This window comes from Hyla sarda, chromosome 7 (assembly GCF_029499605.1).
Source record: "Hyla sarda isolate aHylSar1 chromosome 7, aHylSar1.hap1, whole genome shotgun sequence".
Classification (NCBI taxonomy): Eukaryota; Metazoa; Chordata; class Amphibia; order Anura; family Hylidae; genus Hyla; species Hyla sarda.
In genome coordinates this window covers 213,892,753-214,181,110 of record NC_079195.1, presented here as the reverse complement: position 1 = coordinate 214,181,110, position 288,358 = coordinate 213,892,753, and the positions used below count along the sequence as shown (strand labels likewise).

At 41.9% G+C, this 288,358-nt stretch overlaps 4 long non-coding RNA genes across 4 annotated transcripts; 2 read left to right on the top strand and 2 right to left on the bottom strand.

Annotated features, from left to right (window-relative positions):
- Positions 1–45,762: 45,762 nt before the first annotated feature.
- On the bottom strand, positions 45,763–46,714 carry LOC130283307 (uncharacterized). Its single transcript, XR_008846645.1, has 3 exons — positions 46,670–46,714; positions 46,078–46,126; positions 45,763–45,917 (listed from the first exon to the last, which is right to left on the bottom strand). It is a non-coding gene; the product is annotated as an uncharacterized LOC130283307 (long non-coding RNA).
- A 34,855-nt stretch (positions 46,715–81,569) lies between these two features.
- LOC130283304 (uncharacterized) lies at positions 81,570–98,904 on the top strand. The gene is made up of 4 exons (XR_008846642.1): positions 81,570–81,879; positions 82,414–82,461; positions 82,565–82,642; positions 98,742–98,904. It is a non-coding gene; the product is annotated as an uncharacterized LOC130283304 (long non-coding RNA).
- Positions 98,905–99,046: 142 nt separating this feature from the next.
- Positions 99,047–120,573, bottom strand: LOC130283305 (uncharacterized). Its single transcript, XR_008846643.1, has 3 exons — positions 120,453–120,573; positions 99,643–99,717; positions 99,047–99,440 (listed from the first exon to the last, which is right to left on the bottom strand). It is a non-coding gene; the product is annotated as an uncharacterized LOC130283305 (long non-coding RNA).
- A 1,176-nt stretch (positions 120,574–121,749) lies between these two features.
- Positions 121,750–204,476, top strand: LOC130283306 (uncharacterized). The gene is made up of 3 exons (XR_008846644.1): positions 121,750–121,873; positions 134,988–135,100; positions 204,045–204,476. It is a non-coding gene; the product is annotated as an uncharacterized LOC130283306 (long non-coding RNA).
- The last annotated feature ends 83,882 nt before the right edge of the window (positions 204,477–288,358 follow it).

The following is a 288,358-nucleotide window of genomic DNA, read 5'->3' as shown; positions in this document are numbered from 1 at the left end:
ACAATGGTCTAAGTGTTAGACAGTTCTAGTACCTCTACCCCAGTATGTAGCCATTGGCAGTCCGGGCATGCTAGGAGTTATAGTTTTGCAACAGCTGGAGGCACCCTGGTTGGGAAACACTGGCCTATAAGGTGACAAAAGTTGTTCAGGCCATGGCTGTGTCTCACCTGACACCTTCTAAGGCTAAAAAACAGCCACAAGTGAGACACGAAACGGCCATCGCCGCTCTTGTCTTGCCTTTGGCTATCTGGGCATGCTAGGAGTTGAAGTTTTGCAGCAGCTGGAGGCACTCTGATTGGGAAACACTGGTCTAGTTCTAGTAACTCTACCCCAGTATGTAGCCTTTGGTTGTCCGGGCATGCTGGGAGTTGTAGTTTTGCAACAGCTAGAAGCACCCTGGTTGGGAAACACTGTTCTAGAGACAAGAGAAAAATCAGATTTTAAGTGATAACTCACATGATTTTTTTTCCATAATTTCCCTTTAAATTTGACTTTTAATTCAACAAAAATAAAAATAAAAAAAATTGCATAATCAGCTTTAAGTTTAGAAACAGCCAAACGCCTAATGACTCCTTCATTTGTGATATTCAAGCGTTTCCAAGACTGCTGAATGAGGAATGTGAAAGGGAAACTCTCTGATTAGCTTCATTGATTTCTACTTGTAAAGTCTTTACTTAACTTCAGTCACTTGTGAGTTGAGTCTGAGGATCCTCTGAGCAACATAAATCTATGTAGAAAACATCCGCTAAGTTATTTGTCTAATTACAAGATCAGTGTGATATCCGGTTGGAAGACAATGCGGCTATTGCACCGACACAAATTAGTGGCACACGTAATGGTGAGATAGAAAAAGGCGTCAGGTTTAGCACTTTCTAATTTGCTATGAATATATATATTTGTAAACGCCTATTGGTCCTTGTATAACACCTTAAAGGTCTGTTCACACGTACAGTATTTTGCGCAGATTTGATGAGAGCAGATTTGATGCGCAGGATTTTCTGCTGCAGATTTCAATGTAAACTGAATGACTGAATACAGCTGGAAATCCTGCGCATCAAATCTGGGCAGGATACTGTTCGTGTGAATAGACCCTAAAGGGCTATTCTGGTATTTTTGGTTCTTTAAATGTAAGACAGGGGCAGCAAAGTTAGTCTAGTTACTATTATACTTCACTTAACCTGTGTTTGGTGGCTGGTATCCAATTTCTTTGTCTTTTTCTTTTCCCTGAAAGTTCATTTTCTGCAGCCTACAAAAGGAGTGTTGTCTCGGACCTTTTCCAGCTTGCTGTGCGGCCCAAGACAGTATATCACAAGTCAGTTGCTGAAAGGGAGACTTGGCTGCATTGTCTGTTGTGTGTGAAGCCAGTCCCTGATGGCATTACCGACACACATGTGCGTGGATTCATCATCACACAGATCCACAGGTTGTGTGTCAGGTTGTGCTGTGCTGCAATGGGTGGGACCACCGATGTGTGGGAGGGAAATAAGACACCTCCCACCTTGAATCAAAGGATCCTGGGGATTGCAGACTGTGGGAGGCCATGGAAACAGGAAGTAGCCAGTTCCCAAAAACAAGCCAGCAGCGTGACAGGGGACACAGGACACGGCCATTTACCACTAACACTAGCACATATCCTTGGTGAGCATGTCCATTACTGTGTGACACTTCATTACTAAAGTCACCTTATGTTGGTTAACACCTTTAAGGACACAACCCAATTTGGCCTTTAAGACACACATACAATTTCTTCAAACCTGACATGTTTTCTTTATTCTGTGGGTCAATACACTTTTCAATTATTGTACTGCTTTAAAAAAAAAATCACTTTTTATTTAATGTGACCAAAAATATTTTTTTTTCAGCCACTTACCATATGGGATCATTAAAATTATATTATTATAGTTTTAGTTTTAGTACATTGACACACACACACACGCCAATACCAAATATGTTTATTTATTTACTGGAATTTTTTTTGTAAAAGGAGAAAAAAAATACTACTTATTTATGGGGATGAGCGAATCAAATCTGAAAAATCTGAATTTGTTACGAATTTCAGGAAAAGTTCGATTCACAACAAATGCGAAAATCGCTGCAATTCAATTGCGCAAATCACTTCATTAAACTCCATTTAGTCAAGGCTCCAGGACATCTAAAATGGTGGATCCACATGTGAGGACATGGGGCAAGGAATCCTGGGAAGGCGGGAACAAGGGTAGGTGGGATGACCCTGAATCACATGCGGCATGCAGCCCATAAGCAGCCAGTCACCCCTGTGATGTCACAACCACATATAATCTGCAGCCATTTTGCGGCCAGTCACTTCAGCCTTTCATTGCAGAGAGATGAATAGGGACAGACAGCAGAGTGTGTTGGCCAGAAAAGCATTATTCCAGCAGTGATTCAACTCCCAGTCCCTACAGCGTTCTATTACAGAGAGTGGGACACAGTGATTCAGCTCTAGCCCAAATCCTGCCTAGAAGAACCGATAGAGAAGGGAGTGAGATTGAGAGAGAAAGGGCAATTTTGGGTGTAGTACACAGCGACTGTGTGCTGCAGCACTAGTGTGTACTGCTTTTGTTGTAGACAAATACTCTTTTAGGGTGCGTTCCCACCTGATGTATATGCAGCGTATTTCACGCTGCGCAAAATTTACGGCAGCATCACTCACTATACTGCATATTCCTTGCTCACTATACACACAGGGGTTTCCGGCGGCAGCCCTTTGCGTGTAGTGAGTTTTGGAGGCGGGGCCGTCGTGACTGTGACCCCGTGGCTCCGCCTCCAAAACTCACTGCACACAAATACTGTTTAAAGCGTACTGGAGTGCAATAAACTCCCCTCATAAGTGCATACCCCACACGTACATCTAAGTGTTGTACCATTTTGTTCCTGTTAAAGGGGTATTCCAGGATTTTTTTTTTATTTGACTATGCTACAGAGGCTGTAAAGTTAGTGTAGTTCATAACATAGTGTCTGTACCTGTGTGTGACAATTTTCTCACAATTCTTATGTCATTTTCACCCCCAATATTTATTTTTACCAGCATTCAAAATGACTGTTGTCTTAGATTTTTCCCAGGTTGCAATGCGGCCGAGACCTGACTCACTAGTCAGCTGATGACAGGGAGCCTGTCTGCTTCAATAGGTGGAGCGATCGCTTGGTGGGAAAGAGATCAATCTGCAGCTAATGCAACAGCTGTAGGCACCCTGATTGAAAACCACAGGTCTTTTGAATGGATGCAGATCATTTATGTTTCCATTGGTGGGGTGGCTGATGTGTGGGAGGGAGGAAAATGGAATTGTGGGATTTGTAGTAAAAAAAACGAAAAGTCAAACAGGAAATATCAGTTCACAAAAAGCCAGCCACAGTATCATGGTAATCTCACAACATAGCCATTTAGCCCCAAGACAAGCGCGGATCCTTCCTAAGCATGCCCATTACTACCTGCCAGGTACGTACTAAAATCACCTTATGGTGGATAACCCCTTTAAAGTCTCAAGGGCCTAGATACTGTGAAAGGCAAGGCAAAAGTACACACGGCTGGTGTTGTACACAAATACTTTTTTAAGCGTACTGAAGCGCATTGTCCTTTTCTCATAAGTGCATACCCCATACGTACATCTAAGTGTTGTACCATTTTGTTCCTGTTAAATTCTAAAGGGCCTACATACTGTAAAAGGCCAGCCAAAAGTACACACCTGCTGGTGTTGTGGAAAAATACTTTTTAAAGCGTATGGGAGTGCATTGAACTCCCCTCATAAGTGCATACCACATACGTACATGTAAGTGGTGTACCATTTTGTTCCTGTTAAAGTCTTAAGGGCCTTGTTACTGTGAAAGGCATGCTGCTGCTGCTGCTCCTCCTGCTCCTGTTGCTCCGGCTGCTGTTCTAGACAAATACTGTTTTGAGGGTAGTGAAGATTAGTGTACTCCCCTCATATAAGCACTAAGTATGTCAGGCAGGGAAGTGCCAGGACGTGCACAGAGGAGTGGCAGAGGCCTAAACTCATCAGGTGCAGGCAAAGGTCGCAGCAGACTAGGGGCGAGTGGCAGCAGGAGTTGCAGCGAGAGGCCTGAGCACCTGGTATGAGCTAGTGGTTGTGTCTCGACCAGCAACCCATCTGCTGTCAGTGACTGGCTAACTCGGTCATCCACTTCATCACAAATTACATCTGAATCCCTGAGTCAACAGCCGGTGGGTTACTCAGACACAATCATTAGCTGGCATGGCTCGGGAGCAGTCCCTGTTCTCCAATTGCTTTTGTCCTATGCTGTTCCCACCCCTATAGAAGTATCCTATGCTGTGGGTTCAGCTCAACTTTTTAGTTAGGACAATATACTAGAGGACAGTCAGCAGCCCAGCCAATAAGTGGAGGAGACATCCCCCACTTCCTTCACTAGGCGGGCAAGTAGTGATGAGGAGAGTGGCGTAGTAGGTGGTGTTGGGAGTGTTCAGGTTCCTGAAGCACACACTGTTGAGGAACCTGAAGAGGACATCAGTGACGTGCTGACACAACTCGATGATGATGAAGCCCATCGCACTTGGGAGCCAGGTGCAGAAGGGGCTTCATCATCAGGAAAAGAGGGGGCAGGTTGCCCGTGAGGCAGCAATTGAACCAGCAAGGTGATAGCATGGTTGGGAGTCAGCATAGTTGCAGCAGTGGGAAGTCTGGAACCAAACGTGCCTGGGTTAGACCACCTGCTTCGCGGCAGCCTACCTGCTAGTGAGGTAGTGGAACAGGGGTCCCTGGAGTCGGCGGCAGTAGCAGTCAATCAGTGCAGACTGTTGGGGGGGAAATCAGCTGCTCTGCGGTGTGACAGTTTTTCATCAAGTATCTGGAGGCTGTTAACATGGCCACATGCAATTTAAAATAATATCTTTAATCTTTTAAAATGTGAGGCCCTTTGGTCTGGTCAGGCTTGGTCATTCTGCCACATTTTGGTCTCCGCATGCTGCTGGGACATTACCTAAAAATGTTTATGGTAACACTAGTTTAAAATCTTCAGTTTAATTAAAAAAAATGTATCTTTTAATTTTAGGAATTGTGAGGCCCTATGGTCTCATCATGCTGCATGGACATTACCTAATAATTTTTATGGTAGCACTAGCTACCATATATCTTCAACTAAAATTTGAAAATGTATCTTTTAATCTTAGGAATTGTGAGGCCCTATGGTCTCATCATTCTGCTGGGACATTACCTAAAAAAAAATTATGGTAGCATTATAAATCTTCAATTTGAATGTGAAAATGTATCTTTTAATCTTTGGAATTGTGATGCCCTATGGTCTCATCATGCTGCTGCCACCTCCATGCTTGGTCATCCTGCCACTATGTGGTCTCCTTATGCTCCTGTCACCTCCAGGCTGTGTAATTGTGCTGCCATGTGGTCTGCTCATGCTGCTGGCACATTACGTAAACATTAAAAAACTAATAATAATTTGAAATAATTTTAATAAATTAATTTTAATTAGAATAGATTTTAATTAATAATTTTAATAAAAATGCTCCTCCAGCATACCATGTGTGCTGGGCACGGCAGTGTCACGCTGTTCTTCACATGGTTTGTCTTGGCGAACGGAGTCACACAGGGGAGGAACTGCTAAAAGTCATTCATCAAGAAATCGAATAATGGCTTACTCCATGAAAACAGGAAATGGAAACCATGGTGACCATTCACAGTCATGGGGGCGCTGAGAGGCCGAGGCTGGAACAGGTGGTATCTCGCCTGGCGTAGGACCGCCAGCTCAATTTTAAGATACAAGTACAAGCTTTTTCACTGAAGCCACTTCTAGCTTTATGCGCCCACTTATCCAACTGCACAGAAGCTGAATGTGCTTCTGCCCAGTTTGCTGGTACTGCTGGTGCAGTCCCTCCCTTTTCAAGTGGACACTCAGAGTATGGGGGTGCACTGAGAGGCAGGGGCTGAGACAGGCAATAGCTGGACCAACAGCTCGATGCTCACCAGAATGGGCACTCAAAAAAGTGTTCTACACCCCTATTGAGGCTCTCTGTAGCCCGCAAATAGCTGTTTTTAATAGTGATTCACCGCTAATAATTTCGGATCGAACCAAATTTTTTTAGCAAAATTCAGCGAATCGTCCGAATCGATTTTTATAAAAAATTTGTTAATCTCTACTTATTTACATAGGGGACTATTTTTCCAATCTGTTTATTACCAATACTGTTTAGTACTATGCATAGGAATAGCACTGGTCAGTATAATCTGTGGCAGGAAGCAGGTGAGGGGACCTCCGGCCTCCATCTTGGCTCATCGGAATCCTGCAGTTGTGCCTTATTAAGCCCCCGTTATGCTTCAGAGGCCATGATCAGTATCAAGGCATTAACTTGACCACTGATGTGACCACTGCTTATAGCAGCCAGGACCTGCTGTGGATGAGGCTGCCGGACCTCCTGCGATTACTTCATGTACAGGATGTAAATGTACGTCCTGGTGCGTTAATCTCTTAAGGGTAGCCTTGACCCGTGGCTAATACTGGACATCACCGATCACGTTGATGTCTGGTATTAACCCCTTAGACGCGGCGATCAAATTTGATCGCCACATCTAATATGTAAAAAAATACACTGCGCTACTTTACCTACCTTCCTCGTCCGATCTTTGATTGATTGCTCCAAGCCTGATATCCAGGCTTGAGCAATCGACCGCCAAAAACACTGATCAATGCAAAGCTATGGCACAGTATTGATCAGTGTCTGCAATCAATCTTTTGCATGTTATAGTCCCCCATGGGGACTATAACATTGCAAAAAAAGTGAGAAAAAAAAGATAATAAAGATGATTTAACCCCTTCTCTAATAAAAGTTTGAATCACCCCCCTTTTCCCATGAAAAAATGTTTTAAATTTTTTTTATAAATGTATGTGGCATCGCCGCGTGTGTAGATGTCAGAACTATAAATTATATCGTTAATTAAACTGCACACTCAATGGCGTACACATAAAAAAAAAATCTAAAGTCCAAAATAGCGTATTTTTGGTCAAAACAAAAATGGTACCAATAAAAACTTCAGATCACGGTGCAAAAAATTAACCCTCATACATCCCTGTCAGAAGAGGACATTTTTAAACGTTTTAATTTTCATGCATGCAGTTATGATTTTTTCCAGAAATACAAAAAAAGCTATATAAGTAGGGTATCATTTTAATCGTATGGACCTAAAGATTAAAGAGAAGGTGTCATTTTTCAAAAAAAATTCACTGCGTACAAACGGAAGCCCCAAAATGTACAAAATGGCTTTTTTTTTCAATTTTGTCGCACAATGACTTTCTTTTTGTTTTACCGTAGATTTTTGAGTAAAATGACTGAGGTCATTACAAAGTAGAATTGGTGGCACAAAAAGAAAGCCATTATATGAGTCTGTAGATGCAAAATTGAAAAGGTTATGATCTTTAAAAGGTGAGGAGGTAAAAACAAAAGTGCAAAAACGGAAAAGTCCTTAATGGGGTTAAGTACCTGGGTATCAGGACCTACATTTACGTCCATTGTCCCTAAGGGGGAAAATACTATTTTGTTGTTGTTATTTAAACCAGTTCCCCCCCTTGTTCTTATTTAATTCTCCGATCTCTTTCTTTTAAAAATAATTATGTCCAATAAATGAAAGATAATTCCATTTGCTGAAAGGTTTGGCTCTCAGACGAACGAGAGGCATTGTGAGCCGCATCATCATCGCGATACATCACTTCTCATTTTAATAATGTTTTGGATTCCATGAAGTATTTATCTCAGCGACAGATAAAACTTTTAAATTAGCAATCTGTCTGGAGAAGAATTAAGCGTGTGTCAGGTGAAATGGCTGTTGTATTTCTACTCTCATGTTATTTGTCAAATTACATTTCATTATCATTGTTTCAGCTCTTAATTTTCTATATTTTTTTTAAAGTAAATTGGAGCGTTCAAGAACACAACATTTAGAATGGGTGAATGGATTACCGGTGACTGATGTGACGGGGAAGTCGCTTCATCTTACCCAGGCTGAGCTGAATAAAGAAGGGGATGTATATTTTTGCAATAGATTATTATAGCTTAAAGAATCTAAAATAAAAATAAATCTACAGTATTTTTATAAACTCCTGTGCATTCTTATGCATGCAAATTTAGCAACTACTGGCCAGTCATTAAGGAGGACCCCTTGGCTCTTCTGACATGCATTTTTTTAAATAAATACTGAGAAATAAAAAGGATAAGCAAAACTGCTCTAACACATTTTTTTTTTTCAAAGTTGATGTTTCACTCCAACTAGGAGTCTTAGAAACTGACTGGGAATGTATGTCAAGCAAGAAATATCTCTAGAAAGAAAAGGGACCCATCTGAATAGAGCTGTTCCAGGGTTAGTGCTCCTTATTACAGAGCAGGGTGTTGGCTGGCTAGTGAGAAGCAGCTCTCATGCCTCTTTTTTTCCTGTATGCTATCAGTGAGGTTATTAATAGTGTGCTAGATGTAGCTGATTGGAGAAGCTGTCGGCCATGGTATCATGCTAAGGCCTTGTAGACTGCTCACAGTAACAAGATCAACATGCAGACTGATGTTACTGCACTGAAAAACAACTCCTGGGACACTTCAGGGGAAATGGCCAAACCACTGGTTCCACAACCCAATCAATGTAACTCCGAGCTGTTAGGCTGTGTTCACATGGGTGAATGTTCGCATGTAAAGTAAGTACATTTTCTACACAGCAGAGGGCCGGCAGAACGTGCTGGCACTACGACCACTAGTAAATGTGCCATCTCATAGAAGGCAATGCATGTCTATTATTTTTGGGAATCCGGAATCAGGATGTGCTTAGCGCAGCAGAATCCCATTGATATGCTGCGGAATCTCATGAAGAGGCCTTTGCTAGGGAATATAGTACTGGTCCAATCCCAGGATCAAATGATTCCTCCTAAAAGTCCCCTAAGGGGACTAAAAGTATATATATATATATATATATATATATATATATATATATATATATATAAAAAAAAAGTTTAAAAACACACACATTGACTTTTCCCAAATTCTATATAAAAATATATATAAACATAATAAAAATAAATACATGTGTGCGTAAATGTCCAAACTATAAAAATATATTGTTAATTAAACCACACGGTCAATGACGTACGCACAAAATAGCATATTTTTGGTCAATTTTTATACCATGAAAAATGAATAAAAAGCGATCAAAAAGTCAGATCAAAACAAAAATGATACTGATAAAAATTCAGATCGCTAAATATGAGCCCTCGTACAGCCCCATACATGAAAAAATAAAAAAAGTTATAGGGGTCAGAAGATGACAATTTTAAATGTATACATTTTCGCGCATGTAGTTATGATTTTTTTTCCAGAAGTACGATAAAATCAAACCTATATAGTAGGGTATAATTTTAATCATATGCACCAACAGAATAAAGGTAAGGTGTCATTTTTGCCAAAAAATGTGCTGCATAGGAAAGGAAGCCCCCAAAAGTTACAAAATGGCGTACAATGATTTTTTTTGACGTTTTGCTGTAGATTTTTGGGTAAAATGACTGATGTAATTACAAAGTAGAATTGGTGGTGCAAAAAAAAAGCCCTTGTATGTTTTTTTAGGTGCAAAATGTAAAGGTTTATTATTTTTCAAAGGTATGGAGGAAAAAACAAATGTGCAAAAACAGAAAAACACTTGGTCTTAGTCTGCATTTGCGAGATCAGAGAGGCAGAAAAGGAGGTACGGTAATGGGATACAAGGGCGGGCCAGACGGGTGAAAGAGGCATATACTTGGAGATAGGGAGGGCTGGGCAGGCAGGGAGAGCTGACCAACCAAGCAGGCTTTGTATACAACAACCAGCCAATCACTGGTAAGGTACCGTACATCTCGGTAAAGGGGTAGTCTTATACGATGAGTATATCCCAAACTCTATATTTTAACTGTAAAAGTTGGGTGTCGTCTTATATGCTGGAAAATATGGGATGTATATATATATAGAATACATGTCAAGATAAACAGGTACCCGCACTCACCGAAAAGTAACAGCAGACCAACTCTCATGGCAGCTTGGATAGACCCGGCTATGTGTGTGTATGTATACACACACACATATATATATATATATATATATATATATATATATATGTTCCCACACTAGTGATGATCGGCATAGTCCATATTCGAATTTGCGATATTTCACAAATATATGGACGAATATTCATCCTATATTCGCGAAATCTACATATTCGCTATGTTCCTTTTTTTTCATGCGAAAATTTTTAATTAAATTCGCATAATGCCCATGCGCAATTATATCTTTTACCTAAAAGAAGGGAGAGATCAGTGTCCAGTCTGGAGTGCTGATATTCACATAAATATTCGCATAAAAATTTGCATAAAAAACAAACAAACAAATCTTCGTCGTTACGTATATATATATCACTACATTCTAAATATTTGTGAAATCGCGAAGTGCCGATAATCGATGTACAAATTTGCATTTCGAATATTTGCGCTCAAGACCATCACACACATGAAAATGGTGACGAGAGGTCGCAGAAACATCGCTTCTGTATATGATGCAATAAACCTTCACTGATTTTTTTGCACTAAGTCCTGTGTGCTGCTGGTCTCTGGATATGAAGTTGTGAGCCATTTACCAAGGATTACAACCAGCGTGCACCGTTTTACATTTTCACTTGGAAAGTTGCGCTGCTCTCCTGGGATTTTCATATTCACACGCAGATATACAGTACACACTGTGAAACAAATATACTGTGATACATATACTTACCATCTCTACAGGATTTACTCAAAGGTGGGGTTGGGCACAGCAGGACATGACTTATCCAGCCACCAGTGATGTGTAGGCAGTGGAGCCGCCCCCTCCCTCTTTCTCTAAGATTCAGCAGCTAGGTGTATGTAATACTGTCTGCCAAATGCTGAAAGGTGAATATGTCCCACGTTATGCTCATCCTCCAGCAGCAAATAGCAGATGGCATTACATACAGATTAGCAATCATACAAAAAGCGGAGTAGAAGAGCAATGAAAATGAAGTAGGAATGAGAGCACAAGGGTAATGTTTTAACCCCATAATTCCTACCTTATCTAAACCTTTGCCAGCATGTAATACTACATTTCACCTATAGAAAAACAGCTGTTTGTTATGGATTTTCAGAAGCCTGACCCCTGAAGAACATCTTATGGTCAAAATAGCTTCAATTTTGTCTTTCTGAAATTGTCTTAATGAGACAAGTCCTTTAAAGGGGTACTCCAGTGGAAACCTTTTTTTTTTTTTTTTTTTAAATAAACTGGTGCCAGAAAGTTAAACAGATTTGTAAAATACTTCTATTAAAAAAATCTTAATCCTTTCAGTACTTTTTAGCAGCTGTATGCTACAGAGGAAAATCTTTATTTTTTGAATTTCTTTTTTGTGTTGTCCACAGTGCTCTCTGCTGACACCTGATGCCAGTATTATGAACTGTCCAGAGCAGGAGAAAATCCCCATAGCAAACCTATGCTGCTCTGAACATTTCCTGACACAGACAGAGGTGTCAGCAGAGAGCACTCTGGACAACACAAAAAAGAAATTCAAAAAATAAAGAATTTCCTCTGTAGCATACAGCTGCTAAAAAGTAATAAAAGGATTAAGATTTTTTAATAGAAGTAATTTACAAATCTGTTTAACTTTCTGGCACCAGTTCATTAAAAAAAAAGTTTGCCTCCGGAGTACCCCTTTAACTTCAGATCAAATTTACAACAAATATGTTATTAAAGATTAAAAAAATAAAAAGTTAATAATACCAAATGTAAATAAAAAATACATTTAATATTTTAGAAGTATAAAATATTACATGTCAAACTAAATAAATAAATAAATACATTGATTTCCCATAAATTTATTTCATATGCTAATAAAATAGAAAAAAATGTCATTGTCACAAATGTATTATAGAAGTGTCAAATTGACATTTAGACTTTCATTTATTTGGAGGAATTTGCTCAGGCTCCTATACACTGGACATTCTATTTCAGAAACGATGGAAATTCACATATTTATAAAATTATTTCCCCGGGCGATTGGAATTTGTGTGCTTTTACATTTGAAACCGTAACCTTTCAAATTACGTCAGCCATTAGATGTATTTAAAAACACATCAATCATTTTCTGAGCCACTTGATTGTTTTGCAGTAAAAACCTTTGCCCCTTGTTGGGCATAAAAGTTCAGAAATGTATTTGCAAAAATCGTATTAAATTAGGCAAAATAGAAACAGTGCGGGCAAGGTTGAAAATTATAATCAGCCGTACAAACGGGAACCGTTTTGCAAACAAGGTAATTTATGATAAATGTTCTTATTATTAGTTTTATTACTTGTGATTTGTGTGTCACATTAAAAGAGGAAATTAATGAGTTATGAAAAACATGGGAAAAAAAGAAAGCAGCGGGTTGTCTTATGTGGTGTGGCTTAATGTATACAATTTTATCAATTAATACGTGACAGCCATTTAATGACATTATTATGGAAATAAAAACATGGAAAATATTTGAGTTTATTTGTATTTATCTATTAATTTATTTTTGTGTTTTTTTCCATTATGTTATTGATATTAACTTGTTTTGGGTTTCTTTTACCAGTGCAGTACTATTTAAGTTTTTAATCTTTTATGTTTGTTACTTAAAGGGGTACTCTGGAGGGAAAAAAATTAAATCAACTGGTGCCAGAAAGGTATAAAGATTTGTAAATGACTCTCATTTAAAAATCTTAATCCTTCCAGTACTTATCAGCTGCTGTATGCTGCAAAGGAAGTTGTGTAGTTCTTTCCAGTCTGACCACAGTGCTCTCTGCTGGTACCTCTGTCCATGTCAAGAATTGTCCAGGGTAGGAGCAAATCCCAATAGCAAACCTATCCTGCTCTGGACAGTTCTTGACACAGACAGAGGTGGCAGCAGAGAGCACTGTGGTCTGACTAAAGGGACTAAAATCCACAAACCTACTACTTACCCTATAATGGTTACCATAGCTACGGATAGTGTTGCGCAAACTTTTGAAAAGTTCACCAGTTTCTGTAAACTTTTTCCATATTGCTGATTTGATTTGACTTAGTTCGACACAAACCGGCAAGGAAATAAGCCCTAAACACATTTATAACACTTCCCAACTTCTCTAAAGCCCTGTATAACACTGCTAGGAATTTATTCAAGCAGTTTTTAAGTGTTTTTCAGGCTCAGTTATGGGAAAATGCAGTAACCCATGGTAACTAGCAGCTTCTTTAATGAGCTTGCAGATCTTTTAGGATTTTTTTTAGCAGCATCAAGTCTCCCTGGTTGTAGGTAGATGCCTTCTGTTAAAATGCACATAGAGATATTGAATGCCACAGTGGCTTTTTCAAAGCACTCCAAAAAGTATCCCATTTTGAGAGTAGAAACATTAGCCAACGTACAGCAGGAGGTGGTTAGCTGATGTTTCTAATAGTAGGCAGCGTACAGCAGGGTTAATTGATGTTTCTAATAGTAGGCAGCGTACAGCAGGAGGTGGCGGACTGGCTTTAGTCAGTGTCTAATCAGTGTCATCTGGTACAGGAGGTTTAAATTCATGACTGATCCATGCCTTATTCATTTTGGTGAATGTCAGTTTTCCATGTTGCTGGCTGAAAATCTTGTTTGCTTTGGGGTGACGATGCTGCCTGCACTGAACACTCTCTCCGAAGCTACACTAGAAGGTGGACAAGGCAGAAAACCCAGGGCAAACTGGGACAATTCTGGTGAATGGTAGTGATGAGCAGCATTGGCCATATTGGAATTCACGATATTTCACGAATATATAGACAAATATTTGTCCTATATTCGCGAATTTCGCTTATTCGTATATATGAGAGGAAGAAAACAGTGAGGGGGTGGGCAACTTTACTATTGGTTGCTAAGGATGTTGTTGATAACCTCTGACAAGTGTATTTGCCTCATTCTAATTGGCCCACAAGTGAAAAGAAGGAATATGCGAATATTCACATTTGCGAATATTCACATATGCGAATATGCACATATGCGGAAAAAAGTGAATATTCGTAATTATTAATATATAGCAAATATATTTGCGAACTTGCGATATTCGCGATAAAAATTCGAAATGCGAATATTCACTCCCAACACTAGTGAATGGTTGAATCTGGTGACCCAGAAGTCCATGGGCTCTGGGCTCATGGGAGAGATTTGTCAAAACTTGTGTAGAAGAAGAGTGGTGCAGTTGCCTATAGAAATCAATCAGATTGCTTATTTTATTTAAAAAAAGATATGATATGGTATATAGTACTGTGCACGAAATGGAAAACTAGGACTTTCTATACTTCCATTCATTAAATAAGCTTCACGCTGAGCTTCATCTCCTGGGACCGTGATGCTAACCTTTCCAATGTTGGGAATAAAAGGATCTTTGGTACAAAATGAACAGTATGAAGTTTAGTTTTTCCTACAGGTAACAGGCTGAACATATTGGCTGGAGGGGCATAGCGCTACTCAAAACGCTCTTCAAACTTGTACCATTGAAGATTCATAAAAGAGCGAGCGTTCTACATTATAACTCTATAAACAGCAATGTATGTTTTTTCTGTTAACAAAACAATATCAACAGATATACAGCAAAAGAAATAAAAACAGATTTATGGGCATCCATGGCTTGAAAAATACTATGCTGCCAGAGTTCAAACCGACTTGGTTATCAGTGTTGCTATTGAAGACTTAAAGAGATTGCACGACTGTAGCCGTCTAGAAAGACGTCGGCTTTGCAGACTTATTTTTGTGTTATTCTCATGGTATGAGATTTTACAAGAAAGGCTTGTCATGACTATTGTTTAGACTAGTAGGCAGGGACGTAGCTATAGGGGGGGCAGATTACAGATTTATTTCAGATTTAGCATTGAGCCCTCCGGAGCTCCAAGTTACTTTTATGCCAGATTTGTAATGGTAAGATTGGAAAATGTGTAACATTTTTTGCTTGTTTAGTTTTTCTTAACAATAACATCAAATTGTCCTCCCACCAGTGGAACTTAAAGGGGTACTCCAGTGGAAAAAAAAAATTCATATCAACTAGCTCCAGAAAGTTAAACAGATTTGGAAATTACTTCTTTTAAAAATCTTAATCCTTCCAGTACTTATCAGCTACTGAATGCTCCAGAGGAAGTTGTGTAGTTCTTTTCAGTCTGACCACAATGCTTTCTGCTGACACCACTGTTCATGTCAGGAACTGTCCAGAGCAGGAGCAAATCCCCATAGCAAACTCTGGACAGTTCCTGACACAGACAGAGGTGTCAGCAGAGAGCACTGTGGTCAGACAGAAAAGAACTACACAACTTTGTTCGGCCGCTGGATAGTGGATAGCATTTCTATGGGTTGAGTACCCCTTTATGTAGTGCATGAAATGTATTTATTATTTTTTGTGTCATTTAATTTAACCCATTACTGATATATGGTTATAATATAACCATTACACATTTTTGTTATGGTTTTGGCCAGTATGGTATGTACAGTTTAGGAGGACTGTAAAGGATGTTAAAGTTTATCATAATAGGGTTTGTCTGTCTAATATATTCCCATGTTGTGGCCCAAACAATGTGAGATCTACTGTTCAACTCAGATGAATTCTTTCTGTCTGTATGTTCTTTTATCATTTGAAAACCCCTTGATAGATTTGTATTTTAATGTAATAAAATATTAGGGGTTGATTCACAAACCCTTTTCATTTTGGCTGAAATATGTCAAGTAGAGGGGGGTGACTTGCCGCTTGATACATTCTATGCAGTTTAAGGGAATACGCCAGTGAAATAAAATGTATCCCCTATCCAATCTAAGTTTTAGATTGCAAGGGGTCCGACCTCCGGGACTCCCTGCGATATCCTGCATGGAACCCAGGCAGTCCCCAGGAAGGGCAGTCCCCAGGAAGGGGACCCTCACATAAAGCATCAGCCGACACACCCGCTCCATGCATCAAATAGAGAAACACAGAGGGGGCATGTCCACCATGACTTCCTGCGGGGGTCGACACACCCGCTTTCTGGGGACTGCCAGGGACCCTCTCTAAATCTTATGGATGGGGAATTTCACTAGAGTACTCTTTTAACTACACTTTACAATACTACATTTTTTGTGCATGTGCTCCACATTTCTATTCGAGAATTGATATATTGCAAAATGGACATTGTTATTTCATCTCTTCAAGTGCGTACATTAAACAATATCTCAAACAAAAAAGCAATCCTATAAATATGTGCAGCAGGACACGCTGAAGAAGAAAGAGGCCGTAGACTTGCCAAATGAGGAAAAGAAATGCCCATAGGTTGAGATAGACTGATAGCTAACTGGGCCTCTTACTTGTAAATGGCATGAGGTCTACTGTTCACCCAACTTCTAGTGGTATTGGTAAGTAACAAGTATGTGAATTTCTTAGCAGTGCCCTCCTGCACAACTTCTTTTCCCTTGGTGATTGTAAGATTGACTACAATATATTAAATTAAAAACAAGCCCTCATACTGGTCTGTGGATGAAAATATAAAAGAGTTACGATTTTTTAGAAGGCAAGGAGGAAAAAACAAAAATGCAAAAATAAAATTGGCCTGGTCCTTAACCACTTGAGGACCCAGGGCGTACCTGTACAGCCTGAGTACGCTCCCGTTCTATAACCCTATAATAGCGGGCAGCACAGCGATCAATGCCGCGCGCTACTAGCCACGGTTCCCGGCCAACGGCCGGGCCCGACCTGCTATGACGCTGTGGCCCCGCGTTATAGATCAGGAGCGGACACATGACGTTCCAGTACGTCATGTGTCCTTAAGGGGTTAAGGGGTTAAGGTCAAAATGGGCTTGGTTCTTAAGGGGTTAACAAAATATAAAAAATTTGAAGACTGACCTCTTGGAACCGTATTTTTCTTCCCCATTAAAAAACATTGAAGCCTTAGATAAGAATCCTTCAATATCTTAAATGGCAGCATTTGAGTTCTATAATAATGATAAAAATACATAAATAAATAAAAATAGAGAAAATGCCAAGTCAGTGAATTGAGGTGAACCTGGAATCTTCCTCATCTTTTCTTATTATAGTTTAATATTATTTTACGATTGTGATATAGCCTATAAGCTTAATGTAATGTATAACTTACCTATGTACCTATTCAAGCTGTTTACCTATGCATACAGTCTGAAAGTAGCAATCTCCAATGCCATAAGGATCTGCTTATAAATTGCATATTCTAATTTGCAATATTTTGCTAAGTAAGTTTTAATGTTCCCTGCTGATTCCTTCTTTATGCAAATTTCCCCATTAAAAAGTTTAAAAAATGTTTGACAAGGTAATGTAAAGGAGCTGAAAAATCCCAAAAGGTGGAAATATTAGAACTCTGAAGCAACCTGTTATACGAAGTGAATGTCTCTCGAGAAATTGAGAAGAAAGAGATAGACGTATCACATCTGTATCTGCCATTCAGGATAATGGAGGTGGCAAGCACAGGAACTCTGTCCAAACAGACTGTGATTGCTCCCATTCAATTCTGAGGACAAGTAACAGGCATCTAAAGTAGAAGAAGAAATATCCTAAAATTGTTAATGTGAAAAAGTACGCAACAGAACTTTCAAGTTCTACAATCTTAATCTATCAGACAAGGCGCCCAAAAAGAAACTGAAGCCCCACGCTGGAGAAGAGCTTCCCGTCCGCCGGTAGTTCCAGTTAGGAGCCGAGAGTCAAACGACATCTGCGCAGTAGCGTAGGCCATCTAGGTCGGGGCCCCCAGCAAGCCCAAATATAAAAATCCACTTTTTTTCCCCTCAAATACCCCTTTACGCCACGCCACTCAGGACCAATAAAATTTCACGCTTTTTGGACACCACATCATTGGAGTGCCATCTTCCATCTTCTTTCTACTTGTTACATAGCCTTGGTCAAGCTTCAGGACTGGCACCCACGGACTTGAAAGTCCCTAACAATGTGCACTATTCCATACCTTCTTTCTATATATTGTACACTACAGTGATATTTAAAAAATAAAATAAAAAACAAATGTTGGTATTACTACAGATAAGCAAAGCAATTTGGTATGAGTGGGGTATATTGGCATGGGTGTGGCATACTTTGTGGGGGAGCTTAGGAGCCTCTTCAGTAGGTCTCCAAATTTATTGTTAACCAACTGCATCTGTGGCATTGCGATTGTTTGGATGATCGGATCGCCCGCGATCGTTGATGTCTGCCATTACCAGCAGGTCCCTGGCTGCTGATAGTCTGGGGCTCATGTATAGGACGTAGATGTACGTCCTGGTGCGTTAAGTACCAGGGCATCAGGACATCAGGACATCAGTACATTTATGTCCTATGCCGTTAAGGGGTTAAAGGGGTACTCCTGTGGAAAACATTTTTTTTTTAAATCATCTGGAGCCTGAAAGTTAAACAGATTTGTAAATTACTTCTATTTAAAAATCTTAATCCTTTCCGTACTTAGCTGCTGTATGCTCCACAGGAATTTATTTTCTTTTTGATTTTCCCTTTCTATCTGACCACAGTGCTCTCTGCTGCCACCTATTCCCATGTCAGGAACTGTCCAGAGCAGGATAGGTTTGCTATGGAGATTTGCTCCTACTCTGGACAGTTCCTGACAAGGACAGAGGTGTCAGCAGAGAGCAATGTGGTCAGACAGAAAATAAATTCAAAAATAAAGGAGCTTCCTCTGGAGAATACAGCAGCTAAGTATGGAAAGGTTTAAGATTTTTAAATAGAAATAATTTACAAATCTGTATAACTTTCTGACACCAGCTGAGAAAAAAAATTCCACCAGAGTACCCCTTTAAACAGAATGGAAATTTGTCTCTCTCTTAACTTGATTATCTGTTTATGTGTTTACACCTAGTCTATATACTTTGTTACTATATAACTACTATAATAATTGATTAATAATAATAATGCCTTTCTTTATGTATAGGGCTAAAATATTCCAGTGCACTGTACAATGCTTATCATCACTCAAACCATTCCCTGTATCCATTTAAACTCCAAATCTAAATTCCAAATTCCTTTATCACTATGTTTGGGAGTGTGGAAGGAAACCACCACAAAACATGGGGAGAACATACAAACCCCATGCAGATGTTGTCCTTGGCGGGATTTGAGTCTTGGACCCCAACGCTTCAAGGAAACAGTGCTAACTTCAGTAATGCCTATTGGAACAAGTATCACAGGCAAATAAAAAGGCTGTATGCTTTAAAAAATAGAAAATGAGATCCATAATAATACAAAAAAAATGTAATTTCAATCAACAAGATATACTGAGCAAGAATAAAATTAATAAATATAGGAGTATTATCTTTTCACAATTGACACACACACACACACACACATATATATATATATATATATATATATATATATATATATATATATATATATATATATTCATACCGGTGGTACAGTAGTTCAATAAAACAGCTGCTCCCTATATAAAAGGATGATCACCATCCTGTGGCACACTATACAATCCCTACAGTTTTCCCCCTTAAGTCATATCTGGGGTTCATCAGAGATAAAACAGTTAAGTGTAATGTAATCCATGCTATGAAATATAGCATGGATTATATTTAGATATGAGCAAATTTTTAGAAAAATTCGATTTGACGAATTTTCCCCCAAAAATTGGTTCGGTACGAATTTATTCACAGCGAATCGCTATTAAAAATGGCTATTTCTGACCTAGAGAGTGTCTCAATAGGTTTGTAGAACACTTTTCCTTGCTGTACCACGCATAGGGTCTGCGCTAGGTTAGTGAAATAATACTGTTATTCAGTATGACATGGCAGATTACAGGCATCACTATTAGAATCACTGTCGCAGAGCAGCACAATGACAGAGCCTGGAGGTGGCATCAGTATGAAGAGACCATATAGTGGCTGAATGACACAGCAAGGAGGTGGCGGCAGCATGAGGAGAACATATAGTGGCTGAATGACACAGCGTGGAGGTGGCGGAAGCATGAGAAGACCATATAGCCTCAATAGGGGCATAGAACACTTTGCCTTGTCCTAACATGCATAGGTAGTGTGCTGTGTTAGTGAAATAATACTGTTTTTCAGTATGACATGCAGATTACAGGCATCTCTATTAGAATCACTGCCGCAGAGCGTCTGGATGTGGCAGCAGTGAGACCATATGCATCAAAATTGAAGAGAATAAATAGATTTTTTATGTAATTTTTATTTTATTTACACTTTTTGAGTACCCATTCTGGTGAGCATCGAGTTGTTGGTCCTCCGCCAGGCAATAGACCACCTTTTCCAGCCCCTGCCTCTCAGCGACCCCCTAACTGTAAAAGTGTGAAGGTTTCATTTAATCAGTTATGGTTCATTGTTATCACTCCAAGCTGTTTCATTGGATTCTTGTGATTATTTCACAGGTAATATCTGACGTTGACGACCATAGGGCCTCAGTCTTGATAAGATGACATCATTTTTTTTTAAATTTAAGATTTATATTAGATTCCCAAGTTTAATGTCCCGGTCTTCACTTTGAACCAATACCGTATGACCACAAAACCCAATCTAACAAGGAGTTACATGGCTGCACAATGACAGAGCCTAGAGGTGGCAGCAGCCCGACGAGACCATAGGGCCTCACAACAGAAAATATTAACGATATTTTGTAAAATTTTAATTGAATATTTGAAATACATGAACATTTTTCAAGTTTGATCTAAGGTGCCAAAAGCCTAAGGAGACCATATGGTTGCACAATTACACAGCCTGGAGGTAGCAGCAGCATGAGGAGATCAAAGGGCCTCACAATTCCAAAGATTAAAAGATACATTTTCAAAGTTTAATTGAAGATTTTTGGAAGCTAGTGCTACCATAACATTTTTTAGGTAATTTCCCAGCAGCATGATGAGACCATAGAGTGTCTGAATGACACAGCATGAAGGTTGCAGCAGCATGAGGAGACCATATAGTGCCTGAATTACATAGCGTGGAGTTGGCAGCAGCATATAGTGGCTGAATGACACAGTGAGGGGTTGGCGATAGCATGAGGAGACCACATAGTGGACGACACAGCCTGGAGGTGGCGGCAGCATACAGTGGCTGAATGACACAGCCTGGAGTTTGCGGCAGCAAGAGGAGACCATATAGAGGCTGAATGACACAGCCTGGAGGTGGCGGCAGATTGAGTAGAACATAAAGTGTCTGAATGACACAGCCTGGAAGTGGCGGAAGCATGAGGAGACCATATAGTTGCTGAATGACACAGCGTGGAGGGGGCAGCAGCATGAGGATACCATATATTGGCTGAATGACACAGCCTGGAGTTGGCGGCAGCATATAGTTTCTAAATGATACAGCCTGGAGTTTGTGGCTGACATTTATCATTGTAGGTGTAAGTGAAGCATTTGTCTTCACCTTTTTTTGTGTGCTGGTAATGTGTAGGAGCACCAAATTTATTAAATGGTCACAGAGCATTTGATATATTTTGTCAGGTCTCATTTTCTGAAACTTCTCTCTTCACATACACCAAAAAGCTAAGCTAAGTCTGGGCTGGTGTAGTTTTAGAGACTTTTCAGTGGCTTTTTTGCGCCTTTTCATAAAAGGGTGCTGTTAATAAAACCCTTCCATATCATGTGTGTTGCCATAATCAGTTGATTACAACTCAAAATCCGCAGAAATGTGTTAACCAAAAGGCACTAAAAAGGCGCAAATAGACCCTGCTTGCACCTTTTTTGCACCTTTTGTAGACACAAAAAACAGTCTAAAGACAATGATAAATGTCAGCCACTATTCTTCACTATTCAAGTTCTCACCCTAGACTATACAAGGATTCCATCCCATATAGCCAGTTTTTGAGGTTGAAAAGGAACAATAGTGACACGGTCATCTTTATGCAACAAGCACATGAGCTTTCCTCTCGCCTTATGAAAAGAGGCTATCCTGAAGATATTATTGATATTGCCTTTGACAAGAAGACAAGGATTCCTAGAGAAAGTCTGATCCGTGGCTCCAATAAAACAACTGAAGATGAACCAAATAAACGTTTTGTGTTCACCTTCAAAAATAGTGCTATGAATTCCACTATCAAAAGTATTATCAATAAAAACTGGCATATAATAGAAAGTGATAGTGATCTATCATATTTAGCTATGAGAAAACCCATAGTAACCTACCTGAGAAACAAATCACTGGGCAAAATATAGAACAAAAATGAAAGAGTTTCTAAGCGAAGTAATACGAACTGGTTAACCGATTCTGTCCCAAAGGGGAACAAGAAATGTGGTAGAAATGTGCAGATTTCGTAAGGCTAGGACATACAGTGAATTATATTCATGGACTCATCACATGTCGAACAACTTATGTTGTATATTTTCTTATGTGCAGCTGCGGACGTTATTATACAGGCAAAACAATTAGGCAGCTAAGGATTAGGGTACGTGAGCACATTCACTCCATTAAAGCTGGAAACGGTGCTCCCCGTTTTATACAACATATGAGAGAAATACATAAGTTTGATAGGGAAGGGTTAAAATTTGGTGGCCTTGAGATAGTTAAACAAGCCAATTCCACTCTGAATCGTAACACTAGATTACTGCAAGCGGAAGCTATGTGGAGAATGCACTTAGAGGCGCAAGGACCGCTCGGATTTAAAGAAAGAGTGGACATGGCCCCATTTTTATAATATTGTCTCATCCTCTGATCTATTTTAAAGTATATACTATAGGTATTCTCAATAATGTAGTCCTTTTCAAATTTTTTTGTATATGTTTCACTTTTTGCTTTTGCATGATCACCAGGTGTGATCACATGATCAACAAAAGATGCTCACCTGCAATTAAAAAAGCCAAGCGCTATGACGTGAAGTGAGGCCAGAAGAAGCGCACACAAGTGAAATTATTATTAAATTATTATTATTATTATTATAGCCTCTGAGCACCCATGCATCTCTGCAGTTTCAGTCCGGTGGCACGTCCAGATAGGAGCATCAAGTCCCATTCCCAGTGGTGAGTGCGGATATCTTCTTCTTTTTTTTTTTTTTGTATACTGCATATATGATAAGCCTGTCTTTGCCTTATATCCCAGCACCACCGCTACACTCACTAAGAAGGGTTGAAGTTGACCCCAGCACAGCTGATCACTAGTGGTGCCATCCCTTATTGTCTCCACACACGTATATGCGTATGTAAGTATTGAGGATATGCATTACGTAAAACTTAACTTTTAATAATATGCCTAGGATAAACTATATGGCTCCAAAATTATTATTTTTTAAATCAAACCAAAGGAAAGGTGTGCAATAAACACCATGTGCCACCTACACCACCGAGTACTGATGTGATGAAAAGACTTCCTAAAGGTGGAAGGGAACAATGTATGGTCCATTGTAATCTGTGAGGGTAAACACTTCCCCTGTAAGGCCCTACTCTCGCATTATTAATTCCCTTCTTGGCAAGTGTTACTCGCTCTAAAAAGGGCGGCCCGATACAGGAACCTCTCTCTATTTCCACCTACAAACACTGCAATTTCCCAGGATTTTTAGGTGGAAATAGGGATTGGTTCCTGTGTGGAGCCGCCATTTTTAAGGCGAGTAACACTTTCCTTGAAAAGGGGGAAGGGAACAATGTATTGTCCATTGTAACCGGTGGGGGTAAACACTTCCCCTTTAAGGCCCTACTCTCATCCTATTAATTCCCTTCTTGGCAAGTATTACTTACCCTAAAAAGGGTGGCACCACACAGAAAACACTCTCTTTTTCCACCTAAAAACCCTAGGAAATTGCAGTGTTTGTAGGTGGAAATAGGGAGAGGTTCCGGTGTGGGGCAAAGAAGGGAATTAATAATGCGAGAGTAGGGCCTTACAGGGGAAGTTTTTACCCCCACTGGTTACAATGGACCATAGGTTGTTCCCACCTTTTAGAGGTCTTTGCATCACATCAATACTTGGTGATATAGATGGCACATGGTGTTTTTTGCACACCTTCCTTTTGTTTGCTTAAAATAAAAATTGGGGTACATATATTTTATCCTAAGAAAAGTTACATTTTAGCTAATGCATATCTTCAAAACTTACTTGTGGTCTGATCTGTTTGGCACTATCCATATTTGTGAAGTGTTGGTGTGGCACCATGGTCAATCTACTCTGAAGCATCAGGCATTGGTGGGTGGAAATCCTGGCTGATCCATGCCTGATTCATATTCACAAAGGTCAGTCTCTCCACATTTTTCGTGGACAGACTAGTTCTCCTTGGGGTTACTATGGCCCCCGCCACACTAAACACCCGCTCTGATGGCACACTATTGGCCTGGCAGGACAGCTTTTCCAGGGAAAACTCTGTTAGTTGTGGCAACAAATCAAGTTTGGCTGCTGCCCATAAGTCCAGCGGATCTTCAAGGTGTGTTGGCATGGTCATGTCAAGGTATGCCATCACCTGCTGGTTTGGGTCCTACTCCAGGTGTACCTGCTGCTGATGAGTTGCTTCACTATGCGGGTGAAGAAAGCTACTCATCAGTGACTGTAGATTCAGGCTGCTGCTGATGGAGCTGGTACTGCTCCTGCCACCCCACCCCTCCCCAGCAGCCATATCAATGGAAGGTAAGCACAGAGGGCCCTCCGAGTCAGACCTGCAAGAGGATGGACGATGACACAGATAGGCATCAGCCAACTGACTACATAGGATATCTCTGTAGTAGGTCAGTTTGTCCTCCCTCTCAGTGGGTGTGAAAAAGGTCCCCATTTTGTGCCAGTAGCAAGGGTCCAATAAGGTGGAGAGCCAGAAGTCATTTCGCTGCCAAATGGGGACAATTCTGCGGTCACAACGCAAGCAAGTGAGCATGCATGGTGCCATTTGTGCAAGTGACTCAGAGGGACTCCCTGCCTTTATCTCCACTGCATACTTCCATGGTGTGTCTGGGTCCTGTGTCTCGCCTTCCTCACAACCCTCTAGCACCTCTTGCTGCTTCTGCTCCTCCTCTTCTGTCAGATGACTAGAAAAACCACCCATCTCGCAAAACCTAAACTGTGCTCTACTGTGCCCTTCCCCCTCCAGTTCAGCCCCACAGGGCTCATGTGGCCGTGAGATGTAGGCACCACATCTCCAGTGACCTGACCAGCCATCGTTTCCAGCACATGGTGTACTAGATGAAGCAGTGGAATGATATTATTCATCCCGTAATCCTGGCAACTGACTAATAATGAGGCTTACTCAAAGGGCCTGAGCAAACGACAGGTGTCACGTATGAGCTGCCACTGGTTGACATTGAAGATACACAGGGGAGTCCCCCTATCTGCTTTCATCATCAAGAAATCGGTGATGGCTTTTCTCTTTTCGTATAGTCGGTCCAACATATGGAGGGTGGAATTCCAACGTGTGGAAATGTCGCAAATAAGATTATGTTAGGGGATGCCGTTTTGATGCTGTTCTGTTTCTGCAGCTCAAGGAGGGTGTGCTTTATGGTATATGAGTGGCTGAAGTGCATGCAAAGTTTCCTTCCCATTGTTAAGATATCTTGCAGATGGGGGAACACTTCATGAACCGCCTGACAACTAGATTTAACACATGCGCCAGGGTGCATGTCTCAGGCTTCCTTGTTGTAGCGGAGAAAAGATGTTCTTCCCCTCGGTCACCATGGTTCACATTTCCAGTTTTCGTGGAGTAAGCCATGATTGGATTTCTTGATGAATGACTTTTAGCAGTTCCCCCCTGTGTTACTCCGTTCGCCAAGGCAAACCATGTGAAGAACAGCGTGACAGACACTGCCGTACCCTGCACACATGGTATGCTGGAGGGGCACTGAGACTTGTCTGTGCAGTGGAGGCTGAGGACACGGTGGAGGATGAGGAGGCGGAGTCTCACACTGTCACAAGACAAACGGCCTGAAAGCGGGAGGCAGAAGCGATGTGACCTGTCCAGGTTGCTGTTGTTGTGGCTGTGCAGGAACCACATTCACCCAGTGAGCTGTAAAGGATATGTATTTTTCCTGACTTCAGTTACAGCTCCACACGTCGGCGCTGCCGTGCACTTTGGTACACAACGGCAGGCTCAAGGACTGGCCCACCTTCTGTTCCACAAAATTGTGCAGGGCTGGTACTGCCTTCTTCGCAAAGAAATTACAGCTTGGCACTCTCCACCTCGGCTCGGCACAAGCCATCCGTTCTCTGAAAGGTGCAGAGTCCATCACTTGAAAAGGGAGGGACTGCAGCACCAGCAACTTGAACAGGAGCACATTCAGCTTCTGCACCATTGGATGAGTTGGCGCATACTGTTGTCTCTTGGACATGGCTTTGCCAATGCATTGCAGTAGGAGGAGCAGGAGCATCTGGTGTGACATAAGATGGATATGACACATAGCTCCCTTCGGCTGAGGTTGTGGAGCTTTGGCTGGCTGAAACCGGGAGCGGTGTACCACTGTGAGATGCAGCAGGCTGGACCACCACATCGAAGCCACGGTTCTCCCAGGCCGCTTTATGGTGGCGCAACATATGTTGACGCAGGGCCATGGTGCCAACATTGAGACCCTGGACACACTTCCCCATCTGCCAACACATCTTGCATGTGGCCAGGTTAACCTCCTCCAGATGCTTGATGAAAAACTGCCACACTGCAGAGTAGTTGATTTTCCCATCAACAGTCCACACTGATTGACTGCTACTGCCTCCTACTCCAGGAAACCCTGTTTCACTACCTTCGGGGAAGGTAGGCTGCTGCAAAGCAGGTGGTTTGGCTCCAGACTTTCCACTTCTGCCACCATGCTGCCTGCCAAACATGCTACCATCTTGCTGGCTCAGCTGCTGCCTCACGGGCAACCTGCAACACTTTTCTCCTGAGGATGATGAAGCCCCTTTTGCAACAGGCTCCCAAGTGCGATCGGCTTCATCATCATCATCGAGTTGTGTCAGTACATCAGGTTCCTCAACAGTGTCTGCTTCAGAAGCCTGAATGCTCGCAATACCACCTCCCACGGCACTCTCCTCATCACTAATTGCCCGCCTAGCAGAGGAAGCGGCAGATGTCTCCTCCACTTCTTGGCTGGGCAGTAGCTGTCTAGTTCATCCTCACTAAATAGTGGAGCTGAACCCAGAGCATAAGATACCCATAGGACAGAGGCAATGGAAGGACAGGGACTGCTCGCGGGCCATGCCAACTGAGGCGTGTGTCTGAGGAACCCACCGACTGTTGACTGGGGTGTCAGCTGTCACTTGTGATGAAGTGGCTGACCGTGTTAACCTATCAATGATGGCAGAAGGGTTGCTGTTCGAGACACAATCGCTAGCTGAAACCAGGAGCTCAGGCCTCTTGCTGCGACTCCTGCTGCCACTCACACCTAGTCTGCTGTGACCTCTGCCTGATGAATTTAGGCCTCTGTCACTCCTCTGTGCACATCCTGGCACATCTCTGCCTGACATACAGTACTTAGTGCGTATATGAGAAGAGTACAATACGCTTCAGTACGTTTAAAAAAGTATTTGTGTACAACATCAGTTGGTGAGAACTTTTGCCTGGACTTTCACAGTACCTAGGCCCTTGAGACTTTAACAGGTACAAAATAGTACACAACTTAGATGTACGTATGTGGTATGCCCTTATGAGGGGAGAAAAATGCACTAAAGTACGCTTAAAAAAGCATTTGTGTACAACATCAGCCGGTGAGTACTTTTGCCTGGCCGTTCACAGTATCTATGCCCTTGAGACTTTAACAGGAACAAAATAGTACACCACTTAGATTTACGTATGTGGTATGCACTTATGAGGGGAGAAAAATGCGCAACAGTACACTTAAAAAGTATTTGTGCACAACACCCGGAATACACAGTCGCTGTGTACTACACCCAAAATTGCACTTGCTCTCTCAATCTCACTCCCTTCCCTGTTAGTGCTTCTAGGCAAGATTTGTGCTTGAGGTGAATCGCTGCTCTTCTGTTCAACACACTGTGCAACACACTGCTCTCTGTCCCTCTCTGTAATAGAACACTGTAGACATTGACTGGGAGGTGAATCGCTGCAGTAAGAATGCTTTTCTGTGAAACACACAGCGCTATCTGTCCCTCTCTCTGTGCCACAGAACGCTGACTTGACTAGGAGGTGAATCGCTGTTGGAAAAAAGCTTTTCTGTGCAACACACAGCGCTATCTGTCCCTATCTATCTCTCTGCAGTGAAAGGCTGAAGGGACTGGCCGCAATATGGCTGCCGATTATATCAGAAGCCATGGGTGTCTGGCTTCTGATAGGCTGCATGCTGCATGTGATTCAGAGTCAAACCACCTACCCTTGTTCCCACCTTCCCAGGATTCCTTGCCCCATGTCCTCACATGTGGATCCGCCATTTTAGTTTCCCTGGAGCCTGGGCCACATTAAATAGAGTTTAATTAAGCGATCACACAATAGAATTGCAACGATATTCGCATTTGTTGCATATCGAATGTTTCCTTAAATTCGTAACAAATTTGGATTCATCAGATTCGATTCACTCATCCTTAATTACATTACAAACAGTGCCATGCAGGGTTTGTCACAAAAGGTCAAAGATTTCTTTTTCTTTTTTTAAGCCACACACAATAGGTCCAAGATTGAATCACTCACACAGATAGCAGAATGGCTCTTGTGTTGGGCAGGGGTCAGGCTGTGTTATACAGCTATAAAGCGTACCTGTCCTATGCCACAATAAAAAATATAAAAAATGATATGTTACTCAGTACCTAATCATGACCATGGATTTGTAATTTTTTAACCTCTATCACCTATATTAATTATACAAATCCCTCTTTTCATTATTTAATTTAACCTACTTTAGATATGTATTTTACATCATACTTGTTCCTGTATTATATGTAAACAATGTTTTTGTTTTTTCTCTTTTCGAAAACATAAAAAAAATTAAATAAACTGTAATACAAAAAATCCATCTTTTCATTAGCTCACAGTGTTAAAAATCCTCTCAGTTGAAGGTGGCGTGTCACTCCCTTGTGGTGGTGGGAGGTGATTGGTGTGTCTGCTCTTGTCCATTACTCATGGACTAGCCTGATGCTGCTGCAGGACTTGTTAGTGTACCAGTAGATATGGGGACCCCTAGTGGTGGGATTTTCAGAAGCTGTTTTCTTTATTGAATTATCAAAAAAATAAATTAAGCAATCATACTACAAAAGATTTTTAATTTTCATCAATAACAACATATAAAAAGTTTTTGAATCTGATTCAAGAGAAGAAATAGTGAACCTCTTCTATAGGAAAACACTTGGTAGTTACTTTTTATCTTACAGTTTCAAACAAAACATTGGCCATTCGACAACTGATAACTTCCTCAAGTAACTGAAAAAATTGGAAAAGTCAACAAAGATAAAGAACCTTTCCACTTATGCCTGAAATCCCTACGGACCGTCTGCATTCGGCATGGACAAATAAATGGACACAATCGTTTATGAAAAGGTACAACAATACAACGCCTGACTTAGTCAATCACAAACAAAACAACCCCGAAGCTAAAAATCTCTTCATATGGCTGTAAACATAAAAGTAAAACATAAAAGGAAGTCATTTTGGGTCTGTTTTTAAAATCTGCACGTTGAAAAGTGCAACATTTCGGTATAAGTTTTCAGAAAATAGAGTAGGGTTTGCGCAAAAGCTCTTTTTCTTTATAGAAAAAATTTATAGCAATAATAAAATAAAATAAAAACCAGTAATTATATAAAACTAGAAATATAAAATAAGAAGAGGAAGAAGAGAAAGAAGAAGAAAAAGAAAGACTTTGAAATGTAAAATGCTACACAAATATTAATATTATTACTATAACTAATCCTACTACTACACCAACATATAGAAAGAAATGCAAAGCAACAAAATCATGCTTGTTAAGTAGCTTTTTCTTAACATTGTTGTTTCACTCCAACTTAGGTGTCTTAGAAACTGACTGGGAATGTCTGCCAAGCCAGAAATCTCTCCAGAAGGAAAATATACACATCTGTAGACATCTGTTTTAGGGTAATTGCTCCTCACCAGTACAGAGCAGGGTGCTGGCTTGGTTGGTAAATGGCCTTTTGGAGTGGGTCAAAGGGGAAGGGTTTCTGCTAGAGAAGAGTACCATAATGGTAGGTGGAGATTTCTAAACCATTAGCACTTTACTAGGAATTCTGGGAGGAATGGATATGCAAAGCAGCTCAATCGTGCCACCTATTCAGATAGATTCCCCTGAATGGCCCATATATATATATATATATATTTACCGTATTTATCGGCGTATAACACGCACTTTTTAGGTTAAAATTTTTAGCCTAAAGTCTGTGTGCGTGTTATACGCCGATACCCCCCCAGGAAAGGCAGGGGGAGAGAGGCCGTCGCTGCCCGCTTCTCTCCCCCTGCCTTTCCTGGGGTCTAGAGCGCTGCTGTCGGCCCTTTTCACCCCCTGGTTATCGGCGCCGCTGCCCGTTCTGTCCCCCTGACTATCGGTGCCGGCGCCGATAGCCAGGGGGAGAGAAGCAGCGCCGACAGCCAGGGGGAGAGAAGGGGCAGCGGCACCCATTGCCTGCCCCGTTGCCTCCCCCCATCCCCGGTGGCATAATTACCTGAGTCGGGTACGCGCTGCTCCGCTGCTCCAGGCCTCCGTCGTTGCTATGCGCTGAACGGAGCGGCGCATGACGTCATAGCAACGACGCTGGGGACGCACGACGGAGGCCTGGAGCAGCGCGGACCCGACTCAGGTAATTATGCCACCGGGGATGGGGGGAGGCAACGGGGCAGCGATGGGTGCCGCTGCCCCTTCTCTCCCCCTGGCTGTCGGCGCCGCTTCTCTCCCCCTGGCTATCGGCGCCGGCACCGATAGTCAGGGGGACAGAACGGGCAGCGGCGCCGATAACCAGGGGGTGAAAAGGGCCGACAGCAGCCCTATAGACCCCAGGAAAGGCACTGGGAGAGAAGCGGGCAGTGACGGCCTCTCTCCCCCTGCCTTTCCTGGGGGTATATCGGGGTATACACGCGCACACACGCACCCTCATTTTATCATGGATATTTGGGTAAAAAACTTTTTTTACCCAAATATCCTTGGTAAAATGAAGGTGCATGTTATAGGCCGGTGCGTGGTATATCCCGATAAATACGGTATATATTTATAAATATGAGACATAAAAAACAAAACTTATGAAAAGCATAATATATGAATAATAAATAGATAAAATAAACACTATATAATAAATAAAATAAAATAAAAATATTTTAAAACAAATTGCCAGTTTGTCATTCCTCTAAATTAAAAGCACCTGACCTTGCACTTCAAAGAGTCACTACTGCGAATTTTCCTCACCCAAAAAAAAATGGAAGAAAAAAAAAAACAGCCCTTAATAAAGACTGACATAGGTCACACAGTCAAGGATAAACAATCATCCTCCAATCCTTTGGTTTCAGGATAAAGTGAAACCGTATCCCCATGGTGTTTTTGTCTGACCAGGCATGTCTGTTAATGTGCAGCATTTTTATAAGGCCGGTGTCTCTTTCAACCGCACGGCTCCTCACCGCCAGGCATTTGATTTCGAGTAATTAATCAGATCATCGTACATTCCCTGTTTCTCCTTCAGGCTCAGTTTGTTAGTGATCTCGATCTGACCTCGGTAATAAAAGGAAACCATTCATGTTCTTAAAATACAGATTGAGTCTCAGAGAGACGGGATATCGGTTCAGGCTGGTGTCACTGGATGGCCCTTTTTTCTGTCTATGCCGTGTGTAATTTTACCGGGGTAGGATACTCATGGAGACAAATAGACCTGCTGAATGTCATGAAGATGGACGTTAATATGCCTTATGTTGTTCTCGGGTGTGATAAAGACGGACCGGAGATAATTCACCTAATCCCGGTAATGAACACTAAAACTGCCGCGTATGATGCCGACTTATTCCTCCAGAGTTTTTAACTTAGAAACAAAAATGTAATGATATTACCGCCAATGTGTGAACTTTATTCTGCTTGGTTCGTGGATACATTAGAGAAATCAACAGACGGAACAGCATTGTGCTGCATTTGGGTGGTTTTTGGATTTATAGATGAGATATAAAGATGATAGATAGATAGATACAGAAGATAGATAGCTATGAGATAGATATGAGATAGATAGATAGCTATGAGGTAGATAGATATAAGATAGATAGATAAATAGATAGATAGATATGAGATAGATGGATAAATAGATACATATGAGCTAGATAGATATGAGATAGATAGATAGATATGAGATAGATAGATAGATAGATAGATATGAGATAGAAAGATAGATATGAGATAGATAGATATAAGATAGATAGATAGATAGATAGATAGATATGAGATAGATAGATAGATAGATAGATAGATATGAGATAAATATGAGATAGATAGATATAAGATAGATAGATATGAGATAGACAGATAGATATGAGATAGATAGATACATATGAGATAGATAGATAGATAGATATGAGATAGATATGAGATAGATAGATACGAGATAGATAGATATGAGATAGATAGATAGATAGATATGAGATAGATAGATACATATGAGATAGATAGATAGATAGATATGAGATAGATAGATAGATATGAGATAGATAGATAGAAAAACATGAGATAGATAGATAGACAGACAGATAGATAGATAGATAGATAGATAGAAAGGAAGATACTGAAAGAATTAGTAATCCGGGGCCCTAGTACCTCAGGTAGCTTTGCCACATAAAATACTCCAATATAATAGATATGACATGGTAGGTGATGGATTCTCTCGCAGATTATGTACTGTGCTGAGGATCTTCATATTACACCTCTGGTCTACAAAGATTGATCATCAATAATACTCCATCTGGCCTATATACTGTGCTCTATAATATTGTTCCGCTCTGTTAAATATTCCTCCAGTATACAGTAGGTCCGCCTTTGGTTTATCAATAACCGCGGTTTCAGAACACTTTAAGTCGCCATGTGTGATTGGCAGAAATCATTATTCTCACCTGTAAAAAAAAAAATCTCCCAGTGACTCTCCTGTGAGAGGAGGGGGATGGGTGGTATAGATTTCCATTGCTCTGAACATGTCACTGTTATCCTTAAACTTAAATCAATCTGTGCTGTCAGGAATATAGAACACATGGTGACTTTCGTATGTTTACATGATCACTGACAAGACGCTCCTCCACTGTGATTGATTACAACATAAAGCATGTCGCTATTATCCTATGATCGAGCCCATGTTTACAATATTATTACTTTGTGTCATGCGTTCAGGCATGATCCTCTTTAGGGCATTACTTGTTCAGTTATTCGCAGAATTTTGACTTTAAAGTTTTTCTTTATTTACATGGGTTTTATACCCTAACCTTGCTTTGTACCTCTCCACAACTTTATCCCTGACCTAATTGGTAAGCTCCTTAGTCTTGTTGTTTGTTCAGTAGTGCTCTCTAACAAACTCAGAGGCCTTTACAGAACAGGTGTATTAGTACTGAGGCTACCACAGAAAGTAGCACTGTAAAACTGCATCCTGATGCAAATGAGGAGAACTCTGATCCAATCCTCCTTCAAATGTAAAGCACAAAGAAACCACAGCACCCCATGTGGTGATTTAAAAAAAAAAAGTACTTTTTCCATTCACCCATAGATAAGTCATATTACATTTCATGTAATGGAGCATTTTTCAAGTGAAAAAGACATATAACAATGGATAAATGGAAGAAAACAGATTCAATAGATAGATAGATGTGATATGATATACAGTGACCCCCCGACCTACGATGGCCCCGACATACGATCAGAGGCCATCGCATGTTGAAGGCAGCATCAACATACAATGCTTTTGTATGTCGCGGCCATCGCATAAACGGCTATCCGGCAGCGCAGACTGCTTCAGCTGCCACCGAATAGCCGTTTACGGTGCCCCGTGTGGTCCGATGACGATCACTTACCTGTCCTCGGGGCTCCAGCGCTTCCTCTTCGGGATCCCCTGCATCGTCGGCGCTCTCCATAGTCGTCGTCACTGCGCACGCCGTCCTGTCACCCAATAGGAGCGACGTGATGGCGGCGATGGAGAGCGAGTATGCCGGGGAAGCAGAGGCCTTGCCGGAGCGTCGGGGACACCTTGGGAACGCGGCGACAGCGATGGAGGGCGACATCCAGGCCAGCGGTGACGGTCCGGAGCGGCGGGGACACGTGACTACAACTTCCTATACCAGTGGTCTTCAACCTGCGGACCTCCAGATGTTGCAAAACTACAACTCCCAGCATGCCCGGACAGCCAATGGCCTGCAAACGGAGGTCCGCATGTTGTAGACCCCTGTCCTATACTTTACAGTGCACGGATCCCTCAACATACGATGGTTTCAACAAATGATGGTCCGTTTGGAACGGATTACCATTGTATGTTGAGGGACCACTGTAGATAGATAGATAGATAGATAGATATGAAAGTCAGATAATAGATAGATATGAGATAGATAGATAGATAGATAGATAGATAGATATGTATATAGATAGATGATAGATAATAGATATGAAATAGCCAGATAATAAATAGATATGTAGATAGATAGGTAGATAGATGGATATGAAATAGCCAGATAATAGATAGATATGATATATATATATATATATATATATATATATATATATATATATATATATATACCCTGTTTCCCCGAAAATGCACCCTACCCCGAAAATGAGCCCTAGCTGAATTATCAGGGTGGGCTGCAATGTAAGCCCTACCCCGAAAATAAGACCTAGGCCGGTGGTCTTCAACCTGAGGACCTCCAGATGTTGCAAAACTACAACTCCCAGCATGCCCGGACAGCCGTTGGCTGTCCGGGCATGCTGGGAGTTGTAGTTTTTCAACATCTGGAGGTCCGCAGGTTGAAGACCACTGACCTAGGCAATGCCCGGGCTGCAAATATTAAAAAACAAACTTTAACTTACCTTCGTCCTCCGTTCCCCCGTTGGGACGTCTCAGAGCCTTCAGGCTATCACCGGCCGCAGCGATGTCCCACCTCGGCCGATGATAGGCTGAGCGCATTGTCATGTGAGGAGCCGGCCGGCTTCTTACATGACAGTGGGCTCAGCCTACCATCGGCCGAGGTGGGACATCGCTGCGACCGGTGATAGGCTGAAGGCTCTGTGACGTTCCCATCCCCAGGAAGCAGCAAGAACAGCAGAGGGACCATGAGGCCGGTTCCTTAGCAACGGGGGAACGGAGGACGAAGGTAGAGTTAAAATTTGTTTTTTAATATTTGCAGCCCGGGCACAGGAATACAAAGTACAAGTAGTGATAATTATTTGGCAGGCGGGGGGGAGAGAAGCTGTGCTCGCGGGTGACATACGATTAGTCTCCCGATGTGGGGTGCAGCGCTGGGCTGATAAACCGGTGACGGGGGACGTTGGGGGGGGGGCAGAGTTGCACCCATCACATGATGATGATGGGGGGGTAAATATCGTTAAATGTTGTTCAATGTACATACCGTAAATAAATAAGCCCTACCCTGAAAATATGCCCTAGTGTGTTTTTTGTGACTAAAATTAATATAAGACCCGGTCTTATTTTCGGAGAAACACGGTAGATAGATAGATAGATAGATAGATAGATATGAGATAGATATATAGATAGATATGCAGACAAAGAATAATTCAGCCAGCACTTTAGTTGATACCAAACTATTATATGGACCTGGCCTGCAGGTGCACGCTACTAGGCTAGATCAACTAAAGTGCTGGCTGACTTATTCTTTGTCTGTATTGCACATACGGGGGAGTGGCTACCTCCATGTTTGCCTTGCACCCCACCCACCTCTATCAGGTGTGTATATTAGGTGTCTTGGATGTTCCAGATCCTGCCATGCTTACTGAACTGTTCACACAGAGGCATATTCACAGTGTAGGGTCCGTCCCAATGAGGCCACCTTATCGCGGTGGGACGGTCCAAGCTATTTGACCGCCGGCGGAGACAAATTTGCGAGCTAAGTGCCTCACTATTCCATAGTTTCACATTTGCATCTATTACACCATAGCTGTATAGCTCTCCATGTTTTATCTGCACATTCATGTTTCACCTATATCCTTGTGCTGGCAGTGTGCTGCTGCATTCTTCTGTTGCTGTATATAGATAGATAGATATGTAGATAGATGGATATGAAATAGCCAGATAATAGATAGATAGATAGATAGATAGATTCTATGCCTTTTCCCCCCTCTCCATGTGTCTCATCCCTATCATTTGCAGAATATTGGAGGCTATAGATCCATAGGACAATATCTGCCATGTCTAAAAATAATAAGGTCGATCAGATCAATGGCGCCATCCACATTCATCTTTATTGCATATTTTTCATAAAGCAGAATTCTGCCGAGATCTTTTTTTTTTTTTGTAATTCATTCTGCACCTGAGATGAAATGACCTTATTTAACTGTACATATGTCAAGTGTATCCAAAAGTGTTTTCCAATAGACAGAAAGGTTAGATGAAAAACACAATGATTCATTTTATTTCGAGGGATCCTGCTGATTTACAGCCGATGATCTGACTTCATAATGACAAAGTTGATTGCAATACTAGAGAGGTTTACGCTCACATTTTAATCTCAGGCTCGGTGCCATGGATGACGGTAATATATTGTACAATGCGACAACATGTTGTTTATTAGAGCTGATTGTTCTAGGTAACTTGTTCCTCTGTTGCATCAATCGTCCCACTTCACGGGTTAGTCTCCATTTTCACACTTTAGCTCTCTGCTATATATTTAAAGAAGAAGAGAATAATAATATGATATATGATGTGAGAGCCATTGAATTAACTACATACATTATTAGTGTTATGAAAATAATTAAAATCTTTTTCTAAAAATATTTAAGTCCATATATGTTTATGGGGTATTCCGGTCAAAGACATCTTATCAACTATCCAAAGAATAGGGGATAAGATGTCTGATCACGGGGGACCTGCCGCTGGGGACCCCCAGGATCTTGCACGCGGCACCCCGTTTGTAATCAGTCCCCGGAGCGTGTTTGCTCCGGGTCTGATTACCGGCGACCACACGGCCGGCGGCGTGTGACGTCCCGCCTCCGCCCCCGTGTGATGTCACGCTCTGCCCCTCAATGCAAGCCTATGGGAGGGGGTGTGACAGCTATCAAGCCCCCTCCCGTAGGCTTGCATTGAGGGGCGGAGCTTGACGTCACATGAGGGCGGAGGCGTGACGTCACACGCCGCCGGCCGCGTGGTCGCCGGTAATCAGATAGAGGTTTTTGTCTTCCTCTTGATCAACACAGTAGAGTTAAAAGTTTGGATTTTTTAGGGTTGTCTTTCTTTGCATCTTATTAAGTAGGTAACTCTGGAACATTAAAAGAGATCTGTAGTGCTCTGAACTTATCGTTATAGATCGAGGGGGGTCCGAGCGCTGGGGCACCCCGCGATCTCCTGTACGCGATCTCCTGACTGGCTGCCACGTCATGCGGGGACAGGACGACTCCTTTCCTGTACATTGCCGCTGCCCCGTACAGGAGATCGTAGGGGGGCCCCAATGCTCGGACAGGGGATAAGTTCAGAGCACTACAGATCTCTTTTAATTTGTTTTAAAATGGAAATTATTGAAATGGAAAGGGTTAAAAAAAAAGTGAAGCATCCTTTTACCATGGGGTAAACTAGATAGATAGGCGGACAAACAGATAGTAGATAGACTGAAGATGGATACATAGAGAGATAGATAGACATGAGATAGATAGATAGATAGATATGAGATAGATAGATAGGAGATATATAGATAGATATGAGATAGATATGAGATAGATAGATAGATAGATAGATAGATAGATAGACAGATAGATATCGTAGATAAATAGATAGAACATATATGGGGCACCAATACTTCCTGCTCTTTGTCAGTACTATTGTGGTGTAGTATTGTGGTGTAGTATTGTGGTGGTGTCAAGAAGACCCCGAAGGTGAACAAATTATAATCTCTGCTAAGGGTCTTCCCATTCTTTGTGTACATTACTGACTATTCATACTGTAGGTATATATGAATGCACAGCAATATTTTTCACAGTCAAATTCGGTCAGTATACAAGATTACATTCACACAAGATAAATATGCATATTCCTAAGAGCTAATAATGGTTTATTTAAAAATGTAACAAAGCAATATAGGCTATTTTGTACTAGAAATTATATTGCTGCAAATGTAAAAGGCGTAATGGAATGCGTAGTATTAGCCATAAAAAGCCAAGGGAGAAAAAAATCATACTCTACGTTATTTTCTTCTATGTATATTATTTTAAGGGCTGCAAATAAAACTGTAATATTCTCTGTGAATAATTTTCCCTGAAAGGGCACGAACCGGTAAATCTAACAAATTGTCCTTTATTATGTGATTGTTTTTGCGATGCAAAAACTGTGAGGAAAGAAACATGGAATTTCTAAATGAGCAAATATTAAAGAACAAGAATACATTTCAGGAAAAACGTACATCATGGTACAGAGCGCTCTTTGTACCCCGCACTCATAAATACCATTTCACTATGGTAATAAGGTCAGTAACTCATATTTTATTGATTCCCTCAGGGACGTAGCTGTAGGGGGTGCAGAGGCCATTGTGTCTGAGAGGCCCAAAGAATCTTCCGTCACATAAGGAGACACTAATATTATAACTTGAACATGGTAGGTAAGATCTATTATAGTGTTGAGTGCGAATATTCGCAATTCGACTATTTATTGCGAATTTCGCATGTTCGCGAATATGGCGAATATAGCACTATATATTCGCAATTATGAATATTCATAATTTTTTTTCCCCACAGAACACATCACAGGGATCTCATCCCTCCCTGCTTCCAGCTTGTGGTCTAAAGAAGACTCCTATATTATTTACTGTATTAGACTGGAGAGCCAATTTGCGCAAATATGAGAATATGTGAATATCCGCCAATATCCTTATATTCACGAATATCGTCACTAAAGAATATTAGGAGATAGATAGACGGATGGATAGATAGATAATATACAGTAGCCAAATACATGAATTCCGCAGCACTCCAAAATAAGATGCAAAAAATTGTGGTTTTATTAGCCTGACAGCAAGCTAATAAATCCACCATTTTTGCATCTTATTTTGAAGTGCTGCGGAATTCATTTATTTGGCTATCTACTATTGACTAGTGTTGCTCGCGAATATTCGCAATTCGAATTTTATTCGCGAATATAGCGCTATATATTCGTAATTACGAATATTCGTTTTTTTATTTATTATTATTTTTTTTTTTTTTCACAGTACACATCACAGTGATCATCCCTCTCTGCTTCCATGTGGTGTAAGAAGGCTCTAATACTACTGTGTGAGACTGGTGTGCGAATTTTCGCATATGCGAAAATGTGCATATGCTAATTTTCGCTTATGCTAATTTTGTATATGCGAATTTTCGCATATGTAAATTTTCGTACACGCGAATATTCGCATATGCGAAAATAAAACGAGAATATTACGAATATGCGAATATTCGCGAATATGACGAATATTCGTACATATATTCGCAAATATTCACGAATTCGAATATGGCCTATGCCGCTCAACACTACTATTGACCCGTGAGCTGGGACAACGGCCTGCTGGCACCCATCACTATCCTCTTTTTTTGGGTTGTCCTGCTTCAGATTTTCCTCTAGATAGATAATATAGATGGCCCCTGCCGAATATGGCCCCTGCCGCTCATCACTAGTCTATTATACATTTTTCATTGAAATTCAGGGCCTTAAAGTAATGTTTCTATTAAAGGGGTACTCCGCCCCTATACATCTTATTCCCTATCCTACCCAAAAAGAATGCTGGGTGCTGCACAGAGATGTTTACCCTTCCTCTCTCCATTCATGTATTCTGAATGGAGAGAGGAGGGGTAAAACACTACCAGACTCCTTTGATGGTGGATTATTTCTTCAAAAACAAAAGACAGTTAAAGGGGTTATCCAGGAAAAAAACTTATATATATATATATATATATATATATATATATATATATATATATATATCAACTGCTCCAGAAAGTTAAACAGATTTGTAAATTACTTCTATTAAAAAATCTTAATCCTTTCAGTACTTATGAGCTTCTGAAGTTGAGTTGTTCTTTTTTGTCAAAGTGCTCTCTGATGACACGTGTCTCGGGAAACTCCCAGTTTAGAAGAAAATGTCCATAGCAAGCCTCTTCTAAACTGGGCGGTTCCCGAGACACGTGTCATCAGAGAGAACTTAGACAGAAAAGAACAACTCAACTTCAGAAGCTCATAAATACTGAAAGGATTAAGATTTTTTAATAGAAGTAATTTACAAATCTGTTTAACTTTCTGGAGCCAGTTGAGATATAGATATATATATATATATATATATATATATATATATATATATATATATATATATATATATATATAATGTTTTTCCTGGATAGCCCCTTTAAAATCCAATATGCCCATACTTTCTCCTCTGACATCATCTATTGGGGTAGAGTTGGGAGAGACCCATACCATTGGGGTAGAGTTGGGAGACCCCCATACACAGTAGAAGGTAAACCAGTCCACCCCAAATCTGCAGGTTCGGATGACTTTTTTTCCCAATATGTAAAGGGATTTTTAGACCTGGTAGACGCTTTGAACTACCAGCCAATGTTAACTATATATGTCTGGACTAAGATTGTTATCACCGTTTCCAGTGGGCAAGGTCTGAATGTTATTGTTACTCATTTTGAGATAATTGAGAATTCTCATTAGGCTTCATTAGAGCAGGACCTCTCTGTGACACGTCACGTCAGTTCTGCTATGATGTAAATTAACCTTTAATATTCTTAAATACTTATGTTCTTGCTAAGCAAAATGAAATGGCGCATTGCTTAGAAATCTATGTAGCGCTCCTAGCATGGTTTTATCTTTATGACACTAACGATAATCCCTTGTGTAATTAAGTGTAGAGTGGTTATGCATGCAGTTTGCCGTCCATGACAAGTCTCATAGAAAATACATCAGTATTAGCCACAGGTGAATTCGTTTAGAAAGATTAATGACTGCACCTGAATTTTAATGTCTTAGAAGAGATGCAACACTGAATCCTTAATTAAAAACTTCAATGAGCGCTATGGTTTGTTAACGTCCCAAATTTCGAAGGTGGTTTTTAAAAAAAATTATTTTTTCCCATTGCTGTCAGCAGTGGGGGGCTTGTAATTTACCGGACTATTTAGACGTAGTTGGTACAGATACATGAAAACAACTAGAATTAAAAGCAACGTATCATTAGAAAATGACATTCTGTAACTTTAGCAAATTTTGCTAAACTTTTTGTTTTTAAAGTTATTTTTTTACACTTCCTAACACTGATGTTGTAACACGAAGAAGGAAAAGTTGTGGAATGAGGGAAATTACAGGATCGATAGACATGTTATTTTTATGCAAATTATGAAAAATGGAAACAAAATATTTAAAACAACTTGATTTATGGAGTTTGGAGTATGAGCGCCATGCACAGAAATACACACACCTACATGCCCTGGTATGTGATCAAGGAGGTTATTAATGGTTGTCTGAGGAATGTTCTGCCACGCTGAATTACCTTGGGCATGGAAATCATCAAGATCAACTACTGGCAGCTCCTTTTGCAATTGTGGACCAATCACATCCCAGATGTTGTGGACCAATCACATCCCACGCAGGCAGCTCACCGTAGCATAAGCACCAAACAGCCTTTAGGTGTTGTACTGAAAATGGCCATACCAATGATTCCACAACCAAATGAATGTATTATTAAAGGGGTACTCCGGCACTAAGACATCTTATCCTCTATCCAAAGGATAGGGGATAAGATGCCTGATCGCGGGGGTCCCACCGCTGGGGACCCCCGTGATCTTGCACGCAGCACCCGTTAGAATCAGTCCCCGGAGCGTGTTCGCTCCGGGTCTGATTACTGGCGATCACGGGGACGGAGCGTTGTGACTGGAGAACACATAGGCAACACCATGAAGAGGCCTTCACAAGAGAACATCCCATCAGTTCTACCAGTTCTAGTGACAGACACCCCTCTGCACTTCATTTCAGGTACGCTAACAGCTTAAAGGGGTAATGCGGCGCTAAGACATCTTATCCTCTATCCAAAGGATAGGGGATAAGATGCCTGATTGCGGGGGTCCCGCCGCTGGGGACCCCCCGTGATCTTGCACACATCACCCCTATAGAATCAGTCCCCGTGTGACGTCACGCTCCGCCCCTCAATGCAAGCCTATCGGAGGGGGCATTGTGACATCACGGCTCCCCCCCCCCCCGTGTGACGTCACGCTTCACCCCCTCAATGCAAGCCTATGGGAGGGGGCGTGACGCCCCCTCCCATAGGCTTGCATTGAGGGGGCGGAGCGTGACGTCACACGGGGACTGATTCTAACGGGGTGCTGCGTGCAAGATCACGGGGGTCCCCAGCGGAGGGACCCCCGCGATCAGGCATCTTATCCCCTATCCTTTCATAGAGGATAAGATGTCTTAGCGCCGGATTTACCTTTAAGCTGTTAGCGTACCTGAAATGAAGTGCAGAGGGGTCTGACACAAGAACTGGTAGAACTGATGGGATGTTCTCTTGTGAAGGCCTCTTCATGGTGTTGCCTATGTCTTCTCCAGTCCACTCTCCGGCTATCAACGTGTTCGAGAAGCCAGACCTGCACTTTAGCCTTCATTGCCATCTTTCTCCTCACCAAGATAGCCTTGGAAAGCAGAGGCATGAGGTCAATGGATAATGTATAACTGGAAGTCTGGGTCATAGCCCAATGACAAGCAAGTGCCTTTTGATGCTTTATTTAGACACTGTTAGGCTTTTTACCTTGGCATCCTAAAAGTCTGACTGCATGCCCAAATAGGACAAACGAAAGAGCTAAGAAGAGTGCGGGAGATTTATCAAGGGATTTAGAGCCCTTTTTTTGCTTACAAAAGTCGCACAAAAAGCTGCATTAGCACCTAAGAAAATTTTTGTGCAACTTTTGGCTGTAAGCAAAAAGCTACAAAAGAGCTTACGAAAGTAAATTTTATTTCTCACTTTGCAGTGGTCAGGGATTTATCGAGTGAGAAAGTCACACAAAATGTCATAAGCCCTCCAAAACAGCTTAAATGTAAGCCAGCCCAGAGCTAATTTTTATATAAATATGATATAACAACTGTACAAAGGAGCCCGGGCTGGTATCACTCTGCAGCCGCCTGGGCTTCGTCTGATTCTAACCCCGCTACCCTAACTTAATGGCGGAGACACTGCTTTACACCCCCCCCTTGTCTCCCACCCACCCACGCTGTTCATCTCCCATCTGTCTGCTACCTGTTGCAAGACTACAACTCCCAGCATGCCCTTACAGTGAGGGCATGCTGGGAGTTGTAGTATTGTAGCAAGTAGCGGGATATGTGTGGCGCGAGCAAGTGGGAGACAAGGGGGGGGGGGATGTAAAGCAGTGTCCCTGCTCCCGTCATTATGTTATGGTAGCAGGGTTAGAATCAGACTGAGCCCGTTGGCAGCAGAGTGATGTCAGCCCGGGCTCCATTTTACATACCTCGGCGCCACAGAGTTTCTATTTCCCCTACAGTAGGGACTAAAAACTCTGCGGCTCCGGGCTGGCCTCATTGCAGCCGCCCGGGACTCCATTACATATTATCCCTGCGGCACCATGGTAAGGAGCCCGGGCTGACATAACTCTGCAGAGTCCCACAGTCGGGCGGGGAGATGTGTAGGAGCCATCTCTGCCATCCCTCGGCACTGCGGTACACACTGAGAGATGGCAGGGACGACTCCTGCACATCTTCCGGGCAGCTGCAGTGTTATGTCAGCCCGGGCTCCTTATCACGGTGCCGCAGAGTTTAGTGTAATTTCAAATTTCCCACCAGGCCATGTGAAATTACAGTGATTTTCTGATCACTGCCGGCAAGGGAGCGGAGCGCATTACCGCTCGCTTCCCTGGCTTGCACTACAACTCCCAGCATGTCCTTTCTGTAAGGGCATGCTGGAAGTTGTGGGGGACGGGTGACAAGCTTGTCACCTGCCCACTACTGCACAACTACAACTCCCAGCATGACCTTACTGTAAGGGCATGCTGGGAGTTGCAGTCATGCAGTGGGGGGGGGGGGGGTGACATGCTTGTCACTCGCCTGCACATCTCCCGCACCACATGACTGTAACTCCCAGCATGTCCTTAATGTAAGGGCATGCTGGGAGTTGTAGTCGTGTGGCACGGAGGATGCGCAGGTGGGTGACAATAAATATATTAACATATTTTTCTTTTCTTTTTTTTCCCCCTCATTTCAGATCCGTGTATCCTGTGGACTACTTCGGATTCGGTGGACTGTGTCGATGACCACCGTTTTTTTTTAAATTTGTATCTGTTTAATGTTAATAAAATGGTTAACGAGGCTTGTGGGGGAAATCATTTTTTTAAAAGTGTTGTGTTTTTTATTTTTCTTTATTTACTTGACTTAGTAGTGGAAGCTTAGTAGTGGAAGCTGTCTAATAGACGGAATCGATTACTAAGCCTGAGCTTAGCGTTAGCCCCAAAAACAGCTAGCGCTAACCCCCGATTATTACCCTGATACCCACCGTCACGGAGGTGTCGGGCAGAGCCGGTACCAACAGGCCCAGAGCATCAAAAATGGTGCTCCTGGGCCTAGGCGGTAACAGGCTGATGTTATTTAGGCTGGGGAGGGCCAGTAACAATGGTCCTTGCCCACCCTGGTAACGTCAGACTGTTGCTGCTTGATTGGCATCTGGGTGAAAATACAAATAAGGGGAACCCATTGTGATTTTTTTTATTTTTTATAATTATTTATGCAAAAACAAAGCATAACTGTCCAGAGCGGAATCGATTTACAATGAGGATTTTATCCTGCTCTGGATAATTCCTGACCTGGACAGAGGTGTCAGCAGAGAGCACTGTGGTTTGACTGGAAAGAATTACACAACTTCCACTGGAGCATACAGCAGCTGATAAGTACTGGAAGGGTTAAGATTTTTAATAGAAGTAATTTAAGAATCTGTTTAACTTTAGTACCCTTTTAACACCTGAGTTCCTGCACAACTATGTATTCAGTGAAACCATTTTTTATTATCATTATTATAATTATTAATACCTTTTTTTTTTTACATGTTTTATTACTTACATTTCAGGATTAAACTTGGCCATTCTGTATTTGGAGTAGGGAAAATGTAGTATTACATGTCATCCATTCAATTTCACGCAATACATGGACAGGTCAAGTCTGTCGTACAGTTGCAGGAGTTGTCTTCACTTAGCAGCTCTTCGGTATCACTTATAGAGAACAGGATGGGGGAAGTGTCATTATGTTCATGTGCCTGAACATCAACTGGGGTTATGTTGAAAAGACAAATCTCAAAATTTTTGCGCCATTGCTCAAGAATAGTGCAAGACTATGGCATTCAATCTATAGATTCTTCATGTCACATACAAGTCTATAGAGCTTCCACAAAATCCATAGATTGAACGCCATAGTCTTGGGCTTGGACTTCTTGGATGGAGGGAGCATAAATGTGAATATAGAGTTGCACTTTAATAGGAACCTTGTTCCATCTGACACATCTGTAACATTTACCTAAGTTGAGATCAAATGGGGGGCAATTCGGCAAAGGAATGTAGCCATTGGCCCTAACATCCCGGGGCCGCGACGGTAGATCATATGCTTTTGCTTAAGTCATGATGAGTTATCTTTTTCATACAAAACTACTGTTTCATTTACTAAATCATGTCAATTCACAGAACTGTCGCATTGCGCTTTATGTGAACAAATTTTGAGTTCCCTTTTAAATGAGTTAGTAGCAGTGGCAGTAGCTTACACCAAATAACTATTCTACGCAGTCTATTACCCGCCTCGAGTTGACACTTTCTTTATTGGTACCAGTCCGTGGAGACGGAGGAAAAATCCGTATTTTCTTCCTTTGCCTCATTCCTATCAACCTGTTAATTAATAACACATATTAAAATAAAATGTCCCCAGAGATTCCCTTCTCTGTAACAAAAGAATCGAAGAAATCTCTGTTCAGCCATATGAGAGAACATTGGGCTCTTTATGCAAACACAAGGCGACTGCTGCTATAATAACATGTCAGTCACTCACGCTGCTGTCACGTCTTCTTGCTCGGTGTAGTCTAGGGCCCATGTGATGACTGTGAGTAAAATAAATGTACGTTTTTTTTTTTTTAAAGATTATATTTTCTCAATCAATGATAATTCTTTAAAAAATGAAATAACAGAAATTTCGAAAACTTAAAAGGATAATCCTCCCCTAGCCATCTTATCCCCTATCCATTGATGTCTGATTGTAGGGGGGTCCCTCCTCTGGGACCCCCTGTGATCTCCGTGCAGCACCTGGCATTCTGAACAGTATGTTAAGAATGCTGGGTTCCCGCGAAGGGGTCAAGACATCACACCACGCCCCCTCCATTCATGTCAATGGGAGGGGGCGTGACGGCCATCACGACCCCTGCCATGGGAACCCAGCATTCTAAACATAACGTTTAGAATGCCAGGTGCTGCACAGAGATTTCGTGGGGGTCCCAGCAGCGGGACCCCCATGATCAGACATTCTTTTCCCTATCCTAAGGATAGAGGATAAGATGTCTAGGGACAGAGTACACCTGTAAAAGGGTACTCCGAAGGAAAAAAAAAATCATATTCATGTCAGAAAGTTAAGCATAGTTGTAAATTACTTTGTTTTAAAAAATCTTTATCCTTCCAGTACTTATCAGCTGCGGTATGCTCCAGAGGAAGTTGTGTAGTCTTTCCAATCAGACACGGTGCTCTTTGCTGCTAACTCTGTCCGCATCAGGGCAATATGGCTGCCCCCAAAATAATGTACAAAAACATATATAAAACAATTTACAAACAGAAAATGAAAAATACATTTTGAAGAAAAAGAACACATATCAGTATCTGGTTCCAATCAGTAAAAAAAACATCAAAAATGTGATACATTCCCTTTAAGAAATGTTATACAAAAAGCAGAGCAAAGAACTAGAGGTGCACCGAAATGGAAATTTCAGAACCGAAACGAAACCGAAATAAAAAAAAATGTCCGTCCGAAACCGATACTGATACCGAAAATGACTTCTCCCAGTCTTCTGGTAAAATGCAGCGCTCCGCTCATTAGATTAGATTCCCCCACATTAGATTGCCAGCTCCCCCACATTAGGTCGGGAGTTCCCCCACAATAGTAGGCAGCTCCCCCACAATAGTAGGCAGCTCCCCCACAACAGTAGGCAGGTTCCCCACAATAGTAGGCAACTCCCCCCAACAATAGTAGGCAGTTCCCACCAACAATATTAGGCAGCTCCCCCCACATTAGGTCAGCAGTTCCCCCACAATAGTAGGCAGGTTCCTCACATTAGGTCAGCATTTCCCCCACAATATTAGGCAGCTCCCCCCAACAATATTAGGCAGCTCCCCCCACATTTGTAGGCAGCTCCCCCCCACAATATCAGGCAGCTCCCCCCAACAATATTAGGCAGCTCCCCCCAACAATATTAGGCAGCTCCCCCCAACAATATTAGGCAGCTCCCCCCACATTTGTAGGCAGCTCCCCCCCACAATATCAGGCAGCTCCCCCAACAATATTAGGCAGCTCCCCCCCCCACAATATCAGGCAGCTTCCCCCCCCCCCACAATATCAGGCAGCTTCCCCCCCCCACAATATCAGGCAGCTCCCCCCCCAATATCAGGCAGCTCCCCCCCCCCCACAATATTAGGCAGCTCCCCCCCCCACAATATTAGGCAGCTCCCCCCCCCCCCCCACACACACACACACATTTGTAGGCAGCTCCCCCCCACATTAGGTCAGCAGTTCCCCCACCCCACAGACATACAGCTTCCAGCCATATACAGTGTACGGCTGGAGGCTGTATGTCTGTACTGCTGCCCCCACAGTGTTCCGGTCATCGCTCCTCCGGCCCGGGGTCACATCTACTGCTATAGCCCATGGACCATAGCAGTAGGTGCCGGTGCCAGGACCGGAGGAGCGATGACCGGAACACTGAAGAAGATGACGCGGTCACTTACCAGGCCCCGGCCGGCGTGCGTTCTCCTGCGACGATCCTGCGGTCCTCCTGCGTCTCTATGGTTGTACACACGGGACGTCAGTGACGTCCCGTGCGTACGACCATAGAGGCGGAGAAGCGTAGGACCGAAGGAGGATCGCGGGAGGATCGCAGGAGGACGTCGGGGAATGGTGAGTGACCGCCGGACATCCTTATGTCCCGAAAAGATTTTTCGGGACACAGGGATGTCCGGGATAGGATTAGTAATACTTCTTTTTATGTGCCCGGGCCGGCTCCCGTGTGTGACTGCAGGCGGGGGCCGACCAGAGCATATAAAAACTAATACTGTGTACTAAAAACCAGGGGGCCTCCAGCTGTTGTGAAACTACAACTCCCAGCATGCCCGGACAGACTTTGCCGGTCCGGGCATGCTGGGAGTTGTAGTTGCGCAACAGCTGGAGGCCCCCTGGTTTTTAGTACACAGTATTAGGTTTTATATGCTCTGGTCGGCCCCCGCCTGCAGCCGCACACAGGAGCCGGCCCGGGCACATAAAAAGAAGTATTCCTAATCCTATCCCAGAGAGCGCAACCCCAACCCCCCCCCCACGAGTTGCGGCCGCCCCCCCCCTGCACCGCCCACGAGTGTTTGTAACTTTTGCTGTGGGCGGGCAGGGGAGGTGCTCATTATCGGCAGATTTTTAGTTGTTTCGGCACTTTGCCGAAATAGCTATTTTCGGCCGATATGTATCGGCCGCCGATATATCGGTGCATTCCTACAAAGAACCAGCGCTCAGAGAAGCTAGCATATATATATCTGGTACACCCAAATGGCAAAATGGAGATGACTTACTTCACAGGGGGATATGGACTGATCAGGCAATCACAATCTTCCCCCTCCAGAATTCAAAATATTAAAATTACACCAGGACTGTTCCAGAATAAAATCCATCCACGAGTAGGCAGATGATATAGGAAAACCTTTTTAGAGGTTTCAGAGGCTATATAAACTCCTCCTTCCTCAGGCATAAAATTTTGTAATAAAAACCCTTCTTAAATACCTACATACACCATTCCTGGGGTATGCGTCTTCCCCTCCGCTGCGCACCACCTGGTGACCTCCAGGTTATTTTATTTATTTTTTTGTTTTTTTATGCCAGCATTCTGGGTTTATTAAAGAGAAAAAGATTTTCAATGGATAATCCTTTTAATCTTGAAGCAGCACCACCACTGGACAAATAGAGAACTACATAGTGTCATCTAAAATGAATGAGTTGGCCATGTAAATATGATTTGAACCAGATACTGATATGTGTTCTTTTTCTTCAAAATGTATTTTTTTATTTTTTGTTTGTAAAGTGTTTTATATATGTTTTTGTATATTATTTTGGGGGCAGCAATATTGCCCTGATGCGGACTGAGGTAGCAGCAAAGAGCACTGTGTCTGATTGGAAAGACTACACAACTTCCTCTGGAGCATACCGCAGCTGATAAGTACTGGAAGGATAAAGATTTTTTTTTAAACAAAGTAATTTACAACTATGCTTAACTTTCTGACATGAATATGATTTTTTCTTTCCTTCGGAGTACCCTTTTACAGGTGTACTCTGTCCCTAGACATCTTATCCTCTATCCATAGTATAGGGAATAAGATGTCTGATCATGGGGGTCCTGCCGCTGGGACCCCCATGAAATCGCCGTGCAGCACCTGGCATTCTAAACGTTATGTTTAGAATGCTGGGTTCCCATGGCAGGGGTCGTGATGGCCGTCACGCCCCCTCCCATTGACATGAATGGAGGGGGAGTGGTGTGATGTCATAAACCCTTTGCGGGAACCCAGCATTCTTAACATACTTTTACGGTGCCCTATGTGGTCCACTGACGATCACTTACCTGTCCTCGGGGCTCCGGCGCCTCCTCTTCGGGATCCTCTGCATCGTCGGCGCTCTCCATCGTCGCCATCATGTCGCTGCGCACGCCGTCCCGTCATCCAATAGGAGCGGCGTGCGTAGCGACGTGATGGGCGCAACGGAGAGCGAGGATGCCGGGGAAGCAGAGGCCTTGCCGGAGCGTCGGGGACACCTTGGGGACGCGACGACAGCGATGGAAGGCGACATCCAGGGCAGCGGTGACGAGAGGTGACGGTCCGGAGCGGTGGGGACAGGTGAGTACATCTTCCTATAACAGTGGTCTACAACCTGCGGACCTTCAGATGTTGCAAAACTACAACACCCAGCATGCCCGGACAGCCAATGGCTGTCCGGGCATGCTGGGTGTTGTAGTTTTGCAACATCTGGAGGTCCGCAGGTTGTAGACCACTGTCCTATACTTTACATTGCACGGATCCCTCAGCATGCGATGGTTTCAACCAACGATGGTCCATTTGGAACGGATTACCATCGTATGTTGAGGGACCTCTGTATATCTCTGAAATTATGGGGACTTTGGGGGTAGAGTAAGCCCTTCCCTTTCGGACAGGAGTATTTTTTTCAGGCTTTATCTTAAGAACCACTTTAAAAAGAGACACTACAGTGAACATTTAATGACTCCAAATGCCGTAGCCCTTCCTCTTCTTTAAGTGCTCATTCTCTTGTTTTCTTCTCCGGTGCTTCATGAACTGTACACTCATTAGGGGAATTAAAATATTGCATCAAAAACAAAGCTTAAAAAAATCTTTAAATTAATGAGTTGTGTTAAGCCAAATTAGTTATGCAAATTTCCAAAAATGAAACAACACCTACAATCAATTTTAAAACACTGTTCCATATGGTAGTTAATTCAAGAAGCTTTTGTTAATCAGGGATATTGTTCAGTTCTGGAGTCACATACAACAGTGGGAGAAAGTACATTTTATAGCAATCTGGAGGATGATCAGTGTGAATTAACCCTTTCTTTGTGCCAATCCTTGACTGTAGACTTACTTAGACCTTTTCGACTACCCTATTGACCTTAGTGACCTCAGAAAGACCTTAAAGGGGTATTCCAGGAAAAAAACTTTTTATATATATATCAACTGGCTCCAGAAAGTTAAACAGATTTGTAAATTACTTCTATTAAAAAAAAATCTTAATCCTTTCAGTACTTATGAGCTTCTGAAGTTAAGGTTGTTCTTTTCTGTCTAAGTAATCTCTGATGACATGTGTCTCGGTAACCGCCCAGTTTGAAGAGGTTTGCTATGGGGATATGCTTCTAAACTGGGCGTTTCCCGAGACAGGTGTCATCAGAGAGGATTTAGACAGAAAAGAACAACCTTAACTTCAGAAGCTCATAAGTACTGAAAGGATTAAGATTTTTTTAATAGAAGTCATTTACAAATCTGTTTAACTTTCCGCAGCCAGTTGATATATAAAAAAAGTTTTTTTCCTGGAACACCCCTTTAAGCATTCAGTAAAATACTTACCAGTTACACAATAGTTTTTCACTACAATATAATCTGGGCATGGGGAGATTTCAAGAGTGGCATAGACCATATGGTTGGCTAAACCCAAAGTTACCTTTGTCTTAATACAGCTCACCCAGAAAATCCCTTTAAAATACAGTGGCAGCTGTGCCGGATACTGTACTAAGGGGGGGAAACCTAATTTCGCCAAAGGAAAAACAGATATTTAAGTTTTTGGGGAATTTAAAAAATTGTATACAGTATATAAGGCTGGGGGTGGGTTAAAAACAAGCTATACTCACCTCTCCCAGTTCCTCACCAGTTTCTGCTACATCAATACTTCTGATGTCCAATCCTCACCTCTATCATCTTCTTTCTGATAGAGGTAGAAAACAAAAAATTATAACTTTTTGTACAAAAATGTGAATGCTTAAAGGGTACTCCGGTGGAAAACCGTTTAAAACAACCGGTGCCAGAAAGTTAAACAGATTTGTAAATCACTTCTATAAAAAAAATCTTAATCCTTCCAGTACTTATTAGCTACTGAATACTACAGAGGAAATTCTTTCATTTTTGGAACACAGAGCTGTCTGCTGACATCATGACCATAGTGCTCACTGCTGACATCTCTGTCCATTTTAGGAACTGTCCAGAGCAGCATATGTTTTCTATGGGGATTTTCTCCTACTCTGTGCAGTTCTTAAAATGGACAGAGATGTCAGTAGAGAGCACTGTGTTCCAAAAAGAAAAACATTTCCTCTGTAGTATTTAGGAGCTAATAAGTACCGGAAGGATTAGGATTTTTTAACAGAAGTAATTTACAAATCTATTTAACTTTCTGGCACCAGTTGATAAAAAAAAAAAAAAAAAAAAAAAAAAACATTCCACCGGAGAACCCCTTTAAAATTGTCCTCTTCTGACATTTAGAGCACTTTTTTCCATATACAGGGCTGTATGAGTGCTCATTTTTTGCTTTGTGATCTGTAATTTTTTTTATTGATACATTGTTTTCATGGGACTATTAGATCTTATGGCAGGCTGGACCAGCCCTGAAGGGGTTAAAGGGGTACTCTGGTGCTCCAGTGTGCTGAACATTTTGTTCAGAATGCTTGGAGCCGGAGGTCGTGATCGTGACATCATGGGTATGCATACCCCTCCTTATGTGCCATCATGCCACGCCTCCTACCATTCTATGTCTATGGGAGGGGCCATGTCGGCCATCATGCCTCCTCCCATAGACATAAATGGAGGGGGTGTGGTGTTACATCTTGAGGGGTGGAACCAGAACCAGGCATTCATTTAGAATGCCAGGTGCTGCAGGAGATCGCAGTGGGCCCCAGCGGCGGGACCCCTGTGATCAGACATCTTACCCCCTATCCTTTGGATAGGAGATGAGATGTCTAGCAGCGGAGCACTACTTTAAGCCATAGAGTATCAAGACAGCTATTGGGACCATCTGCCAAAGTCAAACATTCATGGAAGTAAGAATATCTGCTTTCCTGTGTTGCAAAAAGTGATGATTATCCAGAAATAAGAAATAAGAATGGACCTCTATAACTTCCTTAAAAGATGGAATTGGAGATAACAGGGTCACTTGAAGTTTATTCGAAAATTCTGTCATGGTTGCCCACAGCATTCTTAGCTCTTATTTTGTTCACTGTTCACCTGTTACTCAAATAAGACTAAAAGTCTACTAACTGCAGCAAAGTAAGAAATAGATTACAATATGTCACACAGGGCCCCCAGGGGATTACAAGTGAGTTGCTGACAGTGGGAAATAGCAGATGCTACCTCTCTCGTAGTTCTCCATGTTTTGTAAACTTGTAAAACTAAAATACTGGGGGGCATATTCAAAACTCTTCACATCAAAGGTTTTGTTTTTCACGCCAAAATTTTGTCGCGAAAAAGTTACCATCAGATATTCAAAGTGTTTTACATGACAATGATCCAAGGTTTACACTAGTCACAGCAGTTTAGCAAAAGTGGGCGTGGTTATGTTATTTTCAAAGGGGTGAGAGTCCATTTCACATCAAAAATTTCACACCAGCTGTCTGCTGACGAAGAAATCACAGAGATGGTAGAGATGTTTATTTTATTTATTTATTTTTTATTTTTTTGGGGGGGGGGTTTATTTAATAAATTATTGAAAAATAAATAATTATTATTGGATAATGTTAAAGGGCTACTCCGGTGGAAAATTTTCTTTTATTTTATTTTTTTTAAATGAACTGGTGCCAGAAAGTTAAACAGATTTGTATATGACTTCTATTAAAAAATCTTAATCCTTTTGGTACTTTTTAGCAGCTTTATGCCACTGTGTTGTCCACAGTGCTCTCTGCTGACACCTCTGTCCGTGTCAGGAACTGTCCAGAGCAGCATAGGTTTGCTATGAGGATTTTCTCCTGCTCTGGACAGTTCCTGATACGGGCATCAGGTGTCAGCAGAGAGCACTGTGGACATCACAAAAAGAAATAAAGATTTTCCTCTGTGACAAAAAGCTGCTAAAAAGTACTGAAAGGATTAAGATTTTTTAATAGAAGTTATTTACAAATATGTTTAACTTTCTGGCATCATTTCATTAAAAAAAAAAAAAAGTTTTACCTGGACATTTCTGCCTTAATTTTCGGCAATGTTGGTACAAGAAAAGACAAAAGTGACACGAAAATGAACTCTCACATATTTTTTCATATTTTCAAAGCAGCACAAAAGGTGGGGTTTATGTAGCTGGAACAGAACAGTAGTTCTTGAATATCTCCCCCACCTTTTTTTATCTTGAATGAAGAGTTAAAGGGGTATTCCACTCTAAACATCTTATCCCCTATCCAAAGGAGAGGGGATAAGATGTCTGATCTTGGGGGTTCTGCCACTGGGGACCCCCGCAATCTCTGGACTAGCAGCAGCGGCGTCCGGAACACACCACGCCCCCTCCATTCAGGTCTATGGAAGGGGATGTGACAGCCAGTACATAGCCGTCACGCCTCCTACCATAGACGTGAATGGAGGGGGCATGGCTGCAGGCATTGCCAGTCATTGAGCACAGAGCAGAGTGCACCGAATGACAGGGGAGATTGTGGGGGTCCCCAGGGGCAGAACCCCCGTGATATAACATCTTAAAGACTATTTTATATATTTAAAAAAACACTGAAGGCTACAGGAAAGGTAAGACCATTACTGTGATCAGCATTATGTAATGCTGTCAACAACTCGGCCTGTGTCCGAGCCTCACTGTGATCGGCATTACGTAACACTGTCAGCAACTCTCTTCATGTCCAGGCCCTGGCAGATTCCCTTTAAACATGATTAAATTCTAACTTTTTCTGAAAGTCAAACTTGTGATACACCTAAATGAGCATTCAGTAACTTCTAACAGAGATAAGCATTATGTCTCTCGGGTTTCTGCCAAAGTAATGGGCAGCAAATCAACCTGAAAGAGTCTGGTGGAAGAATAGTGTAAAAATTTAGGAAAAATAAAATTACAAAGTTTTTGAATAAACATATTTGTAATTATTTAAGTTCTTTTTTTTTTAGATTACATTTGTTTTTAAGTTAGAAGTTTAAATAATTTTTCCAATTTTTGAAACTATAACTGAATGGTTTTTTTTTTATCTCTTCTTTCAGATATTGCTCGAAGATTTTTCATTTCATTGTCCAAAACCTACGACTAACCTAGGATCAGCAAATTAGCAAAATGAGCATTGAGCAGATGGAACCTACTGAGCAGTTGGTTTACATTATGATGTACTCACCAGTAGAGTTTTCTTCTCTTTACTATACCATATGGACTGCCTGCTGCTCTGCCTCTTGAGAGAACACGTCACCCTATCCCCATCACAAATATGGCTGCCAAAATGTAACATTGCTGAAACTCACCCACAATGGTGAGCTGTCTTGTTTTCATTTTCCAAATGTAATTTGCTTAAATTTAATTTAACAGAATATCATTTTTTTTTTACTTATATCATAAAGGTTAAAATTTAGAAGGTTTTCATATAATGATGTAATGGTTAGTCACTATACAATTCTGTTGAAATTACTGATATATCTAAATTCCTACTATATTACTATTAGAAGTCTGCATTAGGGTTCTAAGGATGATTTAAACATCAGGCTTATGCACATATAGGGGGAGATTTATCAAAACCTGTGCAGAGGAAAAGTTGCCCATAGCAACCAATCAGATTGCTTCTTTCATTTTGTAGAGGCCTTTCCAAAAATTAATGAAGCAATGTGATTGGTTGCTGTAGGTAACTCAGCAACTTTTCCATTGGACAGGTTTTGATAAATCTCCCCCATAATCCCTACAATGGGTGGCAATGCATATTCCTCTAGAACTAGTTATGTGTATTAAAGGGGTACTCCACTGAAAACATCTTATTCCCTATCCTTTGGATAGGGTATAAGATGTCTAATCACGGGGGTCCTGCCAGAGGCAGGACCCCCGCGATTAGACATCTTATCCCCTATCCAAAGAATAGGGGATAAGATGTTTCAGTGGAGTACCTCTTTAAGTCTGAAAGTAAGAGTGGGATCAAAGTTCCCCTTTAAATAAATAAAGTTATCTGATTTATTACAATGACAGTTTTGTTATCATAACCAGGGATGTAGCTTTTGGGTTGCAAAGGTAACAAATAGACCTGAGAACCATAGTCTAAGGGGATCTAAAGACCCCTCTGCCACATAAGAAGATACAGTGGTCCCTCAACATACGATGGTAATCCGTTCCAAATGAACCATTGTTTGTTGAAACCATCATATGTTCAGGGATCCGTGATATGTAAAGTATAGGAAGCTGTACTCACCTGTCCCCGCCGCTCCCCGCCGCTCCAGACCGTCACCGCTGCCCTCCATCGCTGTCGCCGCGTCCCCGTGGTGTCCCCGATGCTCCGGAACGTCTCTGCTTCCCCGGGATCCTCGCTCTCCGTCGCCGTCACTACGCACGCCGCTCCTATTGGATGACGGGACGGCGTGCGCGCGACGTGATGACGACGATGGAGAGAGCCGGCGATGGAGGGGATCGTGAAGATGAAGCTCCGAAGCCCAGAGGACAGGTAGGAGACCATCACCGGAGCACACAGGGCACCGTAAACGGCTATCCGGTGGCAGCTGAAGCAGTTTGCGCTGCTGGATAGCCGTTTATGCGATGGCCCCGACATACAAAAGCATCGTATGTTGATGCTGCCTTCAAAATGTGATGGCCTCCGAGAGGCCATTGCATGTTGAAATGATCGTATGTCGGGGCCATTGTAGCTCGGGGGGGGGGTCACTGTACTAGTATAATGAATGACATATGGTAGGAAGGGGGTCCTATTACAAGTTTTACCCTGGGTCCAATCAACTTCAAGATACACTTCTGCATGAATAAAAGCAGTAAATTGCAAAGCCCCCTAACAAAGAGTACTAAAAAGCTCGGTCCTAAAGTGGCTATACATTATCAATGACTGTTTGTCAAAAGTTTGTCCGACCTCACAATGCATATGTACATTTGGCACAACCAAACCTTCATGTGTCCTCTATGGGGAGAGAAGGGATTGAGGTAGTTTTGGCTGTATGTTATCTCTCTGAGAACAATAGATTTGGGCAGAAAAAAATCCAACATGTCCGAACCTTGTATAGCACATAGTTTACAAGGTTGAAAATAGACCAGAGTCCATGAAGTTCAACCCATATCCCTACTGAGTTGATCCGGAGGAAGGCAAAAAAAAAACTCATCTTAGAGGTAAAAATGTATTCCCGACTCCAAATATGGCAGTCAGAATAAATCCTTGGATAAACGTTCTGTCCCTATAAATCTAGAATCCATAACCTGTAATGTTATTACTCTCATAAAAAACATCCTGACCCTTTTGAACTCTCTTACTGAGTTAACCATGACCACCTCCTCCGTCAGAGAGTTCCACAGTCTCACTGCCCTTACAGTAAAGAACACTCGTTTGTGCTGGTGTAGAAACCTCCTTCCCTCTAGATGTAGAGAATGCCCTCTAATATATTAATACATAGTTATTAGGTTGCCACTAAGATGTCTTTTTTGTAAACTAAATAACCCTAATTCTGATAATCTTTCTGGGTTCTGTAGTCCCCGTATTCCTCTGGTTGCCCATCATTGAACCTTCTCTAGCTCCACTGTATCTTTCTTGTACACTGGTGCCCAGTACTGTACACAGTATTCTATGTGTGGTCTGACCTGTGATTTGTACAGTGGTAGAATTATTTCCTTGTTGTGGGCATCCATGTCCCTATTGATGCACCCCATGATTTTATTTGCCTTGGCAGCAGCTGCTCGACACTGGTCACTACAGCTAAATTTACTGTTAACTAAGACCCCTAAGTCCTTTTCCATGTCATTTGTCCCAAGTGTTCTCCCATTTAATACATAATCTCAGCCCAGATTTTTCCTCCACATGTGCACCTTACATTTATCAGTATTGTACCTTATCTGCCACTTCCCAACCAAAACCTCCAACCTATCCATATCCAATTGTAACAGTGCACTGTTCTTTATTGTGTTATCTACTATACACAGTGCACAGTCCTCTGTGTTAATCACTTTACAGAGTTAAGTATCATCTGCAAAGATTGAAACTTTACTATTCAACCCCTCTACAAGGTCATTAATGAATACATTAAATAGAATAGGACCCAAGACTGACCCCTGTGGTACTCTACTAGCAACAGTCACCCAATCAGAATAAGCACCATTAATAAACCCCTCTGTTTCCTTTCACAGAGTTAGGTACTTACCCACTTACACCCATTATCCCCCAGCCCAATCCTTCTAATTTTATACACCAACCTTTGTGTGGCACTGTATGAAATGCTTTGGAAAAATTAAGATATAGAACATCCTTCTCTCCACCGACATTTTTTGGTGGGGTAGAATAATTAGGCTTCCATGCATTTTCAACATATCCGAATGTGGGTAAGGCCATCTTTAGTCTAGAGTGCCTGGGCACTTTTAAAAGATGTTAGCAGAGCACTTCTTAAGCCTACAGTTATTCCTATCACCCCAGATGCACATGCATGTTTGGCTTGTGGAAAGTGAAGTGAGCGGCCACCAGACACCACTTGTGGAAACTTGGGTATTGAAATTCAACATTCCCTATATTCCTTTCCCTCATCATCATATTTAAAGGCCTCCATACACATGAAAACTGTCACGTTTGTCCAACTTTTCTAAATGTGCATGGGGACCTATATAGACCTAAAGTAGACGATAACTTTTATTTCCACCAACAAAACTATTGACATTGCATTGACCACTGAATGGAATGTTAATTGGTGTTATTAATGTCTATTGCAGCAACTCTGAAGGACAGAAAGATGTCCTTAAAGGGGAGTTCCACTTGAAATACTCTTCAGATGTGTCAGATAAAACATATCAAGAAGATAATATTGATGGAGTCCATGTACACATTCCCCACCAGTTCCCACATTAGAGAGACAATTGAGCTGTGTAATACATAATTTTCTTATCTCAGATTTTCTGACAGTGAACTTCCCTGAGAGCCCAATGGATTTAAAGGGGTACTCCACTGGAAAACATTTTTTTTTTAATCAACTGGTGCCAGAAAGTTAAACAAATTTGTAATTTACTTCTATCAAAAAATTGTAATCTTTCCAGTACTTATCAGCTGATGTTATGATCCACAGGAAGTTCTTTTCTTTTTGAATTTCCTTTCTGCCTGACCACAGTGCTCTCTGCTGACATCTCTGTCCATTTTAGGAGTAGGAGCAAAAAGAGCACACCGTGTGTCGTCCTCATCTGGTGTCCTCAGGAGTCCTCATCTTGGCACAGGTAAAGAGCAGTAAAGGACACGTAGTCACACACTGTACTGTAAAGAGGCACTACTATACGGCCAATCAGTGCATGAACTTCATTAACATGGATATTTTACAATGAAGTGACCAGTTTGGTTTGATCTTCCAGCTATGGACACATTTTGAAGGACTATCTGTAGCATTGTATGTTGAGTATGGTTTTAAGTGAAAATGGTCCGAAAAAAGATCATAGTATGTTGAAAATATTGTAACCTGGGACCTTTGGATCTTTAGGGACCACTATACTTTCATATCATGTAGCTGAAACCAAAGGAGAAACTATGGAAAAGAGAAGGGGACAGAGTCCTCAAACTTTTGTAAAACAACAATGCTCATCATGCCCGGACAGCCAAAGCTGGCCTCCGTTGTCCCACTGCAGTTCTCTTCTGGGTTCCCCATGGCCAAAACACAAAGATGTGCCGCCTTGGCCAATGACTGCTGGGTGCCACTCTGACATGTTAAGCCCCGGCCTCAATCTTCTTCCTGGTGCTGGGGCTCAATATGTTAGATTGCCGCTCAGCCAATCACTGGCCAAGGTGGGACATTACTGTGGCCAATGATTTCTGAGCCGCAGCATTACGTGTTGACCACAAGGAGCCCAATAGATGAGCGCATCGGGGGATCACAGCAAGACAATGGAGGCACCAGGAGTGTGGTGAAGGGTAAGTAGATGTTTGTTTATTTTAAACCTGACAGAATGGTAAATTAAAAAATACATATCCTGGAGTACTTCTTTAAAGGAGTTGTTCAGCTTTGAAGAATTTATCCCCTATCAAAAATATAGGGAATAAGTGTCAGATTGCAGGGGTCTCTTCTGCCTGGTGCCCCAACTCTCCTGGATGCATGCTGACCCCCGCCCGATGCAGGATGAGAGTCAGGGTGCCAGGCAGGAGATCACCTGTTGGACCTCCCCCCCCCCCCCCCCCCCCCCCCTGATCTGACACTTACCCCCTCTCCTTTGGAAATGAGGGTCTATTCACAATTCACACAGAAGAATTTCCGCTTGCGGAATCCTGCCTCAAATTAAAGCCCATAGACCTCTATGGCATTCTGCACTCCCATTCACACTTCCGAATTTCCGCTTAATTTGAGGTGGAAATTCTGCCATGTGGATAGACCCTGAGGCTCTAAAAGGACTGTCATACCGACATCGCCTACACTGTATTCCGCCTGCATTAAAAAAAAAAATATATATATATATATATATATATCAGTTTGGAATTTATTTAATAAAATAAAAATAAAAATTCTTCCGCAAATTAAAGTGTTGTGGTTTTTGGATAATAGTTGCAGGGGGAAAAGAAAAAAAAAGAAAAATTTAGTATGTGAAATGAGAAGCCATTACAAGAAGCAACAAAGAACGAGGCTGTAATTGGTAATGAGGAAATCTGACAACAGATCGTATCAGAACCTACAATTTACTACAATTCCCTTTTGCTTCTAAAAGCTCCCCGTATTGATTAGGTTACATTGTTCCGTGTTGACTTAGCTATGAATTTTTGCCTTTTTTTTTTGCCTTATTTTTTTTTTCCAAAACACAATAGACTTTTTGAATGCCTGTCTCTGACGATTCTTTATATTTCAAGATATAGTGCGTATTATATGTTTTCTTTGTTCTATGGCTCACAGAGGAAAATATTAGACATTCATTGCAGTTTGTTATATTAATATGCAGCTATGTTTCTCCCACCTGCTGTGGCTGAAATTAAACCTTGGTGTTCGGAATGACTCGAGACTACAAGTCCAAATAACATTTTATTATTTATTCATGAAGCCTGGCTAATTTGTAGGTTTCTGTTTTTGTGGAGGGGGAGAAAGTAGTTGCACTCTTGGTAGCGCTTACAGTTCGTGGAGATGAGAGAATTTTTATTTTTTTTATTATTATTTTTTTTATTATTATTTTTTTTCTTTTTCCTGCGGTGGAAACATTAAAGTCTGGTAAGACTTGTTTTTATTTTTTATATGGTTCTGTAAGTGTGTTCTGCTGGAAATATAAAGTAACAGGGGTGATACAATAAAACACAATCTGAAGCGGCGTAGGCCCGTACACATATGGTCATCCACTTAACTGAGCATTTAACGGCAATTGGACTTAAATCTGTGCGCGCTGTGTTTCCCCACAATGTTATGAATCTGGGAAAGCCGAGCTGCTACTGGAAATAGAGACTATTGTATAACGGTAATCTCTGGTTCAAGGTGATCTTGCTCAAGGGGAATTGAACCGGCGTGCAGCCTTAAAGGGCCAGTCCTCCTATTTCATAAAATTCATAGATAGACAGCAAGACTCCGTACAGTACTGTAATCTTTATTTAAATCAACTAAACAAACAGATTTGTAAATTACTTCTATTAAAAAAATCTTAATCCTTCCAATACTTATTAGCTGCTGAATACTACAGAGGAAATTTTATTATAATATTTTCTTTTTGGAACACAGTGCTCTCTGCTGACATCACGAGCACAGTGCTCTCTGCTGACATCTCTGTCCATTTTAAGAAATGTCCAGAGTAGGAGAAAATCCCCATAGCAAACATGTCAGCAGAGAGCACTGTGCTCGTGATGTCAGCAGAGAGCTCTGTGTTCCGAAAAGAAAATAATTTCCTCTGTAGTATTCAGCAGCTAATAAGTACTGGAAGGATTAAGATTTTTTAATAGAAGTAATTTCCATTAACTTACCCGTCACGACACTTAACATTTTGAAAACTACTTTTCCCTATAGATGGCAAGACTCTTCCCTCAGTTACTTAGGAATCTGCCTTACCCCTACCTACTCTTCTTTATATAAACATAATTTCCTGAGATTCTTCACTGATATGGATTCACTGTTGAGCAAATGGTCCTCTTTACCTCTGTCACTCATTGGTAGAATCACTGCTATTAAAATGTCCATTCTACCCAAATTTTTGTACTTACTAGAAACTCTGCCTATTTTGATTCCTAATAAAGCACTAAAGAGGTTTCAGACGTCCCTACTTAAATTTATCTGGCGGGGTGGCAGACACAGGGTGCCACTTTCAGTTATTACTGCAGGGAAATCACATGGTGGTCTAGCCATGCCTGATATTTTTAAATATTACCATGCTGTCCATCTTAGACGTATTCCGTCTTGGACACAATTCTTGGCTTACAATAAGTGGACAGATATTGAAAAAAAATGGATTGCCCCCACTCACCCGTGTTCCTTAATTTGGTCTTCTCCTCCTCTTGTCTTACCCAAAAACTTACTGGGCCCAATGAGATCCACCATAACTCTTTGGAGGAAACTCACTGACATCTACACTTTGAAGTCTTCTCCATCCTCTCTTACTCCTCTATTGTTTAACCCCTGTGTCCCCGACAGTACTAACCCAGAAATAATCACGCCTTGGGTGATGACACACATCTTTCATCTCGCAGACTTAATAGAACCTGTTCAAAGGAAAATTGTCCCTTTCTCTGCCCTACAAAAGCAACATAACCTACCCAATGAATCAGGCATATTTTACCACGTTACACTAAACAAGTTATTATCCTCTTCAGTGAATAGCCCTTTCTCTCGCCCTACCCCATTTGAGATTTTATGTAAAAGAGGATCCTCGACACGAGGACTGATATCAGAAATCTATTCCATCCTCAACACACCTGCTGACTCTAACACTATAAACCATGCATATATGGCAAAATGGGAGTCATATTTGGGAACCCCAATCTCTCCTGCTACCTGGAAGACAGTCTGGACACACACGGCGAAAGCCTCATCTTGTGTTGCTCATAAAGAAGCGCAATACAAGATCTTGTTCCACTGGTACCATACCCCTGTGGTCCTTAATCGATTTTATCCAGATGTGTCCTCCAGTTGTTGGAGATGCCAATCCAGTTTGGGTACCTTACCTCATATCTTCTGGGACTGCCCCTCACTTAGACACTTCTGGTTAGAGGTTCAAACTATGGTAAGATCAGTGATTAATAAAGATATCCCGTTCCATCCTTTAACATACCTCCTCAACCTCCCTCCCAAAGACATGCAAAGACCTGAGATTAGACTATTTCATCATATTTTAACTGCAGCTAAGAGCTTGATTGCCCAACGATGGCGCACTACAGATGTACCCACTATGCTACATCTGAAGAATAACATTTCGTCAATCAGAAAAATGGAATACCTTTCAGCTCTGACAGACAATCTCTTACCCAAGTTCTATAAAATCTGGATGGTCTGGGATAGGTTTATAGAAACGGAAGCAACATCATGAGACGGTTGGGTTGGGTCTCGGATCTGCGCGGGTCCGTTCTTTTCACTTTTTCTTTTCCTCTACTTTTCCTTTTTATTTATGTCCCCCTTTCAACAGTCTCCTTATCTGTTTCATGGCTCCTCCTATTTACCACATTTTTTGTCCATATATCTAGGACGTTATTGTCCAATATCCCAGATAATGGTGTAGTCTTATTGTAAGACTTGCTCTATGTTCTCAATTGTCGCTGAAGATAAGTGACTCTCATTATTATTTACCTTCTTTAATCGAAATGCTTTGTGCATACCTTATTGTGTTTGTTTTTCCATTGCCATGTTGGGTGCAAAACACTTCTGTTCCAAAATGGTGGGCCTGCATGGATATCTGGGATGTTATTTCTATTGTTATATGTCGACTGAATATGTGAAGTTGAAACATCATATGGACTGTTGACCACCGTCTTATGTCCTCTTCATATACTCCTTTCCCCTTTTTTTTTATTTTTTTTATTTTTTACTTTGATTTACCTAAAGATGTGCCTGTTCTTTATTTTTATTTATTTACTTATTTTATTTTTATTTTCTGTATATGTATTTGTTCTTCTTTGTTTTGGAATTTTTTGAAAAATAAACAGTTATTTAAAAAAAAAAAAAAAGAAGTAATTTCCAAATCTGTTTAACTTTCTGGCACCAGTTGATTTAAAAAAAAAAAAAGTTTTCCACCGGAGTACCCCTTTAAAAGGGGTACTCCGGCCCTAAGACATCTTATCCCCTATTAAGGATAGGGGTTAAGATGTCTGATCCTTCCACTGGGGACCCCCACAATCCCTCATGCAGCACCCACCTGTGTATGCTGCACAGAGCAATGATCAATACGTGTCTGAAGGGTCACGACTACGGGGCCAGAGTATAGTGATGTCACGACTCCACCCCTTTGTGATGTCAGGCCCTGCCCCCTCAATGTAAGCCTATGGGAGGGGGCGTTAATATTTAAGACAATGGATAATTATTGGGTATTGGAGTCAAAGGGGTAATCCTAAGATTAAAATGGCGCAGCAGCATGCACACACTACCACTATTCTATTCACTTGCTATGTGGGTTCTAAAGATAGCCAAACGCTGTAATCTTCGTCATTTCCATAGCAAGTAAATGGAAGAGCATTGAGTAGTCATTGTATGGTCAGTGTGGTGTTGTCTCAACAGCTCTGGCTCCCCTTTCTCTCCTGACAAGAAATTGTGTAATCCTTTTATTGTCAGTGTGGTGTTGTCTCCGCCAGTTCCCTGGCTCTTCCTCCTTTCTACGATCTACCTACAAGCAGAACTCAGAGCATAGCTAGAGGGGAGGCTAGAAGCGCACTTTCTTAATATGATGGGAGGAGGGACGTGTCATCAATGACCCAACATCAATAGTTATTAATGAAATTTTGGGTCCATATCAGCAGTGCCTTGTAGTATACAGGAACTTAAATGCTACTTTGTGTGTCGGGATCATGATAATGCACATACGTTTTCACTAAAGAGTTAATACTAGTGTCTGGTGTGATTGGAGTAGACGGCATATGCTTTTACTTATTGCAGCTTACCTCCATTCCTATGCCAAAAGTGATAAAACTGCTACAAGACTGAATCCCTGTTTACACTGTAATGGGAGATGATATAATAGTCCAGTGAATGGCGGCTCCCTGCTATATCCTCCTGTATCACATGGTTTACTACAGAATTGTGATGGAAAATCCATAAACTCATCAGAAATGGGTCCGATATTCAGACCCCTACTTCTCTAAGTACCTGTATGTCGTGGTGCCAGTATTGGTAAATGGAGCAGCCTAGGGAGCCGAATCCACTCCTTACCTGACGTTTTCATTCAGTAAATGACAGCGGCCATTCATAGCTAGCATTAAGCAATCCTCATTGCTGGCTATTTAACTGTTTAAATCCCACAGAGCTGTGTACATGCCTCCATGGCTGCCATCAGTGATCGGCTCCTACAGCCTGGGCAGGCTCTATTAGCAGATTACCAATTGAATGGTGAATTTAATCATTCCATTTTATTATTTTTCAAACAAAAAAAGTAAGTCCGGCATGAATTTCCTGGCAGCCACCGACATATTTGTGCCCTTTTTTCTGATATCAAATGCATGTTCATATCATATGCTCTTCTTTAACCCATAAGTGACACAGTGTACTTATATGCCCTGGTCACAGTGGGGGCCAGAAAATATGGCTAATACTGGGACATAATGCTAATGCCTGTCATTAAAGGAGAAGTCTTGTGGTGAAAAACTTATCGCGGGGGTCCGACCGCTAGTGGGCCACCCCGCCCCCTCCATATATCTCTATAAGTAAGCCATTCACCTATCTTCGACTCTCCCATAGAGCTGTATGGAGAGAGTGTGGTGGCCCCTGCTTCAGGTGGGGTTTATGACCAGGGCCCAGCTCTGCCTATAGGAAAAATTGGCAGCTGCCTAGAGCGCCCTCTTGAGGGGGCCCTGCTCTGCCTGCCACAACTTAGCCAGCCAGCATCCGAACAACACATTCACGGCCAGCACCACTGCCCCCGACGCCCCCAGTGTTTGTTACTGGGTGTCACCCCAATTGTAAGAAGATCACATAAAGAGGGTGTTTATTATAGTGTCTGACCCCAGTAGTAAGGTGATTATATGAGGGGGAGGTTTGTTACAGTGTGTCACCCCAATATTAGGGTTATGGGTGTTAAGCGGAGACAATGGGCGGGGTCAAGGGGGGGGGGCAAAGTTCTTGCACCAGCCCTGGTTATGAAGCAATACTCTGGGGGAGAGCCGGGGCTCCATACAAGAGATGGCAAAGGGCCCCAGAGGTCGTACCCCCCACCATCTAAAACTTATCCCCTATCCTGTGCATATTGTCCCGATCAGCCTGCATTATGGCCAAGAAGGCTAGAGAAGCAGAGGACTGATAAATGCTGTAGTATAGCTTTGAACAATGTTTGTGGTTGAAACATTACATGTAAGTCTCCTAAAGGGACTATAACATAGTAAAAAAAAAAAAAATAATAATAATAATAAATGGGAATAAGCCCCTTCCCTAATAAAAGGTTTATTCAAATAAAATAATTTAAAGGGGTATTCCAGGCCAAAACTTTTTTTATATATATCAACTGGCTCCGGAAAGTTAAACAGATTTGTAATTCACTTCTATTAAAAAATCTTAATCCTTCCAATAGTTATTAGCTTCTGAAGTTGAGTTGTTGTTTTCTGTCTAACTGCTCTCTGATGACTCACGTCCCGGGAGCTGTGCAGTTCCTATGGGGATATTCTCCCATCATGCACAGCTCCTGGGACGTGACATCATCATTGAGCAGTTAGACAGAAAACTTCAGAAGCTAACAACTATTGGAAAGATTAAGATTTTTTAATAGAAGTAATTTACAAATCTGTTTAACTTTCCGGAGCCAGTTGATATATATATAAAGGTTTTGCCTGTAATACCCCTTTAAGCAAAAAAAATAAATAAATAAAAATACCAGAAATGCAGATTTTTGGTAACGTCATATACAAAAAAAAAAAATTATAATAATAAAAAAGCAATCAAAAAATCCCATCCAAACAATAAACAATAATGGCACCTATAAAAACGATATACCGCCCCGTGTACACTGCCCCGTATACAGAAAAATAAAGGCATTCTAGGGATCAGAAGTGGAAAATATTAAGCTATATTAAATTTTATATATATATATATATATATATATATATATATTTTTTTTTTTAAGTAGTAAAATAAAACAGAACCAATATAAATTGGGTATCATTGTAATCGTATGGACCTGAGCAAAAAACATAATGAGAAGATTTATTAAACTTTAGTGTTGGTCGCGAATATTCTCAATGCGAATTTTATTCGCAAATATCGCATATTCGCAAATTCGCGAATATTCGCGAATATAGCACTATATATTCGTAATTATATTCGTTTTTTGTTTTTTTTCACAGTACACATCACAGTGATCATCCCTCTCTGCTTCCAGCTTGTGTGGTGTAAAGAAGGCTCTAATACTACTGTGTGAGACTGGCGTGCAAATTTTCTCATACGCGAATTTTCGCACACGGGAATTTTTTGCATATGCTAATTTCAGCATACGTGAATTTTCACATAAAGGAATTTTTCGCATACACTAATTTCCGCATACGGGAATTTTTAGTATATGCAAATGTCCGCATACGCGCAATTTTCGCATATAGGAATTTTTCGTATACACTAATTTTCGTATATGCGAAAATAAAACGAGAATATTATGAATATGCAAATTTAGCGAATATACGACGAATATTCGTCCATATATTCGCGAATTCGAATATGGCCTATGCTGCTCAACACTATTAAACTTGTGCAGCGGAAATGTTGCCCAGTTGCCCATGGCAACCAATCAGATCGATTCTTTCATTTTTCAAAGGCCTTTTTAAAAATGAAAGAAGCAATCTGATTCGTTGCTATGGGTAACTGGTCAATTTTTTTCTTCTATAAATGTTTTGATAAATCTCCCCCATTTCAACCATAAAGCGCACTGCATAAATTATTTTTATTTTGGAGCTTCATCATTAATTTTGTGATTAAATAAGTGATGTTATAACAAAAGGACAATTGGTAAAGCTGAAAACAAGCCTCATATGGTTCTATGGCTATTAGAGGGCCAGGAGGGGGAAAAAAAAACGTCAGTGTCCTAGATCGGTAATATCCAAACTGCAGTCCTTCAGATGTTGCAAAACTACAACTCCCAGCATGCCCGGACAGCCAACGGCTGTCCGGGCATGCTGGGAGTTGTGGTTTTGCAATTTTTGGAGACCACCACCCTAGCATCTTAAGGACGCAGGGCATACCTGTACGCCCTGCACCCGGTCCTGGTGTCTAAAACAGGGTCACCCCGTGACCCCGAATCACACGGGGTCGGTTCCGGCTGCTATTCATAGCCGGGACCCTGGGCTAATAGCATGCGGCACCGATCATTATGCCGTGCGCTATTAACCCTTCAGACGCGGCGATCAAAGTTGATCGTTGCGCTGAAAATGAAAGTAAATGCTTCCCGGCAGCTCGGTCGGGCTGATCGGGACTATCGCGATAAAATCGCGATGTCCTGATCAGCTAGGACGTGAGCGGAGGTCCCCTTACCTTGCTCCGTCGCGTCCGATCTGGGTTTGATTGCTCCAAGACTGAGCTACAGACTTGAGCAATCGAGTTAACAAAGGTCATTTAACCCCTTCCCTAATAAAAGTTTGAATCACCCCCCTTTTCCCATTAAAAAAAACCTGTGTAAATAAAAATAAACATATGTGGTATCGCCGCGTGCGTAAATGTCCGAACTATAAAAATATATAATTAATTAAACCGCACGGTCAATGGCGTAAGCGCAAAAAAATTCCAAAGTCCAAAATAGCATTTCTTTGGTCACTTTTTATGTCATAAAAAAAAGAATAAAAAGCGATCAAAAAGTCCAATCAATACAAATATGATACCGATAAAAACTTCAGATAACGGTGCAAAAAATGAGCCCTCAAACCGCCCTGTACGTGGAAAAATAAAAAAGTTATAGGGGTCAGAAAATGACAATTTTAAACGTGTACATTTTCCTGCATGTAGTTAGTAAGACAGTAAGACAATATCCAACCTATATAAGTAGGGGATCATTTTAACCATATGGACCTACAGAATAAAGAGAAGGTGTTATTTTTACCGAAAAATGCACTGCGTAGAAAAGGAAGCCCCCAAAATTACAAAATGAAATTTTTTCTTCAATTTTGTCGCACAATGAATTTTTCTTCCGTTTCGCCGTGGATTTTTTTGGTAAAATGACTAATGTCCCTGCAAAGTAGAATTGGTGGCTCAAAAAATAAGACATAATATGGAATTTTATGTGCAAAATTGAAAGCGTTATGATTTTTAGAAGGTGATGAGGAAAAAATGAAAATGCAAAAACGGAAAAACGCTGCGTCCTTAAAGGGCTAGACTATGAATGCAGGGGTAGCGTCTAAGCTTGAGCTGTTGGCTGTCCGGGCCTGCTGGGAGTTGTAGTTTTGTAACATCTGGAGTGCGGCAGTTTGGAGACCACCGCCCTAGACTATAAATGCAGTGGTAGTATCTATATTTGACCATCAGTTCTAGCAATTACTAAGGGGGGGGTTCCAATGTTGCCCACTGATCCAGTGGATTGAATTAGTCATTACCCGGCCTGACAACCTTGCCTTGAAAAGCTTACGGTGAAATACACAGTAAATTTGTGACAAAATTTATACATACATTTTTTGGGGAGCACGCACGTTTCTGCTATAAATTTTGCGTCGAAATTCGTAACTGATTTTTTTACTTAATTTTTTTTTATCCCCCCCTGTGGACGCTCCCTAATAGTAAGGATAAAAAGTAACAATAATATAACAACGCTTATAGTAGCAATAATATAATATAAACATTCAAAGTATAAATTGAAACCTTATTGATTTTTCTGTTTTCTTAAGAAAAACTAGCCTCAAACAATAAATTCCCCGAACCTGCCATCACACTAGACCTTTCATTCCGATGTTTCCCCTGAGCATATTTACTTCCCTTTTTTTTCCCGTCTCTAAATTCTTTCAAAAAGTCCAGCTCCTGTTTAACCCCGCGCCCCCGGCTCGCTGCTCCGCGGCCTGTCATTCATTCCTGGTTCTGGTCCCTTATTTGTATTCCTTGCTGCACCCCATGGAGCCCTTGTTGATGAAACCTTGGCTAGTTGCGAACTTTGGATTTTTCTTAACTTTAAAACACAGGCTGCTCTTGTCCCATCTGACCTTGACACAGCGAGACTTCACACAGAGCATTATACTATACATATTTACCCGCACACCGCTCTCTTTTTTCACCTTTTTGATATCTACTACTATGTGCTTTCTATTAAATATATAGCACCAAAAAAAAAAGAAAGGGTCACTTTATAAACAAATATTGTGTCCCATTGACACTAAGTTTATTAACCACATAGAAAAAAGACCATGCATATAATATAGAGAAATACAGCATCAAAAAGGTGATATCACCGACCCTGCACATTAACAGTTAATAACCATATATAGGCAGGTCGCATCCCAAAGCAACCAGAGGGTCACAGAGTGTAGACAGGAATTATAAATTAATTAACCCAGCGGTTAATAGTTTTCCTTTTTTTTTTTTTCTTTTTGCTTTATTTCTTTTTTTCTCATACATTTCTATTAATCTATCTATCTCATATCCATCTCATTATCTATCTCATATCTATCTATCTATCTATCTATATCATATCTATCTATCTATCTATCTCATATCTATCTATCTCATTTCTACTTATCTCATGTCTATCTATCTATCTATCTATCTATCTCATATCTATCTCATATCTATCTATCTATCTATCTATCTATCTATCTCATATCTATCTATCTATCTATCTATCTATCTATCTATCTATCTCATATCTATCTATCTCATATCTATCTATCTATCTATCTATCTATCTATCTATCCATCCATCTATCTATCTCACATCTATCTATCTCATGTCTATCTATCTATCTATATATCTATCTATCTATCTATCTATCTCGTATCTATCTATCTCATATATATCTATCTCATAGCTATCTATCTATCTCATATCTATCTATCTATATATCCCAAATCTATCTATCTATCTATTTACAGTTCCAATGTGTTCAGGTCAGGGCTCGGGCTGGGCCACTTAAAGGGATACTCTGCCCCTAGACATGTAATCCACTATTTAAGGGATAGGAGATAACATGTCTGATCGCTGGGGGGCCTGGCTGCTGGGACCCCCGTGATCTCCATGCCAGCGCTGCAGCATTGCAGTCATGGGAGACTGGGGCTTCTGTGATTGTGATGTCAGGCCACGCCCCCTCCATTTATGTCTTTGGGATTGAGCGTGACGACTAGTACACAGTTGTCATGCCTCCTCCTATAGACAAGAATGGAGGGGGCATGGCGGCTGTGATCACCAGTCATCCGGCACGGAGCAGAGTTCGCTCCGAGCACCGGATGACTTGGGTGCCGCGGCGTAGATCGGACCTCTGCGATCAGACATGTTGTCCCCTATCCTTTGGATAAGGGATAACATGTCTAGCGGCGTAGTACCCCTCTAAGGACATTCACAGAGTTGTTCCTAAGCTTCTCCTGTGTTGTCTTGGCTGTGTGCTTTGGATTATTATCTTCTTTGAAGGTGAACCTTCAGCCCAGACTGAGGTCCTGAACATCCTGGATCAGGTTTTTAATAAAAATATATCTGTACTTTACTCCATTTAGTTTTCCCTCAACACCCCAGCACGATACCTTTATTCTAAATGTCATCTCTGAAAGAAACCATGCGCTGCTCCTCACCTGTATGAATGAATATGGGGCAGGTGATGAGCAGTGCCTGGTTTTAATCTTGATCCTCACAGTCCTTTATATGCTTTTTTTTTGCTAATTTGAGTCCTGGTTGTTCCAAACTTCTTTCATTTAAGAATTATGAAGGCTAAGACGCTCTTGGGAACTTTCAGTGCAGCCAAAATAGTTTTGGACTCTTCTTCAGATCTGTGCCTTCACACAATCCTGTCTCTGAGCTCTACAGGCAGCTATTTACCCCCTCATAGCTTGGTTTTTACTCTAATATACATTGTCAGCTGTGAGACCTTATATAGACAGGGCTGTGTCTTTACAAATCCTGTCCAATCAGCCGAATTTACCCCAGGTGACTCCAATCAAAATGAAGAAACATCTCAGAGATGATCGAGAGAAATGCGAGGAGCCAGGGCAAAATTAACTTCCCACTGCAAAGGGTATGAATACATATGTCTATTCAGAATATTTATTATAATTTTTTTCTGTTCAATAAAATAGCAAACATTTATAAAATTCCTCATTGGAGCCTCAACATAACAAAATGGGAAAAAATAAAAGGGTTTAAAGACTTTTTTGAATGCATTGTAGATTTACACTGTCTAAGAATTAGAACGAATTGTCATGTCTGAGTAAGGCTACATTCACTCCACGATTCTTTTTTACGGCTGCCGGATTTAGCGAGGTGAAATTTCAAAACCAGCCGCTGCCGTATGCCCACCGGACCCATGCCACATGTCATTCATTTAAATGAAGACAGTTGGCTAATTTTTGCACTGTATCCGGTTTTGTCACTGGACTGTGAACGGTGGTATTTCACAGTTTTAATAAAGAGTACCTGTCACCAAACTAAACTTTTAATATATTGTTCCTTATGTAATTCTTAGACACTTTGCTATTTACTTGCTGTTAAAATTCTCAACCTTTATATGTTTTTAATGTGATTGAAAAAAACGGCCACTAGGTGGCTCTGTTCTGTTCCCTACACAAGTTAAACAGTTCGTTTGGTCTCCTCCCAACCTGACAGGAGACCAAATTCAAGCACAGCTCTCTCAGGCTTCAGTGACATCGCACCTTTGGGGAACGCCCACTTTCTCCGGTCGGGGGCTCACACAATGTGAGCAAGGGGAAAGATATGATACAGAGCTTTTTAAAGGTTGGAAAAAAATGTTAAGGGCAGGAGGGGTGTTAGGAGTAGTTAGGGAATATAATCTGAGTTAGTTTAGAAAATATGTTTTCATTACACGTACTCTTTAAGGCCGGCAATAAAATTAATGCGGTGCACAGACACGTTTCTGAAAGAGTCAACTTTTTGTTAGTGTGTATTCACATCACGATTCCTTTATACGGCTCCCGGATCCAGCGGCAGGGAAATTTCCTAACAGGACACTTCCATATCCCCGCTGAACCAGTGCCGCATCTCATTCATTTAAATGAGCCAACCAGAGCTGGTCCAGCCATATAAAAGAATCGTGGTGTGAATGCACCCAAAAAAAAAAAAAGTGGACTCTTTCAGAAACGTGTTTGTGCCTGTGTACTGTTAGGATTGAAAACATAAGAGCTAAGTAACCTAGACTATGGAAGGGGGAGGGAAGTCCTTCTTTGCTTTTTTGAGGTTTGTCCCCTTTGTCCAAGAGATGGCTTCATGGTCTTCCTCTAGGTGATGGATGGCTTTGGGCACCTATGATCAGCTTGACATCTGGCAATCTAAAATATTTCAGAAAACTAATCAACTTTACAAGATACTGTCTCATGTGTTGACCCTCACTGTGGGCTTCCTGTAATACGTTACCCTTGTTTGGAGTTTTTTTTTTTCTTCCAGCATTTAACTCTTCCAGTTCACGGTACTGATCACTAGTGGCCATCCAAAGAAATTAAAGTCATCTGCCTGGACACTTAGAAATGATCCATTCTGAAACTGGACCACCCCCCGCCAATAATCAACATCAAATAAAAAAAATAAAAAAAGATTTGACCAAAAATTCTCCAAGCTGGGGGCCCCACTTGGAGTTCCAGTTGACATATTTTGTGATTAAAGGAGAACGAATCTAAAATACAGGTTAGTTTATTAGAAACAGATGTTCTTGGTTCTTTTTCAATTTTTCAATTTTTTTTTTTTTATAGTTCTTTCATATTGTTATTTAGACATAAAAGTATTAGCGTGTTTTGTTTTGGTAGATCTGATATCTGCTTAGATTGGAATACCCATGAATAAAGCTATTGTAGAAGCTACAGATGATTCTACAGCAGTGGTCTCAAACTGTGGCCCTTCAGATTTTGCAAAACTTCATCTCTCAGCATGCCCAGACAGCCAACACCCGACTAGTGATGTAATGTCTCGGGCCACACTGCAACCTGGGAATACCTGAGACAACACTCATTTTGAAATCACAGAAGAATTGCAAGACCACCGTGAAACACAGGTACAGACACTATTTTATGAACTACACTAACTTTACAGCCCCTGTAGCACAGTTAAATAAAAAAAAGGAGGTTCCCTTAACCTCTTAATGACCATGGACGTAAATGTACGTCCTGGTTTGGCGGGACTTCGCACACCAGGACGTACATTTACGTCCTGTGTATTCCGCAAGCATCGGAACTGTGCTCGCGTCATACATGGCAGGTTCCGGCTGCTAGCAGCAGCCAGGGACCCGGCAGTAATGGCCGACATCCGCGATCGCACGGTTGTCCGTCATTAACCCCTCAGATGCTGTGATCAATACAGATCACGTCATCTGCGGCAGTGCAGTGCTTTGATGCCACGGCGATCCGATCATCCAGCATGGCGGCAATAGGTCCCCTCACCTGGCACCAGCCATCTCCTGGGGTCTTCTGCTCTGGTCTGAGATTGAGCAGACCAGACTATAAAAGTGTAAAAAAAAACTTAAAAAATTTAAAAATAAAAAGTAAAAAAAAGTGAAAAATCCCCTCCCCCAATAAAAATGAAAATTGTCCATTTTTCCCATTTTACCCCCAAAAAGCGTAAGTTTATTTTTTATAAACATATATTTGGTATCACTGCGCGCGTAAATGTCCGAACTATCAAAATATAAGGTTAATTATCTCGGTGAATGGCGTAAACGTAGAAAATAAAAAAAGTCAAAAAATTCCGATTTTTTTTTGGTCACATTTTATTAAAAAAATTAATAAAAAGTGATCTAAAAGTTTTATATATGCAAATGGGGTATCGATAAAAAGTACAGATGACGGCGCAAAAAATGAGCCCTCATACCGCCCTATATATGGAAAAATTTAAAAGTTATACGTGGTCATAATAGGGCGATTTTAGATTACCGATTTTGTACAATAAGTTTTTGATTTTTTTTAAGCGGTTCAAAAATATAAAAGTATCTAGCCATGGGTATCATTTTAATCGTATTGACCGACAGAATAAATAACACATGTCATTTTTACCGTAAAGTATACAGTGTGAAAACAAAACCCTCCAAAATGTGCAAAATTGTGGTTTTCATTTAAATTTTCTCCCTAAAAAAATTATTTTGGGTCGCCGTACATTTTATGGTAAAATGAGAGGTCTCATTACAAAGTAAAATTGGTCATGCAAAAAAACAAGCCCTTATATGGGTCTGTAGATGGAAATATAAAGGAGTTATGGATTTTAGAAGGCGAGAAGGGAAAAACGAAAACGCAAAAATAAAATCGGCCTTGTCCTTAAGGTTAAAATGGGCTTGGTCATTAAGGGGTTAAACACAAATGTGTGTGTGTGTGTGTGTGTGTGTATATATATAAATATATATATATATATAAAAACCAAAAACCAAAAACAGGCGCAGCACTCTCAAAAAAATGGGTGATTTAATATCTCATGTCAGCATTACAACGTTTCAACTCCTCCTGGAGCCATTTTCAAGCATAGTGATATACAAACACCACAGGGCTTTTATGCCCCAAACAATTAATTAGTGCAAAGCAATTCATAAAGTGCCAATCAAATAAATATAATATAAAAATATAAACAGTGCATTATATAATTATATAGCACGTAGTGCATCAGTGTAAATGAAGTGCTATAGTGCATACAGTGCATAAAAATATACAAAAAGTTAAAATACAGCTTGAAAATACATATCAAGATATGATTGCATATAATCATGCAATCATAAACACCTGTGTACATAATGAACATCATAAAATAGTACATACTGCATGGTACGGAGGAAACATCCACCTGCTCCTACAATGGCGCCGCGAGCGTGGGCTCCTAGCTACTGCGTCTGCGCAGACAGACTGTGAATACTTCCGCATACACACTCGCGGTCATGTGACTCACACGCTCACGTGATCCGCTACCACGGCAACGGCCACCGCTATCTGCGAGGCAGTATACAGAGGCAGCCGGAGCACGATCGCAAGCGACAATCCAGACCGCGAGATGTGCATGTATAGAAATGAAGAAAACAAGAACACAGGTATCAGCAAAGAAGAAGGCACAAACAGGACCGTGGATTCAGATGCCAAAACAAGGGGGTTACACAGCGCATAACAGAATAGAAGAAGATTAAGAGCAAAAAGCATGAAAGAACAATTAATAAAAAGAAAAAATGATAATGAAAATAAAAAATGAATAAAAAAATAAATAAAAATATATAATCCATAAAGCATTGTTTCTTTTTTGTTTCTTTTTTACAATAGTGTTTTCACTGTTTTTATAGAATCTTAGTAGGGTTACACCTTGTTGGGCCAGGGATAGATAACTGACTTAACCCCTAATAGGGCCGAGGAGTCATCCATCAAAGGGGGGACGCCTGTGTTCAGGACCGTCAAGCCCTCACCCCACTGGATTCACCCCACCTGGGCTATATTCAAGGGCGCCCGCTTATCCAGCAGCGCTGAACCCTAGGCATACTGCCTAATTTACTTCCAAATAAAAAGAACAAAAGATAAATAATAAAAAAATAATAAAAATAAAAAATATGCAAAACAATATAAAAAAAAATGAAAAAATATAAAAACAGAAATGGAAAAAATAGAAATTTTTGGAGGATACCCAGAAAGATGTACTATGCGCATATATACTCCACATGATGGAATCCACCAACCCCGGTCCAATCAGTACCACAACAGTGCTCAATCTGTGTAACTTTATTTAATTCATACAATAGTAATGATACAAAATTTATAATTTAAAGATATTGTAGAAATTTATCATAGTTCACATATGTTGGAGTAGGTGATGTCTCCTCCGGCGGTTGAAGAAATCTAAAAATAAAAATAAAAAAGCATCGTTAGAATCGTGACATTATATTTGTATATCACATTACATATGCATAGAGGAGGTAAGTATAACGATGGATAAATGGAATTCAGGGGCTATTTATAAGCCACCTCTGTTTGTAAGTTTTCTACATAATATTGAAATCCGCATTAAGGCCATAGGGACGTAATGTTTTAAGTTTATGTATCCACCATAATTCACGTTGTTTCAAAATAGCTAATCTATCACCCCCTCTCACAGGATGTGGTATATGATCAATTGCCATAAAACGTAGGTCCTTCTCCAAGTGGCCAAGCTCAGTAAAGTGCTTGGACACCGGGAGATCTAACCGACGTTTACGTATGCTAAACCTATGGTTATTAATTCTAGTTTTCAAATTCAAGGTAGTTTGCCCCACGTAGACCAAATTACATGGGCAAGTCAGAATATAAATTACCCAGGTTGAATCACACGTGAGATAAAATTTAAGAGGGTATTCCACCCTGGTCTCTGGATGTTTAAAGCTAGATCCCTTTATCATGAATTTACAATCCACACATGTTAAACATGGAAAAGAACCAAAATTTCGTATACTGAGTACAGTCTGTCTAAGGGTTTGGGGTGGGTCAATAGTAGATCTTACCAGTTTGTCCCTCAAATTTCTTGATCTTTTATAAGACATCAAGGGAAATGTGGAAAACTCCTCAATTCCCTTGAAACTTTTATTTATTAATAACACCCGCAATTTTGCCACTATGGTTATTATACACTGATGTGAAAGGAATTCTTTTTGTTTTTTGTGTCTTACTAACTTTCGTCAAAGTAGATTGTCTGTCAAGAATCTGTAATTTATTTCGCTGTCTATCAACTATATCTTTTGGATACCCTCTCTCCAAAAAATTGGAAGAGATGGTGTCCAAAGTAGAGTCCAGAATTAATTCGTCACTTACGATACGTTTTGCTCTAAGTAACTGACTGTACGGGAGTGATTCAATCATCCGTCTAGGGTGACAGCTCTTGAAATGCAATAGCGTATTTTTGTCTGTTGGTTTAGTGTACAGGGATGTAGAAATCTGTCCATTCTTTTTGCCCACCCAGACATCAAGAAAACTGATGCCCTCTAGGGAGGAAGTCATAGTAAATTCAATGTTGGGGTCAATAGAATTTAGAAATTGGTGGAATCGATTTAGTTCCTCCATAGAACCATTCCACAGGAGGAAGATGTCATCAATATATCGCCACCATGCCAGACAATGTCTGGCATGGTGGGACGGGTAGATGACATCCTCCTCCATTGTGGCGACATACAAATTGGCATACATAGGCGCGACATTCGTCCCCATAGCGGTCCCGACTAATTGTAGATAAAATTTTTCTTCAAACATAAAATAATTATTGGTAAGTATAAGTTCTAATAAATCTAACATGAACTGTCGGGCCGCTATGGGGAATTCAGATGTCGCTAATACTCTAGAAATTGCCATTAAACCTCGTTCATGACTAATCGAGGTGTATAGACTCGTGATATCAAATGACACCAAAATGGTGTCTTCTCGAGTCTGTACATCTTGGATCTTATTTAAAAAATCAGTAGTGTCTTGTATATAGGACTGAGTCCTAAAAACAAAAGGTCTAAGAACCCTGTCGAGAAAAATGGAAGCATTACTGAGGAGTGAATTGCGCCCAGAAACTATAGGGCGGCCTGGTGGATTGACCAGAGATTTGTGTATTTTGGGGAGAACATAAATGACAGGTGTAACCGGATTCTTAACTACAAGAAATTCTCTAAGACTCTCATCAATGATGCCTTCCACAAATGCTTGTTCTACAATAGACGTAAGTTTCCCCAGTATAACTTTTTTAGGATCAAACTCTAATACCCTATAGGTCCGTACATCTAATAATTGTCGATATACCTCTTTCTTGTAATCTGCTAAGTCCATAACCACGACCCCACCCCCTTTGTCAGCGGGTTTAATGGTGAGGCCGTGGTTATGGACGAGCAGATCAATGGCTTCTTTCTCCTTTAAGGAGAGATTGTGCTGCACATTACCAGTTTGTAAAATTTTTTCTTTCAATAACTCCATATCATTCCGTACTAGTGTAATAAATGTCTCCAATGGATGGGAAACAAGTGCTGGGTTAAAAAAACTTTTGTTATATAAATCAAACTTCTTAAGTTGTAGCAAACCACCAGCTACCTGTTCTCCATGCATTGTCTCCCCACTACTTCTTACATCATTAAACCAAATTTTTAATTTAATCCGTCTGAAAAAATCCTGTAAATCACACTCTAGTTCAAACCAATTAACAGGAGATATAGGACAAAACGACAACCCTTTAGCTAATAAAGCCAATTCGCCATCAGAGAGTACATGGGAAGATATATTTACCACAGTCTGAGTATCATTCAGGTCTTTCTCTTGCTGTCCTGGAATAGGGCAGGTGTTAATTTCCCTTGTTTCTGTCTTCTGGTTCTTCCTTGACCGATGTCTTTTTCGACCACCTCTTCTGGTGGGTTTCTTGTAAGGTTCACAGATGGACCCTCTCCTAAAAAATCTTTGGAAGGAGCAGGATTATTTGTAACATTCCTAGAAAAAGATTTATTAGATTTACCCCGACGGGGAGAAAAAAACTGACTGTCCGTATTATTGGACCACTGTTGATTCCATGTATAGACTCTGCCTTTAGTATAGTCCATCTGATCACGATACCATTTCCTTTTCTTTACATCCATTACTTCACTTTTAAATTTATCCATGATTTTCTTATTACCCTCCATATATGTGGAGTATTCCTCTCCCGACAACATTTTAGCCAAACTCTGTTCCAATTCAGTGACTCTTGTTTGTACACCAATTAACTCATTCTGAAGATGATCCAAATTCAAAAGAATAATATCAAAAGCATATCTATCCGAAATTTCCTCAAACCTCTTCTTAAACTCTGCACTTTCTGTGTATACTGTAGGTCGCAGCCGTGACCTCATTCCTCTAGGGATACGTTTGTTCTTATAATATTCTCCCAAAGTGGTAAGATGTAGTTCCATATTAATAAACCGCTTAGACTCATACTCAAAACTTCTTTTAACATCAATGATAGTAGGTGTAGCTAAAAAGGTGGCGTCCCCTTTAAGACCTCCCAAAATCCTGTCAACTTCCTCCTCAGCATATGAAGAGACATGAGAGTTAGTATTTCTATTCAAATTCTCCATAATATCAGTGTGCCAGCAAACAAATCTTCACATAAAGTCCCAAAATAATGCAGCACTACTTATCCAATCCAGCAAACAATGGTGGTGCCAGCGTCCAAAAAAAAGACTTGATCAAGGTCCTCCATAGACAAAAACCAAAAACAGGCGCAGCACTCTCAAAAAAATGGGTGATTTAATATCTCATGTCAGCATTACAACGTTTCAACTCCTCCTGGAGCCATTTTCAAGCATAGTGATATACAAACACCACAGGGCTTTTATGCCCCAAACAATTAATTAGTGCAAAGCAATTCATAAAGTGCCAATCAAATAAATATAATATAAAAATATAAACAGTGCATTATATAATTATATAGCACGTAGTGCATCAGTGTAAATGAAGTGCTATAGTGCATACAGTGCATAAAAATATACAAAAAGTTAAAATACAGCTTGAAAATACATATCAAGATATGATTGCATATAATCATGCAATCATAAACACCTGTGTACATAATGAACATCATAAAATAGTACATACTGCATGGTACGGAGGAAACATCCACCTGCTCCTACAATGGCGCCGCGAGCGTGGGCTCCTAGCTACTGCGTCTGCGCAGACAGACTGTGAATACTTCCGCATACACACTCGCGGTCATGTGACTCACACGCTCACGTGATCCGCTACCACGGCAACGGCCACCGCTATCTGCGAGGCAGTATACAGAGGCAGCCGGAGCACGATCGCAAGCGACAATCCAGACCGCGAGATGTGCATGTATAGAAATGAAGAAAACAAGAACACAGGTATCAGCAAAGAAGAAGGCACAAACAGGACCGTGGATTCAGATGCCAAAACAAGGGGGTTACACAGCGCATAACAGAATAGAAGAAGATTAAGAGCAAAAAGCATGAAAGAACAATTAATAAAAAGAAAAAATGATAATGAGGTTTTTGTGAAGGCCATAGCTTTGGTGACAATCAGAACCAAATTTAAGATCTGTTTATCTTGACCTGAGCAGATAGCAGATATATATATATATTTATTTTTTATTAATATATTTAGATAAACATAAATTGCGTGGATTATCATTCAGAAGAGATCAGAAGTGGGATTCTTCACATCTGGAAAACATATGACTATTAATGAGTGTTACAATTAAGTATCTGAAAAGCTACTAATTAGGTTGTGATGTGAGTGTTGTGAATGAACGAGTAATCAGATAGTATGTGGAAGATGCAGGTTAATCTAGCATATGCAGCTTCCCACATTTCTGTAATGAGACAGCAGGATTTACTGGTGAAAACAGCAGGACAGGAGTGTTGTACAAGCTGAAATCTAGTTAGTTTACAAATTGCAAATTACTTAATTCTGTCAGTAGTCAATCATCCGGCAGTCACGTCAATTACTAGCAATGAGCAAGTCAGGATGGGATAGGGGGCAACGAGCTGATTGCAGGGGGGTCCCAGGAGTCTCCCGATATGATAGAGCTGTGGGCTGCACATGCGCACAGCTGCTACATTCATTCTCTATGCTCCCATAGCAACTGCCCGCATGCACTACCCGAGGCTCCATTCTAACCAGGAGCAGGAACGTGAACACATAGACTAGAAAGGGAACTTGAGCCCCTGCCCTTTTGATGCCTCCTCCTCAGGTGCCCTTTTTTTTCCAGGACAGCACTTCTGCTGATGGCAGTAATGTCAAGGTAAATGAGCTGCCCATTTTTTCAGTTGGGTCTCTGCCCCCCAAAATGCCTATGCACGTTCCTGAAAGGGAGACTGCGGTCCCCATTATCGAGATCCCCTTTCTTGTTATAGGGTAACATTGCAAAATGGAAGAACCTCTCAATTTTTTTTCCTTTCCGTCCTTTTTCCCATAAAACCAAAAGAATGTCCTCCATACCTATGGCCAAGGAAGAGATGAGGCCCCGGTGCAAGTGGGTCCTACATCCCCAAAAATGTGCCAATTTATGATTATGTATAATTTTCTAGATGGGCCTCTAGAAAATTATACATAATCATAAATTGGCAAATTTTTTGGGGATCTGATTTATTGTCTAATGTCTATTGTCTGAAACACTCAGAACCTCGTGCAGATATTTTAAACCAAACCTAGTGTAGAATGTGACCCCGTCCCACCTTCTGAGTAAGCTGTCATTGAGTGAATTGTTTTTTTCTGAACCAATTTCAATCTGAATTTCCCCCAATAGCTCTGAATAATTTTAATCTGTATTTTTCAGTCTTAGAATCAGGCAAAAACAGCAGCCACTGCTCTAGTACACCAAGAGGTAAAGCATTTGCTTTATTCATCATGATGTATGGCCTAGTTGAATGTGTGATGCTTTGAATTAAGCATTGGTGCTAAAGAGCAGGGGATCTTGTTTTTCACAGAGAAAAGAGTCCCTGATCTTGTTCAGTAAGCCGCAATGCACCTGACCTAGAGAATGTGTCCAGACAGAGCCCAAGGAGGTAAGCAGTACATTTACACTCCATACACATTCACAATAAATGTTACCTGAGTGGCAAGACATGCCTCACTGTCCATGAGGAACTTCTGCCTTCTGACAGGTGTCCCTGCTACTGCTCAAATCTGAATCAGCATTGAATCCAAATAGAAAACAGTAGTCGATTTAAGGAACACCCCCCATTAATTCTGGGAGGTTTGCTAATTTCTATCAAGGACCCTTAAAATGTCAGCATAAAGTGATAATCTTGTTAAATATTGGCAACATGCTTTGCAACATCGACAACGTTATGCAGTTATTGGCTAATCACATGTGGGTATGGACATACCTTTTCTCATATCTCGACCTCCTATTCCGTCCTCATATGCCGTCCTCATATCTCAACCTCCTATCCCAACCTCCTATCCCGTCCTCCTTTCCCGTCCTCCTATCCCGCCCTCATATTCCGTCCTCATATCTCAACCTCATATCCCGTCCTCATATTTTAACCTCATATCTCATCCTCATATCCCGTCCTCATATCTCGTCCTCATATCCCGTCATCATATCCCGACCTTTCCCCCGATCTCCTATCTCATCCTCCTATCTCGACCTCATATCCTGTCCTCATATCTCGTCCTCATATCCTGACCTCATATCTCGACCTCCTATCCTGACCTCCTATCCCGTCCTCCTATCTTGACCTCATATCCCGTCCTCATATCCCAACCTCATATCCCATCCTCATATCTTGACCTCCTATCCTGACCTCCTATCCTGACCTCCTCTCTTTGTGAGATGGGGTGTGGCTTGCAAGCTGGATTGACACATTCACCAGGAGATGCAGAGCGGAGCTTGTGGAGTAAGGTACTGGAAGTCCCATATACTCACCTGGGACTTGAAACAAAAACCTTTTATGTAAGTGTGTAGGTAAGGGTTAATTTAACTATCATATCTTTTTATTTGACATATAAGTAATATGTGTACCAGGTATTATTGAAATATCTCCAGCCGTACGGAAGTTATGTGGGAACATACATTTCCCATTGATTTGCATGGGACTTTAAACAAAAACCCCGACCCTGACAAATGGGGGTAGTTGAGGGTTAAATTAACTATCCTATATTTTAAGTGGACATATAAGTAACATGTGACCAAGTATTATCGAAATATCTCCAGCCATTTGGAAGTTATGCAGTAACATATATTTCCCATAGATTTGTATGGGACATTAAACAAAAACCCCGACCCTGGCAAATGGGGGTGAGTAAGGGTTAAATTACCTATCCTATGTTTGTTGTTGACATATAAGTAACGTGTGTGCCAAGTTTCATGTTAATATGCGTTTGGACGTGATGCTGGAACATACACACATACATACATACATACACACATACATACACACATACACACATACATACACACATACACTCACACACACACACACACACACACACACACACATACACACACACACATACACACATACACTCATTGGGGGAGATTTATCAAAAACCTGCCCAGAGGAAAAGTTGCCCAGTTGCCCATAGCAACCAATCAGATCGCTTCTTTCATTTTTAACAAGGCCTCTGCAAAATGAAAGAAGCGATCTGATGGGTTGCTATGGGCAACTGGGCAACTTTTCCTTTGCACAAGTTTTGATAAATCTCCCCCATTGAGTTATATATATATATATATATATATATATATATATATATATATATAATATGTATGTATCCAACAATGGTGCAGCACTCCAAATCCAAAAGATAGGTGAATTTATGTACTGTATGTCACATCAAACACGTAATGTTTCTGCTTCTATGGTGCCATTTACAAGCTTGAAACATTACTTGTTTGATGTGACATACAGTACATAAATTCACCTATCTTTTGGATTTGGAGTGCTGCACCATTGTTGGATATCTAATCAGAGTTCAGGACGCTGGCACCATCTATATACAGGCTGAGTAGTGCTGCAAATATTTTTGGGATATACAGTACCGTATCTTTCGCCATATAAGACGCACTTTTTCTTCCCCCAAACTGGGGTGGGGGGAAGTTGGTGCGTCTTATACGGCGAATACACCCCTATCGCGGTGGTCCCTGCGGCCATCAACGGCCGGGACCCGTGGCTAAAACAGGATATCACCGATCACGGTGATGCCCTGTATTAACCCTTCAGACGCTGCGATCAAAGCTGACCACTGCATCTGAAGCGAAAGTCGGGCTGTTCGGGACCACCGCGGTGAAATTGTGGCGTCCTGAACAGCTTACAGGACACCGGGAGGGACCTTACCTGCCTCCTCGGTGTCTGCTCCGTGCCGGGATCCCCTGCATGCCGGCGCTCTCCTTCTACGTCATCACGTCGTCGCACACGCCGTCCCGTCATCCAATAGGAGCGGCGTGCGTAGCGACGTGATGAAGGCGACGGAGAGCGTGGATCCCGGGGAAGAAGACGTCCGGAGCGTCGGGGACACCCCGGGAACGCGGCGACAGCGATGGAGCGACATCCAGGGCAGCGGGGACGGGTCCGGAGCAGCGGGGATACGTGAGTACTACCTCCTATACCAGAGTACTACCTCCTGTTGGGTGCAGAATCTTATTTTTCTAGATTAGGCACCTTTAAAATTGGGTGCGTCTTATATGCCGGTGCGTCCTATAGGGCGGAAAATTGGATTTTGTCCGGTAACTGTTTTTAAATAGTTTTTCTAAAAAATGTACAGCCATGAGAACTACGTTAGTGTCACACCTTATACATATAGGCATCTGTTGAACAACACAGACAGAGTCATGTTGTGTCACATTATATATTTGGATAATATTATGCAGCACTTTTGTATAATTCCAAGAAATTCCATGTCTCTGGTTGATAACCATCTATAGGCTAATATGGTAACACTAAAGAGTCTGTATGTGAGCCTGGTCTTAATTATTTACCTACATACAGATAATGAGATCAGTGTGTTACCTTCACAGGTCTGTGACATTCATACATGTGACAAAGCACTGACAGGTGTTGAGAATAATCCCATAATCCTTTGTAGATCCCCATATGGTATGGTGCACAGGTCATGTTTCTGGAATATGTATTGTATTATCTTTGTGCTGTTAGAAAGAGAAGCTTTTGTGAGAACATCTCAATTTCTAAGACCCCTCTGTTGACTGGCAAATTGTTTAATATGTTCTAGTGAGGAATAATGCTATGCACTAATCTTATACTATCTTGTTACTTATTCATTGGGTACATATTTTTGTTTCCTCAAAGTGCCATACAATCCTATTGAACAAATTGGAAAACAACTTTCGTTTACCAGAAAGTTGTTTTCTAATTTGTTCAGTGGGATTGTATGGCACTTTGAGGAAACAAAAATTTGAGAACAAACACGATAGTATAAGTTTAGTGCATACCGTTATTCCTCTAGAACATATTAAACAATTTCCCAGTCAACAGAGGGGTCTTAGAAGTTGAAATGTTCTCACAAAAGCTTTTCTGTGTCCACCCCGGAGTAAGCAGAATTATCAGGAGATGCTGGGAGTTGTCCGTCCAGTAAGGTACCCATCACTGCTACTATCTGATCACTTGCTTGTCTCTCTCCCTTTACCTCTCTCCTTTTCTTTCTCTTTTTCTTCCTTTTTTCTTTCTTACCTTTCCGTGACTCACCTTTCCACATGCTTTCCCCTTCCTCCTCTCCGACCCCCCCCCTTCCCAGCCCTCCCTCCCCTTCCCCCCCCCCTCCACCCCGCCCATCCTCCCCCTCCTCCCCCCAGTCGTATACGCTCAGGTTAGCAAACGTTAACATTTATTGTTTCGTTGTATATGTTCAGAAATTCTCTACGCCCCTCCTATACGTAAGCCATTAGGGAGGTCTTAGTTGACCCACCTTCACAGCCTCATTGGTGGTAGATAGAGAATGAAGAGTCTAAGGCAGAATAGTTGTATTGTGTACTGTACACTTGTAGCCGACCTGAACTGTTGCCTTATTGTGCCTAATAGTACTCCTTTGACTGTTTTTGTCACTATACGACTCTGCTGATTTGATTTGACTTGTGTTCTTGCTGTTGTTTTTCTATGCATAAAACAATAAAAATTTTGATATTAAAAAAAAAGCTTCTCTGTAGAATAGACTAACCAAAATGGTACATAAAAGTGTGAAAGGGAGTATACATCTTTATTGTAGTAGACAGAGATACAACTTCAAACTTCAACTTCTGGTGAAGGCTCAAAGTGTTTCAATAGTAGAGAGGATAACCAAAAGTATTCGGAACCCCCAAGAATGTAGCCCTAAATAGATATAAACTCAACTTGGGGGGATACAACCCCCCAAAAAAACACAATCAAGTAAAGTAAAGTGAAGGTTCCCCAGTAACTAACAGTAAAGAGCCAGAAACAAAGATCCAACAAAACAAAAAAAGTGGATAGAAGTATATTACCAAGTGGACCAGGTGGGGATGTACACCAGTCCTCCGTCACCCAACGTTTCACCACTGAAGGCTTCTTCCGGAAGAAGAAGTTGCTCCGAATATTTTTGGTTAGCTTCTCTACTATTGAAACACTATGAGCCTACACCAGACCCCTACCGTCTACATATTTATCATATGTCTTAAATGATTTTAGATGTCTGTTTGTTGTGCATTTGTGTACTAATAAAATGGGATATTTTTGAGCTATTGGATCTACATACGCTTCTTTCTTTTTGATGTATGAGCTTGTTAACGTAGGATCACGTGTATATTCTCTGAGGGGACTTTAGTGTATTATCTTGATTGTAGAGCTACATAATTAAGAACCACCAGTTTGAACATAAAGGGGTCATGTACTATGTGCTGCATTCACTGAGTGGCACATGCCAATCCAAACAGCTCCAAGACTGCCCTTGCGCCCACCACAAAAATATACGTCAGCCATGAGTTGGTGTATTTTTATGTGACTCTAAGTGGTGCAAGTTGACCCTAAAGTTGCATGAGAGGAGGCTGAGCCCCCTTCCATGCTCCTTTATTACTTCTTCATGCCCCCAGTGCACAGGCAGCGTACATGCACAAAATGTTGCAAATTGTTGTGTAAAAATGTCAATACTTGAGCAATATAATAATTAAGATTTTTAAATAGAAGTAATTTACAAATTGTTTTAACTTTTTGGCACCCAAAAAAATTATTTTCCACCGGAGTACCCCTTTAAAGACCTCAGATTGACCATTATACTGTTGAGTACCTAAAGTGATGCCCCCAGAATTCAGGCACTCTATTTTCAAAAACTTTGTGTGAATTTTCTCTTCTATCCAATTCTTAGTCAACTGCCTGAATAAAAGGAAGAAAGTGATGGGAAATTTTTCAATGCACTACAACTAACTGGTGGATGTCAACCAGACAGCTCAAGTCCTGCAGAAATGCATGGAAATGGTGTTGCTGTACCTTTTCCACACAGTAACACTGTTCCCATTAGCAGGAGTCCTCCTGGACCAGCTTTTGAGTGGAAATCTTGGGTGAGTCCCATACTTTTTTCCTGATGCCAACAGTGACTTGGTTGAGAAGTCTAAATAGCTAAATTGCTCCTGATGACGTAAACATGAGTTCTGCAGGATAATCAGAGGAGGTATTGGAGATAAACATAACCTAAACGAAAGCAAGATCTAAACGTTTTGGAAAATATCTGCTAGCAAGGTGACCCCATGAAATCATATTAGATAGAGCCCATAGGGTATCATGTGGAAGCCAGAATCAACACCAAGAGGCATGCTTGCAAGAATTCAATTTATTTTCACATCAAAGGAGTTCCTTGTAGGCATTGCAAGGAAAAAGAGAGAATTCCACTACTTATAAAAATATCAATATCTACATAGGTCTATTGGTGGCAACATAACATCTCCACTTGCAATTAGCCTATATCACAGCTACCTTGAAGGATCACAAACTGCAGGACCATTCTATAAGGGTATTGATAAACAGCAAGAAATTACTACATACTATTACTTCTCTCAAAGAAGAGAAAAGCTGCTATATAAATGGATTATCTCAATTTCCAACATCCTTTAGGCTATGAAAAATCCCCCATAGCCTATAGAGCCAGAATGACACACACAGTGGTGTACATAAGAGAGAGGGGGTCCCATGGCAAAAGATGAAACAGACTCCGATTATGGTGATTTTGCCTATTGACTATTGGTCAATAACCAAAGCCCCCCCTCCCCCCCCACCGCTACATTAATTTGCTGACAATGCATTTCCCCAGAGAGAGAAGAAGGAATGGAAATGTACAAACACATGTATAATCAGGGTCAAACAAGCCAAGTTGGGAACCGAGAGGGTGGTGCAGTACAAAATCAGAAAGCAATAGAGTAGTCAGAAAAACAGGCCAAGAAACTACACAGATACTCAGGAATTGCAAACCAGAGCCAGACACAAGGGAAAGATCTTTTATTGCAGGCAAGAACATGGAGTCTGAGAGCAGTATAAGGCTGGACATGATTGGACAGTCGTCAAAGCCTCCTGATTGGTCTGGGCGTTGTCACTGCGACGCGTGATGCAGACACTGCAGGGGAGGGGCTGGAGCTGCTAGCAAGAGACACCTGCTCAACATTCATTGTCAATGGGGGCACCAGGGACAGCCAAGTGCTGCATCTGGCTATCTCTGGCCCTCCCTTAGACAATGTATTGAATGGTCTCAGGCATGTACAACTTGTAGAGCCCCCAGTTGGAACCAACTAATTTGCCAAATGTTAGAACAGTATTTACTAGCCGAGGGGCTGTCTGGGCATGCTAGGAGTTGTAGTTTTGCAAAAGCTACGGGCCCCCTAGTTGAGAAACACTTTGTTAGCAGCCGCATGGTTTTCAACTATGGTACCTACACCCATGGGCAACCTACACCCATGGTAACGTACGAACAGGGAACTAAAAACTAAAAGATTGTACATCGGATCAAGAAGGTGCTGAAACAGATCTTCCAGGACTCTCAGTAACTAACGTCAATGACTGTCACACTATGTTGTAACAACACACATATGTAACATGTTATCTCATTATCACTTATTAATGGCAGAAAGTGAGTGGAATGTACTAATATTGTTGAATTCTTAGTGGCTTGGTGACAATGGCCCAGGCTGTGTGATAAATAGAGTGCATTTGTAGACTGTTCGGTCTAAGACTGTCAGATTAGGTGGAAAAGTGTCAAAACACATAGGGGGAGATTTATCAAAACCTGTCCAGAGGAAAAGTTGCTGAGTTGCCCATAGCAACCAATCAGATCACTTTTTTCATTTTTGAAAAGGCTTCTTAAAAAATGAAAGAAGCTCTGTGATTGGTTGCTATGGGCAACTCAGCTACTTTTCCAGGTTTTGATAAATCTCCCCCATAAAGTTTCTAAATACATAATTAAAATGGTGCAAGTCCTTAAAAGGGGTACTCCACCTCTAGACATCTTATCTAATCTTATCTAAAGGCCGAATCCCCCACCCCCGCATTCTGAACATGTATGTTCTGAACGACGGCTTGGGGTGCCCGTGTTCGTGACATCACACCACGCCCCGTCCATTTATGTCTATGGGTTTGAGCGAGTACATGGAGTGGGTGTGGCGTGATGTCCTTTGGATAGGGGATAAGATGTCTAGGGGAGGCGTACCCCTTTAAGACAGTTTTGACAAAAATTGCATCATCACTTTGGCTCATTTTCAGTAATATATTTGCATAATTGTTATCACACAGGAACTAGTGATCCTGATAACCAATATATATATATATATATATATATATAAAACTCAATGTGTGTGTGTGTGTGTGTGTGTGTATGTGTGTGTGTGTGTATGTGTGTGTGTGTGTATGTTCCAGCATCACGTCCAAATGGCTAAAGATATTAAGATGAAACTTGGCCACATGTTACTTATATGTCGACAACAAACATAGGATAGGTGATTTAACCCTTACCCATCCCCATTTGCCAGGGGCGGGGTTTTTGTTTAAAGTCCCATACAAGTCTATGGGAAATATATGTTACTGCATAACTTCCAACAGCTGGAAATATTTCCATAATACTTGGTCACATGTTACTTATATGTCCACTTAAAATATAGGATAGCTAATCTAACCCTTAACTACCCCCATTTGTGAGGGTCGGGGTTTTTGTTTAAAGTCCCATGAAAATCAATGGGAAATGTATGTTCCCACATAACTTCCGTACGGCTGGAGATATTTCAATACCTGGTACACATATTACGGGTCGGGATATGAGGACGGGATAGGAGGTCGAGATAAGAGGATGGGATAGGAGGTTGAGATAGGAGGTCGGGATAGGAGGACGGGATAGAAGGATGGGATAGGAGGACGGGATAGGAGGTCAAGATAGGAGGTCGACATATGAGGATGGGATAGGAAGACGGGATAGGAGGACAGGATAGGAGGACGGGATAGGAGGCCGGGATAGGAGGTCGGGATAGGAGGACGGGATATGGGGTTGGGATATGATAACAATATATGAGGACGGGATATGAATTCAAAAGCTTCCTCAGTTGATTTTCCTCTACAACAAGGATTAGGAAGGAAAAACAGAGCAACGCCGGGTAATCTATATAGTACAAGCACCATAGGTTTTATGCCAACCTAATACATATTCATAACTGTTTTCTAGTGCAGATATATGACAAATTCCAGATGAATTATGCCACCGCTAAACGTTGGGTTATGATACCTTTTCTATAGATAGCTCATGCTATCCTAATACAGCAATTTTACCAATTATATACTTATTACATTTTTACACCACTGAACATGAGGGATCTTAATAGCTTCCGCAAATAATCTTTCATGTGGAAAGAAGCACTACTCTAGGGAAGGGAGTTTAGTTATGCCTTATGTGCTCAAGAGACTAACAGTATGCACAGAGGCACCCACAGACTCAAACAATCGCAATACAATCTCAAAGAGTCTTTCTGCTAGCTATTAAAAGGTCACTATAGTGTGGTGTGATGAGGGCAGATGTTGTTACTCTGGGGCAGATGGCATTAACCCCTTGTATTTGTGACACCAGGGCGTGGTTTATCTTCGATACCACCCGAAGGTATACCGCTAGATATAGAGCTAGGCACGGGGACAATAATGACTCTGATGCCAAGTTACGGATAACGGTAGCTTTACTGAGGCTAGACAGATGGTAAAGTCTATACAGTTCAGCCAGGGCCCACGGAGGTGACCAGTGACTCAGATACCTTAAGGGCTTGCTGGGATTTATAGAAGGACTGGACATTTTATTGCAGGCCACGCTGACTTGACAGTTGCTGACCGGGACTGACTTTACTGACAAAGCTATGACTGTAGATTACTTGCAATTGACTGTGGCTGCAGACGTGACTTGAGGCCTCCAATGACTCTATACACACACACTAGGACTCAACTTCTCTGCACTGGACCTCAGCAACAAGAGATCTAAGCTCCAAGAGAGGGAGCTAGCTCCACCCAGGACTTATATGGGGGAGACTAGCAGGGAGCCCATAGGTCACCCTTGGGATCACCTGGTCACTGGTACCTCCTGGGTAACAATCACATGGTACATTTCTTAAAGGAACAACACATTATATATTTTAATACATAGCAAAACATATATACAGGGGGGAAACAAGTACAAGGGGCCCAGGGGACATTGAACGGAGGCTATTGGACAGGGCAGCAGGGGTACAGGGAAACACCTCCCATACTGGGCCACCACAAACTTCCCCTCTTAAATACAGTCATACTCGACACCCAGTCCTGGAGGGCGGATGATCGAAGTGGCCACTGGTGGCCTAGTGACAGTTCCTGCGGCATTAAGCAAAATGTCCTTCACAGGTCTGGTTATGAAAAACAAAACAGGGGCGAGTCCATGTAGCACTTGTAAATGTCCATACAGGCTCCTATATTTTAGGGCAATAAACATGTGGGGGTAACAGACCTTGTAATTGCTTTAGCAACACATTTAAAACACCAATACACATAAGTTGCGGATTGAGCTGCCGGTGGCTATCTTCCCAATGCCTTGGCTGCTGAGGCCCTTCGGTTCTCAACACTTCTCCCCAGAACTCAACATACATTGTTATTCTATACAACAGTGTTACCTATACATATTGTACGCTGTCTCTATACGTGCTTTTACCTATACCTCAGGGGAACCCTCTGGCCACATTAGACATAGATGTGCATACATTGAAGACTTGTGGACTGGGAATACGAATGATGTTACAGTCCTAACTTAGATATTTACATGTACAGTATGTGGATTATTTTGATGATGTATGGACTAACTATGTGTGGTACATAACTTTACACATTATATTGGGAGCTAATCTTTGTTCCTTGCAGGAATTTTGTCATGGTGGTGAGGTAGTGGCTACGCTTTTCCTGACTGGGTCAGGATACCTCCAATATAGACTGCCATGAATAAAAGACACTGTACACGTAAACACTTCCATACAAAACATATCATACACAGTTTATTACAGCATACCACAACCATTATAGTACATCAACATAAGTATTTACTTGTGCAAAGGTAATGAGCAAAAATTATATTACTCTGACGGTATATACACATTTTCATTGTACTGCTCCACAGTCCTGGTACATTTTAGAGTTTTTAGTAAAGGATCACGGCTAGGAGCCAGACACGTACACTTACGCAAATGGTTACAAATAAACTTCTTGACAAGTTTGTCAGGCACTCCTTTTTAAATGTTGCATTACCTGTAGACAACAAAAGTCCTTCACAAAGAAAGTTAGTGACACATAGCAAAGCAGATTCTTCAACCTGGACACTTGCCATCTCAGCCTTGCCTGTCGGACTGTTTCTGAGGCTGGGACATGTAACGGTGTCCACAGGACTGTGCCTCCTCTAATGGACTCACTCGGGTGTTCCAGTTAACCCGGAACAAAGTAGACTCTGTAATGGTGGGGCTGGTGGTGACCACCATTTGTACTGAAGCGGCTTGCGCCACTGGGGGAACAGCAGTTGGTGCCTGTTGCGCCGACCAAACCTCCTCTGCGGGAGTAGGCCGAGGCACTTCCATTGGTGCCTGCTGGTTAGGCCAAACCTCCTCGACCACAGGAATAGGCCTGAGCACATTCACAGATGACTTTGGTAGGCACTTCGGTGCCATGATAGGCATGTAGTCCTTTTCCTCCTGGACGGTACCTCTGACTTTAGGTGGTAGCAACCCAAAGAGATCATGTCCCAGTCGTCCGATGGGAAGTATGCAAACGAAATCTGGGTTGGATTCTTCAGACAGGTCAGCGCAGCTGGTCTCTCTGATGGTCTCTCTGCACTGCACTGCCCAACGTTTGACCAAGATGGCCCCTCCATGACGACAGTCCATGAGAGTGCCAAACCCCCGCACTCTGTCGAATTTTATGACTGTGTCTCTGCGGCATTCCAGGGGTGGCTCTCCCTCTCGGGGATGTTCCAGCTTCCTAATGTACAGGGCCTCCAATGCTTTTGTATCCTGCTACTGCGCCTGTCGCACCACATATGGCAGCAGCTTCGGCCCATATTTTTCCATTCTCTGTGCTCTCAGCCCCTCTAGAATCTCGACCACCTGAGCTTCCCTTCAGGCCCACTCGGACTGGGCTGGTGGGACTGGGGGATGAGACTTCCCTGTCAGGGGAAGAAGGTGCTCCCTCATATACTGTATTAGTCCAGGCTCATCACCAAACAACCACTTTGGTAAAGGTTGGGACCAAGGACGTGCTTCAGACTTCTGGCCCTGGGGGATTTGCTCTGGGCTAGGGGTAGAGAAAGCTAGGTGCACTCACTTATGACTCCTCGGTGTGAATTTCGGCCCAGGACCACAAAGTCTGGTGTGAGACCGACGATGATGCACGAGAAGATGCCGGTGTTCCCTCTGCCGAGGTTGGTGGCCAGTCTCCATCCTCCTTGGGCAGTGGGACTTGGTAGCAGTCCTCTTTGGCCCCAATGGAGATCTTCTGGAGACAGTCAGCCAACTCTTGAAACAGAAGTGCCATGGCGACTTTTCGGGCCTCTGGCACCATCTTGGGACTCTCTGCATGTGTGCTTGCATGTTCCACCATGTTGCTCCACTTGCTGACTTCCGGCAAACTGAGAGGATCCGGCGGCGCTGCTCTTTTAATGTAGGGCTTCAGGAAAATGGCCGCCGGCTGGAATTGCATCAGTGCTGACTTCCGCTCCCCCGGCAACAAGGGGTGGATCTTTACAGTTCCATTTCAGCATCTATACAGCAACATGGTTTCCACGCCCAGGGGCAGGACACTGACCAACGTGGGACATTTTCACGTGCTTCTTCGGCACATCTTTAACCCTTGCACGTACAGCCAATGCTTGGCAATGTAACATAGCTTCTGATCTTACACATGGTCAACACAGTACTTAAACGTTTCACAATGGCAGATAACAGTCTTTTCTTCACTTCCGCCTCAATTTCACAAGCGCCTCTGGTTAAACAATTTCCACTGACAGAGTACCGTACACTTTCTGGCACAAATTTTATTTGCATCAGCATGCAATTTTTGCAGACAATACTGGAAACAGTTTAGACTAGGGGGGAGGCATAAGGCGCACACCCGTATCCTGTTCATAGGATGCCAAAAGTTGTTGTAACGGGGTGTTATGAGGGCAGATGTTGTTACCCTAGGGGCAGATGGCATTAACCCCTTGTATTTGTAACACCAGGGTGTGGTTTATCCTCGATACCACCCAAAGGTGTATCGCTAGATCCTGGGCTAGGGGCGGAGGCAATAATGACTCCTACACCAAGTTACGGATAACGGTAGCTTTACTGAGGGTAGACAGATGCTCAAGTCTGTACAGTTCAGCCAGGGCCCACGGAGGTGACCAGTGACTCAAAGACCTTAAGGGCTTGCTGGGACTTGTAGTAGGACTGGACAATTTAATGCAGGCCACGTTGACTTGAGAGTGGCTGACAAAGCTATGACTGTAGCTTACTTGCAATTGATTGTGGCTGCAGACTTAACTTGGGGCCTCCAATGACTCTGGACACACTAGGACTCAACTTCACTGCACTGGACCTCAGCAACAAGAGCTCCAAGAGAGTGAGCTAGCTCCACCCACTGCTTATATGGGGGAGACTAGCAGGGAGCCCATAGGTCACTGCTACCTCCTGGGTATCAGTCACATGGTACATTTCTTAAAGCAACAACACAGTATATATTATAATACAAAGCAAAACATATATACAGGGGGGGCACTGAAGAGAGGCTGCCGGACTGGGCAGCAAGGGTATGCGGTAACACCTCCTGCACTGGGTCACCACAATAGGTAACTTATGTAATATATTAAAATGGAAATTAGGGATAGATAGATAGATAGATAGTTATTAGATAGATATATAAATATGAGACAGATATATAGATAGATCAGACTCTCACCCTCTGTTCCTGCTTTTTGGGGAGTCCACCTCTTTAATAGGGTATCCCCAACCACAGTGCTGTCCCTATGCTACTGAAGTACAGGGAAAAGCAAAGTGAAAGTAACAAACAACAAAGTATTAAAGTCAGAGAAAAGGTCAGGACAGTAAAGGTTTAATAAACTACTGGACAGCAATAGGAGCACTAGCAGGAAAAGTACAAACAAATGTATAATCAGGGTTAAAGGGGTACTCGGGTGAAAACCTTTTTTCTTTTAAATCAACTGGTGGCAGAAAGTTAAACATATTAGTAAATTGCTTCTACTAAAAAATCTTAATCCTTCCTGTACTTATAAGCTGCTGAATACTACAGAGGAAATTATTTTCTTTTTGGAATGCTCTCTGATGACATCACCACCACAGTTCTCTCTGCTGACGTTATAATAATAATAATAATAATAACGCTTTATTTATTGTTGTCCTTAGTAGGAATTTGAACCCAAGTCCCCAGCACTGCAAGGCAGCAGTGCTAACCACTGAGCCACCACGCTGCCCTTAGCATACATCTGCTATGCATGGTTGCTAAAATGGACAGAGATGTCAGTAGAGAGCACTGTGGTCATGATGTCATCAGTGTTCCAAAAAGAAAGGAATTTCCTCTGTAGCATTCAGCAGCTAATAAGTATTGGAAGGATTAAGATTTTTTTTATAGAAGTAATTTACAAATATGTTTAACTTTCTGCCACCTGTTGATTTAAAAGAAAAAAAGTTTTCACCGGAGTACCCCTTTAAACATGCCAAGTTGGTAACAGAGAAAGTGGTGCAACAAACCAGAGCCAGAGACAAGGGACAGATTCTTTTTTGCAAGCAAAAACATGGAGTCTGGGAGCAGTATAAATAGACCAGCTGAGGAGGGGCTAGATGTGGTCACACATGACACCGCAGCTGCTGGGGAGGAGCTGGAGCTGCTATCAGAGCTAGCGAGTAGAGATGAGCCAACTTACAGTAAATTCGATTTGTCACAAACTTCTCGGCTCGGCAGTTGATGACTTATCCTGCATAAATTAGTTCAGCCTTCAGGTGCTCCAGTGGGCTGGAAAAGGTGGATACAGTCCTAGGAAAGAGTCTCCTAGGACTGTATCCACCTTTTCCAGCCCACCGGAGCACCTGAAAGCTGAACTCATTTATGAAGGATAAGACATCAACTGCCGAGCCGAGAAGTTCGTGACGAATCGAATTTACGGTAAGTTCGCTCATCTCTACTAGCGAGAGACACACCTGTTACACATTCATTGTCAATGGGGGCTCCAGTTATAGCCATAGCCTTTGACTCTCCGGGCATGTTGGGAGTTGTAGTTTTGCAACAGCTGGAGGCTCCCTGGTTGGGAAACACTGTGTTAGACAATGGCCAGTGCTGTCTCACAGAACATGCCACCCACAAAATACATCATCATCGGGGTCATTGTCTTCTATCATGCGGCGCTGCCCGAAAAAAACGGTGTTCATTGGCAAAGCAGCAGCGCAACCAGCTTCAAGGTGCATTCATCACTAATTTCCATAATTAAACCAATAAGCTTGTGAGTTTTCATTTCCAATCGGTAGGAGTGTGTCGGCTTTTTATTTACTTATTTTTTACTTTTGAGCATTATTATTCCAAGAAAAGAGAATTAGCGTCTGGGAAGCCATTGCATTACCCCTTTGTGAAACATATAAACAATATGAAACACTCATTATCAGCTGATTTCATAGGGTTATTGTGATAATGCAATCAGAGCCCAAATTAATAATTTGCATATTATTCGTTTATACACCTCTCTGGGGATCCAGAACATGTTGGCATTTCCAGCTACTCGCATATTTTATTTAGGGATTTGCATTGCCGGCCGCCATTGTGAATTACTATTAATAAAATTTAGCAATTAAGCGTCACACGTTTGTTTTCACCAGTCGGTCTGTTCCCTGCGTGGTTGTCTCTAAAGGTTGTTGTCAAGTATGCGCACACTTTGTTATTGTTATTATTGCTGTTATGTTATTATTATTGTTGGAATTCTTATTTCTATTGTTATCATTACTGTGATTACTATTATGTTTCTGTTATTATTTATTTTGATATTGTTATTATTATTACTATCAACGTCATTCTTACAGGCGTTGCCCATTAGAACAATCCTTTTCCATGTACCTGTAAGGGCTCATTCACATCACGTTTTGGGAATATGGCAACCAGCGGGAGATCCCGCTGGAAAATTTAAATGCTAGCCTCTACCACACCCAGCTCTTCGTGAATGACCCGGGCTGAGTCAGCTAGTGACGCCGGTCGGTTCATTTTTCAACCATTTCTGGTTTTGCTGCCGGACTGAAAAACATGGTGTGCCGCCATTTCATTCCAGCAACAAAACGGGATACGGTCCAAAAATGAGCCAACCGGAGTCGCTAGCTGACTCCATCCAGCAGTACATACGTGCATCACTGTCCCCTTCTTTTCGCATCATCTTGCAACCACTCCACCTAGAAGCCTATGACATATGCCCCGCCTCTAATCATACTATGGTACTCCGCAGTCCTATGCTTATATATATATATATATATATATATATATATATATATATATATGTGTGTGTGTGTGTGTATATAATTTTTTTCTATATGTCATTATTATGTTCTTTGTTTACTTTAGGAGATGTCTGCATTCATTATATTTTATTTTGAGTCCTATTTGAGTGTTTTAATTAAGATGTTTTATGTCCATATTTTTTTACTGGTTCCAGTTTGGTCACTCGTCCGGATACCCAGAAGCAATTCCAACTTGGTTTTTAATACTGTCTGTAACCGAGAGTGTTCATATGCCTGAAGAAGAGCCCGGTCAGGGTTGAAACGCTTGTTACTGTTGCGTTGCATGTTTTATTGGAATAAAATACTTTACATAATCTGGGAAGTCTGCGCCCGATTGATGTCCCATTTTTCCGGAGGTACTCCTTGCCTACCTTCCTGTGCTAATATTACCGGTCTTTACATCTGGATCACCGGAGGGACCATGAGGCTGTGACTGTTTGTTACATATACACTCAGATATTATGCATAACTTTGCAAGGTAAGGGACCAATTCATTGGCCCCAGTTTCTTTCTTTCTATCGCCCGGGTAATCTGCACGAGGTGTGCACCTTTTCTTCCTTCTTTTGTCCATAGCTGACTCCATCCGGCTCATTCAATTCAATGGGGAGCAGGACGGGTCCAGAGGGGATACGGTTTTCAAATTTTCCCGCCGCATCTGGATGCTGCATCCCCAAATTGTGATGTGAATTCACCCTAAGAGGGTTTTAATTGTGGTTCCTTACTCTTGTTACCTCTATGTGCTCAGCAGACCGATTCTGAACTTCCCATCTGTGAGCTGGGGTACATATCTCCAGCAGTACCTCCATCCAATGGAGCATCCAGGATAGGGGTGTACGGTCCCATTGGATACATCTCTGAATGATTAATAAGACTGACATAAAGCTAACTTGAAACTCACTTTGTACTGCATAAAGGAAAACAACCATATATAACGTAACAAACACTAAGATATAGTATAGCACAGAATTAAACAAATGCATTGTGTATATAGATCCCACCCACACACAAGAACACATGCCACCCACCCTATTATTTGTTCTAGCATCTGTTGGGTACCTTCAGTGGGTGCACATTAAATAGATAGGGTCCATAAAAAGTCTTGGTCCACAGGACTTGGAGTAGGCTGAAACTCTAAAAAAAAAAAAAAAAAAACAGATCTCAAAGTCTTTTTTTTATTGGTATGTGAATTTAGTGTGCCCTATTGTGGGGCTCACATGTGGTCTTGAAATAAGTAAACAACACGGTTTCTAATTTATGGATAGGAAATAAGATGAAAAATAATAAAATATTCTTAGGCTATGTTCACACATCATAAACTAAATAGCAAAATATGTTCCTAAAATATGACTAACATACCTCCTTATTTTTAATCTAATATTGTGCACAATAAACAGCTATAGAAAAGTAATACTCAGTGCACACACTGTTTCAAAAAATTGAAATTATGGAAGCTTTTTTAAACAGTATATGCATTTCCAGTTTTTCATAGACTTTATTGGAACACAATATTACATTAGGCTATGTTCACACTATGAACAACATTACAGACTCCCTAGAACCTGGAACATATTGATCAGTAAACAAAGATACTCAGGAAATGGCAACCAATGAAAATAGAAGAGGTAGATCACCAAATTACTGCAAAATCACAGCGTTCCGCAGGGGTGGTCAGTGCCACCTAAATATGAAATATTCCAATAACTGATACAAAACAATTTACAGAAAAGAAGAAGAGACAGGGGAGGGGGAGGAGGAGGGAGAGGGTATAGATAAGGGGGAAAAGGGGGGGGACGTGGGGTTAAGAGGGATGACAGCATGGAGGTCATGAGAAGGAGCAGCTCAATGTGTGTCTCTAGTTGGGGAGGTAGGGGGCGTAGGCAACGTAGGAAGGATATCATGTCACAGATCACTTATTTTAACAGATGCAAAAAAAAAGACTTATGTAAAAAAGGCTTCCTGTAGTTGTCCTATGCAAAAGGGACCTAAGGTATAGATTCCAAGAGTGTGTCCTCAAGCGTGGTCAAAAACCGTGAAGGCTACTACATGGACAGTGGTAAGAGAACACATCAGCGCTATTGCCATGTTGGTTCTGATCCACACAGGCCTCCCCTTCTACACAAGAACCACAAGATTTACCAAAGAAAGAAAGAAACCAGGAGCCAAATGAGGATTATCTCTCTTCTCTTACGAGAGATTCAGGACGAGTGGTTGGACCAGCACCAGGTATTGATTTTTCCTTTCCCACCACCTCTCCGCAATATATTCTTTATAGTGTGATGTATTTTTATATTCCATATGGATATTCTGTAGATGTGTGGTTGGCATCATTAGAGTTTGCAGATTCAAATGTTGCGCTCAGCCCAGGGGTCTACTTTCATGCTCCGAAATAAATTTGGATCTTCTTTAAACAAGACAGCCCCCGGTGCATGTTTGTTCTTATGATTGTGTCTACCTATCCCACCCTCCAACTACTACACATGAGTATTCCATTGTAACTTACAAATATAAACTTTTTTTTTACCATAACAGATAATAAAGTTCATCAAAGTTGAGAAGAGAAAGTCAATGCTAAAGCCAACGCTGGAGATTACTGTTCGGCAAATACAGATTAAAAATTGAAGGCGCCTCATAAAGCAGCAGCGAAATTTCCATCTACGAGTTTATTTCTCTTTTTCTTATTTAATATTTAGTAAGTGTTCTCTTATTCGATCTTGTGATCTGGAAGCGAAATACACTTAAAAATTCTTCTCCCATATGCTCTTTCCTTCAAACCCTTGTTTTTAATGTTGCAGATTTTTCGCTTTTGCTGTCAGAGTCCAGTTTACGTGGCCCGGGGTCTTTCGTTTAGTCTCCTGCAGAGTCTAATTAGTCATGCGTCCTAAGGGGAGACTGGTTTGTTTGTGCCAATTCCCCTGCTTGAGGCTGAGAATTTGGAATTTAGAGACGGGGGTACATGTGAAGATTGAACGTCTATTGGTATGCCTTCATTACCATTCTCAGCCACGCTCTCTTGAATATTTTACTCCTTTTCCAACAAATATCATTTGGTTTCTGTGTTTAAATTGTTAACATAATTGATTCTTCCAAGTGTTAAATAAAAATTATAGTTTCGGCGCGCTTCCTCCTCTGGTAAGAAGCATACTCGCCTCCTATTTCAATATCTTTTCTTCCTTATTAGAGACCTGTTAAGTGCCAAGGTGGGGGTTAAAAATAATTCTTTTAATGGTTCCCACTGATTCCTTCCACGTGAAAGCTGATCTTCCAGAGTGTCAAAAGCTGCGGTTGTTACATTTATTAAAATGAGGCTTATGAATAAGGAAAAGTTAAACACCACTGTCAGATCTTATTGCCAGAAAGTTGATGGTGAGCACTTGTGCTGTCAAATTAATACGGTTTGTATTTCCTCCAAATAGAAAGGAAACCGTGAGTGAACGCTGACGGAATTATACAATTGATTGTTGGTTTTGAAATTAAAAAAATAAAATGAATAAAGTGGCTATCAATTAGATTTTATTTATTTGTTTATTTATTTATTTATTTATTTATTTATTTTTACTCTTGTTTATAGGCTGAGCCTGGTATTACAAGCTCAGGCACATTCAATGAATTAGGCTAGGTTCACAAATTTAATTTTTGGACTTTTTTTTCAGCCACAAAGTTCCTGTAAAAACTGCCATTTTGTTGGTCAAAAATTACCAAAAAATGTTCTGTTAATTTTAATACTCGACCAAATTCAATATCAAAATGGTCGTATGCAGCTATCCTGGCTGTGAATAAGTCATCTGCCCTCCTTTTTTTTTGTAGTGATTATAGCTGTTTTCTTGGTAAGCATTTGCAGCCTTTACAATAAAAAAAAAACTACAACAAAAAATAAATAAATATATAAATAAATAAAAACAGCTGCTTATCATGCATATATTTCTAAAAACATTTTTTAAATTTAAATCCTGTGTTACCCCTAAACATTTCTAAGCAAAGTTGGCAGCAATTCCATCAAAAATGCAAACAAATTAGCACTAGAAATCTGTACCAAATTGGTTCTGATTTTAAGCGACAATGCTGGTGTTGGCCATGTTCACGCAGAATAAATCTGGCCATTTTTTAGCTGTAAAACAGCAATTTATGGTTGAAAAATTGGTTAAAAATAGGCAGATTTTCTTATAATAATGTGTTCCATTGTTGTAAATGGGAAATAGGCTGTTAGTGTACACATGAGGGAAAAATCAGACGATAATCCAATGGTCGGTAAATTAAACTGTATGTCTAATCTGGGGTAAAAAATTGCCAAAATAACAAAATTGACTGTAGAACGGTAAAAAAAAAACAAAAAAACAGCATGTTACAATGTTGGACTTTTTAACGCTAGAAAAAACACAATGGCCAGAAAACCAATCCATGAATATAACCGTAGAATTTTTTTAATTTGCTAAGAAGAAAAAAAATAATAATTTGCAATGGAGAATTTAGCTGTAACAGCAGCAAAAACAATTGTTTATGGATTTTTACACAGTTTTATACACTGCTCAAAAAATAAAGGAAAACTAAGATAACACATCCTGGATCTGAATGAATGAACTAATTGTATGAAATACTTTCGTCTTTACAAAGTTGAATGTGCTGACAACAAAATTACACAAAAATGATCAATGAAAATCAAATTTATCAACCCATGGAGGTCTGAATATGGAGTCACACTCAAAATCTAAGTGGAAAACCCCACTACAAGCTGATCCAACTTTGATGTAATGTTCTTAAAATAAGTCAAAATGAGGCTCAGTGGTGTGTGTGGCCTCCACGTGCCCGTATGACCTCCCTACAACGCCTGGACATGCTCCTGATGAGGTGGCGGATGGTCTCCTGAGGGATGTCCTCCCAGACCTGGACTAAAGCATCCGCCAACTTCTGGACAGTCTGTGGTGCATCAATGCCTTCCTCTTGCAGGAACTGCTGACATACTGCAGCCACATGAGGTCTAGCATTGTTTTGCATTAAGAGGAACCCAGGGCCAACCGCACCAGCATATGGTCTCACAAGGGGTCTGAGGATCTCATCTCGGTACCTAATGGCAGTCAAGCTACCTCTGGCAAGCACATGGAGGGCTGTGCGGCCCCCCAAAGAAATGCCACCCCACACCATTACTGACCCACTGCCAAATCGGTCATGCTGGAGGATATTGCACAGCGTCTCCAGACTCTGTCACATGTTTCACATGTGTTCAGTGTGAACCTGCTTTCATCTGTGAAGAGCACAGGGATCCAGTGGCGAATTTTCCAATCTTGGTGTTCTCTTGCAAATGCCAAACGTCCTGCATGGTGTTGGGCTGTAAGCACAACCCCACCTGTGGACATCAGGCCCTCATACCATCCTCATGGAGTCTGTTTCTGACCGTTTGAGTGGACACAAGCACATATGTGGCCTGCTGGAGGTCATTTTGCAGGGCTTTGGCAGTGCTCCTCTTGCTCCACCTCGCACAAAGGCAAAGGTAGCGATCCTGCAGCTTCCTCCACGTCTCCTGGTAGCGCCTCCATGATCTGTACACTACGCTGACAAACACAGCAAACCTTCTTGCTACAGCTCGCATTGATGTGCTATCCTGGATGAGCTGCACTACCCGAGCCACTTCGTCTCCTGCTACCATTAGAGTGAAAGCACCACCAGCATTCAAAAGTGACCAAAACATCAGCCACGAAGCATAGGAACTGAGAAGTGGTCACCACCTGTAGAACCACTCCTTTATTGGGGGTGTTTTACTAATTGCCTATAATTTCCACCTGTTGTCTGTTCCATTTGCACAACAGCATGTGAAATTGATTGTCAATCAGTGTTCTTCCTGAGTGGACAGTGGGATTTCACAGAAGTGTCATTGACTTGGAGTTACATTGTGTTGTTTAAGTGTTCCCTTTATTTTTTTTGGACAGTGTACTTTCCCTTTGAAGTCAATTGGGAACATCTATGAACAATTCGTCCTTACCAGGTCAATATCTATGTGGTAAATTCCTGTACCGGTATTTTTTTTCATGACACAGAAGAATGTGAAAAGTTTCAATCGGTCAGAGTGTCAGTGCATTAGAATGGTAGTATGTTTCACCCCATCAAGCTTCACTAGACAGCCCCAGCTGGACCGAATCTTCTACGAGCTGGGGTATGATGCACTCTACTGCTCGCTTCTCCCCACTGGTTCCAATGATCGGTGGGGTTCTCAGCACTGATACCCAGACCAATGAAAACACTTTTAACATGCCTCTAGGACATGTCAAAAGTTTTTTTTTTTATTAAAACTTGTTTGTATTAGGTATCTTAGCATTGGTCACAGCCCTAAATAGACATCTTTTAGACCCCCATACCGAAAGTCCGTAAAGTTAATAAACACAACATATTCCAACCATTGGAAGGGTTTGTATTCCCTACAGTAAGATACTAGAGATGGATAATGTAGTTGGCACAGATGGGATTGGTTAGAATTCAAACTTAGGGTGACATGGTTTTGTTTGATCAGTTTCTGTTGAGTTCCTTACTGATTGCTGGAGACCCCTGCAGGAAGTCACATTTTGATTGGCTTGTCATATGAGCAAACTTCAGACAAAATTTTCTCAACCTTAGACATTTTTCCACATTAGTAATACAGTATATGCTATTGTCGCCACATTCACTTTACTTTCTGTCACAAAAAGCAGAGCTAAGTGTAGCCCTAAACTCACCCACTTGAGTATCAGTCCTAAATAACAGATCCACAACTGGATGGCGTTCCCTGTTCTGAGTAAGTGCAGGGGCGTAACAAGGCGCAAAACAATAAAGAAAACTGTACAGATAGGAGGGAAACAGGTCAGGATACAAAGGGTTAACAGGCAAAGCACAAGGTACAAAATACTGGGAATAAACAGACAAACAGAAAAAGCTTAGTCAGACAGGCCGAATCAAAATCAAGAGAACTTGCAGTACAAGAATGAAATATGTAGGGAACCTAGCCAAGAGTCAAATGTACACAGAAAGGATAAAACAAGTAGTATAATAGACGCTAGTGCAGATAGACAGAACACAGGCAACTTGATACACAGACTGACTGGTACATATATGCACCTGAGAAGGGTGCAGATGCTGAGACCAGAAATTATAGACTCCAAACTTAAGCCCCCTGATTGGCCCAGGTGTTGCAACAGTGACCTAGAAAGCATGAGTCAAACTCAGGATAACTTCACCCTTAGGTCAGTAAAACCAAATCCATGCATTACACCATCATTTAGGAAAATGTTTTGTTAAGGTATATTATTTCTTGTAAAATGATTTTTCATGGCAAATGGTTACCGACACATCATGGATTTTTTTTTTTTTGAATAAGTCTCTTTTTTAGTGGAAGCAGGCTGAACTGCCCCATGCGTGGGCAACTGTACAGTTTGTATAGCAACACCAACATCTAGGGAAAGGTTGGGGGCCACAAAGTCCCCTAAGCATCATGTGCAGCACATGGTAGGTGGGAGTTCCTCTTAACGATTTTGCATTAGAGCTTAGAAACTTTTCTCTATGGGTAGGTGTGAGGTCTTGGTGACTAGTCAGGGATATACATTGGGAAGGGAGATTGGTTAATTGGGGTCTGTCCATATCAATTTTTTTAAATATCGAACTTGTTTGGGCTCTCCGGTATAGAGTCACAATCTTCCATAGAACCTGACACTTATCTATTTAACTAATTATGGGTTAAAAACCATTCAGACACTGAAAAGATCTTCCTGTTGGTTTTGGATATAAACCGAATGAGCAGGTGGACCAACATCCACCCAAAGGCTGTTATACACGGTTGATACATCGAAAGCTCTCATAAAGCCTGCAGCTATATGGCACGTGCAAGAGCTTGGAAGGCTTTCAGAGAGAGACCGAAGTAGCAGAGGTGGTAGACAAGAGTATTTCATTATCCATAATAGGTTGGGGCAGCAGCGCAGCCACCTGTGACTGTCAGGAATGGGATGACCCTTCAGAGTGTAGAAACAAAAAGATCTAAAATGTTTCAATATTTTTGTTTATTGACTTGGAAATTGCTGCTCTACATTATCAAAAGCCATAAATCACAGTGCAAGCTTTTTCATGATAGACATAAAGCAGATCCTACATGTTTATAACCAGGTAAAACTATAAGTGGTGCAGAGGTAGTGGTCGAACCCAGACTCTGTTGTCTAAAGGGGGCCAAAAAGCCCATCGGGCATATACAACAGCAATGTTATCATGGGCAAACAGTAGATGAAGTTCAAATTGCGTCTCTGCTAATATCTACTTTATATATACATGAAATACTGTAAGCTAATGGAAAAATAAAATTTCAAGGGGGAGAAGACATTATTACAAGTAGATATAGTCATAATATGACACTGGAAACCACCATACTACATATTTCTGGTTAAAGAGGTTGTCCCAGTTTTATAACCTATCACCTATTTAGGAGGAGTATCTGATTACGGTGCAGGGTCCCATCTCTGGTGCAGACCACTGATCATAAAAACTCGTGTCCTGTGTGGCTATACACATGTGTCAGTATTGTGTTCAGGAGCACAGTGTGTGATAGTATTATAATCAGGGGCAAAATTTGTGTTATTATTATACTCAGGGGCAAAGTGTGTGGCAGTATTATACCAGGGGCACAGTATGTGGCAGTATTTTACAATGAGCACAGTGTGTGGCAGTTGAAGAACGATTACTATTCCATCCTGTCCGGGCTGCAAAAAAAAGAGAAAACAAACTTTCACTTATCTTCCTACGTTCCCCGGAGCTCCGCAACAGCTGATTGGGGGAATGTAGGAAGGTAAGTGAAAGTTTGTTTTCTCTTTTTTGCAGTCCAGACAGGATGGAATAGGAATGGTCCGTACCGGACATCTCCTTTAAGTTCTATTTATGTTCTACAACAGGCAGCGCCTATTTCTGGCATGGCAATGCGGCCGCTAGGTGTTAACCAGGTCTTTGCGTTTAGCTCAGACCTTCACAAGATGGCAGACTTGGAAAAGCGTACTAAAAGTAACTGAGTACCCGTGGTCTATAGAGCTGCCAAAGAGAAGCCAAACGCTCGAGCAGTGTCCATGATGAACTGATGTTAGGATTGACAGCAATAGGTGAGTGCTCTACTCATCTTCTCTTCTGCACTTCTCTAGAACGTGAAGACGCAGCATGCTTGCTCAATTGATGTACACATTCTTCATTTATGTGATCAGCGGGAATTTCAGAGGAGGATCCCCTATGACCAGACACTTGTCACCTTGTGGACAATTAATGATTTTTGAAGCTGTAAAACGTTGAAGAAAACATCTACATTTCCATGTCATAAAAATAGAAGGTTGTAGCAGCAGCACTCTTGGTCAAAAAATGGAGGCTCTTACGCACTTTTTTATCAAAACGTTCCCCATCCACTACGTAGAGGGGGCCTCACTTTGGAAGGGACCCAAAACTGCCTCTCTCTAGTCACCTCTGCAAGGCATATAGCCTCTGACTGGGTGACATGCAGTATTCACTACCTAATACACGTGTGCACGCTTCTGTGGCAAATAATGGAGGCTCTTAGCACACTTTTTGATCAAAATGCGTCCCCTATCCACCATGCATATGTCGCCTCACTTCGGATGGGACCCTATCACTCTCACTCATTCACCTCTGCTGGGCATATAGCCTCTGCCTGGGTGACATGCAGGGTCCACTATCAGTTTAAAATACTCATGTGATCAAGTAGCAGAAGGCTATTCCAAACCATGAAAAACCCTCCAGCTCCAGACAAATGACATCCCTGTGCCAACAGAGGTGACATTATATAAAAGAACACGCCAGCTAAACTGTACACACTCTGTTACACCTACTACAAGACCATAGGAGGGAGGTGCATGACACAGCAATTCAAAGAATAACAAAATTACATCTCTTTCATGGCATTCTTTGGATCCCTTGGCCCTGCAGTAGGGATAACACAGGAGATAAGTTTTGATACAAGGTCATTGAGACAGTTTTCTCCATGTAATCGCCTATATGATTTCTAACATATTTGAAAATCACCCAGTTACCAAAAATGATTTTTTACCGCAGAAAAAACTGCTCTATAGTCTGTCCACTAGGTGTTTCCCTTCCTTGCAATCTGCTGTATGTTGCCTGTTGTTGGAAGAAGTCTGTCTTTAGTAACAGCTAGGTAAGAACAGGACACAGGAAGAGGGGGTGGGACTTAGCATGTGCTCTGTGCAGGAGACACTAGGAGGGAGCATGAGAAACATGGTCTGTGAATCAAAAATCGGTGAGCTAGTCTGACTGCTAGAGATGATCCAGACAGTTCCAGAAAGGTAAATCAAGGCTGTTGTATTATCTCTCACCACCCATAAAGCTCTGGTCGGCTATTTCCTTGTTGAAATACCAGTGAATCTACTGTATGTCCATAGTGCTTTAGTGTGATCGCCTCCTCCTTTTACCATTTAGCTTCTCAGCAGCAGCTAGGGTTTCAACACCTTGTTTGCTGTGCTATTGTTTATTTTTCTGCTCATATATCACCTCTCAAACCTAATGCATCAGTACCCCCCCCCCCACACACACACACACATACCATCAATAGTAGGTTTTGTATAAATCATTTCTGAGTACATTGCCAGCCTGATCATCAAACTTTCTCCAGGACTGTGTCATGGCATAGCAGAGAAGGGTATGAACTGTTTTGTTATGGGCTAGACAAATAAGGGTTGAAGGTTTACTCCAGTTGTATCCAGGCTACACAAAATTCTGTCTGGAGTCCAGACTGATACATTTTACCTGCACTATGACCATGTTAAAACTTAGTGGTATAGTTGATTTTCTCACATACCAAGTTTAACTCAGATTTCTGGAATATATTTTTCAAACTGTTTGGATTCCTTTTAATATTAATGGTATATAGGGGTAGAATTTGGGAACATTTCTGCACAGTACATCACTGAAGCGAGTACAGCTTAGCCCAGCAAGGAAGGAGTTAATTAGCGCTGCTGAACAACATTAGTTGACTCCTTGGGCGTTTGTATACATTATACAGCCATCTATATGGCTGTGTAATGTATACAGTGAAGAGAGTGATACGTACCATCTTGTCGCTGGTCTGGGTCTCTTTTTGTGTAGCCCCACCTCTACATCATGATATCAGGAGGGGCGGAGCTACACAAGAAGAGGCCTAGACCAGCAACGAGATGTTATTACTCTCTCCTCAGTTTACATTATACAGCCATGTAGATGGCTGTATAATGTATACCCCCCCCCCAAAGAGTTAACTAGCACTGTGCTAATTAACTCCATCCTTGCTGGGCTGAGCTGTACTTGCAGCTGTCAGCCGCAAGCACAGCTCAGCCCTGACATTGCCAAGTTCACACAAGCCAAACCTTGCAATGTTCAGAACTTCAGTGAACCCCCCCAAAGTTTGAATTGAATCCGGGTTCAGGGGCTTGGCTCGCTCAACACTAGTGTTGACATACCCTAAATTTGAGCAACATGGGCTCTTGGCCATATGCAGCTGGAATGCACCATCCAATTGATGCATGTGTTTGCCGGCAAACTGGTGCACCGATTTGCTGCATGCAAAGGAAAGCCCATGAATTTTCTTCTTTATAGGACATATTAGGGTCTTCCCTTTGGCACTGCTATGAACCAAAGCCACGAGTTCTTGGAAAGCAATGACTCCGAGCATGGTGATGTCCAGTTGTCCATATATTGAAGTATGGTGGAGATGTAAACTGATGACATGGTCCTGTGGGTGGGAATCTGGACCCATTCAAATGGAATTACAATGTAAAAGGGTTATCCATGAACTCAACTATATCAATATACCAACTCCACTCTGCTCCATATACACTTGATATTATTTTGAGATATTATCTAATTGAGATACTATTTTTACAAAAGTGAATAGAATGTCAATGGTAATAATCCTGCATATTAAGTGACACCGAGATGAAAACAGCAAAAACTTGTTTCTCTAATTAGGGACATTCAGAACTCGGCGCCATTTGAATGTGAAGTTGAAATAAAGATGAAAAGTAAGCACCTCTGTGAATTGCCTGCTCATTATTCAGGAATGGTAACAATGTGCATTTCTAAAAGGAAAGTCGATAAAGTATGCAGATCTTCCCTGTTTTCCCAAGACTTTAAGACAATTTAAGCAATAAAATGTCTTAATCTCCCCGGAATGCAATATTGCAGAAGTGTGACAAGGACATGAGATTGACAGAATGTGTAATATTGGATCTGATTTATGACATAGGTGTTTGATTTCAAGGGCATGATTCGAAATGACCCAGTTGCAAATTAATGTAGGCATTGCTACACAATGATTTGCATTGATGTCTCCAGACATGTTTCATTATTAGAATTCTGTTCACTGAAATGACAATGTGCAAGTGCTATGAAGATATTGTTTGGTGGAAGTCATTTGGGGTCTGGGAAAAGTGATGGAAACTTTTATATCTATAGAAAGGTAAACCACTACCTCTGAACAACATTTTTGCTTATATTTATCTGAAATTTTATGCTAATTATTTGCATAATGTACCTAAACAACAGCGCTTGAAATATATTTTTTAATCCTTTCCCGGCAATTTATGTACATCACAATGTCAGAAAGGAGGCATATACAAGTGCTGGCTGTTAACCGCACACGCTCCTCACTGAGAGAAGGGGTCCCATTACAGAGATCGCAAGGGGGTCCCAGCAGCTACTTATCCCCTAGATTGTGGACAATATAGTTTTTATTGGAAAATCCCTTTAAAGGTTACTACTGGGGATGAGCGGCATTAGCCATATTCAAATGCGTCCAATATTCGCGAATTTTGCGTATTCATTATATTCGTTGTGTATTTGCGTATTCATTGCATATCTACGTAATCTGGAATGCGCGTATTCATTGCATAATTGCGTAATCACGAATCCACGTATTTGTTATGTATGGGAGGAATCTTATATAGTGAAGGGGTGGGCAACTTTACTTATTGGTTGCTAGGGATGTTGATAACCTCTGACAAGTGTATTTATATCACTCTCATTGGCCCACAAGCTAAAAGGAGGAATATGCGAATATGCGCATATGCAAAATATTCGTGCTCCACAGTCTCACACAGTAACTAGTATTGGAGCATTATTTAGACCAAAAGCTCGAAGTAGGGAGGGATGATAATCACTGTGATGTGTTCTGTGGAAAAAAAAAATATATTCATAATTTTGAATATATTTGAAATATTCGCAAATTTGCGATATTCACAATAAAATGACAGTACACATGTATGCATTAGTGTAACAATGTACTGTACAGGATCACATGTCCATACCCTCTTCGGAGGACTAAAATGATAATAAAAAAGTAATAAAGAAAATGTTTTAAAAATAAAATAATAAAAAAAACTGTAAATATTTAAATCACCCCATTTCCCATTTTTAAATAAATGTAAACTACTATATATATATATATATATATATATATATATATATATATATATATATATATATATAACTAAATGGCATCGCTGCCTGCAGAAATTTCAAAAGTGTTAGAATAGAATACTGTAATACTTGTCTTGTTTGATCAACCCACCTGCCAGAAGATATTGATTAAAAACTGATCAAAAAGTCCTATTTACCCCAAAATTATATCAATAAGAATTACAGCTCAGCTTGTAAATAAAAAAATAAAAAAATACTTTTACATATCTCCATACAAAAAAAAAAAAAAAAAAAAAGGAATAGGGTCTAAGTATATTATAAAAACAATCTAAAGTATACAATATAGTGAAATCAGAATAAAATCTACAAAAAATGGTGCAATTCAGTTTTTTTCCCATCTTGCCCTAAAAATAAACATGAAATGGTAATATAGAGGAAGCCACTACAAAACAGTACTTGTCCCAGAGAAACAAAGAAGGTGAGGAGGAACAAAATTGAAAAGTTAGGAAGAGATTAATATATTTTATCATTTAACAGAAAATGTAATGCTGAACCCCAATTTTTTTTTTTTTTTTAAGAAAAAGGATATTTAAATAGTAAGATATAAAACAAAAAACAATATTAAATTGCATTGGTGTAATCAGACTGACTAGAAAGACTAGAAATGAGCGAGCTCTATGAAAGTACGGGCTGTACAGTGTAATTTTACTCTTCTCTCACAATAAATCAGTGAATCGCGCTATGCACTGGCCCAGCAAAGAAGGGGTTAATTAGCGCTGCTGAGAAACACTAGTATACTCCTGGGGGGGGGGGTTTACACACTATACAGTCATTTGTATTGCTGTATAATGTATACGGCGAAGAGAGTGATATTTAACATTTTGTCGCCTCTTCTTGTGTAGCTCTGCCCCCTGAGTGAAGGGACTACACTCAGCAGCGCTAATTAACTCCTTCCTTTCTGGACTGAGTTTTATCCTTGGCTGTCAGCTGCAAGCACAGCTCAGCCCCAGCATTGTCAGATTTATGTGAGCTGAACCTGCCAATTTTTCAAATTTCGGCAAGCCACGAACCTCCTGAAGTTCGGATTCAACACTTGATATAATCAAAGGGTCACCCATGGATTGTCTTAAATGATTAGCGTTAAATGATAAAATTATTTTTGCTTTTAGCCACCAATAGGGGAAGCTTTAGTATATAGTTTTATGCCATTTCTTTAAAGCTCAGTAAGTGTTCAACTTCTTCTAGTGGTGAGTGCAGACAGACAGAATTTTATCATTTACCGTCCTCTATGACTGTTTAAACTGAAGGAAGAATTTGGGGTTTTTTATTAGTAAAACTGAGCTTAGAGTAAAATAACTCAGCACAGAATTTAGATGTGTGCAAAGGTCTTAAGTAGTGTGATGTCTATTTAAGGGAACAAATGTGACACCAGTTAATTTTTTTTTTTTTTTTTTTAAGCCAACATTATTAGGTCATCAATATAAAGAATCTCCTGACCATGTTACAGCATAAACATGGCTTATATGTGGTGAGGATCGGACATGTGGCTGCCCAGGTTTTTGGATTCTGCAGCTCTGATTACAGTTTAGTAAAGGTCAAAGGTAATTATGGATAAAAGGGAAGAGACATTGAGCCGAATTCTTTGGTTTACAGAAAATAATCATGCCTTAAATGGGAAAATAAGGTAAAGGGGTCAAATGGTCAAAGTCGTGTGTGCAGGAGAGGCAGAAAGGTAAAGGAAATAACAGGATGCAATGAACATTGCTCAAAAAACAATGGATAAAGGTAATAGTGACAGGTTCCACTGACAAACTATAAAGTTCAGATCCAATCAAAACTAAAATAATAATAATGCTATTAATAATATTGATAATCTGAAGGACTAGAAAAAATATTAGAATAAGAAATGGTATAATAATAACATAATATGATAAACATAAGACTAATAATTTTATAATACAAATAATAATAATAATAACAAAAAGTCAATTATTATTATTATTATTATTTGCATATCAATAGGAATTGTTTATTAACATGTCGGTAAGTAATATTTGTATTTAACATAAATATAGTGTTTGTCTATGTCTAAACCTGACAATCATATAGAGGTGAATAGAGCAACATCCTTCTCTTGTGTTAACCACTTATCGACTAAAAGGTTGAATTCTTATCTATGAAACAGGAAATATTCAGAAGCTACAGCGTGCAGTAGATTTGTAGTGTTTTTCTGACAAAGCTGCTGCATAAACATCATCACAATACAGAAAGGGCATGAAAATAAAAGAGCACTTAAAAAACACTAAAAAAAACAATAACTGAGTGCCACATAGCAAAATGATGTTGCACAACAATAATTGTTTAAAGTTTTCTTTTGAATGTACTTACAGTATGTACTTATTAATGCCCTATCTGACCTACATCACAGGTGTAAGAGTATTCACTCGCCTAAGGAGGTTTAATGAAGGCATGGTCTGAGGTTACAACCGTTTCACGCCCACAATGGTGCTTCACCATTGTGGGCGTGAAACAGCTGTAACCTCATCCTTGTTTCTGGCATCCAAATTGTATACCTAAGTTCTGTGATGTTTTTCTGTTAAATTAAGAGAGTGTTATGTACCTCCCTTAAGTGCCTCCCAACTTTCTTTTGATAGACTTTGCTGTTTATGCGATTGTGCTATAAGGATTGAGCACCACACAGATTGATTTATCTCTCCCTCCAATTGCCCATGAAGCTCAGTGCTTCTGCAGTGACTTTGGCGTGAAATAGTGGAGTGATCATAGTTACATAGTTACATAGTTACATAGTTAGTACGGTCAAAAAAAGACATATGTCCATCAAGTTCAACCAGGGAATTAAGGGGTAGGGGTGTGATTAAGGGGTAGGGGTGTGATTAAGGGGTAGGGTGATTGTGCCAACTGCTTCTAATGATGAGAGACCATAAACTTTGATAGAACACATAATAAGAAAAATGATTCACAATAAGTATCTCCTCATCTCTGTATCAATACATTTAATGGAAGTCCCCACCAATCGACCATTACCAGTGGGTTCCACTGGTTTAAATGGGTTCTTGGAGGGGGAAAAAAAAAAGGTTAAACAGATCTGTAAATTACTTCTATATAAAATTCTTAATCCTTCCAGTACATATCAGCTGCCGTATGTTCCAGAGGAAATTGTGTAGTTATTTCCAGTCTGACCACAGTTCTCTCTGCTGACACCTCTGTCCATGTCAGGAACTGTCCAAAGCAGGAGAGATTTGCTATGGGGATTTTCTCCTTCTGTGAACAGTTCCTGACACAGACATAGGTGTCAGCAGAGAGCACTGTGGTCAGATTGGAAAGAGCTATACAACTTCCCATGGAGCATACAGCAGCTGATAAGTACTAGTGATGAGTGGCATAGGCCATATTCGAATTTGCGATATTTCGCGAATATATGGACGAATATTCGTCATATATTTGCATATTCGTTATATATATATATATATATATATATATATATATATATATTTATATATTTTTTTTTTTTTTTTTATGCGTATATGCGAAAATCACGGTGCATATGCGCATATTCGCGAATTAAGCTCTCCCTTCTTTATATGGAACTAATGGGCTAGTGCATTAAAGGGGTTATCCGGGAAAAAAAATTTTTTTATATATCAACTGGCTCCAGAAAGTTAAACAGATTTGTAAATTACTTCTATTAAAAAATCAAACATTCCTGGAGTAAGTGTCTGGGCCTACCCACATTGTCCACAGTATCAAGGTGATGAATGTGAGGAACATCTAAATCATACCATAGAAGAAGGTGCTTTAAGGCAAAGCCAGCTCACCCCTGGTCCGGATATTGAGCACGGAAAAGTGCGGACTTGCACTTAAGCACAATGAAAAAATAGGACGGAATCCAGCTCAAATACAGATCAAATATGCGCAGCTTTATTTCAACATCACGCCCAAAGCAACAGGTACAAGTCGGAAATGACGCGTTTCAGCCAGGTGCTGGCCTTAGTCATACCATATGTATGACTAAGGCCAGCACCTGTCCAAAACGCGTCATTTCCGACTTGTACCTGTTGCTTTGGGCGTGATGTTGAAATAAAGCTGCGCATATTTGATCTGTATTTGAGCTGGATTCCGTCCTATTTTTTCATAGAAGAAGGTGGCAGTTGCTTTCCAACATTTGCACCAACAAAGCCCTTAAAGGGGTACTCCGGTGCTTAGACATCTTATCCCCTATCCAAAGGATAGGGGATAAGATGCCTGATCGCGGGAGTCCCGCCGCTGGGGACCCCTGGGATCATGCACGCGGCACCCCGTTTGTAATCAGTCCCCGGAGCGTGTTCGCTCCGGGTCTGATTATGGTCGACCGCAGGGCCGCCGGCCCTGCGGTCGACCGTAATCAGACCCGGAGCATGTTCGCTCCGGGGACTGATTACAAACTGGGTACCGCTTGCATGATCCCAGGGGTCCCCAGCGGCTAGGCATCTATATATAAGATGTCTAAGCACCGGAGTACCCCTTTGATAAGGAGTCATTCATTTGGGACTCTGGATGCCACAGCCTTCTCCATATAATGTGAGTGTTCTGGATAAGAACAAGCTTCCTGCACCACCATGTACACTTTATCACTTTCCTCCTGCTGTGGATTTATTACCTACAGGACAATTTCATCCAGCTTAAGCTCTTCCTAAGTTTTAGTGAAATCTTTCATGGCCCATTGTATACTTTGTTACTAAGCCCGGCCACAAACAGGTCTTTAACAATTCGTTCTGCATTTTGCGCTGCTGTACAACCCTCGGGGGCCCCTATAGACAAATCATCCCAGAGACTTTGGAGACTGATGGCTAATGCTTCCTTATTCCATAGTAAATGTAGAATTTCTCAAGGATCTAGAAGGCTGGGGATAAAGTACAATCCCTCCGGGTGTTGAGATACAACTCCTAAAGTCTACCAACAGGATACTGTGCTCATCAAATTTTGGGACACTTACTGCAGCTTCCACTACCAGCACAATTACTGACTTAAAGGGGTACTGACTTAAAGCGGTGGAAAAATTTTTTTTCAAATCAACTGGTGCCAGAAAGTTAAACAGATTTGTAAATGACTTCTATTAAGATATCTTAATTCTTCCAGTACTTATAAGCTGCTGTATACTACAGAGGAAGTTGAGTTGTTCTTTTCTGTTTGACCACAGTGCTCTCTGCTGCCACCTCTGTCCATATCAGGAACTTAATCCTAAATCTTAATCCTTCCAGTACTTATGAATTTCTGTATAATACAGAGGAAGTTGAGTTGTTCTTTTCTGTTTGACCAGAGTGCTCTCTGCTGCCACCTCTGTCCATATCAGGAACTTAATCCTAAATCTTAATCCTTCCAGTACTTATGAATTTCTGTATAGTACAGAGGAAGTTGAGTTGTTTTTTTTTCTGTTTGACCACAGTGCTCTCTGCTGCCACCTCTGTCCATATCAGGAACTATCCGGAGCAGGAGATGTTTGCTATGGGTATTTGCTCCTCCTTTGGACACATCCTGACATGGACAGAGGTGGCAGCAGAGAGCACTGTGGTCAGACAGAAAATAACTACTCAACTTCCTCTGGAGCATACAGCAGCTGGTAAGTACTGGAAGGGTTAAGATTTTTAATAGAAGTAATTTACAAATCTGTTTAGCTTTCCGGAGCCAGTTGGTATGAAAAAAAGAATAATAATTTTCATTGGAGTTCCCCTTTAAGGGCTGTAGTGCTGATAGCCTCTGTGTTTGTGTATGAGCTACTCACTTCCTTCTGCGATCCTGCCGAGTATGTGGTACTTCAGAGTTCTATGGCCCATCAGTCTAAGGAACCCTGGACCTCAAGATACAGCCAGTGAATGATACCTCATTGCATCAAAACAGTGCAACACACATACTGGCCCTCAGTTACTAATGCAAACCCGACATGTTTTGTTGGGTCGCCCATTTCTTTTTACAAAATGCCAAACTCAGCATATTCCAAATTCACTATTTTCATATTCTGCACTGCATAGGATGTAAAGCATCAATACACACCACAGCTGTTGCAGAACATCATAATAAATATCTCCGCTGCTGCACAACATTATACACACCTCAGCTGCTGCAGAACATTATAATACAAACCACAGCTTCTGCAGAACTTTTATCTATCGATCTACTCTGTCTATCTATCATTCTTATACATTCAAATGTTTTATACTATAGTATTAATCTCATATCCATCTGTCTGATTATCTATCTATCTATCTATCTATTCCATATCTATCTCATATCTATCTCATATCTCTGTATCTCATATCTATGTTTATCATATCTATGTATCTAATATCTATCTATCTCATATCTATCTATCTATCTATCAATCTATCTATCTCAATCTATCTATCCATCTCATATCTATCTATCCATCTATCTATCTATCTCATATCTATCTCATATCTATGTATCTCATATCTATCTATCTCATATCTATGTATCTCATATCTATCTATCTCATATCTATCTATCTATCTCATATCTATATATCTCAATCTATCTATCCATCTCATATCTATCTATCTCATATCTATTTATCATCTATCTATCTATCTCAATCTATCTATCCATCTCATATCTATCCATCTCATATCTATCTATCTCATATCTATCTATCTCATATCTATCTATCTATCTATCTCATATCTATCTATCTCAATCTATCTATCTCATATCTATTTATCATCTATCTATCTATCTATTTATCTATCTCAATCTATCTATCCATCTCATATCTATCTATCTCATATCTATATATCTATCTCATATCTATTTATCATCTATCTATCTATCTATCTATCTATCCATCTATCTATCTCATATCTATCTATCATCTCATATCTATCTATCTATCTATCTATCTCATATCTAGGAAGAAGCAGGTAGGGCAACACTCAAAAAAGACGTGATGTAACGGGTGCAAGCTATGGATGGGCCCTGGTCCTCGAGTTCCAATCAGATACAGCATTCAAAGTAGACGCAGCAGCACTCCAGCGTAGTGAAAAGTAGTGACTTTATTTATCACCAAAATGAATTGCGACATTTCAACCACCTCTCGTGGCCGTCCTCAAGGCACTACTTTTCACTACGCTGGAGTGCTGCTGCGTCTACTTTGATTGCTGTATCTCATATCTATCTATCTCATATCTATCTATCTCATATCTATCTCATATCTATCTATCTCAATCTATCTATCTCATATCTATCTATCTATCTATCTATCTCATATCTATTTATTTATTATCTATCTATCTCATATCTATCTATCTCATATCTATCTATCTCATATCTATCTCATATCTATCTATCTCAATCTATCTATCTCATATCTATTTATTTATTATCTATCTATCTCATATCTATCTATCTATCTATCTATCTATTTCATATCTGTCTATCTGTTTATCATCTATCTCATATCTTTCTATCTATCTATCTATCCATCTATCTATCTATCTATCTAGACAAAGAATGGCCAGTTCCATATAATAGTTTGGTATCAACTAAAGTGCTGGCTGACTTATTCTTTGTCTGTATTGCACATACGGGGGAGTGGCTACCTCCATGTTGGCCTTGCACCCCACCCACCTCTATCAGGTGTGTATATAAGGTGTCTTAGATGTTCCAGATCCTGCCATGCTTACTGAACTGTTCACACAGAGGCATATACACAGTGTAGGGTCCGTCCCAAGGAGGCCACCTTATCGCGGTGGGACGGTCCAAGCTATTTGACCGCCGGCGGAGACAAATTTGCGAGCTAAGTGCCTCACTATCTCATAGTTTCACATTTGCATCTATTACACCATAGCTGTATAGCTCTCCGTGTTTTAACTGCATTTTCATGTTTCATCTATATCCTTGTGCTGGCAGTGTGCTGCTGTATTCTTCTGTTGCTGTATATCTATCTATCTGTCTATATCTCATATCTATCTATCTATCTATCTATCTATCTATCTATCTCACATCTATTTCATATCTATCTATCTCAATCTCATATCTATCTATCTCATATCTATTTATCTATCTCATATCTATCTATCTCATATCTATCTATCTCATATCTATCTATCTATCTATCTAATATTCATCTATCTATCTATCTATCTATCTATCTATCTATCTATCTATCTCATATCTATCTATTTCATATCTATCTATCTAATATCCATCTATCTATCTATCTCATATCTATCTATCCATTTATCTATATCATATCTATGCATTATAATGATGAATACTATAATATTATAACAGAAATTGTCATCAATAGTGACAATGGGATATCAGCAGCGCCAATATATTCAACACATTTCAAGCAGCGAACCATCAATATATAGATATAACACCAATAACATATGGGAATCTCTATATTACTGCTTAATCCTTAATAAATTCCATCATCGGTGTCTTACAATTGTTCATCGCTCATGTATGAAAGTATTGAAGGCATGGAGCCGGTAAAGAAGACTACAAACGCATACTATGGGGGATATTTATCAAAACCTGTCAAGAGGGTAAACCAATCAGATCGCTTCTTTCATTTTCCAGAGGACATTTTGAAAATGAAAGGAGCAATCTGATTGGTTGCTATGGGCAACTGGGCAACTTTTCCTTTGCACAGGTCTTGATGAATCTCCCCCATTGTTATCTTCTGTTTGTATTTAATAAATAATATATAAATAATATTAATAAATGCAATGTAAAGAATGGCATAAAAAATTATTTTACTTAACCCTGAGAATATAAAATAGATAAAAGTAAGAAAACTGCAACCTATTAAGCTAAATCAACAATTGGAATTTCTTAAAGTAATTTCTATTTATTTATCATAGGGAGGTGATATATCAAGACCTGTGCAGAGGAAAAGTGGAGCAGTTGCCCATAGCAACCAATCAGATCGCTTCTTTCATTTTTCAAAGGCCTTTTTTTTTTTTTTTAAAGCGATCTGATTGGTTGCTATGGGTAACTGCTCTATTTTTCCTCTGCACACATTTTGACAAATCTCCCCCCTAGTGTTTCGCCCCATTTTGGAATCGTCGTATTTCAGACAAATTCTTAACCACGAAAAAAAATAAAAAATAAAATAAAATAGCGGCAAATTGAATTTATTAACTAATAAACAACCCGAGGAAAAAGTCATTTATTTGTATCGATTGGCCTCTGCGATAAAAGGTTAATATTCTGTTTACGCAGAGCGTTAAAACTAAAGTCACAGTTTATGTGTAGATGTAGGGTTATTTTTTTTTTTTTTTACGGTTTTACGGCTAAAGACTTGATCCTTTCGCTAATTTGCCGCCATATCGGAAGATACATTTTATGTTTATGACTTTTCGCTTTCTACAAGTGAAGTGGTTTGTGTAAAAAATTTTTTAAAATTGCTTGCGTTCACTCATCGGCATGTAGAGGGCGCTCTAGCTCTTCAAAGTTTCGCAGTCCTTCTCCATTAAGTAGATGCCTTTCCCAGCAAACTGTCTTTGTTATTTCTTTTTTTTTATTTCTTCGTTTTCTCTCGACATCTCATTCTTGATTCCCCCCCCCCCACCTCCTCCTATATCTTTTGCTGCCGTGCCAGAAAAATTTAAATGTATCCCTTCAAGTGGAGATAATCAATGCAAATCGGAGGTAGTGGATCCCAAAGCTGGCTTCTCAAAAAAAAAAGGACTTAGCTTCGGGAGGTCAATTGTGCAAAGGCAACGCCTCCCTGTTCCATTCTCACTTATGGCGCTAGTCATGTATGTGCTCGCGGTGTCAGGATTCAATTCACTGCCATCCGTGCCTGGTTTCATTTAGAATGTTCTACCAAGGGACTTAAATTTCGCCTAAATTACCAAAGGTAGGTTGTTAGGAAGGAAAAAAAAAAAAAACATGCCCTATTTTATATGTAAATGAGTGTTCTCCAAACGGTTGACTTCCAGAGGTGGCAGAACTACAACTCCCAGCATGCCCGGACAGCCCTTGGCTGTCCGGGCATGCTGGGAGTTGTAGTTCTGCCACCTCTGGAGCTCCGCTCTTTGGAGACCACCAATGTAGACTAGAGCGATCTGCTCTTCGAATTGAGATATTTTAACGTACAGGATGTGGAGACCTTTTATAAACAGTTGGTTTATCCTAGTATTTCGGTACATATGTTAAGGGTCATCCGCAGGCAACCCGGGATCGGATCGTGAATGCTTTATTGATTATAAATGCTGTAGCGAACAATGTATTTACGCTTTGTGAAACAGGCCAGGAGAAAGGGGAGAAAAAATAAAATAAAGCAAAAAAATATATATATAAAAAGTATATATATGTAAGAAAAAAAATACAATAACAATAAAAAAATGATTATACGTACAACAATAAATAAAGAAAAAAAATTCATGTTGCAAAAGTAATAAATAAATAAATAAAAAATATGTTTACTAGAGGTTGTTGTAGAATAGGAACCAAAAACACAAGCACTCACTGTTATCCAAAAGGCCTTGTGGGAAAATATTTTTTTATTGCTTATTGTGTTAGTGTGTTGCTCAGTATATATATATATATATATATATATATATATATATATATATATATATATATATATATATATACATACTGTAAACTAAATCCTATAATATAAATAAACATACTGAAATAATATAATATAACAAATACTGAATTTAAATAATATGTATATAATTTATATTATTATATAATTTATTATTATTTATTATATAATTTATATTAGATTATTATTATTATTATTTTTTTTTTATAAGCAGATATGCAGTAGTCATATGTTCTCAGTAGGAAAATACAATGTTGCCTATGTATTTTTTTTGTAGTGTTTTTTTTTTTTTTTTTTTGTAGTGTTTTTATTTTTATTTTTTTTCACCTTCAGGGCCCATGTGACTTTTTGTCCATAATCCAGAATGCTGTAGGGGTTTTGTTTATAGGACGAGGGAAAGAAGCATTTCTATCCACCCACTCAAGTTTTAATAACATGTAAATGACCTACGAGGGTTAGGGGGAAATTTTGGAGCAGTTTTCCAGTAATCTTTTTGGTCCATTTACGTCACAGAAAAAGAAGGAGGCCTAAATCATGAAACTGAGTTATTTTGAACTGTAGTTGGGAGACACACGGTCGCGATGGATAACAGTCATCACAATAAGAAGTATGCATAGATAGAATAGATAATAAGGCTTTTAAACCCAGGTCTTTTGGAAAAATTAATTAAAAATGTTAGGAATCCAAGATACGGCTCATTAACATATTATAATACAGGAGGAAGAATGCTGATCTTATGGGGCCTTATATCCAGAAAATTCCTCTACAAATAGTTTCATCTCTCTCTTTCCCACTTTCTATTTACAGTGTCTATCTATCTATCTATCATCTATCTATCTATCTGTCTATCTATCATCTATCTATCTTAATGTCTATTATCTTTCTATCTATCTATCTATCTTTCTGTCTATGATCTTTATATCTATCTATCTTTCTTAATATCCATTATCTATCTATCTATCTATCTATCTATCTTTCTGTCTGTCTATCTATCTCATATCTATCTTTCCATTATCTATCTATCTATCTATCTCATATCTATATATCTCATATCTATCTCATATCTATCTATCTATCTATCTCATATCTATCTTTCTATTATCTATCTATCTCATATCTATCTATCTCATATCTATCTCATATCTATCTATCGCATATCTATCTTTCTATTATCTATCTATCTCATATCTATCTATCTACCTCATATCTATCTATCTATCTATCTCTCTCATATCTATCTATCTATCTCATATCTATCAATCTCATATCTATCTCATATCTATCTTTCTATTATCTATCTATCTCATATCTATGTGGATGATGGCGTGGGCCATACCAGGGAGCGGAGTCTAAGGTGCCGCTGGTTTTCACCAGAGCCTGACGCAAAGAGGGATGGACTTGCTGCGGCAGGCGGCACCCAGGTGGCTACACTGAAACGCTGCTGAGGTGTTACTTGTCACAGGTAGGAGGAGGCAAATTTTTAGTCTGGACAGGCAAGAGGTCAGGGCAGGCGGCACAGGAGCGTGTTCAGGAACGAAGCTGTGAGGTCAGAGGGCAGGCGGCACAGTAGCAAGGTCTGGTCACAAAGCAAGAGGTCTGGAACACTGTAGACAACACACAACTAGAACGCTTTCTCTAAGGCTAGTGAGCACAAAGATCCGGCAAGGATAGGAAGGAAGTGTGGGGTTAAATAGACACAGGACCAGAAAGGCTGGCCCTTTAAATCTGAGGAAGTCGACACGCGTGCACCCTAGGAGGCGGGGGCGCATGCTCTGATAGCAGGGAACAGTGGAGGGGACAGAGATGTGGAGAGGAGAGTGAGAGCTCGGCATTCACATGCGGATGCGTCCCGAGATGCGAATGGCGGCAGAGGCAGCACGAGAGGACGGGGCTGGAGCACTCCCGCAGCCAGCATGTCTGGCTGTAGCGCTACTTGTGACAATATCTATTTCATATCTATCTATCTATATCATATCTATCTATCTATCTATATCATATCTATCTGTCTATCTATATCATATCTATCTATCTCATATCTATCTATCTAGCTCATATCTATCTAGCTCATATCTATCTCATATCTATCTATCTATCTACATTTATTTAGTTATAATTTTTCAAGTAATCTAATACTTTTTTTGTGCTTATTCCATAACTATTTATTAGAAATGCCTACTTGTGTTCTGCTCTCCTAGATTTGGACACAACTGATGCCACAACTGATGACAAGTTGTTTTCAGTTGTATGGCATCTGGCGTCCATTGTTTCTGCACAGCAGACTGGTCAATGTATCAAGCTGCATTCCCCTGTCCGGTACCGTCCGGCATGTCCAACCACCCGGCATCAAAAATTGAGACGCTGGATGATTGTGAACTGTCCCATTGAAATGAATGGGATCAGTTCCAGTATCAGTTTCCCTCCAGTGCACGCTGGAGGGAAACTGTGCCGGACGCCTGATATATATATGAACCCAGCCTTACCCTCTATGTAACTATGTATCAGACCTCTTCTCAAATCTTCCCTCTCATTTAGGCCTTGATGATATTGTTCTTAAAACAGTTCAGATTAGTCTCAGATCCAGGTTCCTCTGACCTATCCCCACCGGCAGTCATCTCATCTCCTAATATACAAAACATTTCATATCAAAATTAACACTAGACTGTGATGTACAATTCATTCCTTCGCTGGTATTTATGATACATGTGCATATTATTCTCCCCCTAACTTATCATTTGGCTACACAGTAAAAATATAACCAATAGGAACATTATTCTTCATAATGATACAAACAGATTTCCTACCCCAACTCTCACGATTACAATATAAAATTTCTTGTTTTCTCTAGTCGTCAATTATTGAAGTGTATATATATATATATATATATATATATATATATATATATATATATATATACAGTGGTCCCTCAACATACGATGGTAATCCGTTCCAAACGGACCATCGTTTGTTGAAATCATCGCATGTTGAGGGATCCGTGCAATGTAAAGTATAGGACAGTGGTCTACAACCTGCGGACCTCCAGATGTTGCAAAACTACAACACCCAGCATGCTGGCATGCTGGGTGTTGTAGTTTTGCAACATCTGGAGGTCCGCAGGTTGGAGACCACTGTTAGAGGAAGTTGTACTCACCTGTCCCCGCCGCTCCGGACCATCACCGCTCGTCACCGCTGGGATGTCGCCGTCCATCGCTGTCGCCGCGTCCCGGTGTCCCCGACGCTCCGGCAAGGCCTCTGCTTCTCCGGCATCCTCGCTCTCTGTCGCCGCCATCACGTCGCTACGCACGCCGCTCCTATTGGATGACGGGACGGCGTGCGCAGCGACGTGATGACTACGATGGAGAGCGCCGACGATGCAGAGGATCCCGAAGAGGACGCACCAGAGCCCCGAGGACAGGTAAGTGATGGTCAGCGGACCACACGGGGCACCGTAACCGGCTATCCGGCGGCAGCTGAAGCAGTCAGCACTGCTGGATAGCCGTTTATGCGATGGCCCCGACATAAAAAAGCATCGTATGTTGATGCTGCCTTCAACATGCGATGGTCTCAGAGAGTGATCATATGCTGAAATGATCGTATGTCGGGGCCATCGTAGGTCGAGGGGTCACTGTATATTATATATATTTTTTTTTTTTTTTTATTATTATTTTAATTATTATTATTATTTTTTTTTTTTTCTTTTTTAATTCTTGGGGAAAAAATTGCTGCTTTAATGGCTTAAATAACCTCCTTCTATCTGCAGTTATACATCACAACCGCACTTACAAATGTCCCATAGCATTGTGGATTTCTTAATATACACCTGTCACATTCTATTGCCTGTCTAGATTGAATGGGAGAAAAAAAAAGGCCAGGAAATAGAAAATAGCATCAGCGTCTCCTATTTTTACACACAGCCATAAAGTGAATAGTAAAATAGACAGCAAGTCACAGCTGGAAACATTTTGAAGTCAGATAAAATCTGCCAAAATATATTTTGCCGCTCATATTATATTGTCATAGAACTTGAAAGAGCCCGAATTATGACATTTAGACACAAATTACGGATGGTCATGGGGTGAGGATCGGGGGGGGGGGGGGGGAGGGGTGCGTTGGGGGTTTTGGTGGTCCAATTTGGTGGTTAAAATGTACTGCAGGGCTTAGAATAACATTGTCTAATTCCCGTCAGATCATAGAGATGTGAAGTAACGGGAAGGTATGTGATGAGGTGTCTTCAGCACGGGTGTGAACAGAACCTTTAGCAATTTTATTTAGAGTTTGGTTTAAGGGGTACTTCGGTGGAAAAAAAAAAATAAATAAAAAAAAAAAAAATAATATATATATATATATATATATATATATATATATATCAACTGGCTACAGGAAGTTAAACAGATTTGCAAATGGCTTCTATTAAAAAATCTTAATCCTTCCAGTACTTATCAGCTGCTGTATACTACAGAGGAAGTTCTTTTCTTTTTTAATTTCTTTCCAGTCTGACAACAGTGCTCTCTGCTGACACCTCTGTTTATGTCAGGAACTGTCCAGAGCAGGATAGGTTTGCTATGGGGATTTGCTTCTACTCTGGTCAGTTTCTGACATGGACAGAGGTGTCAGCAGAGAGCACCGTGGTCAGACAGAAAGGAAATTCAAAAAGAAAAGAACTTCCTGTGGAGCATACTGCAGCAGATAAGTACTGGAAGGATTAAGATTTTTTAATAGAAGTAATTTACAAATCTGTTTAACTTTCTGGCACCAGTTCATTTGAAAAAAAAAAAAGTGTTTTCCACTAGAGTACTCCTTAAAAGAAAGGTTATTTAATGGGGTACTTTGGTGCTCCAGGGTTCTGAACATTTTAATCAGAACGCTTGGAGCCGGAGGCTGTGATCGTGATGTCACGGCCATGCCCCTCATGACATCACACCACACCCCCTCCATTCATGTCTATGGGAAGACATGAATGGAGGGGGCATGGTGGGATGTCACGAGGGGTGTGGCTCTGACATCACGACCACTGCCGTTTAGAATGTCAGGTGCTGCAAGAGATTGTGGGGGCCCAGCAGCGGGACCCCCATGATCAGACATCTTATCCCCTATCCTTTGGATAGGGGATAAGATGTCTAACAGACGAGTACTCCTTTAACATATTTCTATATCACCCAGACCTCAAAAAAATTGGTGTCAACATTGGAATGACCACTATGACTGACTATGTAAACATTGCTTTTAAATTTTTCGAAATAACTTTTTTATTGTAAAATACGTTTATAAGTTTTCCTATTATAGTCCATATTTTGCCAATTTTGGGGGCATTTTATTGCTTGTTGGTTTGGAACCTTTTTTGCCGATGTGGCATGCGTGGGATAGGCTTTATTTTGGTTTGCATATGCACAATACTGTGAATTCTGTAATGCAGGCTACATTTCCCGTGATTTCTCTGGCTGAGAATCAGGTGTTTGATCACTTCAGCTGGTCATTAATTGATCTGCTAGTGCTGGAGGTCACCCAGGTGACTGATTAGACTCGTAAGTGAACTGAGGTCAATTTACATTTCATGCACTAGAGATGTGTTTTCTTATTCAAAGTGTGTGTGTTTTTAGAGAAATATTGCCCTGAAGCTAAATAAATCTGACCTATAATTACACATTAGGGGGGAGATTCATCAAGATTTGTGCAGAGGGAAATTTGACCAGTTGCCCATAGCAACCAATCAGGTCACTTCTTTAATTTTCAGAGGCCTTTTCACACATGAAAGATGCAATCTGGTTTGTTGCTATGGGCAACTAGTCAACTTTCCCTCTACACATATCTTGATGAATCTCCCCCAAGGTGTTTTATGAAGATTTGGAATATTTAGGCTGTGTTCTCATGTAGAATTTTGACTGCATTTTCACACATTTTTTACTTTTTGTGGCAACTTTTACTATTTTTGCAACAACTTTCTAAAATCATGGTAAAAGTAACAGGGTACAAAGTTATCCCCTAGAGGATGCAGGGCGTAGGGGTATGCCCTGTGCGTCTGGGACTTACATGTACATGTACGCCCTGAGTCCCGCCGCGGCTATGACGTGAATGCAGGAGCTGCGCTTGCATCATCAACTGGGGGTCCCGACTACGATCACGCAGTCGGGACCAGATTACAGTATCAAAATACACAGATGCAGTTGTCCTGGAATTAAACAAATTGGGCTGTAGGAATAGTGATGGTGAGCGTGAATAACATAAAAGTACAAACAAACAATTCTGAGTGGTTATTTAATGGTACACACGAGTAAGTGGGTCCTCCCCCAAAACGCTGTTGAGCCCAAGGTGGAGAGCGTGAGGGAAGACAGCAGAATTAGCATATCTATTGTATGCCATTCACTCCACATTTTTTTATTCCAATAAAATAAAATACAAGTTGGAAAATAAAAGAATCAGAAAATGGAAACGCGACGTTGTCTGAATAGTGAATCATTACCCTGTTGGGCCTGAGCTAATCGGTATTGAATATTTTGCCTATACCTTATGCGTGATTGAGTATGATTATTTAAAGGGTCCCCCTCAGAGACCCCAGAGAATAGCTGATTTTACTGAGAAAATTTACCATCTGCTATTATTTTCTAGAGCAATCATATAATACATACTATTATTATTATCATATTATTATGTATCACAATCATATAATACATACATGGCTAGTAACTTCTGGATCTGGCTCACAGAGGGGGACTCTAATGCCAGACCCCCCCAGGATGGTGTCTATTGTTGAGCGGCATAGGCCATATTCGAATTCGCGAATATTCGCGAATATATGGACGAATATTCGTCATATATTCGCATATTCAAAATATTCTCATTTTATTTTCGCATTTGCGAGATTTCGCATATGCGAAATTTAGCATATAAAAATTAACAAGAAAAAAAAAAATTGCATATGTAAATTTTCGTATATGCGCAAATTCGCGCACCAGTCTCACAGTAGTGTTAGAGCCTTCTTTACTAGTGTTGCTCGCGAATATTCGCAATGTGAATTGCGAATATTCGCGAGCAACATTATCACCCCTCTCTGCTTCCAACTTGTGTGGTGTAAAGAAGGCTCTAATACTACTGTGTGAGACTGGCGTGCGAATTTTCGCATATACAAAAATTTGTATATGCGAATTTTCGTATATGCGAATTTTTGTTTATACGATTGTTTTGCATATGTGAATGTTCGTATATGCGAATATTAGCAAATGCGAAAATTCATATATGCGAAAATTGCGTGTATGCGGAAAATTCCTACCTGCGAAAATTCGCGTATGCGACTATTAACATATACGAAAAGTTCATATATGCGAAAATTAGCATATGCGAAAAATTCCCGTATGCGAAAATTCACACGCCAGTCTCACACAGTAGTATTAGAGCCTTCTTTACACCACACAGGCTGGAAGCAGAGAGGGATGATCACTGTGATGTTTACTGTGAAAAAAAAAAAAAGAATATTCGGAATTACGAATATATAGTGCTATATTCGCGAATATTCGCGAATAAAATTTGCATTGTGAATATTCGCGACCAACACTAATTATTAGTAGTAGAAGTAGTAGGAAGAGAAGTAGAATAAGAAGTAGGAGTAGTAGTGTTATTATTAATAGAAATGAGTGAATTTCTGAAAAACTTGATACAGCTGATTGGCCAAATTTTCCTAAAAAAATTTGTCTCGGACCCAATTTATTTGCAGCGAATCGCTATTAAAAACGGCTATTTCTGGCTTACAGAGAGGCTCAATAGGGGGTGTAGAACACTTTGCCTTGTCCTAACACGCATAGGGAGTGTGCTGTGTTAGTGAAATAATACTGTTATTCCGTATGACATGCAGATTACAGGCATCGCTATTAGAATCACTGCCGCAGAGCATCTGAATGTGGCAGATTTTTTATGTCATTTTTATTAAAATTTATTTGAAATTATTTTAATTTTTTGTTTAACTTTCTGGCCCCAGTTGATTAAAAAAATAAATAAAAGTGGAGTACCCCTTTAACTTATCCCCTATCCACAGGATAGGGGATAAGTAGCTGATTGTGGGGGTTCCAACTGCTGCACACCCCACCCCCCTGCGATCTCTAGGACAGGACCCAGGTTCTCTCTGTGAGGAGCGCATGTCATCTCACTGAGCACCGGGGTCCAATCCGGAGATCGTGGGGGGGCTTGGGGGTCCCCGATTAGCTACTTATTCCCTATCCTGTGATTAGGGGATAAGTAAATTTTTTTGCTGCAGTTCTCCTTTATCTATTTCATTTTTTTTTTATTATTATTATTATTATTTGTAAATAAATTTAAAGAATTTAAAAAAATCCCAAATAGTTTAAAAATGTAATCAAATCCACTGGGATCCGTGAAAATAAAAGAAAAGATTTTGATTTCTGCGAGTCTTTTATACGTTGTTGCGGGCGGCTTTAAATTAAAATGTCGCTTCTAAGATTGCAATTGAAATGCAACAGAACATCAAAGAGACAGATAGAAAAATGGACTAAGCACCTATAATGGGCACCCTGCGAAACGTCGAGTGTTTGTTATCTGGATTTTGTGTCAAAGTGTGTTATCTGCTATGGCAGGAATGAAAAAGAACAGGCCAATACCACCGCCGCTACCTCCACTTATTTATTGTCGCTGTTTTCTCGCAACCGCCGTTGCAAGGAGAGATTCGCCCTTCGCTTTGTATTCTCAGCAGGTGATAACCAATTACGTGCGGTAACAGGTTCTGCCGACGGGAACAGATTCGAAATCAATGCTCGTTTGCCATTTATATACAAATTGTCTAATGTAATCAAAATTGTGATCACTATTCGCGCATCCATTATGAGGATCGCCGAGTGGTTAACGCTTACTTTGCGAGAGGTGAATGGCGTCCGTGGCCAAATGAGGTCACGTTTTTAGGTTGCCGCTTGCGGATCGTTCCGCTGGAATTAACCATGGTGTTGTGGCCATTGAAATGGATAAAATAGAAGAAAAAAAAAAAAAAAACATTGTATTAACAAAAGTCCTTTAAATAATAATTGCAACCATGCGAACGTGTCAAGGGTTAATTAAAGGAATTGTCCTACGGTAATAGTGTTGTGGTCCGACAAATGTTTTTAAAAGAGGTTCAAAATTATGCAAAATTACTTTCCTCCAGAAGGAAGAAAGCTGAGTCTCTAAAACAGTGTTTCCCAACCAGGGTGCCTCCAGCTGTTGCAAAACTATAACTCCCAGCTTGCCCAGACAGCCGAAGGCTGTCTGGGCATGCTGGGAGTTGTAGTTTTGCAACAGCTGGAGGCACCCTGGTTGGGAAACACTGCTCTAGTGTCAGGTATCTCTAGTGTCAGCTGGAGGCTCTAGTGTCAGCTGGAGGCACCCTGGTTGGGAAACACTGCTCTAGTGTCAGGTATCTATTTACAGCTAATGCTATACGAACCTTGGGCATGACTCCCCTATTGTATATTAACTGTTAGTGATACTGTATATTTGCATCTAATGGTACCAGAAAACACCCATCAGCGTTTTCTGGGTCTCTCACATCACTTTGTGTGTTACTTTTAATTTATTAGATTAAAAGTTACCTTTTATTCTTCCCCCATTTCTCATTTTTCATATGAATTTTTGGGAGTACTACATCTTAGGTGGGTAGATACCTGTATATCTCTACATCTTAGTTACTCCCCACTAACTCCAGCCCAGTACCCCAGTAATCCGTATGCACAGAGCGAACTCCGCTCCGTGATGGATTACGAGCAACCACAGCCATCATGCCCCCTCCACATATCTCCCATAGACATTAATGGCGGGGGGGGGGGGGGGGTTGATGACCATGGCCGCCCGAAGCCAAAATGACCCAAGTTTTGAAAAAGATTTATAAAATAAATAATAATTGTTCAATTACCGTATATACTCGTGTATAAGCCGACCAAAATATAAGCCGAGGCCCCTAATTTCACCCCAAATACCCAGTTATTGACTCGACTATAAGCCTAGGGTGGGAAAGACATCATCCCCCCATGTCATCATCCCCCCCTGTCATCATCCAGACCCCCGTCATTAACACCTGCTCATCATCACCCCTGTCATCATCACCCTGTCATCGTCAACCTGTCATTTTCACCCCCGTCATCATCACCCCCGTCATCATCCAGACCCCCTTCATCATCACCGCCTGTCAATCCCTTCATTAGTGGTTTTCAACCTGTGGACCTCCAGATGTTGCAAAACTACAACTCCCAGCATGCCGGGCATGCTGGGAGTTGTAGTTTTGTAAAATCTGGAGGTTTGCAGGTTGAAGACCACTGCAGCCTTCGTCATCATCCAGACCCCCCTTTAGTTTTCTACTCACCTCCCCTCGGTGGGAAGGAAGGGTGAGCTGGTCCGGGCCATCTATGCTGCAGGGACCGTCCGGTGGGGAGGGTTAGTCGTTCCGGGCTGTCCATTTTCACCGGGGGGGGGGGCCCTCTTCTCCACTCCGGGCCGGCCCCGGACTAGGGATGTTGCCTTGACGATGATGCACAGGAACGTCTGTGTGCAGCAGACGTATCTGAGCATGAACGTCCCTGTGCTTCGTCGTCGAGGCTGTCCGGGCATGCTGGGAGTTGTAGTTTTGCAACATTTGAAGGTCCGCAGGTTGAAGACCACTGAGAAGGGATTGACAGACGGAGAGTTCACTCGAGTATAAGCTGAGGGGGGGCGTTTTCAGCATGAAAAATTGTGCCGAAAAACTCGGCTTATACTCGAGTATATACAGTATCTAATGGGAGATGTTTATGCTATATTTGTCTATATGTGGCTATCCAATAGTTGTGTTGTTTTCTGATGTAACATGATGTGAAGGAATTTATGCCTTTAGTTCTGAATGAAATTCTGACTGCTGGGACCACCACAATTTTAAATGGTAAATATAATTTCAAACAACTTTCCCTTATCTGATAGCTTATGTGATTCCTAAAATTTCTGTAAAATGAAGGAGGGGGAGGGGGGGGGAAGGCTTAGCATGTGTTCTGTGCTGGAGAGAAAGTGAAAATGACTGTGTACCGGCAAGTTGTTTCCATTCCTAAGAGGATCCCACAATGTCCCTAAAAGGTAAATCAAGTCTTTACGCTCATCTCATCAGCAGTGTGTGTGCTTATTGTGACCAAGTGTGATCCTTGTTGTGCTGTTGCTCTTTCCTTTAGTCCATAGGCTTGTCTTCAGCAGCAGTAACTCTTTCTTACTCCACATACCATCTATAATAGTGTAATGTGTAAATCATCAACTCAGCACAGTACCAGCCTGTTCAGTGCATTTTCACTAGTGTTGAGCGGCATAGGCCATATTCGAATATATGGATGAATATTCGGCATATTCGCGGATATTCGCATGTTCGTAATATTCTCGTTTTATTTTCGTATATGTGAATATTCGCGTGTGCGAAAATTAACATATGCGGAAATTTGCATATACAAAAATTAGCATAAGTGAAAATTAGCATAAGCGAAAATTTGCATATGCAAATTTTCGCATATGTGAAAATTTGCACACCAGTCTCACACAGTAGTATTAGAGCCTTCTTACACCACATAAGCTGGAAGCAGAGAGGGATGATCACTGTGATGTGTACTGTGAAAAAAAATTAAATAAAAAAAAGAACATTCGTATTTACGAATATATAGCGCTATATTTGCGAATATTCGCAATTCGCATTTTATTTGCGAATATCGCATATTCGCGAATTAAATTCGAATTGTGAATATTCGCGAGCAACACTAATTTTAACCAACATTATGTCCTGGCATAGCAGACAGGAGTAGGTCCTGTGCTGTGTATGTTTGGGACCTAAGGGAGGAAGTAACTGTGTGTGTACTGATGGCAAACCACACAGCTCTGTTCCCACCTCTTTAAGTAAAGAGAATGATAAATAGCAGGGCACCATGTAGGGGGGCTCTCAATGACTCCTACAGGAGTAGGTAATGTGCTGTGTATGGACAGGCACCTAAGGGAGGAAATAACTGTGTGTGTGCTTCTGGCAAACCACACAGCTCTGTTCCCACCTCTTTAAGTAAAGAGAATAATAAATAGCAGGGCACCATGTAGGAAGCTCTCCAGGGCTCTATAATAGCAGTAACAGCATAAAAATATTTTTGGGTTAATGTAACCAGGCCAGGTGTTGTTGTTGTTTTTTGTTTTTTTGGTTTTGTTTTAATCTTTTTAAAATGACAGACCACGCCAGCATTGTATACTCACAGGATCCCTACCAGCACCCTCATATTTTACAACCTCCAAGGAGTGCATTGTATAATTGAACCTGAGGAAGGGACTGTTTGTGTACCGAAACGCGTTATCCGTATTGTCAAAAATAAAATATTTATTGTCCTGTGCTGGCCTGAGTCCTTTGTTTTATGACAACCCTTTGAGCAGCACCTCCGAGACTGTACTTTCTTCCTCTTATTTACAGATACACTTTAAGAAAGTGACTTGACCACCACTACAATCATTGTCTATGAGAGCCTGAAGAATACCAAGTACAGTGGAAAGAGGGAATAAAGTAGGGGATAAGTATCTATAAAGGTAAACCCCCCTTTCAGTTAATTATTTTTTGACAGGAGAGTCACTTACATGGAATTACAACCTTTACCACCAAGCTGAAACAAAAAACGAAATGCAATAGGGCTATGGGACATTTCATACTGTGCAGGCATTGTTAATGGGAGCCTATAATTTGTATATAAGGTAGAAAAGATGGACTGTTTCTTGTCAGAAAATGACAGAACAGCTGTAGGGAATAAAATATGTTACAGCTGTTCATCATCTTGTTATATTACGGTTTATTCTTATGTCGCAATTATGCCATGATTTTTTGCTGCAATTTTTTTATTAGCTTTAAAAAAAAAAAAAAAAAAAAGGTTAAAAATGGAATGTGGCCATAATGTGTGAACAAAGCAGGCTCTCTGCTTACCTTTGGGTGGCCAAACACATTGGAGGTATTTAATCTTGAAGAGTACCTGTCACCAAACTAAACTTTGAATATATTGTTCCTTATGTAATTATAAGACACTTTGCTATTTACTTGCTGTTAAAATTCTCAAGTCAAGTCAAACAGTTAGTTTGGTCTCCTCTCAGCCTGGTAGGAGACCAAACTCAGGAAATGAATGCGGGGCATGGCGAGGCCCAGCTCTCTCAGGCTTCAGTGACGTCACACCTGCTGGGGAACACCCACTTTCCCCTGCCGGGAGCTCATACAATGTGAGCAAGGGGAAAGGTATGATACAGAGCTTTTTAAAGCTCGGAAAAAAATAAATAAGGGCAGGAGGGGTGTTAGGAGTAGTTAGGAAATATAATCTGAGTTAATTGAAAAAATACGGTTTGATGACAGGTACTCTTTAAGGGCGAGGCACACAGCTCAGTGTACAGGAGCAGGGACTCTTGTCTTCGAAACAATTCCCTGCTCCTGTACTGATCCATCGCAATGATTCACAAAAAAATTATTTGGATCCAGAATAAACAAGTTTTATTTTTGCAACATTTGGAACAAGTTTGATTCATTCCGAATCAATGCATTACAGATCAGTTTCTAACGGTTGTAAGTTCAGTCGTAATAATATACATTTGATCCAACTTCTTTCTCCCCCAACTTCTTTCTTCTTCTGAACCAAACTTAGATAATCTGATTTTATTATTATTATTTTTTTTATATATATTTTTTAACTTTTTTAAGCCGTTCTCACAAACACGTTATTGTAAATGTATGAAACAAGTCTTAGATAAATGCAGTCAGGATTGCTCTTATCCTCTGTGTGACCTGTTCGGGCTGGGGGTGGAGTCTCACAGGACAGCACGCTGGGGGGCATTCATGAGTGGTATCGAGCTTTGAAGACAGAAGAATGCATTTGTTATGTACATTACCTAAAGCAGGTAGACCTAGTGAAAGACAAGTGTGGGGGCCAAATTACATTTGTGCATTTGAACATTTTTTCTATATATTATTTTTACATTTTTAAAGTGGTACTCCGGTGGAAAACTTATTTATTTTTTTAAATCAACTGGTGCCAGAAAGTTAAACAGATTTGTAAATTACTTCTATTAAAAATCTTAATCCTTCCAGTACTTATTAGCTGTTGAATACTACAGAGGAAATTATTTTCTTCTTGGAACACAGTGCTCTCTGCTGACATCACAAGCACAGTGCTCTCTGCTGACATCTCTGTCCATTTTAGGAACTGTCCAGAGCAGCATATGTTTGCTATGGGAATTTTCTCCTACTCTGGACAGTTCTTAAAATGGACAGAGATGTCAGCAGAGAGCACTGTGCTTGTGATGTCAGCAGAGAGCACTGTGTTCCAAGAAGAAAATAATTTCCTTCCTGTAGTATTCAAAAGCTAATAAGTACTGGAAGGATTAAGGTTTTTAATAAAAGTAATTTATAAATCTGTTTAAAGGGGTACTTCGCCCCTAGCATCTTATCCCCTGTCCAAAGGATAGGGGATAAGATGTCAGATTGCGGGGGTCCCGCTGCTGGGGACCCCCAGGATCTCAGCTGCGGCACCCTGCTATCATTACTGCACAGAGCAAACTCGCTCTGTGCGTAATGATGGGCAATACAGGGGCCGGAGCATCGTTATGTCATGGCTCCACCTCCTCATCCCGCCACGGCCCGTCCCCTCAATGCAAGTCTATGGGAGGGGGCATGGCAGCCATCACACCCCCTCCCATTGACTTGCATTAAGGGGGTGGGCCGTGTATTGCCGGTCATTACGCACATAGAGAGTGTGCTCTGTGCAGTAATGACAGGTGGGTGCTGCAGCGGAGATCCAGGGAGTCCCCAGCAGCGGGACCCCAGCGATCTGACATCTTATCCCCTATCCTTTGAATAGGGGATACGATTTCTAGGGGGCGGAGTACCCCTTTAACTTTCTGGCACCAGTTGATTTAAAAAAAAAGTTTTCCACCGGAGTACCCCTTTAAAAATGTAAAAATTAAAATATAGAAAAAATGTTCAAATGCAGAAATGTAATTTGGCCCCCACACTTGTCTTTCACTAGGTCTACCTGCTTTAGGCAATGTACATAACAAATGCATTCTTCTGTCATCAAAGCTCAATACCACTCATGAATGCCCCTCAGCGTGCTGTATTATATATGTTCTTGAATTTTTTTTGTCTACATTTTAATGCTAAGGTATAAGAATCCTTTTCGTATAATCCTACTAGTAGTATACAAGGGGTAAATAATACTACCAAAGCATGACTACTTCCATTACCACCTACCACCACACAGTGACTTAATAATGTTGTCATGCTGTTACTGAAGAGAACACACTAGACCAGTGGTCTAAAACTGTTGTGCCGCCAGATTGTTGCAAAATTTCAAGTCCCAGCTGTTGGCAGTCCGGGCATGCTGGGAGTTGAAGCTTTGCAACATTTGGAGGGCCACAGTTTGTTACCACGGCACTATACAAAAAAAATAAAATACCTCGGTACAGTGACCATATAGTAGTAGATAACAGCTGTGCTCAGGTTCTACAGCCTGTAATACAGTCCTACGCATTGACTAGCGATGAGCGGCAGGGGCCATATTCAAATTTGGGATATTTTGTGAATACATTGACGATTGTTCGCTATGTTCAATCACTTTTTTTTCCATGCGAAAATTCGCATGGGAAATTTGCATAAAAATTGACATTAAAATTTGCGTGTGAAAAAACAAACAAACAAAAAAAAAGAATATTTGTCATTGCAAATATCTAGTACTATATTCTAAATATAAAGTGCCGATATTCACGATAAAAATTTGCATTACGAATATTCGTGCTCAACACTAGCAGTGACTCACAGGTGACGTCTTCTCTGATCAGAGGCGTTCTCTTCCTTTTCTTTTATATCTGGCCCTGACCGCCATAAGGACTTTTCTTGGCCAAGTCTCCACACTTTTCCAGCATCATTCTTGCCTTTTCCCCGCTCATAGTGCCCCAAATGGTAATAATGCTCCTCTTGGTAGATACATACCTCTATTGGATAGTTCCCACCCCGTACATAGGCGAAAGCTAACATTGCCGCCCCTTGACCCCGTCCATTGTTATACGCCCCACTTTCCTACTTGGGTGACACACTGTAACAACTCCCCTCCCCTCCCGCTGTCAGAATGTTGGACAACCTGGGTGATTTCGCCTGTGTGCTTCAGAGAGGAAGAGAGCAGCGCTCCTCTGATAGGCTGAAGAATGCTAATTATTATGGTGGGGGGGCGTTGGTGAGAGTGGTGCTGGCTGTGAGTGGGTGGTTCAGATTCTTTTGGCAGGCAGAGCAGCGCCCCCCCTCAAGAGGGTGCCCTAGGTGGCTGCCTATTTTGTCTATAGGCAGAGCCGGCCCTGTATGTAGAAGACAGTAGCTCCCAGTATAGATAAGAGCCCCCCCAGGAGGTAGATAGTTGCTCCGCAGATTTGATAGATGTCCCCAGTATAGATAGTTGACCACCTAGTTTAATTCGGTTCCACTTGTGTTGATAGTTATTCCCCCAGTTAACCTGTTAAGGACCAAGGGCGTACCTGTACGTCTTAGGTCCTTTCCCTTTCTATAACGCGGGGCCACGGCGTGGCTAATAGCGTGCGGCACTGATCGTGGTACTGCGCACTATTAACCCTTTAGATGCGGCGTTCAAAGTCGATCGTCGCGTCTAAAGTGAAACTAAACTACCCCAGGCTAGCTCAGGGGGCTTTTTTCGGGACCACCGCGGTGAAATCGTGGCATCCGGAACAGCTGTAGGACACGAGGATGGTCCCCTTACTTGCCTCCTTGTGTCCGATCGCCGAATGACTGCTCAGTGAGATCCAGGCATGAGCAGTCAAGCGGCAGAATCATTGATCACTGGTTTCCTATGAGAAACCACTGATCAATGTTAAAGATCATTGTGTACAGTGTTATAGTCTCCTATGGGAGCTATAACATTACAAAAAAAAAGTGGAAAAAAAAGTTAATGAAGATCATTTAACCCCTTCCCTAATAAAAGTTTGAATCACCCCCCTTTACCCATTTAAAAAAAAAAAACTGTGTACATAAAAATAAACATTTGGCCATGTGCCAAAATGTCTGAGTTATGAAATAATATATATCGTTAATTAAACTGCACGGTCAATGGTGTACGTGCAAAAAATTCCCAAAACTCCAAAATAGCTTATTTTTGGTCACTTTTTATATCATGAAAAAATGAATAGAAAGTGATCAAAAAGTCCAATCCATACAAACAGGGTACCACTACAAACTTCAGATCATGGTGCAAAAAAATTACCCCTCATACTGCCCCATACACGAAAAACAAAAAAACCTATAGGGGTCAAAAGATGACAATTTTAAACGTAGGGTATCATTTTAATCATATGGACCTACAGAATAAAGATAATGTGTCATTTTTACAGAAAAATGTACTACATAGAAATGGAAGCTCCCAAAAGTTACAAAATTGTGTTTTTTATAAAATTTTCTCGCACAATGATTTTTTTCCCCCCCGTTTCGTTGTAGATTTTTGGGTAAAATGACTGATGTCATTACAAAGTAGAATTGGTGGCGCCAAAAATTATCCATAATATGGATTTTTAGGTGCAAAAATGGAAAAAAAAACATGGTTCTTAAGGGGTTAAGATAGGTGCTCCCCAGTTTAAAATAGGTGCCACCTAGGAGGTACATAGTTGCCCTTTGACTGTAGGCACTAGCATGATGAGTGACATCATCGTGCATGCAGCTAAGCAAGGGACAGGGCAGAGAGGTCCTTCACTGCCTGCAGCCTACAGGGTCCTACACTGCCTGCAGCCTACAGGGTCCTATACTGCCTGCAGCCTACAGGGTCCTACACTGCCTGCAGAGTACAAAGAATCGGTGGCATTTTGCTCTGTTGTCAGTTTTCACCAGCAAGCACATTCCAAGTGCCCTGGAATCTCAATGAGAGAATGCTGACAATTTTGTTTGGGTAGGGGCTGTTATTCTAGGAGGGTACCTACCTTACCTCAGCCCCATGGAAGGTTCTTAAAATAAAGAATAAAATAAAAAAAAACTAAATCTGTATGGTCTAGACGGGAAGAAATAAATGGGGGGGGGGGGGGAATTATAAAAAAACTTTATAAATATATATATATATAGAGAGAGAGAGAGAGAGAGAGAGAGAGAGAGAGAGAGAGGGCATGATGGAAACCTTTATCTTTACCTTGAGGACTATATGATGATACTATATGGGTGATGTATAGTGCGTTTATTTGGGCCCCTATATAATTGTCAATTTTGAATACACTTATTTGGGTACATTTTTAATGGGCCCTACTGTGTGTAATCTGTCAGTACTGTATCTGTGCGGATGTCATTATTTTACCTTCAGCACATTTTCCTGAAGATCCTTTACCTTTCTCTGCATGCCTAATATTTTGCATGGGGCTCCCACAAAGAAACAGTGTCAAGTCAGCAAATGTCAAAATCTCGCAGAAGAAAGCATTTTCTAGTCTTCGAGGGCCGATTGATTGATTGGGAAAAGCTTTATGTCAATCAAAGAGGTTTTGTAGCAAATGGGGAGGGTATTATATCAGACATATCCCCTCGTCATGTAAATTCTCAGCTCTGACAGGACCTCGTAGATCAGAAGGTAGGGGGAGCAATTTCCTAATATTGTGAAGGATGGGGATGATGGACCAGGAGAAAATCTGCAGGAGAAGCTGGTCCTGCATTGAGAACTCCACATGTATAATATTGATGGAAGAGGAAAACTTCTAGGAATGCTAGGGATTGTTGGTGGTGGTGACAGTGGTCGTTGGGGGGGGGGGGGGGGGGGGGGGGGGGTGCCAGAAGAAGGTTGAATTAAATATTGTCGATCCAAAATCTATCAAGGAAAACATAAGAAGGCAAAGGTGTTAGGGTGCATGTACACCACGTTTTCACTCTATGTGTGCCGGATACGGGGGTGGGAGGGGAAAACCGTGCACTCCGTACCTCAGCTGGACCAACGCCCTAATCCATTGACTTTAATGAGCCGACCGGAGTCACCGTTTTACTCCGGTCGGCTCATTTTTTACCCATATCCGGTTTTCTGACCGGACTTCAAAACGTAGTATACTACGTTTTGAGGTCCGGTCAGAAAACCTGATACGGGTCAAAAATAAGCCGACCGGAATAAAACGGTGACTCCGGTTGGCTCATTAAAGTCTAAGGATTCGGGCGTCGGTCCGGCTGGGGTACAAGAGCACACAGTTTTCTCCTCCCCCCGCCGGATCCGGCACACATAGAGTGAAAACATGGTGTGCATGCACCCTTACAATGGTGCATAAAGATTCTAAGTTATATATGGTTTACAGTGGCTAAGGTGCATGTACTTTAAACCTTACAATAGTAATCACCTGTACAACCTCCTCTGATTATAGGCATTTAGATTAAAGGGGAACTCTACTGCCCCAGCATCCTTCAGGCAGCACATTTTCCCTGCACCATGAGCTTTGTGAATGTAACCAGGCAGTGAGCTGTACATCGTATGTTGAGGGATCCGTGCAATGTAAAGTATAGGACAGTGGTCTACAACCTGCGGACCTCCAGATGTTGCAAAACTACAACACCCAGCATGCCCGGACAGCCGTTGGCTGTCCGGGCATGCTGGGTGTTGTAGTTTTGCAACATCCGGAGGTTCGCAGTCTGTAGACCACTGTTAGAGGAAGATGTACTCACCTGTCCCCGCCGCTCCGGACCGTCACCGCTCGTCACCGCTGCCCGGGATGTCGCCGTCCATCGCTGTCGCTGCATCCCCGACGCTCCGGCAGGGCCTCTGCTTCCCCGGCATCCGCGCTCTCCGTCGCCGCCATCACGTCGCTACGCACGGCGCTCCTATTGGATGACGGGACGGCGTGCGCAGCGTCGTGATGACGTCGATGGAGAGCGCCGACGATGCAGGGGATCACGAAGAAAACGCGCCGGAGCCCCGAGGACAGGTAAGTGATCGTCAGCACAGGGCACTGGGCACCGTAAACGGCTATCATGTGGCAGCTGAAGCAGTCTGCGTTGCCGGATAGCCGTTTATGCGATGGCCCCGACATACAAAAGCATCGTATGCTGATGCTGCCTTCAACATGCGATGGCCTCTGAGAGGCCATCGCATGTTGAAATTGTCATATGTCGGGGCCATCGAAGGTCGAGGGGTCACTGTACATTTTAGATAAAAATCATGTTCCAACAATATCCAAGAAAGAGAAGAGGACCTCAGCACCATCATATATTCGACATTGCATCAGCCTCAAGGAGCTTTATTGTTCACCAAATGATCCAATATTTCGGCAACCCATGCTGCCTTTGTCTAGTACATGACAATACTTCCCTAAGTAGCATAGACTAGTAGACCACTCTTGCCATCTTAAAGAGGTGTCAATGTACTTTGTCCAACATCAGCAACCTCCCGTTTTTCAACATTACTTTTGGTATATACTTTGGGGGCCAGATATTTCTAAGGCAGGGGTCACACATTTGGAAGTCACACATTTGGAAGACAAGGCTATTCTTTCTGCGCATGCCAGAATCAGAGTTTCCACGGCAGAAACATCTGGCATGAAAATCCTGACATGTGAACAATGCGGCAGAATAACATTGTAATCAATAGAACCCTGCTTCAGAGGAAAGTCCGTGTGGAATATTCTGTGCAAAAATTCCACATAAGTTCCAGATGTGTGAACATAACCTGAGGATCACCGATTTGTTTCCCGTTTCAAAGTCAGGAATACACAACCTATGTTATGCTGAACCTCCTGGACCAACCGCGGTCTATTAAAGGGGGTACTCTGCCCCTAGACAGCTTATCCCCTATTCAATGGATAGGGGATAAGATGTCTGATTGTGACATCACAGCCACGCCCCCTCAATGCAAGTTTATGGGAGGGGGCATATTACGAGCAGGGCGTGAACGTGACATTAAGAGCCTCCACCCCGCATTGCCAGTCATCCAGCACAGAGTGAAGTTTGCTCCGTGCACCGGATGTCTAGGGTATTCCTTTGGATATGGGATAAGATGTCTAGGGGCAGAATACCCCTTTAACCTTGACTAACAGTATCATGGATTTCTATTGGGAGGTTAATCTTGGTCATTGGACTCATGGCCAGGCCATTATATTTGGTAGAAATCAGGGGGTGCAGAAATGCCCATACTTTAAACTCAAGTGAAAAAAGCCTTAAACAGAGTTTGATATAATAATTTATATAGAAAATATATTACACATTACGTTCAGCATTGCACACGGAAATTCTCCCAATGTCTTACTGACACTGTAAAAGAAATGAATAGAAAATAATTTTTGGCATTACGGCACTTCTAATGTATTTGATATGGTTGTCTGCCTCGCCACAAGCTGTTGTCCTCTGCTATAAGCCATTGTAGGCACAGGAAGGTTCCCTGCTGAGCCCTTCAATAGGCTTACTAACAATTTTGGTGTGCCCAGGGAAATAGACCTCCCTAATTATAAAAGTATTATCTCATATTGTCAGTGCTCCGAAAATCCTGAAATGCCTCCATGATCTCCCCCCCCCCCCCCCCCCCCCGATTTATGTTTTATGCATTTATCTACTAATAACTTATATTTAGATGGGCATTAAAGGGGTACTCCGGTGGAAAACTTTTTGTTTTTTTAAAGGGGTTATCCAGGAAAAAACTTTTTTTTTATATATATATCAACTGGCTCCAGAAAGTTAAACAGATTTGTAAATTACTTCTCTTAAAAAATCTTAATCCTTTCACTACTTATGAGCTTCTGAAGTTAAGGTTGTACTTTTCTGTCTAAGTTCTCTCTGATGACACAGGTCTCGGGAACTGCCCAGTTTAGAAGCAAATCCCCATAGCAAACCTCTTCTAAACTAGGCGGTTCCCGAGACATGTGTCATCAGAGAGCACTTAGACAGAAAAGAACAACCTTAACTTCAGAAGCTCATAAGTACTGAAAGGATTAAGATTTTTTAATATAAGTAATTTACAAATCTGTTTAACTTTCTGGAGCCAGTTGATATATATATATATATATATATATATATATATATATATATATATATATATATATATATAGATATATATATAGATATATATATATATATATATAAAAAAAAAAAGAGGAAGTTCTTTTATTTTGGGATTTCTTTTCTGTCACGACCACAGTGCTCTCTGCTGATACCTCTGTCCATTTTAGGAACGGTCCAGAGCAGCATATGTTTGCTATGGGGATTTTCTCCTGCTCTGGACAGTTCCTGACATGGACAGAGGTGTCAGCAGAGTGCACTGAGGTCATGACAGAAAAGAAATCCCAAAAGAAAATAATTTCCTCTGTAATATGTAGTATACAGCCACTAATAAGTACTGGAAGGATTAAGAGTTTTTAATAGAAGTCATTTACATATCTGTTTGACTTTCTGGCATAAAAAAAATAATAATAATATTTTACCGTAGTACCCCTTTAAGTTATTGTCCTTGTGTCAGGGAGAGAAATAAACACTTGTATGTAATGGACACATTTAATGGTTTTGCACATCCAATTTTAATGTCTTTTGAAATTATGCAAATTAATTCTGCTATATTCAAAGCGCCATCTCTTTCTCGCATGCACTCAGATTTACTTTTTATTGTTTACAATGCTTTTTTATGTATTTTTTTCCCACTCTTCTTTAATGCTCAATTTCATATTTTTTGCCTGTATTATAAATACATTTCAAGCTTTTTTTTATTTTTTTTAATCTCTTTATTTTATAAAAAAAAAAATTAAACTGGAAGATTACAGTAAATGCGCTTTCAGCCTAATGATGTCAGTAGTGGGGGAGCTCCATTCACTAAGCAGTGTAAAGCCATTCGGTAAGCACTGTCCGTCTGTCATGGTATATTCCTTTTTCTGTAACCCCACTTGTAAAAAAAAAAAAAAACTGTAAAAAAAAAACATTTTATGAAAATAAGTTTGACATATGAAGCTACAGATGTTTATACTTCTTTTAAGTTTTTTTTATCTGTCAGCAAAAAAAATGTTAACAACATTCATAGTAACAATTATGATGATGATTATGATTGTTGTGATAATAGTAAACATCATCATGAGTTATCATTATCACCATTAACATAATAAGAAATAATGCATAAAAATTATTATTATTAATAATATCATCACCATCATCATCTTCATAAACACATAAAAAAAAAGTTTTTCGTGTATGCGACAGATTTTTTTCAATATTTTTGACTTTTTTAACCATCCATAAAAAAAAAGAATAATGATAATAAAATAAACGGTAATAATAATATTATTAATAATAATAATAATAATAATGATAATAATAATAATAATAAATTAATTACATATAATAAGAATAAAAGTAATAACAATTATAATAACTAGAGATGAGCGAACTTACAGTAAATTCGATTCGTCATGAACTTCTCGGCTCGGCTGTTGCTGACTTTTCCTGCATAAATTAGTTCAGCTTTCCGGTGCTCCGGTGGAAAGAGTCTCCTAGGACTGTATCCACCTTTTCCAGCCCACGGGAGCACCTGATAGCTGAACTAATTTATGCAGGAAAAATCAGCGACCGCCGAGCCGAGAAGTTCGTGACGAAGCGATTTTACTGTAAGTTCGCTCATCTCTAATAATAACATAATATTATAATAAAAATAATTATGATAATAATAATATACTTATATTAACTTAATAACAGTACAAAATAAACAAACAATTATTTATTATTAATAAATTATTATTATTAGTAGTATTATTATTATCATCAATAATAATAATAATAATAATATTTTAGTTTTTTGTTATTATCAATAGTAATAATAATGATGATTATAATAATAATAAATAATAATAGTTATATTATAACAGCAACAACAAACAACAACAAATTTACAATTTTTCTTATTTTTTTATTTATTATTATTATTATTTTTATTATTAATAATAATAATCATCATCATCATCTTCAGAGGAAAAACTATTTCTACTGGAAAAGAGAATATGTTCCAGTAAAATGTATCAGATGTTCTGCTATATTTATTTATTTATTTATTTTTAAGTGGGCAAAAACTATGATGTGCATTTGCACATCATAGTTTTTGCCCACTTAAAAATAAACAAATAAATAAATAAATATAGCAGAACATCTGATACATTTTACTGGAACAATAATGAGTGTGGAAAAAGGGCTGTAAAAAAAAAGAGAGAGAGAGGATTATGGGATTATGATATGGCTCTATTTCTGCAAAAGAGCAGGGTCTGCTGTCAGTAATGTGTCAGTAATATACATCTATAATGTATAATGTATCTGTTGGACCAACTACGGTATATTTACACGGCTTTCCAAGCAAAATAAAAAAGTTTGGTCAAAGTCACAGTCTATGCATAAGTATTACATAGTTGTGGCCATTTGTAAATAATATTTTACAGTGGGATTGAAAGACGCCTAATAGGGTTCGTGACATTTTGGATATCTATGCGCAGGTAATAATACTAACTTAATTTACTGTTTGATCTATTTTTTCATTCCAATTTGAATCGGCTTTCATGCTTGTAATGCTAAATTTCCACTTTCTGCAAATAAACCAGCCTGTTGGTGTATTTCTTTCCTGCCCATATATTAGCCTGCAAAATTAATTTACTGCTTATGTGACTGATTTGATTTTGCTCCATACAACTGGGAATAATTATATGATTTAAAGATGTCATTTCCTGTCTTACAAGGCCCAGTCTGTTCTAAAATTGGTCCACCGAAATAATTTACTAAATAGATGCATGCTTTTTTTTTTATTTTTTTTTTTATTTTATTTCTTCTTTACTGCATTGGTCACAATAACCACATGAAACATTGATGTTTGTTAGAGGCCATAAAAAATAATTGAAGGCAAATAATTTTGATTGGAATGACACTCTGCCAATGTTGTAGGAACTATACCAGTCATTAAGGCGGTTTATGGCAATTTACTGTAACATAGAAAAGTTTTTTGTTTTTCCTGCATGATATTGATGTGTGGCGTATGTGTTCGTACAGTGGAACATTATACATTTTTAGTTTGTTATTTATTCATTCTTTCTTTTTCAAAATATTATTATTATTATTATTATTATGATTATGTATATAGTAATAATAAGAATAAGAATAATTATTGTTCTTATTCACATTATTATTCATATTCATGTTATTATTATTATCATTGTTGTTGTTCTTTTTAATATTGTTATTATTATTATTGTTGTTATTATTATTTTTATTATTATTAATAATATTCATATTATTATTATTATCATTGTTATTTTTAATATTGTTATTATTATTATTAGAGATGAGCGAACTTACAGTAAATTCGATTCGTCACGAACTTCTCGGCTCGGCAGTTGATGACTTATACTGCATAAATTAGTTCAGCTTTCAGGTGCTCCGATGGGCTGGAAAAGGTGGATACAGTCCTAGGAAAGAGTCTCCTAGGCAAAAGCCCTAAAGGGAATTGAAAATTTTGGATAGTTTTCTAGCTAGCCCATTACTTTGCAACTCTACATTAAAAGCTATTATGAAAAAAAAAAAAAAAAATATATATATATATATATATATATATATATATATATATGTATATATATTTTTTTTCTGTTTTTTTTTTTCCTTGTTATACATTTTTGTAATTATAAATCCTTATAGTTTCATAATGGCAAATGTCATGTTGAAGAAGCGAAAGAGCATGTTCGATTTAGAATCTTTAGTTCCCATGGTAGATAAGCCTCTGCCAGACACCTCACCCTGTTCCTCTCTTCCCATTGTAATAAAAATCTACTCTCGTGGATATATTGGAACGTTGGAGGAGATAGCTGTTAGCTGAATTGAGGGTTCATCCTGCAGTCATCTTATGTTTGGATACATTGGATACTTAGTTGCACTATTTTTCTTAGTAACATAGCAGCAGAGTGACTGTTACTTATCCCTAATTTCAGTACATTTTGGCTATAAGGTATTAAGGCCATGTTAAAGGGGTACTCCGGCGCTAAGACATCTTATCCCTTATCCAAAGGATAGGGGATAAGATGCCTGATCACGGGGGTCCCACCGCTGCGAGCCGTCGGCTGTTCGGGCATGCTGGAAGTTGTAGTTTTGCAACATCCGGAGGTCCATACTTTGGAGAATGCGGCTGTAGAGACACTTGGTAAGTGTTTAATTCCCCTTCAGTGCCTCCGCAGGCGAAATTAAGAATTACATGGTGATCATTGAAATTAATATTTCTATGTCTTAAACAGAGGGAAAATCAGCTACTACCTAAAGGTTCTCTAGTGTCGAACCCCCTCCCTAAGGCAAACACCCTCTTTAACTTACGTTACAACTTTGTCGAAAACAAATTACATATTGATGAAATGTCTAAAAAAGCTTGTGAATATTCCCCAGTCTAATTCTTGGTTAGCATTCCGCCTGAATATTTGTGCACTACCCATCTAGCGTTGTTCTACGGTAAAGGTCACTGTCATTTATAATAAAAACAAGGGAGATTAAAGGTCAGGCTTCAATAAAATGATATCATGTTGCAGCCTTTACCAAAAGTCACAGTATCATTTAATATACATGAATCACCAGTCAACAGATTAACCTCGGCCACCAAGGTTATAGCATGTTTCTAATAGAGCAGAACCATTGTCAGCTTTGTTTTTATTTATTTATTTTATTTAGGTAACAGTAATTAAGAAAGCCGAACCCCCCTCCCCCATTTACACCCCCCACTCCTTCAAGATTTATGCTATTAGAACCTATGTCGACTAATCTACAGAATACCATAATGCTATGTTCTGTGTTCACAAACTTTTTGTTTGCCCCTGATCCTTTTCTTTTTTTCCCCAGTTGTTTACAGCACAAAATCTTATGGTCGAGAAACTGTGTGTCAACTAAGCATTAAGGGGAACTCCCCCTAATGTATCTTCAAAAATGAGCAGGAGATATCTGTCCTGTAAGTTGAATATAACTCTGGAATGATAAGAGGATGTATAAACTTACACTTAGGATTCTTTACCATTCCCTGGACACAGCTGTGTCTCCCCCCGACATGTATGTGTGTATACTCCACAGTGATGATAGATGAGGAGGTATAATGCTCATATTTAGAGATGAACAAATTTTTGAAAAATGCAATTTGGCCGATTCACCACATTTTCTGAAAAAATTTGGTTCAGTCTGAATTTATTTGCGCTGAATTGCTATTAAAAAACAGCTATTTTTGAGCTGCAGAGAGCCTCAATAGGGCTGTATAACACATTGCCTTACCGTAACACACATAGGGAGTGTGCTGTATTAGTGAAATAATAACTGCTATTCAGTATGACATGTAGATTACAGGTGTCGCTATTAGAATCACTGTCGCAGAGCGGCACAATTACAGAGCCTGGAGGTGGCATAAGCAAGAGAAGACCATATAGTGGCTGATTGACTCAGCGTGGAGGTGGTGGCAGCATGAGGAGACCATATAGTGCCTGAATGACCCAGCCTGGAGGTGGCAACAGCCTGACGAGACCATAGGGCCTCACAATTGAAAAGAATAAAGATATTTTTTAACATTAACATGGAAGATTTCAAATAGATGAACCTAAAATATTTTATTTAAAGTTCCAGCAGAATGAGGAGACCACAGGGTGGCACAGTGACACAGCCTGGAGGTGGCAGCAGCAATAGGAGACCATATAGTGGCTGAATGACTCAGCCTGGAGTGGGCGGCAGCATGAGGAGACCATATAGTGGCTGAATAGCACAGCCTGGAGGTGGTGGCAGCATGAGGAGACCACATAGTGGCTTAATGACACAGCCTGGAGTTGGCTGCAGCATGAGGAGACCATTTAGTGGCTGAATGACAGCCTGAAGTTGGTGGCAGCAAGTGGAGACCATATAGTGTCTTAATGACACAGCCTGGAGGTGGCAGAAGCATGAGGAGACCATATAGTGGCTGAATGAAACAGCCTATAGTTGGTGGCAGCAAGAGAAGACCATATAGTAACTGAATGACACAGCCTGGAGCTGGCATCAGCATGAGGAGAACATATGGTGGCAAAATGAGATAGTCTGGAAGTGGCATCAGCATGAGTAGAACATATGGTGGCAGTATGAGACAGCCTGAAGCTGGCATCAGCATGAAGAGAACATATGGTGGCAGTATGAGACAGAGTGGAGCTGGCATCAGCATAAGGAGTCAGCATCAAAAGTGACTCGGTGACAGATTGGGGCAGTGGGTGCCAATACCAGTACCCGGTGATGAAGGTGGGTGAATATAGGAGAACTTGGCATCAGATGTGTGGCATCAGGCTGGTGGCAGGATCAGAATGGTAGCTGAGGCAGGTAGGCAGAAGAAAGCGGTCTCTTTTGTAAAAGTGTTAGTGTGCACAAGTAAGTATTGAGGATATGCATTAAGTAAAACTTAACTTTTAATAATATTCTTAGGATAAAATATATGTACCCAATTTTTTTTTTATTTAACAAAAGAAAAGGTGTGTAAAAAACACCATGTGCTACCTACACCACCAAGTATTGATGTGATGCAAAGACCTTGAAAAGGTGGAAGGGAACAACATATGGTCCATTGTAACCAGTGGTGGTAAAAACTTCCACTGTAAGGCCCTACTCTCACACTATTAATTCCCTTCTTGGCAAGTGTTACTCTCCCTAAAAAGGATGGCCCCACACAGGAACCTTTCCCTATTTCCACCTAAAAACCCTGGGAAATGGCAGTGTTTGTATGTGGAAATAAGGAGAGGTTCCTGTGTGGGGCTGCCCATTTTAGGGTGCGTAACACTTGCCAAGAAGGGAATTAATAATATGAGAGTAGGGCCTTACAGGGGAAGTTTTTACCCCCACTGGTTACAATGGACCATACGTTGTTCCCTTCCACCTTTTAGAGGTCTTTGCATCACATCAATATTGGTGGTGTAGGTGGCACATGGTGTTTTCTGCACACCTTTCCTTTTCTTAGATATAAAAGAATTTGGGGTCCGTATATTTTATCCTAAGAAAAGTTACGTTTTAGCTAAGCAGATCCTTAAAACTTACTTGTGGTCTGATGCCGAGGAATTTCTGTAACTGGGGAGCAGCACCTTAAATATGTTTTGCACTATCCATATTTGTGAAGTGTTGGTGTGGCACCATGGTTACTCTGATGCATCAGGCATTGGTGGGTGGAAATTCTGGCTGATCCATGCCGGATTCATCTTCACAAAGGTCAGTCTCTCCACATTTGTCGTGGACAGAAGAGTTCTCCTTGGGGTTACTATGGCCCCCGTCGCACTAAACACCCGCTCTGATGACACACTACTGGCAGGGCAGGCCAGCTTTTCCAGGGTAAACTCTGCTAGTCGTGGCCAAAAATCAAGTTTGGCTGCCAGAAGTCCAGCGGATTTTCAAAGTGAGTTGGCATGGTCATGTCAAGGTATGCCATCACCTGCTGGTTCAGGTCCTGCTCCAGGTCTACCTACTGCTGATGAAGAAAGCTACTCATCAGCGACTATAGAATCAGGCTGCTGCTGATGGAACTGGTACTGCTGCTGCCACCCCACCCCTCCCCAGCAGCCATGGCAGGGGAAGGTGAGCACAAAGGGCCCCTCCGAGTCAGACCTGTGAGAGGATGGACGATGGCGCACACTATGTAGGATGTCTCTATAGTAGGTCAGTTTGTCCTCTCTCTCAGTGGGTGTAAAAAAGGCCCTCATTTTGTGCGGGTAGCGAGGGTCCAATAAGGTGGAGAGTTAGAAGTCATCCTGCTGCCGAATGATGACAATTCGGCGGTCACTACGCATGCAATTGAGCATGTATCGTGCCATTCGTGCAAGTGACTTGGAGGGACTCCCTGCCTCCATCTCCACTGCATACTGCCACGGTGTGTCTGGGTCCTCTGTCTATTCTTCCTCATAACCCTCTTTCCCCTCTGGCTGCTCCTGCTCCTCATCTCCTGTCAGATGACTACAAACACCGTCCATCTTGCTAAACCTAAACTGTGCTCCACTGTCGCCCTCCTACTCTTCTTCCAGTTTATCCCCCACTGGGCTCATGTGGCCTTGAGATGTAGGCGCCACGTCTCAAGTGCCCTGACAAGCCATTGTTTCAAACACGTGTTGTAGTAAATTAAGCAGTGGAATGATGTTGTTCATCCCATAATCCTGGTGACTGACTAATAATGTGGCTTCCTAAAAGGGCCTGAGCAAATGGCAGGTGTCACGTATGAGCTGCCACTGGTTGACATTGAAGTTACACAGGGGAGTCCCCCTATTCGCTTGGATCATCAAGAAATCGGTGATGGCTTTTCTCTGTTCGTACAGTCGGCCCAACATATGGAGGGTGGAATTCCAACATGTGGAAACGTTGCAAATTACACTATGTTGGGGGATGCCATACTGATTCTGCAGCTCAAGGAGGGTGTGCTTTGCGTTGTATGAGTGGATGAAGTGCCTGCAAAGTTTCCTTCCCATTGTTAGGTTGTCTTGCAGATAGGGGGAACACTTAAGGAATAGTGTTGCTCGCGAATATTCGCAATTCGAATATTATTCGCGAATATCGCATATTCGCGAATTCACGAATTTCGCGAATATAGCGCTATATATTCGTAATTACGAATATTCGTTTTATTTTATTTTTTTTTCTTCACAGTACACATCACAGTGATCATCACTGTCACGATGCCGGCTGGCAGGTAGTGGATCCTCTGTGCCAGAGAGGGATGGCGAGGACCGCGCTAGTGGACCGGTTCTAAGCCACTACAGGTTTTCACCAGAGCCCGCCGCAAAGCGGGATGGTCTTGCTGCGGCGGTAGTGACCAGGTCGTATCCACTAGCAACGGCTCACCTCTCTGGCTGCTGAAGATACTGAAGATAGGCGAGGTACAAGGGAGTAGGCAGTAGCAAGGTCGGACGTAGCAGAAGGTCGGGGGCAGGCGGCAAGGTTCGTAGTCAGGGGAGATAGCAAAAGTACTGGTACACAGGCTATTAAACACACAATACGCTTTCACCAGGCACAAGGCAACAAGATCCGGCAAGGGAGTGCAATGGAGGAGACTAGATATAGCCAGGGAACAGGTGGGAACCAATTAAGCTAATTGGGCCAGGCACCAATCATTGGTGCACTGGCCCTTTAAGTCTCAGGGAGCTGGCGCGCGCGCGCCCTAGAGAGCGGAGCCGCGCGCGCCAGCACATGACCGCAGGAGACGGGAACGGGTAAGTGACCTGGGATGCGATTCGTGAGCGGGCGCGTCCCGCTGTGCGAATCGCATCCCCAACGGCCATGGCAGAGCAGCGCTCCCGGTCAGCGGGACTGACCGGGAAGCTGCAGGGAGAAAGACGCCGTGAGCGCTCCGGGGAGGAGCGGGGACCCGGAGCGCTAGGCGTAACAGTACCCCCCCCCCTTAGGTCTCCCCTTTTTTTTGTCCGGTGACTGCCTCCCCTGGGATGAGGACACCGGGAAGGAATGGATGGTTTCCTCAATGGCAGGCAGAACAGCAGGAGTAGGAATGGGGAGGGAGGGCAGAGGGCGAGACCTGGCACGGGGCAGTGTGACACCAGGACGAGGGCCATGAGGGGACACAGAGGTTTGCCTGATGGGACTGGCATTTCCTGAGGCAGGCAGAGTCCTTAATGACCTTAGGAGGAGCGGATACAGGAGGAACCACAGGGTCACGGCAGGGATTACTGGGAACCGGTTGAAGGCAGTCCTTGGAACAAGAGGGACCCCAACTCTTGATCTCCCCAGTGGACCAATCCAGGGTTGGGGAATGGTGTTGAAGCCAGGGTAGTCCAAGGAGAATTTCGGAAGTGCAATTAGGAAGGACAAAAAATTTAATTTCCTCGTGATGAGGTCCGATGCACATTAGGAGGGGCTCCGTGCGGTAACGCACGGTGCAATCCAACTTGGCTCCGTTGACTGCGGAAATGTGGAGTGGCTTGACAAGACGGGTCACCGGAATGCGGAATTTATTCACTAAGGACTCCCGAATAAAATTCCCAGAAGCTCCAGAGTCCAGGCAGGCCACGGCTGAGAGGGGAGAGCTGGCTGAAGTAGAAATCCGAACAGGCACCGAGAGACGTGGAGAAGCCGACTTAGCATCAAGAGACGCCACACCCACGAGAGCTGAGTGCGAGCGTGCGTTTCCCAGGCGTGGAGGACGGATTGGGCAATCCACCAAAAAATGTTCAGTACTGGCACAGTACAGACAAAGATTCTCCTCCTTACGGCGATTCCTCTCTTCCAGGGTCAGGCGAGACCGATCCACTTGCATGGCCTCCTCGGCGGGAGGCCTAGGCGCAGATTGCAGTGGAGACTGTGGGAGAGGTGTCCAGAGATCTAAGTCTTTTTCCTGGCGGAGCTCTTGATGCCTCTCAGAAAAACGCATGTCAATGCGAGTGGCTAGATGAATGAGTTCATGCAGGCTAGCAGGAGTCTCTCGTGCGGCCAGAACATCTTTAATGTTGCTGGATAGGCCTTTTTTAAAGGTCGCGCAGAGAGCCTCATTATTCCAAGATAGTTCAGAAGCAAGAGTACGGAATTGTATGGCGTACTCGCCAACGGAGGAATTACCCTGGACCAGGTTCAGCAGGGCAGTCTCAGCAGAAGAGGCTCGGGCAGGTTCCTCAAAGACACTTCGAATTTCCGAGAAGAAGGAGTGTACAGAGGCAGTGACGGGGTCATTGCGGTCCCAGAGCGGTGTGGCCCATGACAGGGCTTTTCCAGACAGAAGGCTGACTACGAAAGCCACCTTAGACCTTTCAGTAGGAAACTGGTCCGACATCATCTCCAAGTGCAGAGAACATTGCGAAAGGAAGCCACGGCAAAACTTAGAGTCCCCATTAAATTTGTCCGGCAAAGACAGGCGGAGGCTAGGAGTGGCCACTCGCTGCGGAAGGGGTGCAGGAGCTGGCGGAGGAGATGGTTGCTGATGAAGTTGCGACTGAAGTTGGTGCACAATGGTGGACACTTCCGACAGCTGGTGGGTTAGATGGGCGATCTGTCGGGCTTGCTGGGCGACCACCGTGGTGATATCAGAGGCAACTGGCAGGGGAACCTCAGCGGGATCCATGGCCGGATCTACTGTCACGATGCCGGCTGGCAGGTAGTGGATCCTCTGTGCCAGAGAGGGATGGCGAGGACCGCGCTAGTGGACCGGTTCTAAGCCACTACAGGTTTTCACCAGAGCCCGCCGCAAAGCGGGATGGTCTTGCTGCGGCGGTAGTGACCAGGTCGTATCCACTAGCAACGGCTCACCTCTCTGGCTGCTGAAGATACTGAAGATAGGCGAGGTACAAGGGAGTAGGCAGTAGCAAGGTCGGACGTAGCAGAAGGTCGGGGGCAGGCGGCAAGGTTCGTAGTCAGGGGAGATAGCAAAAGTACTGGTACACAGGCTATTAAACACACAATACGCTTTCACCAGGCACAAGGCAACAAGATCCGGCAAGGGAGTGCAATGGAGGAGACTAGATATAGCCAGGGAACAGGTGGGAACCAATTAAGCTAATTGGGCCAGGCACCAATCATTGGTGCACTGGCCCTTTAAGTCTCAGGGAGCTGGCGCGCGCGCGCCCTAGAGAGCGGAGCCGCGCGCGCCAGCACATGACCGCAGGAGACGGGAACGGGTAAGTGACCTGGGATGCGATTCGCGAGCGGGCGCGTCCCGCTGTGCGAATCGCATCCCCAACGGCCATGGCAGAGCAGCGCTCCCGGTCACCGGGAAGCTGCAGGGAGAAAGACGCCGTGAGCGCTCCGGGGAGGAGCGGGGACCCGGAGCGCTAGGCGTAACAATCCCTCTCTGCTTCCAGATTGTGTGGTGTAAAGAAGGCTGTAATACTACTGTGTGAGACTGGCGTGCGAAAATTCGCATACGCGTAAATTCGCATATGCAAATGTTCGCATATGCGAATTTTCGCATATGCTAATTTTGTATATGCAAATTTTCACATGTTAATTTTCGCATACGCGAATTGTCGCATATGCGAAAATAAAACGAGGAGATAACGAATATGCGAATATTCGTGAATATATGACGAATATTCGTCCATATATTCACGAATATTCGCGAATTCGAATATGGCCTATGCCGCTCAACACTATTATGGAACCGCTTGACAACCAGTTTGAACATATGTGCCATGCAGGGCACTTGGCTCAGAATTCCTTGTTGCAGCGCATACAAGATGTTCTTCCCATTGTCGGTCACCATGGTTCCCATTTCCAGTTTTTGTGGAGTAAGCCATGATTCGATTTCTTGATGAATGACTTTTAGTATTTCCTCTCCTGTGTGACTCCGTTCGCCAAGGCAAACCATGTCAACAGCAGTGTGACACCGCCGTGCCCTGCACACATGGTATGCTCGAGCGGCACTGAGACTTGTCCATGCAGTGGAGGCTGAGGACATGTTGGAGGATGAGGAGACGGAGTCGCACACCGTCACAGGACCAACAGCCTGAGAGCGTGGAGGTGGAAGCGGCATGACTTGTCCAAGTTGCTGTTGTGAATGTGCAGGAACCACATTTACCCAGTGGGCCATAAAGGACATGTGTTGTCCCTGACCGTAGTTACAGTTCCACACGTCGGTGCTGCCGTGCACTTTGGTACACACCTACAGGCTCAAGGATTGGCCTACCTTCTCTTCCACAAAATTGTGCAGGGCTGGTACTGCCTTTTTCGCAAAGAAATTATGGCTTGGGACTCTCCACCTCGGCTAGGCACAAGCCATCAGTTCTCTGAAAGGTGCAGAGTCCACCACTTGAAAAGGGAGGGACTGCAGCACCAGCAACTTGGACAGGAGCACATTCAGCTTCTGCGATGTTGGATGAGTAGGCACATACTGTTGTCTCTTGGACATGGCTTTGCCAAAGGATCTGTCGAAGTAGGAGGAGCTGGAGCATCTGGAGCTACAGAAGATGGGTATGACACACAGCTCCCTTAAGCTGAGGTGGTGGAGCCTTGGCTGGCTGAAACAAGGTGCGGTGTGCCACTGGTGATGCAGCAGGCTGAACCACCACATTGGAGCTACGGTTCTCCCAGGCCGCTTTATGGTGACGCTGCATATGTTGACAAAGGGTCGTGGTGCCAACATTGGGACCCAGGCCACGCTTCACCTTCTGCCGACACATCTTGCATGTGGCCAGATTAACATCCTGCGGAAGCTCAATGAAAAACTGCCACACCGCCGAGTAACTTATTTTCCCCCCAACAGTCCACACTAATTCATTGCTACTGCCGCCGAAACTCCTGTTCCTCCACCTCCCAGGAAGGTAGGCTGCCGCAAAGCATGTGGTCTACCCCGGCACATTTGGCTCCAGACTTCCCATTTCTGCCACCATGCTGACTACCAACCATGCTACCACCTTGCTGGCTCAGCTGCTGCCTCACATGCAACCTGCAATCCTCTTTTCCTGATGATGATTAAGCACCCGGCTCCCAAGTGTGATTGGCTTCATCATCAATGAGTTGTGTCTGCACATCACTGATGTCCTCCTCAGGTTCCTCAACAGTGTCTGCTTCAGGAGCCTGAACACTTGCAATACCACCTCCCACACCACTTTCCTCATCACTACTTGCCAGCCTAGCGGAGGAAGCAGCGGATGTCTCCTCCACTTCTTGGCTGGGCAGTAGCTGCTGACTGTCCTCTGGAACCCACCGACTGTTGACTGGGGATGTCAGATGTCACTTTTGATGAAGTGGATGACCGAGTAAACCAATCGATGACGGCAGATGGGTTGCTGGTCGAGACACGACTGCTAGCTGATACCGGGAGCTCAGGCCTTTCGCTGTGACTCCTGCTGCCATTCACCCCTAGTCTGCTGCGACCTCAGCCTGCACCTGATGAATTTAGGCCTCTGCCACTCCTCTGTGCATGCCCTGGCACTTATGTGCCTAACATACTTAGTGCGTATATGAGGGGAGGACAGTACGCTCCACTATGCTTAAATCAGTATTTATCTAGAACAGGAGCAGGTGTGTACTTTTGGCTGGCCTTTCACAGTAACTAGGCCCTTAGGACTAGAACAGGACCAAAATGGTACATCATGTAGATGTACCTATGTGGTATGCACTTATGAGGGGAGTACAATATGCTCCACTACACTTAAAACAGTATTTGTCTAGAACAGCAGCAGGTGTGTACTTTTGGCTGGCCTTTCACAGTAACTAGATTCAAATACCACTCCGAACTCCATGGTGGATAATAGGCGCTGCCAGTAGGTGATCCAGGGGTGATAATAAAAACATATTTTATTAAAACATGCTACAACATTACGAAACTGGACCGGTTTCTTCTTCAGGCATGACAAAAATCACTTAATGCTCAAAAAATAAATACCCGTAATTCCAATCACATGGCAGGAAATGACATCAACAATACACACATTTTACAAAAAAAAAAAATAATAATAATGATAATATATATATATATATATATATATATATATAGATATATATATGAGACATCAAAAAACATTATAAAACATTGAAAATATACTGATAGTTTTAAATCAAACAGTAGTCCGTCCTTTAACTTCATAAAAATCCAGTAATGATGAGCGGCATTGCCCATATTCAAATTCCCGATATTTTGCGAATATATAAAAGAATATTCCTCCTATATTCGCAAATTTCGCATATTCGTTATATTCGCATAATCGTGTATTCAAGGAAGAAAACAGTGAGGGGTGGGCAACTTTACTATTGGTTGCTAGGGATGTTGTTGATAACCTCTGACAAGTGTATTTGCGAATATGCGCATATGTGGGAGAAAAGCAAATATTCGCAATTTCAAATATATAGCGAATATATTCGCAATATTCGCAAATTCATGATATTCGCAATAAAAATTTGAAATGCAAATATTCGCGCCCAACACTAAAATCCAGTAAGATTCCCTATTAATTAGGGCTTGAAAATGGTTGTTAATATTAACCCCTTAAGGACCAAGGACGTATCGGTACATCCTTGGTCCTGCTCTCCTGATATAACGCGGGGTTACACAGTAACCCCGCATCATATCACGGCGGGCCCAGCGTCATAGTGAAGCCGGGACCCACCTCTAATAGCACGCAGCGCCGATTGCGGCACCACCTGCTATTAACCCTTTAGCCGCGCGCTCAGAGCTGAGCCGCGCAGCTAAAAGCGAAAGCGAAAGTTGCCGGCTAGCTCAGTGGGCTGTTTGGGATAGCCTGCGGCGAAATGGCGGCATCCCGAACAACTTACAGGACAGCGGGAGGGCCCCTACCTGCCTCCTCGCTGTCCGATCGCCGAATGACTGCTCAGTGCCTGAGATCCAGGCATGAGCAGTCATGCGGCAGAATCATCGATCACTGGTTTCCTATGAGAAACCAGTGATCAATGATGAAGATCAGTGTGTGCAGTGTTATAGGTCCCTATGGGATAACAATGATCAGTATAAGATCAGTGTGTGCAGTGTTATAGGTCCCTATGGGACCTATAACACTGCAAAAAAAAAGTGAAAAAAAAAAGTGAATAAAGATCATTTAACTCCTCCCCTATTAAAAGTTTGAATCACCCCCCTTTTCCAATAAAAAAAAAAAACACAGTGTAAATAAAAATAAAAATAAACATATATGGTATCACCGCGTGCAGAAATGTCCGAATTATAAAAGTATGTCATTAATTAAACCGCTCGGTCAATGGCGTGCGCGCAAAAAACATTCCAAAGTCCAAAATAGTGCATTTTTGGTCACTTTTTATATCATTTAAAAATGAATAAAAAGCGATCAATAAGTCCTATCAATGCAAAAATGATACCGTTAAAAACTTCAGATCACGGCGCAAAAAATGAGCCCTCATACCACCCCATACACGGAAAAATAAAAGAAGTTATAGGGGTCAGAAGATGACAATTTTAAACGTATTAATTTTCCTGCATGTAGTTATGATTTCTTCCAGAAGTCCGACAAAATCAAACCTATATAAGTAGGGTATCATTTTAATCGTATGGACCCACAGAATAAAGATAAGGTGTCATTTTTACCGAAAAATGTACTACGTAGAAACGGAAGCCCCCAAAATTTACAAAACGGCGTTTTTTTTTCAATTTTGTCGCACAATGATTTTTTTTTTACTTTTCACCGTAGATTTTTGGTCAAAATGACTGACGTCATTACAAAGTAGAATTGGTGGCGCAAAAAATAAGCCATCATATGGATTTTTAGGTGCAAAATTGAAAGAGTTATGATTTTTTAAAGGCAAGGAGCAAAAAACGAAAATGCAAAAACGGAAAAAACCCCGGTCCTTAAGGGGTTAAAGGCTATAGTTTCAATGATGGCCAATTGTAACACACTAATGTCTCCTTTAGACAAACATGGTGAGAGACGCTGCGTTTCATAAAGGAATTCAGTATATTGGAACGATGTATATTTATCCTTTGACAAACGGTCTGAATAGTTTTTCCAATATACTGAGCACATACACAAGTAAGTAGGTAAACAGCATAGCTAGAGGCACATGTAAAATATGTTGTTTTCACACTAAATATCTGACCTGTGGAATTGGAATTCAATGTCCGAGCTCCCACTGGAGCAATCCATTCGCAGCACAAACAACAGCTGGAGCCACACGGAAAGGTGCCCACCCTCCGATCACCTGACCTAGTCACATGAGCGGTATCATGTGTTGCAGCAGTATCTTGAAAATGTAAGTAGATATTCTTAGGATTAACCCTTAGTTTACTAGAGGCCAGAAGTGCTTTTAGATTCTTTGCCCTTTGAAATGTTATACCCGGCTTAGGCTGGGTTCACACTACGATTTGAACTACGGTTCCCGTATATGGCTGGGATGAGGGGTGGGTGGGGCTTAATCGCGGCGCCCGCACTCAGCCGTATTCGGGAACCGTAGTTAATGTATGTCTATGAGCCGACCGGAGTGAACCGCAGCCTCCGGTCGGCTGCTTTTTCGGCCGTATGCGGTTTCCCGACCGCAGGCAAAAACGTGGTTGTTTTCCCCCTGGAGTACCCCTTTAACAAAGATGAACCAAAAGTTTCTAATTAAATTATTAGGAATCTCTGATATACCTGTGAACCCGGCCCTACTCTTCTATGTTTGTTCTTTGAGGAATTAAAGGGGTACTCCGCTGCTCAGCGTTTGGAACATTTTGTTCAGGAGTCGACACCGGGAGCTCGTGACATCATAGCCCCTTATGATGTCACGTCCCACCCCCTCAATGCAAGTCTATGGGAGGGGGCGTGACAGCTGTCACACCCCTCCCATAGACTTGCATTGAGGGGGTGGAGTGTGATGTCATGAGGCTGCGGGGCTATGATGTCACAAGCCAGCTCCAACGTTCTAAACAGTTTGTTACAAACGCTGAGCACCGGAGTACCCCTTTAAACTTAAAGGACAACAGTAGTGGTCAAAAATTCCTGCCTAAATGTTCCCCATACAAAAGTTATAAATTTCTGTCTATTAGTTATATTTTCCTATATGCAGCCATTTCTGAGATATTTTACTTGCCAGCATAGCCCAGTAGTCCTGCATCCGTCCCCTATTCTTTTCATTGCAGCCGCCATCTTTGGGACGGAGATGTCATCCTCCCAGCAGCGTTTGCGCTTTTCTTTTCCTCCCCCTAGCCTCCGTCGGGTCCTCCCTGCTTATGCATGTGCATAAGAGGGCACTTTCTGAGGCAGCCATAGGCTCTGCCTCAAAGACGCCCCTATCTGTAAGTCCCATGCGAGCCTCCTATCTGTAAGCTCCGTGCGCGCATGCGCAAGGCGCACAGGCGTTCCCTGGCCAAACATGTGATCACCCATGTTCTCTGTTGGCCAATAGGATTTATCATCCCCCGTGCGGCCCGTGATATAATTCCTATTGGCCGACGGAAGTAAGCACAAGTAAGCACAAGGCATGATGGGTGATATAGTTTTACTTTCACTTCTCCTCATGAATTCGTGTGCTGATAACGGGAGAACGGCTGGGCCAATTTTGACAGGGGAGACATCGTTGGAAAGGTCTTTCAAAGACCTATCAAATGAGGTAAACAAAAATTTTTTTGCCCAGTACTACATATGTCCTTTAACAATCTCTGTACAGCGCAAATGAATATGTCAGCACTAAATAAGTAAAGTAAATAAATAACTAAATAAATATTTAGTAAGCTAAATATGATATTTTTTTAATTCTAAATGCATAAAACAATAAAAATTATTGTAAGAACTTATTGTTGTCAGCAAATATGAAGTAAACATTCATGCACTGTTACACATAATTGTTACTTTCCTAATCCTCCAGCCATTGCTTTCTTATTGCTTTTTGTTTGCAATTGATCCATATATGCATCTAGGGGATATTTACTTTCTACATCCATTTACTTAGTCACGCAGATAAAAGTTTCACTTCAAGGAAGAAAAAAAAATGTTTGCCACTTTAAAATAACCCCTAGCCTCGGCCCCATCCATTCTTCTGCACATATTACTATTTGTCAAACAAGAATTTGTGTTAATGGGTCCTCCCTTAAAGGACTTTTACATGTTTAAGAGCCTGAGGTTTTGCCACTATACAAATATACTCCGTATTATTGTTCTAGTCGTGCAAGTAAAAATGTCACGTAATCATGGAATTTAACAAATATTACTCATGAGAACACCTGCCGAATGGGGACTCGGCTTTTTTTTTACATGTATTGTTCTGTATCGGAAGGTAAACATCATTGTGGCGGATTAATCAATATCTGCCAAAAAGAGACAAATGTCAGTGCATAACCTCCAACATAAAAGACAAAATGGGTGCAACAGCCCTAAAATACATAGACCACGACCTCGGGACATGACCGACCCAACTATCCTTCATTAATTACTGATGCACGTGGAATGTATCTAAGACGAGGGTCTTCACACGTGACATAAAATCTAAGCCTACTGTATGAGGGCTTGTTTATTGCTAGACAAGCTGCACTTTTTAATGGCACCATTGTACAGTACATGTAATGTGTCCCCTTTATTAGGTACACCTTGCTAGTCCCGAGTTGGACCCGTTTTTGCTTTCATTATTCGTGGCATACTTTCTACATGATTTTGGAATCATTCCTCAGTTATGTTTCTCGATAGAGACATGATGACATCACAAAATTTCTCCATATGTACATGATGACTAGTGTTGCTCGCGAATATTCGCAATGCGAATTTTATTCGCGAATATCACATATTCGCGAATTTGCGAATATTCGTGAATATAGCACTATATATATTCGTAATTACGAATATTCGTGTTTTTTTTTTTTTTTTTTCACACTACACATCACAGTGATCATCCCTCTCTGCTTCCAGCTTGTGTGGTGTAAAGAAGGTTCTAATACTTCTGTGTGAGACCGGTGTGCGAATTTCCGCATATGCTAATTTTTGCTTATGTAAATTTCTGTATATGCTAATTTTCGCATATGTCAATTTTCGCATACGCAAATTTTCGCATATGTGAAAATAAATCGAGCATATTACGAATATGCGAATATTCGCGAATATATGACGAATATTCGTCCATATATTGGCGAATATTCGCGAATTCGAATATGGCCTATGCCGCTCAACACTAATGATGACATCACACAGTTCCTCCATATGGACATGATGACATCACACAGTTCCTCCATATAGACATGATGAGATCACACAGTTCCTCCATATGGACATGATGACATCACACAGTTCCTCTATATGGACATGATGACATCACACAGTTCCTCCATATGGACATGATGACATCACACAGTTCCTCCATAAAGACATGATGACATCACACAGTTCCTCCATATAGACATGATGACATCACACAGTTCCCCCATATGGACATGATGACATCACACAGTTCCCCCATATGTACATGATGACATCACACAGTTCCTCCATATGGACATGATGACATCACACAGTTCCTCTATATGGACATGATGACATCACACAGTTGCTGTACATTTGTCAGATCCATGATGAGAATCTCCGGTTTCACCACACCCCAGCGGTGATCTATTGGATGAGATCTGGTGACTGTGGAGGCCATTGGAGTCCAGTGACCTCATTGTCCTGTATGAGATGATGTCATGTGACATAGGGCACTATCCTGCTGGAAGTATCAGAAGATGGGTTCACTGTGGTCATGGACATGGTCAGTAGCAATACTCAGGTAGGCTGTGGTGTTTACATCAGGCTCAATGGGTACTAAGGGGCTCAAAGTGGGTCTGAGAAAATGTCCCCCGCACCATTACACCACCAGCCTGACCCACTGGTTCAAGGCAGGATGGATCCATGCTTTCATGGTGTTTACACCAAATTTTGATCCTGCCATCTGAATGTCACAGCTGGAATTGAGACTTATTAATAGCATTGCTCAGTGATGTGGTCTCCCGGTACAGAACCTGGTCCTGTCCCTGTCTAAAGTCCCTTCGGCCAGAGTCCCTTCATTCCCATAGGGCGCTTCAAGTAAAGTTCTTCAGTTTATTTATAAAGTCTGCTGTGGACATTCCGTTATTTTCCCTACCTTTTCTGGGACGGTTGGCAGTAGGACCATTAACACTAAGGAAACTGCAGCCTGGTGTCACGACATCTAAGGGTTAATACCACCAGACCCTGTACTTACATCACCGCAACACCCCAGACACCACAACTCTACCAGTACAGACAGTCTGAAGCAGACTGAATCAAAAGAGAGACTACTGGCAGCACAGAGGTAACTAGGAGTTCTCCCACTGCCATTTTAACTCATGAGACCCCCGCGATCACTCTGCCACGTGAACCCACTAATGCCTTAATTTTTATCCTTTAGATGCGGTAGTCGGCATGTGAACCAAATCAAATCTGATGGTCAATTCTAAGGAATCGGACCGGAAGTGAATTTTGAGAAACTCACTCATCTCTATTTACAGATATATAGAAAGAATACATATGTTGGGTACCTGAAGTGATAATAAGGGTTTTGTCTCTGGTTGCATGTAAAATAGGTGTGAAATGTATATATATCTTTTATGACTTATTTTAATATTAGATGCTGAATATTGAAGCATGTCCCTGGTTGCCATGAAGATACTTGGCATAATTACAGTTACAAAAAAATAACACGTACAGCGGGGGGGATGGGGGGGTCTCAGGTGGGATTCCATTGAATGTTATGAAATAATATCTCATGTGTTTTATTAAAAACTTTCCCAATGTAATGTTTTAAAAATGTTCACACCTTTCTCTCCCACACGTGCTGCCCTCTCTGACTTTTATAAATTACATAAACTGTTAATATGGAAATCTTAAAGAACCACTCCGATAGAAAATAAGGAATTACATTCATATCATGCAGATCCAGGTTTCCAATGTTTATTTCAGCAGTAAACTTTGATATTTTATTGCAAAATGGCACAGATTCGGTGTGGAATTTCCTTGCAGAAATTCTGTGTGGAAATTCCATAGTGCTAATAGGGCCTTAGGTAATACTCAAATATGCCAACACTTTGTAATCGGTGAGTAGACATGAGCAAACATTTTAAAACTATGGTTCTTCCGGAACGCTGAACTCTAGCGAAAAGTTTTGGTTCTGATCGAACTAGCTCTGTCCAAACCTGTACTTCACCAATGGCCCAAAAATGTCTGTATAACACTGTCTAAGAGACCTAAAAGCCCTGTATAACATTGTTAGGTCACCTAGGAGTGTATCTTTGGATTTTTACTTATTATTTATTTTTATTTTCAAAGGATAAGGGATAACATGTCTGATCGCGGGGGGCTCTTGCAGCCGTGATCCCCCCCCCCCCCGCAATCCCCGGGGGGGGGTTCGTGGGGTATGCTGCCACCACGTTCATGAACACGGAAGCCTGGGGCTGCCAAGTTTGTGATGTCATGCCACCCCCCTCCATTCATGTCTATGGGAGGGGGTGTGATGTCTGTGTACTAGCACACGAAACACATAAGCAACAGGATTGTCATCCTAGAAAGAGCACAAACTTGACCCAAAACCCTTTATGTATTTTTTTTTTCACGATTAGAGTAACTCAAGCAGACTGTCATGCCTCCAATGAAAACAGATTTTGTACTGACAGAACAGATGCAGAACATTGTCTGCTGCTTTACTACAATTATTATATATGTGTGATCCTGCTGCTACCTGTGTTGTTCACTGCTTACTGTCCCTCATAGAGATCTTCACCTCACATCTGCTATTTCTAAAATGGTTGCTAAAATTATATGCATAGGCTTTTATAGTGGCATCACCCCTATACTGCCTCAAGATTGTCTGGGAGAGCTGTTTACAAGGCATTACGGGATTCACTGATGTGTTCCGTCTCCTTTCTGCCATGTGGCTGATGTTATTTTAGCAGGTTCTGTCGAACTAAACCACCTGAAGTTCCAGTTCTAGGCAAAACAGAATTTTAGCAAAGTTCTGATCAAACTCATGTTCTACAGGTTCAATTAGCTTATGTCTATTGGTGGGGATCCATCTACTTTTGAACACAAGCTACTGACATGGGGATTTTAAAGACACACAAATACATAAAGATACATAAAGATATATATGCCGTAAATGTTGGCACCCCTGAATTTTTTCAAGAAAATTAAGTATTTCTCACATAAAAGGATTGCAGTAACACACATTTTGCTATACACATGTTTATTCCCTTTGTGTGTATTGGAACTAAACCAAGAAGGGAGGAAAAAAAGCAAATTGGACATAATGTCACCAAACTCCAAAAATGGGCTGGACAAAATTATTGGCACACTTAACTTAATATTTGGTTGCACACCCTTTGGAAAAAATAACTGAAATCAGTCACTTCCTATAACCATCAAGAAGCTTCTTACACCTCTCAGCCAGAATTTTGGACTACTATTCCTATGCAAACTGCTCCAGGTCTCTTATTGGAAGGCGCCTTTTCCCAACAGCAATTTTAAGATCTCTCCACAGGTGATCAATGGGATTTAGATCTGGACTCATTGCTGCCACTTCAGAACTCTCCAGCGCTTTGTTGCCATCCATTTCTGGTGCTTTTTGACGTATGTTTGGGATTCATTGTCCTGCTGGAAGTCCCAAGATCTTGGACGCAAACCCAGCTTTCTGACACTGGGCTGTACAGTACGACCTAAAATCTGATGGTAATCCTCAGATTTCTTGATACCTTGTGCACATTCAAGGCACCCAGTGCCAGAGGCAGCAAAACAACCCCAAAACATCATTGAACTTCCACCATATTTCACTGTAGGTACTGTTTTCTTTTCTTTGTAGGCCTCATTCCGTTTTTCGGTAAACAGTAGAATGATGTGATTACCAAAAAGCTCTACCTTGGACTCATCTGTCCACAAGATGTTTTCCCAGACGGATTTTGGCTTACTCAAGTTCATTTTGGCAAAATGTAGTCTTGCTTTTTTATGTCTCTGTGTCAGCAGTGGGGTCCTCCTGGGTCTCCTCCATAGTGTTTCATTCCATTTAAATGTCGACGGATAGTTCACGCTGACACTGATGCTCCCTGAGCCTGCAGGACAGCTTGAGTATGTTTGGAACTTGTTTGGGGCTGCTTATCCACCATCCAGAGTATCCTGTGTTGACGCCTTTCATCAATTTTTCTCTTCCATCCACGCCCAGGGAAATTTGCTACAGTGACAACTTCTTGATAATATTGCGCACTGTGAACAAAGGCAAATCTAGATCTCTGGAGATGGACTTGTAACCTTGAGATTGTTGATATTTTTCCACAATTTTGGTTCTCAAGTCTTCAGACAGTTCTCTTCTCCTCTTTCTGTTGTCCATGCTTAGTGTGGCACACACAGACACATACTGCAAAGACTAAGTGAACTTCTCTCCTTTTTATCTGCTTTCAGGTTTAATTTTTATATTGCCCACACATGTTACTTGCCCCAGGTGAGTTTAAAGGAGCATCACATGCTTGAAACAATCTTATTTTTCCACAATTTTTTTCTCCTTTTTTCTCCTTTTTTTGGTTTAGTTCCAATACACACAAAGGGAATAAACATGTGTATAACAAAACATGTGTTACTGCAATCCTTGAAGAAATACTTAAATTTTCTTGAATAATTTCAGGGGTGCCAACATTTACGGCCATGACTGTATATTCTGAATGTGAAAACATAGAACACATGGCCTCAGGCAAATGTCACTTTTACAGCAGTTTTATGTCAAATATATTTAGACAAATCTTCCAGGAACTAAAGTTACAACTTTGTCACCCGCGTCCTCCCTTCCTAATTTATCTGTTTTTCGTTCACTTATATATCCTGTAATGTTTCTCCATATTCCACTGAGTCTCAAAATATGGAAATCACATTATGTCCTCATTGTCAGACTTGAACGACTACTCTTAGGCTCTATTAATGCGGCCTCTAGCAATGTCCATCGAGCTATGTGTTGGGGATGTTCAACATTCTATACTTCTAATGTGAACCTATGATGGATGACACTGGTGACATTTGTCATACCAGACAATATACAGTATATTATGCTTTTTTTTTTTTTTTTTTTACTGTAGATGCCCTAATGAATAGCGCAGCTGTCTTTGCTATTCCATATAGCAAACCCTGAAGCAAAGCACTTAAACAGAAGCCATAGACATAGAAAATATTTTCAACTCTCAAGAACAGAATATACAGATAAAGATTGTGTCTGGAAGAACAATTTTGTGGCCTAAAGCCTCTTCCTTCTGTTGGTCAGATGGGGGTCAAAGGGCGAAACCTGCAGTGAACAATCGTGAACTTCTTTCTGCTGATCTGTGGGCATCTGGGAGGTTGAACCCTTACAATTGACTCATTTATGGCCTACCCTAAAAAATAGGCTACCATACCAAAGTTCTATAAAACTTAAAGAGAAACTCTGGAGTAAAAAAAAAAAAAAAAAGAAAAGAAACTGGTTATACAGAGTTGTAAATGACTTTTATTTAATAATAAAAAAAAAAAAAACAACCTCCCAGTACTTATTACCTGCTGTATGCTCCAGGGTAAGTTGTGTAGTTCTTTCCAGTCTGACCACGGTGCTATTTGCTGCCACCTCTGTCCGTATCAGGAACTGTAGAGGTTTGCTATGGGGGTTTGTTACTACTCTGAAAATTTGCCGACATGTACCGTATTTTTCACCGTATAAGACGCACTTTTTCTTCCCCAAAATTGGGGGGGAAAAGTTGGTGCGTCTTATACGGCGAATACCTGCGGCCACCCAACGGCCGGGACCCGCGGCTAATACAGGACATCACCAATCGCGGTGATTCCCTGTATTAACATTTCAAACGCGGCGATCAAAGCTGACCGCCATTTCTGAAGCGAAAATAACACTGACCCGGCTGCTCAGTCGGGCTGTTCGGGACCGCCGCGGTGAAATTGCGGCATCCCGAACAGCTTACAGGACACCGGGAGGGACCTTACCTGCCTCCTCGGTGTCTGCTCCGTGCTGGGATCCCCTGCATGGCCGGCGCTCTCCTTCGATGTCATCATGTCATCGCGCTCGCCGTCCCATCATCCAATAGGAGCGGAGTGCATAGCGATGTGATGACGGCGACGGAGAGCGAGGATACCAGGCAGCAGAGACGTTCCGGAGCAACGGGGACACCACGGTGACGCGGCGACAGCGATGGAACGACATCCAGGGCAGCGGTGACGGGTCCGGAGCGGCGGGGACAGGGGAGTACTACCTCCTACCCAGTGGTCTTAAACCTGCGGACCTCCAGATGTTGCAAAACTACAACTCCCAGCATGCCCGGACAGCCAACGGCTGTCCGGGCATGCTGGGAGTTGTAGTTTTGCAACATCTGGAGGTCCGCAGGTTGAAGATCACGGTTGGGTGCAGAATGTTTTTTTTCTAGATTTTGCACCTTTATAATAGGGTGCGTCTTATATGCCGATGCGTCCTATAGGGCGAAAAATACGCTAAGCAGAGAGCACAGTGTCTGAATGGAAAGGACTACACAACTCCCTTTAGGACATAAAGCAGCTGATAAGTATAGGAAGGCTTGAGATTTTTTAAAAGTATTTTCCAAATCAGTTAATTAAATTTTTTTTTTTTTTTGGGAGTAGCCCTTTAAGCCCGCTTCTGAAATCATAATAATATTGAAATGGGGGGAGGGGTGACCTATCAAAAAATAAACTGAAATGTATACATTTTTGAACATTTTTGCAACAGTTTAATAACTGAAATACATTATTTACTGGTTGTTTTCTTGTACGCCCTTGTACGCCCTGTACGCCTTTGCCGTTTGGGCCTTAATACACCAGAGTGGTTCTGTTTTTGAAAAAAAGGAGTAAGAGTCCCGGACAATCCTTTTAATTAGTACAAAACATAAAACAAAAATAGTTTGACCTGCGGTCTTTTGATGACTTATCGTATGCTCTCTGGATATACCCTTAACGACAATTTGGTTCTATAGCATGATTTATTTATATGGAGAGCGTCCGCCGGGGTATTTAAAAAGGAAACGCACATTCTAATTAACTCCAATTGATTTTTTAAATAATTAATCAATTATCACTTTTTACAGCAGTTATCCGCTTCATTTCCTATACATTCAACAACTTGATGAGAGAATACAATGAGAATCATATTAACTTAAAAGCACCCTCTCCCATCCCCCTCCTGTACCTACAAAAAAATTTAAAGTAGAAAGTGCAGTAAATTTTTGAAAAAATTGGATGACAGAAACCAAAAGACCCTCCAATAAAACACCAGCATGGCTGACTGCGTCTATGAACTCATGATACTTTGTATCCTCCAGCCTTGTCCTTACTGTTTCCCGAATGATGAACCTCCCCACAATGTCATCTACAACTGTGTCACATTCAATCGTATTCGCTTCTTCTCTGTGAAAAACATTAAACCCAGAAAATTTGTATTCCAAACATCTTATCTGTTGTGACTGTGTCGGGAATTTTAACATGAAACAGGTATTTTACTCATTTCTTTCTCACAAGGTTGTTTCTTAGGTGACAGATCTAGAAAAAAATTTCATTTTTTAAATTAATTTTCTATTTATATAATATTATAATTAACCCGTTCAGGACACAGGGCGTACAGGTACCCCCAGGGGTCCTGGGACTCAAGGACCCAGGGTGTACCTGTACGCCTGTGTAAAGTCTGGTCCCCGCCGCTTGCTGGGCGGCAACCGGACCGGGATGCCTGCTGAAATCATTCAGCAGACACCCCGTGCAAACCCCTGGAGGGGTCCTGAGACCCCCCACATGTCCATTCAGACTGGCGATTAGCGGTGATTCCGGGTCAATCGGTAGCCCGGAAAAAAGGGTGATAGGTGCAGTCCGAGATATCACGTATCACCCTTTACCAGCAGGAGTGAGGTGGCACGGGTGCCACCTCAAGATCACATGATCGGACGGTCGGAACAACTGACCAATCACTTTCCTCCTGGGCGTTGATCACCGGTGATCGGGACGGTGATCGGGCCCTACTTACCTGTCTGGAGGTCTGCGGGGGTTCCTCCAAGGCGGCGGCAGCGGCAGGAGCAGCGATGGCAATGGCAGGAGCAGCGGCAGAGGCGGCATGATACAGCAGGAGGTGAGGCCTGTTCGCCTCCTGCTGTTGCTTAGCAACAACTCCCAGCATGCGTAGCCAAAGCCAACAGCTGAAGGCACATTTTTTTCTCCCACAGCCAAAGGGCATGCTCGGAGTTGTAGTACTGTGCATCTAGCTCTTGCAATACTACCCAACTCCCAGCATGCCCTTTGGCTGTCCATGCATGCTGGGAGTTATAGTTATGCAACAGCTGGAGGCACACTGGTTGCAAAACACTGAGGTTTGTTACTTATCTCAGTGTTTCGTACCCAGTGTGCCTCTAGCTGTTTCAAAACTACAACTCCCAGTATGCACTGACAGACCGTACTTGCTGGGAGTTGTAGTTTTGCAGCAACTGGAGGCACTCTCATTGCGGAAATCGCTGTGAACCCCCACCCGTGTGAATGTACCGTAAAAACAATACACTACACTACACAAATAAAAAGTAAAACACTACATATACACCCCCCCCCCCAAATAAAATGGAAAACTTCTCCTACGACACTGTTTCCAAAACGGAGCCTCCAGCTGTCGCAAAACAACAACTCCCAGTATTGCTGGACAGCCATTGACTGTCCAGGCATGCGGGATATTTTGCAACAGCTGGAGGCAACATGTTTGGGAAACACTGTCATAGGGTAATGCTTGCATCTGGTCTGTCCCTATGCAAATCCCAAATTTAGGCCTTAAATGCGCATGGCGCTCTCTAGCTTTGGAGCCCTGTCCTGTTTCAAGGCAAGAGTTTAGTGCCACATATGGGGTATTTATACTTTTTATTCTCACAAGAGGTAAAAGGAAAAAATGACCCCCAAAATTTGTAACACAATTTCTCCTGAGTACGGAAATACCCCATATGTGGACGTAAAATGCGGGGCACAACAGGGCTCAGGAGTGAGAGCACACTATGTACATTTGAGGCCTAAATTGGTGATTTGCACAGGGGTGGCTGATTTTACAGCGGTTCTGACATAAATGCAAAAAAATAAATACCCACATTTGACCCCATTTTGGAAACGACGTCCCTCACGGAACGTAACAAGGGGTATAATGAGCCTAAACACCCCTTGTTTCCCTTTGTTTGACAAATTTTCATTAAAGTTGGATGTGAAAATAAAAAATAAAAAAATTCTCTAAATTGCTGGTGTTACCCTAAATTTTTCATTTCCACTAGGGAAAATAGCAAAAAAAAAAGCCTCCCAAAATTTGTAGCCTCAATTCCTCTGAGAAAGACCATACCCCGTATATGGATGTACAGTGCTCTACAATGCTCAGAAGAGGAGTGCCATTGGGCTTTTAGAGAGAGAATGTGTCTGGAATTGAAGGCCATGTGTGTTTACAAAGCCCCCCCGTGGTCTCAGAACAATGGATCCCCCACATGTGACACAATTTTGGAATCTACACCCCTCACGTAATGTAATAAGGGGTACAGTGAGCATTTACACCTCACATGTGTCTGACTGACTTTTGGAACAGTGGTCTGTGAAAATGAAAAATTTTATTTTTCATTTGTACAGCCCACTGTTCCAAAGATATGTCAAATGCCAGTGGGGTGTAAATACTCACTGCACCCCTTATTAAATTCTGTGAGGGGTGTAGTTTACAAAATGGGATCACATGTGGTGGGGTCCACTGTTCTGGTACCACAGGGGGCTTTGTAAACGCACATGGCCCTTGACTTCCATTCCAAACAAATTCTCTCTCCAAAAGCTCAATGGCGCTCCTCCTCTTCTGAGCATTGTAGTGCGCCAGCAGAGCACTTGATGTCCACACATGGGGTATTTCCATACTCAGAAGAAATGGTGTTACAAATTTTGGGGGGCTTTTTCTCCTATTACCCTTGTGAAAATAAAAAAAAATTGTGGTTTTAGTGAAACAAATAGATTTTTTCATTTACACATCCGAATTTAACAAAAAGTCGTCAAACACCTGTGGGGTGTTAAGGCTCAATGTACCCCTTGTTACGTTCCTTGAGGGGTGTAGTTTCCAATATAGTATGCCATGTAAGATTTTTTTTTTTGCTGTTCTGGCACCAAAGGGGCTTCCTAAATGTGACATGCCCCCCCCCCCCCCAAAAAAAAAAGTAATTGCAGCAAAATTTGCTTTCAAAAAGCCAAATGTGACTCCTTCTCATCTGAGCATTATAGTTCGCCCACAGAGGACTTTACGTCTACACATGGGGTATTTCCATACTCAGAAGAAATAGGGTTACACATTTTGGTGGGCATTTTCTCCTATTACCCCTTGTAAAAATGGTAAATTTGGGGGGGGGGGGGGGGAAACAGCATTTTAGTGAAAAAAAAAGTCGTCGTCATCAAACACCTGTGGGGTGTTAAGGCTCACAGGACCCCTTGTTACGTGCCTTGAGGGGTGAAGTGTCCAAAATGGTATGCCATGTGTTTTTATTTTTTTTATTTTTTTTGCTGTTCTGGCACCATAGGGGCTTCCTAAATGTGACATGCCCCTCAAAAATGAAATTCAGTAGAATTCACTCTCCAAAATCCCATTGTCGCTCCTTCCCTTCTGAGCCCTCTACTGCACATGAAGGGGAACGCATCATTCCTTGTGCCAAAGTAAAATTGTATCAAAAATGGTTGTGCAAAAATTAACCTTGCATTAAAAATACTTGCACAGAAATTTGGTGTCATTTTGCCTCTTATAACTCTTTCTCATAGTGGTAAAATTATAACATTTAATTTAACCCCTTAAGGACGGATCCATTTTTTACCTCAATGACCAGGCTCTTTTTTATTTTTTATTTTTTTTATTTGACATGTATCTCTTTAAATAGTTATAACTTTAGAACTCTTTTTCAGAGCAGAGCGATTCTGAGATAGTTTTTTTGTGACATATTGTACTTTATATAAGTGGTGAATATTTTGTTCACTAAATGGGTCCAACCACTTGCCACCCACCCTTTTCAACATAGGCAACCAGGACCCACGGCTAATGCCGGACATCGCCGATCGGGAGGATGTCCGGCATTAACCTTTAGACGTGGCGATCAAACTTGATCGCCGCGTCTAAAAGGAAAATAAATATTGCCGGTTAGCTCAGTGGTGCTGTTTGGGACCGCCACGGTGAAATCGTGGCATCGCAAACAGCTTTCAGGACGCCAGGAGGATCCAAACCTGCCTCATCGCTGTCTGACCGCCAAATGACTGCTCCGTGCCTGAGATCCAGGCATGAGCATTCAAGCGGCGATAACACTGATCAATGTCATGTTATTGCATGGCAGTGATCAGTGTAGGAAATCAGTGTGTGCAATGTTATAGTCCCCTATTGGAGCTATAACATTGCATAGAATAAGTGAAAAAAAAGTGTTAAATGTGATTTAACCCCTTCCCTAATAAAAGTTTGAGTCACCCCCCTTTTCCCATTTAAAAAAACCTGTGTAATTAAAAATAAACCATATGGTCAATGGCGTACGCGTAAAAAAAATAGCCAAGTCCGAAATAGCGTATTTTTGATCACTTTTTAAACCATAAAAAAATGAATAAAAAGTGATCAAAAAGTCTGAAAAAAACTAAAATGGTACCAATAAAACTTTCAGATCACTGGGCAAAATTTGAGCCCTCATACCGTGCCTTATAGGGAAAAATAAAAAAGTTATAGGGGTCAGAAGAGGACTTTTTCCAACATAATTTTGGTGCATGTAGTTATAATTTTTAATTCTTTTTGTAGTAAAATAAAGTCAAACCTATATCAATTGGATATCCTTGCGACCGTATGGACCTACAGAATAAACATAAAGTGCAATTTTTACCGAAAACTACACTGCGTGGAAACGGAAGCTGCAAAAAAAATTACAAAATGGCTTTTTTTTTCAATTTTGCCCCACAAAAAATTTTTTCCTGGTTTTACTGTAGATTTTGTAGTGAAATTATTAATAGTATTACAAAGTAAAATTTTTGGTTCAAAGAACAAGCCTTCATATGGATTTTTAGGTGGAGAATTGAAAGTGTTCTGATTTTTAGAAGGTGAGGAGGAAAAGACAAAAGTGCAAAAATGAAAAATCGCCAAAGAGGGAAGGGGTTAATTTCTCATTTCTATGCAATGTTTGGATACAGGTAAGTCTAATTTTCCTTTCCTAATGCTATACCTGAGATTGTTTATTCTCATCTTTAAGCTCCACGTCCTTTGACCTACGTATAGCATTTTACAGGGACATACAGTGGTCCCTCAATATACGATGGTAATCCGTTCCAAACGGACCATCGTTTGTTGAAACCATCGTATGTTGAGGGATCCGTGTAGAGATGAGCGAATTTACAGTAAATTCGATTCGTCACGAACTTCTCGGCTCGGCAGTTGATGACTTATCCTGCATAAATCAGTTCAACTTTCAGGTGCTCCGGTGGGCTGGAAAAGGTGGATACAGTCCTAGGAAAGAGTCTCTTAGGACTGTATCCACCTTTTCCAGCCCACGGGAGCACCTGAAAGCTGAACTCATTTATGCAGGAAAAGTCATCAACTGCCGAGCCGAGAAGCTCGTGACGAATCGAATTTACTGTAAATCCGCTCATCTCTAGATCCGTGCAATGTAAAGTATAGGACAGTGGTCTACAACCTGCGGACCTCCAGATGTTGCAAAACTACAACACCCAGCATGCCCGGACAGCCGTTGGCTGTCCGGGCATGCTGGGTGTTGTAGTTTTGCAACATCTGGAGGTCCGCAGGTTGTAGACCACTGTTAGAGAAAGTTGTACTCACCTGTCCCCGCCGCTCCGGACCATCACTGCTCATCACCGCTGCCCTGGATGTCGCCTTCCATCGCTGTCGTCGCGTCCCCAGGGTGTCCCCGACGCTCCGGTAAGGCCTCTGCTTCCCCGGCATCCTCGATCTCGTCGCCGCCATCATGTCGCTACGCACGCTGCTACTATTGGATGACAGGACGGCGTGCGCAGCGACGTGATGACGACGATGGAGAGCGCCGACGATACAGAGGATCCTGAAGAGGACGCGCCGGAGCCCCGAGGACAGGTAAGTGATCGTCAGCGGACCACACGGGGCACCGTAAACGGCTATCCGGTGGCAGCTGAAGCAGTCTGCGCTGCCGGATAGCCGTTTATGCGATGGCCCCGACATACAAAAGCATCGTATGTTGATGCTGCCTTCAACATGCGATGGTCTCTGAGAGGCCATCGCATGTTGAAATGATCGTATATCGGGGCCATCGTAGGTCGGGGGGGTCACTGTATAAGGACAAAGACGACCCAAGTTGAGTCACAAGTCAGGAAGTGTCTCAGGTTCTACACCCGATGCGAGTTGGGGTGCGCAAATTGAGACCCCTTGATCATTAGTGAACAGTTTGTACATGTAAGACACGGAAAAGAATCCAGTCTTCGTGCTGCAAGAAATGTTTGTCTGTCTTTATTACCAGTCATAGGTTGAACACGCATTAACTGGTCTTTAAGATTTCTCGCTCTCCTGTATGACATCAAAGGACCCATGGAAAATTCCTCAATAGTAGGGAAACTACCTTTAAGTATATATCAATATTTGTTTAAGATTTTTGAAAATGGCACCGCTATGATGGTTATAGACAGAGGTAAAAGGGTCCTCTTCTGTGGTCTTCTATTAGTTTACACCAAGGTGGATTCCCTATCCACTCGCTCAATCCTTGTCCTATGAGCATTGATAATGTGTTGGGGATCACCTCCATTATGAAAGTTCACAGTCCTCTTGTCTAGGGTTTTTTTTCATTATCTCATCATCATCCACTACTCTCCTCACACGCAACATTTGACTGAAGGGTAGAGCGTTCACTATTCTTCTGGGGTGATTACTGTTACAATGTAACAATGTATCTTTGTCAGTTGGTTTGACATATATACTGCCAAAAATATGTTATTTCATTGAATTGCTGCCATCTATCTATCTATCTCATATCTATCCATCTATCTATCTAAAAAAAAAAAAAAAAAATCCAAATAAAAGCAGCACATCAAGCAATAATAGATATAGGTAGATTCGGGGTGCTCGCATAATTGGAGCCTGGGTCCACCGGTTCCTTAATCCAAATACGAAAAATAGGATGCAGCACACCACAAATTGCAATCAGGAGTGTTGGTTTATTCCATAACGTGCAGAGGACAACGTTTCGCCAGCCTCACGCTGGCTTTCTCAAGAAAGCCAGCGTGAGGCTGGCGAAACGTTGTCCTCTGCACGTTATGGAATAAACCAACACTCCTGATTGCAATTTGTGGTGTGCTGCATCCTATTTTTTGTATTTGCATCTATCTATCTATCTATCTATCATCTATCTATCTATTTCAAATCTATCTACCCATCTATCTCATATCTATCTATCTCATATCTATCTATTTATCCATCTATCTCATATCTATCTATCAATCATCTATCTGTCTATCTATCAATCATCTATCTCATATCTATCTATCTGATATCTATCTATCTATCTATCTGATATCTATATATCTCATATCTATATACAGTATCTATCTCATATCTATTTATCTATCTATCTATCTATCTCATATCTATCTATCTCATATCTATCTATCTATCTATCTCATATCTATCTATCTATCTCATATCTATCTATCTCATATCTATTTATCTCATATCTATCTATCTATCTATCTATCTCATATCTATCTATTAATCTATTTATCTATCTATCTCATATCTATCTATCTCATATCTATATATCTATCTGTCCCATATCTATCTATCTCATATCTATTTATCTCATATCTACCTATCTATCTATCTATCTATCTATCTATCTATCTATCTATCCCATATCTATCTATCTATCTATCTATCTATCTATCTATCTATCTATCTATCTATCTCATATTATCTATCTATCTATCTATCTCATATCTATCTATCTATCTATCTATCTATCTATCTCATATTATCTATATCTATCTATCTATTTCATATCTATCTACCCATCTATCTCATATCTATCTATCTATCTATCTCAAATCTATCTATTTATCTATCTATCTCATATCTATCAATCATCTATCTATCTATCTATCTATCTATCTATCAATCATCTATCTCATATCTATCTATCTGATATCTATCTATCTATCTCATATCTATATATCTCATATCTATATACAGTATCTATCTCATATCTATTTATCTATCTATCTATCTCATATCTATCTATCTATCTATCTATCTATCTATCTATCTATCTATCTCATATCTATCTATCTATCTATCTCATATCTATCTATCTCATATCTATCTATCTATCTCATATCTATTTATCTCATATCTATCTATCTATCTATCTATCTATTTATCTATCTCATATCTATCTATTAATCTATTTATCTATCTATCTCATATCTATCTATCTCATATCTATATATATATCTGTCCCATATCTATCTATCTCATATCTATCTATCTCATATCTACCTATCTATCTATCTATCTATCTATCTATCTATCCCATATCTATCTATCTATCTATCTCATATTATCTATCTATCTATCTATCTATCTATCTATCTATCTATCTATCTCATATCTATCTATCTATCTATCTATCTCATATTATCTATCTATCTATCTATCTATCTATCTATCTATCTATCATCTATCTATCTATCCATGTCATATCTATCTACCCATCTATCTCATATCTATCTATCTCATATCTATCTATTTATCTATCTATCTCATATCTATCTATCAATCATCTATCTATCTATCTATCCATCATCTATCTCATATCTATCTATCTGATATCTATCTATCTATCTATCTGATATCTATATATCTCATATCTATATACAGTATCTATCTCATATCTATCTATCTATCTATCTATCTATCTATCTCATATCTATCTATCTATCTCATATCTATCTATCTATCTATCTATCTATCTCATATCTATCTATCTATCTATCTATCTATCTCATATCTATCTATCTATCTATCTATCTCATATCTATTTATCTCATATCTATCTATCTATCTATCTATCTCATATCTATCTATTAATCTATTTATCTATCTCATATCTATCTATCTCATATCTATATATCTATCTGTCCCATATCTATCTATCTATCTATCTATCTCATATCTATCTATCTATCTATCTATCCCATATCTATCTATCTATCTATCTCATATCTATCTCTCTATTTATCTATCTATCTCATATCTATCTATCTCATATCTATCTATCTCATATCTATCTCATATCTATCGATCTATCTCATATCTATCTATCTATCTCATATCTATCTATCTATCTACCTATCTATCTATTTATTTATCTATCTCATATCTATCTATCTCATATCTATCTATCTCATATCTATCTATATATCTCATATCTATCTATCTCATATCTATCTATCTCATATCTATCTCATATCTATCTATCTTATATCTATCTATCTATCTCACATCTATCTATCTCATATCTATCTCATATCTATCTATCTTATATCTATCTATCTATCTCATATCTATCTATCTCATATCTATCTCATATCTATCTATCTTATATCTATCTATCTATCTATCTATCTCATATCTATCTATCTATCTATCTCATATCTATCTATCTATCTCATATCTATCTATCTCATATCTATCTATATATCTCATATCTATCTATCTCATATCTATCTATCTCATATCTATTATCTATCTCATATCTATCTATCTATCTATCTCATATCTATCTCATATCTATCTATCTCATATCTATCTCATATCTCTTCCCTCTATCTTGTGTAATATAGCTCTTACAGTGTGTTAGCACGAGTGACATCAATTCATATTCTGCTGAAATCAAAGCCCCTTTTTCTTACATTTATAAGAGTGGCGTTAGTGAAAATGCAAATGAATCCGCCTTTGATATAGTAAAGTCTTTTGATGTGAAACACTAAAATGTATATTTGTTTTTCTCATTTTTTCATGGAGAATATAATGACATTCTTTGAAGCTTGTTGCTCGCAGTATCCATGAGTAGGAGCTGAGTATTTCAAACAACATTTCCAGGTGTAATCCAGCAGGGGGCACTGTCCATGGGACGTGTTATCCCCCAGCAGGGTTTTAGATAAGCTCTTAAGTCAAAAACAGCTAAGAGGAAGATTTATAATTCGGAGGAGCACAAAAACAGAGCATCACAATATTTAGTTAGTAATCATGCTTGTCTCTTCATTTAGAATGAGATTTGGAAGATAAGACTCACAAAAGATATGTAGTATCACTATTTAAAGGGGTACTCCGCCCCTAGACATCTGATGTCTGATCACGGGGGTCCCGCTGCTGGGAACCCCGCAATCTCTTTGTTAAGCACTCTTGGAGCGGGCGAAGGGGTCGTGATGTCACGGCCATGCCCCCTCAAGGCAAGTCTATGGGAGGGGGCGTGGCGGTCGCCACGCCCCCTCCCATAGACTTGCATTGAGGGTGCGTGGCCGTTACATCACCACCCCTCTGCCCGCTCCAAGCATTCGGAACAAAATGTTTCAAACGCTGGGGCAGCGGAGTTCCCCTTTAACTCTATGTAAGACGTAACACATCTGAGACATGGTCAATCGGGGGTGTGTTAGATGAAGACTTTTTTTAATGGAGTAGACCACTTGTCTACCGGTACCATCACTTTTTCCGATTGGTGGGGGGTCCGAACACTTTGACATCGGAGTGCTGGGGCCACTTTAAGTAGTTGATCGCTGGAGTAACAATAGTAGCCCCTTCCCCTAAAGATCTATTCCAATGATAAGCCACCAATATTGTGATCCTGGAAACACCCTTTAAGGGCTTCTCCAGAGGAAAATATATATTTTCCAAACAACTGGTCCCAGGAAAATAGACATATTTTTAAATTACTTCTATTTAAAAATCTTAATCCTTCCAGTACTTATCAGCTGCTGTATGCTCCAGAGGAAGTTGTGTAGTTCTTTCCAGTCTGACCGCAGTGCTCTCTGCTGCCACCTCTTTCTGTGACAGAAACTGTCCAGAGTAGTAGAAAATACCCATAGCAATCTCTTCTGCTCTGGACAGTTCCTGACATGGACAGAGGTGTCAGCAGAGAGAACTGTGGTCAAAAAGAAAATAACTACACAACTTCCTCTGTAGTGTACAGCAGCTGATAAGTATTGGAAGAGTTAAGATTTTTAAATTGAAGTTTTTTTTACAAATCTGTATAACTTTCTGCCACCAGTTGAATACATTTTTTTTTTCCTCTGGAGTACCGCTTTATTATCTTTGGTGGACTTATGGTCACAGCCAAATGCTCAGAGGAGCCAATGGCAGGTCTGAAGGCAGCTTCATTGCAGCAATTGCAGTCAAACCATCACGGTTTGGACTTCATTGACATATACTAGTACTTTGCCATCCAGGGCTGATTTTAAAGCTTTCCTGTAATTTCCAATGACTTTTCAGGATAAGGTGTCCTGTGTGTGTACATAAGGGACAGAACAATGTCTAGCCATTATCTAATGTGTTTATGGTATTTTTTCAGCAGATTTCTGCTCTGCAGGCTTCATCTGTAATTTGCAGTTCTCATCTGTAATTTGCGCTCCCTCCTCCCCCCTTTCCATAGACTTGTATTGCTTGTATTGCAATCTCTTCTACCCTTCCATAGACTTGTATTACTTGTCTTGAGCTCCCTCCTCACCCTCCATAGACTTATATTAATTGTCTAGAGCTCCCTCCTCCCGCCTTCCATAGACTTGTATTACTTGTCTAGAGCTTCCTCCTCCACTTCCATAGACTTGTATTGCTTGTCTTGTTCCCCCTTTCCATAGACTTGTATTGCTTGTCTTGTGCTCTCTTCTCCCCCCTCCATGTAATTGTACTGCTTGTCTTGAGCTCCCTCCTCCTCCCCCATAGACTTGTATTAATTGTCTAGAGCTCCCTTCTCTCCCCTCCATGCACTTGTATTGCTTGTCTTGAGTTCCCTCCTCCCCCTTTCCATAGACTTGCGCTCTCTTCTCTCCCTCCATAGACTTGTATTAATTGTCTAGAGCTCCCTTCTCTCCCCTCCATGCACTTGTATTGCTTGTCTTGAGTTCCCTCCTCCCCCTTTCCATAGACTTGCGCTCTCTTCTCCCCCTCCATAGACTTGTATTAATTGTCTAGAGCTCCCTTCTCTCCCCTCCATGCACTTGTATTGCTTGTCTCTAGTTCCCTCCTCCCCCCTTTCCATAGACTTGTATTACTCGTCTTGCGCTCTCTTCTTCCCCTCCATAGACTTGTATTAATTGTCTAGAGCTCCCTTCTCTCCCCTCCATGCACTTGTATTGCTTGTCTCTAGTTCCCTCCTCCCCCCTTTCCATAGACTTGTATTACTCGTCTTGCGCTCTCTTCTTCCCCTCCATAGACTTGTATTAATTGTCTAGAGCTCCCTTCTCTCCCCTCCATGCACTTGTATTGCTTGTCTCTAGTTCCCTCCTCCCCCCTTTCCATAGACTTGTATTACTCGTCTTGCGCTCTCTTCTTCCCCTCCATAGACTTGTATTAATTGTCTAGAGCTCCCTTCTCTACCCTTCATGCTCTTGTATTGCTTGTCTTGAGTTCCCTCCTCCCCACTTTCCATAGACTTGTATTACTTGTCTTGCGCTCTCTTCTTCCCCTCCATAGACTTGTATTGCTTGTCTAGAGCTCCCTTCTCTCCCCTCCATGCACTTGTATTGCTTGTCTCTAGTTCCCTCCTCCCCCCTTTCCATAGACTTGTATTACTCGTCTTGCGCTCTCTTCTTCCCCTCCATAGACTTGTATTAATTGTCTAGAGCTCCCTTCTCTCCCCACCATGCACTTGTATTGCTTGTCTCTAGTTCCCTCCTCCCCCCTTTCCATAGACTTGTATTACTCGTCTTGCGCTCTCTTCTTCCCCTCCATAGACTTGTATTAATTGTCTAGAGCTCCCTTCTCTCCCCTCCATGCACTTGTATTGCTTGTCTCTAGTTCCCTCCTCCCCCCTTTCCATAGACTTGTATTACTCGTCTTGCGCTCTCTTCTTCCCCTCCATAGACTTGTATTAATTGTCTAGAGCTCCCTTCTCTACCCTTCATGCTCTTGTATTGCTTGTCTTGAGTTCCCTCCTCCCCACTTTCCATAGACTTGTATTACTTGTCTTGCGCTCTCTTCTTCCCCTCCATAGACTTGTATTGCTTGTCTAGAGCTCCCTTCTCTCCCCTCCATGCACTTGTATTGCTTGTCTCTAGTTCCCTCCTCCTCCCTTTCCATAGACTTGTATTACTCGTCTTGCGCTCTCTTATCCCCCTCCGTAGACTTGTATTAATTGTCTAGAGCTCCCTTCTCTCCCCTCCATGCACTTGTATTGCTTGTCTTGAGTTCCCTCCTCCCCCCTTTCCATTGACTTGTACTACTTGTCTTGCGCTCCCTTGCATTGCTTGTCTTGCAGGCACAGCAGAAAACTGAGATGATTTTCATAGTGGATGAGTTTAGAAGCAGGATGGGTGAGGGGGATTCAGAAAAGTTTGGTAACAGGAGTAAGAAGCATTTTTGTCTAATAAAACATAATACAAAGTTTCTTATATGCGCTTATACTATTAATATAAGTTTGTTCAAATGACACAGTTTCTATTTAAGCAAAAACTGTGTACCTCTATATCAGTGTTTCCCAAGCAGCGTGCCTCAAGCTGTGGCAGAACTACAACTCCCAGCATGCCGTTGGGCTGTCCGGGCATGCTGGAAGTTGTAGTTTTGCAACAGCTGAAGGCTAGCTGCTTTAGAAACTCTACTCTTTATAGTTTTACAGGTACCAAATAATACAACTTTAAAGGGGACAAATATCACAGCCATTGTACTGTTACTTAAGAAAACCCAATGTACTAAAATCAACATTATGTAATAGGCAAATAATACTGCCACACCATGACAACACTATACTATGACTGTCACCTGCCACTGTTACACCAACAGGCCTGTTGGCCACTGTTTGGTCGCTAGATGCCATGGCAGCTTATTGAAAGCTTCCAACACTGGCCACACTGACCACAGCATCTAAGGGGTTAAATGATCAGAATAGGAGCTAGCAAGGTGACAGCTGATGGTGGGGGCACTTGTCATAATAGTAAGCCCCTGTGAGCTGAGTTCCTTTTCCTCAGTGCTTTAATACTATACACTGTGCAGGAAGGAGTTAAAGGGGTATGCTGGTGGAAAATATTATTATTATTATTTAATTTTGTTTTTAAATCAACTGGTGCCAGAAAGTTAAACAGATTTGTAAATTAAGTACAAAAAGACAAAACGTAGGTGCACTCACCGTTCAGCGGAGACTGTAGCGTGTAGGGGTCTGGTTCACCGGGAGTTGGATCTCAGCGACGGCGCATGGAAGTGTGGCGCTCGGAGGCTACGCCGGCAGTTTCACACATAAGTGCGTGCTTCGTCCGGCCTCCTGGAGGCCGGACGAAGCACGCACTTACGTGCGAAACTGCCGGCGTAGCCTCCGAGCGCCACACTTCCATGCGCCGTCGCTGAGATCCAACTCCCGGTGAACCAGACCCCTACACGCTACAGTCTCCGCTGAGCGGTGAGTGCACCTACGTTTTGTCTTTTTGTACTTTGTTGATACTCCATACTTGTGGTTGTGCACCCCGCAGGAGACCAGAAGATAGGTACCAAATTTTGGTTACCCTACAGTCCAGGTGATATATGCCTTTAGTGTGCTCTCCCCTTTCTTTCCTGTGTGTATATACCAGATTGGAAAATTACTTCTATTTAATAATCTTAAACCTCTCCTCCCCTGGACAGTTCCTGACATGGACAGATGTGTCAGCAGAGAGCACTGTGGTCAGACAGGAGAAATTCAAAAATAAAATAACTTCCTCTTGAGTATACAGCAACTGATAAGTACTGGAAGGATTAGGATTTTTAAATAGAAGGGATTTACAAATCTGGTTAACTTTCTGGCATCAGTTGATTTAATTAAAAAAAAAATGTTTTTCAGCGGAGTACCCCTTCAAGCCAATCAAACCCAAAACAAATTTAATCTCTAGAAATGACAACTACTCTAAACAAGGTTTCAATCAAGAACAGTAGTCAGTCTGCAATGTATTGTAACAAGACAAGGTATACATTGGATGCCTCATTGGTGAGTTTACATGAGCAGGGACTCCTGCCTTTGACAGGAGTCCCTGCTCCTGTAGTGGAATCTGATGGCTAAATTGAACCAGAAAAATGTTCCTCTCCACGCTTACTCTAAACAAGGATTTGATCAAGAACATTTATCGGTCTGGAGTCGCTTTCGCTTTAAAAATCATCCAAAACGAAATCATCCCGGCCCATCGTACATGATCACATTGTCTCAGTCCCGGACCACATATCCCCGATAACATTAAAAATTCTATTTCACAGCATTTCGTTCTTCCTAACGTGAGCCTGAATATGCAAACAACACCCAGTTGTACATCAGCGGTTCATTACACCGTGAAGAATGAAAATATAAATGAACAAGCCAAAAATATAAATAGTGGAAATATGTACAGACGAATCATTGATCTTTAAAAAAAAAAAAAAAATTAAAATAGTTTTTCCAAATAGCAGCATGAAAAAAAAAAAAAGCCTGATTAATTTCTAATCAAATAAAAGCTGTCATAATATTATAGTGCAGGGGCATTGATAGAACAAAGGCGATGTAGAACAATTCGGCTGTCAGCGCTCCAAGCATTTGTTGGACGGGGAAAGGTTCTATTCTATTCTCTTTGATGACCCTATTCTTGTTGAGCTTTTCCTATATTTGCTAGCTGATGGAAAACAATTTGGATAGTGTCCCATATTGCTCAAAACTATGTAATACTAGGATAAAAGTAGATAAATGCCGGCGCTGATAGATATATTGTCAGTTCCTTTGGAGAGGCACGGATACCCAGATATAATAGTATTTAGAAATGACCCCTTCTGTCAGCAGGAGGAAGTGATTGGGAGATGATGTGTATTGGATGTCACTGAATGGACTACATTATAGACTCTTCTGCAAAAGATTCTTGCAGTTTTTTTTTTTTTTTACCTATTTGATAGAAGACACATGTAAAACTAAGAGTTTTTTTTTTATATTTTCAAAAAGAAATTAAGCATTAGTTTCTCTATTTGACCTTAAGTACAGTTTACCTTATATTTTAGTCAGCTATTGGATTTTTAAAATTTATTACTTTACCATTATACAGTCCCACGGCAAGGAGAGACATCGTTCACGGAAGGCGGTCGTGTTGTCAAGGAAACCGTATGATGGGCAGCGGGTTTCATGCATGATCCCTGTTGCCTTAACACAGTGTTTCCCAACCAGTACAGTATAGGATGTGATGGACAAGACAGGAGATGTGAGGATGCGTAAGGCTGGTAGTAGTAGAAGTAGTAATAATAATAGTAGTAGTAGTAGTAATAGTAGTCTGATGAAGTAGGCGCATCCTATGAAACTGCTGTCATACCATTTGGAGTTGGTCCGGCATCCACGCCTCCTGCCTTAGCATATGACGTTTGCCCATTATAGGGAGATTACTGCACAGAAGTTTCGGTGAGTGCTATTTTGCATTAGTACAGTATAGAACATGGTGGACAAGGCAGGAGGTGTGTGTGTTTGTTTAGGTCTAGAAGTAGTAGTAGTAGTAATAGTAGTAGATGTAGTAGTAGAAGTAGTAGTAGCAGTACAGTATGGAACATGATGGACAAGGCAGGAGATGTGCAGCTCTGTAGGGCTTGTAGAAGTAGTAGTTGAAGTAATAGTAGTAGTAATAGTAGCAGCAGGACAGTTTAAAATATAATGGACAAGGCAGGAGATGTGTGGCTGTGTAGGCATAGTAGTAGAAGTAGTATTGTAGTATTAGTTGTAGTAGTAGACATAGTAGTAGTAGACATAGTAGTAGTAGTAGTAGTAGTAGTAGAAGTAGTAGTAACAGTAGAAGTAGTAGTAGTAGTAGAAGTAGTAGAAGTGGTAGTAGTATTAGTAGTAGACATAGTAGTAGTAGTAGTAGTAGTAGTAGTAGTAGAAGTAATAGTAACAGTAGAAGTAGTATACGGCATGAGTAATGAAGATAAGAAAAGACATGGCAACTCACCAAGGTTGACAATTGTGCAGCGGTGATTTAATCAGGAATGCATGGCAAGATCACATACACTTCACACTCGCATGCACGAGAATAAGGGAGAGTGGATAAGGTGCGGGGACGAGGCTACGTCTGTTTTACGTCAAATGACGCTTCTTCCAGCCTCAGAGGCCAGAAGAAGCGTCATTTGATGTGAAACGGACATTGCCTTGTCCCAGCACCTTATCCACTCTCCCTTATCCTCGTGTATGTGTGTGTGAAGTGTATGTGATCTTGCCATGCATTACTGATTAAATCACGGCTGCACAATTGTCAACCTTGGTGAGGCCGGAAGAAGCGTCATTTGACGTGAAACGGACGTTGCCTTGTCCCCGCACCTTATCCACTCTCCCTTTTCCTCGTGTATGCAAGTCTGAAGTATATGTGATCTTGCCATGAATTCATGATTAAATCACTGCTGCACAATTGTCTACCTTGGTGAGTTGCCGTGTCTTTTCTTATCTTCATTACTCATGCCGTATATATCTTTGCTTTAGACACTGAGCACCACGCTGACCTGTGTTACAGACCGCTAACTACACATGTGGCTAATTAAGTGCTCACCATATCGTTGCTAGCATACTCGCAGTGCCATGCAGTCATCTTCTATAATGGACACAGTAGAAGTAGTAGTAGTAATAGAAGTGGTAGTAGTAGTATTAGTAGAAGTAGTAGTAGTAGTATAGGAGTAGTAGTAATAGTAGAAGTAGAACTACTAGTAGTAGAAGTGGTAGTAGTAGTATTAGTAGCAGTAGAAGTAGTAGTAGTATATGTAGTATAGGAGTAGTAGTAATAGTAGGAGTAGAAGTAGTAGTAGTAGTAGAAGTGGTAGTAGAAGTAGTAGTAGTAGTAGCAGCTGTATGGTATGGAACATGATGGACAGCGCAGGAGATTTGAGGCTGTGTAAGGATACTAGCAGTTGCCACCATTAAGATTTGTCTGAAACTTTAAAAAGTTTTTCAAACATTTCAGATTTACATATTTGTCAAATTATGGAAACATTTTGTTAAAATGTTCAATTTGTAATAAAATGATTCAATTTCTTTAATTAGAAAATCTTGAAATGACATGGGCTCCCCCTTTATTATCCTTAGCCAAAAGCAGCAATAATAAGGATGATACATGGACCATCCAAAGAGATCAATGGGTATCCATAGAACTCAGTAGACATCAAGCTAGGTTTTTTGTACCTTATAGAAAGTCCATGCAGCTTCTATGGGACCCTAAAGACAAATAGCCAATCCTTGTTACTCCCATGCCATCGGGGTGTATGTCACTATACTCAAGCATAGTATGGATTTCTATGTGGTCTGAAGTAAGCCTGAACAGAAAGTAAGATGGCTTCCATTAGCGACATGGTCAAGTATGAGGGCAAAATAGTGGCTTCCAGTGGTCAAGTTTAAAGGAGCAGTGAAGCAAAAAATAACTTAGCCCCTATCCAAAGGGCCCTGGCAGTTTGCTGGAAGCAGCCGTTCTGACCCCCGCAGGAAGCCACGGCCTGCACCCCCCTCTCTCTCTCTCTCTCTCTCTCTCTCTCTCTCTCTCTCTCTCTCTCTCTCTCTCTCTCTCTCTCTCTCTCTCTCTCTCTCTCTCTCTCTCTATATGTATGGGGTACATACATTGGGGGGGGGGGGGGGCATGTCAGCCTTCACTAGTGCAGTACATAATCTTCACAGTAAGTCAGTAGGGTAGCACCAATAGGTGGCAATGCTGGAGAACACTATTTTGCTCTGTAATTTTGAGAAGACATAAGCACAAATCAAATTTGTTCTGAATTTCAGACAAAATGTCTCAAAATGGCGGTCACTGCAAATATCGTCTAAAATTCTTTGTGGTCCATCATGCTTAATTCTGTACTGCTGCTGGTGGGGACCCTCCTAAAAACCCAAAACCTAGAAGATTTGAAACAAGCCAAGCCATAGACACTTATCCACAAATGAGTTGTTATTCAGTTCAGACGTGAAAGATTTTAAGACAGAGAACCTATATTTAGATTACACTGTTTTATTTATTTATTTATTTATTTTGTTCCTTATTTAATTCAGTCCAAATGAATTTGGTCTGAATTGGAAGTGCTCTGTTTGTATGAAACTCATATTTTTTCAGACTGAACTAAATTTGACAGCTAAAACTAATAGATCGAAGACCAAATACATTTCTGGGAATCTCTACTTTTGAGAGGTCCTGTATTCGATAGCAAGAAACTGGGCAGGACACCCATTTCCCAAAAAGGTACGTTGTTAGTGAGCAAGGGTCATAAAGGGTGAAAAATGGGAAATAAAGCAAAAAAATTCTTATACACGAATGGTAAAACCCAGGGCCATAATGGTGTGCCAAGTCTGATCTTTACTAGGGATGAGTGAATTGAATCTGACGAATCCGAATTCATTATGAATTTCAAGAAAAATTTGATTCATAACGGATGCGAATATCGACACAATTCAATCGCAAGAATCCCTTCATTAAACTCCATTTAGTGCGGTCCAGGTTCCAAGACCGGGCATCTAAAATGGTAATTCCACATGTGAGGACATGGGGCAAGGAATCCTGGGAAGACAAGGCGGGTAGGTTGGATGACCCTGAATCACATGCAGGATGCAGCCTGTCAGGAGACAGTCTTCCCTGTGATGTCACAGCCCTATATAATTGGCAGCCATCTTGTGGCCAGTCACATCAGCATTCTATTACAGAGAAAGAGGGACAGAGAGCAGTGTGTGTTGCACAGAAAAGCTTTTTTTTACAGCAGCTATTCACCTCAAGTCCAAATCCAGCCTAGAAGCACTGATAGGGAAGCTAGTGAAATTGAGAGAGAAAGTGCAACTTTGGGTGTATTACACAGCGACTGTGTGCTCCAGCACTGGTGTGTACAACAACTGAAAAGCTGAAAAGCCAGCCAGTTAGGGTGAGCAGAACACTAAAAGCATATTGTCCTCTGTCAAGTGTAACCTGTGCATACATCTAAGTGATGTACCATTTTGTTCCTGTTAAAGTCTTTAGGGCCTAGGTACTGTGAAAATCCAGCCAAAAGTACACACCTGCTGGTGTTGTAGATAAATACTGTTTTAGGCATACTTGAGTGCATTGTCCTCCCCTCATAAGTGCTTACCACATACGTTCATCTAAGTGTTGTACCATTTTGTTCCTGTTAAAGTCTTAAGGGCCTAGATACTGTGAAAGGACAGCCAAAAGTACACACCTGCTGGTTTTGTAGACAAATACTGTTTTAAGCGTAGTTGAGTGCATTGTACTCCCCTCATGTACGCACTAAGTATGTCAGGCAGAGAAGTGTCGGGAAGTGCACAGAGTAGCAGGGGCCTTACTGGGAGGTAGTGGAACAGGGGTTCCTGGAGTCGGCGGCAGTAGCAGTTAATCAGTGTGGACTCTTGTGAGGAAAATCAGCTACCCGGTTGTGTGGCAGTTTTTCATCAAGCATCCGGAGGATGTTAACCTGGCCACATGCAAGCTGTGTCGACAGAAGGTGAAGCGTAGCCAGGGTCCCAATGTTGGCACCACAGCCCTGTGTCAGCATATGCAGCGTCACCATAAAGCGGCCTGGGAGAACCGTGGCACCGATATGGTGGTCCAGCCTGCTGCATCACCCAGTGGCACGCTTCTCCCTGTTTCAGCCAGTCATGGCTCCACCACTTCAGCTGAAGGGAGCTGTGTGTCATGTCCTCCTTCTGTTGCTCCAGATGCTCCTGCTCCTCCTACTTCGAGTCAGTCATTCCACCAGCAATCCATCGGCGAAGCCATGTCCAAGAGACAATAGTATGTGCCCACTCATCCAAAGTCGCAGAAGCTGAATGTGCTCCTGTCTAAGTTGCTGGTGCTGCAGTCCCCCCCTTTTCAAGTGGTGGACTCTGCACCTTTCAGAGAACTGATGACTTGTGCCGAGCTGAGGTGGAGAGTCCCAAGCTGTCATTTCCTTGCGAAGTAGGCAGTACCAGCCCTGCACAATTTTGTGGAACAGAAGGTAGGCCAGTCCTCGAGCCTGTCGTTGTGTACCAACATGGCAGCGGGGGAATTTTTTACCCCCACCTGCTACAATGGAAAATACGTTGTTCCCTTCAACCTTTTCGAGGAAAGTGTTATTCGTCTTAAATAGGGTGGCCCCACACAGGAACCACTCCCTATTTCCACCTAAAAACCCTGGGAAATGCCAGTATTTGTAGGTTGAAATAGGGAAAGGTTCCTGTGTGGGGCCATCCTTTTTTGGGGCGAGTAACACTTGCCAAGAAGAAAATTAATAATGCGAGAGTAGGGCCTTACAGGGGAATTTTTTACCCCCACCGGTTACAATGAACCGTATGTTGTTCCCTTCCACCTTTTAGAGGTCTTTGCATCACATCAATACTTGGTGGTGTAGGTGGCACATGGTGTTTTTTGCACAACTTTCTTTTTGCTTGATTTCAAAAGAAGTTTTATGTAATGCATATCCTCAATACTTACTTGTGCACACCATCACTTTTACAAAAGAGACCGTTTGCTTCTGCCTACCTGCCTCAGCTGCTATTCTGATCCTGTCACCTGCCTACTTCCACACATCTGATGCCAAGTTTTCCTTTTTTCACCTACCTTCATCACCTGGTGCTGGTATTGCCACCCACCGCCTCAGTATGTCACTGGGTCACTTTCAGGACTCCTGATGTTGCTGATGCCACCTCCAGGTTGTCTCATACTGCCACCATATGTTCTCCTCATGCGGATGCCAGCTCCAGGCTGTCTCATTCTGCCACCATATGTTCTCCTCATGCTGCTGCCACCTCTAGGCTGTCTCATTCTGCAACTATACAGTCTTCTCATGCTTCTGCCACCTCCAGGCTGTGTCATTCAGCTACTATATGGTCTCCTTTTGCTGCTGCCAACTCCACGCTGTCATTCAGCCACTATATGGTCTCCTCATGCTTCCGCCAACTCCACGCTGTCATTCAGTCACTATATGGTCTGCTCTTGCTGCCGCCAACACCAGGCTGTGTCATTCAGCCACAATATGGTCTCATCATGCTGCTGCCAACTACAGGCTGTGTCATTCAGCCAATATATGGTCCCCTCATGTTTCCGCCACCACCAAGCTGTGCCACTGTACCGCCATGGGGTTTTCTCATGCTGCTGGCACATTACATAAAACTTTTTAACTTCATCTAATTGAAATCTTCAATTTAAATGTTAAAAAAATATCTTTAATCTTTTCAATTATGAGGCCCTATTGTCTCATCAGGCTGTTGCCACCTCCAGGCTGGGTCGTTCAGTCATTATATGGTCTCCTCATGCTGCCGCCACCTCCACGCTGCGTCATTGAGGCACTATATGGTCTCCTTATGCTGCCGCCAATTCCAGGCTTTGTCATTCAGCCACTAAATGGTCTCCTCATGCTGCTGCCCCCTCCACGCTGTGTCATTCAGGCACTTTATGGTCTCCTCGTGCTGTGACCAACTCCAGGCTGTATTATTCAGCCACTATATGGTCTCCTCATGCTGCCGCCCACTCCAGGCTGTGTCATTCAGCAACGATATCGTCTCCTCATGCTGCTGCCAACTCCAGGCTGTCATTCAGCCACTATATGGTCTCCTCATGCTGCCGCCAACTACAGGCTGTGTCATTCAGCCACTATATGGTCTCCTCATGCTTCCGCTACCTCCAGGCTGTGTCGGTGTACCGCCATGTGTTTTCCTCATGCTGCTGGCACATTACATAAAACTTTTTAGGTTCATCTATTTGAAATCTTCAATTTAAATGTTAAAAAATATGTTTAATCTTTTCAATTGGGAGGCCCTATGGTCTCATGAGGCTGTTGACACCTCCACGCTGTGTCATTCAGGCACTATATGGTCTCCTCATGCTGCCGCCACCTCCACGCTGTGTCATTCAGCCACTATATGGTCTCCTCATACTGATGCCACCTCCAGGCTCTGTCATTGTGCCGCTCTGCGACAGTGATTCTAATAGCGACGCCTCTAATCTGCATATCATACTGAATAACAGTACTATTTCACTTACCCAGCACACACTACACTCTATGCGTGTTACAGCAAGGCAAAGTGTTCTACATCCCTATTGAGGTTCTCTATAGACCAGAAATAGCCGTTTTTAATACAGATTTTCCGCTAATAAATTCGGACGAAACTCAATTTTTTCGGAAAATTCGGCAAATCGGCTGAATCGACCTTTTCAAAAATTCTCTCATCTCTAATCTTTACTATGGGAACCCCTCTCTTCTGTGTACACTGGGTACAGATTAGCATTTACATTAAAGTTTCCCACTTTTCTTCCAACAAATTTACGGTCATCAGATGGAGAACATATTTACAACCATTTTATTCTTTGTACGTTTAAAACCCAGCTCTCCCATAAAGTGTAGTCAGATTTCATGCTGTGACTCATGGTATTAGTCAGGGTCAGCAAGGACGTGTTTAGAACTGATCTTTCAATTCCAGTCAACACAACCTCTCCTGGTCTAAACAGAGGAGGCTCCACATAAACACACCATAGCAGTGTCCTTTCTTCTGTTTAACATATTAAAAAAGTTTGTACAAGTTGATAAATTGCGAGTGTCATGGCGTCCTATGTTTAATCGTAATTCACACACTTTATTTGTCCATGTATATGACCAATGAATGTTATTTTAATTGATCGCGGGTCTGAATTTACAATCCGAGGCCGTGTTGTTTATTCCTGGCACCGCGTTCCTCCAGCCGACGTAAAACATTTACAAAGTCTTTTCCCTCTATCATTACAGACTCTTCACAGATCTTGAGAATGCCGGGATCCTCTTGTGAATATGTACTTTGGTATTGTAAACAAAACAATGAGCCTTTGACCCAGCAGGGGCCCCAGAGACCCCTCCAATTAGATGGAATAGCAGAAAACTCTACACGTCATTATCTTATATTAATAACTACAGGGCTTTCCCAGGCTGTCTTTGTGTGATATTATATTACTAGGGACTCGGATACATAATAGGAATTTCGCACATTGTCATTGACCAATAATTTCATTTATTTCACTCTAAAAATTTATTTAAAGTTGTAGCACCATAAATACTGGAGAAGTAACGTTCCCTCCAAGATACTGTACTGGACACTACACTACCTACAGTATATTCTGGAAGTGCTGAACTTTCAAGGGTGAAGGACATTATACATTTCATTTTGGAATTTACACTATTTGACATTCCAAATCAGAAAATGTTCGCCACCTAACACAGACTAGACAGAGTTTATTTTTGCCATTTTGGGACTAGAGTTGAGAAAATTAAAGTGGTTAGCTAACATAAATTGACTTTACTTATTACCTGTGCTTGTGCTGGTGGTAAATGGCCATGTCCTGTGTCCCCCATCATGCTGCTGGCTTGTTTCTGTGAACTGGCTATTCCCTGTCTCTGTACCCTCCCTCCAACTACAATCCCCAGGATTCCTTATTTCTAGGTTGGAGGTGACTTATCTCCCTCCCACAAATCAGTCACTCCATCCATTGCAGCACAGCTAGACTCCCTTTCATGTGTGATATGCCTAAAAATACTATTCCCTGCACCCTTTTTGAGAATGATCTCCTACCTATCAGTCATTTCACTCATTGAAGCACAGACACACTCCTTTTCCACACCTGACTAGTGATGTTATGTCTCGGGTCACACTGCAACCTGGGCAAGGCCTGAGACAACACCCATTTTAAATGCTGCTTACAATGAACATCAAACACAGGTACAGACACTATATTATGAACTACACTATCTTCACAGCCCCTGTAGAATAGTCAAATAAAAAAAATAAAAAAGCAATCCCAGAATACCCCTTTAATTTGGGATTAACAAGATTTGGTTCAAATTTCACAAAAAAATAAATGACTTTCTTGGGTCCCAAACCTTTTATGATCCATTTCTGCACCTGGCCAAGCCATTTAATAAACTGTACAGGAGCAGGGGCTCCTGCCTTTGACAGGAGTCTCTGTTTCTGTGATCGCTTTGTATGGGCCAACACACTTTAGGATTTCAATCGGAATCTGAATCCAAAATAAATCAAGTCAGTCACATTCGCCAAATTGCACCCGAAATGACTCTCGAGAGATTCACTTATCTCTTGGGACATCTCTTGGGACACATGTTTCACCCGAAATCTCCAACCTTGGATTCTTCAAGACTATACTCATTGTAGTCCTCAAAGTGTCAGAACTATGTTGGTGAAGCTATAGCAGGTGCAGTGTGAGTGAAGGTATAATGGGTGAAGAGATAACAATTTTTCATTGGCCTTGAAGCTTGAAGGGGACTGAAAGCTCCTCTGCTACATAAGAAGACATCAATTTTATAAATGATAGATAGGAAGTTGGGGGCCCTGTAACAGATTTGGTAGTGGGACTCAAGTAGTGGGACTCAAGGGGCTTCTGCATTGCATTGCATCTGGATTGTCTACCATTCCTACAACTAATGAAGATGCCAGCACTCACCTAGTTTTAAGACTTCTATATTTAGGGGATTGTGGGGACGGACATACGGCAGGTGCATTCTGTTGGTTTAATTGTTTCTAGATTTTTTTTACAAGACTGAACACCTTCCCTAGACAGTTTGGGGTTGGTGACCGTGTGATGCTACCTGAGCGGCCCGATAACTGATCAGCTGACAAACTGGAGTGTGTACTGACAGCTTTGTCCTTTTTTTTTATCAAATTGTGGCATAAAAATATGTTAGCTTTTAACCAAAAGCTTGATCGGTTTACAGCTCTCTTTCCATCGCCATTTGCAGACTCAATGGAGAGAAGGGTAAAAGCTGCTGTCAGACTTCTCAAAAAGACTTACTTCTCTAAGAACAAAAAGATTAGACATTAAAATCCTCCTTGCCAAAGCATAGAATGTTGTCTGGTTTTCACAAAAGGTCCTGGTGGAATTGATGGGCTTGGCTTACAGGTCTCTCATGTTCATGTCCAGCTTTACAAATTTATGGCACATTCACAAAATCTAAGACCCCATCTTTCAAAAAAATAGAAGCCCTGTGACCCCCTTGTAAGGATTCTCTTTGGATGCTTTCCATATTGAATCTAGTAAGGAGTGGGCACTCGTGCACCTGATTCTATCCATTGAGGGAATATGAATTCTTGGAAAAGAACCCGGTACTGCTGGTTTATTCATAATTTATAGTGACAGACAAATAGGGGTCATTGGACCCACACGGATACACTTATGTCTTATCCTGATATATAACATGGGATTACTTCCCCTTGGAACAAAATAGAACAATTATAAAAAGAAAAGAGGTGCGCTCCTGGTGTAATACTGCGGGATGAACAAGAAAGGTGTATGGATAAATTGCACCTTACCGTGTGGTGTTGTACTGAGAGTACAACACCTGAGATGGCATATAGACTCGGTGACAGGTGGCAGCCTCGGTATCCGATTCCCGTAACTTCTCAGTCCGGTATAGAAAGTATAAAAGAGCAAAAGGTGAGAGACTATCAGATGGCGCCTTCCTGAATAATTCGAAATTGCCGTGGGTTTAAACAAGGCAATTTTATTGGAAATAGTGCAACTATTTCCAATAAAATTGCCTTGTTTAAACCCACGGCAATTTCGAATTATTCAGAAAGGCGCCATCGGATAGTCTCTCACCTTTTGCTCTTTTATACTTGGAACAAAATAGGGCTTAGTACTCTAGAATACAAAAGCTTATTCCTTATCATAAGGATAGCGGATAAGTGTGAAATTGCGGGGGGGTGTCTGACCGCTGGGATCCCTTGTAATCTCCTGAACGGGGCCCTGGCTCTCCTCCTCAATGGCTGACACGCACCCTCAGTGCAGCTATATGGGAGAGCCGGAGCACTGCAATCTCTGGCTTTCCCATAGAGTTGCTTTGAGGAGGCGTTTCGGCCGCCACTTTGTGCAGAGGTCGACAGGCTCCATTTAGAGCTGTGGCCCAATACAGGAGATCGGGGGAGGGGGCAGCAGTCGGACCCCCAAGATCTGACACTTATCCCCTATGCTTAGGATAGGGGACAAGTTTTTGCATCCCAAAGTACCTCTTTAAAGGGGTACTTCGCCTCTAGACATCTTATCTCCTATCCAAAGGGATAGGGGTAAGATGTCTGATCATGGGGGTCCTGCCACTGGGGAACCCCATGATCTCCCTGCTGCACCCAGTGTTCGTTTAGAGCGTCGGGTACAATGCTGAAGGCTCGTGACATCTTGGCCGTGCCCCACTCATGATGTCACAGGTACACCCCCTCAATGCAAGTCTATGGGAGGGGGCGTGGTGTCACAAGCCTCCTCCCTGCATTGCCAGTAATCTAACATGGAGAGAATTTCGCTTGTGCACTGGAAATCTGGGGTGCCGCAGCCCATCGGCGGGACCCCCGCTATCAGACATCTTATTCCCTATTCTTTGGATAGGAGATAAGATATCTAGGGGCAGAGTACTCCTTTAAGGATTGATCGTGTAACTTACAGAATCCTATTCCTTGTGGTCAGGTAAGGTTTATACCCAAGTGCTCACCTCCCGTCATGGAAGGTCCCACATGGCCCAATGATGAACATTATAATCCTGACCCACTTTAGACAGGAATATGCATCTGGTAGAATGTTCTTATCTGACAGGACTTGTCAGACAACCTCAATGTCACAGTATAGTAAATAAAACCTGGAAACAGCCGAATGTGAATCCTTTCATGTACAGTATTGTGTTTAGCCAATGAGTCTGCAATATAATCCAAGCAGCGGAGCAGAAATAATAATTAAAGTAATGCATCAGTCCGCTTCATTGATTTATGAATGTGTTTAATGACTCTTGTGCAGGAAAGCAGAGGCCATTATGCACTGACTGATTTTGGGAGACAGTCTGTAGTATCACAACCTCTTCACTGCAGAACAAAAGCAGGAAAAATGTTTTCTCAGCAATGAAAATAGTCATTTTTTATGATGAGGCGGGAAATAACTGTGTTTTCAGGTTTCAGAAAAAGACTCATTCAATGATCTTTGCTCTCTCAGGGCTGATGATATTATTAAATTTCAGTTTTGCAATATTCCAGTTAATGAGACAGCAAAACTAGTTTGTATCAAATGACTCGTATTCCTGAATAATAGCAGAGATTTCAATCAGAACTGGAGGAAAACGAACAATTCCAGTGTATTCTATCTATCTCATATCTATCTATATATCTATTTATCTGTCTATCTATATCTCATATTTATCTAACTATCTATCTATCTATATCACATATCTATTTATCTATCTATTTATCTGTGTATATATATCTCATATTTATCTATCTATCTCATATCTATCTCCTATCTATCTATCTATATCTATCTATCTATTATCTATCTATGTGATTAAAGGCTGGGTGAGCCAGCCGAAACGTCACCACCATCATGCTTGTGTGACTAAAGACCCAGATTTTGCACCTTCTGGGAGTGCTGTTGCCTCTTCGTTTCCTATCTATCTATATCCTATCTATCTATCTATCTATCTATCTATATCCTATCTATCTATCTATCTATCTATATCATATCTATTTAAAATCTATCTAACTATCTCATATCTATCTCATATCTATCTATCTCATATCTATCTATTTACATCATATCTATCTACATCATATCTATCCATCTTATATCTATCTATCCATCTCATATCTATCTAGAGATAAAAAGCAGCTGCATCACTCAAATCTTGAAAAGGTGAAGTAGCTTTTATTCCATATTAACAAAGAGCAACGTTATTGCTGCCAATGCAGCTTTTCTCAAGACACCGGCAGCAAAAATGTTGCTCTGTGTTAACATGGAAGAAAAGCTACTTCATCTTTTCAAGATTTGAGTGCTGCAGCTGCCTTTTTATCTCTGGATCTGTATTGGGTTCTAGACCGGGGCCATTTTGCTGCGTGCACCACCTCCACAGTGGACTTGATGTGCTGCTCTTCCTTCTACATCCTAATCGTTTAACAACGATGGGCATTGAAATATAAATTAATCTTTAATAGATTCCCCTGGGCGTGTTTGGAGTGTGTTCCATCCAGGTCTGATTAAGGTCGACCGCAGGGCCGGCGGCATGTGACGTCACGTCCCCGCCCAGTGTGATGTCATGCTCCACCCCTCAATGCAAGCCTAAGGGAGGGGGTGTGATAGCTATCAAGCCCCCCCACGTAGGCTTGCATTGAGGGGTGGAGTGTGAGGTCACATGGGGGCATGACGTCACAAGCCGCCGGCCCTGTGGTCGACCGTAATCAGACCTGGAGCGAACACACTCCGGGGACTGATTACTAATGGGGTGCAGCTTGCATGATCATGGACGTCCCCAGCTGTGGGACTCCCGCGATCAGGCATGTGTAAGCACCGGAGAACCCCTTTCATTTATCTTATATATTTATTGATTGATATTTTGGGGGTAGTTAATTGCTTCCCTAATTTTTAGGTTAAGAGCATTATATAAAATAAAAATACAGTAGTGTAATATAACTGAAGTTATAGATTGCCAGGGGTCTGACTGCTGGGCCCCCCGTGATCTCCTATATGCAGGAAGGGGGCATGTCCGTCCCCAATATGACATGGCAGCCGACACCCCCCCCATGTATCTCATAGAGATACAGACCCCCCTGCGATCTACTACTTATCCTTCGGATAGGGGATAAGTTATACTTCACTACAGTATTCCTTTAAGGCAATAGTTTGAACTCCCTATTCCAATGAATCGAGTTCCTGCCCAAACTATTCTTTTGGTTTCGATATTTTTTTGGGGGGGGAAAAACTGCAATTGCAGCCAAATTGGTTCTCAACACATGAGTGGCGTGGGGTGCTCTGAGCTGTCCAGAGTAGGAGAAAATCCCCATAGCAAACATATGCTGCTCTGGACAGTTCCTAAAATGGACAGAGATGTCAGCAGAGAGCACTGTGGTCATGATGTCAGCAGAGAGCTCTGTGTTCCAAAAAGAAAATCATTTCCTCTGAAGTATACAGACCCTAAAAAGTACTGGAAAGATTAAGATTTTTTTATAGAAGTAATTTACAAATCTGTTTAACTTTCTGGCACCAGTTGATAAAAAAAAAAAAAAAGTTTTCCACTGGAGTACCCCTTTAACTTGTAACCTACCCATGTATAGCAATATTTGCCTTTTTGGGTGGAAATTCTTTTTTAATCAAATGATTTAAAAAACTAAAAATGTCTGAGGTTTAGCTGCAAAATCTGCACAGTAAACAATACTTACAATTTAGTCTACAAAACCACAATTACATTTCCCTTGTCCCTCCCTATGATTTGCTCCAGATAGCAGAGAGGACACAGCTGATGGATAGAAGTTTAAGTTATAAATTCTATTGTATTCCTTAGTTTTGCAGACACAGAAATTTTTACATATCCCCCTGATGACGCCCCTTCTAACATGTGTTTAAGCCATTGTTTTTTGCAGATTAGCGTATGTCAAACATTTTTATGTCATGAGTATACAAAGGCTGTAAAATACAATCTGAGTTAAAGTATAACAAAATCTTGGGAGAAATATAATTTTTTCCACAAACCTGCGCCAGGGATAAACAGAAGCCAGACCCAAGACTGGGAGCCTATTGCTCATAGGGAGGAAATACAAATCGGGTGAGTTAAACTTGACCTGATACCAGGAGAGAATTGCTCAGTTTGCCTATCTCTCGATATATATATATATATATATATATATATATATATATATATATATATGGTAAATATATATATATATATATATATATATATATATATATATATACATATATATATATATATGGTAAATATATATATATATATATATAGAGATAGATAGATAGATAGATAGATAGATAGAGCAGGAAAGCAGCACTCCAGGGTAAGAAAAGGTGCTTGGGTGCCTACTGTGTCGGGTCTAGGTTGGGGACCCCTCCAATTATATATATATATAATAGCTGAATACCCGGCGTTGCCCGGTTTTTCCTTCCTCATCCTTGTTGGGGAGGAAAATCAACAAAGGAGGAAGCTTTTGACGTCATGTGCCGTCCCCATATATTGTTGTCATATCCCAGCCCCATATTCCATCCTCATATCTCAACCTCATTTCCCAACCTCATACCCCATCCACATATCCTGTCCTCATATCCCAACCTCATATCCTGTCCTCATATCCCGTCCTCCTATCCCGTCCTCATATCTCGACCTCCTATCCCGACCTCATATCCCAACCTCATATCCTGACCTCATATGCCGTCCTCATACCCCGTCATCCTATCTCGACCTCATATCCCATCCTCATATCTCGACCTCCTATCCTGACCTCCTATCCCATCCTCCTATCCCGACCTCCTATCCCAACCTCCTATCCTGACCTCCTATCCCATCCTCATATCCCATCCTCATAGCCCAACCTCATATCCCATCCTCATATCTTGACACCCTATCCCGACCTCCTATCACAACCTCCTATCCCATCCACATATTCCAACCTCATATCTCAACCTCATATAGCGTCCTCATATCCAGACCTCCTATCTCAACCTCATTTCCCGTCCTCATATCCAGACCTCATATCCTAACTTCATATCCCATCCTTATATCCTGTCTTCAAATCCCGTCCTCACATCCCGTCTTCATATCCCGACCTCATATACCATCCTTATATCCCATCCTCATATCCCGTCCTCAAATCCCATCCTCATATCCTGACCTCATATCCTGTCCTTATGCCCCATCCTCATATCCTGAACTCAGGTGGGACTGATTTGTGATGAAGATATTGTAAGCTGAAAATAGAAGGGGACGTAGCTTTGTGGGACTGGGCGTGATTTGCAAGCCAGACCGATGCCCAAAAAGGGTAGATAAAAAAATGAGTGATGCTTAAAATGTGGGCGTGTCTTTGTGAGATGGGGTGTGGCTTTCAAGCCAGATTGACACATTCACTAGGTTGTGGAGTAAGGTACTGGAAGTCCCATATACTTGCATGGGACTTGAAACAAAAACCCATCTTTTATATAAGGGTGTAGATAAGGGTTAATTTAATCATATATTTTTTATTTGACATATAAGTGATATGTGCACCAGGCATTATTCACATATCTCCAGCCGTACGGAAGTTATGTGAGAACATACAATTCCCATTGATTTGCATGGGACTTTAAACAAAAACCCCGACCCTGGCAAATGGGGGTAGTTAAGGGTTAAATTAACTATCCTATATTTTTAGTGCACATATAAGTAACATGTGACCAAGTATTATCGAAATATCTCCAGCCATTTGGAAGTTATGCAGTAACATGTATTTCCCATAGACTTGTATGGGACTTTAAACAAAAACTTTGACCCTGGAAAATGGGGGTGAGAAAGGGTTAAATGACCTATCCTATGTTTGTTGTTGACATATAAATAACATGTGTGCAAAGTTTCATGTTAATATCTTTAGCCGTTTGGACGTGATGCTGGAACATGCTGGATCCCCAGCGGCGGGACTCCCTGCAATCAGACATCTTGAACAATCTTTTCTGGTGGAGTACCCCTTTAGGCTCCTATATGCTTTTTAAGATATAATATATATATATATATATATATATATATATATATATATATATATATATATATATATATATATATATAATTTTTTTTTTTTTTTTTTTTTAAATACATTTGTTACATTTGTCTAAAACTTTTTGGGAGAATTTTTTTTTAATGCATTTTATTTGGCATTTTCATCCCAACAGTCTGAACATTATGAAGGTATAAAAAAATAATAATAATAATAATTAAGATATTTTTGGTGAAAAAAATTATTATTTTGTTTCACGTTTCATCCCAACACTCTAACACTTTTTGGAGATTTCTTTTTTTTTTGTATTTTTTTGTTTTATATTTTCATCCCAACCGTCTGAATATTACGGATGTATCCAAAAACATTATTAGATTTTTATTTATTTTTTTGTGAAAAAATTTATTTTTATTTCCCATTTTCATTCCCACGGTTTGAAACTTTTTTAGTAATTTTTTATTTTTTTTTTAAATGCATTTTGTTTTGTATTTTCATTCCAGCAGTTTAAACCTATAAACGTGGATCGTGACAGCTTCACAGAAACACCCGAGGGCGGTAAAGGATGAACGCAAAAACGGTCTACGCCGCATCCATCCGTGCGACTATTTTTAGCGGAGGTGATTGAAGTTTCATTTGAATCTCCAGAAATAATCTCCCAAAGATTGCGCGGCTGGAAGTGAAAGGAGCGCAGGAAATCTGGAGGTGAATTAAAAAGCAGATGGTCCTATTGACGTGTCACCTCGGTGATTTGCTAAGATGTGTGCGGTCATACACCCTGGGCATTCTTTAATCATATTGTTAATTAAAAACTTGCTGATGGCTGTATACTAATGAAACAATTACCAGATCCGAGCATATGACAATGTTTTTTCATAAAGAGAACATATGACACTATTATTGCAAATATGTTCCACGCATTCTGCGCCCTCACACCTGGGATGATGAAATATTAACCAGAAAATACAGATGTTCGCTTGACCCCGGTTTCATCATTTATTTATGTATGGGTGAATGGTTTCCGTTTCTAGGAACTCGCCTGTTGTGCGACTGGTAAGTGTTCCTAAGTGGGGCTTGTGGGAAGTCTAACGTGGCTAGACCGATAGTTTATGTGGAATCAATGTCTATGCCTGCAGAGACGGGGTTTCCCAACTGGGGTGCCTCCAGCTGTTGCAAAACTGCAACTCCCAGCATGCCCGGACAGCCAAAGGCTGTCCGGGCATGCTGGGAGTTGTAGTTTTGCAACAGCTGGAGGCACCCCGGTTGGGAAACAGTGCAGTAGAGACTGGGCATGTTGCACACTGCAGGGAAAGACCTAAAGGGGTATTACAGGAAAAAACTTATATATATATATATATATATATATATATATATATATATATATATATATATATATATATATTAACTGGCTCCAGAAAGTTAAACAGATTTGTAAATTACTTCTATTAAAAATTCTTAATCCTTTCAGTACTTATGAGCTTCTGAAGTTAAAGGGGTATTCCAGGCAAAAACTTTTTTTTATATATCAACTGGCTCCGGAAAGTTAAACAGATTTGTAAATTACTTCTATTAAAAAAATCTCAATCCTTCCAATAGTTATTAGCTTCTGAAGTTGAGTTGCTGTTTTCTGTCTAACTGCTTTCTGATGACTCACGTCCCGGGAGCTGTCCAGCTCCTATGTGGATATTCTCCCATCATGCACAGCTCCCGTGAAGTGACATCATCATTGAGCAGTTAGACAGAAAACTTCAGAAGCTAATAACTATTGGAAGGATTAAGATTTTTTAATAGAAGTAATTTACAAATCTGTTTAAATTTCCGGAGCCAGTTGATATATAAAAAAAAAGTTTTTGCCTGGAATACCCCTTTAACCCCTTCCCGACCTATGACATACCTGTACGTCATGGGTGGCAAGGTGTTCCCGACCCATGACATACAGGTACGTCATGAACATTACTGCCGTTACTCGCGGCACCCCGCAGCGCCCGGTAAGATGGTGGCTATCACTGATAGCCTGCCATCTTACCGTGCGACCACAGGGGGTTTCATCCCCCACCCCCCCCCCCAGCGATCGCTGCTATCAGCTAATCAAATCTGACTAGCTGATAGCAGCGTTTCGCTATGAAAATACTTAGCAGCGCGGTGTGTGAGTCCAGATCACGGGGATCGGGACACACACCGCTCTGCTAAGTGTCCCTGACCCGTCCCCCGGCGTCACTTACACGTCCGAGCGGTGTCCCGAGCGGTCCCGGCGTCCTCCATGCGGTCCCGGAGGTGAGTTTGCAGCAGCAGTGCGGCATCTTCATTGGCAGCAGTGAGATCGCCGTAAAGCGATCTCACTGCTGCCTCTGAGAGTTTCAAAACTGCAACTCCCAGCATGCCCAGACAGCCTTTGGCTTTCTGGGCATGCTGGGAGTTGTAGTTTTGCAACATCTGGAGGCCCACAGTTTGGAGACCACTGTATAATGGTCTCCAATCTGTGCTCTTCCAGATGTTGCAAAACTACAAATCTCAGCATGCTCAGTCTGTCCAGGCATGCTGGGAGTTGTAGTTCTCTAACATCTGGAAGAGCACAGATTGGAGACCATTATACAGTGATCTCCAAACTGTGGACCTCCAGATGTTGCAAAACTACAAATCCCAGCATGCCCAGACTGCCCAGGCATGCTGGAAGTTGTAGTTCGGCAATATCTGAAGGATCAGATGTTGCCGAACTACAACTTCCAGCATGCTTGGGCAGTCTGGGCATGCTGGGAGTTGTAGTTTTGCAACATCTGGAGGTCCACAGTTTGGAGACCACTGTATAATGGTCTCCAATCTGTGCTCTTCCAGATGTTGCAAAACTACAAATCTCAGCATGCTCAGTCTGTCCAGGCATGCTGGGAGTTGTAGTACTGTAACATCTGGAAGAGCACAGATTGGAGACCATTATACAGTGGTCTCCAAACTGTGGACCTCCAGATGTTGCAAAACTACAACTCCCAGCATGCCCAGACTGCCCAAGCATGCTGGAAGTTGTAGTTCGGCAACATCTGATCCTTCAGATATTGCCGAACTACAACTTCCAGCATGCCTGGGCAGTCTGGGCATGCTGGGAGTTGTAGTTTTGCAACAACTGGAGGCACACTAGTTGGGAAACATTGTCCGTTTCCTACCTCAGTGCCTCCAGCTGTTGCAATTGTTGCAAAACTATAACTCCCAGCATGCACTGACAGACCATGCATGCTGGGAGTTGTAGTTTTGCAACAGCTGCAGGCACACTGGTTTGGAAACACTAAGTTTGGTTGCAAAACACTTGAAAGTTTATTACTTAACTTAGTTTTTCCAAACCAGTGTTCCTCCAGCTGTTGCAAAACTACAACTCCCAGCATGCACGGACAGCCAAAGGGCATGCTCGGAGTTTGCAACAGCTGGATTTTTGCCCCCTCCCCCCAATGTGAATGTACAGGGTACACTCACATGGGCGGAGGTTTACAGTGAGTGCTGCAAGTTTGAGATGGCGCAAATTTTGCACTGCAGCTCAAACTTCCAGCGGCAAACTTGCTGTGAACCTCTGCCCATGTGACTGTAGCCTAAAAACACTACACTACACTGACACTAACCTAAAATAAAAAGTAAAAAACACTACATATACACATACCCCTACACAGACCCCCCTCCCCCCAAAAAAATGAAAAACGTCTGGTACGCTACTGTTTCCAAAGCGGAGCCTCCAGCTGTTGCAAAATAATAACTCCCAGTATTGCCGGACAGCCATTGACTGTCCAGGCATGCTGGGAGTTTTGCAACAGCTGGAGGCACCCTGTTTGGGAATCATTGGCGTAGAATACCCCTATGTCCACCCCTATGCAAATCCCTAATTCAGGCCTCAAATTGCGCATGGCGCTCTCTCACTTTGGAGCCCTCTCGTATTTCAGGGCAACAGTTTTGGGACACATATGGGGTATCGCCATGCTCGGGAGAAATTGCCTTACAAATTTTGGGGGGCTTTTTCTTCTTTAACCCCTTATGAAAAGGTGAAGTTGGGGTCTACACCAGCATGTTAGTGTAAAAAAATAAATTTTTTACACTGACATGCTGGTGTTGCCCTATACTTTTCATTTTCACAAGAGGTAAAAGGGAAAAAAGACCCCCAAAATTTGTAACGCAATTTCTCCCGACTACGGAGATACCCCATATGTGGGCGCAAAGTGCTCTGGGGGCGCACAACAAGGCCCAGAAGGGAGAGTGCGCCATGTACATTTGAGGCGATTTGCACAGGGGTGGCTGATTGTTACAGCAGTTCTGACAAACGCAAAACAATAAATATCCATATGTGACCCCATTTTGGAAACTACACCCCTCACGGAATGTAATAAGGGGTGCAGTGAGCATTTACACCCCACTGGTGTATGACAGATTTTTGGAACAGTGGTCTGTGAAAATAAAAAATTTTTTTTTTGATTTGCACAGTCCACTGTTTCAAATATCTGTCAAACGCCAGTGGGGTGTAAATGCTCACTGCACCCCTTATTAAATTCCATGAGGGGTATAGTTTCCAAAATGGGGTCACATGTGGGGGGGGGGGTCCACTGTTCTGGCACCATAGGGGCTTCCTAAATGGGACATGCCCCCCAAAAACCCTTTCAGAAAAACTCACTCTCCAAAATCCCATTGTCGCTCCTTCCCTTCTGAGCCCTCTACTGCGCCCGCCGAACACTTTACATACGCATATGAGGTATTTCCTTACTCGAGAGAAATTGGGTTACATATTTTAGGGTGATTTCTCTCCTTTTACCCATTGTAAAAATTCAAAAATTGGGTCTACAAGAAAATGCGAGTGTAAAAAATGAAGATTTAGAATTTTCTCCTTCACTTTGCTGCTATTCCTGTGAAACACCTAAAGGGTTAAAACACTTACTGAATGTCATTTTGAATACTTTGGGGGGTGCAGTTTTTATAATGGGGTCATTTATGGGGTATTTCTAATATGAAGACCCTTAAAATCCACTTCCAACCTGAACTGGGCCCTGAAAAATTACGATTTTGAAAATCTTGAGAAAAATTGGAAAATTGCTGCGGAACTTTGAAGCCCTCTGGTGCCCTCCAAAAGTAAAAACTTGTCAATTTTTTTATGCAAACACAAAGTAGACATATTGTATATGTGAATCAATATGTAATTTATTTGGAATGTCCATTTTCCTTTCAAGCAGAGACTTGCAAAGTTAGAAAAATGCAAAATTTTCAAAATTTTCATGAAATTTTTAGATTTTTTACCAAGAAAGGATTCAAATATCAGTGAAATTTTACCAATAACATAAAGTAGAATATGTCACGAAAAAACAATCTCGGAATCAGAATGATAAGCAAAAGCATTCCAAAGTTATTAATGTTTAAAGTGACAGTGGTCAGATTTTCAAAAAATGCCCAGGTCATGAAGGTGAAAATGGGCTGGGTCATGAAGGGGTAAAGATTGTTCTTTTCTTTCTAAGTGCTCTCTGATGACACGTGTCTCGGGAAACGCCCAGTTTAGAAGAGGTTTGCTATGGGGATTTGCTTCTAAACTGGGCGGTTCCCGAGACACGTGTCATCAGAGAGCACTTAGACAGAAAAGAGCAACCTTAACTTCAGAAGCTCATAAGTACTGAAAGGATTAAGATTTTTTTTAATAGAAGTCATTTACAAATCTGAAGCCAGTTGAAATATATATCTATATATATATATATATATATATATATATATATATATATATATAATAAAAAAAAAAAAAAAAGGTTTTTCCTGGATAACTCCTTTAAAAAAGACAGAAAAGGATAAATAAAATGTGTGCAAAAATTTAAATGTTAACGTTATTATTAGTGATGAGCAGCAGGGGCCATATTCGAATTTGCGATATTTCGCGAATATATTGATGATTATTCGTCCCATGTTCACAAAATTTGCATATTCACTATGTTCATTCACTTTTTTTTTTCCATGTGAAAATTCACATAAAAATTTTTCATGGGAAATGTGCATAAAAATTTGCATAAAAATTTGCATGTGAAAAGAAACAAAAAAAACTAATATTAGTCATTACGGATATATAGCACTAAATTCGAAATATTCGCAAAATAACGATGTGCCGATATTTGCAATAAGAATTCACATTACGAATATTCGTGCTCAACACTAGTTATTTTACTTTTTTTATAATAAAAACAAATATGTAAAATTATTTAAATTACTCACACAGTACAGTAGTTCTTCTATAATTTTGACCGGTCAAACCACAAACTCTACCAAATATTCAGCAAATTGGTCAATAAAAAAAAAAATGCCTACAAATAGTCACAATTTATTTTGAATATTTTGCAACAATTTGATTATGTTACAGGGTTTCTCTGGGATTGTAACATTATGGGATATGTTTGGGATCAGCCTTTAGTGATTGTTCAGTGAGAGTTGTCTATTTGAAAGACTGTCCTACTGTGTCTGAATTAAAGGAAATCTGTCACCAGTGTCAACTGCACTAACTTAGGGATACAGATGTGGAGGAAGGGAATCCTTGGAGGGGTTCCCTTATTCTTCCAGTAGAAAACCGACTTCGGCACTGAGATCGCTACACCGGCGGCATGATGACACGGGAGTCGGGAGTAGCTTTGTATCCTACTTTTTATTGAGATCATGAAAAGTGGTAATACATAAGGACTACGCGTTTCGGAGGGGTTCCCTCCTTCCTCAGGTCCAAGTTCAACTTGGACCTGAGGAAGGAGGGAGCCCCTCCGAAACGCGTAGTCCTTATGTATTACCACTTTTTATGATCTCAATAAAAAGTTTGATACAAAGCTACCCCCGACTCTTGTGTCATCACGCCACCGGTGTAGCACTTTCAGTGCCGAAGTCGGTTTTCGACTGGAAGAATAAGGGAACCCTTCCTCCACATCTGTATCCCTGCATTATCCACTGTCCTCGACAGGACCGACGGCCAGCTGCTCCCGGCGCACCAGCCCAAAGAACCTGCTCAAAACGCTTAACAGTGTTGCGCCTGCATTCAGCGCAACCTGCAAAGGTGAGCATTTTTTCTACCTACTAACTTATTCCCCTTTTTCTCCTTATATCCACCTGCACTAACTTGTCTGTTCCGAAAAGCAGTGCCGGTGTCACCGATGACAACGGTACTAGAGAGGTACTATGGTGGACATTTTTTTTTTCAAAATCAAATGGTTCCAGAAAGTTATACAGATTTGTAAATTACTTTTATTTAAAAATCTTAAGCCTTCCAGTACTTATAAGCTGCTGTATGCTCCAGAGTAAGTTGTGTAGTTCTTTTCTGTCTCACCACAGTGCTCTCTGCTGTCAACTCTGTCCGTGTCAGGAATTGTCCAGAGCAGGAGAGGTTTGCTAAGAGGATTCGCTTCTACTCTGGACATTTCCTGACACGGACAGAGGTGTCAGCAGAGAGCACTGTGGTCAGACTGGAAAGAACTACACAACTTCCTCTGAAGCAGATATCAACTGATACGTACTGGAAGATTAAGATTTTTAAATAGAATAAATTTACAAATCTGTATGACTTTTTGGCGCCAGTTGATTTGAAAACATTTGTTTTCTACTGGAGTACCCCTATAAGGATTTGATTAAAAGGGATAAATTCCATCGGTTGATTCACCCGATCCTGCTCATCTGGGATCTACTGACTATATAATCTAACTAACACAAGCTAGAGGGCAATGCTGTGGAGAAAGACCAATTATGTCAGCATATACTGTGGAGGCTAGCGTTCTGTCACTGTGGCAACGCAGAGTCCTGATGCCTGTGGCCGGCCTCGGAAGAAGCGCGATCTGCGCAAAACTTTGCCGGCGGTCGTCTCCACTCTGAGAGCCCTGCTGTGAGCCTGAAGTCAGATTTGTCCAAGATGACATAGAAGTCGGTCTGCTGTTTCCTCGCGGTGAGTGCGGGTACTTTTTTGTCTTTCTATGTATGCTATTGAGTGACTATATAATCTTCCCTCTTCTCCCCTGCCGGTAAATGTCTTTGCTCTAGGGGAGATGAGCTGCCTCTAGTGGTGTCTGGCTAATGGCACACCATCCACAGACAAAGACCACACAACTGCTATGGAGCCCATGGGACATCTCCCCGAACAGAATCTGTTAGATTTCAAGCACCTCATGTTCTCCTGTTCCCCCACCTCTCGAACTCTTTGTCCTGGTGACCATTGCCTAAAGATCCAGGTGGCCAATGAACAGTGACCTTTAGACACAGTGCTCAGTTGCCATGGCTCTGACCTTAACCATGATTAGCAGATTGGGTGGTGGGTTGACAGGGGCTTAGGGGGTATGCATACCCCTGTGTATGGCAGTGCCTTTGCCTCTTTTCTCTATGTAAATTCCAAAGATTCTGGGGTGCCCGTATATAACGGAATTGGTAGAGATAACTCAAGGGTGATCATCTAAAATGTACGTTCAGCTTAAAGATCAGTTATCACTGTTCATGACTCAAAAGCAAAGCTTTTATTTTCACAAATAGAATAACATTTATTTAAAATAGTTTTATTCCAAATTGCAATGTTTTACCCAGTTTTACAAGACAGCTGAAAAGATTTATTAGAACTGATTTTTATGTACCAATAGAAAACTAAATATTTAGGCCATGTTCACACATCGGAATTTCCGTGACAGATTCTCCATGTCAATGTGGAATCTGGCACGGAAATTCCGATGTGTGAACATGGCCTAAATTCAGATTCAATCGATACAAGGCTTGTTTGCAGCCTGTAAAGAGGCATTGGTCAGCAGGTGAGCTGTAAACACAAAACGCTATATTTTTAAGAAATTTTTTTTTAAATTGTTTCCAATAAATTTGTTTAATTTTTCATGCATCTTATAGAATGAAAACACATTATGAGTCTCAGTGATCTGCTCAACACAAATTGTCTACCCAGTTATTGTTTGTATCCTTGGCTCATTTGTTATGACCATTGGCCCTCATTTACTATTGCAAACCCGACATGTTTTGTCGGGTTGTGCACCAGATTCTGTTGCTTTGCCGCAGAAATTCTGCCTGCGCCATATTTTGCGCCAGAATTTGCACCAGAATTGAAAAAACCCAGATTAACTCTTCATTTAGCTAAGAAAACCCGAAAAGGGGGCGTGGTCACCGGGAAATGGGGCGTGGTCTCCAAAAGGGGCGTGTTCTCTGCATTTTCACAAAAACTTAACATATTTACTAAGGTTTCCACATAAAATGTGGTGGATTTGAGCCGAGGAAAACCGGACAGATCAGAGCATGTGTAAAAAAAAAAAGCAAAGTGTAGGGAAAGTGGAAAATGTAGGGAAACCTTAGTAAATACTGTGGAAAATGAATTGTAGGGAAACTGGATGTGGATCCTCTTCCTGTGTGGCTGATGACTCGGAGTCTAAAATGCCGCTGGTCTTCACATGGTGACAGGTGAATACACTAATTATGGGCGCACTGGCCCTTTAAATATCAAAGCTCCGGCGCGCGCGCCCTAAGGGGCGGGGATGCGTGTTCCGGGGCTGAGAGGAAGCAGCTGCAGGAGCAGAGTGAGGTAAGAGATGGGCCGGGATTCGCATGCGGGTGCATCCCACGATGCGAATCCCGGCCATGCCGGCAGTCGGGGACACGGGGATGCTGCTCTCACGGTCGGTGTCTGTGGCCAGAGTGCAGCATGTCACAAATAGACTGTGAAAATCAGTAGTCCTATACTGCTTTACAGTGGTATAATTATTATAGGTTGTAAAGGCAGCGGCAAATGTCCATATACCGGAGGTGGATAGTCCTTGTTGTCTTCTAGGAAGACTCCTTCTTATGAGATACTATGTATCATTCCTGTATTTCTATGAAGTGGATATGTGCTTATAAATCCTTCCATTAAGGTATATACTATGTATCACAGTTTAAGTCAAGTAGGTGTATCTCTCACCACTCTCGATGGGGTCCCGGTGGGGAATGAGCTGCTTAAAAATTCTACGGGACATTTAGAGAAATCTTTGTGTAATAAGGAAACAACAGTCGTGTGCTTGGTATGGAGACGATTTGCATAGACCGGCTCCTTCCTTCCGGCCTCTGATAGGAGTTTCTTCATGACTTTGGCAGTGCCAGTGATGAATGTATTTCACAAGACCAGAGGTCAACCGGTGGAAGGTTAAACTAACAGGGAAGTACAGGAAAAAGCTTACATTAGCGTTCAACATGTTGACTGACACCACTTGGGACTGACGACCATCATGGTCGATACATACAGCTTGTTCTTTAAATAACTGTTTGTGTTACATACAATCGCCACTTAGCACCAATGTGTGAAATCAATGAAAGAGTCTATGATGATGACTGATCCAAACATGCATGACCAATAGCTTTGCCAGTAACACAATGGAGTATTAGTTGTACTGTATGTAATTAATTGCCACATGACAAGGACTTATGTATCTCTGCCTACAATGAAACCTTATTTTATATATTTAGAAACATTACTTCAATCCTTCATTGATGGGACCTTATTATTGCCCAAGTGGGGAGGAGTGGGTCTAATGCACAATGTACTCCAGTTTATAGTAATATTCAAGGCTTTGGTATGAGCCCTACATTTGCACAATATCTGTCAGACCCAATGCTGAGACACAGTATCCTCTACTAAACCACTGCAGTGCCGGACCGTTTAGAAACCCTGAACCACCAGGTATGAGGCCATGGTTTCCTTTTGTAGTCCATATATTGTACCGTATTCTGCTATGGACTATGCACCTTTATATAGGGTTGCAGCCACCTCCCCCCCAAAAATTGGTTCCATATTCTGTACCTGCACCCCACAAAAAACACTGAGCCAATGTACATGGGTGTGAATGAGGGTTATTATGCACTCTGATTTATACTTCAGAGTGGGAAGGAATTACCGTATTTTTTGCTGTATAAGACACACTTTTTCTTCCCCAAAACTGGGGGGGGGAAAGTTGGTGCGTCTTATACGGCGAATACACACCCCTATCGCGGCGGTCCCTGCGGCTATCAACAGCCGGGACCCGCGGCTAATACAGGACATCACCGATCATGGTGATGCCCTGTATTAACCCTTCAGACGCGGCGATCAAAGCTGACCGACGCGTCTGAAGGGAAGGTGACACTAACCCGGCTGCTCAGTCGGGCTGTTCAGGCGCGGCGTCCTGAACAGCTTACAAGACACCGGGGGGGGGGGGACACCTTACCTGCCTCCTTGGTGTCTGCTCCATGCCGGGATCCCCTTCATGGCCGGCGGTCTCCTTAGACGTCATCACATCATCGCGCACGCCGTCCCGTCATTCAATAGGAACGGCGTGCATGGCGACATGATGACGGCGATGGAGAGCATGGATCCCGGGGAAGAAGACGTCCGGAGCGTCGGGGACACCACGGGGAAGCTGCAACAGGGATGGACCGATATCCAGGGCAGCGGTGACGGGTCTGGAGCGGCGGGGACACGTGAGTACTACCTCCTATCCAGTGGTCTCCAACCTGCGGACCTCCAGATGTTGCAAAACTACAACTCCCAGCATGCCCGGACAGCCAACGGCTGTCCGGGCATGCTGAGAGTTGTAGTTTTGCAACATCTTGAGGTCCGCAGGTTGAAGATCACTGTTGGTTTCAGAATCTTTTTTTTTTTCTAGATTTTGCACCTTTAAAATTCGGTGCGTCTTATATGCCGGTGCGTCCTATAGGGCGAAAAATACTGTAGTTTGAACAGAATTATATTCAGAGTGCATGATGGGGGGTGGGCAATTCATAAAATCTGTGCGGCGTAGCTTTATCTGATGGCTGCAGAGCAGAGAATGATGTCAGAGAAGCTGCGCCATATTGCCAACTGCAACATGTACAGCTCACTATTATGCAGCAGTAGTAATTGTTTTTTTTAACTATTAGATATTTAGGCTTTTGTCTAAATGCCTGATATCTATGCTTGGTTTCACAGTCATTAAAAAAGAAAAAACTTTTGATGTGTTGTAGAAACGTCAAAAGATTTGATTGGTTAGGGTCTGAATGTTCAGACACGACCGATTGCTTGAGTCGCAGAAGAATGGGCTGAATGCATTTTTCCAGGCTATGTACCACGCAAAGCAGACGGTGTACCTAATGCACGTTTATGGGACCTTCTCGCGGTGTGCTTGTCTCCCCACTCCTTCTTGCGGTTGGTCGGGGTTTAAACTCTTAGACCCTGACTGATCAAAATTTTTTTAAGTGAAAAGTTACCATTGGCTGCTTATTGGTGTATCAGAGCCTGACCTTTTAATGTGCATCAATCGATAAACACTGTGATGCACTTAAAGGGTTACTCCACTCCCCAGCGGTCAGGAACTCAATGTTCACACTGAGTTCCTGAACGCTGTGTGTGGGCTTCCGTGTTCACGCCCTCCCCCTCGTGATGTCACTGCCTGCCCCCTTAATGAAAGTCTATGGGAAGGTGGTGCAAAGGCCGTCACGCCCCCTCACATAGACTTGCATTGAGGGGGAGGGACGTGACATCACATGACGGGGCGTGATGTCATGAGGGGGCGGGCATGAACACGGAAGCCCGCACACAGTGTTCAGGAACTCAATGTTCTGGATGCTGGGGAGTGGAGTAACCCTTTAAGGCATCTCTATAGCCAACCATTACCCTTAACCATACTGATGAGAGGCAAGAATCCAAGATAGCTGTCTACAGATGGGTGACACTTTCTTTTGTCTTGTAACACATCGGTCCACCACCCAGTCCTCAATGCCCACCAACAACCGGGGGAAAATTCAAATCCTGGACTATTGGTGGGACTTGAAGACTGGGTCGGGGACCTCTGTCCTAACAGATAGTGTCCTTTCCACTGGAGGAGAACTCATTTGTCTATATTTTTTCCCATGGAGCCTTGCCTGAAAATAAGTGTCCATGAACCCTGCGTCCCTTCAATATGAATCATTTTCCCCACCATGATCCTATAAAAGAGAACTGCTCCTTTAAGAGCCAGTTCCTAGCATTAAACATACTTAGTCCCAAAATTAACTAATGTGCTAAATGTTTTTGTGTTGAAATTCATCTGCGTGGCCATATAATCTCAGCGCCGCTCATATTTAGCAGGGTGATCTATCGCTTCCCATAAAAAACAATTGCTTATAATTGCATAACAACCTCGAGACACGTAATATCATTTTGTTATTATTATTAGTGGTAGATAATTTAGTGGTGGATGTGACACATTATAAAGATGCGGGAATTAAGGCTGAGCGTTTCCATATTTAATTATACTATTTCATCCGGTTTTATTATATTTGGACTAATTAATAAAACATGCAACTTCTATTCCATTACTAGTTGAATGATTTTCCTACGGATTGGACTCCCTGCTTACTGTGTGGGAGGGGGAGAGGTAGGTGGGCATCATTACTGGATTCTCTATACCATGCAGTCTCCCTCTTTATCTCCTTTGCCCTGTCTGTTTGGGGTACAAGTACATTATTGCTCATAGCAATGCACATCAGGCACTGCCAGTCTTTCAGCCTTAACTCCTTGGCGCCAGGAGAAGAGAATCCACCAATGCTAAAAGCATTAGCACTTAACACTACGTGATCCCAGCCACTGGCCAAAACAACGGAGTTATTTTAGGACAGTATGCATTTAATAATAAGGGCAAAAAAAAAATCTGCAATGTACAGTAAGATGCACATGATAGTATCATTAATAATGTTCCTGAAAGCTAAATAATATAAAGTACAGATGAGCGTCTCTGTCTGGACAACTCTTCTCCTTTTGGCCTCTTTTGCGGAAATACAATACGGCTATCAAATGTGACTTTATCGACAAGCAGAGATAGGAGAAAGCAGCGGGCACTAATAATAATCAGCATCAGCATACTATTATATTTACTTCTTGTATTATTAGAATAATAACCACAATGGTAACATTTCTGATAGTCCTGTACACCCAGATTATTGAACAACACACATACATGTACCTATATGTACATTTGTTAAAATATATAGATGGATACACACATATATATATATATATATATATATATATATATATATATATATATATATATAAAATTTGTTGGCTTACACTCTAAACTTAGGGCTTACGTACCTTGCCCGGCATCAGTGCAGCTTTGATCTTCCTCTTGGGGTCCCTGCCACCTCCCTTGTCCTCTTGACAACCTCGTTTATCAGTGAGATGAGTGCTGGTCAGTAGTATTATGTCTAAAATTGAAGTTTTTACTGTCATTAGTATTCCTGGCTCCCTGTGTACCTATATTTGTTCTGACCTCCTGTGACCTGATTTTTTGCCTGTTACCTGACTTTGCTTCTGCCTGCTGACTTTGTACTTCACCATTCTCTAGGTTTGACCCTTGCCTGTCCTGCCTTTATTTTGTCTCTGATTTTGTACTTTGGGGCCCTCTTGGTTCTGACTTTCTAGCTTGTTTCTGTTATCTCTTTGCTGATTTGTTATAATTTTTGCTGTTTTTGACCTGGACTGTCTGTACCCCTGCACTTAGACCAGTGTTGAGACCATCACCCAGTTGGGGGATGCCTTTTAGGGCTGATCATCTAAGTAGGATTGTTGGGTCCAGATCCAGGTCTGAATTGTTCCGTACCTTAGATATAACGAGGGCACAACAAAAGTACATACAGGAACAGGGGCTCCTGTCAAATGTCAGAAGTTCCTGTTTCTAATCATACAGTAAATGCTTCACCACTCATCCAAAATTCAATGATCCAGTGAATCAATGTGGCTGCTAAAGGTAAGCAACAATGCTGTCTTATTACTGCGTATACTCAATGGGGCAGATTTATCAACCTGTGCAAAGAAAAAAGTTGACTAGTTGCACATAACAACCAATCCGATTGCTGCTTTCATTTTGCAGAAATGTTAAAAATTGTTAAAAATGAAAGAAGCAAGCTGATTGGTTGCTATGGGCAACTGGGCAACTTTTCCTCTGGACAGGTTTTGATAAACCTCCCCCAATATGTCCACATGTGTGGGAGCTCTGCATACAGCCAAGAAAATGTTAACCGAGCAGCATGGACATATTTTCTTTGATACAAATTGTTATTTTTTAACATAAATATGTGACCAATTTTAATCAAAAATTGGTATCAGTTATATATCGCAATGTATGTATGCATGTATGTTCCAGCATAACTTCCAAATGGTTAGAGGTATTTTGATAAAACGAATATAGCAGAGTTAAATCAGCCCTAACCTTCCCCCTTGAGAATTCCGGTACATCTCCTGATGAGGTTACTTTCAAGCTGCAGAGATTGCCTAGGACTTTTAAACATCCTTCTGCCACACCAACATGATGATAAAGTACTATTTAACTGTCCAGCAGGCAGATGCAAAAAATAGTTAATAGGAAAGGATATGAGATCAGGATATAAGGTCATGATGATGTGAGGACAGGATATGAGGTCAGAATATGAGGTTAGGATATATGGAAGGGACATGGGGATGAGATATGAGGATGGGATATGAGGACAGGAGCATAATTGTTGTTTTCCCCTTTTACAAGATTTAGGTAGGAAAACTAGTCAATGCCGGGTATTCTGCTAAGATAGGATAAATTCATTAAATCTTTTCTTTGGAAACAAAGGTTTTAAGAAATGTCTTAGACAATATGGGGGAGATTTATTAAAACCTGTGCAGAGGCAAAGTTGCCCAGTTGCCCATAGCAACCAATCAGCTCGCTTCTTTCATTTTTCAGAGGCCCTGTTAAGAAAGTAAGAAGCGAGCTGATTGGTTGCTATGGGCAAGTGGGCAACTTTGCCTCTGCACAGGTTTTGATAAATCTCCCCCTATGAGTTTGTGTCTTCCTGCTGTTTTCCAAGACTGTTCCTTACTTATATCTATCAATAATACAAGGGCTGTGGCCCCAGAGTCTTTGTCATATAACCAGAGTGATAGTCCTTTGTAGTTTACTGGAGAACCTCAGAACAGGGTAGTCAGTCATTCAAGGTAAGCATGCAGCTGTAGTTATCACCAAGAGCAGAACGTGTCAGAGTTTTGACAAGAAAAGATTAATGTCTGGATGGGACAAATCTCCAAGGCTTAAATGACAGAGAAAAATCTGAAGACCAGACAATGGTTATTAGGCGGAATGACTGAGACAAACTTTAAGAGGTTAAACTCTCGACAACAAACATTCACAGTAAAAGTGCACCTGATGCCATAAATAACTTTTAGATGGTAAAGGCAATATAAAAATCTCCTCAAAGAGCTCCAGGAAACTGAAATATGGAGGCTGTTTGACAGGGTCTTCCTTATAGATGGCGGTTTTACAGCAGATATGCTGGTCAAAGGGATTTTGTAAGTTAAAAAATCATCAATGAATCCAGAGTATCTGCCAAGTCCTGGAAAGGAACAACGGGTCAACAGTGAAGGTCAAACCCAAATAGAGCAGAGCTGACTCCAGGTGTATGTGGGTCTTTGTAAAATAGTCTTTGCACAGGTTTTGATAAATCTTCCCCACTATGACTCCACAAGGCATCCCAGCTGCTTTGTTTCAAAATCAGACCCCCATAGCCCCATAAACAGCCTTTGAAAATCTTGCAAAAAACTCTACACACTGGGCAAGATTTCTGTGTGAGCTGAAGGGAGGGGCAGCTGTGAAAGTGAGCAGGGAGGGGGGGGGGGGTGTTGCCCTCTATCCAATCAGAGACACTAAAACACGACGAACTGAAGCTGTCAGAGGAGAAGAAAGTGTGAAGTGTCGTATATGGGTAGACGCCAGTAATCAGTGTGATAAGATCTCCTGCACTTCTTGCCTGGAGAGAAACAGGGTATATGGGACCATCTAGAAGATGATTAGCTAGAAAAGGATCGGGCATGTCTTTGCAGAGATAAACAGAGGAGGCTAGAAGCGGCCTACCTGGAAAGTAATAGAACAGTCCCGGCACTCAACACTGTATGAATACTAAACAACAAACATGAAAGGCGTATATAGATAAACTGAAAAAAACAAAACACTTTATTAAACATGAGTACACAGAAACATACATTTAAAAGTTAATAAAATCACACGGGAGCAGAGAATATAACTGATGGAAACACCAAACAGAAATGGAGATATACTTAGAAGATGTGACCACAATGTAGGTATTGCTGTGTCAAGCATGAACCCCATTTCCCAAAGACCTCAAATACTGAGGGTAACAATAATAAATACAAAGTGCATACTAGAGAAATGACAGAGCAAAAAAATGCAAAATGCAAAGACACAGGGAACACAGAAAGATAGCAAAATAATAGCAATCATTACCAAGTGGACTGAGTAGGTGTGTAGGCCTCCACCGCCCAACGTTTTGCTCAAGACTTCTTCCGGGGCGTGGTCTTAATGGAGCAAAGCCCTCCTATTTATGTGTCCTAGCAGCCAATAATAGGGTATAGCGGCAAAAAGCTGACCTATGGAGCAACTCCCTGCCACTGGTCATGTGACCATAGCAGGATGGAACGTCATCAGGGCATAGCAATCACCCCATGTCGTAATCCTATAGGAAAATATATGTGGACAGAATACCAGAGTCAAGAGACTTCATTCCTGCAGTGCATACTCAATGCGTGATGTAGAAATAACATAAGTAGAGGGCTCACCTCCGTGTATGCCTATAGTACATCACAAAGAAGGAGGGGTAGCACATACGTAAGAGCGCACCGTGGGAACGCCCTGACACGATTTTTAGCACTATTTTTCATCTGACATTTATATGTATAACTAATTATGCACCCAAAAAAAAAAAAAAATGTTTTACACTATTTATTGTTACCTAATGAAATTGTATACTCATGGTTCACCTACACACTGTTATTTACTGATAAACGATTCATCATTCTTTAGTATATATTGTATATTGTTCTTGTGTGTTTACTTTTTCACTGTCAAGCACTTTATTGTTGTACTTACCTGTATGTTATTATCCATTTGTATATTTATATTTTTATATATTTATTTCTATATTGCATTGTAAAGTATGATCTGACTATGTTCACATTATGAATAGATTATCTCTGCAGTGATATTTTGCCCGGGGGACGCACCGGCCCACCCTTTCTCTGGCGCCACCTGGCTCCGGCGGAGGAGACCAGTGGGGGTATTCCCATTGTGCGCTCTTACGTATGTGCGACCCCTCCTTCTTTGTGACGTACTGTAAGCAGACACGGAGGTGAGCCCTCTACTTATGTTATTTCTACATGACGCATTGAGTATGCGCTGCGGGACTGAAGTCCCTTGACTCCGGCATCCTGTCCACATATATTTTCCTATAGGATCACGACATAGGGTTGATTGTTCTGCCCTGATGACCTTCTATCCTGCTCCGGTCACATGACCAGTGGCAGGGAGTTGCTCCATAGGTCAGCTTTTTGCCGCTATACCCTATTATTGGCTTCTAGGACACATAAATAGGAGGGCCTTGCCCCATTAAGACCACGCCCCGGAAGAAGCCTTGAGCGACACATTGGCTGGTGAAGGCCTACACACCTACTCAGTCCACTAGGTAATGATTGCTATTATTTTGCTATTTTCTGTGTCCCCTGTGTCTTTGCATTTTTTGCTCTGACATTTCTCTAGTATGCACTTTGTATTTATTATTGTTATCCTGAGTATTTGAGGTCTTTGAACGCGGTTCAGGCTTGCCACAGTAACATTGTGGTCACATCTTCCATGCATTCCTCCATTTCTGTTTGGTGTTTCCATCAGTTATATTCTCTCCTCAAGTGTGGTTTTATTCACTTTTAAATATATGTTTGCCCGTGTACTTATGTTTAATAAAGTGTTTTTTTTTTTTTTTTATCTATATACGCCTTTCTTGTTTGTTGTTTGGGAATAGCTTTGGGTGTGGATCAGTAACGCATGGGAATTTTTTTTGTTTATTGCTTTTCTTTTTTGCGACAGTGTTTGCGAGATAGCTATTAGTTCCGGGTTGCATCTCAGGGGTGCTCTTACATAAAATAAATAAAGTTTTAAGATATATGAAAAAATATAGCAGTACAGCACTCACCCAGGATGATGCAAATGGAGGATTCTTTATTTATAAACAGCTAGAAGTTACATTGGCGGCAGGAGAAAGGAGAAGAGATGCGAGCTCTGTGGAGATTGTGGGTAACATTCCTGTTTGGCGGCAAAAGCCGCCAAACGGGACCGTCACCCACAAGTTCCACCAAACTCTCGTCTCTTCTACTCTCTCCTGCCGCTGATGTAACGGTACCATCACCAACAAGCTTCACGGAACCGTCACTCACAAGCTTTATAGGATCGACACCCACAAGCTCCACTGAGCTCCAGTCTCTTCTCCTCCTTTCCTCCGCTAATGTAACATCTCTGTAAAAAAAAGAATCCTCAGTTTGCATCATCCTGGGTGAGTGCTGTACTGCAATTTTCTTTTTATATATTTCTAGGAGCCGCTTACCATTTCCATCTCCTTTCAGAACTTAGACCATGGTGAGTGTGCATAAGTATTAAGGGATTGTGAGAGAAATTCGAATTAGTGTTTCGCTGTCCACTCTCGTAGACGCATGACTTCATGCAAAAAAATAGTTCATTTGACTTCATCCCACCTAAAACAATGTGCAAGACGAATAAGCACATGAATACTATTAGGATGAAACAACGATATGAATAATCAAAGGAGAAGCTGCTTCCAGATCCGAAAAATTAAAATGGAGATGAACCATTTGGTTCTCATCCACCATTGATTTCAATCAATTTCTCTGTTTGTTTTGAAACTGGAAAGTCAATGTGATGAAGATATTTGGCTACAGTGAGCGAGCGTGCCAGACCTCCGTCTCCATGTGTTACCTCTGAGTAATTGATAATATCATTGTCAACAAGACGTGGGTGGGAAATTGAAGCTGGCAGCTAATCGGCGTCTCCGTTGTGTCTCCCTCCTCCCATCCCAACTTCATTGCTCTCTTTCATTCTCATAAATTACTGTCTCATTTGTAACATGCACAGATTACTCTTCTACAGCTTAAAATGAATGTCTTGCTAGGAAAAAAACATAATGAATGAGGCATGCATCACGCCATTGACAGCTGTGATCTCTGTGTCATATGTCTACCGGGATTTCATAATTTCTGACAGTTCAAAAACTTTACAAAGTTTCAAAACGAGAAGGACAAAAGTCTTAGCTCCTTCTAGAAGCATCTATTAAAGGGGTATTTACAGGGGCTGTAAAGTTAGGGTAGTTCATAATATGGTGTCTGCACCTGTGTTAGATGATGGTCCTGCAATTCTTCTCTGATTTCCGGTGTTGAAAGGGAGCCTGTCTGTGCTTTAATGGGTGGAGCGGCCTCTAGGTGGGGGGTGGGGAGATCATTCTCCTCAGGGCTGCAGGGTATTTTCCAAGGTGTGTTTCAATGGGTGGGGTGGCTGATGTGTGGGGGAGAGAAAAGTGACCCCATACTTACAATCAAGGAATCATGGGACTTGTAGACGGAGGGAGGGAACTCCAACAGGAAATAGTCATTTCACTAAAAGATAGCCACAGCATTATGGTGGACTCACAACACTGCTGATTTGCCACAAGACAAGCACATATCCTTCCTAAGCATGTTCCTTACTGTCTGGCAGGTAAGTACTAAAACCACCTTATGGTGGATGATCCCTTTAATGCAAAGGTATTATAGACAGAATGCTTACTTACAATGCAGGTTTGGCTGGCAGTCAAAGTCCTTCAAGGTGTAGATAGTGATGTCAGGTGTCAGGGTAGAGTAGCTAGTCCAGTAAGCCTAAACAATCTTTTGTCAAAAGTTTTGTCTGTCCCTGTGGTGTGGACGGTAGGAAGGATAACTCCAGACACTGGAATAACATGGAAGCAACTTGAATTCTACTGAATCTTCTATGCAAACCCAGATATAATTCAGCCTTTTAGGTGCAACATGAGATGCTACACTTTTTGAGCAGATGAGTGAATAAGTGATCACAATCCCTTTAAGTATCACCTCACTAGCATACATATACTCAATGGAATGATACTGTTTTTTTTTAATCTTAGCAGGATAGTTAGTGGGAACACAGTTGATACAGTCCAATTAGTTCAAACTCATACATAGGGCCTATAAAGAGATGAGTGTAAGCAGAGGAACCATTGTGCAGCTTTCTTCTCTCTGACTACTAATGTTTGGAGCTGGAAAGTTGAGCACTTGCCTTCACAGGGTGGACTGGAGACAATCTTTTGGCTGAACCCTCCAAAGTGTGTACAGTAGGGTGAGCACTGCAAAAGTAGCCCAGCTCAGGTGATGAAACTTGCCACTGGAACAGGACTTGTAACTTATTTGAAGCAGGCTTGAGCTTAAGCACAATACAGGGCAATACAACTTTTTTCCAGGAGGAACACTCAGCTAGGGGTTCTGGCTTGACCCTTAGTGGTCTTAGGAGTAACATTGTAGACAAGGTACAGATACTTTTCACTATCTAAATTGAATAACAGGTCTACTAGGCAGGTGCAAAGGTAGGACACATGTTGATCTAGAAAAAAAAGTTCAGACTAGCAATAGTTTGGTTAGTATATAAGCTGGTCCGCACTTTCTTTGGGGGATCAGTTCCAAAAACAGTGTAAATAAAGTCCCAGCACTCACCAAGCATACTCAGGAATAAGGGGCTTTTTGTCAATATCCTTCAAATCAATCAGGGCACGTTTCGGCGTCAGAAACACATCCTGTTTGATTTGAAGGATATGCAATAAAGTTTCTTATTCCTGAATATACTTGGTGAGTGCTGGGACTGTCCAGAGCAGCAGCAAATCCCCATAGCAAACCTCTCCTGCTCCGGACAGTTCCTGATATGACCTGTATAGAAGTAGAAAAAAAGAGAGACCGGAGGGGAGCGCCTCATGCGTTACCTTAAAGATGTTCTGGACCCTTAAATACGGATCCCTTATGTTAAGAACTGGAGTAAGGCCAAAACAGTCACATGGACAAGATGGCACATTGCTTACCTCGTTCTAGAGAATAAATCGCATATCACCCCTATTGCTGGGGTCACCATAAAGCCACAGATGGAGCTGCTAAGCCTGAAGGTCTGAGGGAGGGGGATACCAAACCTGTTGAAGTACAGTGGAAGTCTTTTTTTCCACTGCTTCCACTGTAGTTCCTGATGTGGACAGAGATGTCAGTAGAGAGTACTGCGGTCAAACTGGAAAGACAACTCAACTTCCTATGGAACATAGAGCAGCTGATAAGTACTGGAAGGATTAAGATTTTTTTAAAGAAGTAATTTACAAATCTGGTTAACTTTCTGGCACCAGTTGATTTAAAAAAAATTGTTTTCCACCGAAGTACCCCTTTAAGGCAATTCAATGCACAGATTTTTGATAAACTCAGATCTGCTACACATGATTTAAATACATAGAAATAATAAAGTTTGATAATCAAATCGTAGGCATGGCTGCAGACAATGTAGCGTCTCTCGAGCGGCTGCTGCATCTCACAGGTGACACTTTGGTTGTTTATTTTGTTTTTATTTTGCTCAGAATAAAAGACAAACTGAAAATAATTAGAATAGGAAGTTGGGATAGAAGATAATTCCGGTGGCACAGGAGTCCAGATTCCAATACCTGATCTTAAATGCTGCTTGGATTAGCCAAACTAAATTTGGAAAGGAGAAGAGCTTGACAAATAACCAGCGATATCCCTACAATCTCCATGGATTAAGGCAGTCTGCTGGGTATTGCAGGAGATTTAACAGGTGCCTGGAAAGTTGAGAAGCAATGCTTTATGTCTTTTATTTTCATACTTCATCTTACATTTCTTCATTCTCGCTGACTGCTCTCATTCCAGCTGGTACAGTTCAGCAAAAGAACAAAAAAAGATCTGGAACAGGACTGCGCTGACGTAGTGCAGCTGAGTGATTTAATTTTTTATTTTTTGGATTGTTTGTACATTGTTTAATCCCATGTTAAAGGGGTATTCCGATATCAGAAAATGGTATTTACAGTGGGGCCAAAAAAATGATTTAGTCAGTCACCAATTGTGCAAGTTCTCCCCCTTAAAAAGAGGAGAGAGGCCTGTAATTTTCATCATAGGTATACCTAACCTCAACTATGAGAGACATAATGAGGAAAAAATCCATAAAATCTCATTGTCTGATTTGTAAAGAATTTATTTGCAAATTATGGTGGAAAATAAGTATTTGGTCAATAACAAAAGTCCATCTCAATACTTTGTTATATACCCTTTGTTGGGAATGACAGAGGTCAAACATTTTCTGTAAGTCTTCACAAGGTTTTCACACACTGTTGCTGGTATTTTGGCCCATTCCTCCATGCAGATCTCCTCTAGAGCAGTGATGTTTTGGGGCTGTCACTGGGCAACACAGACTTTCAACTCCCTCCAAAGGTTTTCAATGGGGTTGAGAGCCTGGAGACTGGCTAGGCCACACCTTGAAATACTTCTAACGAACTCCTTTGTTTCCCGGGCAGTGTGTTTGGGATCATTGTCATGCTGAAAGACCCAGCCATGTTTCATCCTCAATGCCCTTGCTGATGGAAGGAGGTTTTCACTCAAAATCTCATGATACATGGCCCCATTCATTCTTTCCTTTACACGGATTGTCCAGTCGTCCTGGTCCAGCCCCAAAGCATGATGTTTGCTCCCACAGTTAGCTGCTCCCACAGTTGATTTCTTCACCCTAAGCTGCTTGCCTATGGCAGATTCAGTCTTCCCAGCCTGGTGCAGGTCTACAATTTTGTTTCTGGTGTCCTTCGACAGCTCTTTTGTCTTGGCCAAAGTGGAGTTGAGTTTGGAGTGTGACTGTTTGAGGTTGTGGACAGGTGTCTTTTATACTGATAACAAGTTCAAACAGGTGCCATTAATACAGGTAACGAGTGGAGGACAGAGGAGACTCTTAAAGAAGAAGTTACAGGTCTGTGAGAGCCAGAAATCTTGCTTGTTTGTAGGTGACCAAATACTTATTTTCCAACATAATTTCCAAATAAATTCTTTAAAAATCAGACAATGGGATTTTATGGATTTTTTTTCTCATTCTGTCTCTCACATACCTATGATGAAAATTACAGTCCTCTCTTATATTTTTCAGTGGGAAAACTTGCACAATTGGTGGCTGACTAAATACTTTTTTGCCCCACTGTAAATAAAACAAATGTACTAATTCTACTAGATTTAACATGTTTTTTTTTTTTTACCACTGACTGGAAGTTGTCTAGTCCTCTCATTGTCAGTGTGATATTGTCTCTTGTTCCCTACCCCCTCACTCTCTATAGAAACCATGCATGTCTCTGAGCTTAAGCCCCACCCCCTATGTGATCTCACCACCTCTGACCAGCCCCTCCTGCCTACATCAACATCTCCCTGCCATATACACATATACATATGTATATCTTTATAAGAACATTTTAACACATTCTTCCTTAAGCTGAACAATGCCTTAGGCCAAGGAGCAGACAGGAAATGGATACAGCAAATGTCCTACATGTGTAGCTACACCACAGATCCTCATGGATGAGAGATAACAATGTAGAAAAAAACAACAACATAAAAAAATGTCTTAAACTGTCCTAACTAGGATAAAAGCTATTTTGCAGGTCTGAGTTTCTCAAATAAATCAAAACTGAGTTTGTCACACAAGCCTAATAGGCTAACAATACTTTAAAGGGGTGCTCCAACATCATGTTTAAAAAAATAAATAAAAAAAAGGATGCAGAAAAAATACCACTGTTTACTTGTCTTCCCCAGTTCTAAAACCACCAAAATCCTTTGTATTGGAGATCTTGCATTTCCTAGTTTTCACCACAGACTGCAGCAACATCAGTGAGGCTGCAGCACCTTCTGCATTCACTCCCTGTCTGCTTCTCTGCCTGTGGCATTGTTTAGCACAAGGCAGCATGCTGTAGAAGTGTGTGTTTGACATGGAGATGGTAGTCTAGGAGGTTGGAGGTGATGACAGTATTCAGGAAACGGGCTGAGCTCAGAGACAAGATTCAGACACTCCTCCTGAGACAGCAGAGGATGATGCATTGTTTCAGAAGAGGGGGAGGCGCCAAGGAGCTGCTTAGACAAGACCACACTGACAATGAGAGGACTACACAACTTCCTGTCAGGAGAGAGGGAGGAGTCGGGGAGCTGCAGAGACAACACCACACTGACAGTTAAAGAACTACGCAGCTTTCTGTCAAGGAGAGAAGGAGAAGGCAGGGAGCCACTGAGACAGCACTACACTGACAATGAGAAGACTACACAACTTCCTCTCAGGGTTGAATCAAAGAAAAGCATGCTAAAGCCCATACAATTTGTGATAACATAATATTACTGAGTTATATGTCTTGGGGGTCATAGTTTTATTTAAAGGGGTACTCTGCCCCTAGACATCTTATCCCCTAAGGGGATAAGAAAGATGTCTAGGGGCAGAGTACCCCTTTAAATGGGTCATCCAGGAAAAAATTTTTTATATATATATATATATATATGTGTGTGTGTGTGTGTGTATATATCAACTGGCTCCAGAAAGTTAAACAGATTTGTAAATTACTTCTATTAAAAAATCGTAATCCTTTCAGTACTTTTGAGCTTCTGAAGTTAAGGTTGTTCATTTTTGTCTAAGTCCTCTCTGATGACACCTGTCTCGGGAACCTCCCAGTTTAGAAGAGGGGTTTTGCTTCTAAACTGGGCGGTTCCCGAGACACGTGTCACCAGAGAGCACTTAAACAGAAAAGAACAACCTTAACTTCAGAAGCTCATAAGTACTGAAATGATTAAGATTTTTTAATAGAATTAATTTACAAATCTGTTTAACTTTCTGGAGCCAGTTGATATATAAAAAAAAAAAAAGTTTTTTTTCCTGGATAACCCCTTTAAATAAAACTATGACCCCAATGTTATTTTCTGATATCAGATGCTGTTAAAAAGGTGGAGATCAACTTTTCATTATGTATGCTGCATAAAGTAAAAGGCAGACAAACCCCTTACATCACCTAATACTACCCAGAATTCCATAGTGCACATTTGTCCTTACATACATTAAATAGTGAAGGTCTTTTTTCCTCACTTTTTCAGTCCACCGCAACCTATTTTCCTGTTCCATTTTTCAAGCTGAGTTATTCACTTTCTGTATATACAGCCAGGTCTCAGTGAAGGATTTTGTTTGGAGACGTCAGCAAATATGTGCCCTGGACAATATTGTAATAACCGCGCAGATACCTTCATGCCAGCGTCGAGCACCGCTGTATATCTCCGTGTCTATATACACTGTCAGGGACAATTTATCTGTCTGTATTTAATCCCGTTCAGCACTTTTAACTCACAGCCCCAGATCCTGGTTGTCATATCAGATCCTAATAATTTTTACTTCCTCCCAAATTGACTTGCGTCTCCCCCTGCTTTGTGTACTTACCCGTCGTTTCCCACTAAATAATACGTGGCAGACGAATTACGGTATAAAATACCGCTCCTCTTCACATAAACTTTAAAAGCAAATTTTCCAACAAGCTATTAGGCATCTTAATGGTGCAAGGCATTCTGGGTGTTCCAGTCGGAATGCTCGGCTGTATCGTCGAGCCGGAGATTGAAGGCGCTCAACAATTTTAAGGTTCCGTATGCAGGCGCTCGACTTGTTTTAGGTGTAATTGATTTATTGGGCATCGGAGGAACTTTACAGCTGGACTGAAAGCTTCAAGAACTGAAGCACCCCTTTATTTATTGGAGCCGTGAAACGCAACGCGACGTGGCCACAGAAAACACCGACCACACTTCACTTGGTTACGTGATGGAAGTGCAGATGAGAGGATAGGTATCAATAGGAAAGGAGGTGTTTATGGTGCACAGCTGTCTACGCATGGGAAGCTCTTCCTTTTGGAGGAGATTGTGGCTTGGCTAGTAGTAGATGGTGTTCCACCATTTGAAGAGCTTTTTTGCATATTTGATTTCCAATGGGTCATTGTCTGAAAATAAGACTCCATACACCAGTATATTTCTTCAATGAGACCCTATACCCCTCCTAAATGTGGTGCACATTTTCCACAAATATTCATTGGGGGTCTAGCTTTATGGTCTATTCACACGTACAGTATTCTGTGCAGATTTCAATATAAACTGAATGACTGAATACAGCTTGAAATCCTGCACATTAAATCTGCGCATCAAATCTGTGCAGAATACTCTACGTGTGAATAGACCCTTGTTGTTCCGAATGTAATGAAGAAAACTGTGTCCCTGTAGCGGAATGTGACCCTCCACACAGGGACACACTTTTCTGCTTTACAGCCGTCTCCCTCTCACTCTCTAATCCTTACCCTTAATCCGAACTCTAACCCCTAATCCTAACCCCTAATCCTAATCCTAACCCCTAATTCTAACCCTTAATCTTAGCCCTAATCCTAACCCTAATCCTAACCCGTAATTCTAACCCTTAATCTTAGCCCTAATCCCTTACCCCTAATCCTAAACCTTACCCCTAAGCCTAACTAGTGTTGTGCGCAAATTTTTGCATTTCAAATTTCTATCACAAATATCGCAAATTTGTGAATTCGCAAATATTGCGAATATATTTGCTATATATCCAAAATTGCGAATATTCATTTTTCCGCATATTTGCATATGTGGATGGATGGACCTCCAGCTGTTGCAAAAATACAACTCCTAGCATAGAGGCACCCTGGTTATAATACTGGGAGTTGTAGTTTTGCAACAGCTGGAGGTCCATTCCTTTTCTGTGTAGCTCAGTGTTTCTTGCTGGGAGTTGTAGTTCAGCACCATGGTGCACGCTCCATGATTCCTCCAGGGCATCTTCAGAGGCTCTTTATACTCCTCTGCTGAACACTACAGGCCAAGCCCTGCCTCCTCTCCACCTCCCTGCAGGTCACATGATGAGCAGTCATGTGATCTGTTCTTCTCCCTTCACTGCAGGAATCAGCTGTACAGAAGGTACAGTCCAGGGACTTACAGTACCGGCTGGGAACCTCATCTAGAGATACAGAACAGGTCCTCATCGGGCTGTGTGTAGAGATATCTGCTTCTTAGTGACTGTTTGAACAAGACCTGCATGACATTTGGGCACAGGCCCCGAATGTTTTACCCTAGTGATGCCCCTGGGGTGTGGCCCCGTTTTTTGGAAAAAATACCAAATACATAGAAATTTTATACCAAAGTAGATAGAAAATGATTGATAATGTGAACATTTCCATGTAGACAGAATAGATAGATGCGGACACAGAATTATTGTCCGAAAAGCAAATTTATTGGCACAAAACAACGCGTTTCCAGTCCGTAATGGACCCTTCATCAGGCAGGTGCGATGCACCTGCCTGACGAAGGGTCCATTACGGACTAAAAACGCGTTGTTTTGTGCCAATAAATTTGCTTTTCGGACAATAATTCTGTGTCAGCAACTATCTATTTCATCTAATCAGCGCCTAGGAGCTTAAATTTTGTTTATTTTAGAGCATCTTTCCACTGGACCAGCGTTGCTGATTCCAGACAAGTTACGGCTGCAGATGCAAGCAACACATTTAAAGGGGTTGTCCAGGAAAAACTATATATATATATATATATATATATATATATATATATATATATATATATATCAACTGGCTCCAGAAAGTTAAACAGATTTCAAAATTATGTAGAAGAAATCTCAGCTCACCTGGGACTTGCGCGGCTACCTCCAGACAGCAGAAGAACAATGCGAAAAAAGGCCAGCAAGTAGAAGCATAAAACTTGACTTTTATTCAGGAATCTTTCATATTAAAAACCTTCAGGTGGCAGACAGACATGGACATGTAAAAAATATTTGCAGCGCACAGGTGCTTCAATGGCTGCAAAATCTTCACCTGCTCTAGCCAACCTTTTTGTTTTTTGTTGGGAGGAACAATTTATTTTTTGTGATTCCAATGTGTTTTCCACATGCCTCTCATGGTATAGGAGGTATGTGGATGACATCATCATAGTATGGTCATCTGATTGTTGTACTGTAAATGCATTTATGGATTATTTAAACTCTAACCACTTTAATCTAAAGTTCACACATACTTGGTCCTTTTTTGGACATAACCCTGAGAGGTAACAATGTGACAGGTAGAATAGAGATTGATCCATACAGAAAAACAGTTACAGGTAACACCATCCTGAGAGCCAATTCTTGTCACTCCAAGAACACATTGGCCCTCATTTACTAAGATTGTTGTGTAGGTTTCTTTGTGGGTTTTAATTCCCTACAATTTATTTTCCACGGTATTTACTAAGGTTTCCCTACATTTTCCACTTTCCCTATATTTTGCTTTTTTTTACACATGTTCTGATCTTTCGGGTTTTCCTCAGCTCAAATCCACCACATTTTATGTGGAAACCTTAGTAAATATGTTTGGTTTTTGTGAAAATGTCGGGAACACGCCCCTTTTCAGAGACCACTCCCCCTTTCCATGGCGTCCACGCCCCTTTTAAGGGTTTTCTCAGCAAAATGGGGAATTAGTCGGGGTTTTTTCAATTCTGCAGACAGAATTTCTGGCGCAATGTGACAGAATCTGGCGCACAACCCGACAAAACATGTCGGGTTTGCAATAGTAAATGAGGGCCAATATCTGCAATCCCGGTTGGGGAGCTGATACGTGTAAAACGGAACAGCTCCTCAACAGAGGTGTACCTGAGGGAAGCTGATCAAGTGTGCACACGCTTGACAGCGCGTGGCTATCCTGGCTGCTGAAAAAAGCCTGATCACGAGTGGATCAGATGAATCGTAAACATCTTTTAACCTCTTAAGGACGCAGGGCGTATGGATACGCCCTGCATCCCGAGTCCTTAAGGACGCAGGGCGTATCCATACGCCCGTGGGAATTCCGGCCCCCACCGCTAGCCGGTTGGGGACCGGAGCCGGATGCCTGCTGAAATCGTTCAGCAGGCATCCCGGCATATCGCCCAGGGGGGTCATTATGCCCCCCCATGTCGGCGATCGCCGCAGATCGCTGGACAATTCAGTCCAGCGATCTGCGGCAATTCCGGGTCAATCGGGTCTCCAGTGACCCGGTGACCCGGAATTACTGGCTGTTCGGGGCCGTCTCCGACGGCCCCGAACAGCCAGAGCCTGCAGGGGTGAGGTGGCACTGGTGCCACCTCACGATCGCCCTGATTCGTCGGCCGGATTACCGGCCGACCAATCAGGGCGCCTGCTGCGGGCGTCACTCCCGCACCCGCTCCGCCCCTCTTCCGGAGGGCGTGAGCGGGTGCGGGAAGACGACCCCGGGTGCTGGGGACCCCGATCCCCGGCGTCCATGTTGGGATCGGGGCCCCAGGAGCGAAGGCGGCGGCGAGGGACAGCCTGCGATGGAGCAGCAGCAGGAGGTGAGTTACAGCCTCCTGCTGTTGCTTAGCAACAGCTCCCAGCATGCAAAAAGGGCATGCTGGGAGCTGTAGTTATGCAACAGCAGGAGGCAGACCACCACAACTCCCAGCATTCCCTTATGGGCATGCTGGGACTTATGGTTTTGCAACAGCTGGAGGCACATTATTTCTATGGAAAAGTGTACCTTCAGCTGTTGAATAACTACAACTCCCAGCTTGCACAAACAGCTAAAGTGCATGCTGGGAGTTGTAGTGGTGCATCTGCTGGTTGCATAACTACAACTCCCAGCATGCCCGTTGGCTGTCGGTGACTGCTGAGAGTTGTAGTTTTGCAACAGCTGAAGGCACACTGGTTGTGAAACTTAGAGTTTTTTTTTTTTTTACCTAACTCAGTGTTTCACGACCGGTGTGCCTCCAGCTGTTGCAAACTACAACTTCCAGCAGTCACCTTACACCATGCACCATAAATGCTGGGAGTTGTAGTTTTGCAACAGCTGGAGGCACACTGGTTTTGAAACACTGAGTAAGGTCACAAACTCCGTGATACATAACCAGTGTGCCTACAGCTGTTGCAAAACTAAAACTCTCAGCATGTACAGTCTGTCAGCGCATGCTGGGAGTTGTAGTTATGCAACAGCTGGATGTCCCCCCCAATGTGAATGTACAGGGTACACTCACATGGGCGGAGGCTTACAGTAGGTATTGGGCTGCAAGTTTGAGCTGCAGCAAATTTTCTGCAACAGCTCAAACTGCCAGCGAGAAACTACTGTGAACCCCTGCCCGTGCGACTGTACCCTAAAAAAACTACACTACACTAACACAAAAAATGAAATAAAAAGTAAAAAACACTACATATACACATACCCCTACACAGCCCCCCTCCCCTCCCCAATAAAAATGAAAAACATCTGGTACGCCATGGTTTCCAAAACGGAGCCTCCAGCTGTTGCAAAACAACAACTCCCTGTATTGTCGGACAGCCGTTGACTGTCCAGGCATGCTGGGAGTTTTGCAACAGCTGGAGGCACCCTGTTTGGGAATCACTGGCGTAGAATACCCCTATGTCCACCCCTATGCAATCCCTAATTTAGGCCTCAAATGCGCATGGCGCTCTCACTTTGGAGCCCTGTCGTATTTCAAGGCAACAGTTAAGGGTCACATATGGGGTATCGCCGTACTCGGGAGAAATTGGGCTTAAAATTTTGGGGGGTATTTTCTGCTTTTACCCTTTTTAAAAATGTAAAGTTTTTGGGAAAAGAAGCATTTTAGGTAAAAAATTTTTATTTTTTTTTACATATGCAATAGTCGTGAAACGCCTGTGGGGTATTAAGGTTCACTTAACCCCTTGTTACATTCCCCGAGGGCTCTAGTTTCCAAAATGGTATGCCATGTGGGTATTTTTTGCAGTCCTGGCACCATAGGGGTTTCCTAAATGCGGCATGCCCCCAGAGCAAAATTTGCTTTCAAAAAGCCAAATGTGACTCCTTCTCTTCTGAGACCTGAAGTGCGCCAACAGAGCACTTTTCACCCCCATATGGGGTGTTTTCTGAATCGGGAGAAATTGGGCTTCAAATTTTGGGGGGTATTTTCTGCTTTAACCCTTTGTATAAATGTAAATTTTTTGGGAAACCAAGCATTTTAGGTAAATTTTTGTATTTTTTTTTACATATGCAAAAGTCGTGAAACACCTGTAGGGTATTAAGGTTCACTTTACCCCTTGTTACATTCCCCGAGGGGTCTAGTTTCCAAAATGGTATGCCATGTGTTTTTTTTTGGCTGTCCTGGCACCATAGGGGCTTCCTAAATGCGGCATGCCCCCAGAGCAAAATTTCCTTAAAAAAAAGCCAAATGTGACTCCTTCTCTTCTGAGACCTGTAGTGCGCCAGAAGAGCACTTTTCACCCCCATATGGGGTGTTTTCTGAATCGGGAGAAATTGGGCTTCAAATTTTGGGGTGTATTTTCAGCTATTACCCTTTTTAAAAATGTAAAACCTTAGGGAAACCAAGCATTTTAGGTAAAAAATTTTTTATTTTTTTTTACATATGCAAAAGTCGTGAATCACCTGTGGGGTATTAAGGTTTACTTTACCCCTTGTTATGTTCCCCGAGGGGTCTAGTTTCCAAAATGGTATGCCATGTGGGGTTTTTTGCAGTTCTGGCACCATAGGGGCTTCCTAAAGGTGACATGCCCCCCAAAAACCATTTGACGCTCCTTCCCTTCTGAGCCCTCTACTGCGCCCGCTGAACAATTAACATGGACATATGAGGTATGTGCTTACTCGAGAGAAACTGGGTTTCAAATACAAGTAAAAATTTTCTCCTTTTTACCCCTTGCAAAAATTCAAAAATTGGGTCTACAAGAACAAGCGAGTGTAAAAAATGAAGATTGTGTATTTTCTCCTTCACTTTGCTGCTATTCCTGTGAAACCCGTAAAGGGTTAAAACGCTTACTGAATGTCATTTTGAATACTTTCGGGGGTGCAGTTTTTATAATGGGGTCATTTATGGGGTATTTCTAATATGAAGACCCTTCAAATCCACTTCAAACCTGAACTGGTCCCTGAAAAAAAGCGAGTTTCAAAATTTTGTGAAAAATTGGAAAATTGCTGCGGAACTTTGAAGCCCTCTGGTGTCTTCCAAAAGTAAAAACTCATCAATTTTATGATGCAAATATAAAGTAGACATATTGTATATGTGAATAAAAAAAAAATTATTTTGAATATCCATTTTCCTTACAAGCAGAGAGCTTCAAAGTTAGAAAAATGCTAAATTTTCAAATTTTTCATCAAATTTTGGGATTTTTCACCAAGAAAGGATGCAAGTTACCAAAAAATTTTACCACTACGTTAAAGTACAATATGTCACGAAAAAAACAATCTCGGAATCAGAATGATAACTAAAAGCATCCCAGAGTTATTAATGTTTAAAGTGACAGTGGTCAGATTTGCAAAAAATGGCCGAGTCCTTAAGGTGAAAAAGGGCTCAGTCCTTAAGGGGTTAAACAGTAAGCAGAAAAGCCGCACTTCACATGATTGTCCGACTTTTGTGCCTACTTTTAGTTTACAATTTAATGATATCAAACGTATCATCATGAAACACTTACCTTTATTGTCCACCGATCCAGTGGTGGGTGAGATTATTAAACCGGGCATAAGATTAGCAGCAAGACGCGCACCTACGCTGTCTAACCTCCTCGTTCCAAGCATGGTAGATACCGCAAGTACCCATACACATTGGCTAAGCACCAAGGGTTTTCATAAATGTGGCCACACACGCTGTGAGGTCGGCCCTTTTGCTGAAAAATGCTGGAAGGGTCCATTGATGGTAAAAACCATATCATACAAGACTTTATTAATTGTGACTCCACCTTTCTTGTGTATAAGGTGATAAGCACAACTTGTCATCTTATATATGTAGGATCTACCAAAAGATCCCTAAAAAAACGCATGCAGGAGCACATTAGGAATGCAGCTGGTCCCTTGATTTCGGGCATCTCTAATGTGTCCAGGGCCGGATTAAGAGGATCATGGGCCTGGTGCTGAAGATTTTGATGGGCCTTTTTATCGAAATATATAAAATGAAAAAGCAACACAAAGCAATTTTGTTTAACACAAATAAAGCGCATCCGTCACACGTATTATGCACATTAAATTACCAGGATAGATGAATATATGTTAGTGTCCAAAAGTTGCTGAGTTGCCCACAGCAACCAATCACATCGCTTCTTTTATCTGATGTTACTAGGAGGATGTTAAATGCTGCTGGACTGCACTTTTCTCTGCTGTAACACACACAGGCTCTGCGTCCTATGATCCTTCTGCAGTGTAATATAATGAAGTGACTGTCCGCAAGATGGCTGCCGATTATATAGGGATGTGACATCACAGGGGTGACTGGCTGCTGATAGGCTACATCCTGCATGTGATTCAGGGTCCTCCCGCCTACTTCTCTTACTGCCTTCCCAGCCCCATATACTGACATGTGGATCCGCCATTTTAGATGCCCTGGGCCCTGCACCGCAGTAAATGGAGTTCAATGAAGCAATCTGCGCAATAGAATAGCGGCGATATTCGCATTCGTTTCGAACCGTATATTTTCGGAAAATCGTAATGAATTCGGGTTCGTCAGCTCCGATTCGCTCATCTCTAGACATAACTCTTATTTTTCGACCTACAGACTCATATAAGGGCTTGTTTTTTTGCGTCACCAATTATACTTTGCAATGACAAACAAACAAACATTTGTGGGACAAACTTGAAAAAAAAATTCAATTTTTGGGGGCTTTCTACACAGTGCACTTTTTGCAAACAGTCCCACATTGGGGGAGATTTATCAAAACCTGTGAAGAAGAGTGGTGCAGTTGCCCATAGCAACCAATCAAATTGCTTCTTTCATTTTTCAGAGGCTTTTAAAAAAATGAAAGAAGCGATCTGATTGGTTGCTATGGGCAGCTGCACCACTACTCTACACAGGTTTTGATAAGTCTCTCCCATTAGCTTTATTCTGTAGGTCCATACGATTAGAACGATAAACAAATTGGGCCATTGACCATGCAGATTACTCAACATTATAAGCTGCGATACCACATTTTTTTTTTTTTTTTGGATAACATTTTTTTATTTGAAAAATTAGAAAAGGGAGGTGATTCAACTTTTATTAGGGAAAGGGTTAATTAAATTTTATTATTACTTTTTTTTCGCAGGAAGGGGTCAAGCACACCTGTCTATAACTTCTAGGCCAATCTGTCTATAATAGCTGTGCTATTATAAGCAGATATGCCATTCAGGAGCATAAAAAAAGCTAGGTGAGAACTTATCACCTACCTTTTCCGTGCTCCTGAATGCCATTGCTGCTTATAGCCTATAAGGATAACTTACTATAAATTATAGGCAAATCTGTCTATATTAGCTTAACTAATATAAGCAGAAATGGCACTAAGGAGCACAGAAAAGCTGGGTGAAAATTTCTTGCCTAGCTTTTTCATGCTTCTGAATGGCATATCTGCTTATAATAGCTCAGTTATTATAGATAGATTTACCTATAAACTTTAGTCAAATCTGTCTATAATAGCTGAGCTACGATAAGCAGATATGCCATTCAGGTACACAGAAAAGCTAGGTGACAATTTCTCACCTAGTTTTCTAGAATGGCATGTCTGCCTATAATAACTGAGCTTTTATAAGCAGGCATGCCATTCAGGAGCATGGAAAAGCTAGGTGAGAAATTGTCACCTAGCTTTTCTATGTACCTGAATATCAAGTCAGTTCATGACTGGTTGTGGTACCTTTTTGGGGGACTTCAGAGGCAGGGCACAATGACCGCCGGTGGGACCTCAGCCGCTGTTACACAGTAACATTATTTGACGGGCGTGGGCCAGGCAGGAAAGCAGCACATACCATCCTCTTTCTGACAGGGGGGAGGAGAGTCATATGATACCGTGACGTGAGTCCTGCTGGTCAGGAGGTTACCCAGCCCATGTGACCATCCAGGCAGGGGCCGACTGACAACACTCAGGGCCCTCGGACCAAATAAAGCAAGGGCCCCCTGTGAGGCTCCACCCATGGCCACACCTCTGCCATGCCCCTATCCCATCCAAATCCCTCCTAATGCCCCAACCTACACACAAAATAAAAGAAAAGAAAATATATAACAAGTTAACATAGGTAAGATAATTTTCCATGACCAAGAATACCAGTATACAAGTAGGAAATATATACATCACACAATAATACCAGTATACAAGGAGGAAATATATACATCACACAAGAATACCAGTATACAAGGAGGAAATATATACCATCACACAATAATACCAGTGACGGTATATACCCGGACCCCAGTGACGGTATATACCCGGACCCCAGTGACGGTATATACCCGGACCCCAGTGACAGTATATACCCGGATGCCAGTGATAGTATATACCCGGACCCCAGTGACGGTATATATCCGGACCCCAGTGGCGGTATATACCCAGACCCCAGTGACGGTATATACCTGGACCCCAGTGACAGTATATGCCCGGATGCCAGTGACAGTATATACCCGGACCCCAGTGACAGTATATACCCGGACCCCAGTGACAGTATATACCCGGATCCCAGTGACAGTATATACCCAGACCCCAGTGACAGTATATACCCGGATCCCAGTGATAGTATATACCCGGACCCCAGTGACAGTATATGCCCAGATCCCAGTGACAGTATATACAAGGACCCCAGTGACGGTATATACCCGGACCCCAGTGACAGTATATACCCGGATCCCAGTGATAGTATATACCTGGACCCCAGTGACAGTATATGCCCAGATCCCAGTGACAGTATATACACGGACCCCAGTGACGGTATATACCTGGACCCTAGTGACAGTATATGCCCGGATCCCAGTGACAGCATATACCCGGATCCCAGTGACAGTATATACCCGGATCCCAGTGACAGTATATACCCGGATCCCAGTGACAGCATATACCCGGATCCCAGTGACAGCATATACCCGGATCCCAGTGACAGTATATACCCGGATCCCAGTGACAGTTTATACCCGGACCCCAGTGACAGTATATACCCGGATCCCAGTGACAGTATATACCCGGATCCCAGTGACAGTATATACCCAGATCCCAGTGACAGTATATGCCCAGATCCCAGTGACAGTATATACACGGACCCCAGTGACAGTATATACCCGGACCCTAGTGACAGTATATACCCGGACCCTAGTGACAGTATATGCCCCTGCCCATCAGGACTATCCACTATGTGGGGCAGAGGAGCAGGCGGTGCCCTGGGGAGAGTACACTGTATCACTCGGTACACTGGTATATAGGGTACACTGGTATATAGGGTACACTGGTATACTGGGTACACTGGATCACTGGGTACACTGGTATATTGGGTGCACTGGTATATTGGGTACACTGTATCACTGGGTACACTGGTATATTGGGTACAGTGGTATATTGGGTAAACTATCACTGGGTACACTGGTATATTGGGTACACTGTATCACTGGGTACACTGGTATATTGAGTACACTGGATCACTGGGTACACTGGTATATTGGGTACACTGTATCACTCGGTACACTGGTATATTGGGATAGATAGATGATAGATAGATAGATATGGGATAGATAGATAGATAGATAGAAAGATATGAGATAGATAGATAGATAGATAGATACATATGAGATAGATAGATATGAGATAGATAGATATGAGATAGATAGATAGGAGATAGATAGATATGAGATAGATAGATAGATAGATAGATATGAGATAGATAGATTTGAGACAGATAGATATGAGATAGATAGATAGATAGATATGAGATATGAGATAGATAGATATGAGATAGATATGAGATAGACATGAGATAGATAGATATGAGATAGATAGATAGATAGATAGATAGATATGAGATAGATAGATATGAGATAGATAGATAGATATGAGATATGAGATAGATAGATAGATAGATAGATAGATATGAGATAGATATGAGATAGACATGAGATAGACATGAGATAGATAGATATGTGATAAATATGATATAGATATGAGATAGATAGATAGATATGATGTAGATAAATAGATAGATAGGAGATAGATATGAGATAGATAGATAGATAGATAGATAGACAGATATGAAACAGATAGATATAAGATAGATATGAGATAGATATGAGATGGATAGATATGATACAGATAGATATGAGATAGAGAGATAGATAGATAAATAGATGAAAAGATAGGAGATAGATAGATAGATAGATATGAGATAGATAGATAGATAGATATGAGATAGATAGATAGATATGAGATAGAAAGATAGATAGATAGATAGACAGATATGAAACAGATAGATATGAGATAGATATGAGATAGATATGAGATGGATAGATATGAGACAGATAGATATGAGATAGAGAGATAGATAAATAGATAGATAGATAGGAGATAGATAGATAGATAGCTAGATATGAGAATAGATAGATAATGTGTTGCAAAACTACAACTCCCAGCATGTCTGGACAGCCAAAGGCATGCTGGGAGTTGTAGTTTTAAAACTGCTGGAGGCACCCTGGTCAGGAAACATTAAGAAATTGCCCATTTAACTCCCACTGACCTCCCAAACAGCAATTTGCCCCTCAACCTTTTCCTCACAGAAAATTACCTTTTGTATAGGGGGCCAAAGTGGTGGGCAGGGGAAGTCTTCCTGTTCCCCTTCGGCGCAGGCGGGTGATGTAGTCAGCAATGGAGCAGGAAGCAAAGCACCTGCCTGCTCCAATAGGGCTGCAGCCTGCACACAGAGGAGTGTGGGGGGGGGGGGGGGGAGGAGCGTCCCTCTGCTCTCTTCCCAGAGATGCATTGCGGCCACGGCCCCTTCACTCATCTTAAAGGGCCGGAGGCTAACTATTTAAAAAAGAAAAAGAAAAAAGTGCTGCAGCGGCCTGCAGTGACCCAGTGCCGTAAGTAGGAAGCAGGGCCGGCCTGGGACAGTGCAGGGCCGGACCTCTTTTCCTGTTATCATATTTATCGTGGGTGCCGGACGGCCTATGAGGGCCGCCTGTGCAGGACGCTGGGCCTATTTTCATGTAGGGGCCTGGAGCGGCAGCTCCATCCGCCCCTACGTTAATCCGGCCCTGAATGTGTCCAAACATTTTCTGCTATGTCACAATTCAGACGTGATCTCTTTCCGCTTCTCAGGTAATGAGAGAGTTAAACAAGAAGAAAGGGGAGGTGATCACATTCAATCCCTCCACAATAGAGAAACAGTATGGATCTATCTCTTAAAACAGCACTCAGCCAAATGGTTTTAACAGCAAAACTGATCTAATTCTACATTACTAAGATCATTATATTATACTATAAAAAAAAAAAAAAAATTTTTGGTCTCTATATTTAACATATTGGTCCCATATGTTTTGGTTTTAATCACTGCACTTGTGATGTGAACCTGTCCCTCCCTTTCCTGTTTGGATCAGGGAATACACCCTTGGGTATAAAAGGGTGCCTCATTTGAGTGTTAGCAAGCTATGAGTAAGGATTAATAGATCAGAAACGCGTCAGCTATTGCTTGGGACCTCTCTCTTTTTCTACATGTGCAATATTTTTTGTATTTTTTCCATGTCCATGTCTGTCTGCCACCTGAAGGTTTTTAATATGGAAGATTCCTGAATAAAAACCAAGTTTTATGCTTCTACTTGCTGGCCTTTTTTCGCAGATTTCTAAATTACTTCTATTAAAAAAATCTTAATCCTTTCAGTACTTATGAGCTTCTGAAGTTGAGATGTTCTTTTCTGTCTAAGTGCTCTCTGATGACACCTGTCTCGGGAACCGCCCAGTTTAGAAGAAAATCCCCATAGCAAACCTCTTCTAAACTGGGCGGTTCCCGCGACACGTGTCATCAGAGAGCACTTAGACAGAAAAGAACAACTCAACTCCAGAAGCTCATAAGTACTGAAAGGATTAAGATTTTTTAATAGAAGTAATTTACAAATCTGTTTAACTTTCTAGAGCCAGTTGATTATATATATATATATATATATATATATATATATATATATATATATATATATATATATAAAAGTTTTTTCCTGGATAACCCCTTTAACCAGATGTCTACTTTTAGCACAACCCCACATGGTGAGTGTAAATCCGCTTCTCATTTTATTGTTACTGTTTGACATATTATACTAGGGGCGCGGATCCCTTTTTCCTTTTTTTCTGTACAAAGAATACTCTGGAATGTTACTCAGAACACAAATGCCAAAAAGTGCAGCCTGGCAGTCGTCTTCATCTGGGGCTGTGTGCTGATACAGTGAGAAGAGGTCGGACATCACTCTGCATGTCAGTATCGCTAAGCTAAGTGGGCCCATATTAACTAAGCAGTGCTACGCCTCAGGACATGCCCAGAATCCAAGATGTATATCCTGCAACATTTAATTAGGTCAGGACTAAAGCTACAGAGTATTGTTCTGCCATGGGGCGTCTTACAGCATAAGCGCACATTATATATGTAACTTACAGGGATATCCACAAGGCACTGTTAACCCCTGCGACCTGACAATTATAAAGACTTTACCGAATCTCCGAGCTGCTCAATAGGTGAATAGTGTCACTATAGTCTTTTAATTTTTCATAACTGAAAACATATAAAATGCATTTAGACAGAATAGAAATTCTACAGCAAAATATGGTCAGTCTATCTATCTATCTATCTCATATCTATATATCTCATATCTATCTATCTATCTAACTATCTATCTATCTATCTATCTATCTCATATCTATCTATCTATCTCATATCTATCTATCTCATATCTATCTATCTATCCATCAACCTATCTATTTATTATCTATCTATCTATCTCATATCTATCTATCTATCAACCTATCTATTTATTATCTATCTATCTCATATCTATCTATCTATCTTTCTATCTATCGATCTATCTCATATCTATCTATCTCATAACTATCTATCTATCAACCTATCTGTGTATTATCTTTCTATCTATCTATCTATCTATCTATCTCATATCTATCTATCTATCCATCTATCTCATATCTATCTATCTATCTATCTATCTATCTATCTATCTATCTATCTCATATCTATCTATCTATCCATCTATCTCATATCAACCTATCTATCTATTTATTATCCTTCTATCTATCTATCTATCTCATATCTATCTATCCAATTATTATCTATCTATCTCATATCTATCTAACTATCTATCTATCTATCTATCTCATATCTATCTATCTATTACCTATGCATCTGTAGAATCTGTTTTGGAGAATGTTGATATAAAGAAATGTTTACCCTTGGGAAAATTCATAATAAAATATATACCTGCTATTTAACCAATCATATTCTATAAACCTGGCAAAGAACCAATGGATATTGGGGAAGAAAAATCCGGGCTGGGATTATGTATTAAATGGGAGAACACTTGGAAAGACTGACATGGAAAAGGACTTAGGAGTCTTAGTTAATAGTAAATTTAGCTGTAGTGACCAGTGTCAGGCAGCTGCTGCCAAGGCAAATAAAATCATGGGGTTCATCAATAGGGGCATAGATGCCCACGACAAGGAAATAATTCTACCGCCGTACAAAGCACTAGTCAGACCACACATAGAATACCGTGTACAGTACTGGTCAGACCACACATAGAATACTGTGTACAGTACTGGTCAGACCACACATAGAATACTGTGTACAGTACTGGGCACCAGTGTACAAGAAAGATATAGTGGAGCTGGAGAGGGTTCAAAGACGGGCAACCAGAGTAATACGGGGAATGGGAGGACTACAGTACCCAGAAAGATTATCAGAATTAGTGTTACTTAGTTCAGAAAAAAGAAGGCTTAGGGGAGACCTAATAACTATGTATAAATATATCAGGGGACAGTACAGAGATCTCTCCATGATCTATTTATACCCAGGACTGTATCTATAACAAGGGGGCATTCTCTACGTCTAGAGGAAAGAAGGTTTCTACACCAGCACAGACAGGGGTTCTTTACTGTAAGAGCAGTGAGACTGTGGAATTCTCTCCCAGAGGAGGTGGTCATGGTGAACTCTGTAAAAGAATTTAAAAGGGTCTGGATGGATTTTTGGAGAATAATAACATTACAGGTTATGGATACTAGATATTTAGGGACAGAACGTTAATCCAGGGATTTATTCTGATGCCACATTTTTAGTTGGGAAGGAATTTTTACCTCTAGCATGAGGGTTTTTTTTTGCCTTCCTCTGGATCAACTCAGTAGGGACTCATTAGGGATATAGGTTGAACTTGATGGACTCTGGTCTTTTTTCAACCTTATGAACTATATTACTATGTTACTATGATATATTAAGCAGTTTTACAATACTCTGTTATTGTTTATCTTTCCTTCTGTTTATTTTCTATCCTTTCCAATAACTTATACAACATTTAAGGGCCCTTTCCCACCACACATTTGGTAGGACCATCTTGGACCGTGCTGTCAATGTCCCTTCCATCCATGTCCATCTTGGTATGTGCCCACTTTTGCCTGATTCTGAATGTCTCATATGGCACCTACCTTTGCTTTAAACCTGATTTATAGTAATAGTTTTTGACATTTGCTTCAGATTTCCACAGCCAGAAACCCACTTTAGTGTTTTCTAATATTTACATGAAGAAGCAACTCGACTGGCATTAAAATAATTACACTAAATACTCTGGATAAACCTTGCACCAAATCCCTAAAAAAACTAAAAAAAATAAAAACTCTTAAGCCTATTCAAGCAGATCTGTCCAAATGTTCATGTTACCTGATGTGATAAATTAGATGAATTATTGCCTGTACAATACTAGTATACAGCACATCACAAGGAATAATTCAGAGCCTGTGTTCATTATATACAAAACGTCCATCTCAGCTAGAAATCTTTCACATGGTTACAAGTCAACAATATGTCAGACCTATAAATAAATACTTCTGAAAACTCGGCAAAGAAAAACACTGTTCCTCTCCGGAGGTTATCTGCATTTCCATAACACCCACCGCATGCCTACTTTTCTCTAATAAGGATAAAATAGAGACACAATTTAAAGGGGCCTTCTAAGACTTAATACATTGCTTACAGCTGAGCTTTAGGGAGCACATTAGTAGAGGTTCCCCCTGGGCCTGGTGTCTAAGGGGGTAGAAAGGTCACATGAAAAGACCCCAGTACAGAAGAATCTCCCAATATTGGAAACTTTCAGGAAAAAAGGAGGCTCAAAAATCTTTCCAAATGACCGAATATTGTACTGTACTCATTACAGAGTATAATTACCTATAAGGGTGCAGTTAAGTCCATTTTAGTGTAGTAGGGTGCAGAGTAGGCCCTGGTAGGGCCAGCAGAAAAGCCTGGTTGTCCTCTTTTAGGAATTAAAAAAGTCCACAGGGGTGTGTCCGTGTCCGCGATGGGGAGTGTCCGCTATTCGGAGGGTGCAAATACATTAAAGGAGAACCCCAGCCAAAATTAACTTTTCCCCTATCCACAGGATAGCGAATACGGAGCTGATCGCTAGGGGGTTCGACTGCTGGGAACCCCGTGATCTCCGGAACGGGACCCGGCTCTCAGTGAGTATGAATGGAGTGTGTGTTACACTCCATTAATATTTATGGGCGATCCAAAGAGACGCAAGTACAGAACTCGGGCATCATCAACTCTCCCACTAATAGAGCTGGGGTCCCAATCTGGTGATCACAGGGGGTCCCAGCAGTTAGATCCCCCATGCTCAGCTACTTATACTATCCTGTGGATAGGAAATAAGCAAATTTTGGCTGGAGTTCTCCTTAAAAGAGGTACTCCACTGGCCAGCATTCAGAACATTCAGTTCCGAACACTGTGTGCATGCTGCAGGGATTGGCTTTGTCACACCACACCCCCTTCAATGCAAGTTTATGGGACGTGATGTCACGAAGGGGCGTGGCCGACCCCCGCAGCACGCACACAGCTTTCAGAACTAAATGTTCTGAACACTGACCAGTGGAGTACCCATAGTCTAATGGGACTATTCTGTGGGGAAAAAAACTCTCTGCTATTGGGAGGAGTCCGCTAAGGGAGATTTTATTCTAATAAGTCCTGATTTTGGCAATAAGATGCAGGCAAATATCTTGGTTTAGGGGCAAACCTATTCCTAGCTGTTACAGGCTATATTCATTCGTGAAGACAAATGGTGGTAGCCACATTGCTATTCATTTTCCAGAATGTAAATTTCAAATTATCCAAAGAATAAGTCTATGACAGACCTGGTTACGAGGACATGACCACTAGCTTCCTTTGCACTATTTCCATAAATGAGGGCATATGGAGTCTACATCGTGCCATCCATGCCAGGTTAATCAGCCCATTAATCGCTGTAGTCTGCCGCCACTCCAGCGAAATTAGATTTCAGATAAAAAATACTCGGAACAAACGGTCAGGCACCTGCTAAGCAAATCTGTCTGCAAATCTTTATCTCATCTGGCATTAGGAATATATTACTCTTTTTCATATATGTCACATGTGATCTCCAGAGCCTAACCTTTCTACAAAGAGACCAATCATTCCCAGGCAACAGAGGGAGCAGAAGTGAGCGGGATTGTTAATTAGCCCAATCAAACAATCTGCGGTTATGAAGATAGGTTAATTCTGCATTAAATAGTCTGAATCCAGCCGCGCTTCCATTACACCACATTAAACCCGCAATAATCGACTTCTTTCGCAAAAGTTTTATAAAGTAAAAATGTAGGTCAAAAGCATCAAGCGGAAAAAGTTGCTGAGACAATGGAAAAAGGGATTTGGCAAACTGAGATTCTTCAGAAATAAATGTATGATGATTATTATTATTATATGTATTATTATTATTATTATCATTATTATTATTGTACGTCTTATTGTATGTATTATTATTATTATCATCAACATTATTATTCTTATTATTAGCATTATTATTGTTATAATATTATCATTGTTATTTTTCTTATATTATTAAATATTTATTATTGTTGTTGTTGTTATTATTATTATTCTTAATCTGAGATTAAAGGAGTAGTTCAGTGCTGAAAAACTTATCCCCTATGCTAAGAATGGGGTATACGTTTCAGATCGTGGGGAGTCTGACAGCTGGGGTCCTCCGCGATCTCCTGTACGGGGCCCCTGCTCGTTGGCTAGATAGCTGGTGTCAACCACCGCATGAAGCGGCGGCTGACACGCCCCCTCAATACATCACAATGGCAGAGCCAGAGATTGCCGAAGGTAGCGCTCCGGCTCTGCCATAGAGTTGTATTGAGGGGGCGTGTCAGCTGCCGCTTCGTGCCGTGGTCAACACGCCCACTTCCCGCGGGCTTCCGGGGCCCCGTACAGGAGATCGTGGGGGGCCCCAGCAGTCGGACCCCCGCGATTTGAAACTTATCCCCTATCCTTAGGACAAGGGATAGGTTTTTCAGCACTGAATATATCCTTTAAAGCACCCAGCAATACATGATCTCCTTGTGTTGGCCCTTTACCCCCTTTACTGTAGGTAACCAATTACCAAATTACATTACAATGCATTAATTATAAGCATCATATATAAACTGTAGCAATTGTGCAGAACTGTAGGAAATTATGTGCTGCTGTGGAGGCTTCATGCACACGGCTGTGCCAAGGGTCTACAAAAAGAGGTGCCCACCCTTGTACAAATTTTATTAAGGATTCCAATTCCTGGCTATCCAAATGCAACACATTATTGCAACATGCTACCAAATCTTTCAACAAGCTGCAATTGCCATCTCAACCACTCGGTGACCACTTATAGACACATGTAGCATAAACAACTCCCGACAGAGTACTGTACAATCATGTTGTTATTTTATTTTATTTTTTCCAAAATTGGTCATCACACTTCACCTATTTGGGGACATGTTTAGCCAAGAGGACCTGTGTACCATAGAGACCTATTAAAACCCCTTCTATCTGCTTTGTTAGCAAATGCAGAGTTGAAACATGGGTTCAACATTCATAGAAAAGTCATTAAGGAAGATGTAATCTAAAATGTACCTCAATACCAAACATGACCTATGGAGAGGAATGGCACTGTTTTGGGGGAAATTGGGGGAAGATTGATCAAAACCTGTCCAGAGGAAAAGTTGCTGAGTTGCCCATAGCAACCAATCAGATTGCTTCTTTCATTTTTCCGAGGCCTTTTCAAAAATGAAAGAAGCAATCTGATTGGTTGCTATGGGAAACTCAGAAAATTTTCCTCTGGACAGATTTTGATCACTCTTACCCCTCTGTTTTTAATCCTTGACCACCTCTTCAATAAGTAATCTGATTGATTGCTATTGGCAATTGAACCAATCTACCCCTACGGGGGAGATTTATTAAAATCTGTGTAGAGGAAGAGTGGTGAAGTTGCCCATAGCAACCAATCAGATTGCTTCTTTTATTTTCACAGGCCTCTTTATGGTTGCTATGGGCAACCTCACTTCTCTTCCTCTACACAGGTTTACATAACTCTCCCCATAGTCACCGGGGAGTTGTACCATATTTAGTGCAATATGGTCATAAATATGAATGCAGATGTGCTTGGTCCATTGCATTGCGCTATTTATCAGATATAAGCGTGCGGGATTGGTAATCAGACCTGACTGCGCATATAACCGTGAAATCTAGAAATCAGACTTCATTACGAGCCGGCTGGTTGACATCTTCCTTTCGATCGTGATTTAGTAAATCAGGAGCTATTTTTTTCCTAATATATCATCTCTTCTTTTGTTCGGTGGGATGTTTTGTAGCGTGCGTTCCCGGCTTATTGGCCATCAATAAAAATTGGTTTATTAAATTATGAGCCCTTGACTAAATCCCACTTTGAGCATTTATCACAGAGATGGCTGGATTGTCATCCCAAAGACGACGCTGCCGCGTGACAAATTGCCAGCTGCCGATGTTCAGAACGGAGAGATGTAACATAACCTGTGCGGGGGAACGCGGCAGATAGAGGTGGAGGGGGAAAATTGAAATCCCACTGAGCAGAGGACTGGAGCTCATATAGTACGAGAAAGTAGGATAGAGTGAGGAAGGCCCATTTTCATTGTGACTCAATCCCTATATACTGTGTATTAACCTGCTACATGTCAATGTTACTGTCTAACTACGAAGTCAGATTATACTAAACATTAAAGTAAGGTAAAGGGTTAAATGCATGCTCACCGTAAAACGCAATTTGGATAACAAGTTTGTAAATAAAATAATAACCCTGTCCTGATCCTGAGATATATCCTGAATTATACTCCAGAGCTGTACTCACTATTCTGCTGGTGAGGTCACTGTATACATTACATTACATTACTTATCCTGTACTGATCCTGAGTTCTATCCTGTATCATTCTCCAGAGCTGCACTCACTATTCTGCTGGTGGGGTCACTGTGTACATACATTACATTACTTATCCTGTACTGATCCTGAGTTATATCCTGTATTATACTCCAGAGCGGTACTCACTGTTCTGCTGGTGAGGTCACTGTGTACATACATTACATTACTTATCCTGTACTGATCCTAAATTATATCCTGTATTATACTGCAGAGCTGTACTCACTATTCTGCTGGTGAGGTCACTGTGTACATACATTACATTACTTATCCTGTACTGATCCTGAGTTATATTCTGTATTAGGCTGGGTTCACACTACGTTTTCTCCCATACGGGAGCGCATACGGCAAGGGGGAGCTAAAAGCTCGCGCTCCCGTATGTCACCGTATGCGCTCCCGTATGTCATTCATTTCAATAAGCCGACCGGAGTGAAACGTTCGGTCCGGTCGGCTCATTTTTGCGCCGTATACGCTTTTACAACCGGACCTAAAACTGTGGTCAACCACGGTTTTAGGTCCGGTTGTAAAAGCGCATACGGCGCAAAAATGAGCCGACCGGACCGAACGTTTCACTCCGGCCGGCTCATTGAAATGAATGACATACGGGAGCACATACGGTGACATACGGGAGCGCGAGCTTTTAGCTCCCCCCTGCCGTATGCGCTCCCGTATGGGGGAAAACGTAGTGTGAACCCAGCCTTATACTGCAGAGCTGTACTCACTATTTTGCTGGTGAAGTCACTGTGTACATACATTACATTACTTATCCTGTACTGATCCTGAGTTATATCCTGTGTTATACTCCAGAGCTGTACTCACTATTCTGCTGGTGGGGTCACTGTGTATATACATTACATTACTTATCCTGTACTGATCCTGAGTTATATCCTGTATTATACTCCAGAGCTGTACTCACTATTCTGCTCATGAGGTCACTGTGTACATACATTACATTACTGATCCTGTACTGATCCTGAGTTATATCCTGTAAATCTTTTTTATTAGAAAAATGTAAATCATAACAAACACAAAACCAGCACAACTTTGCCATAACTGAAAACAACAACATAAAATAACATAAAACCCAAACTTTACATTTCAAATAAAAGAACATAAATCCTGCCTAACCGGCCAGCCCAGTTTTCCCTAGAAAATACTAGAAACTCACCTTACATATCCAAATATCTAACAACACTCACATACATACTCAACTTGCATTACCAAAAAAGAAACATAAAAATAGCACTATTTAGCTGAAACTCAAAAACACCCAAACTTGGGAAAACACACACAGCAAGGACTCCCACTACACCCCATTAATTTAATATATATATATATATATATATATATATATATATATATATATATATATATATATATATATATATTTATACACACTTTTTTTTTTTTTTTCCCCTAATTGTTAAGAAAGAAAATTAAATCTATGACTCAAAAACACCCAAACTTGGGGAAAAGAAGACCTAGACCAAAGAAAAACGAAATCCACTACGGGATACAAGAAAAATTACTACAAGAATAACAACTGGTTCGACTGCCATAATATAAGATAAACAAAATTATAACATATTATACATATAACCTATATATACCTAAATATACAGAAAACACACCTACAAATACAATAAAACAACCTACACTAAACTGTCCCTTCACCCACACCACCGCCCTCCTGTACATGGGTCAGAGTCCATACAGTTCATAGTCCTCAATGTCCAGTCCATAACTGACCCATGCCAGGTCCACCAAAACAAACAACCACCACCACCCACAAATACAACCTCCCAACCTAGAACTCCTCCCAACCAACTTTATCATTATCAGCATTACAATATACATAAACAAACAATACAACCCACTTTAGGCCCAAGTTCGGTGCCTGTAAGCCCTTCATAACCTTAACATCTGAAAACAAAACAAAAAGCTATGGTGCACATGCATTAGCCCACCACCAGGAAGAAGGATGGCAATCCTGATACATACAAAATGTATATTCTTTCCCTAACTCCACCCTGCCTCTCACCCTACCATTATCCCTAAAAATAAACTGACCCTACTATCACCCTAACCCTGTCCCTACATCACTGTCCCTAACCAAATCAAGGGTACTCTACCCAAAAGGTCTAGTACCTAGGGCACATCAAAAGAAAACCCTCTCCATAGGAGAGAAGCCCTACTGGTACCAAGACTGCCATACTCCAAAGACCTGATCTTCCCGAGGTCACCAGTGATGTTACTACAGACCTCCACCTCGGAGAGGACCTTCCGCTGTGTAGATACTAAACACCGTGCATTCCACGTGTAGTACCTAACCACTAAACTGACTAAGAATAAAGTGCCCCGATCTCGGCCACCCAGGGTCCTGAATGCCCCATAAGCCCACTCCGGATAGGTAAGGCCGGCAAGTTGACTCCAGCCGATAGAAGCGCCCACCCGGTTGTAGACCCCTATATTAAAGGGACAATGAAGCAGGAAATGGTCCATGCTTTCCAGCATGTCCCCGCACTCTTCTCGGGGACACCCCCGGTCATCAGATCTCCTACACTTCAAATTGTCCCTCACATATAGCTTCCCCTGAAAGCAGCGCCAGGCCAAGTCCCAAAACTTCTGGGGGATCCTTTTTATGTTTAAAAGATACAACCCCACCCTCAGATCCCGACCTGGGCAGTCCCTGAGCGCCAGAGGCTTCTGGAAGTGGGTCAACAGAACCCGTTTGTCAAGGAACTGCCTTGACTGGGTCCTGATCTCCCACACTCCCAGACCCCACCGACGTATCGCCTTCAGAGTCGGGGTAGCGTAAGCCGGAAGATATCCATGGGGAGTACGGAGGTCCTTCACTTGCCCTCCTGTCTCCCATTCCTGGAAGAAAGGCCGAAACCACTCCCTGCAGGAGAGTACCCACGGAGGAGCCCTCTCTGACCAGAGGTTCGAGATGTTAGCTTTCAAGAAGGTGTTCGTTAAGAACACCACAGGGTTTACCATAGATAAACCCCCTAGTCTCCTCGTGCGGTACGTAACCTCCCTCTTGACTAGGTTCATCCTGTTCCCCCATAACAGTTGGAAAAACAGGCTGTAGATCCTAGTATAGTAAGCCTCTGGCAAGATACATACGCTGCCCAGATAGATAAACAAGGGGAGCAGGTACGATTTGATCAGGTGTACCCTTTCCCTGAGGGTCATAGACCAACCCTTCCACTGGTCCACCTTCTGAGTGGCATCCTGGAGCTTACCGTCCCAGTTTTTGGTGGGATAATCATCCTGGCCGAATGTGATGCCCAGAATTTTTGCTGACTCTTGGGGCCCTGGAAGGGTGTCCGGGAGATCAAAAGTGGGATCTCCCCCTCCCAGCCAAAGACTTTCACACTTATCCCGGTTGATCTTAGACCCGGATGCCTCCGAGTAGCGTTCCACCTCCAACATCACCACATCAACCTCCTCTCTCGAGGACACGAAAATGGTGACATCATCAGCGTACGCCACTACTCTCTGGGCAGCATCCAGCTCCGCCAGACTCATCCCGACTCCCGCCAACGGCCCACAATCTACCCCCCGGACGAAGGGGTCGATTGCGAACACGTATAAAAGCGGGCTCAAAGGACAACCCTGACGGACTCCGGACCCCACCTCAAAAGAGTGGCCAGACCAACCGTTCACCAGCGGGAAACTCTCTGCCCCTGTATACAAGATCTTAAGCCAATTAACAAAAGTACACGGTAAGCCATATCTCAGGAGGACGGACCAGAGGTAGTCATGGTTCACCCGATCAAATGCTTTGGCCTGATCCAGGGACAGCAAGTACCCCTTCCAGAGACCCGCACTACTCTGCTCCACTGCCTCCCTGACACTAAGGACCGCACTTAAGGTGCTTCGGCCTGGAACAGAGCAGTGCTGAGCCCCCGAAAGGAGCCGGGGTGCAAACTTCACCAGCCGATTAAACAGTATCTTGGCCAGAAGCTTCCTGTTCGTATTTAGAAGAGCTATGGGCCTCCAATTCTCAATACGGCTGGGATCTTTACCCTTTGAGAGAAGAATCAGGGCTGACCTCCTCATTGACTTCGGCAGAGTGCCCGAGGAGAGACACTCATTGAATACCTCAGTCAAGAGGGGAGCTAAAGACTCCTTAAATGTCCTGTACCACTCAGATGTTAAGCCATCCGGACCTGGCGACTTCTTGGGGGCGAGCCCCTCGATCGCCAGTCTCACTTCCTCTTCCCTGATTTCTTCTGCCAAAACATCAAGAGAGGGGTCTACCCCTGGCTCAGGAATGGTTACAGCCAGGAAAGCCGACATCCTGTCTCGATCTAGATCCTTCCTTCCCAAGAGGTGCGAGTAGAAGGATCTGACGACCTCCAAGATCCCTGATCTGGACCGATTCAGAGATCCTGTACTATCGATCAGTCCTGAAATGACTTTACTACTCACTGACATCTTACAGTTTCTGTAAGGGTCGGGCGAGCGGTATTTCCCGAAATCCCTCTCAAAAACCAAAGATGCGTGCCTATCGTACTGACACCTCATCAGCAAGGATTTCACTCTGGAGATATCCTCTCGGCTACCTCCAGTCGAAACAAGAAGCTCGAGTTTCCTCCTCAGTCCCTGATACAGGCGATACCTGTTCAGGGACCTGAGGCTCGAGAGCTGGCGGAAGAACCCCGCAACCCTCTTCTTGAATATCTCCCACCACTCTGACTTACTACTACAAAGGTCCAGTAAAGGTACCTGACTCTGAAGAAAATCCTCAAAGGACTGTGTTACCTCCGCTTCCTCCAGGAGGGACAAATTCAGCTTCCAATAACCTTTACCCATCTGGGGGGTCTCTGAAACATTCAAGGAAAAAGAAATCATACAGTGATCGGAGAACTCCACCTCAACCACGGACACTGCGGAAGAGACGACTTCCTCCTTCAAATAAAACCTGTCTATTCTAGACCTGCAGCTACCTCGATGATAGGTGAAACCCGCGTGGCCTGAGGGGCTCCAAATGTGGGCATCCTCTAGGCGAGCTTCCCTAACTATACTATTGAGAGCTATGCTATCATAAGCCAACCGATCATTGGAGCCTCTCCTATCTTGGGATCTCGTGACAGTATTGAAATCCCCGCCAAAGATCACCTGTCGGCTTGTAAAAAGAAAGGGCTTAATCCTCATAAAGAGATCTTTACGGTCCCACTTGGTTTGTGGGGCGTAGATGTTAATAAGCCGGAGCTCTTGCCCCTTCATGAGGACATCTAAGATCAGGCACCTCCCCATTTCTAACTCAATAACCCGTCTGCATTCAACAGGAGCGGTAAAAAGGACCGCCAACCCACTATACGACTCAGCCGCAAGAGACCAGTGAGAGGTGCCGCGCCTCCACTCTCTCCTTGGTTTTACCAGGGAGGCTAGATCTGACAACCTGGTCTCTTGTAAAAAGAAAATGTCGGCATCAACACGGCCGAGAAAATCAAAGGCTGCGAATCTAGCCGTATCAGACTTTTGGCGCAGTTAATAGATGCCAGCGTCAATGGGGTGAGTGCCGCCATCATGGGTGATCGAGTTAGATGACCCTAACACCCTCATTTCTGCTTTTTCTTCACCCCCTCATCCCCAGACGAGGAGGCTTCCTTCTCTTTGGACCGTTTTTTTGATTCTGACAGGTCCATTTTTGATTCCCCATCTCCACCTGGCTCCGATTTGGCCCCATCCCCTGAGGAAATTGCCCCATCAGGACAGGGCCCAGTTCCCCCTGGAGGCTTCCCCACTTCAGGCACCCCATCCTCGACCCCCTCCTCCAAGGAAGGGGAGGAGATGTCTTCAAGGACAGAGTACCGGTTAGACAGATCAATCAGAGGGGGGGCAGGTAAGCTTCCGCTTGGGACCTGGTCCGTAGCACGGGGACTAGAGGGCTCCGACCTCTTCTTTCCCCTTTTATTGCCCTTCTTTTTTGGCCGCTCTTCACCCTCCTCATCCACACTTTCATAGTGGGAGGAATCGGAAAGATCGGCCTTGCTGTCCTCTTCTCTACGAATTCTCCTCATTTCCTCATCCAGCACATTCTCGTCCAGGGCCTCAGCAGTTTCAGGACTAACCTCTGGAGCAGGGTCAGAAGCTACCCCTGCCACATGGGAACTCTCCAGTTCCCTGTTCCTTCTCCGATTAGCCTCCCGCCTCAGCTTGGCGGGACTTTTCCTCTTCACTGACCCTGTTGCACCTTCACCCGCACTCGTGCCCTCCCCAGCTGAAGCAACATTACTGCTGTCTCCAGCCAAGGTGACCGTCGCACGGGCAAAGGCGCTAGGACAACGGCTGAAAGGGTGTCCTAAGACACCACACAGATGACACCGGATCTGCCTACAGGATGTGGCAAGATGACCTACCCCACCGCACAGTGCACAGACCTGCACGGTACAGGCTGTGCTAAAGTGAGTGGGGCTGCCACACCTGTGACAGACCTTGGGCTGCCCCTGGTAGAAAACTTGGATCCTGTCTCTCCCAAGAAAAGCAGCTGATGGGATGTGGGCAACAGTGCTCCCCGAACGCTTCAGTTTGACGGAAAACGTCCAGGCCCCAGACCAGATCCCATGTTCATCATAGTTCTTTTTTGGCATGTCCGTCACATCCCCATATCGGCTGAGCCAGGTCATGATGTCATAGCAAGATAGTGACTCGTTACGTGTCAAAACGGTCACTTTCTTGACCAAATTCTGACGGGATATCGTCTTTACGGCGAAATCCCGCCAGCCGGGCTCGCTTTTCACCACCTCATAGTTCGACCAGAAAAGTTCCAAACCCTCTGGCCGAGCGAAGCTGATGTCAAACTCGGAAGTACCGTAGGGGTGGATCAGGGCAAAGATGTCACTTGCCCTGAATTCCATCCGGAGGAGGAGCTCAACCACCTTACCCCGAGGCGGACACGCATCTTTGCCCCTCCACACTAAACGGACCACATTCCTACGGCCACTTTCCTGCCCGGATGTCGGGAGGGACCAGACCACCTCCCCATTTTTTTCTCGGAAGGCGCCTAAGCCGTGTCTTTCTATCCAAATAGACAGGTCAACCTCACCCCTCCCCTCTACCTGGATCGACCTGTCTCCCCTACGTAGAGCCTCCAGGAGGCGCTGTTGCAAGTGACCCCCAGAGCCAGATGGAGATGGGGATCCCCCGGCAGTGACGCTGGCATAGCTTCTGGGAGAAGCAGCCACTACCGGGGGGGCAGTCGAACCAGAAACCAAACCAGGACCATTTTTCTTGACAGAAATATCAGCCATAACACCTCTCTCTCCCATTCCACTACCGCTCATCACCTGCATTTCACTAGCACCCCTCTCTTGCACCCCACTTGCACCCCTCTCTTGCACCCCACTTGCACCCCTCTCTTGCACCCCTCTTGCACCCCTCTCTTGTACCCCACTTGCACCCCTCTCTTTCACTCCACTTGCACCCCTCTCTTGCACCCCGCTTGCACCCCTCTCTTGCACCCCACTTGCACCCCTCTCTTGCACCCCACTTGCACCCCTCTCTTGTACTCCACTTGCACCCCTCTCTTGCACCCCACTTGCACCCCTCTCTTTCACTCCACTTGCACCCCTCTCTTGCACTCCACAAGTTCCCCCCTCATCCACACTGCTACCACAACTCCTCCCATGCACACCACCATAATTCACATTTTGCACATTACCATTTTTGCTCTCACTTTCACTCTTGCCTACACTCTCCCTTGGTGTGTTACAGACTGGGCTGGCTGGGTCTTTTGCATGTTTAATGGCTGCCGGTTTCAGAATTGGCGCTGCATAGTTCTTTCTTCCCGTCTCTTGGGGTGCAGACACACGCTCCGCCTCTGACATAGGTGGCCACGCCCCCTCGCAAAATGACTGTCCCTCCGGACTCACTCCCGCTACGCCTGCTACAGCCGACGCACAGGGAACCTCCCCCTTTACAGCGGAGTGCCCCCTGGCGCCAGAACCGGTACCAACCACATCACCTAGGGGACCGCCCCCTGAACCAACAAGGTCCGGTGCCCGGACACTCCCCCCCCCCCCCCTCACAGGAGAGTGCCCTGCAGCGCCAGGACCAGTACCGCCCACTTCAACTGAACGGGTGAATCTGCCGCCATTTTCTGGTGACTGGACACCCTCCCCCCTCACAGGAGGGTGCCCTTTTTTTTCTATAGCACCCGCGGCCATTTTAGGTGCACTACTTTATCCCCCATGCTGGCCCCGCTCCACTACAGAAACGGGGTCTGGCAGGTTGGGGGACCCAGCACCCTGAACCGACTTTTCAGCCGACTCAGACTGCTGGAAGGGAGAGAAGACAAACTTCACTTGTCCCTCAGTTTTCTTTCTTTTCTTGCCCTTTTTTTTATTCCTCCTCTTCTCTTCTGGGCCCAAATCGTCTCCAAAAGAAAATTTTTCTAGACGGGTGGGTGACTCCTGCATTACAATCGCCCGCAGGAGACCCCCGTCTGCCAAGCCGCTGCCTTCACCGCAGTCACTGCTGTCATCATCCTCACTGGTGAGAGGTAAGGCCACCTGAGCCGGGTTTATAAAGTCTGCACTCAGGGTAAATGGGGGGTCAGGGGTAGCAATGGTGGCACATACCGAAACAGTGTCCATATCCCCCTCACTCACATTGCCCTCCTCACCTCCTTCACCTTCCTCCATCTCCTCCTCCTCACTGCGGCAATCCTCATCTTGCGGACTTTCACCACCTCTGGAGGCCCTCATGCTGGAGAACCTCTCCTCATGAATTAGCTTCTCACCAAGAAACCCAGCACCCTCCACAATGTCCGATCTCCTCCTCACAAGCTCCTCCACAATGTCCGATCTCCTCCTCACAAGCTCCTCCACCTCTTTCCTCAGAGACCTCACCTTGGTGTTGAATGCTGATCTCTTTGCCTTAGGTGCCTGATCCGCTTGATAGATGGCAAACTTTAGATCTTCTCTAAGGCCACGAAGCTGCTTTCCAAACTGTTCATATTCAGCCATCTTCGCCTGGATTCTCGATCCAAAAGTTTCCAGTGATTCTCTGTTCCCCTTTTACCCCCATTGCTGGGGTTGTGAGGGTCCAGACCCAGCTGCCTTCACTGCACTCCTCTGCCTGGAAGAGCTTCTTTTCCTTGCAGGGCTTTTGCTGGAGGCTTTGCAGCTCCCAGCTGAGGACGGGGGAGGGGGCACCACATTACTGTGAGCCCTGGTTGTTCTCCTAATTCCGTCCGGATTATTGGCCGTGGCATTTTCCTTGGCACTTCCCACCTGCCGGGTTACGGGGAGTGCAAGATGAAGCTCCAGATCCCCTGGGCTCCATAGCAGGAGAACCTACCCAGGTGTATGCCACACACCTGGGGAGGGGCGGAAGGAAATCACTGCTTCTGTGGAAGTCTCAGGAGCTCAGCAGAACACAACCTCTCTCCAGAGCTGTACTCACTATTCTGCTGGTGGGGTCACTGTGTATATACATTACATTACTTATCTTGTACTGATCCTGAGTTATATCCTGTATTATACTCCAGAGCTGTACTCACTATTCTGCTCATGAGGTCACTGTGTACATACATTACATTACTGATCCTGTACTGATCCTGAGTTATATCCTGTATTATACTCCAGAGCTGTACTCACTATTCTGCTGGTGAGGTCACTGTGTACATACATTACATTACTTATCCTGTACTGATCCTGAGTTATATCCTGTATTATACTGCAGAGCTGTACTCACTATTCTGCTGGTGAGGTCACTGTGTACATACATTACATTACTTATCCTGTACTGATCCTGAGTTATATCCTGTAAATCTTTTATTAAAATTTTAAACATAACAATAAATAAGTACAAAAATAAACGTATCATATCTGACAGAACATAACAATATAATGAATCATAAAACCAACACCATAGCTTAAAGGGGTACTCCGGTGAAAACCTTTTTTCTTTTAAATCAACTGGTGGCAGAAAGTTAAACATATTTGTAAATTACTTATATTAAAAAATCTTAATCCTTCCAGTACTTATTAGCTGCTGAATGCTACAGAGAAAATTCCTTTCTTTTTGAAACACTGATGACATCACGAGCACAGTGCTTTCTGCTGACATCTCTGTCCATTTTAGCAACCATGCATACTAAGTGCAGCATGGTGGCTCAGTGGTTAGCACTGCTGCCTTGCAATGCTGGGGGCTTGGGTTCAAATCCCACTAAGGGCAACAATAGATAAAGTCATTATTTTTATAATAACATCAGCAGAGAGAACTGTGCTCGTGATGTCATCAGAGAGCATTCCAAAAAGAAAAGAATTTCCTCTGTAATATTCAGCAGCTAATAAGTACAGGAAGGATTAAGATTTTTTAATAGAAGTCATTTACAAATATGTTTAACTTTCTGCCACCAGTTGATTTAAAAGAAAAAAGGTTTTCACCAGAGTACCCCTTTAAAATACAACACCCGTCCACCCCACACTCACTCGTTCACACAAACAAAAAATATGTACAATATTTACAAGACATTTTCCTACAATGCCCATAACATATTAAAATTCTATATACACTAATATTACATGTGAATTTACTGTCCCAATTGCAATATCAAAACCAAATAATTATGCAAAACCCAATACCAATAATATTAATAATAATAATAATAATAATATACCAAAATGATATACCAAAATAATATAAACCAAGACAAACTGAATAACACCACATTTTTTTTTTTTTTTTTGACGGAGGTATTCTGTCACCTGGGAGCTATAGGTGACTCCAGGCTCCCGGGCCCTAGGCATTCCCCAATCCTCCTCCAAACCTCTATGGGCATTTAGCTTTGCTTCAGGAGGAGTATCACAGTCCACACTATCCAGGCTTGTTTTCACAGTACCAGCACTTCCAGAACTTGTAGCACATGTGGCTTTGCTGCTTGTCAGAGTAGCCTCTTTTTCTCCATGGCTTCACGCACTAGCACGTACATTTACGTCCTAAGCAGTATTCTGAGTATGAAGCAAGAACAGGAGCTGCAATCACCTCATAGACAGCAGTTCCCTCACTACACATGGCGGACATCAGCAGTCTCACTGATGTCTGCCATTAACCATGTTGATGCCCTGATCACTTTTTGGTGCTTCAATACACTCAATGGATGCCCTGTAGTATGATTGCGGGGATCCGATGAGTGAAGATGACGGCTGGAGGTCTCTTTACCAGACTTCTGACACTTTAGGGATCTTCTTATATAGTCTTTCCACAGAGGTAGGCTGCACAGGTAGGTCTACAATTGTACTGATCAGTGCTATAATGCATAGCACTGAATAGCAATAGCAACCCACTGCCGCTGATGGAATTCGAAGTTTTGAAACATCTGGAGGCACCCTGGTAGAGAAACACTGCTATGGCACTCCATGGTTATATGGGCCAAGGGGATGTACATCATCTCCTCCTGCCTTGGGAAAAAATATATTTTTCAGTTAAATTCATGTTACCATCATGTATGTATGCAAGTATATCTAATCTAATAAGTGAACACCAGTTTAAGCAGATCTGTAATATGCAGAAAAGATCAATACAATGCCTGGAATAGTATCTAATCCTCATAAAAACCAATATAAAGCCGAACGCGGTAACACTACGGGCCAGCCGCAGAAATGAGATAATTACATTTGTATAATGCATGGACGTATTTCATGGTTATATGATTGTTCTCCGATGATTTTTCGTCAAGAATACACAGAATATTAGTATTATCGATGGTAATTTGCGGGAGAATAATACATGAGCTATGTGACTCGCATGTGCAAAGATGTTTACTGTTTTGTGTTTCTGTGGAGCTGCGGAATTTCAAATAGTTGGAAAAATATTAATGTGAGCGTCTGCGGGAAGGAGATTTCTAATACACAGCACTTTCCTCTATAAGATACAGGCTCTGTATTATGTATGCCCCAAATGATAGCAGAGAATCGAAATCTACAACCATCTGCTGTGGAAGTTTAAATGTTGCCAGCTGAGGCAAAGTGAGATGCAAATTCGCTCAAACGTCAGCATTGTGTTGTCTGGGTATCTGTATGGCGATGTCATGAGACTTGGCATAAATGCTGCCATCCTCCGTGGCGTCTGTGTTTGTCTATGTGGTAGAACAGCACAGATCAGGCATCTTTTACAGCAATGTGAGAATGTATGGAAGGACTTTATCAAGGTAGAAGAAGCGTCTCTTCATGACCTTGATAAAGTATCTAATCTAAGTCAGTTTATATCTATCTATCTCATATCTATCTATCTATCTAATTTTTTTACTGCAGCCATAAACCTCCCAGTCACTTTCTTCAGCATTGGGGCAGAGAGCTGTGTATTGCATCATACATTTCAACAAGCTGCCTCAACTTCATAAACCTTAGCAGAGGAGGCAGGAATAATTTTTCAGCACAATTCTGTGTCTTTTTTTCCACAACAAATCATCTGCTGGTTATACTAGTCTGTAGACGGTATAATACCTAGCAGTCCTTTTCTAATAGTCTTTGAGAGAGTGCAATTTTGGGTTTAGTACACAGCGACTGTGTACTGCTGGTGTTGTGTAAAAATATGTTTGTTTGTTTTTTAAAGTGTACTGTAGTGCATTTTTCTGCCCTCATAAGTGCATACCGCAAACATACATCTAAGTAGTGTATTCTTTTGTACCTGTTAATCTGTCACGGGCCTAAATACATGAAAGTCCAGGCAAAAGTAATCACCAGCTGGTGTTTTACTCCCATACGTTTTTTTTTTTTAAACTTACTGTAGCACATTTTTCTGCCCTCATAAGTGCATACCGCATACGTACATCTAAGTAGTATACAGTTTTGTAGCTGTTAATCTGTCAAGGGCCTAGATACTGTGAAAGCCCAGGCAAAAGTAATCACTGGCTGGTGTTTTAATCCAATACATTTCTTTAAAACTTACTGTAGCCCATTTTTCTGCCCTCATAAGTGCATACCACATACGTACATCTAAGTAGTGTACTATTTTGTACCTGGTAATCTGTCAAAGGCCAACATACTGTGAAAGTCCAGGCAAAAATACTCACCTGCCCCTGTTCTAGACAAATACTGTTTTAAGCATAGTGAAGCATATTGTACTCCCCTCATATATGCACTAAGTATGTCAGGCAGAGGCCTAAATTCATCAGGCAAAGGCAGAGTTCGTAGCAGACTAGGGGCGAGTGGCAGCAGGAGTCGCAGCGAGAGGCCTGAGCTCCCGGTATCGGCTAGCAGTCGTGTCTCGACCAGCAACCCATTTGCTGTCATCGATTGGTTAACATGGTCATCCACTTCATCACAAGTGACATCAGATACCCCCCCAGTCAACAGTCAGTGGGTTCCTCAGACACAACCCTCAGTTGGCATGGCCCGGGAGCAGCCTCTGTCCTATGCTGTTCCCTCCCCTAAAGAAGTATCTTTGGGTATCTGTGGGTTCAGCTCCATTATTCAGTCAGGACAATCTAATAGAGGACAGTCAGCAGCTACTGCCCAGCCAAGAAGTGGAGGAGACATCCGCCGCTTCCTCCACTAGGCGGGCAAGTAGTGATGAGGAGAGTGATGTGGGAGAAGGTGTTGCCAGCATTCAGGGTCCTGAAGCAGACACTGTTGGGGAACCTGAGGAGGACATCAGTGAGGTGTAGACACTTGTTGATGATGATGAAGCCGATCGCAATTGGGAGCTGGGTGCAGAAGGGGCTTCCTCATCATCAGGAGAAGAGAGTTGCAGGTTGCCCTTGAGCAGCTGAGCCAGCAAGGTGGTAGCATTGTTGGCAGTCAACATGGTGGCCGAAGTGGAAATTCTGGACTTAAACGTGCCCCGGACTGACCACCTGTTTGCAGCGGCCTTCCTTCCTGGGAGGTAGTGGAACAGGGGTTCCTGGAGATGGCAGGAGTAGCAGTCAATTAGTGCGGTCTGTTGGTGGGAAAATTAGCTACTCAGCAGTGTGGCAGTCTTTCATCAAGCATCTGGAGGAGGTTAACATAGCCACATGCAGGATATGTCGGCAGAAGGTGAACCGTGCCCAGGGTCCCAATGTTGGCACTACGGCCCTGCGTCAACATATACTGTACCACCATAAAGCGGCCTGGGAGAACCATGGCTCTGATGTGGTGGTCCAGCCTTCTGCATCACCCAGTGGCACGCCGCTCCCTCTTTCAGCCAGCCAAGCCTCCACCACCTCAGCCGAAGCGAGCTGTGTATCATACCCTCCCTCTGTCGCTCCAGATGCTCCTTCTCCTCCCACTTTTAGTCAGTCATTCCACCAACAATCCATCAGCGAAGCCATGTCCAAGAGACAACAGTATGCGCCCACTCATCCAACGGCACAGAAGCTGAATGTGCTCCTGTCCAAGTTGCTGGTGCTGCAGTCCTTCCCTTTTCAAGTGGTGGACTCTGCACCTTTCAGAAAACTGATGTCAGTACCAGCCCTGCACAATTTTGTGGAAGAGAAGGTGGGCCAGTCCTTGAGGCTGTTGGTGTGTATCAAAGTGCACGGCAGCACTGACGTCTGGAGCTGTAACTGCGGTCAGGGACAATACATGTCCTTTATGGCTCACTGGGTGAATGTGGTTCCTGCACAGCCCCAACACCAACTTGGACAGGTCACGCCGCATCCTCTTTCACACTTTCAGGCCGTTGGCCCTGTGACAGTGTGTGCCTCCGCCTCCTCATCCTCCACCGTGTCCTCAGCCTCCAATACCCCTTCAGCATACCATGTGTGCAGGGCACGGTGGTGTCATGCTGTTCTTCACATGGTTTGCCTTGGCGAACAGAGTCACACAGGGGAGGAACTGCTAAAAGTCATTCATTAAGAAATCAGAGCATGGCTTACTGCACGAAATCTGGAAATGGGAACCATGGTGACAACAGGAAGAACATCTTGGGGGCGCGCTGCGACAGGGAAGGCTGAGCCATTCGCCCTGCATGGCACACGTGTTCAGTCTTGTACTCAAGCGGTTCCTGAATAGTGATGAGTGGCACATGATTATATTCGAATTTGCGATATTTCACAGATATATAGACGAATATTTGTCCTATGTTCACAAATTTCGCTTATTCTTTATATTCACATATTCGCATATGTGAATATTTGCATATTCGAGGATTCGAGGAAGAAAACAGTGAGGGGTGGGCAACTTTACTATTGTTTGCTGGGGATGCTGTTGATAACCTCTGACAAGTGTATTTGCATCATTCTAATTGGCCCACAAGTGAAAAGAAGGAACATGCGAATATTCACATATGCGAATATGCGCATATGCGGGAAAAAAAGCAAATATTCACAATTTTGACTATGTAGCGAATATATTCACAATATTCGTGAATTTGCGCTATTCGTGATAAAAATTCAAAAGGCAAATATTCCTGAAGTGTTTCTCCCATTTGCAAGACATCCTAACAATGGGAAGGAAACTTTGAATGCACTTCAGCCACTTGTACACTGAAAAGCACACCGTCTTTGAGCTGCAGCGTCAGAACGGTATCCCCCAACATAGTCTGATTCGTGACGTTGCCACACGTTGGAATTCCACCCTCCATATGTTGGACCGACTGTACGAACAGAGAAAAGGCATCACTGATTTCTTGATGAATCAAGCGGATTGGGGTACTCCCCTGTGTATCTTCAATGTGAACCAGTGGCAGCTCATACTTGACACCTGCCGTTTGCTCAGGCCCTTTGAGCAAGCCACATTTGTTGCAAGGATTACGGGATAAAAAACGTCATTCTACTGCTTCATTTCCTACAACAAGTGTTGGAAACATTGGCAGGTTAGGGCACTGGAGACTTGGTGCCTACATCTCATGGCCACATGAGCCCTGTGGGAGCTGAACTGGAGTAGGAGGAGGGGAAGAGGCACAGTGGAGCACAGTTTAGGTTTCGCCAAATGGGCAGTTTTTCTAGTAATCTGAGGAGGAGCAGCAAGGGGAGCTAGAGGGTTATGAGGAAGGCTAGACAGCGGACACAGACACACCGTGGCAGTATGCAGTGGAGATGGAGGCAGGGAGTCCCTCCGAGTCACTTGCACAAATGGCACAATGCATAGTGAAAATTGCGTAGTGAAAGCCGAAATGTCACCATTCGTACGAACAGAGAAAAGCAATCACCGATTTCTTGATGCTCCAAGCGGATAGGGGTACTCCACTGTGTAACTTCAACGTGAACCAGTTGCAGCTCATACGTGACACCTGCCGTGTGCTCAGTCCCTTTGAAGAAGCCACATTATTAGTAAGTCGCCAAGATTACGGGATGAATGTTGTCATTACACTGCTTCATTTCCTACAACACGTGTTGGAAATGATTTCTGGTCAGGGCAATGGAGACGTGGCGCCTACATCTCAGGGCCACATGAGCCCTGTGGGAGTTGAACTGGAGGAGGAGGAGGAAGGGGAGGGGCACAGGGGAGCACAGTTTAGGTTTCACCAAATGGGCGGTTTTTCTAGTCATCTGACAGAAGAGGAGGAGGGGGAGGGGCGCAGGAGAGCAAAGTTTAGGTTTCACCAAATGGGCGGTTTTTCTAGTCATCTGACAGAAGAGGAGGAGCAGCAGCAGCCAGAGGAGCTAGAGGGTTATGAGGAAGGTGAGACAGAGGACCCAGACACACCGTGGCAGTATGCAGTGGAGATGGAGGCAGGGAGTCCCTCCGAGTAACTTGCACAAATGGCACGATGCATGCTCACTTGCTTGCGTAGTGAACCCCGGTTTGTCACCATTCAGCAGCGGGATGACTTCTGGCTCTCCACCTTATTGGACCCTCGCTATTGCCACAAAATGGGGGCCTTTTTTACACCCACTGAGAGGGAGGACAAACTAACCTACTACAGACACATCCTATGTAATTAGTTGGCCTTGGCCTATCGGCGCCATCGTCCATCCTCACGCAGGTCTGACTTGGGGGGCTCTCTGCGCTCATCTTCCACTGCCATGGCTGCTGGGGAGGGGTGGGGTGGAGAGAGCAGTACCATCAGCAGCAGCCTGAGTCTACAGTCGCTGATGAGAGCCTTTCTTCACCCCATAGTGAAACAACTCATCAGCAGCAGGTAGACCTGGATCAGGGCCTGAACCAGCAGGTGGTGGCATACCTTGACATGACCATGCCAACACACCTTGAAGATCCCCTTGACTTCTGGGCAGCCAAACTTGATTTGTGGCAGCAAATAGCAGAGTTTGCCCTGAAAAAGTCCTGTCCTGCCCAGCCAGTAGTGTGCCATCAGAGTGGGTGTTTAGTGCGGCGGGGGCCATAGTCACCCCAAGGAGAACATGTCTGTCCACAAAAAATGTGGCGAGACTGACCTTTGTGAAGATGAATCAGGCATGGATCAGTTAGGATTTCAACCCACCAATGCCTGATGCATCGGAGTAGGTTGACCATGGTGCCACACCAACACTTCACAAATATGGATAGTGCCAAATAGATTTAAGGCACTGCTTGCCAGTTACAAACATTCCTCTGCATCAGACCTTTTTTCACCCACCTTCGTCACCAGGTACTGGTATTGCCACCCACCACTCCGTCACCGGGTCACTGTCAGGACTCCTGATGATGCTGCTGCCATCTCCAGGCTGTGCCATTCAGCCACTATATGATCTCCTCATGCTTCAGCACACTCCAGGCTGTGCCATTCAGCCACTATATGGTCTCCTCATGCTTCAGCCACCTCCAGGCTGTGCCATTCAGCCATTATGTGGTCTCCTCATGCTTCAGCCAATTCCAGACTATGCCATTCAGCCACTATATGGTATCCTTATGCTTCAGCCAATTACAGGCTGTGCCATTCAGTCACTATATGGTCTCCTCATGCTTCAACCACCCCCAGGCTGTGCATTCAGCCACTATGTGGTCTCCTCATGCTTCAGAATTGGGTTGTTAGTGGATCCAGCATGTCACCCAGCCTGAGGTGAGTGAATGTTAGGGTCCCATACGATATGAGGCCACCTCCGCGTGGTTGATGGGGGGGACATGTTTTGATCAAAAAGTGCGCTAAGAGCCTCCCTTTTTTTGACCAAGTGTGCTGCTGCAATTTTCTTTCTTTTTTTTTTACATGTTTTGTACTTGCCACAGCGGCATGCACCCATGTATTGGGTTTAGGTGCTGGCTACATTTTTGCTTTTCTTTGTTTTTGCTGTGCCATTCAGCCACTCTATGGTCTCCTCATGCTTCAGCCACCTCCAGGCCTGGGCCATTAGCTAAAAATATTCTATGGTAGCACTAGCTATGAAAAATCTTCAATTAAAATTTTAAAATTCATCTTTTAATCTTAGGGATTATGAAGCCCTATTGTCTATTCATGCTGCTGCCAGCTCCAGGCTGTGCCATTCAGCCACTATATGGTTTACTGATGCAGCAGGTACATTGCCTAAAAATATGTTATGGTAGGGTAGCACTAGCTACGAAAAGTCTTCAATTTAAATCTTAAAATTCATTTTTTAATCTTAAGGATTGTGAAGACCTATTGTCTACTGATGCTGCCGCCAGCTCCAGGCTGTGCCATTCAGCCACTATATGGTTTACTGATGCTGCTGGACCTGGGACATTACCTAAAAATATGTTATGGTAGCACTAGCTATGAAAAATCTTCAATTTAAATTTTAAAAATTCTTTTTTTTAATCTTAGGGATTGTGAAGCCCTATTGTCTACTCCTGCTGCCGGCCTGCTCCAGGCTGTGCCACTCAGCCACTATATGGTTTACTGATGCTGGGCCTGGGACATTACCTAAAAATATTTTATGGTTGCACTAGCTACCATAAACCTTCAATTAAAATTTTCAAAAATATCTTTAATGTTCTCTATTGTGAGGCCCTATAATCTTGTCAGGCTGTTGCCACCTCCAGCTGGGTCCTTCTGCCGCTATATGGTCTGCTCGGTCAATGGTCAATTCCAGGCTGTGTCATTCTGACAAATTATGGTCTCCTCATGCTGTTGCCACCTCTAGGTTCTGTCATTGTTCCGCCATGTGACTCCTTGTTAGATTGGGTTTTGTGGTCATACATAGTGTTGAGCGGCATAGGCCATATTCGAATTCGCGAATATTCGCGAATATATGGACGAATATTTGTCATATTCGCATAGTCGTAATATTCTCGTTTTATTTTCGCATATGCGAATATTCGCGTGTGCGAAAATTAACATATGCAAAACTTTGCATATAAAAAAGTAACCTGAGCGTAAATTCGCATATGCGAAAATTAGCATATGCAAATTTTCGCATATGCGAAAAGTCGCACACCAGTCTCACACAGTAGTTTTAGAGCCTTCTTACACCACATAAGCTAAATTTAAAGAAATCGATGTAATCTTTTCAAGACTGAGGCCCTACGGTCGACAACTTCATATTATCTGTGGAATTATCACAAGAATCCAATGAAACAGCTTGGAGCGATAACAATGAACCATAACTGATTAAATAAAACATTGTACTTTCATAGTCAGAGGGGCGCTGAAAGGCAGGGTCTGGGACAGGTGGTATCTCACCTGGCGGAGGACCGCCAGCTCAATGCTCACCAGAATGGGTACTCAAAAAATAAAATATATTCAAATTAAATTAAACAAAAATTACATATAAAATCTCTTTATTCTCTTCAATTTTGACACCATACGGTCTCCCTGCTGCCACATTGACGCTCTGCAGCAGTGATTCTAATAGCGATGCCTGTAATCTGCATGCCATTCTGAATAACACTATTATTTCACTAACACAGCACACACCCTATGCGTGTTAGGAAAAGGCAAAGTGCTCTACACTCCTTTTGAGGCTCTCAGTAGGCCAGAAACAGTCATTTTTATAGCGATTCACAGGGAAAATATTTGACCCGGACCAAATTTTTTCAAAAAATTGAGCGAACCGGAATTTCGCTTATCTCTAGTTAACAGTAAAGGGTAGTGAGATAATAATTGGTGTATTACAGTCCTCTATGCTGGGTCAGGAAGGGTGAAGGGGAGAGTCTCCGTAACGGATCAGGGTTCCAGCGCCGTCTCTAGGGGAAGGCAAAAGGGAAAAAACGTTAAAAACCTAAATGAAAAGGTCCAACCTATCTAACTGGAAAACAATCTACCTCTCAATACAAAGATTGGATCATATGAGATTATGTGGAATAGTAAAATCCACGTTCAAGCCGTGTGGGCGTAGAGTTTAGATTTTTTGTATCCACATGAGTTCTCGCTTCAGAAGTAACAGAGCGCAGTCGCCACCTCTTTTGGGTGGGGGAATGGGGTCGTTGAGGATAAAGTTCAGATCAAGCTCGGAATGACCGGCCTCCTTGAAGTGTTCGGAGACTGGTAAGTCCGCTCTGAATTTTCTGGATGTGTAACTGTGTTGGTTCATACTGATTTTGAATTCCAGTGTAGTCTCTCCCACGTATAGGAATTTGCATGGACAGAGAAGGATATATATCACAAATCGGGAAGAACATGTAAGGTAATGTATAATAGGGAATTGTTGGCCAGTGGTTGGGTGTGTAAAGTGAGTACCCTTGATAATCCATGGCCAAATTATGCAGTTACAGCAAGGGTAAGATCCCTTGGCCTGCACTGTCAGGTAGCGTTGAGATGAGGCTGGTTTAGTGGATATATTGGACTTGTCAAGTTTTTCGGATAAATTTGCTGCTCGTTGACATCAAAGGGGGGATTGGAATTCTTGAATCGCGGGGAAGGATTGATAGAGAATGGGCCAGTGCTTGCGTATAATGTTTGCAATGGCAGAAGATTGGTCGTTGTATGTGGTCACAAAAGGGATCGTCATGAATTCTGTAGGGGGTTTGGAGTGATGGATCAAGGAATTGCTGTCCATTGCCATCAATCTGGAGTGACAAGAGGATACTAACTTCCTGGGATATTCTCTCTGGATGAAATTTGTGGCCATCTTGTCTAGTGTGGGAGTGATATGTTTTTCAATACTGATTATTCTGTCTGCGTGTAACATTTGACTGTAGGGTAGTGACTTGAGCATAGAGCATGGGTGGTTGCTGGAGAAATAAAGAGTAGAATTACAGTCGGTGGGTTTAGTGTAGAGGGTAGCATGACGTTTATTGTCAGAAATGATGACATTGGTGTCGAGAAATTGTACTGAGTCAGTGGAAGCATGAAGTGTAAATTGGATGTGTTCCGTGATTGAATTGAGAAATTGGTGGAAATCATGAAGGGATGGTAGAGAGCTGGTCCAGATGAGGAACACATTGTCTATGTATCTGCCACCCCAGTACATGACTAGTGTTGCTCGCGAATATTCGCAATGCAAATTTTATTTGCGAATATCGCATATTCACGAATTCGCGAATATAGCACTATATATTCGTAATTACGGATATTGTTTTTTTTATTTTTTTATTTTTTTTATTTCACAGTACACATCACAGTGATCATCCCTCTCTGCTTCCAGCTTGTGTGGTGTAAAGAAGGCTCTAATACTACTGTGTGAGACTAGTGCGCGAATTTTCGCATATGCGAAAATTTGCATATGCTAATTTTTGCATATGATAATTTTTGCATACACAAATTTTCGCATATGCGAAAATAAAACGAGAATATTACGAATATGCGAATATTCGCGAATATATGACGAATATTCATCCATATATTCACGAATATTCGCGAATTCGAATATGGCCTATGCTGCTCAACACTATACATGACTAAAGTGGTGGGACACATAGACATAAGCGTCCTCCAGTGATGCTACAAAGATATTTGCATAGGTGGGTGAAACATCAGTCCCCATAGCTGTTCCAGAGATCTGTGTGTAAAAGGTGTCATTAAAGGTGAAGTAATTGTTATAAAGTACAAAATCAAGAAGTTGTGGGATGAATGTGGTTTTGTCTGAAGAAAAATCAGGAGTAATGCAGTTGCGAACGTCTTGTAATCCCAGATGGTGGGGGATGGACGTATATAGACTGACAATGTCGAGTGTGGCTAGAGTAACCGAAGAAGGCAAAGTGATAGATTCAAGGTTTGAAGGAAATCAGAGGTGTCTCTCAGAAAAGAGCGGGATCGAGTGGCATCGGTGCGTAGAACATGATCAAGAAAAACAGAAGTGTGGCTGATGATGGATTCCCTCCCTGACACAATGGGTCTGCCAGGGGGGTTGTGTAATGACTTGTGGATTTTAGGGAGAAACAAAGAAGGGGTGCGATAGGGAATTGTACATAAATGTAGTCACAGAGTGTCTGGTCAATGACATTTTTCTGAAGAGTGTGGTCAAGGATGGTTTATAATTTGATTTCAATTTCTTTTTTGGGATCTCTGGTTAGTGGTAGGTATGTGGTACGGTCCTGTAGTTGTCTTTGTGCTTCATTGATGTACATAGTCCTGTCCATAATGACTATAGCGCTGCCTTTATCGGCAGGTCATTGTTGGACATGAGTTGCTGTAGGGCCTGTGCTTGAGCAGAGGTAAGGTTAGGGTGAGAGAGCCGGTGTTGAGAATTGCTTAAGGTGTGCAGGTCATGCTGGACAAGTGAGGAGAAGGTAGAAAGAACTGGGGAATCTATAGGTGCAATAAATTTACTGGGGATGCATGGATTGTAGTCAAGTTTGAAATGGTCTAAATCATGTCTTGGTTCTCTAGGTGTGGGTGTATGAGATGGTCGGAGAACTAAATTTTGAGTTTAAGTCTGCAGAGGAATTGGGCCAGTTCAAATTCTAGTTGGAACCAATCTGGGTGAGTAGTTAAGCAAAAATTAAGTAAGCTAGTAGGTCAGTTTAGTCACTAATGAGAGGTGTGGAAGATATATTTACCATGTTCTCTGAGTGCGTCATGGAAGAAGTCTGGAGAGTTGTGTCGGGTTGTGTGGTCGTCCCCTTGTCTGATATATCCACTAGTGTTGCTCGCGAATATTCGCGAATATAGCACTATATATTCGCAATTACGAATATATATATTTTTTTCACAGTACACATCACAGTGATCATCCCTCTCTGCTTCCAGCTTGTGTGGTGTAAAGAAGGCTCTAATACTACTGTGTGAGACTGGCATACGATTTTTTGCATATACAAATTTTTGCTTATGCTAATTTTCGCATATGCAAATTTTCATATATGCGAATATTACGAATATGCGAATTTAGGGAATATATGACGAATATTCGTCCATATATTTGCAAAATATCGCAAATTCGAATATGGCCTATGCCGCTCCACACTAATATCCACTAAACCAGCCTCATCTCAACGCTACCTGACAGTGCAGGCCAAGGGATCTTACCCTTGCTGTAACTGCATAAATTAAACATTACCTTACATGTTTTTCCCGATTTGTGATATATATCCTTCTCTGCCCATGTAAACTCCTTTATGTAGGAGACTACAGGGGAATTCAATGTCAGGATGAACCAACACAAATACACAATCAGAAAATCCAGACCGGACTTACCGGTCTACAAACACTTCATGGCGGACGGTCATTCTGAGCGTGATCTGAACTTTATCCTTATCGACCACATTCCCCCACCCAAAAGAGGTGGCGTCCGCACTCTGTAACTTCTGAAGCAAGAATTCATGTGGATACATAAACTGAACAATTTTGGCCCACACAGCTTCCACGTAGATTTTACTATTCCAGATAATCTCATTTGATCCCATCTTTGTAGTAAGTGGTAGATTGTTTTCCAGTTAGATAGGTTGGACCTTTTCAGATATGTTTTTAATATTTTTTCCATTCCCCTAGAGACGACGCTGGAACAGTGATCACATACGGAGACTCTTCCCATTCACCTTTCCTGACCCGCCATAAAGGATTGTCATACACAAATTATTATCTCACTACCCTTTACTGTTAACCATCTATATAGGTGATGCCATGCTCCTAGGAGTACAAGTTGGTGACACCAGACTCTTGATTTTTCATTTATTTGCTTATACCATGGCTCCTTGTTCCATCTTGCCATATATATTAATCTATATCATTGCTCTCTACTTGGCAACCAATATGTTTTTCTTCCCTCCAGGTGACTGTGTGAATGTGTGGATGTGGGACCACTCTGTGACCCCTGGTGACGGGGGTGACATGGTGGTGGATCTGCAGAGCACGTTATAGGGGCGTGTGGTTCCTTCACCTGTTGCCTTTCGGCCACGCTTTCTACGGGACCTTTGGGTGTCCACCTTCGCCCCTTGGGGCCCAGAGCTCATTCCCTGTATGCATGTTTTGAATGATTGTCACCTATTACTTCCAAGGACTTATTGCTGTCCTTGTCATACACACTATTATGTGCATGTATGTGAAAATTCACATATGCGACAATTAGCATATAAAAAATAGTGTTAAGCTGGATTGGCCATATTCAAATTTGCGAATATTCGCGAATATATGGACGAATATTCGTCATATATTCGCATGTTTGTAATATTCTCGTTTTATTTTCGCATATATGAAAATCCGCAAATATTCGCGAATATAGCACTATATATTCGTAATTACGAATATTCGTTTTTTTTTTTTTTTTTCCCCCCCACAGTACACATCACAGTGATCATCCCTCTCTGCTTCCAGCTTGTGTGGTGTAAAGAAGGCTCTAATACTACTGTGTGAGACTGGTGTGCGAATTTCCGCATATGCGAAAAAAAACGCAAATATTAAGAATATGCGAATTTAGAGAATATATGACCAATATTCGTCCATATATTCACGAAATATCACTGATTCGAATATGGCCTATGCCGCTCAACACTAGTCCTGAACCCACATAACTCTGGGTACATCACATGACCCCGGAAGGTCCTAAATATCTGTACAACCATTATAATATATCACGTGACCTATGTAGGTCCTATACATTTGTACATTACATAGAAATAAATTTATATGAGGCGACCAAGGGGCAAGCCTTGCAGGAGAGCCCTGTGGAATGGAGGGACTCTAACTGAGGGGAATTTAGACAGAGACAGGACTAGGTCCTATACCAGGACACCGCAGATAGATGGGTAGATGGATAGATTTGATTTCTCTAAGCTTTACTCACATAGAATTTAGTCTGTGACGTTGGTCCGGTCCATGGAGTTCTGTAGATGTAATAGAAGTTCTTAATCCTCTTTACAGATGTTTGCGGACGGGCAGAAAATAGTTTGCAATTTTCTTTTCCCAAGATCTTTCCTCACCTAACTATGACAGCAGAATATTCAGACAGATGTTGCTGAAAGATGAGTCATGTAAACTCTAGAACAAATGAGCAGAATTTCTTTACTAAGTATTCTTTATCCCACCCCCTCTTTCAGTATCTTTTTTTCTCTATTTTTTTTTTTTTTTTTTTCTTTCTTTTTTTCTCCTACATGTCTAAATAGCAAAAGACCAATTCGGAGGGCACAATCAGACTGCTCCAGGGAAAACGTAAATCCCAACGAATGGGACAGCAGTCGGTTAACTGAAAAAGAGTGCTACTATGGGGTGCTAAGCTTAAAATAGCTGAAGCAAAAATGCTAAATACAGTATAAGAAAAGAAGCTTGCACTCACCGCCCCTGTAGACTTTTGTTTTACATACGGTCAGTCCGTTCCAGCAAGGAGACTTCATTGATGCGGGGTGCTTAGAGGCAAACAGCCGTTTTCGCACAGTAGGTGTGTGCTTCTTCCGGCCTCTCTGAGGCCGGAAGAAGCACACACCTACTGTGCGAAAACGGCTGTTTGCCTCTAAGCACCCCGCATCAATGAAGTCTCCTTGCCGAAATGGACTGACCTCATGAAAAAGTCTACAGGGGCGGTGTGTGCAAGCTTGTTTACTTATAGGGGGAGATTTACCATTACCAAAACCTGTCCAGAGGAAAAGTTGCTGAGTTGCCCATAGCAACCAATCAGAGGCCTCTTCAAAAATGAAAGAAGCGATCTGATTGGTTGCTATGGGCAACTCAGCAACTTTTCCTCTGGCGTTTTAATAAATTTCCCCCATACTGTAATTCTCCTACATGTCTGTTTTTGGACATATTTTTATTACCCATAATATAACATCTGTGAAACATTTTTTTCTTTGGAAATGTTGCGACTTGCCCTATGGACAATAGGAATGGTTATGTCCAGTTATCACTGTATTCATACATTTCCAGGAGGAATAAGAGAGGAATGGTTCAATATAGAAAAAATGCTCCAGAATTGTTAATTTATAAGGAATCCTAAAACAACACTATTATTAGGGGGTAAAGCCCCTTTAAAGAGACCCATCAGCTCTCTGGATTTGTCTACTTCAGTAAATACTTGCATTCCCCAAGAAATAACATTTTTACCGCACTTTCTCTTTCAAGTTTGGATTTCGCCTCTCCTCTGTTACTCATCCTGGAAATGTAAAACCACTATTTCAGGATGAGTAACAGAGGAAAAGAAAAGATGCCCAGTTGCCCATAGCAACCAATCAGATCACTTCTTTCATTTTTCAGAGGAAGGTATAAAAAAGAAAAAAAGAAGTGATTTGATTGGTTGCGATGGGCAACTGATCAAGTTTTCTTTTGCACAGGTCTTGATAAATCTCCCCCAATGTCCTTACACATGATGAAAGAGTCTCCTGATTGGACTGTGTCACAGTGGGTACAGACTGGAATGGTGACCGCCAGTGGTTAATTTATGTATACATACCCCCCCCCTTCCCTCCCCCAGAGTAATATCAGAAGAACGACTCAACATAATGTTGTTAGGAATAATTTGCCAGCCTTGTATTTTTTCATGGCAGATATCATTTTTTGCTTAAGTATACAGTATATTTATATGTCAAAAGAACTAGTAAATGTACAAAAAAAAAAAATACATAAAAAAAAACAAACAAAAGAAGCATGAAATGCATCTTATAGAGAACGATGCTCCCCCCCCCCCCCCCCTTTCTACTTAAAAATTAGATCACTGAAGAACAAGGTTACATTCTGTCGATAGAAGCCTATGGAGAAGGGAAGGGTGGAGGAGTTAGCCCATATATGGCCTACTAAAACCCGCCACCACCAACTGTTTAAAGGAAAACGGTCATTCTGTTCACCTAAATCAAACCCAATACACTGGGTTATAGTGTGGGTGAACAGGAGACAGATGAGGGGTCACTGACTACAGTATGTACCTTCCATCCGGAGATGAGTCCCTCCAAAGATCCGCTTCTATCTTCTCTGAATTGCACGCTGGAGGCGGGACCGCCAGTTCAGTTTTGCATTTTTCTAATTTTGAAGCTCTCTACTTGTAAGGAAAATGGATATTCCAAATTAATTTAATTTTTATTCACAAATACAATATGTCTACTTTATGTTGGCATCATAAAATGGACATATTTTTGCTTTTTGAAAAAATTAGAGGGCTTCAAAGTAGAGCAGCAATTTTCAAAAATTTCAGGAAAATTGCAAAATCTGAAGGGACAGATGTTATAGAACTACAACTCCTAGCATGCCTGAGCAGTCTAGGCATGCTGAGAGTTGTAGTTTGGCAATATCTGGAGGGCTACCGTTTGGGCACAACTGTAACAGCCTTTGGCTGTCTGGGCATGCTGGGAGTTGCAGTTTGGCCTTCCTAGTGGTTGCCACAGTAAATATCACTTTACTTTCACTTTCATTTCCCCCCCCCCACCGTAGTTTCCCTACCTGAGCCAGGATCCAGCAGTCTCCAGCGATGATCGGGGGTCCCCAGGCATCTTCTCCTCCAGGTACCGACCTCCATCTTCTCCCCACGTTCCCCTCGACATCCAGGGGTGGGCAGCACGGGTGGGTTGCCGTGACAACCCACTGTCCTGCCCTGCCATTGGTCAGAATCAGTTCTGACCAATGGCAGGGGATAGGAGGAGATCGCAGCACTGCAACCTCGCTCCTATCCCTCAGGATGATCAGGGCTGTCACTGACAGCTCCGATCATCCCTACTTTCCGGGTGATCGGGTCACCAGAGACCCGATCAGCCCCGAATAGCAGAAAATGCGATTTTCTGCGTTCACTGACAAGGGGGGGTCTCAGGACCCCCCTCGGCGATGTGCCGTGATGCCTGCTGAATGATTTCAGCAGGCATCCCGGTCCCCAACCGGCTAGCGGCGGGGACCGGAATTCCCACGGGCGTATGCATACGCCCCACGTCCTTCAGGACTCGGGATGCAGGGTGTATGCATACGCCTGGCGTTCTTTTAAAGTTTAATGACTCAGAAGCAGCGCTACCTTTTCCACTGTGGCTGTGTCTGGTATTACAGCATCAAGCTGCAATACCAAACACCACCTGCAGATGAGACCAGTCCTATTTACAGACACAAATTCTCCTAAAGTGGATGTTGGTGTTAAAAAAAAAACAAAAAAAAATACATGCAGTATTATTTGCAATCCTGTGTGTCTGGAAGCTACTAAATAATAGGGATGTGAGCCGTAATACGGACTTAATCGGCGATCCTTCACTTTATTGCGGCTGGAGGTATTCACAAGTGAAGTGATATCATCATCTCTGGTAATTTTTTTGCTACAACCGCTACATGAAAAGATGATGAAGAGGTCGTAATATTTAAATTTCCTATAATAATGGATACATTTCTGTTCCCTCTCGTGAAACATTTTGCCCTATTTATTCTATCCCTGTAAGATTAATTTGCTTTCAAGTAAATGAGATTGGAATTTTTTTTTCGTATCTATTTCCATTTTGACAGATTAAATCATCTTTATAATGTAAATGGTAAAATAGTTACGTTGTATTGTCCTGTATTGGTAACCGTGGCAACTAAGTCGATACATGTCAATCATATATTATTCCAGGATTCCCAAATGTCCACCTGAATCGCAGCCTGAACCATTGCGGAAAATCTCTGCCTTATAAATTAGATTTTTTTTTTTTTTTTGCACTGCCTTTCCTTTTCAGCTAAATAAATATTATAAGACTAAAATGCAATTAAAATGTGGGGAGAAGATTACATTTTCAAGCAATTGAATTTTTTATTCGGAGAAAAAAAAAAGTATTTGCCCCCTACTGCTCTTTTGTACCAAATGTGTCAAATTAAATGGGTTAAGCAAAAATTAAAATAAATAAATGAATTATATATATATATATATATATATATATATATATATATATATATATGTGTGTGTGTGTTTCGCAGTGAAACTGATGACATATACGGTATATCAAAGCTATGTAACAATGTAACAGCCTCAATTATTCCGTTACCCAAATTGCTAAATTTTATCAATTTTATTAACTTAATGGATTTTCTAGAATTAGTTAAAAAGAAAGTGCCCACCTTCATTCTCCCAGAAACAGCACCACTCTCACCCATTGATTGCATTTGGCATTGCAGCTAATTGTCATTTCAGTGACTAGAGTAAAGCTGCAATACCAAGCGCAGCCCATGGAAGAGGATGGCACTGTTTTTAGGGAGAAAAAAAAAAAAACAGAACCCTGATGTATATAAAATCTAGAGCTTGCAGAGTTATGGCAGAAGAATTTAAAGTGACTGTGGTGTTATTGCGGATTTTGACTTTTTCATTGAGATCAATGGGGAAAATCCACCAAATCCATAGTTGAGCCACACTATATATCAAAATGCTTTTTTATCTTTAGAGCAGTAAAAAATATCATTTCATTGACATTTGACAGCCCAAAATATGGGCACAGATCGCCCTATGTGAATGGGGGATGTGCAGCCGACTGAGATTATTTTGTGCGAAACTTGGCCTTTAAAGGGGTACTCAGCTGATTTTTTTTTCTTCGAATCAACTGGTGCCAGAAAGTAAAACAGATTTGTAAATTACTTCAATTAAAAAATCTAAATCCTTCCAGTACTTATCAGCTGTAGTATGCTCCAGAGGAAGTTGTGTAGTTCTTTTCAGTCTGACCACAGTGCTCTCTGCTGACACTTCTGTCCATCTCAGGAACTGTCCAGAGTAGGAAAAAATCCCCATAGCAAACCTATCCTGCTCTGGACAGTTCCTGACATGGACAGAGGTGTCAGCAGAGAGCACTGTGGCCAATAAATCCAAAAAGAAAAGAACTTCCTCTGTAACAGCAGCTGATAAGTACTGGAAGGATTACGATTTTTTTTATTAGAAGTAATTTACAAATTTGTTTAACTTTCTGGCACCGATTGATTTAAAAAAAAAAAAAAATGTTTTCTAGTGGAGTACCCCTTTAAGGCCGTGGAATTTCTGTGTGGAATTCAGCATTGAAATTCTGCAGGGAGATTCCGCTGCAGCAGAGTCCTGTTGAATTCAACGGGATTGTACTGCGCTGTGGACACGGTGGAATTTCCATTCCAGATGTTTCCGACACGGAAATTCCATGTCCACAGAAGGAAGGAACCTGTTCATTCTTTATGCGGACTCCGCACGGAATGCATTGCCTGCTATGAGATGGTGCATTCCAGTGCGGTCCTAGTGCTGGCATATTATGCCGATGCCTGTAGTATCCAGAATGTCTGCACATAGATTTTCTGTGCGGACATTCTGACATGTGAACATAGCCTAATTGATCGAAATATCTGGAGCAAGTCACCACCACTCATTATTGGCTCCTGCTCGGCGCCATGAAAAGGACTCTAAGGGCTCGTTCACATGGGCAGATTCATTTTAGGCAGATCTGCTCAGAAATGTATAGTTTTGTCTATGGCAGCGGTCTTCAAACTGTGGCCCTCCAGATGTTGCAAAACTACAACTCCCAGCATGCCCGGACAGCCAACGGCTGTCCGGGCATGCTGGGAATTGTAGTTTTGCAACATCTGGAGGGCCACAGTTTGAAGACCACTGGTCTATGCGGTCGGCAATGCAGTTCACTTGCTTTCAATGGGCCCAAACGCTTTCGGCACTGGCGGCCCTCGGGATCCGTAAATTTAATTCGCATGAACCCAGCCTAATTTTTCCCAATGCTTCAGATGCCTCCAGGTGCTGCACAAAAAATGTTTAGTGCTTTTCCATAGAGCGAAATACATTCAATAAAACATTTGGCTAAACTTGAGTAAGGAGCGAAGTTCACAATATATTGTCTAGCGGAGCCCATAAAAATTCTATTTGATTTAAATAAATGGTTCACTGAGTAAATCTAGACTAGTGGTCTCAAACTGTGGCCCTCCAGATGTCACAAAACTTCAACTCTCAGCATGCCCGGACATCCAACCGCTGGATTGACACCACTGTTGTAGAGGGTTAAATAAAAAATAAAATAAAAAATAAATAAATGAATTGTATCATTGGTGCTTATAATTAATGCATTGTTATGTAATTGTACAGAGTATGACTCTTTAATAATAATAGCAATAATAATAATCATAATAATAATAGTAATTTTAATAATAATAACAACAATAATAATAGTTATTAATATTATTATTATTATTACAATAATAATAATAATAATAATAATAACAACAACAACAACAACAATAATAATAATAATAATAATAATAATAATAATAATAATTATTATTATTATTATTATTATTACAATAACAATACAAACATAATAATAATAATAATAATAATAATAATAATAATAATAATAATAATAATATTAATAATAATAATAATAATAATTATTATTATTATTATTATACATTTATCTCTGAAGCTTTAATGCTGGGAGTTGAAGTTTTACAACATCTGGAGGGCCACAGTTTGACACCATTGTTGTAGAGGGTAAAATAAAAAAAAAATAAAAAAAATATTATAAATGGTACTTATAATTAATGCATTGTTACGTAATTGTGCAGAGTATGACTCTATAATAGTAATAATGATAATAATAATAATAATAGTAATATTAATAAGAATAATAACAATAATAATAGTTATTATTATTATTGCTATTATTATTATTACAATAATATTAATAACAACAACAATAATAATAATAATTATTATTATTATTATTTTTACAATAGTATTATTAATATTACAATAATAATACAAAATAATAATAAAAATAATAGTAATAATAATAATAAGTAATTATTATTATTATGCATTTATCTCTGAAGCTTTCATGCTGGGAGTTGACGTTTTGCAACATCTGGAGGGCCACAGGTTGAGACCACTAATGTACAGTCATATATGAAATGTATCCATTTATTCCGTAGTCTTGGTGATTGCTTATTTAAAAATCGAGCAAATACGTTTTAAATCAAAGGTAAACCGCCCCTGCAGCTAGACCTGAAGGGGAAATCTCTCGGAATTGCCCGCGGTGGTCGGCTCGGCGATATCCCATCCGTTGGTATCATCTGAAATCATTAAATATTTGTTTTTCTGTAGCGCCGCAGTGTACTGCCCTGTTCAAACTACTAACATATGTCACCCGGCATGGAAACAGTCGTGTTTATAAAAATAAACCATATATTACCACGGAAACCTTCCATATAGTTGACACAACCGGCACCTTCTGCATTATAGAAAAATAATAATATGAGCCGGTAAATTAGGACTGAATGAAAATTGTACAAATTTTTGAGCAATAAGAAACCTGCTGCACAAGTGTTTGTTTTGTCAGTTGCTGCACAAAAGTTCATGGTGTGGTGCACGTCACTTTGCAAATTTGCGCAAATGACAGTAATTACCTCGATAGCGTCAAAATCTACAAAAAAAATAAACCCCTTACAATCATTCGTACTCCAGACGATCACTGGAGAACATTTGCGCAAGAATATTTTTTGCACAAATTATATAGTAAGTGTCATGCAGTGGAATTGAGAAAAGATCAGTGCAGGCACTGCACGCTATTATTTACTAGCAGTCTAAATGTGGGAGCATAGACGGTGGAGGTGTCAGCTTTTCGGGTGGGGCTCATTTGCAGAAAATCGCAGCATATGAATACAGTCCAGTGTATAGAAGAACAAAGGCACTCACCCAGCGCTGTGAACAAACTTCTTCTTTAATTCATATGATACATATCATAGGAGGATAGCGGTGGCTGCCGCGGCGAGCCGTGGCAGCCAACGCTATCCTGCTATGATATGTATCATATGAATTAAAGAAGAAGTTTGTTCACAGCGATGGGTTAGTGCCTTTGTTCTTCTATACACTGGACTGTACAGTGGTCCCTCAACATACGATGGTAATCCGTTCCAAACGGACCATCGTTTGTTGAAACCATTGTATGTTGAGGGATCCGTGCAATGTAAAGTATGGGACAGTGGTCTACAACCTGCGGACCTCCAGATGTTGCAAAACTACAACACCCAGCATGCTGGGAGTTGTAGTTTTGCAACATCTGGAGGTTCGCAGGTGGAAGATCGCTGGTATTGGAGGTTATACTCACCTGTCCCCGCCGCTCCGGAACGCCACAGCTCATCACCGCTGCCCTGGATGCCGCCTTTCATCGCAGTCGTCGCGTCCCCGGGGTGTCCCCGACGCTCCGGCAAGGCCTCTGCTTCCCCGGCATCCTCGCTCTCCATCGCCGCCATCACGTCGCTACGCACGCCGCTCCTATTGGATGACGGGACGGCGTGCGCAGCGACATGATGACGGCGATGGAGAGCGCCGACGATGCAGGGGATCCCGAAGAGGACGCGACGGAGCCCCGAGAACAGGTAAGTGATCGTCAGCGGACCACACGGGGCACCGGAAACGGCTATCCGGTGGCAGCTGAAGCAGTCTGCGCTGCCGGATAGCCATTTATCCGATGGCCCCGACATACAAAAGCATTGTATGTTGATGCTGCCTTAGAGGCCATTACATGCTGAAATGATCGTATGTTGGGGCCATCGTAGGCCGGGGGGGGGGTCACTGTATACAGTAAATGCACCAACCAGCACATCTGCAAACCCCCTGCAGTCACACAGAAAAAAATTAGGGCAGACAACACGAAAATAGCGCAAAATAAAATGGTAACTTCGCCACAAGTCAATGCACAAAATAAAAACAAACAGTGTTTTCCCCAAAATACCTAAAATTCAAATTCTTTTTATCTTGATCACAAATCAAAATGGATTGAACCAATGTCTTTACTTTTCTTCCCCTTTACAATCCATAGGCACAATGGGGGACATTGATTAAAGCATTTACACAGGTTTTTCTGTGTATATTTGTCCTTGAAATGTCGCAATTCTGATGTATGCCGTTCTGTACATTTCTCTCAAAAAAGATGGTTTGCACAGGTTCTTCCTTTTGCTTTGCAGTGGTCAATGATTTACCACGTGAGACTGTTCCCAAAAAAGTCGCAGATTTGTCGCACAGCCTTGAATTACTCAAAAAAACTTAAACCAGCCCAGACCTAGCTTACAAAACTGTCTGTAAACAGCAGTTTTAGAAAGTCGCAAAAAGATTAAATGAAAAAAGTTGTAGAGAAGGGGTCATACAAAGTGGTGTTCGGAAGTGAAATGTTACAAAAATGTGCACTAGCCCCATATTTATCACAGGCCCTGCACCGCGAAATTAACTTGGTGCTTGTACACTCCAACTACACCACCGAAACCTGTGTTTAAAGGGGTACTCCGGCGCTTAGACATCTTATCCCCTCTCCAAAGGAGAGGGTATAAGATGCCTGATCGTGTGGGGTCCCGCCGCTGGAGACCCCTGTGTTCTTGCACGCCACACCCCGATAAAATCAGTCCCCAGAGCGTATTCGCTCCAGGTCTGATTACTGTCGATCACGGGGCCCCCTCAATACAAGCCAATGGGAGGGGGCGTGACAGCTGTCACACGGGGGCGGAGCCGTGATGTCACAATGCTCCGGCCCTGTGATCGACAGTAATCAGACCCGGAACGAACGCGCTCCGGAGACTGATTTTAACGGGGTGCTGTGTGCAAGATCATGGGGGTCCCCAGTGGCTGGACCCCCCACGATCAGGCATCTTATCCCCCATCCTTTGGATAGGGGATAAGATGTCTAAGCGCCGGAGTACCCCTTTAAAATCAGTGCAGCTACACAGATTTTGATAAATCTCCCCCATTATGCTTGGTGGTTATAAGTACCAGACAGGACACTCGAACATAATTGTGGCAGTTTATTTTAGGTGGTACTGTTGCTTACAGATTCCAGAGTACTTTTAAAGGAAAACTGTCAGCTTTCTCACCCCCCCCCCCCCCCACTAATCCAGGGTACTGGCTGTTAGTGCGGGTGAAGCAGATCAGTTTGATCCTTACCGTGCCCGGATCCGCCGCGCTGTTCGGCCGTAATCTTCTATTTTCAGTATATGCAAATGAGGTGCTAACTGGCACCGGCCGGGCAAACAGGCACTCTGACGTCAGTGCTGATGGCCGCCCAGCTCATCAATATTCCTCCCCTCCCTCTGCCTCTCCCTCTTCTCCCCGCTCTGTTATGAAGAGAGAGGGGAGAAATATTGATGAGCTGGGCGGCGCTGTGGCCATCAGCACTGACTGACAGAGTGCCAGTTTGCCCGGCCGGTGCCAGTTAGCACCTGATTTGTATATACCAAAAATAGAAGATTACGGCCGAACAGTGCGGCGGATCCGGTCACGGTAAGGATCAAACTGATCAGCGTCCCCCATACTACCAGCCAGTATTGCTGGTTAGTGCGGGGGGAGAACGCTGACAGTTTTCCTTTAAACAATCTTTAGAATTTACCTCTTAGGTCACTGTTCACTTCACACGGTCCTTCGTACCAACCTACAAACATTGTTGGCTTCTTACAGGTCATCAGTACTCTACGCAACCAATCACTCAACTTCAACTTAATAGCGTCATTTTTAGTGGGTAACCAATGCTGTGTACAGACTGAAAAGGAGCTATTCCTGTTTACTAGCTCACTTGTAAAAGCCTTGTTCAATGACTAATAAACAGACAATCGTCCTGCACTCACCGCAGTCCACCGGTGCAGGAAGGCATCATGGATCTGAACAAGGTGTAAACGGGGGCTCAGAGGCAACGACCGGTGGTTTCGTGTTTAGACTCTGGGCGTGTATTTCTTTTGGATCGGTGCCTCCTCTTCTATTTCATTCTAATTTATACACATAAAATCCTTGTTCAGTTCACTTTGCCTCAAGACTGAACCGGAGACCACACCATATGCTTTAGGACAATCAACTTTAGGCTACACACAAGTCACCGACCCACCTGAAAATAATGTATCCTGAAAAGTTAGCAGCAAAGCTATATGCATAACCTCTTACATAGTACATTTGCTGGGTTGGGAATCACACCCGAAGATGCAGGGTGAGAGGGGGGGGGGGGGGGGGGGGGGGGAGTGCAGCCTCAGCAAATCATAAGCTCATCTCACACTGAACTGCTTTGGGCTGTATGTAGCAGAGTGAGGGAGGAAGTTCTCCCCTGTATGGCTTCAGATGATGTCACACCTGCTGGGGAACACCCCTTCCCAGTCTGTGAATCTGACTGAGCAGAGAATACAGAGAAATATCAAGGTAGAAAATTTAAAAATAATAAAAAATAAAGGCAGGGGGTGGTTAATAATGATGGGGCAGTGAACTGGGAGGATTATAACATTTAAAAAGATCATGACAGGTACTCTTTAAGGCAGTGGTACCACACTGTGGCCCACCAGATATTGCAAAACTTCAATGCCCAGCATGCCCAGACAGCCGTTGGCTGTCCGGGCATGCTGGGTATTGAAGTTTTGCAAACTCTGGAGGGGCCTAGTTTGAGATCAATGCTTTAAGGCTTGGACACATAAATGTCTTCTGCATTGTCTTCTCACCTTCATATAGCCCACTTAAAAGCTAAGAATTCCATGCTTGATACTTCTATATATCTTACCTTACTCTTTCCTTTATGTACTCTCTATCTTTTCATACTATACACATGAATAGGAAGTATGGTTCAGATGAAGATGAATAAATGTAAGTAAAGTTGGTCTCTAAGAGAAGTGGAATGCTCCTGGTATTTTACGCATCGCCATGGCTGTCATCGCTCCCATCATCACAGCTTCCTCCCAGGCTGAATGGATGATATGTTTGACTCTTCTTATTTCTCCTATCAAATTAATATGTATCCCTTCCAGCTTTCTCAAAGTTCTTGTAAGCATTCATTTTTCATGCCCAAGTCTACAGAGAATCTGGTCAATTCAATCAACGTGTCACGATTCAATCATTCGCAACGCCATACGAGTTGGAAGCTTCTTTCCATGTTCTCACTCATCTCGCAGCTCTCCTTAGATATGCCCCCAGACCCGCATACCATAACAAGTACTCGGTGTCGGATTTTGCGTGTCAAGTCGGAGCAGTGATCTTTTTTCATCTTAATAAGAAGATTATTAAACCATATTCTGGAATGTAATTTGGATGCTGCTTCGAGAACGTAATTGAAGTATCTTGGCTTCATATATGTTTGCGCTTTTTCAATCTGTATCTTAGCTGTCAGGGAAGGTTTAGTATCGATACCATGTAATGGTCAAAACCCCCAAGCAAGACGCACCAATTTCTCATGAATTTGACTCATGAGTGATGCAGATTTCTCAAGTTTTCTGTAAATGAGCTTGTCATCCACTCAACTTTTAAAGCCTTTTATTGTGTTGGAGTCTTGGCCAACTAGAAGATCCAATGGTGCTCTCGTAGGCCAGCCCAACCCATTCTATTTGACATCTACTGGTAACAAACCATTCCAAACTTGCAGTCTTTGACGTACAATTGGTTCGTGAACTCATATGAGTTTTTTTTTTCTGCTCCATGGAGATCCCTTTTCACCATCAGCACATTTTGGCAGAACCATACGGCACAATGGTGCTAATGATTGCATTTGGTACCTGATTCCTTGTGTCTTGGCAAGTGTGACGATAGCACATGGCCAGGTTTTGCTTGCTTCTCTCTCTTCAGGTAAGAGGTACAGTTTTGGATCAATAGGCAGATAGGAGGGGTAATTTCAGGCCTCTAGAGCCTTTCAGGCTTTCTGCTAATAG